General features: G+C 37.8%; 2 protein-coding genes across 4 annotated transcripts; one reads left to right on the forward strand and one right to left on the reverse strand.

Annotated features, from left to right (window-relative positions):
- Nucleotides 1-38,564: 38,564 nt before the first annotated feature.
- On the forward strand, nucleotides 38,565-193,262 carry CWF19L2 (CWF19 like cell cycle control factor 2). Of its 3 annotated transcripts, none has more exons than XM_043898155.1 (18): nucleotides 38,565-38,686; nucleotides 41,505-41,615; nucleotides 42,334-42,453; nucleotides 56,868-56,978; nucleotides 57,715-57,837; nucleotides 65,416-65,509; nucleotides 86,003-86,109; nucleotides 97,354-98,009; nucleotides 114,082-114,178; nucleotides 115,915-116,007; nucleotides 131,580-131,684; nucleotides 133,610-133,747; nucleotides 143,003-143,215; nucleotides 159,275-159,391; nucleotides 165,558-165,713; nucleotides 173,881-173,961; nucleotides 189,460-189,561; nucleotides 192,575-193,262. In XM_043898155.1, the coding sequence occupies exons 1-18, from the start codon at nucleotides 38,594-38,596 to the stop codon at nucleotides 192,716-192,718; spliced, it is 2,661 nt and encodes an 886-aa protein (XP_043754090.1). In that variant the 5' UTR covers nucleotides 38,565-38,593; the 3' UTR covers nucleotides 192,719-193,262. The 3 variants fall into 3 exon arrangements, with proteins under 3 accessions (XP_043754090.1, XP_043754105.1, XP_043754096.1); XM_043898170.1 differs by having other exon boundaries at nucleotides 86,006-86,109; XM_043898161.1 differs by having other exon boundaries at nucleotides 57,718-57,837.
- A 39,316-nt stretch (nucleotides 193,263-232,578) lies between these two features.
- Nucleotides 232,579-233,017, reverse strand: LOC122702410 (40S ribosomal protein S27-like). Its single transcript, XM_043916411.1, has one exon. It carries the CDS (start codon nucleotides 232,982-232,984, stop codon nucleotides 232,730-232,732), a length of 255 nt encoding a protein of 84 aa, XP_043772346.1. The 5' UTR covers nucleotides 232,985-233,017; the 3' UTR covers nucleotides 232,579-232,729.
- Nucleotides 233,018-249,728: the final 16,711 nt, after the last annotated feature.

Consider the following 249,728-nt stretch of genomic DNA (forward strand, 5'->3'; position numbering starts at 1 on the left):
ATATCATGGATGGAACATCTTATCTCTCTAAGGATATTAGTGATGTCATTCCAGTGTTACTTTTTCCTTGCATAACTGCTGCACCCCCCCAGTTAAGTGTTCTGGTCTGTTTTGTCTTCTGTCTTTGTAGCTGCAGGTGATCGTTGACCATCTCGCCCCATCTAGTAGGAGAGTGTGACTCTCTGCAAACAGGTGGACTTGTCGACTGGGGGTTTCACTGATGGGTGACCTGTTTGGGGGAAGCCTTCATGTCACTATTACAGTCTTATCTCTTGAACTTCTCTGATTCTTCATAGAGTGACTTGTCTTGTCCCCCTGCTGGAGAGTATCAGTCTGGTGCCAGCACCCGAGGAAGTGAGGGGAGGAAAGAACTGAAGGCTCAACAAGAAGCATGTAAATATTCATGAACTTTCCATTTCGGTGTAGTGGTCCTACCCTCAAGAGTGCTGTGTACCTCCCACCCCTGAAAGCCTGTTTGACTTCCTTCAGAGAATTACCCTCAGTCTTCTGCTAGGGTAGAGCTGGGGGTGTCATTCATCTGGCTGCCAGGAATGGGGGTTCTGGGGGGCTAACTGCTTTTATTATTGTGGTAAAATGTACATAACATAAAATTGACTATTTTTTTTTTTACTATGTTTAAGTATATAGTTCAATGGCATTAAATACACTCACATTGTTATACATCCATTACCACTATCTATTTCCAGGCTTTTTTCATTATCCCAAACAGAAGCTGTATCCATTTAACAATAATTCTCAGTTTCCCTCTCTCCCAGCCCTCTGGTAACCTCTTCTCTTTCAGTCTCTATGAATTTAACTACTTGGGCACTTTGTATAAATGGAATCATACAAAATTTTCCTTTTGTGTCTGGGTTATTTCATTCAACAAAATGTTTTTAAAGTTCATCCATGTTGTAGCATGTATCAGAATTGCATTCTTTAAAGTTGAAATAATATTCCATTTTATGTACATACAAAATTGTGTATATTTGTTCATCTGATGGACATTTGAGTTGCAAATAATGCTGCAAAAGTGTAAAAAGATCAGTTCGAGTTCCTACTTTCAGTTCTGTTGAGAATATACTTGGAAATGCAATTACTGGATCATATAGTAGTTTGATGTTTAACTTTTTGAGGAACCATCAAACTTTTTCAAGTCCCTACACCACTTGACATTCCCACCAGCAATGCACAAAGGCTCTAATTTTTCTATATCCTCGTGGATATTTGTTGGTTTCCTTTTTTAAAATTTAACAGCCAGCTATTCTGATGAACATGAAGTGGTATCTTTTTGTGATTTTGCTTTGCATTTTCCTAATGCCTAGTGTTGTTGAGCATCTTTTCACGTACTTATAGGCTAAACAGCCTATAGGCTAAACAGTACATCTTCTTTGGAGAAATGTCTATTCAAGTATTTTATCCATTTTCAAACTGGGTTTTTTGTTATTGAGTTTTAAGAGTTCTTTCTATATTCTGGATATCAATCCTTTATCAGACACATGATTTATAAATATTTTCTCCCATTTAATGAGTTGCCTTTTCACTTTGTTGATAGTGTCTTTTGATTTTAAAAATGTTTCAGTTTTGATGTAGTCCCATTTATCTCTATTTTTCCTTTAATGCCTGTATTTTTGGTGACATATCCAAGATTTCACTGCCAAATCTAAAATCATAAAGATTTTTCTCATGTGTTTTCCTATAAGTTTTATAGTTTTAGTGTTTACATTTAAATATTTGATCATTTTGAGTTAATTTTTGTATTAACATTATAGTATGATGGATGAGTCCAACTCATTCTGTTGCATGTGGACCCCCAGTTTTCCCAGCACCATTTGTTGAAATGGCTATTATTTTCCTTCATTGAATTGTCTTGACATTGTTGTCAAAAGTATTCAAAGATCCATAATGTGAGGGTTTATTTCTGGACTCAAAATTCTGTTTCACTGATACATATATATATATATATGTATATATATATATATATTTATCATTATGCCATTACCACAAGGTCTTGTACTAGCTTTCTAGTACATTTTGAAATCAAAAAGGGTGAAGCCTCCAACTTTGTTTTTTTTCAAGATAGTTTTGGTGCTTCTGGGTTCTTTGCATTTCCATATGAATTTTAGGATCCGTTTGTCAATTTTTGTGAAGAAGTTAGCTGGAATTTTGACAGATTGCATTGAATCTATATGTCAATGTGGGAGTGAGTGAGTGAGTGAGTGAGTGAAGTCGCTCAGTCATGTCCGACTCTTTGCGACCCCATGGACTGTAGTCCACCAGGCTCCTCCATCCATGGAATTTTCTAGGCAAGCGTACTGGAGTGGGTTGCAATGTGGGAGTATTGCCATCTTAATAAGAAAAAGTGTTTTGATCCAGGAAAATAAGATGAACCTTTCTGTTTATTTAGTGCTTCTTTCATATCTTTCAACAATATTTTATAGTTCTCAGAGCAAAAGTTTTGCACTTCTTTTGTTAAGTTTATTCCAAAGTTTTTTTTTCCAATGCTATTATAAATGAAATTGTTTTCTTAATTTAGTTTTCTTTGATACTATTGATGCTAAAAATTACAATTTCTTTGGCTCATTGATACTATATAAAAATACAATTGATTTTGTATATTGATCTTGTATCTTGGAGCATTGCTGAAATTCTAATAGTTTTTTTCCAGTGGATTCCTTATGATTTCTTATATGCAAAATCATATCATCTGCAAAGAAATACTTTTAATTCTTTTTCAATATGTCTTTTGTTTTCTTTTCTTGCCTACTTGCCCTGGCTGGAATTTGCAGTACAATGTTTACTAGAAGTGGTGAAAGCAGACATCCATGTCTTAATCTTAGCGTGAAAGCACTCAGTCTTTCACCACTAAGTATGATGATGTTAATGTTAAATTTTGAGTTTTTGTAGATGTCCTTTATCAGGTTGAGGAACTTCCTTTCTATTGCTAGTTAGTCTGTTAAGTGTTTTTATCACAAAGGTCAGCTATAACTGTTTGCTTTGTTATTTTAGTGGTTGCATCTGTGTTTATGGCATACATCCTTAATTTTTCATGGGCTACTTTCATGAGATATTATACTGCTTCAGGCATAATTTAAGAACCTTCCATTTCTCTCTTCCCAGTCATTATATAAATGTCAACATATATTTTACATTTAGATATGCTATAAACTGTAAAAATTGTTAATATTTTTGTTAAAATGGTCAATTATCTTTTAATTATACTTTAATATATTTAATATTTATGTTTTTATATTTAAATAATACTTATTTTCCAAATCTATATTATAATATTTATTTGTAAAATTAATGTATGAGGTGATTTAAACATTTTGACAATCACAAACAATTGCAATTATATTCTTTATATGACTAATAGTTTTTTTAACCATCTTAACCATTTTAAAGTGTTGAGTATATTTACATTGCTGTGTAGCAAGATCTCTAGAATTCTTTCATCTTGTAAAAGAGAAACTCTATACCTATGGAACACCAACTCCCTGTTTTTCCCTCCCCCCAGCCCCTGGTAACAACCATTCTATTTCTATGAATTGGAATATTTTAGATGTCTCATATGAGAATTTACTTAACAATCCTTTCATGCCTTCCTTTGTGTGTAAGACCAAGGTCACCCCTCCACATATCAGTTTACAAAGCCTGGCCCCACCCATTAGTCTGTGTGGTGCTACCAGCAACGTTCCTATTTCCTGTGGAAACAGAGGCTAGAGAGAGACAGAGCCCTCAGTTCGTTTAAATTCTCTAGGTCCCCATGCTGGAAAAGACTGAAGGCAGGAGAAGAAGGGGACAACAGAGGATGAGGGGGTTGGATGGCATCACCGGCTCGATGGACATGAGTCTGAGCAAGCTCCAGGAGCTGGTGAAGGGCAGGGAAGCCTAGGATGCAGCAGTCCATAGGGGTGCAGAGAGTCAGACATGACCGAGTGATTGAATTAATACTGATGAGTAGTTCGTCGGTGCCAAGTTGCTTCAGTCGTGTCCAACTGTTTGCGTCCCTTTGGACTGTGGCCCACCAGGCCGTCCGTGGGATTTTCCAGGCAAGAACACTGGAGTGGGTTGCCATGCCCGCCTCCAGGAAATCTTCCCGACCCAGGGATCGCACCCACCTCTCTTATGTATCCTGCATTGGCAGGTGGGTTCTTTACCACTATCGCCACCTGGGAAGTTTGTCTGTTTGTGATTGACTTATTTTATTTAGCATAATGACCTCCAAGTTAATTCCTGTTGTAGCATGTGTCAGGATTTCCTTCTTTTTTAAGGCTTAATAATATCATATTTTACACATACACTGCATTTCTGTATTCATTATCTATTTATTAATCACAGGCATTTGGATTGTGTCCATGTCTTAGCTATTGTGAATAAAGCTGTAATGAATGTGGGTAAGCAAATATCTCTTCAAGATACTTCTTTGAATTCTTAAGTGGAATTAATTGCTAAATCATATGATAATTCTATTTTTAATTTTTGAGGAACCATGTCAACATGGTTATACACATAGAAAATACAAATGAATGTACACATAAACTATTAATACTAGAATTAATACAGTTATTAAGATCATTGGACACATAGCCAATAAAGACAAATAAATTTCATTTTTATATATAGAAACAAAAATATAGAAAAATGGAACTATTTACAATAGCATAAAAAGTGAGACAATACTTGGGTAAATCTTTTTTTAAAAAAAGGAAAGAATACCAGAACACACTAAAACATAATCAAGAACAAATAATGAATATCTAAATACATGAAGGGATATATTACATTCAAGCATTGTGACACTTTTTTATAATGTTGTTAATTCCTCAAATTGATCTATAGTGTAACCTCAGTCTAGCTCTTAGCAGGGTTGTTTTAAAATAGAAACTGACAAAGGGACTCTAAATTGAAAAGCAAATGCAAATATCCAAGAATGGCAGAAACAGTGTTGAAGAATAAAAACAAAGTTGGAACATTTATACAACCACATATCAAGATTTCCTATAGGGGAATTCCCTGGTGATCCAGTGGTTAGGACTTGGCGCTTTCACTGCTGGGGCCCTGGTTTATTCCTTGATTAGGGAACTAAGATCTCACAAGCCACATAGCCTGGCATAAAAAGAGAAGACTTACTATAAAGCTGTAGTATTAAACCTGTGGTATTGAGGGAAAGATAGGTCAATTTGAACAAAACAGAGAGTCTAGAAACAGGCCCAATCACATACAATCACCAAATATATGACATAGTTGTCACCAGAATGTAGTGTGTGGCATTTGTGTGTGTGCAGGGTTTTATTGTTGTTTTTTTTAATACATAGTATTGAATATATGGGATATTTATATGGGTAAAAAAATTAACTTTCACTTCTACCACAATCCAACAACAACAAAAAAATCAAAATGGATTATAGCACTAAAACTAAAAGAGTAAATTTCCTAGAAGAAAACTGTGAAAAAAATATGTTCATGATCTTGATGCAGGCAAAACTTCTTAAATATGAACTAAGAAACCCTAGCCATAAAGAAAAACTGTCAATAAATTAGAGGTCATTGAAATTAAGATCTCTTCATTAAAATCACCATTAAGAGAATGAAAAGTCAAGACAGAGACTGGGAGAACATTTTTGTAATTCATATATTGTATGAATGACTAGTATCTAATATATAAAGAACTTCTACAAACTGATAAGAACAGGGCACACAACCCAACAAGAAAATGGAGAAAGATTTCACAAAAGAGAAGATCCAGATGTACAATCAGCATATAACAAATTGTTCCACATCATTAGCCATCAGAATAACACAAATTAAAACTTTAGTGAGACAATATTACATATGCAATAGAATCAGTTCAATTCAGTTGCACAGTCGTATCCAACACTTTGCGACCCCATGAACTGCAGCACCTTTGACTTCCCTGTCCATCAAACACTCCCGGAGCTTGGTCAAACTCATGCCCATCAGATTGGTGATGCCATCCAACCATTTCATCCTCTGTCATCCCCTTCTCATCCTGCCTTCCATCTTTCCCAGCATCAGGGTCTTTTCCAATGAGTCAGTTCTTTGCATCAGGTGGCCAAAGTATTGGAGTTTCAGCTTTAGCATCAGTCCTTCGGATGAATATTCAGGACCGATTTCATTTAGGATGGACTGGTTTGTTCACCTTGCAGTCCAAGGGACTCGCAAGTCTTCTCCAACATCACAGATCAAGAGCATCAGTTTGTCTGTGCTCAGCTTTCTTTATACTCCAACTCTCACATACACACGTGACTACTGGAAAAACCATAGCTTTGACTAGATGGACATTTTGTTGGCAAAGTAATGTCTCTGCTTTTTGATATGCTCTCTAGGTTGATCATAACTTTTCTTCCAAGGAGCAAGCATCTTTTAATTTAATGGCTGCAGTCACCATCTGCAGTGATTTTGAGCCCCCCAAAATAAAGTCTGTCACTGTTGCCATTGTTTCCCCATCTATTTGCCATGAACTGATGGGACCGGATGCCATGATCTTAGTTTTCTGAATGTGGAGTTTTAAGCCAACTTTTTCACTCTCCTCTTTCACTTTTATCAAGAGGCTCTTTAGTTTTTCACTTTCTGCCATAAGGGCGGCGTCATCTGCATAACTGAGGTTACTGATATTTCTCCCAGAAATCTTGAATCCAGCTTGTGCTTCATCCAGCCTGGCATTTCGCATGATGTATTCTGCATGTAAGTTAAATAAGCACGGTGACAATATACAGCCTTGATGTACTCCTTTCCTGATTTGGAACCAGTCTGTTGTTCCATGTCCAGTTCTAACTCTCGCTTCTTGACCTGCATACAGATATCTCAGGAGGCAGGTCAAGGTGGTCTGGTATTTCCATCTCTTGAAGAATTTTCCACAGTTTGTTATGAGCAACACAATCCAAGGTTTTGGACTAGTCAATGAAGCAGAAGTAGATGTTTTTTCTGGAACTCTCTTGCTTTTTCAATGATCCAATAGATGTTGGCAATTTGATCTCTCATTCTGCCTTTTCTAAATCCAGCTTGAACATCTGGAAGTTCACATTTCGTGTACTGTTGAAGCCTGCCTTGAAGAATTTTGAGCATTACTTTGCTAGCATGTGAGATGACTGCAATTGCGTAGTAGTTTGAACATTCTTTGGTATTGCCTTTCTTTGGGATTGGAATGAAAACTGACCTTTTCTAGCCCTGTGGCCACTGCTGCATTTTCCAAATTTGCTGGCATATTGAGTGCAGCACTTTCACAGCCTGGTCTTTTAGGATTTGAAAGAGCTAAACTGGAATTCCATCACATCCACTAGCTTTGTTTGTAGTGATACTTCCTAAGGCTTACTTGACTTCACATTCCAGGATGTCTGGCTCTAGGTGAGTGATCACACCATTGTGGTTATCTGTCATGAAGATCTTTTTTGTATAGTTCTGTGTGTTCTTGCCACCTCTTCTTAATAGTGTCTGCTTCTGTTAGGTCCATACCATTTCTGTCCTTTATTGAGCCCATCTTTGCATGAAATATTCCCTTGGTATCTCTAATTTTCAAGAAGAGATCCCTAGTCCTTCCCATTCTATTGTTTTCCTCTATTTCTTTGCACTGATCACTGAGGAAGGCTTTTTTTTTTAATCTTTGCATGCTATTCTTTGGAACTCTGCATTCAGATGGGTACATCTTTCCTTTTCTCCTTTGCCTTTCACTTCTCTTCTTTTCTCAGCTATTTGTAAGGTCTCCTCAGACGACCATTTTGCCTTTTTGCATTTCTTTTTCTTGGAGGTGGTCTTGATCACTGCCTCCTGTACAATGTCATGAGCCACTGTACATAGTTATTCAGATACTCTATCAGATCTAATCCTTGAATCTATTTGTAACTTCCACTATATAATCATAAGGGATTTAATTTAGGTCCTACCTGGATGGTCTAGTGATATTCCCTACTTTCTTCAATTTGAATCTGAATTTGGCAATAAGGAGTTCATGATCTGAGCCAAAGTCAGCTCCCAGTCTTGTTTTTGCTGACGGTATAGAGCTTCTCCATCTTTGGCTGCAAAGAATATAATCAATATGATTTCAGTATCTACCATCTGGGGCAGGGACTCAGTGCAGCAGACCTGGGTGTGGCATAAGTAGTCTTGGAGGAGGTTGCCATTAACCCCACCACAGAGCCACCAGAACTTACATAGGACTGGGGAAACAGACTCATGGAGGGCACAAACAAAACTTTATGCACACCAGGACCCAGGAGAAAGGAGCAGTGACCCCACGAGAGATTGAACCAGACTTGTCTGTGAGTGTCCAGGAGTCTCCAGCAGAGGCGTGGGTCGGTGGTGGCCTGCTGCAGGGTCGGGGGCACTGAGTGTAGCAGTGCGTGCATGGAACCTTCTGAAGGAGGTCGCCATTATCTTCATTACATCCATCATAGTTTGGCCTCAGGTCAAACAACAGAGAGGGAACACAGCCCCGCCCATCAACAGAAAATTAGATTAAGAATTTACTGAGCATGGCCCTGCCCATCAGAACAAGACCCAGTTTTCCCCTCAGGCAGTCTCCCATCAGGAAGCTTCCATGAGCCTCTTATCCTTATACCTCAGAGGGCAGAAAGAATGAAAACCAGAATGACAGAAAATGAATCAAACTGATCACATGGACCACAGCCTTGTCTAACTCAATGAAACTATAAGCCAAGCTATGTAGGGCCACCCAAGGCGGACGGGTCATGGTGGAGAGTTCTAAGAAAACATGGTCCACTGGAGAAGGGAATGGCAAACCATTTCAGTATTCTTGCACTGAGAACCCCATGAACAGTATGAAAAGGCAAAAAGATAAGACACTGAAAGATGAACTCCCCATGTTGGAAGGTGCCCAATATGCTACCGGAGAAGTGTGGAGAAATAACTCCAGAAAGAATGAAGAGACAGAGTCAAAGGTAAAACAACGCCTAGTTGTGGATGTGACTGGTGATGGAAGTAAAGTCAGATGCTCTAAAGAGCAATATTGCATAGGAACCTGGAATGTTAGGTCCATGAATCAAAGCAAATCAGAAGTGGTCAAACAGGAGATGGCAAGAGTGAACATCAACATTTTAGGAATCAGTGAACTCAAATCGACTGGAATGGGTGAATTTAACTCAGATGACCACTATATCTATTCCTGTGGGCAAGAATCCCTTAGAAGAAACAAAGTAGCCCTCATGGTCAACAAAAGAGTCTGAAATGCAGTTCTTGGGTGCAATCTCAAAAACGACAGAATGATCTCTGTTCATTTCCAAGGCAAACCATTCAATATCACAGTAATCCAAGTCTATGCCCCAACCAGAAATACTGAAAAAGCTGAAGTTGAACAGTTCTGTGAAGACCTACAAGATCTTCTAGAACTAACACCCACAAAGGATGTCCTTTTCCTCATAGGGGACTGGAATGCAAAAGTAGGAAGTCAAGAGATACCTGGAGTAACAGGAAAGGTTGGCCTTGGAGTACAAAATGAAGCAAGTAAAAGGCTAATAGAGTTTTGCCAAGAGAACGCACTGGTCATAGCAAACATCCTCTTCCAACATCACAAGAGAAGACTCTACATGTGGACATCATGCCCTGGAATAGCTATTTAAAGAAACAGACATGGCAGTAAGAAGGGTGTGGAGGGTATGGTGCAATTGGAGATCTCATTCCCTGATGCTAAGATTGTAAATTGGCATAACCACTTTGGAAATCTGTTTTGGCAGTTTTTACTAAAGCTGAATGCATAAGTATACCCTGCACCCCAGCAGCCCTAACATATACATACTTCAAAATCTTGTAGTAGAATATCATGCCAGCACTATTTACAAAAATACCAAACTGGGAATAATTCAAAGGAGCTTGAAAACTGGCATTAAAATGTATATATTGTATATTCCCATAGCAGAATACAACAATGAAAAGGAACAAATTCCTGCTACATGCAGAAATATGGATGAATCTCACAGATGTGATATTTAGTGAAAGAAGCAAACAAAAACATAATTAATAAATGATTCCATTTAAGTAGGCAAAACAAATGATGGTGATAGAAGCTAGCATAGTGATTATCTTTGAGGGATCACAAGAGGGAGCACAAGGTTGACTTCTGGGGCACTGGCTTTGTTCTGTTTTGTGGGGAGGGGTGGCTGCCCTACACAGCGTGTGGGGTCTTAGTTCCCCAGCCAGGGACTGAACTTGGGCCACGACAGTGAAAGCACCAAATTCTAACAACTCGACCACCAGGGAATTCCTGCCTGTTGTGTTCTATGTCTTGATGTAGGTGGTAGTTAAATGGACTTGTTCACTCTATAGAATTCATCAATTTCTGAACTTTACTGCATTTGCCATACCTCTATAAAGTTATAAAAAAATTAGCATATTTTAGTTAGAAAAAATTAGCCTGAAAATGTTTTTACTCATAAGAAAATGTGGTTTATTTTGATCAAATGGTGAAGATTTATGCAATTATTGTTTTTGTTTGCAGTACCAAAATACTTGGAGATAATTTAGTCACCAGTTATAGTAACTATATTAACTTGGGTGGTTTATTTCCTTCTTTCTCCTAAATGGCTTTTGGTTTTCTGTTCCCAATTATTACGTTCATGCCACTGATTATATACCACCTGAGATCTTTTGGGGACTAAATATTGATAAAAATAAGTACCTTTTTTATCCATGAACTGTGGTTACCATTTTTTCCTTACCTTTTTTTTTTTAATTTCAAAAAACTAAAAATGAACAACAAAAGCAGAAAGGCTTATCATCTTTTTTCATTTTAGTTAAATGACAAAGACCAAAATATCCACTAGATGGAGGCAAAACCCAAGGCTAAGTTTTTCTGGTAACAAGTGAAAAATTGTATTTAATGTAAAAACAGAAATTCTTTATCAAGGAAAGAAAACAAGATATTGCCAAAGTTAATATATTACTTTGTGTTACCTAATGGTATATTAGTAAAAAAAAAATCTGGGTGGATTAAGTTTTACATTCTATATTTAATTCCACATATTTCAAACACATCTCCAGAAGTCATCCTGGTTTTTCTTCTGCTTAGTAATAAGACAACTGAATAAGTAATGGGATGTTTAATGTTATTTTTTTGGTAACAATTTTGGGATTTATTTATTTTTAACTTTTTATTTTATATTGGAGTAAACCCAATTAACAATGTTGGGATAAAATATTTTTGTTTTTTCTTCAGAGAAGTAGATGCTACAATCACTTTGGTATGCTATTCTAGATTCTGACAGCCTTGACCTAAATTATTTTAAAAGCCAACAAAATCCTTCTTACAGTAACTATAAACCGTCTTTTTCAAATTTGCTGAATGTTGTCAAGTGACTATTTTGGAGCAAATATTTTGTTTCTTATTCTATCATTTAATTAAGAAACTGCTCCTTGCAATTACAAAGGGTTTTTGGATTTGGATTTTAAAATTCCAGTGAATTGGTGAAATTTTTTTTTTTTTTGATAACTCACAACACTCTGCAAGCCCCAGAAAGATATACCCCTAGAATTTGGGGAGGAGGTTCTCATGTATTCCTCCTTGCTAGTGAAAATAACAAAAGGATGAAATTAGTTATCTCTGGATGACAGTTTTTAAAAATCAAACTTATTAAAGTATAACATATGCATTAAAAACTTCATCCCACTTAAAGTATAGAATTCAATGACTTTTGGACAACGTGTACTTGCAAAACCACCATTGCAGTCAAGATACAGAACATTTCCACCACCTCCAGGAGAATTTTCCTGACCCTGTGCAATTAAACTTACATCTCTGTCACCAAGCAACCACTGCTCTGCTGTTTATAGATTAATTTTTCCCCAAATGACCTTTCAGTTGTTCTGGATTTTTTAGGAGAATGCTCCCTCCCCCAACAAAGAGAACGCATTGCATTCCTCAGCATCCTTGTCAAAAATGAAGTAACTCTTGTTCCCCATGCTTCCTCTTGTAGTCATGCTTTGCCCTGCCATGAGGTTTTGCTTCACCTGTCTGAAGGTGACCTGCAGCCTCTGCTTTGCCTTGCTCTCGGACCAGCCACCAACCCAACAAGGGAATCAGCTGGGTTCTATGAACCTGTACAGTACCTGTGATTACACAGTACCACCAGTGGAAAAGGGCTTCCCTGGTGGCTCAGCAATAAAGAATCTGCCTGCCAATGCAGGAGAGGCGGATTCCATCCCTGGGTCAGAAAGATGCCCTAGAGAAGGAAATGGCAACCCACTCCAGTATTCTTGCCTGGGAAATTTCATGGATAGAAGATCCTGGCAGATTACAATCCATGGAACAAAGAAAAGTTTGAAGTCAAAAAGAGTGATCGAATTGCACAGCTCATGTGTGAATGGATATTTTACCCAGAAATAGAGGAAGTTCAGGTTAGTTGACACCAAAAATGATTTAGGTGGTTTCAAAGTTTCCACTGGAAATAATTAAAATTTAAGCCAAAACAGAAAATGAGAAAATGTACTCTTTTCTTGAAAATAAAGACTTTGCTTAAAGGGGCAAAAAAATGAAGTGACTAAGTGTATATCTGGATCTATTTCTAGACCGTGTTCTATTGGTTTACATTTTCATCCACCAGTACCATAATTGTTTTAAACAGTGTCCTTATTATGTGTTTTAAACACAGTAATGTGTACATAGGTGTTCATTAGAAGGACTGATGCTGAAGCTGAAACTCCAATACTTTGGCCACCTCATGCAAAGAGTTGACGCATTGGAAAAGACCCTGATGCTTGGAGGGATTGGGGGCAGGAGGAGAAGGGGACGACAGAGGATGAGATGGCTGGATGGCATCACCGACTTGATGGACACGAGTTTGAGTAAACTCCTGGAGTTGGTGATGGATAGGGAGGCCTGGCGTGCTGCGATTCATGGGGTCGCAAAGAGTCGGACACGACTGAGCGACTGAACTGAACTGAATGTGTACATGTCAGTTCCAACATACTGCCTTGATAACTGCTTTTTCATAATTATCAAATCAGGTTGTATAAATCCACAAACAAAAAAAAATTACTATGGCTTTCATGATTTCCAACTAATGGATTCTCTGCTTATTTATGTTTTCGTGCTACAAATTGCAACTTTCTGCTAATAATAAGTGAAATTCCCTAGTCGTGTTGGATCCTTTGCCACCCCACGGGGGTTTCCCGGGGTGAGAGCAGTGCTTCTGCCCCAGAACTCAAATGGCAGGTTCACGCCCATCATACCTCCCTGCTGTGTCCCAGCCCTGAAAATACACACTTGGCATTAATTGAAGCTTTCCATAATGGCCAGGGCTGAACTGATTTCTCTCTACGTGGTAGGTGGCATAAACGTAAACGCATTAAGAACGTTGGTGTTCTATGACGTGAGCTTTTAGTGTGGAGATCCGAGCTCATTGTTTCCTTTAGTAGTGTCACTTCCTTGCACTTACGGACTGTAATGAAGTCAACTACCCAAGGAAAGCAAGCACCCAACCTGTTTTCCTAGGTGGGTTTGAAAGTGAAACACTCTTAGCTTGCAAAGGGTGAGAAAACGGCGTTTACTCGCTGAACGTAAATGGCCGAGGCACACCCCGCATAATCCGCGGCTGTCTGGCAGCACTAGAAATGAACAGTTGGCACAAACCGAAATTGTGCGTTTAGAAGTTAAGTGAACTCGTCTCTATGTGGTGAGTGGCAAACCCATACGACACAGTAGGAACCTTAGGTGTTAAGCAGAGCTGGTCGTAAGGAGAGTCAGGCGATTTTACTTTAGAAAAGTTACTTGCTTGCACTAAACATGGATGGTTGTGAACTGAGAATCAAAGTGTTTTTGTAAGAGGCTTCAGACTGAAACATTCTCGGATTTACAGCGTGGGCACACTGTTTATGCCAGCAGTCCACAAATGGTAAGTTCACAACAAGTGTTTTTCCTGGCAGTGTCCCAAACTTGAATCTACTCACTTGGAACACACTGAACCTTTCCACAAAGGAAGGGGTGTGCACTGGTTGATCACTGTGCCGTGAGTGGCTTCACCCTACAATGTTGTTATGAAGCTAGGTGTTCTGTGGGCACACCTCCTAGTAAGGAGATGTAAGTACAGCGTTTCTTCAGAAAAGTCACAGCCAGGTGACCAGTACTGACAGTAGTGAGCAGAGAAGCAGCACCCAAAGTGTTTTCTCAAACGCCCAAAGTGTTCCCCTAGGTGGGTTTCAGAAGGACACATATTTGCTTTCACAGAATAAGAGCAAGCTTCCTGCTAGCAGAGCCCGATTTCCAGTTTGACACCCAGCATGTTTCCTTGCAGTGTCTCAGCACTGAAAAGACACACTTGAGTCAAACAACCTTTGAAAGATGGAAGTGGAGTGAACTGGTTGTTCTCTGTGGGTTGAGTTGCAAAACCATGAAATTATGAACCAAGGCACTCTAGAAGATGAGCTCTTAGAAAGGAAATCCAAGGACCGTGTTTCGGCAGAAAATTCACATGCTGGCATCAGGAATTGTTTCTAGTGAAGAAAGAATCAGCACCCAAAGAATTTTCCCAGGTAGGGTTGAGAGTGAAACAGTCTAGATTTCAGGGGCTGAGAGCAGTCCTTTGCCAGCAGAACTCAAATTGCAGATTCACACTTATCATACCTCCTTGCCATGTCCCAGCCCTGAAAATACACACTTGGCACTAACTGAAGTTTCCATAATGGCCATGATCGAACTGATTTCTCTCTGTGTAGTGCGTGGCATAAACATAAACCATAGGAACTTCGATGTTCCATGACATCAACTCCTAGTATGGATATTAAAGCACATTGTTTCCTTTAGTAGTGTCACTTCCTTGCACTTATGGACTGTATAGAAGTCAATTACCCAAGGAAAACATGCACCCAAGCTGTTTTCCTAAGTGGGTTTGAGAGTGAAACACTCTAGCTTTCAAAGGGTGAGAAAACAGTTTTTGCCCATTGAATGTAAATGGCCGAGTCACACCCAGGATATTTCTCTTATGTCTCACAACAGTAGAAATGCACAGTTGGTACAAAATGAACCTTCGCATTTAGAAAGTTACCGGAACTGTTCTCTATTTGGCTAGTGGGAAACCCATATGACACAGTATGAACATAGGTGTTCTATAAGCAGAGCTGGTAATAAGGAGAGTTGGGCAGATTTTACTTTAGAATAGTTACTTGCTTGCACTATCAATTGACAGTAATGATGTGAGAATCAGTGTTATTGTAAGGGGCTTCAGAGTGAAACATTCTCAGATTTACAGGGTGAGTGCACTGTTTATTCTAGCAGTCCACAACTGTAGTTCATACCCAGCATATTTCCTGGCAGTGTACCAAATTTTAAACTACTCACTCGGTACACACTGAATCTTTCCATGAAGAAGGTGGTGTGAACTGGCTGATCTCTGTGTCATAAGTGGCCTAGCCCTAGAATGTGTTACGAACCTAGGTGTTCCATGGGAGCAGGTCTTAGTAAGGATATCTAAGTACAGTGTTTCTTCAGAAATGTCATGAGCTAGTGACCAAAATTGATGGTAATGAAAGTGTTTTCTCAAACACCCAAAGTGTTTTCATAGGTGGGTTTGAGAAAGACACATTCTTGCTTTCACAGGATGGAGTACGGTTTAGGCTGGCAGAGCCCAATTGCCAGTTTCACACCCAGCATGTTTCCTTGCAGTGTCTCAGCACTGAAAACACACACTTGAGTCAAACAACCTTTAGTTGATGGAAGTGGGGTGAACTGTTTGTGTGTTGAGTTGTGTGACCAAACAAGGCATGTGAACCTAAGTGTTGTATGAGACGAACCCCTAATAAGGTGATTGAAGCGTGGTGTTTCTTCAGAATTATCACTTGATAGTGATAAAAATTGACTGGAATGAAGGAGAATCAGCACCCAAAATGTTTTCCTCAGTGGGTTTTGAGAATGTCACTTTTGAGCTTTCACTGCAAGCAGTGTTTTTGCTAGCAGACCCCAATTGGCAGGTTCACACAGAGAATAATTTCCTCCAATGTCCTAGCACTGAAAATACACACTTGGGTCAAACTGAACCTTTCCATGAAGGAAGTGGTGTGAACTGGTTGTTCGCTGTTTTTTAAGCGGCATAACCATACAAGGTGTTCTATAAGCAGAGCTTGTAGTAAGGAGACTCAGGCACAGTTTTTCCTTCAGAAAAGTAACTTGATTGCACTAAAAATTGATGGCAGTGAAATGAGAATCAAAGTGTTTTTGTAAGTGACTTCAGAGTGAATCATTCTCAGACTTACTGGGTGAGCACACAGTTTTTGCCAGCAGTCCACAACTGGTAAGTTCACACCCAGCGTATTTTCTTGCAGTGTTACAGAACTGAAAGTGCTCACTCGGAATAAACTGAACCTTCCACGAAGGCTGTGGTGTTAAATGGTTTATCTCTGTGTCATGAGTGGCATAAGCCTATACCATATTATGAACCAAGGTGTTTTATGGGCAGAGATCCTAGTAAGGAGATCCAAGCACAGTGTTCCTTCGGAAAAGTCAGGAGCTGGGAACCATGACTGATGGTAGTGAAGAGAGAATCAGCACCCAAAGTGTTTTTCTCAAACTCCCAAATTGTTTGCCTAGGTGAGTTTGAGAATGACACATTCTTGCTTTCACAGGATGAAATCAGAGTTTTTCCAAGCAGAGCCCAATTGCCAGGATCACACCCAGCATGTTTCCTTGCAGTGTCTCAGCACTGAAAGTACCCACTTGAGTCAAACAACCTTTCGACTACAGAAGTGGGGTGAACTGGTTTTTCTCTCTGTGCTACGTTGTGTAACCAAGCAAGGCATTATGAATCTAGATGTTCTATGAGATGAGCTTCTAGTAAAGTGATCCAAGCGTGGTGTTTCTTTAGAATAGCCACTTGTTAGTGACAAAAATAGAATGGAGTTAAGGGAGAATCAGCACCCAAACTGCATTCCTCGGTGGTTTTTGAGAACGTCACATTCGAGCTTCCACAGTATTCAAGCAGTGTTTTTTTGCTAGCAGACCCCAACTGGCACATTCACACCAAGAAAATTCCCTGTAATGTTCCAGCACTGAAAATACACACTCGAGTCAAACCGAACCTATCCATGAAAGAAGTGGTGTGAACTTGTTGTTTACCATGTGTTTAGGGGCATAACCGTACAAGGCATTAAAAACCTAGGTGTTCTAGGAGATGAGTCTTAAGATCGAGATCCAAGCTCAGTGTTTCATTCAGAAAATTAACTTGCTTGTACCACGAATTGACTGCAGTGAAAAGAGAATCGGCTCCCAAAGAGTCTTCCCAGGTGGGTTTTTGAGTGAAATAGTTGTGCTTTCACTGTTTGAGAACACTGTTTTTGCCAGCTGTCCCCAGTTGGCAAGATTATACTTAACATATTTCCTTGCAGGGTCTTAGCATTGAGAATACACACTTGGAACAAACAGAACCCTTCCATGAAGGAAGTGGTGTGAACTCACTGTTCTCTGTGTGGCGACTGCCATATCCATACAACTTATTTTGAAACTAGCTTATTCTAGGAGATGAGATCGCAGTAAGGAGATCCAAACACAGTGTTTCTTCAGAAAAGCCACTTTCTGGCAATAAAAATGGCCTGTAGTGAAGATAGAATCAGCACCTAAAGTGATTTTATAAGTGTCTTCAGAGAGAAACACTCTAGGATTTATAGGGTGAGCACACTATTTTGCCAGCAGTCCACAATTGGCAAGTTCGCACACAGCATATTTCCTGGCAGTGTCCCAGAGTTGGAATTACTCACTCGGAACAGACCAAACATTTCCACGAAGCAACAGGTGTGAACTGGTTGGCCTCTGTTTTGTGAGTGGTGTAAGCCTACAATGCATTGTGAACCAATGGACAGAGCTCCTAGTAAGGAGATACAAGCACAGTGTTTCTTCAGAAAATTCATGAGCTGGTGACCAAAACTGACAGTAGTGAAGAAGAATCAGCACTGAAAATGCTTTTCTCAAACACCCAAAGTGTTTTCCTAGGTGGGTTTGAGAATGACACATTCTTGTTCTCAAAGGATGAGAGCACAGTTTAGGCAGGCAGACCCCAATTGCCAAGTTCACACCCAGCAAGTTTCCTTGCAGTGTCTCAGCACTGAGAATATACCCTTGAGTCAAACAACCATTCGATGACGGAAGTGGGGTAAACTGGTTTTTTCCTGTGTGTTGAGTTGCATAACCGTACAAGGCATTATGAACCTAGGTGTTCTATGAGATGATCTCTAGTAAGGTGATCCAAGCACAGTGCTTCATTCAGAAAATTCAGTTGCTTGCGCCAAGAATTGACTGTAGTGATGAGAGAATCAGAACCCAAAGAGTCTTACCAGGTGGGTTTGAAAGTGAAACATTCTCGCTTTCACAGGGTGACCACAATCTTTTTGCCAGCCATCCCCAGTTGGCAAATTCACACTCAACGTGTTTCCTTGCAGGTTTCAGAATTGAGATTATACACTTGGAACCAACAGAACTTTTCCATGAAGGAAGTAATGTGAACTGGCTTTTCTCTTTGTGGTGACTTCCAAAACCATACGATGCTTTTTGACCCTAGATTGTTTTAGGAGATGAGATCCCTGTAAGGAGATCCAAGCACAGTGTTTCTTTAGAAAAACCACTTGCTGGCCATAAATGTTTACTGTAGTGAGTGAAGATAGAATCAGCTCCAGAGTGTTTTCAAAGATGGGTTTGACTGTGAAACAGTCTGCTTTCACAGGGTGAGAGCTGTGTTTTGCCAGCATAACTCAAATGGTCCCCGCAGTGTCCCAGCCTTGAAAATACACACTTGGGACAAACTGAATCTTTCCGTGAAGGAAGTGGTTGAACTGGGCATTCTCTGTGTCGTGCATGGCATAAAAGTAAATGCATTATGAACACTGGTGTTCGACGAGATGAGCTCCTAGTATGAAGACCTAAGTGCATTGCTTCCTTTAGTAGTGTCACTTCCTTGCACCAATTGACTGGAGTAAAGAGAACAGCAACATCCAAGCTGTTTTCCTAGGTGGCTATGACGGTGAAACTTTCTAGCTTTCAAAGGGTGAGAAAACTGTTTTTGCCGGCTGAACTTAAATGGCAGATTCACACCCAGCATACTTCTCTGCCGTGTCACAGCACTAGAAATCCACAGTTGGGACAAACTGAACCTTTCCATGTGGAAAGATGTGTGAACTGTTCTCCATGTGGCGAGTGACAAACCATAAGACAGTATGAACCTAGGCATTCTGTAAGCAGAGCTTGTAGTAAGGAGATTCAGGCACAGTTTTTCCTTTAGAGAAGTAACTTGCTTGCATTAAAAAATTAACTGTAGATAATTGAGAATCAAAGTGTTTTTGTAAGAGGCTTCTGAGTGAAACATTATAGGATTTACAGGGTGAGACCACTGTTTTTGCCAGCAGTCCACAACTGGCAAGTTCTCATTCAGCATATTTCCTTGCAAAGTCCCGGAGTTTAAAGTACTCACTAGGAAGAAACAGAACGCTTCCATGAAGGAGGTGGTGTGATCTGGTTGATCTCTGTGTCGTGAGTGACATAAACCTACAAACATTATGAACCTATGTGTTCTATGGGCAGAGCCCGTAGTAAGGAGATCAAGGCACAGTGTTTCATCAGTAAAGTCAGGAGCTGGCAACCAATACTGATGGTAGTGAAGAGAGATTCAGCACCCACGTGTTTTCTCAGACACCCAAAGTGTTTTCCCAGGTGGGTTTGAGAATGACACATTCTTGTGTGAAACATTCTCACTTTAACAAGGTGACCACAAGGTGATAACAAGGAGATGAACATCTCCTAGATGGTTGACCTAGGAGATCCCAGTAAGGAGATCCAAGCACAGTGCTTCTTCAGAAAATTCAGGAGCTGGCAGCCCAAACTGATAGTAGTGAGGAGAGATTCAGCACCCATGTGTTTTCTCAAACATGCAGTGTTTTCCTAGGTGGGTTTGAGAGTGACACATTGTTGCTTTCACAGGATGACAGCAGAGTTTTTGCTCAGTTCAGTCACTCAGTCATGTCCGACTTTTTGTGACCCCATGGACTGCAGCACACCACCTTCCCTGTTCATCACCAACCCCCAGAGCTTACTCAAACTTAGGTCCAATGAGTTGGTGATGCCATCCAACCATCTCATCTCTGTGTCCCCTTCTTCCACTTTCACTCTTTCCCAGCTTCAGGGTCTTTTTCAATGAGTCAGTTCTTCATATCAGGTGGCCAAAGCATTGGAGTTTCAGCTTCAGTATCAGTCTTTCCAATAACATCCAGTACCGATTTCCTTTAGGATGGACTGGTTGGATCTCCTTGCAGTCCAAGGGACTCTCAAGAGTCTTCTCCAACACCACAGTTCAAAAGCATTGATTCTTCAGTGCTCAGCTTTCTTTATAGTCCAGATCTCACATCCATACTCTACTATTGGAAAACTATAGCTTTGACTAATGGACATTTGCTGGCAAAGTAATGTATCTGCTTTTTAATATGCTGTCTAGGTTGGTCATAACTTTTTTTTAAGGGGTAAGCGTCTTTTAATTTCATGGCCGCAGTCACCATCTGCAGTGATTTTGGAGCCCAAGAAAATAAAGTCACTGTTTCCACTGTTTCCCCATCTATTTGCCATGAAGTGATGGGACCAGATGCCATGATCTTAGTTTTCTGAACGTTGAGTATTAAGCCAACGTTTTCACCCTCCTCTTTCACTTTCATCAAGAGGCTCTTTAGCTCTTCTTCACTTTCTGTCATAATGGTGGTGTCATCTGCACATCTGAGATTATTGATATTTCTCCCAGCAATCTTGATTCCAGCTTGTGCTTCATCCAGCCCAGTGTTTCTCATGATGTATTCTGTATATAAGTTAAATAAGCAGGGTGACAATATACAGTCTTGATGTACTCCTTTCCGTATTTGGAATCAGTCTGTTGTTCCACGTCCAGTTCCAACTCTTACTTCCTGACCCGCACACAGAATTCTCAGAAGGTAGTTCAGGTGGTCTGGTATTTCCAATTGTTTAAGAATTTTCCACAATTTGTTGTGATCCACACAGTCAAAGGCTTTGGCATAGTCAATAAAGCAGAAATAGATGTTTCTCTGGAACTCTCTTGCTTTGTTGATAATTGAATGGATGTTGACAATTTGATTTCTGGATCCTCTGCCTTTTCTAAATCCAGTTGAACATCTGGAAGTTCATGGTTCATGTACTGTTGAAGCCTGGCTTTGAGAATTTTGAGCATTACTTTACTAGTGTGTGAGATGAGTGCAATTGTGCAGTAGTTTGAGCATTCTTTGGCACTGCCTTTCTTTGGGATTGAAATGAAAACTGACCTTTTCCAGTCCTGTGGCCACTGATGAGCTTTCCATGTTTGCTGGCATATTGAGTGCAGCACTTTCACAGCATCATCTTTTAGGATTTGAAATAGCTCAGCTGGAATTCCATCACCTCCACTAGTTTTGCTTGTAGTGATGCTTCCTAAGGCCCACTTGACTTCACATTCCAGGATGTCTGGTTCTAGGTGAGTGATCACATCATCCTGGTTATCTGGGTCATGAAGATCTTTTTTGTATAGTTCTTCTGTGTATTCTTGCCATCTCTTCTTAATATCTTCTGCTTCTGTCCATACCATTTCTGTCCTTTATTGAGTCCATCTTTGCATGAATTGTTCCCTTGCCCACAGTAGTAGAATAATGGTCATCTGAGTTAAATTCACCCATTCTAGTCCATTTTAGTTTCAAAATTGTCAATGTTCACTCTTTCCATCTCCTGTTTGACCACTTCTGATTTGCTTTGATTCATGGACCTAACATTCCAGGTTCTTATGCAATATTGCTCTTTATAGCATTGGACTTTACTTCCATCACCAGTCACATCCACAACTGGGTGTTGTTTTTGTTTTGGCTCTGTCTCTTCATTATTTCTGGAGTTATTTTTCCACTGATTTCCAGTAGCATATTGGATCGTACCAACCTGGGGAATTCATCTTTCAGAGTCCTATCTTTTCGCTTTTTCATACTGTTCATGGGGTTCTCAAGGCAAGAATACTGAAGTGGTTTGCCATTCCCTTCTCCAGTGGACCACGTTTTATCAGAACTGTTCACCATGACCCATTTGTCCTGGGTGGCCCTACACGGCATGACTCATAGTTTCATTGATTTAGACAAGTCTGTGGACCATGTGATCAGATTGGTTAGTTTTCTGTGATTGTGGTTTTCATCTGTCTGCCATCTGATGGAGAAGGATAAGAGGCTTATGGAAGCTTCCTGATGGGAGAGACTGACTGAGGGGGAAACTGGTCTTGTTCGGGTGGGTAGGGCCCAGTGTCCCAGCGCTGAAAATACACACTTTGGTCAAACCAAATCTTTCTCTGAAGGGTGTGGTGTGAACTGGTTATTCTCTGTGTGCATAGTGGGAAACCCATGCAATGCTTTATGAACTTAGGTATTCTTGTAGATGAGCTCCTGGTAGGGAGATGCAAGCACTGTATTTCTTTCAGAAGTGTCACCTGCTTCAGCCAAGAATTGAATGCAAAGAAGAGTGTCAAAACTCAAAGCTTTTCCCTAGGTAGGTTTGAAAGGGAAACCTTCTAGCTTTCACAGGGTGAGTGAACTGTTTTTGCCAGCAGACCTCAACTGACAGATTCCCACCCAGCACATTTCCTTGTAGTGTCCCAGCACTGAACATACACACTTGGAACAAACTATACTTTCCACAAAGGAAGTGGTTGGTTCTGGTTCTCTGGGTGGTGACTGGCATAACCATACAATGCATTATGAACATAGGTGTTCTGTGAGATGAGCTCCTAGTAAGGAGAGCCAAGCAGGTTGTTTCCTTCAGAAGTGTCACTTTGTTGCACCAAGAATTGAGTGTAGTCAAGACAGAATCAGCACCCAAGGTGTTTTCCTAGGTGCGTTTGAGAGTGAAACATTCTAGCTTTCAAAAGGTGAGAGAAAGGTTTTGCCTGCTGAACATAAATGGCTGATTTACACACAGCATATTCCCTGCTGTGTCCCAGCACTAAAAATGAACACTTGAGACAAACTTAACCTTACTATGTAGAAAGTTGTGTGAAATGTTTGTTCTCTATGTGGCAGGTGGCATACCCTACAATGCAGTATGAACCTAGATGTTGTATAAGTAGAGCTCATAGTAAAGAGATTCAGGCACAGCTTTTCCTTCATAAAAGTCACTTGCTTGCACCAAGAATTGACTGTAGTGAAGTGAGAATCAGCGCCCGAAGTGTTTTCCTATGTGGGTTTCAGAGTGATACAGTCTAGCATTCACAGCGTGAGAACACACTTTTTACCATCAGACCCCTGTTAGTAAGTTCACATCCAGAATACTTCCCTGCAGTGTCCCAGCACTAAATATAAATACTTGAAACAAAGTGAACCTTTCAAGAAGGAGGTTTTATATATAAAACCTCTGGTTGTTCTCTGTGATGCGTTATTAACCTAGGTGTTCTATGAGATGAGCTTCTAGTAAGGACACATAAGCACAGTGTTTCCTTCAGAAAAGTCACTTGCTAGCACCAAATAAAATATTGACTGCAATGAGAATCAGCACCCAAACTGTTTTTCTAGGTGGATTTGAGAGTGATACATTCTAGCTTTCACAGGGTGACAACACTGTTTTTGCCAGCAGATCCCAATTGGCAGGTTCACAGCCAGCATAACTCCCTGCAGTATCCCAGCACTGAAAATACACACTTGGTTCAAACTGAATCTTTCTATGAAGGAAGTGGTGTGAACTGGTTGTTCTTGTAGTGAGTGGCATATCCATACATTGCATTTTGGACATAGGTGTTTTATTAGATGAGCTCCTAGTAAGAAGATCCAAGCATAGTGTTTCCTTCAAAAAAGTGACTCACTTGCACCAAGAATTGACTGTTGTTAAGAATATCACCACCGAAGTTTTTTTCAAAGGTGGGTTAGATATTGAAACATTCTAGCCTCCACAGTGTGAGAACACTGTTTTTGCCAGCAGAACGCTACTGGCAGGTTCACACCCAGCATAGTTCTCTGCAGTGTCCCAGCTCTGAGAAAGCATACTCAGGATAAACTGAACCTTTCCATGAATGAAGTTGTGTGACCTACTTTTGCTCTGTAATGCTTTATGAACCTAAGTGTTCTATTAAATAAGTTCTTAGTAAGGAGATCCAAACAGGGTTTCCTTCAGAAAAGTCACTTGGCTGGTGCCAGAATTGACCGTAGTGAAGACAGAATCAGCACACAAAATGTTTTCCTGGTGGATCTGAGAGTGAAACATTCTCACTTTCAAAGAGGGAGAACAGTGTTTTTGCTCATAGAGCCCAACTGGTAGGTTCCTGCCCAGCATATTTCCCTGCTGTGTCCCAGCACTGAAAACACAAACTTGGGACAAACTGAACCTTTCCATGAAGGGAGCTGTGTGCACTGGCTGTTCCCTGTGTGGTGAAAGGGCATACCTATACAATGTATTATGAACCTAGGTGTTCTATGAGATGAGCTCCTTGTAAGTAGATCCAAGTGCAGTGTTTCCTTCAAAAAAGTCACTTCCTTGCCTGAAGAACTGACTTCAATTAGAGAAAATCAGCACCCAACTTGTTTTCCTAGGTGGGTTTTATAGTAAAACATTCCAGTAAAACAATGTTAGGGCAGTGTTTTTGTGTGCAGACCCCAGTTGGCTCATTCACACCCAGCATATTTCCCTGTAGTGTCCCAGCACTGAATATATTCACTTGGGACAAACTGTACCCTTCCATGAAGAAAGTTGTGTGAACTGGTTGTTCTCTTGTGATGAGTGGAATACCCACACAACACATTATAATCTGAGGTGTTCTCAGATGAGCTCATACTAAGGAGATTCAAGCACAGTGTTTCCTTCAGAATAGTCACTTGCTTGCACCAAGAACTGACTGTAGTGAAGAGAGGATCAATACCCAACGTGTTTTCCTAGGTGGGTTTGAGAGTGAAACATTCTAGCTTTCAAATGGGAGAACACAGTTTTTGCCAGTAGACCCCAATTGGCAGGTTCACACCCAGCATATTTTCTGAAGTGTTCCAGCACTGAAAATGCACACTTGGGAAAAACTGAACCTTTCCATGAAAGAAATTGTGCAAACTGGTTGTTCTCTTTTTTATGTTCATCCTGGCCTGAACTCCAGAGGTAAAATTCTCTGTCCCCCAAATAATCTCCTTACCCCTCATATTACTATCTAATAGAGGTCAGAGAGAAAAGAGAAAAGCCCACAAGGCAGACAGGGAGATTATTGCAATCTCTCTTTTGATAAAAATTCATATATAGTTGACATAAAACATTATTTTAGTCTAAGTTATACTATATAGTAATTTGACATTTGCACACATTATGAAATGGTTCTATAATCTTTGTGTTTCTTATCAAAGCTTCATTTTGCTATTTTGTCATTGACCAAATGTAGAAAAATCAAATCAAGAGACCCTGACCTTACCATAGAAGCAGTATTACAGAAATTTTATTGGGGGGGGGGCACTGTTTTAACACAGCCATAAAACATGTGGAAACATCAAGTAGAAAGATAGTGAGTTGAGGTGGCCCATAAGGATTATGAATTTTTGTAAGGTGTCCATGTGTGTTAAGTGTTTAAATTAGAGTCTGTGGTTCAGTAGATAGAATAGGCAATCATATCTATTTGATTTCCAATATTGTCATCATTTCTTAATTAATACCTGCTGATCACATCTCCATCTTCCTTTTATTTTGCCATGACCCCATTCCATGCCCTTATTACCCTTACTGAGACAATTCCAGAACAGACACCATCTCCCTCAGCCACTCCCTTTTTCTTTATCTTTTACACACTGCTCTCAGATTTAGAGTTCTGGAAACTCAGTTCCATTTCACTCCCCATATCATGGCTCTGGAACACAGTCACAAGTATCAGAAAAGTTCATATGCAAAACAGAAAAGCATTTTTCTAATTTCCTATTCATCTATGATCTGCTAAACCCTCATTTAATGATAAAGGCATACCTTCCATCTTCCTTCATCCAATCCTGCAATTCCTAACAGCTGAAGCACCAGGGGAAACAAGGAACCATATCTTTCCCCTTTAGTTCTAGTGGAATTTATTTTTCTTTATACATAAAAAAGCAATGGGGACTTCCCTGGTGGACCAGTGGTTAAGACTCGGTGCTTCTAATGAAGGGGACACAGGTTTGATCCCTGGTCAGAGAACTAAGGTCCCACATGTGTCATGGTTCAGCCATTAAAAAAAAAGAATGCTATACATAAGGAAATTGCACTCAATAGAATGTTATTGAGGTCCTACATAATGTATATATTATGTATGGGAGGGGTTTTGTTGGCCTGAGTGCTGTCAGTGTGTTGGTTCACATACAGATCTTTTGGGGACCCAAAGTTGATGATATCTGCCTAATCTGTTCTATTTATTTTGAACAAAGTGTAGGAAAGGAAGGTGGAAGGGGATGGGGTAGCAAAAGATGGAAAGAAGATGCTAAAAAAGGATAGCTACTATTAAAAATACAAACATATGGAGGCTAAACAACACACTTCTGAATAACCAACAAATCACAGAAGAAGTAAAAAAAGAAATCAAAATATGCACAGAAATGAAAATGAAAACATGACAACCCCAAACCTATGAGATTCAGTAAAAGCAGTACTAAGGGGAAGGTTCATAGCAATACAAGCTTACCTCAAGAAACAAGAGAAAAATTCAATAAATAACCTAACTTTACACCTAAAGCAACTAGAAAAAGAAGAAATGAAGAACCCTAGGGTTAATAGAAGGAAAGAAGACAGAAAAATTAGGGCAGAAGTAAATGAAAGAGAAACAAAGGAGACTATAGCAAAAATCAACAAAACTAAAAGCTGGTACTTTGAGAAGATAAACAAAATAGACAAACCATTAGCCAGACTCATCAAGAAAAAAAGGGAGAAGAATCAAATCAACAAAATTAGAAATAAAAATAGAGAAATCACAACAGACAACACAGAAATACAAAGGGTCATAAGAGACTACTATCAGCAACTATATGCCAATAAAATGGACAACTTGAAAGAAATGGACAAATTCTTAGAAAAGTATAATCTTACAAAACTGAACCAGGAAAAATAGAAAATCTTAACAGACCCATCACAAACACAGAAATCGAAACTGTAGTGAAAAATCTTCCAACAAGCAAAAGCTTCCCAGGTGAATTTTACCAAAAATGTAGAGAAGAGCTAACACCTATCCTACTCAAACTCTTCCAGAAAATTGCAGAGGAAGGTAAACTGCCAAACTTATTCTATGAGGCCACCAGCACCCTAATACCAAAACCAGACAAAGATGCCACAACAAAAGAAAACTACAGGCCAATATCACTGATGAACATAGATGCAAAAATCCTCAGCAAAGTTCTACCAAACAGAATCCAACAACATATTAAAAAGATCATACATCATGATCAAGTGGACTTTATCCCAGGGATGCAAGGATTCTTGAATATTCACAAATCAATGTGATACACCACATTAACAAATTGAAAGATAAAAACCATATGATTATTTCAATAGATGCAGAGAAAGCCTTTGATAAAATTCAACATCCATTTATGATAAAAACCCTCCAGAAAGTAGGCATAGAAGGAATAAACCTCAACATAATAAAAGCCATTTATGATAAACCCACAGCAAACATCATCCTCAATGGTGGAAAATAGAAAGCATTTTCCCTAAAGTCAGGAACAAGATAAGGGTGCCTACTCTCACCACTACTATTCAACATAGTTTTGCAAGTTTCAGCCACAGCAATCATAGAAGAAAAAGGAATAAAAGGAATCCAAATTGGAAAAGAAGAAGTAAAACTCACTGTTTGCAGGTGACATGATGTCTACATAGAAAACCCTAAAGACACCACCAGAAAATTACTAGAGCTAACCAATGAATATAGCAAAGTTGCAGTATATAAAATTAATACACAGAAATCCCTTGCATTCCTATGCACTAACAATAAGAAAACAGAAAGAGAAATAAAGGAAACAATCCCATTGCAAAAAAAGAATAAAATACTTAGGATAAATCTATCTAAAGAAACAAAAGACCTATATATAGAAAACTATAAAACACTGATGAAAGAAATCAAAGAGGACACAAATAGATGGAGAAATATACCATGTTCACAGATAGGAAGAATCAATATAGTGAAAATGAATATACTACCCAAAGCAATCTATAGATTCAATGCAATCCCTATCAAGCTACCAATGGTATTTTTCACAGAACTGTAACAAATAATTTCACAATTTGTGTGGAAATACAGAAAACCTCGAATAGCCAAAGCAATCTTGAGAAAGAAGAATGGAACTGGAGGAACCAACCTGCCTGACTTCAGACTATACTACAATGCTACAGTCATCAAGACAGTATGGTACTGGCACAAAGACAGAAATGTAGATCAATGGAACAAAATAGAAAGTCCAGAGATAAGTCTACACACCTATGGATACCTTATCTTTGACAAAGGAGGTAAGAATATACAATGGAGAAATGACATTCTCTTTAACAAGTGGTGCTGGGAAAACTGGTTAACCACTTGTAAAAGAATGAAACTAGAACACTTTCTAACACCATACAAAAAACAAACTCAAAATGGATTAAAGATCTAAACATAAGACCAGAACCTATAAAACTCCTAGAGGAAAACATAGGTAAAACACTCTCCGACATAAATCACAGCAGGATCCTCTATGACCCACCTCCCAGAGTAATGGAAATAAAAGCAAAAATAAACAAATGGGACCTAATTAAACTTAAAAGATTTTGCACAACAAAGGAAACTATAAGCAGGGTGAAAAGGCAGCCTTCAGAATGGGATAAAATAATAGCAAACAAAGCAACGGACAAAGAATTAATCTCAGAAATACACAAGTAGCTCATGCAGCTCAATTCCAGAAAAATAAACGACCCAATCAAAAAATGGTCCAAAGAACTAAACAGACATTTCTCCAAAGAAGACATACAGATGACTAACAAACACATGAAGGGATGCTCAACATCACTTATTATCAGATAAATGCAAATCAAAACCATAATGAGGTACCATGTCATGCCAGGTAGAATGGCTGTTATCAAAAAGTCTACAAACAATAAATGCTGGAGAGGGTGCAGAGAAAAGGCAACCCTCTTACACTGCTGGTGGTAATGCAAACTAGTACAGCCACTATGGAGAACAGTGTGGAGATTCCTTTAAAAAATGGAAATAGAACTGCCATACAACCCAGCAATCCCACTGCTGGGCATACACACCAAGGAGACCAGAATTGAAAGAGACCCATGTACCCCAGTGTTCATCGCAGCACTGTTTACAATAGCCAGGACAAGGAAGCAACCTAGATGTCCATCAGCAGATGAATGGATAAGAAAGTTGTGGTACAAATACACAATGAAATATTACTGAGCTATTAAAAAGAATGCATTTGAATCAGTTCTAATGAAGTGGATGAAACTGGAGCCCATTAAACAGAGTGAAGTAAGTCAGAAAGAAAAACACCAATACAGTATACCAACACATATATGTGGAATTTAGAAGGATGGTAATGATGATCTTATATGTGAGACTGCAAAAGCAACATAGATATTAAGAACAGACTTTTGGACTCTGTGGGAGAAGGTGAGGGTGCAATAATTTGAGAGAATAGCACTGAAACATGTATATTGCCATATGTGAAACAGATGACCAGTCCAGGTTTAATGCATGAGACAAGGCACTTGGGGCTGGTGCACTGTGATGACCCTGAGGGATGGGATGGGGAGGGGGGTGGGAAGGGGGTTTAGGATGGGGGACACATGTACACCCATGGCTGATTCATGTCAATGTATGGCAAAAACCATTACAATATTGTAAAGTAATTAGCCTCCAATTAAAATAAATAACTTAATTTTTAAAAAAAGTATAGCTATTGAGGGATTTTCAGAGTTAAAAAAGAGGTAGTTTTATTTGTATGTTATTTTTAAATGGTCTAAGTTATCAAGAAAGGAAACTAAGTTGACTAAGACATTGATACTGAATAACAGAATGATAGTAAGAAATGCACATACCAAATGATACAAAGCTATGAAAATATATCTACATGACAAAAATTTGTGACACAAATTAGCAAGATGATTGTGATGATAATGAGGATCATTAATGTTTATTGGATATCTACTTTGTGTCTGGTTCTTGTAAGGAATTTTTCCATTAAATCTTTACAATATAGATATAGTTTGTAAATGAAAAATAAGGCACACAGGTATCCAGCAATTTGGGTAAGTGATATAGATTGTAAATTGCAGAGCCAAGATCAAACTCCAGAGCCTGCATTTCTAACCACTCCACATAGAAACTAAAGTGTCATCATCACTAAATTAGGCTAGAGTGACTTTTTATTGTTTTGCTTTGGTCTGTCATGAATTTTTCTGTTACATAATTAATAAAATCATAATGACAGTTGATTTCCTTTTTGAAAAATATGGTAAATTTGTTTGCTCTCATAAGTATGGGGCACTCTAACCTATGTCTTCTTCATTCATTCTTCTCCTAACCCTCTATTTCCATGTGAAGGTAATTTTATCCCCACTGGATATTCTTGAGGCCTAGGTTTTGTCCTTGATCCTTATTAGATCTTGGGTTAGAATGAGTGAACTCTATCTTGAACTCATCTTCGTGAAAATAGGGTATGATCAGCCTAATCACTGGGAAAAGTAGTTTGAATAAACAGAATGCCTATTTAAGAGGTTAAAATACAGGACTGAAATGGGAAAAAAAAGGGACTGGTACATCATACAAGCCTGACAAAGATACTTGTGGTGTTTTTTCCCCCCTTGAGGCAGATGACAGTTATTTGGGGGTCTAGCTTTTCCTCTACTCTTGCCTGGAAAATCCCATGGATGGAGGAGCCTGGCAGGCTGCAGTCCATGGGGTCATGAAGAGTCGGACATGACTAAGCGACTTCACTTTCACTTTTCACTTTCATGCATTGGAGAAGGAAATGGCAACCCACTCCAGTGTTCTTGCCTGGAGCATCCCAGGGACGGCGGAGCCTGTTGGGCTGCCATCTATGGGGTCGCACAGAGTCGGACACGACTGAAGTGACTTAGCAGCGGCAGCAGCTTTCCCTCTAATCCAGATTAACCTTCCTGAAATAAAACTTTTGGTACATCATTCTCTAGTTCAAATTGTCAATAGGTCACTGTTGCTTATGGAACTAATTCTGGGCCTTTGAAACTCTCAGCAAAATTTCCTCAAACTCCCTTTGACATGGAGTTTTACTACCTCCCTTCGTTATTTCTATACTTCAATCAAATGAAAGTTGTTTATTCTCACTCATTATGATCTCACTATTCCTTCATCTTGGAATACCCCTCTTAATCCCACTCATCTTGACATGTCCAAATTTCACTCACTTTCAAGTGTGGATAGTCTCAAGCAAGTTTTTCATTTCTAAAATGGAAAGAACTTCTCTCATCTCTGAATTCCCAGGACATGCATTTATCCCTCTTATTAGAAATGCCATTTTCAGCCTTGCTTGGTAATTAGGTCATTATCATCTCCATATCTACCTTTTGATACAGGACCTGAATCTAAATTATCTTCAATTTTTTTTATGACACTAAGCAAAGTATCTGTACATAATAGGTGCTGGGGTGTGTACCACATTGAAGTGAAGAGATGACTGTGAACAGATGTTCTCAGATCATATTTGAAACAGATCTAAGGCCTTTCAATATCTCGTTAATAATAAGAATATAGGCACTAGTGTTATTTGCTCAGTTGTGTCCAACTCTTTGTGACCCCATAGACCATAGCCTGGCAGGATCCTCTGTCTTTGGGATTCTCCAGACAAGAATACTGGAGTGGGTAGCCATTTCCTTCTCCAGGGGGTCTTCCCAACCCATGGATTAAACCCAGGTCTCCTGCATTTCAGGCATATTCTTTACCACTGACTCACCAGGGAAGCCCCAATAAGACTATAAGCTCTAATGAAATCTAGAGACCCCTATAGAATTAAGGCATTCATTCCTCCAGTTGGGAGTGTTACCTCACAGGGCTCATAGCTGAGCCCTTTCCCAGAAGTTGCTTCACTCAATGTCATGACCCTTCTCTATGGACAATTGGCACTCAATTATTGATTGAGATGGGTTTCAAAAACTCTTCCCCCTTGCCTCAATTTAAGAGATCTCTGAAGGGCTATTTCTGCTTCAAAACTTCCCAGTTTTGTCAGGGTATATGCCTAGAAGTGGGATTGTTGGGTCATATGGTAGTTTTATTCATAGTTTGTTAAGGAATCTTTGTACTGTCTTCCATAGTGGCTGTATCAATTTACATTTCCACTAACAGTGCAAGAGGGTTCCTTTTTCTCCACACCCTCTCCAGAATTTATTGTTTGTAGATTTTTTGATGATGGCCATTCTGACTGCTGTGAGATAACATACTACAAAGCTACAGTCATCAAGACAGTATGGAACTGGTGCTATAACAGAAATATAGGCCAACGGAACAAGATAGAGAGCCTAGAAATAAACCCACACAACTATGGTACCTTCTTTTTTGATGGAGGCAAGAATATACAATGTGACAAAGATAGTCTCTTGGATAAGTGGTGCTGGGACAGTTACATGTAAAAGAATGAAATTAGAACGCTTCCTAACACCACACACAAAGATAAACTCAAAATGGATTAAAGACCTAAATGTAAGACCAGAAACTATCAAACTCTTGGAGGAAAACACAGGCAGAACACTCTAAAATATACAGGCAGCTTATGTAACTCAATAGCAGAAGAACAAACAACACAATAAAAAAGTGGGCAGAAGACCTAAACAGACATTTCTCCAAAAAACACATACAGATGGCTAATAAACACATGAAAAGGTGGTCAACACTGTTCATTATTAGAGAAATGCAAATCAAAACTGTAATGAGATATCACTTCAAACTGGTCAGAAGATAGCCTTTTTAATAAATCATGCTGGGAAAACTAGACAGCGACATGTAAAAGAATGAAATTAGAACACTACCTAACACCATACAAAATTTAAACTCAAAATAGAATAAAGACCTCACTTTAAGATCAGACACTATAAAACTCTTAAAGGAAAACAATGGTAGAATGGTCTTTGACATAAAGTCAAAGTCAAGTCTTTTTTGACCCAACACCAGAGTAATGAAAAAGACAAAACAAATGGAACCTAATTAAACTTAAAAACTTTTCCACATCAAAGGAAACCATAATCAAGATGAAAAGTCAACTTTCAGAATGGGAGAAAACATTTGCAAATGAAGCAACTGACAAAGGATTACTCTTCAAAATATACAAACAACACACGCAGCTCAATTAAAAAAACAAAAACGAAAACAAAAAATGGGCAGAAGCCCTAAATAGATATCTCTCTAAAGAAGACAGTCATGAACCAAGAGGCACATGAAAATAGATTCAACATCCAGAGGAGCCTGGTGGGCTAGAGTCCAAACAGTAGCAAAGAGTTGAACATGATTGAGAGTGCATGCCCGCACACACACACACAGTTATTTCAGCTGGATGTAGAATTCTGGACTGGAAATGATTTTTCCTTAGAATTGTAAAGATACTAATTATTAGAGAAATGCAAATCAAAACTACCGTAAGGTATCACCTTACACTGGTCAGAATGGCCATCATCAAAAAAATCTACAAACAGTAAGTGTTAGAGAGAGTGTAGAGAAAACGGAACCTTCCTGCACTGATGGTGGAATTTTAAGTTGACACAGCCATTAAGGAGTACCGTATGGCATGTCCTTAAAAAACTAAATATAGAACTATTATGTGAGCTAGCAATCCCATTACTGGACATATACCCAGGGAATCTATAATTTAAAAGTACATATGTACACAGATACTCATTGCAGCATTATTTACAATAGCCAGGACATAAAAATAACCTACAAGTCCAATGACAGACGAATGGATAAAGAAGATGTGGTACAATGTAATATTACACAAAAATGGGCAGAAGACCTAAACAGACTCCAAAGAAGGCATACAGATGTCAACAAACACGTGAAAACTCAAAATCTCTCATTATTAAAGTAACGCATATCAAAACTACAATGAGGTATCATCTCACACCATGGCCATCATCAAAAATCTACGAACAATAACTGTTGGAGAGGATGTGGAGAAAAAGGAACCCTCTTGCATAGTTGATGGGAATACAAATTGATACAATCACTGTAACTGTAAGGGTTAATTTTGAATCCATATTGGATTTACTTCTGTGACTTCAATTCTTATTTTGGAGTTTTTGTTATTATAGGCATACCTAACGGTCTGCCTTAGGGAGCCCTGCCTGCCCCCTCAGCCTGACCTTTGGATTAGGGTGCCTTTGTTTGGCTCACAGGGAGATAGCTTGACCCTGCCCACCTGTGAAGGGCTATAAGAAAGTGAAATTAACACATCTTCCTGCCTGAGACTTGCCATTCTAGGACATATTTGCAAGAATTAAATGGCCTTTTTATTTGTATCCTCACCTCCCCCCATCTCTGATCCATAAAAGAATCTGGCTTCCAGGCCCTGACAAGATGGTTACTTTGAGGCACAAGCCTGCCATCTTCTTGGTCAGCTGACCTTCCAAATAAAATGGTCTTCCTTGCTTCAACACCTTGACTCAGATTTATTGACCTATTCCGCGGCAAGCAGAGTGAGCATAGACTTGGTAACACCATTATGGAGAGCAGTATGGAAGTTCCTTAAGAAGCTAGGAATAAAAAGACCATATGCTCTAGCAATGCCACTACTGCGTATATACCCTGAGAAAAACAGAGCTGAAAAAAGACACATGTACCCTAATGTTCATTGCAACACTATTTACAATAGCTAGGACATAGAAGCAACCTAGATATCCACCAATAGATGAATGGATAAAGAAGCTGTGGTACATATACACAAGGGAATATTACTCAGCCATAAAAAGAAATACATTTGAGTCACTTCTAATGAGGTGGATGAACCTAGAGTCTATTATACAGAGTGAAGGAAGAAAGAGAAAAACAAATATGGCATATTAACATATATAAATGCAATCTAGAAAATTGGTACTGAAGAACCTATTTGCAGGGCAGTAATGGAGTTGCAGACACAGAGGACAGACATGGACACAGAGGGGGAAGAAGAGGATGGGGCGAATGGAGAGAGGAGCATGGGAACATAGACAATACCATTTGTGAAACAGCCAGTGGGAATTTGCTGTTATGACTCAGGGAGCTCAAACTGATGCTCTGTGACCACCTAGAGGGGTGGGGTGGGGTGGGAGGTGGGAGGGAGGCTTAGGAAGGAGGGGACACGTGTATACCTGTGGCTGGTTCATGTTGATGCATGGCAGAAACCAACACAGTATGGTAAGCAATTATCCTTCACTTAAAAATAAATAAACATTAAAAAGTCAAACAGAAGAAGACAAAAAAATGAGTAACCAACAAGGCCCTTCTGATGCTCACTGTTATGTGGCAGCCTGGATGGGAGGGGAGTTTGAGGAAGAATGGATACATGAATATGTACATCTGAGTCCCTTGGCTCTTCACCTGAAGCTATCACAACATTGTTAATTGGCTACATCCCAATACAAAGCAAAAAGTAAGGGGGGGGGGTGGAGAAAGAAAAAAAAAAAGATTTTCACAGATAGGTGAAGTAGAAACTCCTTGGAAAGTTTCCTGCAAACACAAATTTGGTTCTATGAAACTTGAAAAGAAAACATAATTACCTGTTAAACGGAATGTTACTTGCCATACCAGTAAACAAAGGAGGTTGAAGTCATCAGACGTTGCTGCCACAATGTATGGTGAGCTGCTGAATCCTGAGGGAATCTCTAGAAAGGAAAGAATACTTGCCATCTAGCCACCATTAGACTATGGCTGCTCCCCATGGTGAGCCCTGAGGAAACTCAGGATACAGAAACACAAGATACTGGCACGAGATAGCTGAGATGCATATCAAAGAAATGATTTCAAGAGCCCAGAATTTTGCATCTTTCCATACATAGAAAAGTGCTAAATTCCTTGACAAATCTGGTTTTCTTTAACTAATCATCTTTTGATGTTCAGACTATGTACCATTTGTTGCAAAACTTCTGTATATCCTGATTACTCCCCTTGTATCCTCAGAGCAGTTTTTCAGGGTTACTTGAGATACTGCCTCCTAGCCTTGAAATCCTAAAAGCTTCCTTTCAATAAAACGTAACTCTCGGCTTTTAGGTTGTGAATAACTTTTTAGTCGACATACCTCAATATAGTTTATGTTGTTGACTACAAGTTGGTGCTTACCTGTCAACTACAAATTGGCACTAGCCAAGAGCACTGCCTCTGACTGAATAACAAGGGCATTTACCATCTGCCTCTGCAGAGATCGAACCCTGTGCTGCTGCAGCTGTTGACCTTCAACATCCTTAGAGGGAGTTCAGGGTGGAATGAGTCACTCTGCGCTCCAGTGAATCTGGTGGGACAGGTCTTTACATTGTTGTTGTTCAGTCACTCAGTTATGACTCTGTGACCCCCCATGGACTGCAGCACGCCAGCCTTCCCTGTCCTTCACATCTCCCAGAGCTTGCTCAAACTCATGTCCATTAAGTTGGTGATGCCATCCAACCATCTCAACCTCTGTTATCCCCTTTTCCACCTGCATCCAGTCTTTAGATAGTTAGATATTTTTAGGAACTGATTTCATGATCCTAATCCTTGCATCTTCTCATATCTAGAAAAGCACTAAAACACTTGATGACATCAGATCCTTGTGACTAGCAGAAAACTTCTTGTAAAGAACTTGATTGCACTGAACTCTCTTTCACCAAAATATTATCTATTGACTTTCCCCAGCTGCCTCTTTGGTGCAGATGACACCACCGTTATGGCAGAAATCAAAGAACTATAGAGCCTCTCGATGAAAGTGAAAGAGGAGAAAGTTGGCTTCAAACTCAACATTCAGAAAACTAAGATCATGGCATCCAGTCCCAACACTTCATGGCAAATAGATAGGGAAACAATGAGAGATTTTATTTTTTTGAGTTCCAAAGTCACTGCAGATGGTGACTGCAGCCATGAAATTAAAAGATGCTTGCTCCTTGGAAGAAAAGCTATGACCAACCTAGACAGCATATTAAAAAGCAGAGACATTACTTTGCCAACAAAGGTCTGTCTAGTCAAAGCTATAGTTTTTCCAGTTGTCAAGTATGGATGTGAGAATTGGCCTATAAAGAAAGCTGAGCACCAAAGAATTGATGCTTTTGAACTGTGGTGTTGGAGAAGACTCTTGAGAGTCCCTTGGACTTCAAGGATATCCAACCAGTCCATCCTGAAGGAAACGGTGTTAGAATCTAGATTTCTTCTCCTTGCATTGTTTCAGCCATAGGCTGGTGTTACTAACCCAGCAATTGATTCTGGCAGTTGGGTGGCTTTGCAGGCTTCTTTCTGATATGCAACTATAAGAGGAAGGGTGTTATAAGGGTGTTATAACACCAGATGTTGTTGTTCAGTCACCCAGTCATGTCCTACTCTCTGCGACACCGTGGACTGCAGCATGCCAGGACTCCCTGTCCCTCATCATCTCCCGTGCCCAAGTTCATGTCCATTGTATCAGTGATGCCATCCAGCCTTCTCATCCTTTGATGCCCCCTTCTTCACACCAGATAGTGGATGTATTTAACACAGAGTCAAAAGAAAATAGGTGTGAAGTGTAGCTCTTGCAGAGTTAGGGGGCAGAAGAGCAAATTTAGTTACAGACATTCAGAGTTAGGCGCTATTAAAGTGAACAAAAACGAAAAAACAAAACTAGGAATATTCAGACCTGCTCGCTATTCTATATTCTTTACCCTCAGGAAAGGCAAAGAAAAAAACTCATTCCTCCTTTTTTTTTCATTTGTTACTGAGACAGTATGAACAAACAATATGAGGTCAGAAAAAATGTTACACGTTAAACACGTATAAATTATGAAGAGCAATGCAAAATTTACATGACTTCTTCATATGGCTTTAAAAAAAAATCCACCAAAGCAAAATGCTGACTCTTCAAAGCAAGTTTTCTCTCCTGCTAGTTTGCACTGTCTTTCTGGCCAGCCTGCCTTTAGTCCATTCCTCCAGCACTGGGAAACCTCTTTGGTGATAAGGGCACCTTGATAGAAATCTTTGCAACATGTACGTTTAACATTCCCGAATGCCAAACACACTGCGGAAGTTTTAAGGGGAGACAGCTGTGACATGCCGTCAGTCCCGTGCAAACTGCGTAATAAATGTACGCTGACACAAGTCCTGTTCAGGGCAAACCCAATATACGAAGGAGAGTAACCTCTTGGCTTAACCTCCTGTCTCTTCCAAACCTACCGCTGCTGCTGCTGCTAAGTCGCTTCAGTCGTGACCGACTCTGTGCGACCCCCATAGACGGCAGCCCACCAGGCTCCGCCGTCCCTGGGGTTCTCCAGGCAAGAACACTGGAGTGGGTTGCTATTTCCTTCTCCACTTCCAAACCTATGGGTTAGATAATTAACCGAAATAATAAGCAACAGTTTGCGCATGCTCTTTTGGTGGAGCCGAGCCCCTCCTTCCCCCAGTCGGAAGTCCCAGTTTGTTTACTAAATTACGACAGTCGTAAACCGAGATTTTTCTGCCGGCTTCCTAGCTTTACGACAACAACTATGGCGGCTGCCGGTGGTAGATTTGAAAGTGCGAGTAGCGTCGAAGAGCGTAAAGAACAGATTCGAATTGCCAGGGCCGAGGTGTTGCGCCAGGTACCTCAGTTTTGTGGCTTTGGGAGCCACTTAGAATTGAGAGTGGAGGCTTTCTGGGAGTCAGGCCTCTAGCTCGCCTGCCTCCCCCCACCCTTTCTTGTTTTAGTTCCTCAGTATCTTATCTAGTTGTGTGGGGATAGATGTTTTCCTTTGGGATGTTCGCACACTGTTGGGTGTCCTCTGTCTCTTAGATGCTCTGGAAGGCTCTAGTTGCTCATATTCTTTCCCAGAAAACTTATTTCCTCTGACGTTCCTTATCGTTTAAGTCATCCGTGCTTGACATTTCTATCACCCGATCACCTGTGCTGCGCACTTTCGAGGGACCCCACTACTTTCCCTGTATCTCTTACAGCCTTAGTCCTCCCTCTTGCTATATCTGAAATGAAATTTTCTGTTTTCAGGAACTCGTGTAAGGCACGTTAGACTAGATCGTTTCATTCTTCTTTTAAGTTACTTGTGTCAGTTATCTGGCTTATTGCAAACCCGTACTGAACCAAACAGCGATTGAGACAGAGATCTAAAAAATTTAGCCCCTCGAAAAAAGTTGAGAAACGTGTTTTTCATTACGATTGAAATGAGTAGAGGTAAAACAAGGAACGGAGAGTAAACTGTACTATTGGATTATCTCACAAGATGTAGGAAGTGTGGCAGTGAAGGAGAAAAGTTGTAGTTAGAGAACAATGTAAGGTGAAACAAGTGATGATGATTATTTTATTTGTTGTAAGCTATAACCGTTTAAAACACATTTAAATGCAAATAAGGAACCGATATAGGAGACAGGAAGGAGAAGGTATAATGACTGCAGTCAGATTTTACAGGGCAAGAAAACGGCAATAAGTCTAACAGAGGTGAAAGGTCGGTGGTCCTTGATTTCAGCATATGTAATATTATGACCAACCTAGAGAGCATATTAAAAAGCAGAGACATTACTTTGCCAACAAAGGTCCGTCTTGTCAAGGCTATGGTTTTTCCAGTGGTCATGTATGGATGTGAGAGTTGGACTGTGAAGAAAGCTGAGCGCCGAAAAATTGATGCTTTTGAATTGTGGTGTTGGAGAAGACTCTTGAGAGTCCCTTGGACTGCAAGGAGATCCAACCAGTCCATCCTAAAGGAGATCAGTCCTGGGTGTTCATTGGAAGGACTGATGCTGAAGCTGAAACTCCAATACTTTGGCCACCTCATGCGAAGAGTTGACTCATTGGAAAAGACCTTGATGCTGGGAGGGATTGGGGGCAGGACGAGAAGGGGACGACAGAGGATGAGATGGCTGGATGGCATCACCGACTCGATGGACATGGGTTTGAGTAAACTCCAGGAGTTGGTGATGGACAGGGAGGCCTGGCGTGCTGCGATTCATGGGGTCGCAAAGAGTCAGACACGACTGAGCAACTGAACTGAACTGAATGTATGTGTATAATAAATATCCTTCATCCTTGTCTCTGATATTTGAGGCAGTTTTTGGACAGAGTGGGTTTGTAAGCTATGATAAATTTTATAGTATAGCTATGTACAGAGTTTTGAGAAGGACCAATCCTAGCTTTGCAATTTGGGGAGAGAATGAAAAGGCAGGAACAACTTCTTAGGAAGCTGTTACTTAGTTTGACTGTTTTTGAATGATAAAAAATTATCAATATGATCATTTGTTTTTAGAAAGGTGATTCTTTTTGAAGCACTTTGAGGGTGTGGGTAGATGGTTATGGACATTGCAGATTGAAGGTATGGGGGTCAGTCTCCTAACAGTTACAGAAGTATCAGGCACTATCAGTGGGATAGCGAAGGGAAAAGAGAGTCAAGTCATTTCTGAGGTAGGGAGCTTAGGGGAGAGGAAGAGGTCTACAGTAGGTCCCAAGATTCTGTCCTTGATTCGTGGCTCATTTCACTGTACTGTGCTGTGCTTCCTCACTCGGTCGTGTCTGACTGTTTGCGACCCTATGGTCTGTAGTCCACCAGGCTCCTCTGTCCAGAGGAGCCTGACAAGCTACATGGGGTTGCAAAGAGTCTGTCACGACTGAAGTGTCTTAGTATGCATGCACACACACTTTGGTTTTTTTTTTTTTTTCATTTATTTTTATTAGTTGGAGGCTAATTACTTTACAATATTGTAGTACTTTTTGCCATACATTGACATGAATCAGCCATGGATTTACATGTGTTCCCCATCCCGATCCCTCCTCCCATCTCCCTCCCCATCCCATCCCTCTGGGTCATCCCAGTGCACCAACCCTGAGCACTTGTCTCATGCATCCAACCTGGGCTGGTGATCTGTTTCACCCTTGATAGTATACTTGTTTCAATGCTATTCTCTCAGAACATCCCACCCTAGCCTTCTCCCACAGAGTCTAAAAGTCTGTTCTGTACATCTGTGTCTCTTTTTCTGTTTTGCATATTGGGTTATCATTACCATCCTTTTAAATTCCATATATATGCGTTAGTATACTGTATTGGTCTTTATCTTTCTGGCTTACTTCACTCTGTATAATGGGCTTCAGTTTCATCCATCTCATTAGAACTGATTCAAATGAATTCTTTTTAATGGCTGAGTAATATTCCATTGTGTATATGTACCGTAGCTTCCTTATCCATTCGTCTGCTGAAGGGCATCTAGGTTGCTTCCATGTCCTGGCAATTGTAAACAGTGCTGCGATGAACACCGGGGTGCACGTGTCTCTTTCAGATCTAGTTTCCTTGGTGGCACACACACTTTGATAGAAGCAAATTTGTGGTGAGCTTTACATGAAAGTGGGGCAAGTTTCTGTTTTGCTTTTTTGGTGAGAAGTAGGTGGATCTGTTGTTAATTTTTCTTTTTTCACTGTTTTAGGCCAAAGCCAATTTTGAAAAGGAAGAAAGGCGTAAAGAACTTAAACGACTTCGGGGTGAGGAAACATGGATGCTACCTGATGTGATTAAGAGAGTTGAACAAATCTCACAGGTGAATACTAGCAGGCTTACTTGGTGTAAGCTTTTTTTTTTTTTTTTGGCACTTATTCAAGTTAATACTGGAGGAGCAACTTTATAAACTTTTTTATAAGTTATAGAATGAATATCACATAGTTGACAGTACTGAATATTTGTCTCTCTGGCTAGAGTAGTATATATTAATATTTTGAACATGATATTGGAAAGATTGTGTTAGTTGAGTTGGCTGGTAGAAAGCTCAGATCCAAGTTTCCAGTCCACTTGTGGCAAGTTTATGGATCTAAAATGTTAAGTGTTTTAAGCTTAATGTGATGTTTTTTTTTTTTTTAAGGGGGATGTCTCAATTCTCGCTTTCTCTTCCCACAATTTATGCTGTCTTGTTAGATTTTATGTGGTTAGTAATCTATAAATTCTTTTGGACCCATTGAAGGAGATACATACTGTGTTTTCATATATATGTTTGATTATATCTGTGTGTCAATATATGTACAAATAAATTAAAACTTCCCTTATATTCTTCCAAGAAATTTTAGCTATTTGGTTTATTAGTAGTGCGTATATTATAGAAGCATGTTAAAATTTTTTAGAAGAAGCTATTTATTTAATCATATTCCTTGTCTCCTTTCATGAAAGATTTAAAGTGTTTTAGGACATAGATCTTTTCCTCAAAACACTTACTTTTAAAGTAAGCTAAAACTAAATTCTTGCCTCTGCAAAATGATTATTTATAGGAAGACTGTGTGAAGAAAAAGAAGAAAAAAGGCAAGCATTCAAAAAAAGTAAAGAAAGAGAAGAAAAAAAAAAGCAAGAAACAAAAGTGTGAGAAAAATGAGTCAACTGACAGCTCCTCAGTAAGTATGCACTAAAACCAACCAGAGAAGCTGCTTGAGAATATTGTGTCCAAAGGAACAACATATGGGGGCCTAAAATATATGTGAGAACTTAGGGAATATTGCTAGTTAAGATATACTCCCAAGAAAATGCTTGGGCGTCGTCTACTTGGAAGTGTACAGGAAATGGTAGAAATATGGATCTTAGGTTAGAGATAAGGGCTAGAGGATGGAGATGTGGTTGGAGGATCATTGCTGTTTAAAGCCATTAGAATGGATGAATTGTCTTGGGAAATTGAAAAGAAGGAAGAATACCAACACTGAGAAGCCAGACAGCACGTAACGGATTTTAAGTAGAAGCAGTTGGAAAATTAGGAGAAACAGGAAAGAGTGAAAGGGGAGTAAAAATAGTACCATAAAAGAAGGGAAAGAGTACCAAGACTTTTCAGTTTGTTACCTCAGTTTGTTTTTCATAGACATTAACAGTTAAGTGTTTAAAATGGGTTGTATTTGTATATTTATCTTTGGGACAGAAAGGAAGAGAATGCTGGATCTGTTGTGTGTCTAGCCAGGTTTTGGATGACCGGAGCCACAAAAGAAAGGAAAGCAAGGCAAACCCTCATGGTTATTTTCAGGAACAGAAAAGTACGTGGTGCTTAACGAGATGAGTTGGAGGTATTTAGTGATAATTGGACTCCTAGGTAAGATCTTCAGAGGATTATACTGTCAGTTGAGTCTTCATAAGAGGGCCAGTCTGGCCCTCTTGTAGTTTCAGAAATTAAATTTTCAGCAGTATGCCCTGAGATGATAATTGGCTCACGAAAGCTTGTTTTATATAAGAATGTTGTTGTTGTTTCGTCGCTAAGTCGTGTCCAACTCTTTGCAACTCCATGGACTATAGCACACCAGACTGTGTCCTCCACTGTGTCCTGGAGTTTGCTCACATTCATATCCATTGAGTTGTTGATGCAATCTAACTCTCTCATCCTGTGCTGCCCCTTTCTCCTTTTGCCTTCAGTCTTTCCCAGCATCAAGTTCTTTTCCAGTGAGTTGACTCTTTGAATCAGGTGGCGGAAGTATTGGAGCTTCAGCTTCAGCAACAGTCCTTCCAGTTCAGGGTTAATTTCCTTTAGGATTGGCTGGTTTGATCTCCTTGCAGTCCAAGGGACTGTCAAGAATCTTCTCTAGCACTGCAATTTGAAAGCAGCAGTTCTTTGGTGTTTAGCCTTCTTTATGGTCCAGCTCTCGTATCTGGACGTGACCACTGGGAAAACCACTGCTTTGACTATACGGACCTTTGTCAGCAAAGTGATATCTCTGCTTTTTAATATACTTTTGAGATTTGTCATAGCTTTCCTGCCAAGGAACAAACGTCTTTTAATTTCATGGCTACAGTCACCATCTGCAGTGATTTTGGAGCCCAAGAAAATAAATTCTGTCACTGCTACTAGTTTTTACCCTTCTATTTGCCATGAAGTGATGGGACCGGATGCTACAGTTTTTTTCATGTTGAGTTTCAAGCCAGTTTTTTCACTGTCCTCTTTCACCCTCATCAGGAGACTCTTTAGATCCCCTTTACTTTCTGCCATTGAAGTGGTATCATCTGCATATCTGAGGTTGTTAATATTGCTCCCAAGTAGCCTTGATCCCAGCTTGTGATTCATCCAGTCTGGCATTTCACATGAGGTACTCTGCATTTAAGTTAAATAAACAGGGTGACAATATACAACCTTGTTGGACTCCTTTCCCAATTTTGAACCAGTCCATTGTTCCATGTCTGGTTTTGACTTGCTTCTTGACCCCCATACAGGTTTCGCAGGAGACAGGTAAGATGGTTTGGTATTCCCATCTCTTTAAGAATTTTCCACAGTTTGTTGTGATCCACATATTCAAAGACTTTAGTATAGTCAATGAAGCAGATGTTTTTTTGGAATTCCCTTACTTTTTCTACAATCCAGCAAATGTTGGCAATTTGATCTCTGGTTCCTCTTCCTTTTCTAAATGCAGCTTGTATATCTAGAAGTTCTCAGTTCATATACTACTAAAGCCTGGTTTGAAGGATTTTGAGCATAATTTTGATAGCATGTGAAATGAGTGCAATTATATGGTAATTTGAACATTCTTTGGCATTGCTCTTATTTGGGATTGGAATGAAAACTGACCTTTTTCAGTCCTGTGGCTACTACTGAGTTTTCCAGCGTTGCTGACATGTTGAGTGCAATACCTTTTCAGTATAGTTTTTTATCATTTGAAGTAGCTCAGCTGGAATTCCGTTATCTCCACTATCTTTGTTTGTGGTAATGCCTCCTAAGGCCCACTTGACTTCTTGCTCCAGGATGTTGGGTTCTAGGTGAGTGATCACACCGTCGTGCTTATGTGGGTCATTAAGACCCTTTTTTGTGCAGTTGTTCTGTGTATTGGCACCTCTTCTTAATTTCTTCTGCTTCTGTTAGATCTTGACTGTTCCTGTCCTTTATTATGTCCATTCTTGCATGACATGTCCCTTGCTATCTCCAGTTTTCTTGAAGAGATTTCTAGTCTTTCCCATTTGATTGTTTTCTTCTGTTTCTTTGCATTGTTCATTTAGGAAGGCTTTATGTCTCCTTGCTATTCTCTGGAGCTCTGCATTTGGTTAGGTGTATCTTTCCCTTTGTCCCTTGCCTTTCCCTTCTTTTCTTTCTTAAGCTATTTGTAAAGCTTCCTCAGATACCCACTTTGCTTTTGTGTATTTGTTTTCTTTGGGATGGTTTTAGTCACTGCCTCCTGTACAGTGGTATAAACCTCCATCCATAGTTCTTTAGGCACTCTTTACCAGATCTAATCCTTCAAATCTATTTGTCACATCCACTGTATAATCATAAGGGATTTGATTTAGGTCATACCTGAATGGTCTAATGGTTTTCTCTACCTTCTTCAATTTAAGCCTGAATTTTGCAATGAGGAGCTCAGAGCCACAGTCAGCTCCAGGTCCTGTTTTTGCTGCCTGACTTTTGATGACTTCTCCAACTTCAACTGCTAAGAATATATCAATCTTCTTTAGGTATTGATCATCTGGTGATCTCCATGTGCAGAATTGTGTCTTGGGTTGTTGGAAAAGGGTTTGGTATGACCATCGTGTTCTCTTGAGAAAACTGTTAGCCTTTGCCCTGCTTCATTTTTTACTCCAAGGCCAAACTTGCCTGTTATTCTGGGTGTCTGTTGATTTGATACTTTTGCATTCCAATCCTCTGTGATGAAAAGGACATCTGTTTTTTTTTTTTGGTGTTAGTTTTAGAGGGTGTTGTAGGTCTTCATAGAACTGGTCAGCTTCAGGTTCGTTATCAGTTGTTGGGGCATAGACTTGAATTACTGTGATGTTGAATGGTTTGTCTTGGAAATGAACTTAGATCATTTCTGTCATTTTTGAGATTGTACCCAAGTACTGCATTTCAGATTCTTTTTTTGACTCTGAGGGCTTTTTTGACTCCATTTCTTGTAAGGAATTCTTGCCCACAGTAGTAGATACAATGGTCACCTGAATTTAATTTTCCCATCCCTATCCATTTTAGTTCACTGATTCCTAAGATGTTGATGTTCACTCTTCCTATCCCCTTCTTGATCACATCCAATTTACCTTGATTCATGGACCTAACGTTCCAGGTTCCTATGTGGTATTGTTCTTTACTGCTATGTGAGAACGCAGCATCTTCATTCACAGTGAGAACTACAGCTGGATAGTTTTATCAAGTGTCCAGCATGTTTTGTAATGTTAGGAATATTATATAGAAAATAAAATTGTTTTGACTATAGCTCAGGACAGAGGGAGTTGGAAAATCTTAAAGGGAAAGCAAAATAGGGGTATTATTTCTACAATTGTGGGATTGAGTTGCTGACTTCAATAAGAATCTGATAAAATTGATCTTCTCTTCAATGAGAAATTTATATATAAAGTTTATTTCAGTGGAGTTTATAAAACTCTCAGGAATTTACCCAAGTATCACAGCTGTTAAGAATCCTCATCCCATGGGGATATGTGTGTCAGGGTGACTAATCATTTATGCCATTTGATTAAGGGCACTTGCTTCCCTTTATCAGAGACTCACTGTCCTATTCTTTGTTTTCTTGTTATTGTTGTTTTCTGATATGTAAGTGTTTTTGTTGCTGCATATAGCATATACATTTATGCTGCCTTTAAAGTTGTGTAACATATATCTTAAAGAAAGTAATTTGAATGAATGCTCAGTGCCCACATCACATTGAGGTTGACTGAAGAAGGAAAGAAAAATTTATACTGACATGAAGGGAAAGAAAGAAGAATAGTTTGGGAAATCAGGTTGGTTGGGAGGTCTTGAGAAAATGTTTTTAGGGAGAGAGGCTTGAATATTATGAGGAGAATGCTACATTTGGGTGAGCAAAGTTTCAGAGGATGGGGTAAGCTTAGTAGGAGCACTTTGTCTTCTGAGTTAGCAGGGAAGTAGTAAAGATGTACACAAATACAGATAAGTGAAGAGGAAGTAGCAGATAAATAAGGGCGACAGATTATTGATGGTATTTCTGCTTGATGTTCTCTGTTTCCTTTGTGAAGTAGAAGGTAAGATCATCATGTGAAAAGACAGCTTGAAAGTAGAAGTAGGATATAGGGATTGAGGAAATTGTGTAGATTTGAAACAACTTTGCTTAGGTAGTAATAGAAGCAAATGAATTGCTGGGAGCCCTTCAAGATCCATGTGCGACTAGAACGAATATCTTGACTGTCACAGTCTCTTGATTTTTTTTTTTCTTTTAACTTTTAAAATCATTTTTACTGAGGTATAATTTATATATAATAAAATAATCCTCTATTAAGTGTACTATTTAATTCTTGTATCTGTTTAGCCCTGTCAGTTAAGGTATAGAGCATTTCCATTCCCCATAAAGTTCCTCATGGCTCTTTGCAATCAATTGCTCCTCACCCTCCCTCCTCCTCCTCCTCTCTGGGCAGCCATAGGTCTGCTTTATCCCACTATAGATTTGTTTTCCCTGTGTTGGGATTTCATATAAATATTCACATGGGCTTCCCTGATAGCTCAGGTGGTAAAGAATCCGCCTGCAATGCAGGAGACCCTGGTTCAATTCCTGGGTCGGGAAGATCCCCTAGAGAAGGGATAGGCTACCCACCCCAGTATTGTTGGGCTTCCCTGGTAGCTCAGCTAGTAAAGAATCTGCCTGCAATGTGGGAGACCTGGGTTTGATCCCTGGGTTGGAAAGATCCCCTGAGGAGGGCATGGCAACCCATTCTAGTATCCTTGCCTGCAGAACCCCATGAACAGAGGAGCCTGGTGGGCTACAGTCTGTGGGGTCACAGAGAGTCAGACACGACTGAGCAACTAAGCATAACATAGCAGCAGCATGAATATTCATATATGGTTAATCCTTGAACAACATGAGTTTGGACTGTACAGGTCCATTTATATGTGCATCTGTTTTGAGAAATATGTGCTATAGTACTACATAATCCACAGTTGGTTGGTTGAATCTGCAGATGTGGACCCGTAGATATGGATGGCCCACTGTAAAGTTACATGTTGGTTTTCCACTGCACAGAGGGTAGGCACCTCTAACCCCCATACTATTCAAGGGTCAACTGTAATATGATCTTTTTTATGTTGTGATTCTTTGGCTTGACATTATGTTTTTGCAACTCAAGTGATTGCATCTATCAGTATTACTCTTCTCTTTTTTGCTATATTACAGTATATTCATATACCATGATTTGTTGTCTATTTTATCTGTTCAGAGTCATTTGGGTTGTTTTTTAGTTTGTGGCTAATATAACTAATATGCCAGCAAATCTGGAAAACTTGGCAGTGGCCACGGGACTGGAAAAGGTCAGTTTTCATTCCAATCCCAAAGAAAGGCAATGCCAAAGAATGTTCAAACTACTGCACATTTGCACTCATCTGACTCCGCTAGCAAAGTAATGCTGAAAATTCTCCAAGCTAGGTTTCAGCAGTACATGAACCAAGAACTTCCAAATGTTCAGGCTGGTTTCAGAAAAGGCAGAGGAACCAGAGATCAAATTGCCAACTTACGTTGGATCATAGAAAAAGCAAGAGAGTTCCAGAAAAACAGCTATTTCGGCTTCATTGACTACACTAAAGCCTTTGACTGTGTGGATCACAGCAAACTGGAAAATTCTTTAAAAGATGGGAATACCAGACCACCTTACCAGCCTCCTGAGAAACCTGTATGCAGGTCAAGAAGCACCAGTTAGAACCAGACATGGAACAACAGACTGGTTCCAATCAGGAAAGGAGTACGTCAAGGCTGTATATTATCACCCTGCTTATTTAACTTACATGCAGAGTACATCATGTGAAATGCCAGGCTGGATGAAGCACAAGCTGGAATCAAGATTGCCAGGAAAAATATCAATAACCTCAGATATGCAGATGACACTACCCTTATGGCAGAAAGCAATGAAGAACTAAAGAGCCTCTTGATAAAAGTGAAAGAGGAGAGTGAAAATGTTGGCTTAAAATTCAACATTCAGAAAACTAAGATCATGGCATCCAGTCCCATAACTTCTTGGCAAATAGATAGGGGTATCCTTGCCTGTGAAATCTCATGGACAGAGGAGCCTAGTGAGCGACAAAGGGGTTGCAAAGAGTTGGGCCCAACCTAGTAACTAAACAACACTGAATAAAGCTACTGTGAATATGTACAAGTCTTTCTGTGGACATGTTTTTCTCTTGGAAAAGAACAATTATTTTCCAAAGTGTTTGGACCATTTTACTCCTCCCGGCAGTTTATGGGAGTTCCAGTTATTCTGCATCTTTGTGAGCACTTGGAATTCCCAGTCTTTGTAGTTTTCTGGCCATCTTACTGTGTGTATAGTAATATTTCATGTGATATTTCCTTGGGTATCAATGATGTATAGCATTAATTTAAATCTTTATTGGTCTTTCTGTTTTCTTTTATGAACTCCAATTTACTAATTATTTTCTTTTACCATTAATTTCTCTTCATTACCGCTTTTGGTGTCCTAACTTTTTTGTACATCTCAAAGTTGTGAAGATTTTCTCCTGTGTTTTTTTCAAGAAATTTTGTAGCTTTCATTTTTGTGTTTGTCAGCACTTTATTCTGAGTAATTTTTGTTTATGGTATGTATTAAGTGTCAAACTGTAGTTCTTTTCCATAAGAATTTCCACATGTTCCAGTGTCATTTGTTGAGAAGGCTAACCTTTCTCTGTTAAATTACTTAGGCTCCTTTGTTTTAAATACAATTGAGCATATATATTTGTGGGGTAATTTCTAGACTCTCTTCTGTTCCGTTGACTTGCATGTCTCTCCTTGGCCAGTAAATACACTGTCTTAATTACCGCAATTCTCGGGTAAGTCTTGGAATAAAGTAGTGTAAGTTCTATGATTTTGTTCTTTTTGAAAAATGTTTTGCTACTCTGGGTTATTTGCATTTTTAAAGTAAATTTTAGAATCACTTATCATTTTCAACAAAAGTGGCTACTGATGTTTTGATTGGAATTGTTTTGCATCAATAGATTGGTTTTGAGAGAGTTAATATCTTAAAATAGAGAGGCATGCAACTCATCATGCATATGATATATCTCTCTGTCTTTTAAAGTTTTTTAAAGTTTCTCTCACAGTGTTCTCATATTTTCAGTGTAGAGGTCTTACTATCATCTTTTGCTATATTTTTGTATTTTATTTTCTTGGGGTGCTGTTGGAAATGGAATTAAAAATAAATTTTATTTTTCTTGTATTTGCAGCTAGTATATATCTTTACAATAGATTTTTGTATATTTGCCTGTATCTTGTCACCTTCCTAAGTTCACAAGTACTAGTGTTAACTTTTTTTGGTTGATTTCTTAGTATATGATTATGTTATGTGTGAATAAAGACGCTTTATTTTTCTTTCCAATCTCTATTCCTTTTACCTCATTTGTTAATTTTTTATTTTATTTCGCTAGCTGGGACTTCAGCATAGTGTTCAATAGAAGTAATGAGACTGGACCTCCTTACCTGTTCCTTAAGTGGAAAGTATCTTTCACCTGAAAGCATGATATTAGCCGTGGGCTTTTTATGTATGCCCTTTTAGATTGAGTAAATTTTCCTCTATTTTTATTTTTTTCCCTAAGGGTTGGTGTATTGAATAAGCATTGGATTTTGTCAAATACCTTTTACACATCTATTAATCTAATCATATGATTATTCTCTTTTATTCTGTTGAAAGTGAAAGTGAAGTCACCCTCAGTTGTGTCCGACTCTTTATGACCCCATAAACTATAGCCCACCAAGCTCCTCTGTCCATGGGATTCTCCAGGCAAGAATACTGTAGTGGGTTGCCATTTCCTTGTCCAGGGGATCTTCCCACCCAGGGATCGAACCCTGGTCTCCCACATTGCAGGCAGACGCTTTACCCTCTGAGCCACCAGGGAAGCCACATGAAGAATTACATTGGTTAATTTTTTTAATGTTATAGGAAGCTGAATTCCTGGGATAAACCCTGTTTGGTCATTTTTCTTTATAAAATATTTTATTTATATATATTTACATATGAATTTTACTGAATATGTTTTTTTTTATGATTTGATTTGCCCACAGTTGGTTGAGAAGTTTTGCATCAGTGTTTATGAGGGATATTGGGTTTTAGTGTTAAGGGTAATGCCGGCCTCACATATGAATTAGGAAATATTCCCTCTTCTGTTTGTAGAAAAGTTTGTGTTAAGATTGGTGTGGTTTCTTCCTTAAATGATTGCTAGAGCTTACTAGTCAGACTGTTTGGGCCTAGCATTTTCTTTGTGGGATGCTTAAAGTGCAAATTTAATTCTGTTAATATCTGTATTAAATGTTTTCTTTTTATTCTTGAGTTATGGTAATTTGGATTTTCAAGGAATTTGTTTATGTCATCTAAATTGTTGAATTTATATCCCCTTCTTCATTCCTGATTTTAGCTATTTCTATTTTTTCTTTGTTTCCTTGGTCAGTATAGTTTTAGGTTTATCAATTTTATTAATCATTTTTTTCAAAGAACTGACTTTTAGTTTCATTGATTTTCTATTTGTGTACACTCTGTTGATTTCCATTGTCTTTATTCTTTCTTTCCTATTATATATTTTGTGTTTAATTTCCTTTTCTTCTAACTTCCTGAAGTGGGTACATAGGTCTTTCATTCTAAACCTTTCTTGTTTTCTAATTGAGTATTTATAATCTACAAATTTTTCTCCTAGCACTGTTTTATCTCCATGTAACTGATTTTGATGTTATATTTTCATTGTCATCCTTTTCAAAATATTTTCTAATTAACTTTGTTATTTTTTAAACTTACAGACTGTATATGAATTTATGGATTTAACCAGGAATTTGTGGATTTAACCCTTTTTGTTTCTGGCTTCAAATTTAATTCAGTTGTCATAAAACATACTATGTATAATTTAGTTTTTTAAAAAACTTATGAGCCTGAGTTTATGGCTTAGCCTATGCTCTATCTTGGTGAAAATTTCTTGTGTAATGGAAATGTATGTATATTCAGGTGTTGTTGATAGTTGTGGTGTTCTGTGAATGTCAACTTGGGAGAAAGTTTATTCATAGTGTAAAATCTCTGTGTTATGAATTTGTCTTTTTCTTCTTCGGGTTTTGTCAGTTTTACCTTATGTATTTTGAAGTCTTGTTAGGTACATACACATTTAGGATAGTTATATCTTGTTGATGGGTTGATGATTACAATATCATGAAATGTTCCTCTTTATTTATGGTAATATTCCTTAAGACCTATTTCTGTCTCATGTTAATAAAGCCTTTTTAGTTTTGTTACTATTTTTGCTTTCATGGTGTATCTTTTTAAAAATTTTTTTAGTTTTAATGTATCTTTATTTTATATTAAAAGTGTATTTCTTGTGGACAGTCTATATTTAAGGCTTGGCCTTTTCATTTAGCTTATCAATTTCTTCCTTTTAAATTAGAGAATTTTCTCCATTATCTAATATGATAGTCACATTGAGTTTTAAATTTTTAGTCAAAATTTATTGAAGTTATCAGGTTGAAAGATCATTTCTTTAGTCTCACTAGCCAGATTTTTTTGTATTCATAGATACATATGGCTAGATTAGTGGCTACCATATTGGGTGGTTCAGATATAGAAAGATCCTATTAGATACTACTTAGATTATTTATGTTTAATATAATTATAAATATGTTTGAGTTTCTCTTCTTGCCAGTCTGTTTTCTGTTTGTCTCATTTGTTTTTATTCCTTTTCTCTTCTTTCTCCTAGTTGTTTTTTTTTAGCATTCATATATATATTTTTTTACACAGTCCAGGGAATTCTACAGGTCAGAATACTGGAGTGGGTAGCCGTTCCCTTCTCCAGGGGATCTTCCCAACCCAGGGATTGAACCCATATCTCCTGCCTTGCAGGCAGATTCTTTACCAGCTGAGCCACGAGGGTTTTTTTTTTTTTTTCAGCTTTTTTCCTAGGTTTTTTTTCCAGTCTTTTTTAATTCTAGTTTTGTGGTTTTTCTGCTGATCTTCTGGCAGTTTGTGAGCTCTGGAGATCTCTCTGCTCATGTGTGTGTGCTCAGTTATATCCGACTCTTTGCAATTCCATGGACTGTAGCTCATCAGGCTTCTCTGTCTATGGAATTTTCCAGGTATGAATACTGGAGCAGGTTGCCATTTCCTACCTCAGGGGATCTTCCCGACCTAGGGATTGAACCTGCATCTCTTGCGTCTCTGGCATTGGCAGGTAGATTCTTTACCATTGCGCTGCCAGAAATAGCACAATTGTTCCTTACATGGTACTCATTCTAATAATTGTTTCTTACATGGTAGTTATTCTTCGTGTATCCCTGTGGACTTGCATTCTAAACATGTTCAGTTTGTTATTGAGTTAAGGACTACAGGGGTCTCATATACTTTTCTGGAACTCTTTCTCTGTATAGGTTCCTTTTCATGGATACTCTGTCTCCGTCATCATGAAGTTAAAATTCTGTTTCTTTAGCTCAGTGAGATTGTCATACTGTGCTTGCTTTACCTCTCCTTGTGCCTTTGTCTGGAAAGTGCCGGCAGGCAAAAACCAGTAGAGTGTAATTGTGACACTCACTTGTTTCTCTTTTCTCAGTCCTGCACAACTGAGAGTCAGCATCTAGAAACAGTTGTTTCTTATATTTTCTACTTTTATTTTCATTTCTGTATATTTTTAATCTGATGTGGCATTTATTTTTTCATGACCAATGCAGAAGTCCTCAAGTACTTTGAGACATATACATATTTATATATATATACACACATACATTATATGTAAAACCTATATTTTACATGTATAAATTTTATGTATTTTATGTGCATATATAACATATGTATATAAATATGTATATTTTCCTTGGTGGCACTTTTCTGTCTTGGTTCTGTCTTTAGGTTTTGACTGTTAGGTGGGAAGAGGAGTGTGGTTAATTATGATGCTACACATGAGAAGAGTCCTGGGACCTCTCTTAGGTCAAGAGTCACACTGATAGTTTATAAATTCTTCAAGGTAAGATGGAAGATTGAAATTAAAATCAGCAAGAAAACTTAGGTCATGGTGTGAGGGGAGGGGAACACAAATCATGCTGAAGTGGTGAGGTGAGTGAATAATAGTGAAAATTAGCAACAAAATCAGTACAAATGAAGTGGAGGTAGGAGAGCTATACAGAATGGTCCACATGTCATTGTATAAAGGGGTGAGACTGTCAGCTCTGTCACAGAGGCGTCTTTCCTTCAGTGCCTGATGTTTAATGCTGGGACGCAGGCTGCTGCCTGAAGTCGCTATCCTGAGTTGTTGGAAGAGTCAGTTCAGCTAATTGTAATGCACATTTATTGAATGCTGACTTTTTGCCAGACACTTTCATATATGTGGGGAATATAAGCATATAGAGTTTGAACTTTTGGGGAACTCATTATTTAATTAAGTAGCCACATCCTTCCAGTGTGTAATCTCATGATGCTGTGGCATGTCAGGGTATTAGGGAAGAAGGATTTTATATGCAGGCTTACTGAGGAAATGATGCCTGAGTTGAGATTTAAAGGGTGAGCAAGAAGCAGCCTCGCACATGGAGGTGTGTGTGCACAAGGACTTGTGGGAGCAGAGGTGTGGGAGTAAGAGGGAGCGTGGTGTAAAGTGTGTGTGTGTGTGTGTGTGTGTGTGTGTGTGTGTGTGTGTGAATTTAACTCTAAGGGACTTAGCAGTGTTAGGTTATAAAACAAAAGAGGATTGATAGGATTTTGTAAACCATGAAGTTTGATTTATGCAATAGTAAGTGTATCATCAAATTGCATTCATTTGTATTTATTAGAGAACTTCAGAATAGCCATTGGTTAATATAAAATATATAGAATGTAAAGGTAGTTAACTTTTCTTTTACATAAAGGAAATCAGGTAGACAGTTTAATGGTAGTATGGCCTTCTGGGACCCAGGCTTCTAGTTTTGTCACTCTGTTGTCTTTAAAAAGTGCCTCTTAGAGTACATAACAGTAGAGAGGATTCCCTCTTTTTCTTAACTTCCAGAAAGTCCTACACAGTACTTTATTTCCACCTTATTGGAGACTTGATTAAGCCTTTACTTTCTAGGAAGGGAAGCACATTATATCTTCAAATAAAATTGAATCTATTGGAAAGAAGAGGAGTAAAAATAGTCTTTATGACAGGTCGTCAGATGTGCCCTTTGCATCGCTCTAAATGTATTTAGAGTGGGAGTTGGAGAATGAAAGGGAGCAGGAAAGACAGGGGTTATGGAGACTAATTTGGTTTTTCCAGATGAGAAATAAGCAGGTCTGATCTAGGGCTGTTGCTTTAAGGATGGGGAGGAAAGAGTATATATTAGTTGGAACTATTGGTTGTAGGTAACAGAAACGAAATTTAAATTGGTTTCAGTTCACTTCAGTTGCTCAGTTGTGTCCGACTCTTCGCAACCCCATGGACTGCAGCACACCAGCCTTCCCTGTCCATCACCAACTCCTGGAGTTTGCTCAAACTCAGGTCCATCGAGTCGGTGATGCCATCCAACCATCTCATCCTCTGTCGTCCCCTTCTCCTCCTGCCTTCAATCTTTCCCAGAATCAGGGTCTTTTCCAATGAGTCAGCTCTTCGCATCAGGTGGCTAAAGTATTGGAGCTTCAGTTTCAGCATCAGTCCTTCCAATGAATATTCAGGACTGATTTCCTTCAGGATGGACTGGTTGGATCTCCTTGCAGTCCAAGGGACTCTCAAGAGTCTTCTCCAACACCACAGTTCAAAAGCATCAATTCTTTGGCACTCAGCTTTCTTTATAGTCCAACTCTCACATCCACACATCACTACTGGAAAAACTATAGCTATGACTAGATGGACCTTTTTTGGTAAAGTAATGTCTCTGCTTTTGAATATGCTATCTAGGTTGGTCATAACTTTTCTTCTAAGGAGCAAGCATCTTTTAATTTCATGGCTGTAGTCACCATCTGCAGTGATTTTGGAGCCCAAGAAAATAAAGTCTGTCACTGTTTCCATTTTTTCCCCATCTATTTTCCATGAAGTGATGGGACCAGATGCCATGATCTTAGTTTTTTGAATGTTGAGTTTTAAGCTAACTTTTTCACTCTCCTCTTTCACTTTCATCACAATTAGAGTACAAAAGTCTCATAGGACATATAGCAATGCAGCTGAGTTTTAGGAATACCTGGAACTAGAGTCACGAATGCTTTCATGAGTCTTCTTGCTATCTTCCTTTTCTTCCCCTCTTTGTTCTGTTTTTGTTTTTCTTGATACTGATAAATTTTTGCTGAATTCTGTGCCTCATGTTAGAAATGGTCTCTGCCAGTGTCTTTCCAGTTCTCCTTAGTTATAGAGTAAACCATTTTAGATTTCTGGAGAGTGACTAAGATTGAAATTGGTTGGTTTATGTAATAACCTCTGAAACAGTCTGCTCTGGCCAGGGATGGAGGTGGATCCCATGATAATCATTTGGTGTTCACTGTATGGTATAGTTTGGAAATCTTTTGGAAATACAGTAGTATGTTTAGATGGCGGGGGCAAGATGATCCTGAAACTTCTGACTTGGGTAAGTGGGTGGGTAGTGATGCCAGGATGCTTAATTCAAATACATAGGAAGAGGAACAGGTATTGTAGAAGTAGATGCTGGGTTTACTTTTTGTTCTTATTGAGTTCAACATGGCATTTAAATATTGTAGGCAGTTATTTAAATCATTGAAACTTTGGGTATATAAATTAGAAAGGTGTCAGTATAATTGGTGGTATTTTAAGCCATGAGAATGAATTTAATTCCCCAAGAGGAATATTTAGAGATTAAAAAGTATAGTGGGCAAAGACTGGAAACCCAAATAAGGTTGATATTTTAGGGATGAAAAAAAAATGAAAGAGTGCAACCACACAGAGTTTTTATATGAAAGTATGTAAATTTGAGAATTTTACTTATATGCTAAATATTCTTAGAGCTCTGAAGATGAGTGGGTTGAGGCTGTTCCCTCCCAGACTCCTGGCAAGGAGAAGGCCTGGAAGATTAAAGATGAAAAGTTAGAAAAAGAAGATAATCAGATTATTCAGGTAAGCCACCTGATTTTAAACAAGTGTGAACTTACAAGAGTAGATGAATGTTAAAATGAAAGATGCGTGTAATTTCTTCAGTAGAAAAATTAGACTTTATAAACAATATAACTTTTACAAGTAATTTAGCAATAATGCAATCTGCTGAGCCTTTGAACTTCATTTCTTCTCCTGTTGGAAAGTTAGCGTTTATCCCTGTTCTAGTCTCTCAGGGTTTTCTGCTTCTGATTGTTGATGGGGAACTGGTACTTCTCCCGTTATGTATTTGAAGCTTTGTACGGTATGACCTGTCTACAGTTAGTGGAGTTCAAGTCACAGTTTTTCCTTTCACTGCATGCCAAAATTTTACTTGCAATGCTTTTAGTTGAATAGTTCACTAGTTTTGGGTTATAGTTCATATGCCAAAGAAGAGAGTTATTTTTATATTGTTAGCAACAGTGAAGAAAGAAAGATGGGAAGAACTAATGTCGGAGTACCTGTTTTGTATCAGACATTGAGGTAGATGCCTTAAGTCAGTTTCTTGTTAACTCCTTACAGCATTCCTGAAATGTAGGTGTTTTTACCCATTTTTACAGGGGAGAGAATAAGGCTTACAGAGACTAAGAAACTTGCTAAGTAATTATACAGCCATGTGGCTTTAATCCAGGTTTGAATGCCTCCAGAGTCTCTAAAATTTATTACTAAATGTCTAGTGTTGTTTTAATCAATTTAGATTGAAGTGACTTCTTTTTCTTAGCAGAGGGATGAATGGATGACGGTTGATTTTATGTCTGTTAAAACTGTGTCATCATTGTCACTCAAAGCTGAAAAGGAAGCTGCAAGGAAAACACAGCAAGAGAAGACCCAGGCACTTGAACAGGTAAGAGAATATTTAAAATACTTTACCTTTCTAATTTGCCTTTAAGTGATACACATGTATATAAATGCAGTTTTACTTGTAAGATACTATTTTTTGTGATATTTAGTAAAATCAGTGGGAACAACTATGAAATGTGATATAAGTTCTTTTAAAATAAATTTTTTGTAGGAAATAAGTATAAATGTATGTTGTGTTTATAAATCTAGGGCATATATGGTTGAGTATAGAATTTGATTTACAGCTTTGATTTATAAGGGTTTAGGGCTTGAACCGTGTTATATGTGTGGTCTGAAAATCTTTGAGGTGAGAATTTAAAGTATTCTTGAGTTAGTAGTACCTTGAAGTGATTGGCAAAAGTAACTCCTGGTCCTTTCTAGGGGATGACACTGTAAATTTAGGCCTCACATGTCTCTCAGAAACAAGTTCTATGGCATCAAAGGTCAAAAGCTAAAATCATAAAATGCATGAAAATGTAATGATGGTCCGTGAATGAGATTCACTTGAAACAATAAAGAACAGATGAATGGACAAGGAAGCTGTGGTACATATACACAATGGACTATTACTCAGCTATGAAAAGGACCACATTTGGGTCAGTTCTGATAAGGTGGATGAACCTGGAGCCTATTATACAGAGTGAAATAAGTCAGAAAGAGAAAGACAAATACTGTATACTAATGCATGTATGTGGAACTTAGAAGACAGTACTGATCGTCCTACATGCAGGGCAGCAAAGGAGACACAGATTTTGGACTCAGTGGCAGAAGGAGAGGGTGGACTGATTCGAGAGAATAGCGTTGAAACATGTACATTACCATATGTAAAATAGATGACCAGTGCAAGTTTGATGCATGAAGCAGCACACTCAAAGTCGTGGTCCTCTGGGACAACCCAGAGGGATAGGGTGGGGAGGGAGGCGGAAGGGAGGTTCAGGATGGGGGGAGACACATGTATACCTGTGGTTGATTCATGTTGATGTATGGCAGAAGCCATCACAATATTGTAAAGTAATTATTCTCCAATTAAAATAAATAAATTAATTTTTAAGAAAAGAAATATCTATACCAATAAAAAAATAAACAACATAATCAGACCCATAAAACCTTTATCTTTTGGAATATTTAATAGCTTTATATAGTAACAGTAGGTATAGGAAATATGAATATGGGGTAAAAGATTAATAAGGTGGATTTGAGACAGAGCCAGTGCGAACTTGTAGAAATGAAAAATATGAGAGTTGAAATTAGAAAACTTGTAAATGGTCAAACAACAAACTGAATACAGCTGAAGACAGAATTAGGTAACAAGAACAAGAAAATAGTCTTTAAGAATTTACCTTGAGAGCTACGGTATAGCACATGGAACTCTGTCGGTGTTGTATGGTAGCCTGGCTGAGAGGGGAGTTTGGGCGAGAATGGATACACGTGTATGTGTGGCTGGGTCCCTTCGCCGTTCACCGAAACTGTCACAGCATTGTTTGTAAATCAGCTATACCCTAATACAAAATAAAAAATAAAAAAAAAGAATTTACCTTGAACACCTCATAGAGGCACTAATAAATGAAAACTATGAAGGAGTGATCATGAAGTCCTATGATCAATTTTTTTTTCTTTTGTTTTTTCCCCTCAGTTCAGTTTTAATTTTGAAAATGTTGGTGTGGTAAATTGTATTGGCTTTATAATTAAGGAACTGCCCATGTGGAACTTTGGGGCCAGGCATTTTTAGAACACCTTTATTTCTGTTTTGTCTCTGAGTTAGACCTGAAGACGTTGGGACTCAAGGGGAAAGTTCCATAGGGAGATATCCAACGGATAGTAGAGCAAGAAAGAGGAGCTGACGTCAGGAAGTTGATTTTACCCGTTGCCATTACATGCTTACTTCTGAAATCATGCTCTGCTCTTCGTAGGCATGAACAGTCTGATCTGTTAGGGTATCCCTGGCTTAGGATCTTAGGTTTTGCCTGTATTCAAGCCTGTTCTCTATATCAATAGAATGTTGTAAACTCTTCAGTATTTTTAAGTAGATTGAAATAGTGATTAGTTTTTCTTAGAAATACTATTACAGAAAACCTTTCCTTTCCTAAGAAACTGTAGTACTTTGTCATGCTTATCAACTTTCCCGCTCTGAATTACAGGCTTTCTAATTAATATAATCTTTTCTTACAAATCCTCATGTATAAACTTCTCTGATTCAAGTAAGTTAGCATCTGTTGGTCTGCTCATTTGATAATGTAGATTTTGTCTTTTGCACCTGTATCGTCGTTTCCACTCCTGTCCTGCTCCTCTAGTTTGAATGCCAGTTGTTAGTTGTCTGTCTTCTCCTCTCTGCCTCGTTTATGTCCCTCTACCGGAGCTGAGTTAGTATGTGTAGGGACTGAGGAGAGCCCCTGAAACTAAGAAACATACAAGGTTAAATATTACTGTGGTTCAGGCCCTAGTTTACTCTTGCCTGGGCAGTTACAATAACCTCTTTTTTTTTTCCCCCCAGCAGCCTGCAACTGATGTCAGATTAACTTTTTCAGAGTACAGCTTCTGTCATGGTCTTATTACTCTGTTTAGAAGTCTCCAATGATTCAAGTTAATGAGAATGTGTCTTTGCCGTTTCTAATATTTTCTTTTCCACAGATGAAGCTCCGCTAGTGGTGTTTCATGCTCTACCCTCCTTTCTCATTCTGTCCTTGAAGATATGAAGTACGTTTTCTATTAGAAAATTTGCAAAGAATAAACTGGGCGTGCTTGACTTAGCCCTGCCTTACCTTCTTATGGAACAGACTGCCTGCAAAGATTATGTGGTGAATGAGATGATGTGGGGGTTAGTTCAGCGCATTCTACACCTGGGAAAGTCTGCCTCATTGCAGGGTTCAGTTAACAGATGCATTTGGTGTCCACTGAAAGAAAAATTCCACTTTAGCCTTCATTAACAATAAAGGTGATTTTGGTCTTTTATTTCCTCTTCTTGTGTGTGTGTGTGTGTGTGAGTAAGTGAGTGTATGTTTCTTACCTTGCTCAGAGCCAAGATTGAAAAGAAAGGAGCTATATTTATTGTTCTTTTTTAAAAACCTCAAGATGCTGCCTGCAAATGGAGTCCAAACAGATTGGACTCTTTTCTTTTGTGTGATTTGCACCTCAACCAAAATAGTTAATTACTTTGTGTTTTTCTGCAAATTTCTGTCTCAGAATTTTTGTTCATCTGAATTTTTCTAAGTACATACCCTCTATCTCTGTATGGCTACATCTTGTTTATCCTTCAAGGCTTAACTTGATATATATGGTGAAATTCTTACTATTTCCCTTGATTGAAATAAATCTCTTCTTCCTTTATGTTTCCATAGTACCTTATCTGTTCCTTTACTTTATAGTACTTGTAATTTTCTATAAAGTGCTCTAATTTAATAGTCTTATTTTATTTCCCTTATGAGATTATAAACTTTTTAGAAAACCATATGTGCTGCTTTATTTCTCTTATACATTTGAAAAGGAAGAATATTTATTATTCTTTTACCCATGAATTTATTTTTGCTGCCTTGTAGATACCTGGATTTAGTCCTGATGTTTGATAACCTGTAGTACTTTTTCATTTTTGCTTAGGTAAAAATTCAGATTATTGTTCAGGAGTAAATCATCTAGACTAATTAGTGAGACTAGCCAGTTTTCAAACATCCACAGTTTGAGTATGTTGTGCCTGGTACATCATCTTATTCTCTTTTTTCTTTCTTCAGATGATGGTTAGCATTTTTATTTTTTTTATTTTTTTAATTGGTATTTAAAAGCTTTATTGTGTTTTTAATTTAATTTTATTTTTTATTGAATTGTGGTTTGCATACAATATTAGTTTCAGGTGTACAACACTGTGATCCAGTATTTTTATAGATTATAACATAGTGGCTGTAATTCCTTGTGCTGTACAGTATGTCCTGCAGTTTATTTTATACCTAGTAGTTTGTGCATCTTAATCGCCTGCCTCTGTTGAACCCCTTGACATTACCTTTCCTGACTGGTGTACTGGTTTGTTCTGTGAGTCGGTTTCTGTTATTCATTTGTTTCATTTCACACATAAGTAATAACTGCAGCATTTGTCTTTCTCTGTCTTGGCTTATTTCACTAAGCATAATACCTGTCATCCATGTTTTGGCAAATGGCAGAATTTCCTTCTTTTCTTACGATTGAGTAACATTCCAGTATGTGTGTGTATCACAACTTGTTTATCCATTCATCTGTTGATGGATACTTAGGTTTCTTAAATATTTTGGCTGTAGTGAACAATTCTGATATGAACATTGGAGTACTTATATCTTTTTGAATTAGTCTTTCATTTTCTTTGAATTATATACTCAGGAATGGAATTTCTGGATCATATAGTAATTCTGTTTTTAGTTTTTTGAGGACCATTCATACTGTATTGCGTAGTGGCTGTATAAATTTCCATTCTTACTTATAATGCACTAGGATTCTCTTTTCCCCAAATCACCAGCATGTTATCTGTGGTCTTTTTGATGACAGCCACGTTAACAGGTGTGAAGTGGTGTCTCACTGCGGTTTTGATTTGCAATTCCACGGTGATGAGGGACGTGGAGCGTTCTGTCGTGCGCCTGTGTGCCATCTGTGTTCTCTTTGGAAAAATGTCTGTTCACATCTTCTGACCGTTTTTTAATTGAGTGGTTTACTTTTTGATATTGAGTTGTAAGAATTGTTTGTATATTTTAGATATTAACCTGTTGTCAGAAATATTATTTGCAAATGATATGACCAACATCTTAGAGATGGATTCTGTTGATATATTTTATTTCCATGTCATTCCTTGTATTCACTCGATAGTCTTTCACAATCTAACTCTGCCGTTTTGTAAACTTCCATTCCTCTTGTTTTTCACTCTGACAGACTGTTAACAAGCAGTGCTCAGTTTCTCCATAGTACATATTTGGAAATGAAATTGCTAAGTTATGAAGTATGCACCTGTGAAGTATGCAAGTTCTTTACAGACACTTGCAAAGAGTAGGATCAGTGTAATGTCCCCCAACAATGTTTGTTTCTTTGCCATACTTAGTGTCTGTATTGTCATACTTAATTTTTGTCATGCTAATTAATGTGTGAGAAATTGTATTTTGTGCATTAATATGTGTTCCTCTGATTACGAGGAGAGACCTCTTCATTGTTTTCTTCTGTCATTTAGATTTCTCATAGTATGAGCAGCCTGTTTATGTTTTCTGTTAGTTTTTGTTCTGGGGTTGTCTTTTTCTTACTGGTAGTAGTTCTTTATATATTCAGTCGTGTGTCTTTGTTGTACTTTCGGGTAGTATAGTATGTCGTAATTTGTATTACTTGTTGTCAGTTGTCCACCTCAGTGTGTAATTTTAGTCTCTGTTATCCTGTTGAGTATCCGATGTGTATCTCTTTGAGTGTCTAAGAGCACTGGAAGGAATTTCTTGATTGTAGATACTATGACATTTTATAGTAGACTAAGAAAGGAGGTGACAGAATCTTTTTGTATACACTGTAAGAAGTCAAATCATACTATTTTGCTTATGCCTCCAAGTTAACCTTTAACTAAAATTTTTTGTTTGTTCTTGATTTTCTCTGTTTTTTGGCTTGCAACACGTGAGATCTTAGTTCTCACACAAGGGATTGAACCTGCTTCCTCTGCAGTAGAAACGTGGTATCTTAACCACTGGACTGTAGAGAAGTCCCTAACTTAAATTTTGTTCATTGAAGATTCTGTACTTTTTTGTCAGCTCATGAATATGTTTTAAATGCTTAAAAAATTTTTTTTCACCAAACATTTTTGTTTTCGAAGGTTGGTTCATCTTACTAGAAACTAACGTTTAATTCCTTCCATTTTTTTCTATCCAATAGCCTTTATTATTTCTAGTAATTGCAGTTTTTAGTTCTAAGGAGCATTTTCTGACCCCTAAGTCAAATTGGATATCCCTTGTGTATGTTTCTGTAGTAGCCGTTAATTTCATAGCGCTTATCTCTATTAATATTGCTTTCCTTCTCCTTTCTCAAGGCCATAATTTCTTTGATGGTAAGAACTGTGCCTGGTTTGTTAATTATAGCCTCAGTGCCTAGCATCCCTCATGACTCCGTGGTAGAGTCCACCTGTAATGCAGGAGACATGGGTTTTATCCCTGGGTCAGGAAGATCCCCTGGAGAAGGAGATGGCAACCCACTCTAGTATTCTTTCCTGGAGAATCCCATGGGCAGAGGAGCCTGGCAGGCTATAGTCATGGGGTCGCAAGAGTTGGGCATGACTAGCGACTAAACCACCACCACCAGTGCCTGGCATAGTGCTTGGAACACGGTAGACTCCTGCATTGTTACTAGGTTATTATCTTCTCTTTCCTGATTACTGCCACAGTTTTCTGATTGGTTTCCTGCCTCTAATGTTGCTCTTCTCCAGTTTTTTGTCCACTCTGAAACCAGTTTGCTCTTTATATAATACAAAGCTGATCATGTTTATACTCACCATTGCCCCAGCATAAAGCTCCAATAGCTGTTTCAAGTGGCTCCTGTGACTTAGTCTCTGATTATTGTGCAACCTAATCTCTTGTTGCTACTCATTCATGCTTCTAAAATTTTAGTTAAGTCTGAATTACTTTCTTTCCTAAAACTGCAGTGCTTTCCCTTTCCTCTCAGGTTTTATGAACGTGCTTTTATTCTTGTCCTTGGCTGGCACACCTTAATGCTCTCGGTACCTACAAAAGAAACTGGCTAATTCTTACTCATCCTTAGGTTTAATACTACTCATGTTACTTCCTCTAGGAAGTCTTTGATTTGTCAGCATGAGAGGAGTTTGAATTGTGTATGGTTTTAGCACTCTGTACTTCTGTCTTCAAAGCGCTTGTCAGTTACTTGTATATTGTCTAGATTCCTCACTATCTTATAAGCTAGCACGGGCTGAGTTAGCCATATTGACTGTTTTATCTTCTGCATCTAATACAGTTCTGATTCATGGTGGCTTTCAGTAAAAACATTGAATAAATGTTAATTTAGACATTATTTCCTCCAAGTTGGAAAAAGTGTGTCTTACGAGTGTTTTTATCAGTTACTTCGCTTGCTGTTATTTTCTCCCATTCTGAAGGCTGTCTTTTAACCTTGCTTATAGTTTCCTTCATTGTGCAAAAGCTTTTAAGTTTAATTAGGTCCCATTTGTTTATTTTTGCTTTTATTTCCATTACTCTGGGAGAAGGAGAGGGTGGGATGATTTGAGAGGATTTGAAACATGTGTATTACCATATGTGAAATAGATCACCAGTCCAAGTTGGATGCATGAGACAGGGCACTCAGGGCCGGTGCACTGGGATGACCCAGGGGGATGGGATGGGGAGGGAGGTGGAAGGGGGGTTCAGGATGGGGGACACATGTACACCTGTGGCTGATTCATGTCAGTGTATGGCAAAAAATCACTACAATATTGTAAAGTAATTAGCCTCCAATTAAAATAAATAAATTGGAAAAAAAGAATGTTTTAAATATTTCCCTAAGTTTACAATTATTAACAGAGTCTCAGATTTTAATTTATTAATATATTTTATAGTGGGGTTATTTTAAAATTGTGACCTCTAAAAATGTTTTATTTCAGTGCAGATTGCTGGAAAGAGAATTGAATCCTTACTGGAAGGATGGTGGGACAGGTCTTCCACCAGAACACTGTAATGTGTCATCCGTTACGAAAGGTATCTTTATATTTTGCTTATAGCTTCATAAGCATTTCTTATAACTTGGTATTCCTAAGAGAATGCCCTGAGTCTGCTAGTAGATTGGCACGAGGTATTATGAATTCCAAAAATGAATAACAACCCATATCAGATTTTGAGATGTATTAAATCTAAATTTTATCACTACTTATTTAAATATTTCTACTTGATGCTATAATTTTGATCAAGTCTGAAAACATCTGTGTCTGTTTATATATTTGCAAAACAATGATGTTTATTGATTTTTTGATGTGAAATTTGTATGGTTTTCTATTATGAACATCTATGGATTATTACTTAAGGTTCAGTTTACGTATAGGAAAGCAATGATTAAAACATTTGCATTCTTTTAAGACCTTATTTAAATTATTAGTACTTGGCAAGATTATTTTATTTTGAATATGGTAGCAAATTAATTAAATATTTTTATACTCGATAATATTTTTATATTTGAGTTTATATTTTGAATGGATTAATGAAAAACATGGTTCTGTAAAGATACAATATTGCTGTGGTTTGTTACATTCTATGTGTGATGTATGCATGCTCAGTTGTGTCTGACTCTTTGTGACCCCGTGGTTTATAGCCTGTAGTCTCCTTTGTCCATGGAATTTTCCAGGCAAGGATACTGGGGTGGGTTGCCATTTCCTCCAGGAATCTTCCCAACCTAGGGATCAAACCCGCCTTTCTTTTGCCTCTTGCATTGGCAAGCGGGTTCTTTAGCACTACACCACCTGGGAATCCCTTTACAAAATGTATGAAGTATTAACATTGTAAAGTTTCATGAAAATTATGTATAAATATTAAATATGTGACTTCATATCTTCAGAAATTTTTACTTTGCCACCATGTATAAATTTGTGTTGACCTTAGGATACTGCTGTTGCTTTCCAGCAGATGGAGAGAAAATACTTAAGCCAATCACACATAATTTAAAAAGTACTTATATGCCAATTAAGTGTTACATTGACAACTCAATGAAAAGTTTAATTAATTACAGTTAACCAAGTATACACATAGTAATATTATAAACTGTTATCTTTTCATCTTAGTGATTTCTCAGAATATTCTCCTTCTTTTTATACACAGTGTATTTTTATTTTGGCCATTTGCCATGTTCCTTTGTATTTTATCAGAGATGTCCCTGGAGCCACCTTATAGGTTCCTTTTTATTTTGTATTGACGTTATTAGTAATTATAGCATTTTCTTTATTACCTTTCAGCATGGGCAGAAATATCTCCGCTGGGCTATATAATAATAACTGTAGTCATATAAAGGTGTCTTTGAAATACTGATTTTTAGAAATTTAAGAGTTTGAGGATCATAAGTTTTCTCAGTGAACCATTATGTAGGACTGAACAAAGCCTTTACCATCCCTATGTTCACAGGACAGTCAATAAGTTCATCTATGGGAAAGACTTAAAATTGATAAATCCTGTCTTTGAGTATATGTAGTCAGCAGGTTCTTCACTGATTGAAGACCCATAGTTCTACCCTAAGTAGTATCTTTCAGCTGGCTGAACCAGTGGAATCAAAGGCACTAAGAGAAAAATTGCCTTACATAAAGGCTTTAGAGAGCCTGTCTCTGCTTCCTTTCACATCACGCTCTCACCATTTCCCTCTCATATTTATTTAGGAGGAAGAATGGCAGAAAGCTCCGAATGTCTGTCAGACATTCATATCCCAGAGTTGAAATTAAGCTTTAAAAAGGATCTACAGGTTTTTTTTTTCCCGTATGCAGATAGTGTAGTCATTCTCTTTAAACCAGTGGTAGAGTTGAAACTATGAGACACCTGAGAGTATTAATACTATAAAGTAGTATTAAGAATGTATGTAGAGCTGGTGTTTATATCGAAGGACTTAAGACTTTGGAGTTTGACTTCTTGAGGTTAGAATTTTGGCATTTCTGCTTATTCGTTCTGTAATTTGGGGAATGTTTCCTGACCTCTGTGAGCCCAGTTTAAACATAGTAGGGAGTAATGGTAATTCCACGTCTTATATGGTTATTGTGAGAATTAAATGAGAAAAATCTTTTATCACAGTATCTAGAACATAGTAAATAATAATGATGATGTCAAATAATTGTCCTTATGATGACATGTTTTAGGAAGATTTTATCAACAGATTTTTTGTGTGTGTGATGATTGAAGTGCCACATACACAATAATTAATGTTACTCTTGATATTTTTTTCCTTAGAGAAAGTTAAGTGAAAAAGTAAGCATGTTTTCATTGTCCATGCAAAATTATCTTCAGTCATGTTTTAGTAATGGGAACATTTGTACAATTTTTAAGTTTACATGGAACATTTTTGTATTAGCTTATTTTCAATAGCAGCCATGCGAGAGTAACAAAGTAGATGTCCCAATTGATTATAGTTTATCTAATTTTCAGGAAACTAAGACTGAAATTGGTCAAGTTATTTGCCTATAGTCATGTGAGTAGCACTAGAATGCAGCTTTTCTTTCTAATTCTAATATAGGGTTAGTTACTCTAAATTTTCATTAGAAGATTATTACCGTGTAGTTAGTGAGAATTCTTGCTTTAAATCTCTGTATTTTTTTCATTGCATAGACTTTTCCCTCTTCATTTTTTGGCTTTCTCTTATAGAACCTTTAGAGAAAAAATTTAAAAGTTAATTTAAATCAACTGCCTTATTTTACAGATGGACAGAGTTTAAAGGCATTAATGACTTGCTTAAGATCTTACAACTATTTAGTAATAACAACAAGACTAAAATTTAGATCTCCTGGTACTAAGTTTATTGCTATTTTCGTATTATTCTGTCTTCTGAGAAAAATGAGGATGTAGCCCAGATTCACTTGATTGTATTCTGCTTATAACAATTCAGCTTTTAATTTTAGAAGCATATGCTCAGCCTCCTAATTTTTGACTTATAAAAAAACAGCCTTCGGATATAGTCAATATTAAGTGCTTCATGGATAATCCCTGGTAGAGGGCATGGCAACTCACTCCAGTTTTCTTACCTGGAGGATCCCATGAAGAGAGGAACCTGGTGGGCTATAGTGCATAGGGTTGCAAACAGTTGGACATGACTGAAGTGACTTAGCATGCATGTACATACCAATGAATTTACTGTAATTATTTGGTATATATTTATCTCAGAGAGAAGACAGGAACCATGCCTTATTCATGATTTTTTTTGTTTGTTTATAAAAGTTATATTTTTAATAAGCTGATACCCCATTCACCCCTGTTTCACCTCCTTATTATGTTTTGATTTCCTTCTGTGTGATTTTCTTATTCATAGTAAATATTCACAAAATACATGTTGGGTTTAATTTTTTGATAGATGCTACTGCAAATTGATATTTTTGTTTGATTTTTAAATATTAAATTCATGAATTCTCTTGTTAAAAATATTTTACTATTGCTGTTGGGGCCAGGGGTATGGGCCTCAAATTGCATTTTGATTATTATTATTTTTTAATGAATTTTTATTAGAGTGTAGCTGCTTTATGATTGATTTTTTTCCTTTTATTTTGTTTTTTATTAGAGTATAGTTGCGTTACACTGTTGTGTTAGTTTTTGCTGTCCAGCACAGTGAATCAGTTGCATGTATACATATATCTGCTCTTTTTTAGATTTTCTTCCCATTTAGAAGAAAATGGGGAGAAAATGTAGCCACAGAGGATTGAGTAGAGCTCCTTGTGCTGTGCAGTAGGCTCTCCTGTTCTTACACATATCCGTGTGTATATGTCAGTCCCACTCTCCCAGTTCTTCCCACCCTCGCTTCCCCCTTGGTATCCATTGTTTGTTCTCCACATTTGTATCTCTGTTTCTCCTTTGCAGATAAGCTCATCTGTACCATTTTTCTAGATTTCACATATGAGGGATAGTTGCACAGTTGTGTCCAACCTTTTGTGACTCCATGGACTGTAGCCTGCCAGGCTCCTCTGTCCATGGAATTCTCCAGGCAAGAATTCTGAAGTGGGTTGCCGTTTCCTTCTCTGGGAGATTCCACATATAAGTGATATTTTTCTCTTTCTGACTTATTTCACCTTTGACAGTCTCTAGGTCTGTCTGCGTCTCTGCAAATGGCACTATTTCATTCCTTTTTATGGCTGAGTTATATTCCATCCATTGCATATAAGTACCATATCTTCTTTATCCATTCATCTGTCATTGGACGTTTAGGTTATGTACATGTCCTGACTGTTGTAAGTAGTGCTGCAGTGAGTATTGGGGTAACTGTGTGCTTCTTAATTATGGTTTTCTCAAGATATATGTCCAGGAGAGGGATTGCTGTGTCATATGGTAGTTCTCTTTTTTATTTTTCTTACAGGAACCTCCATACTGTTTTCCATAGTGACTGTATCAATTTACATTGATACAGTGTTTGAAGATTTTTTGATGATCGCCATTCTGACTGGTGTGAGGTAGTAGTTTGGATTTGCATTTCTCTAATAATGAGAGCTGTTGAGCATCTTTTCATGTGCTTTTTGGCCATCTGTATGTCTTTGGAGAATTATCTATTTAGATCTTTCACCCATTTATCCATTGAGTTTATTTTTTTGATATTGTGCTACATGAGGAGTTTGTATATTTTGGAGATTAATCCTTTGTCAGTTGCTTTGTTTGCAAATATTTTCTCCCATTCTGAGGGATCTCTGTGTTTTGTTTATGGTTTCCTTTACTGTGTAAAAGTTTTGAAGTTTAGTTAGATCCCACTTGTTTATTTTTGTTTTAATTTTCATTTCTGTTGGAGGTGGATCAAAAAAGACTCCGCTGCAGTTTATGTCAAGGAGTCTTCTACCTGTGTTTTCCTCTTTAAGAGTTTTATAGTGTTCAACCTCACATTTAGGTCTTTGATCCATTTTTAGTTTACTTTTATGTGTGATGTTAGGGAGTATTCTAATTTCATTCTTTTATAGGTAGCTGTCCAGTTTTCCCAGTACCACTTATTAAAGAGACTGTCTTTTGTCCATTGTATGTTCTTGCCTCCTTTGTCATAGATTTGGTGACTGTAGGTGTGAGGGTTTATCTTTAGGCTTTCTATTTCTATTTCTATTTCTGTTTTTGTGCCAGTATTGTATTGTGTTGATGACTGTAGCTTTGTTGTATAGACTGAAGTCAGGGAGCCTGATTCTTCCAGCTCCATTTTTCTTTCTCGAGATTGCTTTGACTTTTTAGAGTCATTTGTGTTTCCATACAAATTGTGAAAGTTTTCATTCTAATCTTGTGAAAAATGTCATTGGTTATTTGATAGAGATTGCATTGAATCTGTAGATTGCTTTGGGTAGTATAGTCATTTTCACAATATTAGTCCAACCATTCAAAGACCATCATATATTATTCCATCTGTTTGTGTCCTTTTTGATTTATTTCATCAATACCTTATAGTTTTCTGAGTACAGGCCTTTTGCCTCTGTAGGTAGGTTTATTCCTAGGTATCATATTTATTGTGTTGCAATGGTAAATGGTATACTTATCTTAATTTCTCTTTCTGATCTTTCATTGTTAATGTATAGGAGTACAAGAGATTTCTGTGTGTCAGTTTTGTATCCTTCAGGTTTACCAGATTCACTGATTAACTCTTTTAGGTTTCTAGTAATATCTGTAGGATTTTCTATGTATAGTATCATATCATCTGCAAATAGTGAGTTTTGCTTGTTTTTTTCCCAATTTGATTTCCTTTTATTTCTTTTTCTTCTCTGATTGCTGTGGCTAGGACATCCAACACTATTTTCAGTAATAGTGTAGAGAGGAAACATCCTTATATTGTTCCTGACCTTAGAAGAAATGATTTTAGTTTTTTACCATTGAGAATGATGTTTGCTGTGAGTTTATCATACATGACCTTTATAATGTTGAGGTAGATTCCATCTGTGCACACTTTCTGGAGAGTTTTTTTTTTTATCATAAATGAATGTTGAATTTTGTCATAAGTTTTTCTTCATCTATTCAGATGATCATAGGGTTTTTATTCTTCAATTTGTTGATGTAGTATACCCCCCTGATTGATTTGTGTATATTGAAGAATTCTTACATCCCTGGGATACATCCTAATTGATCATGGTGTATGCTGCTTTTAATGTGTTGTTGGATTCTGTTTGCTAGTATTTTGTTGAGGATTTTGTGTCTGTATTCATCAATGATATTGACCTGTAATTTTCTTTTGTTATTCTATTAATATCTTTTTATTTTATTAGAGTGGTGGTTATCTTGTAGAATGAGGTTGGGAATGTTCCTTCCTCTTCAATTTTTTTCAGAAAATTTGACATCAATAAGTGTTTACTCTTTTCTAAATATTGGGTAGAATTCACTGTGAAACCATCTGGTCTTGGGTTTTTATTTGTTGGAAGATTTTTAATCACAGTTTCAATTTCATTACTTGTGAATCTTCTGTTTATAATTCTATTTCTTACTGATTCAGTCTTGGATGGTTGTACCTTTTTAAATTAAAATTTGTCCATTTCTTCCATGTTGTCCATTTTATTGGCTTGCAGTTGTTGTAGTATTCTTTGTATTTCTGCAGTGTCAGCTGTAACTTCACTTTTCATTTCTAATTTTACTGATTTGAGTCCTCTCACTTTTTTTCTTGATGAGTCTCAATGAAGGTTTATCAGTTTTATCTATCTTCTCAAAGATCCCAACTTTTTATTTCATTGTTCTTTGCTATTCTTTTCTTTGTTTCTGTTTCAATAATTTTTATTATGATCTTTATGATTTCTTTCTACTAACTGTGGGTTTTGTTTGTTCTTTCTCTGGTAGCTTCAAATATAAGTTTAGGTTGTTTGAGATTTTTTTCTTGCCCCTTTAGGTGAGATTTTATTGCTATAAGTTCCTTCTTAGAACTGCTTTTGTTGCATCCCATAGATTTTGACTATCATGCTTTCGTTGTCATTTGTTTCTTGGTTTTTTGGTTTCGTCTTTGATTTCTTCTGTGATCCATTGGTTATGCAGTAGCATATTGTTTAGCGTCTATGTGTTTGTGTGTTTTACAGTTTTTTCCCCTCCTGTAATTGATTTCTAATTTCATAGCATTGAGGTTGGAAAGGATGCTTGATATGGTTTCAGTTTTCTTAATTTTACCAAGGCTTGATTTGTGACCCAAGCTATGGTCTATCCTGGAGAATGTTCCATATGCACTTGAGAAGAAGGTATATTCTGCTGCTTTTGGATAGAATATCCTGTAAATATCAATTAAAACTATCTGGTCTGATATGTCATTTAAGGCTTTTGTTTCCATATTAATTTTCAGTCTGGATGACCTGTTCATTAGTGTAACTGGGATATTGAAGTCCCCCACTATTATTGTGCTACTGTTGATTTCCCCTTTTATGGCTGTTAGCATTTGCCTTATGTATTAAGGTGTCAGATGCATAACTATTTACAACTGTTATATCTTCTTCCTGGATTGATCACTTGATCATTATGTACTGTCCTTCCTTATCTCATGTAAACAGTCTTCATTTCACAGTCTATTTTGTCTGATATGACTATTCCTCCTCCAGCTTTCTTTTGATTTCCATTTGCACAGATTACCTTTTGCCATTCCCTCACTTTCCATTTGTATGTGTCTATAGGTCTGAAGTGTGTCTCTTTTAGACAGGTTATATACAGATTTTGTTTTTGTGTCCATTCAGCTGTGTCTTTTGGTTGGAACATTTAATCCATTTACCTTTAAGGTAATTTTTGATATGTATGTTCTTCCTGCCATTGTCTTAATTGTTTTGAATTTGTTTTTGTAGGTCTTTTTTCTTCCCTTTCTCATTTGTTCTCTTATGTTTCTTGCCTAGTGAAGTCCCTTTAGCAGTTGTTGTAAAGCTGGTTTGGTGTTGCTTTATTTTCTTAGTTTTTGCTTATCTATAAAGCTTTTGATTTTTCTTATCAAGTGTGAATGAGACTCTTGCTGGATAGAATATTATTGGTTGTAGATTTTTTCCTTTCATCACTTTAAATATATCCTATCAGTCTATTGTTTCCTGCAGAATTTCTCCTGAAAAATCAACTGATAACCTTATGGGGATTCCCTTGTATGTTATTTGTTGCTTTTAACATTTTTTTCTTTGTATTTAACTTTTGTTAGTTTGATTAATATGTGTCTTGTGTTGCTTCATGGGTTTGTGCTGTATGGGACTCTCTACATTTCCTGGACATGGGTGACAGTTTCCTTTCCCATGTAGGGGAAGTTTTTGACTGATATATTCAGGTATTTTCTCAGGTCCTGTCTCTGTTTCTTCTGTTGGTTCCTATTTTATGTGAATTTCAGTGTATTTAATGTTGTTTCAGAGGACTCTTGAGAGCATCTTCTTTTCATTCTCTTTTCTGTATTCTGTTTTGTGCCAGAGATTTCCAATATTCTGTCTTCTGGGTTACTCATCTCTTCTTCTGCCTTAGTTATTCTGCAGTTGATTCCTTCTAGCGGATTTTTCATTTCAGTTATTGTCTTATTCATTTTCTGTTTAGTCTTTACATTAAAATTTTCTTGTATCTTCTTGATCCTTGCCTCCATGCTGTTTCTGAGATCTTGGACCACCTTCCCTTTCATTGCTTTGAATTATTTTTTGGATAAATTGCTTCTCTCTTCTTTATTTAGTTGTTCTCAGAGGTTTCTGTCTTGCTACTTCATCTCAACACATTCCTTTGTCATCTCGTTTTTTCCAGCTTGCTGGTTTTTTTTTTTTCCATTTATTTTTATTAGTTGGAGGCTAATTACTTTACAATATTGTAGTGGGTTTTGTCATACATTGACAGGAATCAGCCATGGAGTTACATGTATTCCCCATCCCGATCCCCCCTCCCACCTCCCTCTCTACCCGATCCCTCTGGGTCTTCCCAGTGAACCAGGCCTGAGCACTTGTCTCATGCACCCAACCTGGACTGGTGATCTGTTTCACCATAGATAATATACATGTTTCAATGCTGTTCTCTCGAAACATCCCACCCTCGCCTTCTCCCACAGAGTCCAAAAGTCTGTTCTGTACATCTGTGTCTCTTTTTCTGTTTTGCATATAGGGTTATCATTACCATCTTTCTAAATTCCATATATATGTGTTAGTATGCTGTAATGTTCTTTATCTTTCTGGCTTACTTCACTCTGTATAACGGGCTCCAGTTTCATCCATCTCATTAGAACTGATTCAAATGAATTCTTTTTAATGGCTGAGTAATATTCCATGGTGTATATGTAGCCAAAGTAACCTTGAGGAGAAGAATGGAACTGGAGGAATCAACCTGCCTGACTTCAGACTCTACTACAAAGCCACAGTCATCAAGACAGTATGGTACTGGCACAAAGACAGAAATATAGATCAATGGAACAGAATAGAAAGCCCAGAGATAAATCCACGAACCTATGGACACCTTATCTTCAACAAAGAAGGCAAGGATATACAATGGAAAAAAGACAACCTCTTTAAACAAGTGGTGCTGGGAAAACTGGTCAACCACTTGTAAGAGAATGAAACTAGAACACTTTCTAACATCATACACAAAAATAAACTCAAAATGGATTCAAGATCTAAATGTAAGACCAGAAACTATAAAACTCTTAGAGGAGAACATAGGCAAAACACTCTCTGACATAAATCACAGCAGGATCCTCTATGACCCACCTCCCAGAATAGTGGAAATAAAAGCAAAAATAAACAAATGGGACCTAATGAAACTTAAAAGCTTTTGCACAACAAAGGAAAGTATAAGCAAGGTGAAAAGGCAGCCTTCAGAATGGGAGAAAATAATAGCAAACGAAGCAACAGACAAAGGATTGATCTCAAAAATATACAAGCAACTCCTGCAGCTCAATTCCAGAAAAATAAATGACCCAATCAAAAAATGGGCCAAAGAACTAAACAGACATTTCTCCAGCTTGCTGTTTGTTGTCTCCTTTTTGTAGGTTTCCAGTGGCAGTTCCTCTTGCTTCTGGAGTTTCCTTCCTGGTGGGTGTGGTCTCTCAAGAGACTTACACCTTTATCTTCTTGATATGAGTTGGATTTGCCTTGGAAACAGCAGAATGAACTCTGTTCGTTTCCAAGGCAAACCATTCAATATTGAGTAATCCAAGCCTGTGCCCCAACCACTAATGCTGAAGAAGCTGAAGTTGAATGGTTCTATGAAGACCTTCAAGACCTTCTAGAACTAACACCCAAAAAAGATGTCCTTTTCATTATACGGGACTGGAATGCAAAAGTAGGAAATCAAGAGATAAAAACAAATTTGGCCTTGGGGTACAAAATGAAGCAGGTGAAAGACTAATAGAGTTTTGCCAAGAGAGCACACTGGTCATAGCAATCACCCTCTTCCAGCAACACGAAAGACTGTACACATGGACATCACCAGATGGTCAATACTGAAATCAGACTGATTATATTTTCTGCAGCCAAAGATTACAAGCTCTGTACAGTCAGCAAAAACAAGACGGGGAGCCGACTGTGGCTCAGATCATGAACTCCTTATTGCAAAATTCAGACTTAAATTGAAGAAAGTAGGGAAAACCACTAGGCCATTCAGGTATGACCGAAATAAAATCCCTTATTACTATATACTGAAAGTGATAAACAGATTCAAGGGATGAGACCAGATAGACAGAGTGCCTGAAGAACTATGGACAGAAGTTCATGACATTATATAGGAGGCAGCAACTGAGACCATCCCCAAGAAAAAGAAATGCAGAAAGGCAAAATGGCTGTCTGAGGAGGCCTTACAAATAGCCAAGAAAGGAAGAGTAGCAAAAGGCAAAGGAAGAAAGGAAAGATATACCCATTTGAATGCAGAGTTCCAAAGAATAGCAAGGAGAGATAAGAAAGCCTTCCTCAGGGATCAGTGCAAAGAAATAGAGGAAAACAATAGAATGGGAAAGACTAGAGATCTCTTCAAGAAAATTAGAGATACCAAGGGAACATTTCATGGAAAGATGGGCACAATAATGGACAGAAATGGTATGGACCTAACAGAAGCAGAAATATAAAAGATCTTCATGACCCAGATAACCCCGATGGTGTGCTCACTCACCTAGAGCCAGGCATCTTGGAATGTGAAGTCAAGTGGGCCTTAGGAACCATTGCTTACAAACAAAACTAGTGGAGGCAATGGAATTCCAACTGAGCTATTTCAAATCCTAAAAGATTATGCTGTAAAGGTGCTGCACTCAATATGCCAGCAAATTTGGAAAACTCCACAGTGGCCACGGGACTGGAAAAGGTCAGTTTTCATTTAAATCCCAAGGAAAGGCAATGCCAAAGGATGCTCAAACTACCACACAATTGCATTCATTTCACACGCTAGTAAAGTAATGCTCAAAATTCTCCAAGTCAGGCTTCAACAGTATGTGAACTGTGAACTTCCAGATGTTCATGATGGATTTAGAAAAGGCAGAGGAACCAGAGATCAAATTGCCAACATCCACTGGATCATCAGAAAGCAAGAGTGTTCCAGAAAAACATCTACTTCTGCTTAATCAACTATGCCAAAGCCTGTGACTGTGTGGATCACAGCAAACTCTGGAAAATTCTTAAGGAGATTGGAATACCAGCCCACCTTACCTGCTTCCTGAGAAATCTGTATGCATGTCAAGAAGCAACAGTTAGAACTGGACATGGAACAGCAGACTGATTCCAAATCAGAAAATGAGTGCATAAAGGCTGTATATTGTCACCCTGTTTATTTAACTTCTATGCAGAATACATCATGCGAAATGCCAGGTTGGATGAAGTACAAGCTGGAATCAAGATTGCTGGAAGAATATCAATAACCTCAGATATGCAGATGGCACCACCCTTATGGCAGAAATCGAAGAAGAACTAAAGAGCCTCTTGATGAAAGTGAAAGAGGAGAGTAAAAATGTTGGCTTAAAACTCAGCATTCAGAAAACTAAGATCATGGCAGCCAGTCCCATCACTTCATGGCAAATAGATGGGGAAACAATGGAAACAGTGACAGTTTACGTTTTTGGACTCCAAAATCACTGCAGATGGTGACTGCAGCCATGAAATTTTTTTTTTTTTTTTAATCTTGCAGCCATGAAATTAAAAGACGCTTGTTCCTTGGGAGAAAAGTTGTGACCAACCTAGATAGCATATTAAAAAGCAGAGACATTACTTTGCCAAAAAAGGTACATCTAGTGAAATCTATGGTTTTTCCATACATCCAGTCATGTATGGATGTGAGAAGTGGACTATAAAGAAAGTTGAGTGCTGAGGAATTGATGCTTTTGATCTGTGGTGTAGGAGAAGACTCTTGAGAGTCCCTTGGACTGCAAGGAGACCCAGCCAGTCGACCCTAAAGGATATAAGTCCTGAATATTCATTGGGAGGACTGATGATGGAGCTGAAACTCCAGTACTTTGGCCACCTGATGCAAAGAGCTGACTTATTGGAAAGATCCTGATGCTGGGAAAGATTGAAGGCAGGAGGAGAAGAAAGGACAGAGGATGAGATGGCTGGATGGCATCACCCACTCGATGGACATGAGTGTGAGTAAACTCCGGGAGTTGGTGATGGACAGGGAAGCCTGGCGTGCTGCAGCCTGTGGGGTCTGAGTTGGACATGACTGAGTGACTGAACTGAACTGAACTGCAGTGATTGGAGCCTGCCCTAGATGTTGAGTGCGGCCTCCTGTGTGCTCTGTTGCCGTCACTGCCCTGTCCTGGGCAAGGTCTCCTCCGTGGTTTTTAAAGTAGAGGTTCCCAAATCTGTCTCCTAGCTGTGATTCCGATCTGTTGTATGACGTAATTAGGATCAGAGCACTCCCACTGGTAGGGAAGCCACTGAGTTTCACTCTTTTGGAGCTATTCACCTGTGAATGTACTCGGTTGTGTCCCCTTTTGGATGTTTTGTGTGCTCACAAGGGGTACCATTGTGGGTGCTGCTCTGGGTCCCACCGTAACTGTGAGTATGCCTGCAGTTGGCCCTGGTGTCTCTCAGGTGGTGTTTTCACGTGGCCTGCAGCACAGGGCCACTGAAGCTAGGTGTCCGTGTTGCAGTAGTCATTCGCCTGGTCACGCTGTGTGAGCTGTGGAGGCAGCTCGCACTCTGGTTTGTCCCTGTCCTCACGTGTACCTGTTCACAGCGCTCACAGCTGCTATAGCAGACTCATCCCAGTTGCAAAGTATGTGTTGTCCTTTTGGGTGTTTCACAGGGGCTGAATTTACGAAGCTGTCGCTGGAGGTGTAACCCTGCAGTTTGCACAGCCTTGAGGAAAGATTTCAACCCATCTTTTTTACTTACATAGCTCCTGGGACTTAGCTGTGGTTTTCAGCCTCTCCTCTGAGTGAATTTCCTAGTGTGTGTGTGTGTGGGGGGGGATGCTATCTGTGCCCTTCTGGAAGAGTGAGGTGGATCCCTGGACCCACTAAAAAATTTCCTAGTAATGAGGGTTTTCTGTGTGCTCCCAGGACAACAGGGCAACTCTTGGTCCTGATAATGGATTTCCTAGTGGGGGCTAGTTACCAGCACCCTCCTGGGATAGCAGGGCCGGTTCCGGCACCCACTGGTGGACTTCTAGTAACAGGAACTTTCCCTGCTCTCCCAGGACAGCACAGTGGGTTCTGACCTCCACTGACGGGTTTCCCAGTTCTGAAAGCTGTCCATGCCGTGCTGGGACAGAGCGGGAGGTCCTGGTACCCAGTGACGGATTACATAGTAGAGAGATCTGTCTATACCCCTTGGACAGTTGGGTGGGTGTCAGCAAGCGCTGACATTTCCCAGGTGTGGAAGCTGCATGCACCTTCACAGAACAGCCTGGGCAGGTCATGGGGCCTGCTGGTGGAATTCCAGTGGCTGGCTCGTGCCCCTCCGGGTCAGCTGGGGTCGATCCTGTGCCCCCCACCCCCAGCAGAATTCCTGGTAGGTAAAGCTGTTTGTGCCCCTCCAGCCCAGCAGGGGTGGATCCTGTGACCTGCCTGTGGAAATTTTCGTTTTGGAAGCTGGCCACGCTTTTCAGGTCAGCAGGGTGAGTCCTAGGGCCCCTGGTGGAACTGCTAGTGGCTGGATCTCTCTGCTTTTCTGTGTCCGCAGGGGCAGGTTCTGTGACTTCCTGGCAGGACCTCTGGTTTGGGAGCTGTCTGTGCCCTCCCGGGACAGCCTGGGCAAGTCCCGGGCCCTCTGGGGGAGCTCCAAGTGGCTGGAGTGTCTGTGCCCCTCCAGGTCAGCGGAGGCAGGTCGTGGGGCCCACTGGTGTATTGCCAATAGCTCAGTCTAGCCCCTCTGTGTCAGCCAGTGGGGTTTCTAGTTTTGGAAGCTGTCTGCGCCCTTCCAGGTCAGCATGGGCAGGGCCTGGTGTCTGCCTGTGGGCCTGAAAGAGGTAGTCATGCCCTCCTCTGGAGCCCAGGATGGCAGCGGTGGTGAGTCACACCCACCCAAGGAGCTCTTGCAGGTGAAGTCCTGTTGCTTGGGAGTGCTCACAGGGGAAGAAGCTTTTATGATGATCCCGCTTCTCTCTTCCTGCCTCTTCCAGTGAGGGTGTCTTGCCTCTTTGGTGAGTCCAGACTTCTTCCTAGTATACCATCAGTTGCCATGGCCTGAACTCCTCAGGCTGTTTCTGCACCTAACCTTTGTCCTGTCCGTGGGACTGAGCTTTACTTAGCACTTGACCCCCATCCTTACTGACAGAGGAGCATCTCACGTTGAGGAGTGTAGGCTGGTGGTGCCTTCCACAAGCCAGTTTCTGCTGTCTTGGTTTTAGGCTCCAAATCCTCCCCCTCTGTCCAGTCTAATTTCTTCACTGGCGAGGAGCCTTTCCAAGGTGCGGGAACCTTTCCTCCTTCTCAGTTCTCTCCCTGGGGTGCAGGCCCGATTCCTTCTTTTTCTTTTTCCTTTTGTCCTGCCCAGTTAAGTGGAGGTTTTCCTTGTCTTTTCAGAGGTCTGAGGTCTTCTGTCAGTGCTCAGTAGCTTTCTCTGTGAATAGTAACACCTGTAGGTGTATTTTCAAATGTATTTTCAATGTTTCTCTGAAGGGTGTTTAATTGTTTCCTATTGTGCCACCATTCTGAGCCCCACCTCAGGAGTTCATTCATTATCGGTTATTTTGAATTAGTTACTTGAGTCAAGAGCTGATACAAGAAGGACACTTTGACCCCTCCTCTCTACCCTCCTGAAAGCAGGGAATAAATCTCATAAAAGATGCAGTCCTTGTATCTTGAGGTAGAAGGAAATTCCTACTACCAGAAATAGGGAATTTCAGGCCAAAAAACGAATCAAACAGACCTTGTTACTCCTTCCTTTTTGTTAATAATCTGAGTTTTTTATTTTCGGCTTCACTGGGCCTCTGTTGCCATGTTGTGGACTTTTTCTGGTTGTGATGGGGGCTCCTCTCTAGTTGCAGTGCACAGCTTCTCTTGTGGACCACTGGCGTGGTGCGTGGACTGCAGTAGTTGTGGCATGTGGACTCAGTGGTTGCGTGTCCAGGCTGTGGAACACACGCTCAGTTGTGTGACACATGGGCTTAATTGCTCTGCGTTAGGTGAGATCTTTCCGGATTAGGGATCGAACCCATGTCTCCTTCATTGGCAGGTGGATTCTTTACCACTGAGCCACCAGGGAAGCCCTTCTGTTTTTTAACTGGAGTATGATTGCTTTCCAATGTGTTAGTTTCTTTCTAAAATGAAGTGAATCAGCTATATTTACAGATATATTACCTCCCTCTTGAACTTCCCTGTCTCCATCCCATCCAGGTAGGTCATCACAGAGCACTGAGCTAAGCTCCCTGTGCTATGCAGAAAGTTCCCACTATCTATCAGTTTTACGTATGGTAGTGTATTTATATCGAACCTAATCTCCAATTCATCCCAGCTTCCCCTTCCCCTGCGTGGCCACGTGTCCTTTCTGTCCTTCTGTGTTTCTGTTCCTGCCCTGCAGGTAGGTTCACCTGCACCATTTTTCTATATTCCACATGTATGTGCTAATTTACGATATTTGTTTTTCTGACTTCAGTCTGTGTGATAGACTTTAGACACAGCCTCATCTCTACAAATGAACCAGTTTCCTGGCTGAGTAATATTTCATTGTGTACATACACCACATCTTCTTTATCCATTCGTCTGTTGGTGGTCATTCAGGTTGTTTCCACGTCCTGGCTGTTGTAAATAGTGCTACAGTGAACATCAGGGTACATGTTTCTTTTTGAATTATGGTTTTCTCAAGATATATGCCCCATAGTGAGATTGCTGGGTCGTATGGTAGTTCCATTTTTCGTTTTTAAGAAACCGCCATACGATTCTCCACTGTGGCTGTATCAATTTACATTCCCACCAACAGTGCAAGAAAGTTCTCTGTTCTCTGAATTCCCTGTTCTCTGTTCTCTGAATTCCCACCAACAGTGCAAGAAAGTTCCCTGTTCTCTGAATCCTTTCCAGCATTTATTATTTGTGGATTTTTAAAAAAATTTTATTCTTCTGTTTTATTTTTTTTTTTCGTTTGTTTATTAGGTTTTCTTTTTTGTTTTATTTTTAATTCTTTTGTTTGTTTGTGGATTTTTTGGTGATGACCATTCTGACCAGGATGAGGTGATACCTCATTGTAGTTTTGGTTTTTCTAATAATGAGAAATGTTGAGCATCATTTTATGTGCTTTTTAACAATCTGAAGGTTTCCTATGGAGAAATATCTGCTTAAGTTTTCCACTCTTTTTTGATTGGAATTTTTTTTATATTGAGCTGCACAAGAAGTTTGTATATTTTGGAGATTAATCCATTGTTGGTTGCCTCATTTGCATATATCATTTCCCATCCTGAGATTTTTCTTTTTGTTTTGTTCATGGTTCCCTTTGCTGTGCAAAATCTTTGAAGTTTAATTAGGCCAATTAATTTATTTTTGTTTTTATTTTCATTATTGTAGGAGATGAATTGAAAAAGATATCGCTGCAATTTTTGTCAGAGTGTGTTCTCCCTGTGGTTCCCTCTAAAAGGTTTCTAGTATTGACCTTACATTTAGGTCTTTAATCTGTTTAAGTTTCCTTCTCTGTATGGCGTTAGGGTGTGTTCTAGGTTCTTTCTCTTGCAGGTAGCTGTTCAGTTTTCCCAGTGCCAGTTTTTGAAAAGACTGTCTTTCCATTGTCGTATATTCCTGTTTCCTTTGTCATAGATTGGATGACCATAGGTGGGTGGGTTTACCTCTGGGCTTTTTGTCCTGTTCCATTGGTCTGTATGCCTGTTTCTGTGCCAGTACCACACTGCTGTGATGACTGTAGCTTTGTAGTGTGGTCTGACGTCAGTCAGGTCTGAAGTCAGCCTACAGTATAGCCCGATCCCTCTAGCTCCATTTTTCTTTCTCAAGGTTGTGTTGGCTGTTTGTGATCTCTTTTCTTTGCATGCAAATTGTACAATTTTTTGTTATAGATATGTGAAAAATGCCATTGGTAGTTTAATAAGGATTGCATTGAACCTGTAGATTGGTGATATAGTCATTTTCACAATATTGATTCTTCCAGTCCGTACACCAGAAACATGGTGTATCTCTCTGTCTGAGTCATCTTTTATTTCTTTCATCAGTATCTTGTAGTTGCTCAGTATAGGTCTTTTACCTTTTTAGGTTGGCTTATTCCTAGGTATTCTATTACTTTTTTGTGGCGGTAAATGAGATTGTTTCCTTAATTTCTCTTTCTAATCTTTGTTAGTGTATAGGTATGCACACAAGGGATTTCTGTGCAGTAATTTTGTATCCTGCATCTTTACCAAATTCTAGTAAATTAATTAGTTCTAGTAGTTATCTGGTGGCATCTTTTAGAATTTTCTTTGCATAGTACCATGTCATCTGCAAACAGTAAATTTTACTTCTTTTCCAATTTCAGTTCAGTTCAGTCATTCAGTCATATCCGACTCTTTGCAACCCCGTGGACTGTAGCATGCCAGCCTTCCCTGTCCTATACCATCTCCCAGGGCTTGCTCAAACTCATGACCATTGAGTCAGTGATGCCATCCAACCATCTCATCCTCTGTCATACCCTTCTCCTCCTGCCTTCAATCTTTCCCAGCATCAGGGTCTTTTCTAACGAGTCAGCCCTTTGCATCAGGTGACCAGAGTATTGAAGCTTTTCAATTTCAATTTCTTTTATTTCTTTTTCTTTGATAGCTGTAGCCAGGACTTTTAATACTATGTTGAATAAACGTTGTAAAGTGAACATACTTGTTGTACAAGTTCCTGATCTTACTGAAAATGCTTTCCACTTTTCACCTCTGAGTATGATGTTATCTGTAGGTTTGTCCTATATGGCCTTTATTATTTTGAGGTAGGTTACCTCTAAGCCCACTTTCTGGAGAGGTTTTTTTCCCTTAATCATAGAAGTGTGTTGAATTTTGTTAAAAATTTGTTTTGCATCTATCGAGATAACCATGTGGTTTTTATTCTTAAGCTTATTAATATGATGTATCATATTGACTGATTTGTATATATTGAGTTATCCCTTAACATCTCTGGGATAAATCCCACTTGATCATGATATATTATCCTTGTAATGTACTGTTGGATTATGTTTGCCAGCAGTTTGTTGAGGATTTTTGCTTCTGTGTTCATCAGGGATATTGACATGTAATTTCGTTTTTTTGTGTGAGATCTTTGGTTTTGGTATCAGAGTGATGGTGGCCTTTAGGTGAGTTTGGGAGTGTTCCTTCCTCTAATTTTCTGAAAGAGTTTCAGAAGAGTCACTTTTGTCTCTTCTCTAAATGTTGGATAGAGTTTGCCACAGTTTCAGTTTCGATTCTTTCGATTGATCTGTTCATATTTTGTTTCTTCATGGTTCTGTCTTGGAAGGTTGTATCTTTCTAAGAACTTGTTCATTTTTTCTAGATTGTCCATTTTGTTGACCTATAGTTGCTTACAGTAATCTCTTCTGATCCTTTGCATTTCTGTGGTGTCAGTTGTAATTTCTCTGTTTTTTTTTTTTTTTTTTTTTAATTTTATTGATTTGAGTCCTCTCTCTTTTTTTCTTGATGGGTCTGGCTAAGGTTTATCAATTTTGTTCACCTTCCCAAAGAACCAGCTTTTAGTTTCAATGATTTTTGCTATTGTTTTCTTCATTTCTGTTTCATTTCTTTCTGCTCTGATTTTTATAATGTTTTTATTTCTACTAACTTTGGATTTTTTCTTCTTTATCTAGTTGCTCTAGGTATAAGATTAAATTGTTTGACATTTTTCTTGTTTCTCTTGGTAGGACTGAATTGCTGTAAGCTTTCTCTTAGGATGGCTTTTGCTGTATCCCATAGGCTTTGGGTTGTTGTGTTTTTGTTGATTTTTTTTCCCCTGTATATTTTTTGGTTTCCTCTGATTTCTTCAGTGATCTCTTGCTTATTTAGTAGCATGTTGTTTGGCCTCCATGTGTTTGTGTTTTTGACATTTTTTTTTTTCTTGTAATTGATTTCTATTCTCATAGTGTTGTGTTTAGAAATGATGCTTGATATGATTTCAGTTTTCTTAAATATTCAAGAGGCCTTCTCCTGATGTGGTAACCTCTCCTCTTCTTCAGCCACTCCCCCACCCCTACCCCCCACCCCACCACCCCAAGATTATGAATTCTATCTCGTTTCCTCTTTTGTTTTACTTCCCTTTCTCTCCATCCTATCTGGTCATTTGGGGATCTTTCTTGTCTTTTAATATATCCAAGATCCTCTGCTAATGTTCAGCATGTGGTGTGTTCAAATTGTTTCATTTGTAGATGTAATTAGTGATGTGCTTGTGGGAATAAGTGAACCTCAGGTTCTTCTGTTCCAGCATCTTGACTGCTCTCGTCTCCTTATATGTTCTTTATGTTCTATCTGAAGTAGCTTTTTTCCCCTTTGTGTGTACCTTTCTCGGCTTTAATTTATTTTGAGGCATACCCTGACTACTCTTTGTAGAAATCAAACTTGATTTTCATCCTGGTGTGTGAGATTGTCCCCTGACATTACATTTAGAAATAATTCTCTCCTTTTTTCATTTTTATGTAACTCTTTATAATAGTGATAAATACTACATTTGATAAAATGTAATATTTTTATATTTATCTCCTCTTATCCTCATTCTCTTAGATTCCAGTTTTTTTTAGGGTAGTTCTATTTTTTATTTCTTTTTATTTCTTTTAAATATTTATTTTTAAAATTTATTTGACTGTGCTGAGTGTTGCAGCACAAGTCTTTGATCTTCATTGTGACATGCAAACTCGGAGTTGTAGCATGCAAACTCTTAGTTATGGCATGCAGTATCTTTAGTTGCAGCATGTGAACTCTTAGTTACAGCATGTGGGATTTAGTTCACTGATCAGGGATCGAATTTGGACCCTCTGTGTTGGGAATCTAGAGTATTACTCAGTGGAGTACCATGGAATTTCCCAGTAGTTTCTTTTTGTTTTTCTTTTCTCATTATTGCAAAACTGTGCCTTACATATATAGGCACTCAAATATATGTTGAATTTTAAATGCACTTATGATTTTTACATGCTCAGAGAATAATATGCAATTTCATAGTTGCTGTAGTAGTAGTAAGTATTCTGTTATAACCACATGAAAAGTATAACTGACATTAATATTGCAATTGAATTTCAGTAGAAGATGGTGGTTTAAGCTGGCTAAGGAAGTCTTATCAAAGAATGAAAGAACAAGCTGAGAAACAAAATAGAAATATTGAGGACATTGTAGCTGAAAGATATGGGGTAAGTCTTGGTATTTAGGAAATAAATATTATTTTCAAAGTTATATGGAAATTAACTTTAACTTTGTTAGTGTTTTGTGCTAGGATACACTTTTTAATTGACTTGATACTAAATTTCAGTTCTAACTGTCTTCAACTACTGAAGCTGTGTTTTGCCTTTCATTTTTAGATAAACCTGTGCAGCATACTTAAATATAAAATTTAATGAATATAAAACTTAAATAAGGGCAATTTAAGAATGTATGTGTTTAATGTAAAAGCAGCATTTTCTTGTTGTGAAGAAATTTCAATAGTATAGGAAAGCTTCCATAGAATACCTTTTGATATAAGTACTATTTTTTTTTTTGCTTTTAGAAAGTGATATTTATTCATTTTTCTTCCAGTTTTATTGAGATATACTTGACATGCAGTACTGCATAAGCTTAAGTTATGCAATATGATCTGACTTACTTAAAACATGGCGTGATTACTGTGTATGTGTGTGTGTGTGTGTATAAAACAATGGAATAATGCAGCAATATATTTTAGAACCAGCTCCCCCATTCACAATGTGTGAATAATCTTTCTGTTTTAGCAGCTGTTGATGTCCTGTTTTCTTTCAATTTCAGGAGAAAGAGGTTTAGAAAGGAGTAAACAAAAAGTGAGAGAATTACTATTCTTTAAGAGAATCTATGTTAATATTTTGATCTATATATGTTTAATTTTTTCCTCATTACTATATAATTTTAAAATAAACAGTTTTACAAAAGTAGGCTTATGTACTGCACTTCCCTGGTGGTTCAGTGGTAAAGAATCTGCCTGTCAATGCAGAAGACCTAAGACATGCAAGTTCAATCCATGGGTTGGGCAAATCCCTTGGAGCAGGAGATAGCAACCCACTCTGTTATTCTCGCCTGGAAAAATTCCGTGAATAGAGGAACCTGGAGAGCTTCAGTTCTGGGATCACAAAGAGCCTGACAACAGACATAGCATAAGCTTACAGTCTACATTCTGGTTGTTTCACTTGCACAAGCAGACATAGTTGGATGCCAGTAAATATGTACATTTTAATGATCTCTTAATGTTTACACATAGATTTATATGGTGGAGGTGATGGAATGCCAGCCTAGCTATTTAAAATCCTAAAAGTTGATGCTGTTAAAGTGCTGCACTTAATATGCCAGCAAATTTGGTTATTCCTCAGTGGTTAAGAACTGGAGAAGATCAGTTTTCATTCCAATCCCAAAGAAGGGCAATGTCAAGGAATGTTCAAACTACTGTACAATTGTGCTCATTTTACATGCTAGCAAGGTAATACTCAAAATCTTTCAAGCTAGGGTTCAACAGTACATAAACCAAGAACTTCTCAATGTATAAGCTGGACTTAGAAAAGGCGGAAGAACCAGATTACTGAATTGCCAACATTCATTGGATCATAGGAAAAGCAAGAGTTTCAGAAAAACATCTACTTCTGCTTCACTGACTACACTAAAGCCTTTGATCCACACTGTGTGGATCAAAACAAACTGTGGAAAGTTGTTAAAGAAATGGAAGTACCAGACCACCTTACCTGCCTCCTGCAGGTCAAGAAGCAACAGTTTTAGAACCAGACTTGGAAAAACAGACTGGTTTCAAATTGGGAAAGGAGTATGTCAAGTCTATATATTGTTACCCTGGTTATTTAACTTAAATGCAGAGTACATCATGTGAAATGCCTGACTGGATGAGTCACAAGCTGGAATCAAGATTGCTGGGAGAAATATCAACAACCTCAGACATGCAGATGATACCATCCTGATGGCAGAAAGCAAAGAGGCAAGAGAAACTTGATGAAGATGAAAGAGCAGAGTGAAAAATCTGGCTTAAACTCAGCATTCAAAAAACAAAGATAATGGCATCAGTTCATGGCAAATAGATGGGGAAAAAGTGAAAACAGTGACAGACTTTATTTTCTTGGGCTCCTAAATCTCTGTGGAAGGTGATTGCAGCCATGAATTAAAAGATGCTTGTTCTTTGGAAGAAAAGTTATGATAAACCTAGACAGTGTATTAAAAGGCAGAGACATCACTTTGCTGACAAAGATCCATATAATCAGACCTATAGTTTTTCCAGTAGTCAAGTATGGATGTGAGAGTTGGACCATAAAAAAGGCTGAGTGCTGAAGAATTGGTACTTCTGAACCATGGTGCTAGAGAATACACTTAAGAGTATTTTGGACTGCAGAGAGTCAAAACAGTTCATCCTAAGTGAAGTCAGCCTGGAATATTCTTTGGAAGGACTGGTGCTGAAGCTGAAGCTTCAGTACCTTAACTACCTGATGCAAAATTCTGACTCTTTGAAAAAGACCCTGATGCTGGGAAAGGCAGGAGGAGAAAGGGACGACAGAAGATGAGATGGATAGATTGCATCACCTAGTCAATGGACATGAGTTTGAGCAAACTCTGGGAGATGGTGAAGGACAGGGAAGTCTGGTGTTCTGCAGTCCATGGGTGGCAAAGAGTTGGACATGACTTAGCGACTGAACAACAACCCATTATTTATTTATGTTAGTGGAGAGATATTTATATGTTTTTATTTTTTTCCCTGTTAAACAGCACTGTGATGACCATCTTTTCCAATGAATGTTGTGTGCTTACCTGGTTATTTTCTTAAAAGAATTACTAAAAGTGAAATTGCCAATTAAAGGATAGGGATACTTACAGTGAGATTGCAAAATTTCTCTATAGAAGGATTGAAGAAATTATACTCAATAAAATTATTTTTTCCTATGATTTTCAATAGTAGTATTATGTTTTCTAGTCTATGCTACTCTGATTGGTAAGCAGATTTTTTCTTTGCCTTTATTTTTATCATTTGTTTACTAATCAAGTGGATTCTTTTTCATATATTTTTTGCCATTTGATTTGATTATTTGTAGTATTTACTCATTTGGGGATATTGACTTAAGACCTTTTAATAAATCTTCCTGTTAGTTTCATGTTTCTTTTTTACTTATATTTGTTATGAATATATTTAAAATATTTTTACCTAACAAAACCTATCAGATTTTTTCTTTCATGACATAATGTTCTTGGTATAACTCATCAACATTCTTTCTCCACCCACAAGATTATAAAAATGTACACTTCTATTTCCTTTAAGAATTTGTACAGTTTTACTTTTATGAATATTTTATGAATATTTTATGAAATACATATTTGTGTATGGTTTAAAGTAAACATTTAACTTTTCTAAAATCTTTAGGTAGGTTTTCATAATATATTGAATGAATTATTATTTTCCTACTAATTTCAATGACACATTTATTATATATTACATCATCTTTTATGAAGTCAGTCTGTTTATTCTCAAATCTCTTTTACTGATTTTTTTTGTTGTTTCCTGGAATTAGTATAATACTATTATTGTAGTTTTCAGTAACTCATGTGGATAGCAAATAATTAGTGAATATGTACAGTATGACGGGATAAGTCTTCTTTCACTAGTTACTAAAAAGTAACTTTATATTCTTACATGTGCTTTTTTGTTGTTTTAAAATTTAGAATCAATTTTGTTAAGTTCAACCTCAAGAGAAACAGTTTCCAGAGTACATTATAGAGTTACAACTCATTTTTGAATTTTATTTAAATTTAATTAAATGTATAGATAAAACAATTAATATCTGTAGAGTAGATATTATAAAGATATTAATTGCCATGTAATGCCACCCAAGATGGATGGGTCATGGTGGTGAGTTCTGACAAGACATGGTGCACTGAACAAGGGAATGGCAAACCACTTCAGCATTCTTGCCTTGAGAACCTCATGAACAGTCAGTCAGTCGGTTCAGTCTCTCAGTCGTGTCCGACTCTTTGTGACCCCATGAATCGCAGCACGCCAGGCCTCCCTGTCCATCACCAACTGCTGGAGTCCACCCAAACTCATGTCCATTGAGTTGGTGATGCCATCCAACCATCTCATCCTCTGTCGTCCCCTTCTCCTCCTGCCCTCAATCTTTCCCAGCATCAGGGTCTTTTCAAATGAGTCAACTCTTTGCATGAGGTGGCCAAAGTATTGGAGTTTCAGCTTCAACATCAGTCCTTCCAATGAACACCCAGGACTGATCTCCTTTAGGATGGACTGGTTGGATCTCCTTGCAGTCCAAGGGACTCTCAAGAGTCTTCTCCAACACCACAGTTCAAAAGCATCAATTCTTAGGTGCTCAGCTTTCTTTATAGTCCAACTCTCACATCCATACATGACTACTGGAAAAACCATAGCCTTGACTAGACGGACCTTTGTTGGCAAAGTAATGTCTCTGCTTTTTAATATGCTGTCTAGGTTGGTCATAATTTTCCTTCCAAGGAGTAAGCGTCTTTTAATTTCATGGCTGCAGTCACCATCTGCAGTGATTTTGGACAATATGAAAAGGCAAAAAGATATGACACTGAAAGATGAACTCCCCAAGTCAGTAAATGCCCAATATGTTACTGGGGAAAAGTGGAGAAGTAGCTCCAGAAGGAGTCAAGAGGCTGAATCAAAGCAGAAACAATGCCCAGCTGTCAGTGTGTCTCGTAGTGGAAGTAAAGTCTGATGCTTTAAAGAACAATATGGCATTGGAATTTTAGGTCAAGGTAAATTGGACGTGGTCAAACAGGAGATGGCAAGAGTGAACATCAACATTTTAAGAATCAGTGAACTAAAATGGACTGGAATGGGTGAATTTAATTCAGATGACCTTTATCTCTACTAATGAGGGCAAATCTCTTAGAAGAAAAGGAGTGGCCCTCACAATCAACAAAAGAATCCGAAATGCAGTACTTGGGTGCAGTCTCAAAAACAACAGAATGATCTCTGTTTGTTTCCAAGGCAAACCATTCAATGTCATAGTAATCCTAGTCTATGCCCCCAACCACTAATGCTGAAGAAGCTGAACGGTTCTTTGAACACCTACAAGACCTTCTAGAACTAATACCCAAAAAAGATGTCCTTTTCATCATAGGGGACTGGAATGCAAATGAAGGAAGTCAAGAGATACCTGGCGTAACAGGCAGGTTTGGCCTTGGAGTACTAAATGAAGCAAGGCAAAGGCTAACAGAATTTTGCCAAGAGAACGCACTGGTCATAGCAAACACCCTCTTCTAACAACACAAGAGATGGTGGACATCTGGTGGACATCACCAGATGGTCAGTGTCAAAATCAGAGTGATTATATTCTTGGAGCAGAAGATGGAGTCAGCAAAAACTGGCTGGTTCAGATCATGAACTCCTTGTTGCAAAATTCAGACTTAAATTGAGGAAAGTAGGGAGATCCACTAGGCCATGGGTGTATGACCTAAATCAAATCCCTTATGAGTATACAGTGGAAGTGATAAATTGACTCAACAGATTAGATCTGATAGAGTGCCTGAAGAACTATGGACAGAGATTTGTAACAGGTGGCAGTGATAAAAACTATCCCCAAGAAAAAGAAATGCATAAAGGCAAAATGGTTGTCTGAGGAGGCCTTACAAATAGCTGAGAAAAGAAGAGAAGTGAAAGGCAAAGGAGAAAAGGAAAGATATACCCAATCTGAATTCACAGTCCCAAAGAATAGCAAGGAGAGATAAGAAAATCTTCCTAAGTGAACAATGCAAAGAAATAGAGGGAAACAATAGAAAGGGAAAGACTAGAGATCTCTTTAAAAAAATTAGAGATACCAAGTTTTTCCAGTAGTCATGTATGGTTGTGAGAGTTGGACTATAAAGAAAGCTGAACACCTAAGAATTGATGCTTTTGAACTGTGGTGTTGGAGAAGACTCTTGAGAGTCCCTTGGACTGTAAGGAGATCCAACCAGTCCATCCTAAAGGAGATCAGTCCTGGGTGTTCATTGGAAGGACTGATGCTGAAGCTGAAACTCCAATACTTTGGCCACCTCATGCAAAGAGTTGACTCATTTGAAAAGACCCTGATGCTGGGAAAGATTGAGGGCAGGAGGAGAAGGGGACGACAGAGGATGAGATGGTTGGATGGCATCACCGACATAATGGACATGGGTTTGGGTAAGCTCCGGGAGTTGGTAATGGACAGGGAGGCCTGGTGTGCTGCGGTTCATGGGGTCACAGAGTCGGACACGACTGACTGAACTGAACTGAACTGAAGGGAACATTTCATGAAAAGATGGGCACAATAAAGGACAGAAATGGTGTGGACCTAACAGAAGCAGAAGATATTAAGAAGAGGTGGCAAGAATACACGGAAGTATACAAGAAATATCTTAATGATCCAGATAACCACAATGGTGTGATCACTCTCCTAAAGCCAGGCATCTTGGAGTGCAAAGTCAAGTGGGCCTTTGGAAGGATCGTTACAAACAAAGTGGAGGTGATGGAATTCAGGTGAGCTATTTCAAATCCTAAAAGATGATGTTCTGAAAGTGCTGCACTCAATATGCCAGCAAATATGGAGGCCTTGGTAGTGGCCACAGGACTGGAAACGGTCAGTGTTCATTCCAGTCCCAAAGAAGGGCAATGCCAAAGAATGTTAAAACTACTACACAATTGTACTTATTTCACATTCTAGCAAAGTAATGCTCAAAATTCTCCAAGCTAGGCTTCAACAGTATATGAGCCAAGAATTACCATATATTCAAGTTGGATTTAGAAGAGGCAAAGAAACCAGAGATCAAATTTCTAATGTCCTTTGGATCACAGGAAAGCAAGAGAATCCCGGAAAAACATCTACTTCATTGACTACACTAAAGCCTTTCCACAAGAGACTGTGGAAAGTTGTTCAAGACGTGGGAATACCAGATCACCTTACCTGTCTCCTTGGGTACCTGTATGCAGGTCAAAAAGCAACAGTTAGAACTGGACATGGAACAGTGGACTGATTCAAAATTGGGAAAGGAGTACATTATGTCTATATATTGTCACCCTGCTTATTTAACTTAATATGCAGAGTACATCATGAGAAATTCCAGGTCTGGATAAAGCATAAACTGGAATCAAACTGCTGGGAGAATATCAATAACCTCAAGATATTCAAATATCATATCACATATCACATCACCCTTATGGCTGAAAGCAAAGAGGAACTAAAGAGACTCTTGATGAAGATGAAAGAGGAGAGTGAAAATGCTGGCTTAAAATGTAAATGTTCCGATAACTAAGATCATGGCATTGGGTCCCATCACTTCATGGCAAATAGATGGGAGAATAGTGGAAATGGTGAGGACAGACTTTATTTCTTGGGTTCCGAAATCACTGCAAATGGTGACTCCAGCCATGAAATTAAAAGATGCCTGCTCCTTGAAAGAAAAGCAATGACAAACCTAGACAGTGTGTTAAAAAGTGGAGGCATTACTTTGCCTACAAAGGTCTGGATAGTCAAAACTATGGTTTTTTCAGTAGTCACATATGTATGTGAGAATTGGACCATGAAGAAGGCTGATCGCCAAAGAATTGATGCTTTGATCTGTGGTGTTGGAGAAGACTCTTGATAGTCCCATGGACTGCGAGGAAATGAAGCCAGTCAATCCTAAAGGAAATCAACCCTGAATATTCGTTGGAAGGGCTGATGCTGAAGCTGAAGCTGTAATACTTTGGCCACCTGATGCGAAGAGCTGACTCATTAGAAAAAACTTTGATGGTGGGAAAGATTGAAGGCAGCAGAAGGGTACGACAGAGGACGAGGTGGTTGGATGGCATCACCGACTCAGTGGACATGAGTTTTAGCAAGGTCCAGGGGATGGTGAAGTACAGGGATGCCTGGCATGCTGCAGTTCTGGGGTCACAAAGAATCAGACATGACTGAGTGACTGAATAACAATATTGAATTATCTCATCCTAAAATACTGATTATTCATCAGTTCAAATTTTCATTTATTCTTTTCAGTGCATTTCTCCATTTGTTGTTATATATATATCCTTATCCTTAGTATATTTTTTATTTTTTTCAATTATATGTTGAATCTTTCTTCCTTTGTATTTTCTGGCTTGCCTGGTATTAGTCTGCCCATTTTTTTTAAACTCTTGTCATTACAGATATAGCTCTTTTAAACTGGCTTATCTGGGAAAATAGTTACATGGAAATGTTGATTACTTTTTCCTGCTCAGTATTACAATATTTAAACTTTCTTGTATTCTTGAAATAGAATTTCAGGACTTTGATATAGATACCTTTCTTCTGTGTTTAAGTGCATTTAAGATGAAGATTGTCATGTTTAAAAAGTATCTTTGCATTTATGGTTTATTGAAAGGTGCTTTTTTGTTAATTTGCTTTTAAATTAGGAGTGGGTATCTAATTTTTATGAAATAACTGTTTTGATATCCTTTGAGATAAAATTATTTTTTTCTTTTTTAATGAGATGAATTGTTTGAACATATTTTCTAACTTCGGACCATTCTTAGATTCTTTAACTCCTATTTGATCATGGCATTTACTTTAATATACTACTGAATTAAATTTGTTATTATTTTATTTTGCATTTGTGTCTTTATATATATATTATCTTTAGTTTTCTTTTTATCTTTTAAGGGTTATAAGTTTATTTTTGAAACTTTGAAGTTTTATATAATTTCTTAACTCTCTAGAACAGTTAAGAATCAAAGAGTTAGGCATTTTGACATAATGGTTAAAAACATTTGCTGTGTAGTTAAATAGTCTTGAATTTCAATATCAGGTTTGTTACTCTTGCTGTGTGATCTTAGCTTCATTTTTATTTTTCATTTTAAAGACACGATTATTAGTATCATTCTCATAGAATTGTTGTGAGCACTAATAATAATTTGAATGCTTTTCATCTGCCAGCTCCTGTTGTATTACATCATGTATAATTAAATTTATTTAATAGCCAGAATTATAGTGTTATTTTTATTTAGTAAATGAAACTGAGGCAGAGTTTAAATAACCAAGACTATGAAATTCATGAGTAAATTTGATCCTAGACATTATAAGTAGACCCCATTTAAATGATTCAAAAGATGTAGTACAATAAGCATTGGATAAATTGTGTCAGCTACTGTTGTTGTTTTTGTTATTACCATATTTTATTGAATTTTAGAAGCCACTAATTATAAAGACATCATTAATATATGTATCACCAAGAAAGAAAAAAGTTACCTATGAGGCAGTGCTTAAATTGCGAAACTATCCCCCTTTACTGCCATCATTTTCATTCTATTCATGTCATTAAACTTAAGAAACATGTTCAACCTGGATTTTTAAAATAATTTGATAAAATAAAATATAATGATTATCTCTGCCTCGTCTAAGATAGTGACTTTCCATCTCAACTTTCAGATTTTATGGAAATATTTAAAATTTTTAATTACAGTTTACTATAAATTTAAAAAATATGCATGTTTTTCTTGACAGTTGTATTCTTTGCAACTATAAGAACAATTATTTAGATCTAACCATTACATTTGCCATTTAGTTTATGGCCTGAATTCCTTTTTTCAAAGATACCTGCCCTAATTCATTTATGGTTTGGCTTAATGATACTGAGTAATTTCTCCCCTAGAATTAGTAAGTAATATACTTTCTGTTATGTTGCATTTTGGAAAATGCCTTTCTTCTGTACCTGCCAAGGAAAGATAATTTGACTGAATTGAATTCTTTATTTAGAATTATTATGTTAGAATTATTTTTCAAAATTTCATCTTCACTTCATTATCTTCTAGCACTTAGTGAAAAGTTGTTAACAGTCTTAGCTTCCTTTTCTTCGTTGGCAGAATGTTGTTTAGCTCACTCCCGTTTGTTTACTTGTTCACATTCACTCCTTCCTCTGATCTGATCTTTGTGAAAAATTTATTTTCTGCATGAACTGAGACTCAGGAATTAGGATTTTTTTATGTATGAGTTTCTGTATGCTTCACTTTCTTCCTTCTCCAAAGGCTATTGGATGAGACGTTTGGATCTAGAAAATGAGCTGGGGAAATTTTTTTGTTAATGCTTCTACAGTCTTTGGTTTTTCCTTCTGAAAGTATATGCATGTTCTGTAGAATTAATTGTCCATGTGTCTTTTTGCTGTTTGCTGTTATATTTGTTTACCATCTTTTCCTAAGTATAGCAAATTCCTAGGCTGGTGTTGAGTTCGCAGATCTGGATTCAGCACTTTTGTTGTTCTGCTCACCACCTGCCTGTCTGTGAACAGTTCTCTTTATGTCTTTCTTGTTCTTGAACGGCTCTTCTTTTCATATCAGTCTGTTTTGTTTTAGCCATACAGTAACATTTTTTTTTTTTAAGTTGGAGTCTAATTACTTTACAATATTGTAATGTATTGTATGTACTTACAATACATTGACATGAACAGCCATGGAGTTACATGTATTCCCCATCCTGATCCCCCCTCCCACCTCCCTCTCCACCCGATTCCTCTGGGTCTTCTCAGTGCACCAGGCCCGAGCACTTGTCTCATGCATCCCACCTGGGCTGGTGATCTGTTTCACTATAGATAATACAAGCAACTCCTGAAGCTCAATTCTGGAAAAATAAATGACTCAATCAAAAAATGGGCCAAAGAACTAAACAGACATTTCTCCAAAGAAGACATACAGTAACATCTTAAATCTCACTGACAGTAGGAAATATCTTTTAAAATATTATGTCTTTACTGTTTTCTGAATTCTCTTTTGTTTTAGTGCTGGGCATTTGGTCTAAATGGCTTCTTTTGAGCTCCAGAGTTGTTTTATTATTTGGTAATTTTTCATTGATTTTTCATATTTTTTAAAATGCTCATTTCATAGTGATGTGTTTCTTTGCTCCGGCTGCCACAGCACAGTTCCACAGACTGGATGACTTAAACAAGAGCAATTAATTTTCCTACATTTCAGGAGAATGGCAGTTGAAGATCAAGATATTAGAGGTTTTGGTTTCTTTTGAGGCCTCTCTTCTTAATTCATAAGTGTCTGCCTTCTAGCTCCGCCCTCACGTAGTATTTTCTCTGTGTGTGCTGATCTCTGTGTGTGTCCATATTTCTTCTAATTACAAGCATATCAGTCATACTGGATTAAGGCGTAACCCAGTGACCTCATTTTAACTTAATCACCTCTTTAAAGATCCTTTCTACAAATGTCACATTCTGTGGTTCTGTGGGTTAGAGGTTTGACATATGACTTTGGAGGGCGTGCATATTTCAGCCTGCGTCATTTAGGGTGATTGTTTGGGTCTTTCATTCCCCCTTTTGGGTTTTCCTTTCATTGTACTACGTGACAGTGTGTCATGACACAGTGGCAGGCAGAGTACAAGTCACTGAGCCATTTTTAATTTTAAACATCTTGTTGATTTTTTCCTCATTTCTAGTCAATGGAAATATTTCAGTTGAAATTAAAGGAAGCTGAAAAAGCTGCATTTACAAAAGAAGATTATAGACGAGAACGGTGGAAGAAACCAACATACTCAGATAAAGCACATAGTAGTCAAGAAAGTGGAAAGTCAGACTTGGTAAAATATAATAAAAGTTCAAGAGGTAGATATAATACAACAGATATTGCCAACAATGACACTAAAGATAAGTTTAGTGGTGATGAAAAAGATGGTAGATCTGTGTTTTCAGAAACATGTAGAAGAGAACCCAGTCCAAGGAAAAATCAAGAATTTTCTTCTCATGTAAATTTAAGAGCTAAATTCTTAAGACCCTCTGATGATGATGAAGAAGTGTCATTTCATAGCAAGGACAGAAATTTTGAACCATCTAGTTCATCTTCAGCAGTAGTCCCTCAAGATTCTGTGTATTGTGGTTTTCGAAAACCCACAGAAAACAGTGAAGAAAGTTTATCATGGAATCGATTTGGGAGGGGAGACAGGAAACATTCAAATCAAAAACCACCAGAAACCAGTCACAGTGTTGACCATGGATACATTTCAGAAGACGTGAGAGAAAAATCACAGGAGGAAGGCTTGAGAGATGACTCTGTGACAAAAGAACATCTACAGGATACAAAGTCTTCGCTTGCCAGGTATTCTGTCATTTGTTTTCTAAACTGATAAATGAATACTAACGTCAGACGATTCAGGACACTGAGCTGTACTTTAGAGCATCAGTTACTGATTAGATATGTTATGATTTTGTTTCTTAAATTTGATGTAAGTGATGAGATATGCACCTTTGACAGTTCAGTAGTTTCATTTTATATATTGTATTTCATTTCAGTTTATTTAACGAAAAGCTGAAAGATGAATTCAGTAGTGAATATTTCCCAAAATTTGTTGCTTTTTTGAGATCTATAAAGCTAAATGACCTTAATAGTTCTTATAAATAGATATGCTACATGAAATATTTTGGTAGATTTTGTTCAATTCAGTTCAGTTGCTCAGTCATGTCTAACTCTTTGCGACCCCATGGACTATAGGATGCCAGGCTTCCCTGTCCCTCACCATCTCCCAGAGCTTACTCAAACTCATGTCCATTGAGTCAGTCATCCATCCAACCATCTCATCCTCTGTTGTCCCCTTCTCCTCCCCCTTTCAATCTTTCCCAGCATCAGGGTCTTTTCAAATGAGTCAGTTCTTGCCATCAGGTGGCCAAAGTATTGGAGTTTCAGCTTCAGCATCAGTACTTCCAGTGAATATTCAGGACTGATTTCCTTGAGGATTGACTAGTTTGATCTCCTTGCCGTCCAGTTCAGTTCAGTTCAGTTCAGTTAAGTTCAGTTCAGTCACTCATTCGTGTCCGACTCTTTGCAACCCGGTGAACTACAGCACACCAGGCCTCCCTGTCCATCACCAGCTCCTGAAGTCCACCCAAACTCATGTCCATCGAGCCTGTGACGTCATCCAGCCATCTCATCCTCTGTTGTCCCCTTCTCCTCCTGCCCTGAATCTTTCCCAGCATCAGAGTCTTTTCGAATGAGTCAGCTCTTCGCATCAGGTGGACAAAGTACTGGAGTTTCAGCTTCAGCATTAGTCCTTCCAGTGAACACCCAGGACTGATCTCCTTTAGGATGGACTGGTTGGATCTCTTTGCAGTCCAAGGGACTCTCAAGAGTCTTCTCCAACGCCACAGTTCAAAAGCATCAGTTCTTCAGCATTCAGCTTTCTTTATAGTCCAACTCTCACATCCATACATGACTACTAGAAAAACCATAGCCTTGACTAGATGACCCTTTGTTGGCAAAGTAATGTCTCTGCTTTTTAATATGCTATCTAGGTTGGTCATAACTTTCCTTCCAAGGAGTAAGCGTCTTTTAATTTCATGGCTGCAATCACCATCTGCAGAGATTTTGGAGCCCAGAAAAATAAAGTCTGACACTGTTTCCACTGTTTCCCCATCCATTTGCCATGAAGTGATGGGACCGGATGCCATGATCTTAGTTTTCTGAATGTTGAGCTTTAAGCCAACTTTTTCACTCCCCTCTTTCACTTTCATCAAGAGGCTCTTTAGTTTTTCTTCACTTTCTGCCATAAGGGTGTTGTCCTCTGCATATCTGAGGTTATTGATATTTCTCCTGGCAATCTTGATTCCAGCTTGTACTTCCTCCAACCCAGCATTCTCTTGCAGTCCAAGAGACTCTCAAAAGTCTTCTCCAACACCATAGTTCAAAAGCATCAATTTTTCAGAGCTCAGCTTTCTTTATAGTCCAACTCTCACATCCATACATGTCTACTGGAAAAACCATAGCTTTGACTAGGTGGACCTTTGTTGGCAAAGTAATGTCTCTGCTTTTTAATATGCTGTCTAGGTTGGTCAGATTTTGTTAGTACTGCCATATTGCTTTCAAAGGAAATTTGTCCATATTTAAGTACACAATCATAACTATCCATATTGCATACCTACTGGAGATCTGAGAGACTGAAAGAAAATATGCTGCCATAGCCCAAATATGAAGTGAAAAATATATGTGAAAGATCTTGCAGAGGGAAACATGAATTTTGGTGGTTGTTTTGCAGAGAAGGAAATCCATTTTGATAGTTGACAGGTTTTAAAGCTAGAGTTTTGAAAGCAAAATATAGTTAAGATAGTGATTGTACATATAATGATTAGAAAAATCAGTAGCACTAACTGCTTTTATTATTCTTGTCCCTTTAGCAGTTGTATATAGGGTTGAGTTATTCAGTCAGGAAACCCAGGTTGAGTGGGTCAAACCTAGGAAACTTGATTTAGCCATAGGGTTGACACTGTTTGAAATAGCCATAAGTAGAAAATGTGTAGCCAAAGGATAATAACTACCCTGTACTTGAATGAATGATCATTAAAATATGTCTTAAAGTACCACCAAATGAATGGCACACTAAAGGAAGAGATTTTAGGAAGTAATAGAATTCTCTGGTGACAGTCATAGGTGTAAGCTTTGTTGTCTGGGGTCCTGAGTCTGGTAAATCACTTTTGTTAGTGACTTCATCTGAAGCTGTGGGTTATACAGCCTGGTGTGTAGCTTTTAGTAAAAGGGAGGGAGGGAGGCTGGCAAAATCTAGACTGAATGATGGGAGGCCCAGTCAGATGGGTTCTGGTTCAGATCAGGGCTTTGTTCCTAAGAAATGAAAGGAGAAATTCGTTTGTATTGACTGGATAAACACGGCAGGGTTTAGAGAATGTCTGAGGCTGTCTACATGTATAATTGTCCAAGTTTCATTCCAGGTACTCTAGAAGGTAGACTATCTCCAGTACCAATTGCTAGAAACATGTAGAAGTGGAATAAAACTCTTATTTCCTGATATCATTAGGATTGGCTTAACAGTTGGGTAATCTGTAGGTATTTACTTCTGTGACTGCTGCTAAGAAGAGCTTGTAAGCAGTCTTATATTGTTAGTATTCCTTTTGGTTCTGTAATTGCTTCATGTTGGTATGTTGTTTGGTAAGCTTCTGATAGATACTCTATAATACAGGCACTCACTTTTTAGCTTTTGCTTATGTTTTGGTCTGAAGACAGTATTCTTTGTTAGCTGTGTTAATTTTGATGTTACAGATATTTTGAAGCTTTCTATTAATTTTATAGTTGACTGGAGAGGGAAATTATCCATATATTTGTGAAACAAAAAAAAGAATTCCTGAGCATGTAGAGTGGTGTAAGGTAAGAAATCAAGAATAGGACCTTGAAGAATGCCTGTTTTCAGTGATTGGAAGGATTCAGAGAAGGATTATTAGAAGTTGTTAATTTGTCTGAACATTATCTTGGGTTTATGTTGAATTTTTTATAAAATGCCAGAATTCTAGGGAGCTTTAAAACCTGTGAATTTTAGACCTAAAAAAAAAAATAATAGAACTGATTTTAGAACTAGAAGAAATCATAGACTGACTCAGGAATTTTCCAGATGCAGAAACGAGGCAACTGAAGTTGTGGCTTGCACAATGTTATATAACTAGGGTTGCCAGATTTAGCAAATAAAAATATTTGGACATGCTTAAGCTAAAAAAGTTTTTGTAACCTGAAATTAAAATTTAACTGGGTATCTTGTGTTTTATCTGGCAACTGTATGTAACACTTGTCCGTTTTCCGTGTCTGTGACCTTCATACAGGAGATAACATGTAGTTGCAGTCATCTCTTGTTATCCACCAGGAGGCTGGTTCCAGGGCACTACTAGGTACCCAAATCAAGTACTTTATATAAAGAGGCATAGTATTTTTACATACTACCTACATATGTTCTCCCATATACTTTAAATCATCTATAGATTGCTTTTAATAACCAGTACAATGTAAATACTGTGTAAATAGTTGTAAATACAGTGTAAATGCTGTGTAAATAGTTGCTAACTCTCTGCAGATTAGGTTTTGGTTTTTTAAGCTTTCTGAAAATTCCTAAGTATTTTCAGTTCATGGTTGGTTGAATATGAATCCCATGGATACCAAAGGACTGACTGCTGTTTTGTATAAGGGACTTGAGCACCTGCAGACGTTGGGTCTTCAGAAGGCCCAGGGATTCACCAGCAGGTGCCTGTAGTGATCTGAATATTGTTTCTTTCCAGTCAGTTTGGTTCAGTCGCTCAGTTGTGTCTGACTCTTTGCGACCCCATGAACCGCAGCACACCAGGCCTCCCTGTCCATCACCAGCTCCTGGAGTCCACCCAAACCCATGTCCATCGAGTCTATGACGCCATCCAACCATCTCATCCTCTGTCGTCCCCTTCTCCTCCTGCCCTCAATCTTTTCCCAGCATCAGGGTCTTTTTAGATGAGTCAGCTCTTTGCATCAGGTGGCCAAAGTATTGGAGTTTCAGCTTCAGCATCAGTCCCTCCAATGAACACCCAGGACTGATCTCCTTTAGGATGGACTGGTTGGATCTCCTTGCAGTCCAAGGGACTCTCAAGAGTCTTCTCCAACACCACAGTTCAAAAGCATCAATTCTTTGGCCCTCAGCTGAAGATTCTTTCCAATCAATGTATCTTAAAGATCTTTCCTCACCAGCTCATATGTATGTGCTTTTTTTTCATTTTAAAGTCTCTTTAGTATTCTGTTGTAAACTTTAGAGATAAGCTAGTATTTCTCATCAGTTTAGTTTTGTTGGGCTTTAGGTAGTTTCTACTGTGTTGCTCTAAGTAATACTGCAGTGAATAGTTTTGTACATGTATTTTTGCATACATGTTAAATATAGCTGTAAAATAAATTCCAATGATTGGAATTGTATTTCTATATTTCATTGTACTAATCAGTTTACACTCTTACTAGTCTTATATGAGAATGACTTTTCTCTTCCTTGCCTGTAGTATTATTGAGGTTTTTAATCTTTGCCATAGGTAGATTTAAGGAATAGAAACTTTCTTTGATCTGCATGTAAGCATGAGTGAAGTTTGGCCTATTTTTATAAATGTTATTTAATTTTAATTTTATTTTATTAACTAGTCATATATTTTGCCTACTTTTTGAGAGTGTTTTATGAGCATTTTTATAGTTGTTATGTGATATACTTAATTTTTTCTCCTTTTTAGATTTCCTTTCTTTTCTCTTTTCATCTATTCTTTCATTCTTTTTTTTTAAAAAAATATATTTATTTAATTTATTTATTTGACTGTGCCAGGTTTTAGTGTGGCATGTGGGATATAGTTCCCTCACCAGGGATTGAACCCCAGCCCCCTGAGTTGGGAGTGCAGAGTCTTAGCCCCTGGACCACCAGGGAAGTCCCTTCATTCATTCTTATGGTGATCATATTTATAGTTCTTTTCCTTTGTCAATTTTAGGCCCTGAAGTAGCTGGAAAACATCCTCTAACAGTGGCCCATGTGATTAATAATTTTAAGATGTTTATTCTTAGAAATAAAATGTGCTTGTATATAGTTCTGTTTTATTGGAAAATATATTAGCTAATATATTTTCAAAAGTTTGAAACCTAGAGTAGTACATAGTATGAGCAAAACTAACGTGATGTCCTTAATTTTGATTTTATCTATGTTAATATCTGAATTTAACTCATTTTATAGAATAGAAAATATTACATGAGGTTACAACAGTTAAAAACCTTGGCAGAGTTTTCTTTGATAGCCTAGGAGGACAAGAGAAGGATACTAAGTTCTGAAGTGTTTGAGTATAGTTATGAGATCTTTAGGGGAGAAGATTTGAGACTAAGTGGTAAGAAAAGAACTAAAGGGACTGGATTTATGAACACTGTCAGCAGGCAAAGAATAATTGCAATATACTCAAGGTTTTTGAAATGTCTTTGGATTGGAGCTTTTTAAATTACATTCTCCCCAAAAGTTTGAGCCAGAGTTTGTTGTGGGTGTGTGTCTGTGTATGGATGTGTGTTGTAAAAAGAGTACATTTAAATGGGAAAATAGGATTTCAGAAAATAATTTTGAAGAGGGCTTTTGAAATACAGCAGTAACCCTGGAAAATGAGAAATGCTTATACTTTTTTCTTTTTATAGGATAGTTGCAAATGCCATGGTGATGTTTTTTTCAGAGCATATGCTTGCCATTATAAATGCTTCGAGTCTTCCATTATAAATGGAAGAGTGTGTCCCTGCTGTTTGTTGCAAAGCATTGTGTGTACTGTGGTATCAACGATAATGTATTCTTCAGTCATTGATGCCCAACAACTTTCATTGTAATGTCTTTATTTGATACCTATTACTATCCTATTGTGTGTTGAATTATCTGTTAATATTGAAAATGCCAGAGATACTCAGAATTCTTGTGTATCATCATATTTATTCTGATCTACATTTCAGTACTAATAAACAATTCTGTTAGAAACTATACCCACTCCACAACTCCGTCAAAACAACAAAAAAAGCAATGTTTGGAGTACAAACTTTACAACTATGAATGCTGCCTCTTTTAAAGGTCTCTGAGATTTCAGTTATCTTCTTGAAACTTCTGTTTGGTTGGAGTCCACATACCTTCTTGGGTGCTGTCTCTTGATTGATTCTTTGTATACTGAAAAGTGAAGAGAAAATGAAAGTTTCTCAAAAACAGAAGAGTCTGATAAAAATGACAAAGATGTGCCTTTGGGTAGGCAATAATAGAGATCTTTGGCAACTTAATCAAGAATATTATCATTGTAGAAGAGGATTTATAAGCCAGATTTCATGGGTAAATTATGACTGTGGATTATGATATAATAGAGATAGAAAGTATATGTGGGAGACATGGGTTAAATGCCTCCCTCATTCCCATATTTCCTAGGATACTTGAATATGTTTATATATTAGTGGGAAAGACAGTATCAAATTTGAAAGGAGCTAAAAATAAAGAATGATGATAGACGGGAAAATTCAGCAGGAATTCAGTTAGTGTATGTGTATGTATGATACAGGTAGGATTATCCTGAGTTCAAATGTTAAAGAAGAGGCAAGTGTGGCTGTGGATGTGGGTGATGGGAGGCAACTGTAGGAATTGCTTTTGGGGGAGGGAGTATAGTAGTTGTGGGTCCCGGGCTTGCCCTCAGGGCATGTGGAATCTTTCTGGACCAGGGATCAAACCCGTGTCCCTTGCATTGGCTGGTGATTTCCTAACTACTGAACCACTGAAGAAGTCTCCAGTTCTTCTAAAGTCTAGTCTGTCTGATACCTGTTTTGCTGCTACTTTTGATTTCCATGCCTTTAGTTTTAGTCTGTATGTGTCTCTGGGTCTGAAGTGGGTCTCCTGAAGATAGGATATATACAGTTCTGGTTTTTCTATCCAGCCAGCCAGTCTGTGTCTTTTGGCTAGAGCATTTAATCCATTTACATTTCAGGTAATTTTTGATATGTATTTTAGTATTAGAATTTTCTTTATTGTTTTGGGTTTATTTTGTAGGTCTTCTTCTCCTGTGTTTCACACCTAGAGAAGTTCCTTTTGCATTTGTTATAAAGCTGATTTTGTGATGCTGTTATTCTCTTAGCTTCTGCTTATCTGTAAAGCTTTTGATTTCTCTATCCAATCTGAATGAGATTCTTTCATGTAGATTAAACTTGGATGTAGGTTTTTCCTCTTTATTACCTTGAATGTATCCTGTCATTCCCTTTTGGCCTACAGAGTTTCTGCTGAAAAAATCTGCTTATAACTTAATGGGGATTACTTTTGAAATTTTTTGTTTTGTTTTCCTTGCTGTTTTAGTATGTTTTCCTTGAATTTAATTTTTGTTAGTTTGATACATGTCATGGTGTGTTTCTCCTTGAGTTTTTCCTTTATGGGCCTCTACCCTTCTTGCACTTGAATGTCTGTTTGCTTTTTCATGTTAAGGAAGTTTCTGACTATGATCTGTTCAGATACTTTCTCAGACGCTTTCTCCTTCTCTTCTTTTTCTGGGACTCCTGTATTTCAAATGTTGATGCATTTAATGTTGTTTTAGAGGTCTGAAAGTGTCCTTATTTCATTTAATTCTTTTTTTCTTTATTCTGCCCCTTGACAGTGATTTACAGCACCATTCTATTTTCCAGCTCACTTATTCACTTTCTGTCACAGTCATTTCTGTCACAGTTATTGGTTCCTTCTAGTATATTTTTTCATTTCAGTTTTTGTGCTTCCCATCTATTTTGTTGTTGTTGTTGTTCTTTAGTTTCTAGGTCTTTGTTAAACATTTGTATTTTCTCAGTCCGTGTATCCATTCTGTTTCCAAGAGCTTTTGCATCATCTTTACTATTATTATGCTGAATTATTTTCCCAGTAGGTTGCCTGTTTCATCTTCATTTATCTGGTCTTGTTGTTTTTTACCTGTCTCTTTGTCAGTAACTTTTTTGTCGCGTGATTTTTTTTTTTTCCCTTGATGTGTGGCACTGTGTACCTGTCTCACTGGTTGTCTGTCCTGAGATATCCAGCACTGGAGTTTGCAGGCAGTGGGTTAGAGCTGGAACTTGGTGCCAAGATGAGGCTCTCTAGAGACCTCACACTTACTGACATTCCCCGGGGACATGAAGTTCTCTCAGTCCATTGGCTTGAACTCAGTGCTCCCGCCAGAGGAGCTCAGGCCTGACACCTGGCTTGGTTAGGCAGGGGTTGCCCCCGCCCCTCAGACGTCTGACTAGCCCTGCCAGTGCCTTGGAGGTGCCCTGGTTGTGAGGGTGTGCAACTCTTTGTCCTCCTGCCGTAGTATAAGCCAGAAATTCTTTCTTAATGACTATTTATGTCGGTATTTTTTAACATATGATTCCCAGAAATTCACAAAGACTGTTGTGACAATTTTGTTTACACATAACTCATTAAATTGAAATGTCCTTCATTGTTTTGACTTGCCCTTGGACTTCAGCCTGCCAGGCTCCTCTGTCCATGGAATTTTTCAGGCGATAATACTGGAGTGGGTTCCATTTCCTCTTCCAGAGGATCTTCCCGACCCAGGAGTAGAACCAACATCTCCTATGTCTCTTGCATTGGAGGCAGATTCTTTACCACTGAGCCATTGGGGAAGTCCTTTTACTTCTATAAACTTATTTTATTTTTACCAAAAAAATATTAACGAACCTTTGAAATAAAATTACATTAAAATTATTCTGTGTGCACATGTTTTCTATAAGTCATCTTTAGAAATTGAAAAAGAAATAGATTGTTTCTTTTACTCATTCAAATTTGAAAGAAAATTGTCTAGTCTCACGTGACAAAGAATGAAGTAACAAGGGAAGGTTGTTTTTGTATCAGAGATATTTCTTTGAAACTTAAATCAGGTGCCTTTGACAAAGTCCATCTCCTATTCATCTCTTGTTTATTGAAATTTTTCTCGACATTATTGTGTTGCCCGAAATTCAAGTAAATTACATTTACAGTACAATATAAATGATGTATAGCTCTGAATTTAAGTTGAGAAAGGTTACTGAAAAAATATTTTCCATCCAAAATAGTATACCTAATGATCCAGGCAATATCTCAACCAATAAAAGCATATAGGAACTAATAATGTTCTCCTAAGCTTAGATGACTACAATATTCTCACAGCATTGATTAAAAAATGTGAACTGAAAGAACTTTAGGAAAGGGGACAAAAATGAGTTTTTTCTGATTGTGCTTTACCAGAAGTATTTTATATTTCTTAGTCTAAGCACAATAACATTGCCTTTCCTTTCACCAATATGAGTAGAATTGATTTTTTTGGAATTTCTGCAGAGATTAATGTCCGAAAAAAAACCTCAAATGCTATCTACTAACAGATTTCTTTCTTTCCTTTTTTCCCAAAGGAGTTCAGTATTTAAATATAATTTTCACATATGGTGGTTAAAGTTTTGATTTAACAAAACTTTCTGTTTATTTTGCTATTTCTTGCTCAGAATGTTTGTTGAAAACTCAGGTTAATTTCAGTAGAGTATGATAAAATATACATATGGAGGAAAACTAGTAATACTATAGGTGTATTATTAATATTTGGAAGTATGACAGATTTTTTTCCTGCTTTAAATATTATATCACTCCCCTTTGAGGATTTTTAAGTACAACAATTTATTGAAGTATACTTGACATAAAACCAACTGTATGTGTATATAAAGTGTACAATTTGGTAAATTTTGTAGTGTGTATATTCTAACAAATCCATCACCCTGAAAAGTTTCTTTCTGTTCTTTCATAGTTATCTCTCTTGCCTCTCCACAAACATTGGCAACCCACCTACACAACTATTGCTGGATGTCTCAGTTTTATTCATGTTGCTGTATATAAGAAGAATTCTTACCTTTTTGTTGATGGATAATATACCATTGGTAGATATATTGTACCACGGTTTGTTTTTCCATGTACCTGCTGGTGGATGTTTAGAATCTTTTCACATTTTGGCTGCAAAAAATTAAGCCTCTTTGAACATTCATGTACAAGTCTTAATATGAGCATACACTTTCTTTTCTCTTGAGGAAATGGCTAGGGAAGAGTGGCTAGATGATATGGTAACTATATGTTTAAATTTTGAGAAACTGCCAAGCTATTTTACTAAGTATTTGTGTCATTTCACATTACCACCTGCATTGTATTAGACTTGCAATTCCTCTGCATTCTTACTGGAATTTGGTGTATAGTCAGTCTTTTAAGTGTTCACTGTTACAGTGTATGTGTAGCAGTATCTCCTTATGGTTCTGTGTTCCTCTAATGACATCGAATGCTTACTTGCCATCCAGATACCTTTTTTCAAAGTATTAAGCATGTGTGATAATTTTGCTTCTGTCATTTCTTTACATTACAAGCTTATATGGTAATTTGTATCTTTTTTTCCCCTGATCAGTTGGGTTAGAAATTTATCAGTTTTACTCTCTTTAAAAGTGTTTGCTTTCATTGAATTTGTTTACTGTTTTTGTTTTTCACTTATTTCCACTTTGATTTTTATTACTGTGCTTACTTTGAATTTAATTTGCTCTTTTTCTGGTTTCTTAAGTTGTAAACTGATATCATTGATTTGAAACTTTCTTTTCTAGTGTCAATATTTAGTGTTATAAATTTCCCTGTAAGTAATACTTTAGCAGCCTCCCACAAATTCTGATATGTTGCTAATGATTTCTAATTTAATTTTACTGTGGTCAGAGAACTTTGTATGACTTGAATCCCTTTATGTTTATTGAGACTTGTTTTATGGCTCAGAATATGGTCTGTTTTGGAAAGTGTTTTGTATGCACTTGGAAAGAATGTTCTGTTGTTGGGTGGAATGTTCTCTGAATGTCAGTTAGGTCCTGCTAGTTGCTGGTGTTACTCAGTTCTTCCATATCCTTGCTGATTTTCTCTTTTCTTAGTCTGTCAAGTATTGAGAGTGGGGTCTTGAAATCAGCAGCTGTAATTGTAGATTTGTCTGTTTCTCTGGAATTCTGTCAGTTTTTGCTTTATGTATTTTGTTGCTCTATTATTTGATGCATAAGTATTGGATTGGCCAAAAGGTTTGTTTACATTTGTTTGGAAAGTCCTGAACATACCTTTTGACCAACCCAGTATTTATGGTGTCTTCTGTACTTTTTCTTTGTTTTGTTTATTTCACAGGTCTTCTGTGCTCCTGATGGATTGATTTCTTTTTCATATGAAATGACTTTCTTTGTCCCTTGGGATGTTTTTTGCTCTGCATTCTAATGTGATGTTAAGTAAGCCTCGTTAACTTTCTTTTCACTAATTTTCAAACATGTTACATCTTTTTCTCTGATTTTACATTTAGCATCTTTATGTCTTTGTAGTTCATTTCTTGTTGGGCTTCCCTCGTAGCTCAGCTAGTAAAGAATCTGCCTGCAGTGCAGGAGACCCTGATTCAATTCCTGGGTTGGGAAGATCCCCTGGAGAAGGGATAGACTACCCACTCCAGTATTCTCGGGCTTCCCTGGTGACACAGCTGGTAAAGAATCTGCCGGCAATGCAGGAGACCTGGGTTTAATCCCTGGGTTGGGAAGATGCCCTGGAGAAGGGAACCGCTACCCCCTCCAGTATTCTGTCCTGGAGATTTCCATGGACTGTTCATTTCTTGTAGTTGAATTTTGCTTTTGTATCCATTTGATGATTTCTGCCTATTAATTCAGGTGTTTAGACTATTTATATATATTGCGATATAATTAAATTTGAATCTGTAATTTTCCTGTTTCTTTTCTCTTCATCTTATCTATTTTTTGCTCTCTTTTTCTTCATCTGACTTCTTTTGGATTGAGTATTTTTATGATTCCATTTCATTTCTTTAGTTGTGTACTTTCTGTATTTTCAGTGGTTTCTTTGGCTTTGACAGCACACATATTTTTAAAAAATATTTAATTAATTAATTTGGCTGTGTCCAATTTCTATTGCAGGAAATGGAATCTTCCATTGCTGTACGGAGGCTCCAGATTCATAGTTCAGTAGTTGCAGTGCATTGCCCCACAGCATCTGGGATCTTAGTTTCCTGAGCAGGGATTGAATCCACATCCCTTGCATTGCAAGGTGTATTCTTAACCACTGGACCACCAGGGAAGTCCCAGCAGCATACATCTTTAGTTTATCTACCTTCAAGTGATATTATGCTACCCCTGTAAGAACTTTATAGTAGTTTATTTACATTTCTCCCCATCCTGTCCTGTTAGAGTTTTCATACAGTTTACTTATACTTGTTATAAACTCTTGTTATTATTTTTCTTTAATTAGTTATCTTGAAAAAAATAGTTATCTTAAAAAAGAGACTTGAGTAATAAGAAACAAGTGAATATTTACCCTTGTAGTCATCATTTCTGTTCTTCCTTCATTTGAGTTGATCCATATTTCAGTCTGGTATAATTTTTCTTCCATTTGGAGGCTTTTCTTTAACATTCTTTCAGCTTTTTATGTCTCTTCATTTCACCTTTTTTAAATTTTTTAAATTTACTTTAATTGGAGCATAATTACAATATTGTGGTTTTTGCCATACATCAATATGAGTCAGCCATAGATACACATGTGTCCCCCCATCCTGAACCCTCCTCCCACCTCCCTCCCCACCCGATCCCTCCAGGTTGTCCCAGAACACCATCTTTGGGTGCCCTGCTTCATACATCAAACTCTCACTGGTTGTCTCTTTTACATATGGTAATATATATGTTTCAGTGCTGTTCTCTCAAATCATCCCACCATCTCTTTCTCCCACTGAGTCCAAAAGTCTGTTCTTTACGTCTGTGTCTCCTTTGCTGTCCTGTATGTAGGGTCGTTGGTACCATCTTTCTAGATTCCATATACATGCTTTAATATATGGTATTTGTCTTTCTCTTTCTGACTTACTTCACTCTAAACAGGCTCTGGATTCATCCACCTCATTAGAACTAACTCAAATGCATTCCTTTTTATAGCTGAGTAGTATTCCATTGTGTATATGGACGACAACTTCCTTATCCATTCATCTGCCGATGCACATCTAGGTTGCTTCCATGTCCTAACTATTGTAAATAGTGCTACAGTGAACATTGGGGTACATGCGTCTTTTTAAATTCTGATTTCCTCGGAGTATATGCCCAAGAGTGAGATTGCTGGGTTGTATGGTATTTTTATTTCTAGTTTTTTGAGGAATCTCCATACTCTTTTTCCATAGTGGTTGTGTAAGTTTGCATCAACAGTGTAAGATGGTTCCCTTTTTGCCACACCCTCTCCAGCATTTATTGTTTGTAGAATTTTTGATGATGACCATTTTGATGATGACCATGTGAGATGATGCCTCATTGTGATTTTGATTTGCATTTCTCTAATAATAAGTGATGTTGAGCATCTGTTCTTGTGTTTATTAGCCATCTGTATGTCTTTGGAGAAATGTCTGTTTAGGTCTTTTGCTCACCTTTTGATTAAGTTGTTCATTTTTCTTGTATTGAGCTTCATGAACTGTTTGTATATTTTGGAGATTAATCCTTTGTCAGTTGTTTTGTTTGCTATTGTTTTCTCCCATTCTGAGGGCTGTCTTTTCACCTTGTTTATCATTTCCTTAGTTGTGCAAATGCTTTTAAGTTTAATTAGATCCCATTTGTTTATTTTTATTTTTATTTCCATTACTCTGAAGTGAAAAGGATACTTTGACTTGAGATAGAATTCTAGGCTGACAATTTGAAGTACTTTCAAGATATTGCTACTCTTTTCTTGCTTATGTTGTTTCTGATGAGAAATCTGCTGTTTCCTTTTTTCTCGGTGCATAAATGTCTTTTTTCCCCCTCCTGTGGCAGCTATAAATTGTTCTCTTTCTCAGTAGTTTTGAACAGTTTGATTATGATGTGCCTTGATGTGGTTTTCTTGTTTTGTTTTTGTACTAGGAATTCTGTAAGCTCCTTGGATTTTTAGTTTTCACTAAATTTAGTAAACTTTGACCTTTGTTTCTTCTGTCTCCCATTTATTTCAGGGACTCCAATAATATGAATAGTAGGCTATTTGTGGTTGACCTATACGTCTCCATTGTTCTTTTCTGTTCTGAACTTCTTTTTTTCTGTGTGTTTCATTTTGTGTAGAAGTTAGGCATTGGAAACTAACGTTTCAATTTAATTTTTTTCTTTTGCAGTCTAATCTCCGTTAATCCTATTCAGTGTAGTTTTTATTTTGACCATTGTAATTTTCACTTGTAGAACTTAAATTCTAATCTCTTTTATGTCTTAGTTGTCTCTTACTTTTCAACCATGTGGAATAAATTTATATTACCTTTCAATGTCCTTGTCTTCTGTTTGTTAAATCTCTGTCAGTATTTTGATTGATAGCTTTTTCTCCTAATTAAGGGTTTTACTTTTTTTCTAGTTTGCAGGTCTGACAATCTTTAATTGGATACTAGATATTGAGAATTTTATTTTGTTCCATGGTAGATATTTTTGCATTCATGTAAGTGTCCTTGAGTTTTCTTTTGGGAGACAGTTAACTGAATTGGAAACTGGTCCTTTTGATTCCTGTTGATATATGGCAGAAGCCAACACAATATTATAAAGCAGTTATCCTCCAATAAAAAATAAATAAATTTAAATTTAAAAAGGAGTTTTACTTTTTCAGTGCTAGATATATTTATATTCCTGGAAGTATTCTTGAATTTTGTTTTGGGACATGGTTAACTTAATTTAAAGCTGGTCCTTTGGACTCCTGCCCTTAATGTTTGTTGGGTGGGCCCAGAGCAGCATTTAATCTAGGGTTTATTTCCCATTCATGAAAAAGGACCTTTAATACTCTACCCACTGCTTTCATAATTATGAAGTTTCCTAGTCTGGCTGTTGGGACCTATTCCTATTACCAGGAATGCTGAATGCTGTTCCTCTAATTCTCCCGACTACAGGTAGTTTCTGGTTATTACTCAAGGAGAACTCTCTACACTTCTCTGGAATTCTTTCACTGTGCAGCTCCTCCTCTCCTGCTGCCTTGGACTCTTAGCTATTTCTCTTTCATTAAGGAGTCCTTCATGCTCTGTGTAGGTTCACCCTCCTTGTATTGTAGTCTCGAATCTTTCTTATGGCAGTAAGGCAAAGTTTCTTAGGAGAACTTTGTATATGCCAGGAATCTGACCTTGGCTGGAAATTTATCTTTTCTTTTTTGAGGCTTGCACACTATAGGTTTGATACATCACCTTAGCTGTAAATTAGGTTTTTGTTGTCTAATTGTGGGTTGTCTTTGCAAAAGAGCACGTGGTCACTATTTTTATTCTTCAAATGTAGATAAATGTAATTTTCTGGTTATAGTTTCTTAGCTTATCCGTAAGTTATCCATTGAATGAGAAGAATTTCTGTAGCTGTGTAGAATTATGACCTGATTATAGTGTTAATTTTTGTTTCTTTTTTTAGAATGAGTATGGGAATATTAGGGACTTCCCTGATAGCTCAGTTGGTAAAGAATCTGCCTGCAATGTGGGAGACCTGGGTTCGTCCCTGGGTTGGGACGATCCCCTAGAGAATGGAAAGGCTACCCACTCCAGTATTCTGGCCTGGAGAATTCCATGGACTGTATAGTCCATGGGGTCCCAAAGATTTGGACATGACTGAGTGACTTTCACTTCACTTCACAGGAATATTAAGTTATGATGAATATTACTTTTATTATTTTTCTCACTGCTACTGGGTCTTTGGTCAGGTATTGTAACTGCCATAGGCCATGATGGCATTGTAACATAGTATCTTTAAGTAGTGATTTTTAGGGGAGCATTGAAGCTTTTATATTTATTATTTCTGTTTGTGCTGATTGCTTTGTGAAGGTCATTTGAAATAACATTTGAATCTTGGTGTTGTTATTTACAACAGCTTACTTGTTAATATGTACTTATATTTCATATGCTCTTTGTGTGTCCTTTTCAAACAGAAGTAGTCCAGGGGATGAGTCTATCCACGTCTTGAGTGTTGATGAGAAGAACAAGTTAGGAGCCAAAATTATCAAGGCAGAGATGATGGGCAATATGGTAAGGCTTATGAAGAATAATTACTAAATATTTAACTTCTTACAAGTAAATTTTGGTAGTTCCTAAGCTATGGGGATGTAGCATCTTTTGACAATACTGTTGCTTATTTATTCTTTGAAGAGATTCCTGAGCACTCCTAAGAACAGTATGTCTACTTCTAAGTAAATTATGTAATTTGTCAAATTTTTGGAATTTATGATTTTAGGGAACTAAATGCTTTTAAATTTTAAATTTAGGGAACTAAATGCTTTTAAATTTTAATGAAATTCATATTTCATTAATAATGTGTTACTTTCTTAAATTCCGTTACTTAGGAACTTTAAAATTGAACTACTAAAAAGAATGGTTAATTAATTTTTTCAAAATTTTAGGCAACTTATTTGTGCCTGACTGTGTTAGATGCTTTGTGTAGCTCACTTAATTCCCATGATAATGTTGTGATTTGAGACTTAACCTGAGAATTGAATAGAAATGAAATTATTTGGTAAGAGTGGCATCTATCTATTATTGTCACATTCCTCTTATACAAATACATGTCACGCTGCACATGGCAGAATGGCAAAGTCAGACAGCTGTCTATGTCTTGAAAAAATTGATTCTCTTGTGGTCATGTGTATGTACACATCTCAAATCCAAATATAAGTCATCTTAAGTAGTCTTCTGTTTTGGTGCACTATCTGTGTGACACTCTGTAGTAGAACAAAAAGTGAACGAACTTGATACTTCTGATTTTATCAGTTTGTATCTCTAATAAAAATCATATCTTGCATATGCTGCACTCTCTCTCTTTGAATCTAATCTTTGATGACACTGAACTCAAGCTCAACCCAGAAATTAGTGAGACAGACCACCACCAACAGCAAGAAAATAACATTTATGTTTAGAAAGCACAAATAAATTGGTTAAAACTGTGAAAGAAAGGTAACCATGTTAGGAGATTAACATATGTTAAAAGAAGTGTTCTGTGTTCATGGACCACAGCAGTGGAGAAAACTGTCTTTGCTTGTCGTAGTATTCTATTTATTTAATTTATTACATTGTGATTTATTGTTTTATATGTTAGTATTTATAAATTTTTATAGATTTCCTAGAATAAAAAGAAATGCATTCAGTTTTTATCTAAGTTACTTATCAACAGTAAATAAGGTATTATTTTAAATACTACGATGGCTTTCTTTTTGTTAATAACTGAAATTCTGAGCATTGGAAGTTTATAGTATCTAAGAAATTATAAAAATTCCTTTCTTAAGGGTATGTGTTTCTTTTATCTCTCTATCCCTTCTCTAAAATATATGTCCTTGTAATTATTTACTATCAAAATATAAACAATTTCCATATGTATTTGAGAATTTTGTAACCCAGATGAATTCATTAAAAAGTAATGCATTAGACTGTGAGCTGGTAAGTGAATGTAGTTTTTAGCTACTTGAATGTTTAGGGCTTCCAAGGTGTCTCAGTGGTAAAGAATCCACCTGCTAATGCAAGAGATGCAGCTTTGTTCCCTGGTCTGGGATGATCCCCTGAAGAAGAAAATGGTAACCACTCTAGTATTCTTGCCTGGAGAACCCCATGGACAGAGAGCCTGCCGGGCTACAGTCCAGGGGGTCACAAAGAGTTGGGCATGACTCAGTGACTGAACATCATCATCATCATATGAATTTGAAATATTCTACAAATGAATTAAATGATATATCTGTTTTTTAAACACCTGTTTTTCTTATCTTTTCTATTTGAAGGAATTAGCTGAACAACTTAAAGCCCAACTTGATAAGGCAAATAAATTCCAAGACACCATAACACAGATGTCATCAAAAAAATCTAGGGTAGAGGTAAGTAATAACAGTTTGATTATAGGTAGCCAGTTACCTTGTGTAATACTTCTGCTTTGTAGTGGTACTATTTAATGTTAAATGTGTCTATATCTCTTATTGATGTGTTTGTATATATTTATGCTTGTTTGCTTGTTTTTAATATTTATTTTCATATGTATTCTCTTATCTTATACCATTGTGTCCTGATGGACAAAGGCCTAGGTCTTAGGGTCAAGGGGGCCTGGTTTTATTCTGGGCTCTGCCATTTACTGACTGACCTTGCACAAGTCAAACTGGTCATTAACTTCTTTCTGTCCAGAATGAGACACTTGAATTTGGTATCCCTCTCATGTAAAATATTTTGTTCTAGGATTCGTTCACCTATCTATTTGTCAATAAAACAGATAAAAAACATGTCTTTGTGGAGTATTATTTGACTAGGAGGAGAGAGATAGTAAGTGATAAAGGTTATAATAAACTGTACGGCATAGTCGAAGGTTATGTATCCTAAGCAGGGTAGAGGGAATCTTGAGTGTCAGGTCTGCTGTATGTTTATGTGTGTGTGTGTGTCTTGGGATGCACAGGCTAATTCTCATTGGAGAAGTGATGCAAGGACTTGAAGGAAGTTAAACAGTGATCTCTGTGTCTCTGAGTGAAGAGCTCTGTGGACATAAGGAACAGAAGATTGGATGTGTGTCCAGTATTTAGACGAAATAGCAAGGAGACCAGTGTTACTGGAGTGAAATGAGTGAAAGAGAAGTGGAAGATCCAGATCAGAGAGTCTGTGGGAGGCCAGATCATGTTAAGCTTAAAAGTCATAATAAGGAAGTAGGTTTTTATTCTGGGTGAGAAGTAAAACTGTTCAGATTTTTGAGCAGAAAATGCATTTTGACAGAACCATCCTGGCTTTTTTGTTAGGAGTAGATTGAAGGAGAATAAGGGCAAACATGGGGTCTAATTAAGCTTTTGCATTAATACACATAAGAAAGAATAGTGAACTTGACTAATATAGTAACTGAAGAGATATTCGAAGTAATTAGATTTTTTACATGCATAAATGTTTTCCATGTATATTTTGAAGGACTTGATTATTGTGATGGTTTAGATGAGAGAGGAATATGAAATAGTGCTGAGAATCTTTGTATCTCTTGTCATCAAAGATATTTTCTGTTTTGGCAATGTCTTTCCTGGTTTTGATTATCAGGGTGATGGTGGCTTTATAGAATGAATTTAGGAGTGTTTCTTCTTCTTCAATCTTTTTGAAGTGTTTGAGAAGGATCACTGTAAGTTCTTATTTGTGTATCTGGAAGAATTTCCCAGTGAAACCATCTGGTCCTGGACTTTTTTTTTGCAGGGAGGATTTTTATTTTTACAAATTTGATTTCAGTTCTAGTGAAATTCATCAGTCTGTTCCAAATTATCTACTTCTTTTTTGTTCAGTTTTGGTAGGCTGTGTGTTTCTAGAGAATTTTCCAATTCTTCTAGGTTGTACACTTTGTTGGCATGTAATTGTTCATAGTATTTTCTTTTGGTACTTTTGTATTCTGCAATATTGGTTGTTATTTCTCCCATTTTATTTCTTCTTCTTTTTTTGGGGTGGGGTCCTCTCTTTTCTTAAAGTTCTTGGCCAGAGATTTGTTGATTTTGTTTATTCTTTCAAAGGACCAGCTCTGAGTTTTATTGATATTTTTCTATTTTTAAAAAATCCTTTATGTATTTATTCTCTGACCTTTATTATTTCCTTCCTTATCCTATCTTTAGGTTTTGTTGTGTGATTCTTTTAGGTGGCAAGTTGTGTTCCTTATTTGTGATTTTTCTTGTTTCTTGAGAAAGGCTTGTATCACTGTGAACTTCTCTTTGCTTTGGCTGCATCTCATAGATTTCCTATGGTTGTGTTTTCATTGTCATTTATCTCAAGATATTTTTTAACTTCCTCTTGATTTCATCATGACCCTTAGTTTTTAAATAGTATGTTGTTTAGTCTCCATATTATTGTTTTTTTTCCTAGTTTCTCATTCAATATTTGATTTCTAGTTTCATGCGATTGTGGTCAGAAAAGATGCTTGAAATAATTATTATACTCAAATTTCTTGAAGATTGTTTTGTGTCTTAGTTTATGGTGAATTCTAGAGAGTGTTCTATTCACACTCAAAAAGAATTTGTATTTTTTGTTTTGTTTTTATATAGAGTCCTGAAAACATAAATGACGTTTAACTGTTCTATCATATCATTTAGAGCCTCTGTTGCCTTACTGATTTTCTGTTTGGAAGATCTGTCCATTGACATGTGTTTCGTATTAAGTCTCATACTACTTTTGTATTCCCATCATTTTCTCCCTTTATGTCTGTTAGTATAGGTTTAGTACTTTGGGTGTTCCTGTATTGGTTGCACATATGTTATTGAGTGTAAAGTCCTCTTCTTTTGTAAATCTTTTATTATTACACGGGCTTCCCTTGTGACTCAGCTGGTAAAGAATCTGCCTGCAGTGTGGGAGACCTGATCGATCCCTGGGTTGGGAAGATCCCCTGGAGAAGGGAAAGGCTACCTGCTCCAGTATTCTGGCCTGGAGAATTCCGTGGACTGTATAGTCCATGGGGCTGCAAAGAGTTGACATGACTGAGTGACTTTCCCTTTCACTTTATTATTATATAGCGTTCTTCTTACTTCTCTTTGTATCCATTGCTTTAAAGTCTGTTTTGTTTGAGAAGAGCATTGGTACCCCCTTTCTCGCGGTTATGTTTGCATGAGTTGTTGTTCTCCAGCCCATCATGTTCAACCTGTGTATGTCTTTTGCCCTAAAGTTGGTTTCTGCAGGTAGTTTATTGTAGGCTCTTCTTTTATCATCTCGTCAGCCTTTCTGTGTCTTTTTTTTTTATCTTTCTATTGAAGGATAATTGCTTTACAGAATTTTGCTGTTTTCTGTCAAACCTCAGCATGTATCAGCCATAGGTATACATATATCCCCTCTCTTTTGAACCTCCCTCCCATCTCACTCCCCATCCCACCCTCTAGGTTGAAACAGAACCCCTGTTTGAGTTTCCTGAGCCATATGGCAAATTCCCTTCGGCTATCTGTTTTACATGTGGTAATATAAGTTTCCACGTTACTCTTTCCATACATCTCACCCTCTCCTCCCCTCTCCCCATGTCCATAAGTCTATTCTCTATGTCTGTTTCTCCATTGCTGCCCTTTAAATAAATTCTTCAGTACCATTTTTCTAGATTCCATATATATGCATTAGAATACAATATTTATCCTTCTCTTTCAGATTCACTTTACTCTGTATAATAGGTTCTAGGTTCATCCACTTCATCAGAACTGACTCAAATGTGTTCCTTTTTATGGCTGAGTAATATTCCCTTGTGCATATGTACCACAACTTCTTTATCCATTCATCTGTCGATGGACATCTAGGTTGCTTCCATGTCCTAGCTATTGTAAATAGTGCTGCAGTGAACAATGGGATACATGTGTCTTTTTCAATTTTGGGTTCCTCAGGGTATATGCCTAGAAGTGGGATTGCTGGGTCACATGATGATTTTATTCATGGTTTTTTAAGGAATCTCTGTACCATCTTCCATAGTGGATGCCTCAGTTTACATTCCCACCAACAGTGCAAGAGCATTCCCTTTTCTCCACACCCTCTCCAGCATTTATTGTTTGTAGACTTTGGTGGTGGCCATTCTGACTAGTGTGAGGTGATATCTCATTGTGGTTTGATTTGCATTTCTCTAATAATGAGCGATGTTGAACATCTTTCTATGTGTTTGTTAGCCATTTATATGTCGTCTTTGGAGAAATGTCTGTTTAGGTCTTTTTCCACTTTTTGATTGGGTTGTTTCTTTTTCTAGCATTGAGTTGTATGAGCTGCTTGTATATTTAGGAAATTAATCCTTTGTCAATTGTTTCCTTTGCTATTATTTTCTCCCATTCTGAGGGGTTTTTTTTTCACCTTGCTTATAGTTTCCTTTGTGGTACAAAAGCTTTTAAGTTTAATCAGGTCCCGTTTATTTACTTTTGTTTTTATTGCCATTACTCTGGGAGGTGGGTCATAGAGGATCTTGCTTTGATTTATGTCATTGAGAGTTCTGCTTATGTTTTTCTCTAAGAGTTTTGTATTTATTGGTCTTACATTTAGATCTTTAATCCATTTTGAATTTATCTTTGTGTATGGTGTTAGGAAGTGTTCTAATTTCATCCTTTTACATATAGCTGTGCAGTTTTCCCAGCACCATTATCTGAAGAGGCTGTCTTTGCCCCATTATATATTCTTGACTCCTTTGTCAAAAATAAGGTACGCATAGGTGCAAGGGTTTATTTCTGGCCTTTCTGTCTTGTTCCATTGGTCTGTATTTTTGTGCCAGTACCATACCATTGATGACTGTAGCTTTGTGGTGTAATCTGAGGTCAGGAAGGTTGCTTCCTCCATCTTCATTCTTCTTTCTCAAGACTGCTTTGGTTATTTGGGGTTTTTTGTGTTTCCATATGAATTATGAAATTTTTTGTTCTAGTTCTGTGAAAAATGTCATTGGTAATTTGATAGGGGTCACATTGAATCTGTAGATTGCATTTGGTAGTATAGTCATTTTCAGAATATTGATTCTTCCTACCCAGAAACATGGACTATCTCTCCATCTGTTTGTCATCTTTGATTTCTTTCATTAGTGTCTTATAATTTTCTGTGTACAGTTCTTTTGTCTCCTTAGGTAAGTTTATTCCTAGATGTTTAATTTTTTTTGTTGCAGTGTTGAATGGGATTGATTCTTTAATTTCTCTTTCTGATTTTTCATTGTTAGTATATAGAAATGCAAGTGATTTCTGTTTATTGATTTTGTATCCTGCAGGTTTGCTAAATTCACTGATTAGCTCTAGTAATTTTCTGATACTATCTTTAGGGTTCTCTGTGTACAGTATCATGTGATGTACAAATAGTGAGAGCTTTACTTTTTATTTTCTGATCGCAATTCATTTTATTTCTTTTTCTTCTCTGATTGCTGTAGCTAGGACTTCCAAAACTGTGTTTAATAATAGGGGTGAAAGTGGACACCCTTGTCTTGTTCCTGATCTTATGGGGAATGCTTTCAGTTTTTCACCATTGAGAATAATGTTTGCTGTGGGTTTATCATATATGGCCTTTATTGTATTGAGATAGGTTCCTTCTATGCCCATTTTTTAAGGAGTTTTAATCATAAATTGGTGCTGAATAATGACAAAGGCTTTTTCCGCATCTATTGAGATTATCATATGGATTTTATCATTCAGTTTGTTTTTTTTCCATTTATTTTTATTAGTTGGAGTCTAATTACTTTACAATATTGTAGTGGTTTTTGCCATACATTGACATGAATCAGCCATGGATTTACATGTGTTCCCCATCCTGAACCCCCCTCCCACCTCCCTCCCCATCCCATCCTTCTTGGTCATCCCAGTGCACCAGCCCCGAGCACTTGTCTCATGCATCCAACCTGCGCTGGTGATCTGTTTCACACTTGATAATATACATGTTTCGATGCTGTTCTCTCAGATCATCCCACCCTCGCCTTCTCCCATAGAGTCCAAAAGTCTGTTACTGTTCATGGGAATGCAAACTAGTACAACCACTATGGAGAACAGTGTGGAGATTCCTAAAAAACTGGAAATAGAACTGCCATATGACCCAGCAATCCCACTCCTGGGCATACACACCGAGGAACCCAGATCTGAAAGAGACACATGCACCCCAATGTTCAATAATATGGTGTATCATATTAATTGATTTGCGTATATTGAAGAATCCTTGCATCCCTGGAATAAACCCAAGTTGATCATGGTTAATGAGCTTCTTCATGTGTTGTTGATTCTGTTTGCTAAAATTTTGTTGAGGATTTTTGCATCTATGTTCATCAGTGATATTAGCCTGTAGTTTTCTTTTTTTGCGTTGTCTGTGTCTGGTTTTGGTATCAGGCTAATGGTGCCCTAGTAGAATGAGTTTGGAAGTGTTCCTTCCTCTGCAGTCTTTTTAAAGAGTTTTAGAAGGATAGGCATTAGCTCTTCTCTAAATGTTTGATAGAATTCTCCTGTGAAGCTGTTTGGTCCTGGGCTTTTGTTTTTTGGGAGATTTTTGATTACAGCTTCAATTTCAGTGCTTACAATTGGGTTGTTCATAATTTCTCTCTCTTCCTGATGCAGTCTTGGGAGGTTGAACTTTTCTAAGAATCTGTCCATTTCTTCAAGGTTATCCATTTTATTGCCATATAGTTTGTCATAATAGACTCATAATCCTTTGTATTTCTGCATTTTCTGTTGTAACCTCTCCTTTTCATTTCTAATTTTGTTGATTTGATTCTTCTTTCTTATTTTCTTGATCAGTCTGGTTAAAGGTTTGTCAATTTTGTTTATTTTCTCTAAGAACTGATTTTTAGCTTTATTAATCTTTAGTATTTTTTCTTTCATTTCTTTTTCATTTATTTCTGCTTGGATCTTTATAATTTCTTTCCTCTGCTAATTCTGGGGGTTTTCTTTCTTTTTTTTCTTTTCCCAGTTGTTTTAGGTGTAAAGTTAAGTTGTCCAGTTGATGTTTTTCTTGTTTCTTGAGGCAGGATTGTACTGCTATAAATTACCCCTTAGAACTGCTTTTGCCGCATCCCATAGGTTTTGCGTTGTCATGTTTTCATTGTCATTTGTTTCTAGGAATTTTTTGACTTCCCTTTTGATTTCTTCAGTGACCTGTTGGTTATTTAGAAACATATTGTTTAATCTCCATGTGTTTGTGTTTTTCACAGTTCTTTTCTTGTAGTTGATATCTAGTCTCATAGCGTTGTGGTCAGAAAAGATGCTTGATACAATTTCAATTTTCTTAAGTTTACTGAGGTTTGATTTGTGACCCAAGATGTGATCTATCCTGGAGAATATTCCATGTGCACTTGAGAAGAAGGTGTATTCTTCTGCATTTGGATGGAATGTCTTGAACGTATCAATGAGATCCATCTCATCTAATACATCAATTAAGACTTGTATTTCCTTATTAATTTTGTTTTGATGAACTGTCCATTGTTTTGAGTGAGGTGTTAAAATCTCCTACTATTATTGTGTTATTGTCAATTTCTCCTTTCATGTCTGTCAGTGTTTGTTTTATGTATGGGGTACTCCTATCTTGGGTGCATAGATATTTACAATTGCTATGTCTTCCTCTTGGATTGATCCCTTGATCATTATGTAGTGTCCTTCCTTATCTCTTGTAATATTCCCCATTTTAAGGTCTGCTTGGTCTGATATGAGGACTGCTAACCCAGCTTTCTTTTGCTTCCTGTCTGCATGGAATGTATTTTTCCATCCTCTCAGTTTCAGTCCCTACGTCTCTTTAGGTCTGAAGTGGGTTTCTTTTAACCAGCATAGATACGGGTCATGTTTTTGTATCCAGCCAGCCAGTCTGTGTCTTTTGGTTGGAGCATTTAATCTGTTTACACTTAAATTAATCATTGATATATATGTTCCTGTTGCCATTTTCTTCATTGTTTGGGGTTGATTTTGTAGATCTTTTTCTTCTCTTGTATTTCTTGACTATATAAGTCCCTTTAACATTTGTTGTAAAGTTGGTTTGGTGGTACTGAACTCTTTTAACTTTTGCTTGTCTGAAAAGCTTTTGATTTCTCCATCAATTTTGAATGAGATACTTGGTTTTACTCTGGTACAGTAATCTTGGTTGTAGATTTTTCCCTCTCAGTACTTTACATATATCCTGCCATTTCCTTCTGGCTTGCAGAGTTTCTGCTGAAAGATCAGCTGCTAAACGTATGGGGTTTTCCTTGTATATTACTTGTTGCTTTTCCACTGCTGCTTTTAATATTCTTTCTTAGTATTTAATCTTTGCTAGTTTGATTAGTGTGTGTCTTAGCGTGTTTCTCCTTTGGTTTATCCTGTATGGGACTCTTTGTGTCTGTTGAACTTGACTATTTCCTTTTCCATGTTGGTGAAATTTTCAACTATAATCTCTTCAAAAATTTTCTCATACCCTTTCTTTTTCTCTTCTGCTTCTGAGATCTGTATATTTTGAATGTTGGTGCATTTGATACTGCCTTAGAATTCTCTGAGAACTGAGACTCAGTTCTTTTCATTCTTTTTACTTTTTCTGCTCTTCAGAAGTTATTTCCGTGATTTTATTTTCCAGCTCACTGATTTGTTCTTCTACTTCAGATATTCTGCTTTTGATTTCCTTCTAGAGTATTTTTAATTTCAGTAAGTGTGTTGTTAGTCTCTATATGGTTATTCTTTAATTCTTCTGGGTCTTTGTTAATTGATTCTTGCACTTTCTCCTTCCTGTTTTCAAGAATTTTGATCCTCTTTTCTATCATTATTCTGAATCCTTTTTCAGGTAGTTTGCTTATTTCCCATTCATTTATTTGAACTTCTGTGTTGTGCAGTATTTCTCTGCCTTTTCATTATTTTTTTTTAAAGTTATTGTGTTTGAGGTCTTCTTTTCCCAGTCTTCAAGGTTGAATTATTTCTTACTTTTGGTTTCTGCCCCCCTACGGTTGGTCCAGTGGTTTGTGTAAGCTTCATATAGGGTGAGATTTGTGCTGAATTTTTTTTTGGTTTTTCCTCTGATGGGCAAGGCTGAGTGAGGTGGTAATCCTGTCTCCTGTTGACTGGGTTTTTTTTGTTTGTTTGTTTGTTGTTTGGATGAGGCGTCCTGCACAGGGTGCTACTGGTGGTTGGATGATGCCAGTTCTTGTATTCAAGTGGTTTCATTTGTGGGAGTTCTAACTAGTTGATACTTCCTAGGTTAGTTCTCTGGCAGTCCAGGGTCTTGGAGTTAGTGCTCCCACTCTAAAGGCTCAGAGCTTGATCTCTGAACTGGGGGTCTTCTGGAATCTGAGACTGAGCCGCATGAGCTTTCTGCCAAGTTTGTTTTTGTTGTCCTGGTTTCCAGCATGCCAATTCCACTGCGCTGGGTTTCTTTTGTGTTTGACTTCCATAGCATGAGCTTTTGCCCAATTCGGCTTCTGCCGTGCTTGGTCTCTGCCTTGCAGGGGCTGAGCTGAGGTTATTTCAGCCAGATTACACCCAAGTCACGGCACCAGATACTTTGGAGGAGTGTGTAGTTTCCTCAGTTCTGTCTTGCAGCAGCAAAGGTTAGAAATGGCAGACCAGTGTTATAGCTTGGTTACAGCTCAGAGAGCACACTGTTACTCTCTCAAGCATCAGAACCTTCTGGTTTAGTTTCTTTTTGCTGCTCGCGTCCCTTCAGATTTTCCGCTGTTGACTTATCACTGTGGAAATTCTGCCATCCCGCTGCCTGCTCAGCCTGCCCACCAGCCCGTAGCACCTCCCCAGGGCTGCAAGGCCCACACCTCTGTTCTGTTTCTGAGATCTTGTGTCATCTTTACTTTCATTACTCTAAATTTTTTTTCATATAAATTTCTTATCTCCTGATTATTTGGTTGTTCTAGTAGATTTTTATCTTTGTCCTTCATCTTCAAGGTTGAAAGTATCTATAAGCTGAGATAGCCTTTAAAATATGACACTATTAATACTAGTTGATTAATAGTGAAAATACATAATACTGTGTGTGCATGTAAGATCGAAAATTTGGATGCATTTTTTTCCCTTTCTGTTTCGACAGGGAAAGTAAATCTCTAGTAACTGAAATTGAAATAGCTTTCTTTAATAATTAATTCTCCTTGGAGAGATAGACCGAAATGCAAATAATTTGCTTAGTCTTGTTTTGAATTGATTTTTAATGAAGTTGTTAGCTAGTATACTTTATGTCATTTTTTTATTAGGACCTTTTCAGTAAAATTCTGTTTTTATCATAGAATGCAGTTTGGTGTATATTTAATAAAAGTTCATGGGAATAACTTCTTTTGAAGAGTAGAAGTGAAAAGAATCATTTGAGGGCTGTTAATTGAAAGAATAAAAGTTACGTGGAATACTATTGTGGTAGATAATTCAGCAAGTTCATTCTGTTGTTTAATTGCTTTCAAGGTTTGGTAGGGTCTTTATTCTTTTTTTGTACCTTAAGCCTATACCGTCTTTGTCAGTATACTTCAGTTATGGTTTGAAGGGGACACTGTGTGGAATTGCAGTCTCCTTCTGCTACGATAGAATTGCCATTCTTTTTTTTTTAAATTTTTTATTGTAGCAAAGTAGATTCACAATGTTGTTAGTTTCTAGTGTACAGCAGACTGATTCAGTTTGTACATAACACGTGTCAATTCTTTTTGGATTCTTTTCTGATTTACTTTATTAGATAATGTTTAGCAGAGTTCTCTGTGCTATACAGTAGTTCCTTGTTGGTTATCTGTTTTAAAAGTAGTGCATATATGTCAGTCCCAAGCTCCCAGTCTACCCCTTCCACCTGCCCTGCCCTACTGGTAACCATAAGCTTGTTCTCTAAGTCTGTGACTCTGTTTCTGTTTTGTAAATAAATTCGTTGGTGCCCCCCTCTTTTTTGTTTTGTTTTTTTTTAGGATTCCACATATAAACATGTATTGTTCTTTCGGTGTCTAACTTGTTTCACTCAGTATGACATTCGCTAGGTCTATCTGTTTTGCTGCAGATTGCTTTTTTTTTTAATTGCTAAGTGATACTCTACTCTCTGTGTGTATCATATGGTCTTATCCATGTTTTTGTTGATGGACATTTAGGTTACTTCCATGTCCTTGCTATTGTAAATAGTGGTGCAGTGTGTATTAGGGTGCATGTGTCTTTTTGAATTGTGGTTTTCTCAGGGTATATGCCCAGTAGTGGGATTGCTGGCTCATATGGTGGTTCTGTTTTTAGTTTTTAGAAGAATCTCCATACTTTTCTTCATAATGGCTATATCAATTTACATTGCCACCAACAGTGCCTGCACTCTCTCCAGCTTTTACTATTTGTAGATTTTTTGACAACGGCTATTTTAAGTGGTGTGAGGTGACATCTCATTGTAGTTTTGATTTGCATTTCTCTAGTGATTAGCTGTGTTCAGCATCTTTTCGAACGTGCCTCTTCACCATCTGTGTGTCTTCTTTGGGGAAATGTCTGTTTAAGTCATCTACCCTATATTGATTGTGTGTTTGTTTGTTTGTTTTAATATTGAGCCACATGAGCTGTTTGTAAATTTTGGAGATTAATCCCTTACTGATCTCATTGTTTGCAAATATTTTCTCCCATTCTATTGGTTGTCTTTTCATATTACTCTGGGAGACAGCCTCAAGAAGATAGTACTGTGGTTTACTTTAAAGAGTGTTCTGCCTGTAGTTTCCTCTAAGTGTTTTTGTAGAATCTGGTCTTAAATTTGTGTTTTCCGTCGTGTTGAGTTTATTTTTTGTGTATGGTGGTAAGGAACGTTCCAGTTTCCTTGTTTTACATGTAGCTGTTCTGTTTTCTTGGGAACATTTTTTGAAGAGACCATCTTCCTTCCCTTATATAGTCTTGCCCCCGTTGTAATAGATTAATTGACCATAGGTGTGTGGGTTTTTTGATGCTGAAGGTGCAACTCCAATACTTTGGCCACCTCATGAGAAGAGTTGATTCATTGGAAAAGACCCTGATGCTGGGAGGGATTGGGGGCAGGACGAGAAGGGGACGACAGAGGATGAGATGGCTGGATGCCATCACTGACTGACCGGGGGTTTGTGATGGACAGGGAGGCCTGGTGTGCTGCGATTCATGAGGTCTCAAAGAGTCGGACACGACTGAGTGACTGAACTGAACTGAACTGACTGTGTGGGTTTATTTGTGGGTTTTTTTATCCTGTTCCATTGATCTATATTTCTGTTTTCATGCCGGTACCATACTGTTTTGATGTCTGTAGCTTTGTAGTATAGTCTGAAGTCAGGGATTCTGATTCCTCTAGCACCATTTTTCTTTCTCAAGATTCATTTTGCTTTTCAAGTTCTTTTGTGTTTCCATACAAATAATTTTCTTTTCGTTTTGTTCTAAAAAAAATGCCATTGGTAATTTGGTAGGAATTGCATTCAATCTTTATAGATTGACTTATGCAGTATTGTCATTTTGACAGTATTGGTTCTTTCAAACCAAGAATGTGGTATATCTTCTCATCTGTTTGTATAATCTTTGATTTCTTTCATCACTGTCTTGTTTTTGAAATTTACGTCTATTGTCTCCTTAGGTTGCTTTATTCCTACATGTTTGTTTCTTTTTCATGGGTTGATAAGTGGGATTGTTTCTTTAATTTCTCTTTCTGGCCTTTTGTTTTTAGTGTGTAGATGTATAACAAATTTCTATGTTTTAATTTTGTATACTGTAACTTTACCGATCATTGATGAAATCTAGAAGTTCTCTGGTAGCATCTTTAAGATTTTCTATGTATAGTATGTCATCTGCAGACAGTGGCAGTTTAATTTCTTCTTTTCCAATCTGGATTTCTTTGATTTCTTTTTCTTCTTAAGTTGTGGTGCCTTGGATTTCCAAAACTGTGTTGAATGAAAATGGCCAAAGTGGACATCCTTGTCTTGTTACTCATCTTAGAGGAAATGCTTTCAGCTTTGCATCCATAAGTATGATGTTGGCTGTAGGTTTGTCATAATTGGCTTTTATTATGTTGAGACATGTTTCATCTATGCCCAGTTTCTGGAAGGTTTTCTTTTTTTTTTTTTTTTTATCATAAATGAATGTTGAATTTTGTCAAAAGCTTTTTCTGTAGCTGTTGATATGTCTGTATGGTTTTTATTCTTAAGTTTGTTGATGTATCACTGATTAATTTGAAAATAAGAAAATTATTTGCATCCCTGGGAGAAATCCCACTTGGTCATGCTGTATGACCCTTTCAATATTTTGTTGGGTTCAGCTTGCTAGTATTTTGTTGAGGATTTTTGCATCTGTGTTCATCAGTGATATTGGCCTATAATTTTCTCTTTTTTTGTAGTCACCTGTGTCTCATTTTGGCATTATGGTTGTGGTGGCATCATAGAATGACTTTGGGACTGTTCCTTTGCAGTTTTTTGAAATAGTTTTAGAAGAATAGATGTTAACTTTTTTCTAAATGTAGATATTAACTCTTCTCTAAATGGTAGAATTTGTCTATGAAGCCATTTGTTGCTGGAGTTTTGTTTGTTTGAAGATTTTTAATCATAATTTCAATTCATTACTTGTAATTAGTCTGTTCATATTTCCATTTCTACAGTGGAAGAAAATTCTTGGGAGATTGTACCTTTCTAAGGATGTCTTCATTTCTTCTAGCTTGTCCATATTATTGGCATCTAGTTGCTTGAGGCAGTCTCTTACGAGACTTAATTTTTGTGGTCCATTGTTACTTCTTTTTTATTTTTGGTTTTATTGATTTGAACCCACTCCCTCTTTTTCTTGATGCCTCTGGCTAAAGGTTTTATCAATTTTGTTTTCAAAGAACCAGATTTTAGTTTTATTGATCTTTGAATTTTTTAAAATTTTTATTTAATTTCTGCCCCAATCTTTATGATTTCTTTCCTTCTACTAAATTTGAGTTTTCTTTGTTCCTCTTTTTCTGGTTGTTTTCATTGTAAGGTTAGGTTGTTTATTTGTGTTTTTTCTTTTTTCCAGACATAAGATCGTATTATCTTAAACTTGTCTCTTAGAACTTCTTTTTCACATCCCATCGGTTTTGGATGGTTGGGCTTCATTTCCTTTGTCTGTAGATATTTTTGATTTCCTGTTTGATTTCTTCATTGATCTGTTGGTTGTTTAGCAACATATTGTTTAGCCTCCATGTACTTGTGTTTTTTAGATTTTTATTTTCTTGTGTTAATGTCCAATTTCATAGTGTTGTGGTAAGAAAAGATGCTCAGTACGATTTTAGTTTTGTTAAGTTTACTGAGGCTTGATTTGTGATCCACGATGTAATCTCTTCTGGGGCATGTTCTTACGCAATTGAGAAGAAAATATATTCTACTGCTTTTGGATGCAATTCTCTGCAAATACCAGGTAAGTCTATGCAGTGTAATCAATGATTTAAGGCTTGTGTTTCCTTTTGATCTTCTGTCTGGATGATCTGTTAATGATCTGTTGAGGAAAGAGTTAAAGTTTCCTAGTATTGTTGTTTTGTCGATTTCTCCTTTTATGACTGCTAGTATTTGTATTATTGGGCTGCTCCTACATTAGGTACATGTATATTTATAACTTTTATGTCTTCTTGGATTGATCATTATGTAGTGTCCTTTCTTGCCTCTTATAACAGTCTGTAATTTAAAGTCTGTTTTGTCTGATATGAATATTGCTACTCCAGCTTTCTTTTGATTTCCATTTGCATGGAATACCTGTTTCCATCTTCTTGCTTTCAACTTGTGTATGTTCCTAGATCTGAAGTAGGTCTTTGCAGACAGCATATATACTGATCTGTTTTTTAACATCCATTCAACCAGTCTTTGTTTTGGTTGGAGTATTTATCCCATTAACATTAACATTTAAGATAATTATTGATACATGTTTCCTGTTATTATTGTTTTTCACTAAGTTTTATCACTTGTTTTCACTAAGTTGTGTCTGACTCTTGCAGCTCCATGGACAGTGTAGCATGCCAGGGACCTCTGTCCTCTACCATCTCCCAGAGTTTGCTCAAGTTCTTGTTTATTGAGTTGTTGATGCTATCTAACAATCTCATCCTCAGCCACCCCCTTCCTTTTTTACCTTCAGTCTTTCCCAGCATCAGAGTCTTTTCCAGTGAGTCAACTCTTTGCATCAGGTGGCCAAAGTATTAGAGCCTCATGTTGTTGAAAATCTGAGCCGTAACTTCCACCCCTCCAACCCCCATCCCTGGGAGACCATCTAATACTAACAGGGACGTCTGGCTCAGTCTCTTAAGAGGTCACTATTTCTTCTCCTGTGTCCTGGTATGCATGAGACCCTGAGTGCTCTCTTTAAGAGTGAAATTTCTGTTTCCCCCAGGACTGTTAAATCACTGAAGGTTTGCCTTCAAAGCAAAATTTCTGGGGGCTCCTCCTCCCATTGCCAGACCTGCAGGCTGGGAAGACTGATTAATAACTCAGGACTTTCATTCCTATTGGAGAACTTCAGTAGTATAATTTTTTTCCACTTTCTGGGTTGGCCCCCCCAGCGGGTATGGGATTTGATTTTATTGCTTTTGCGCCCCTCATTCCATCTCATTATAGCTTTTTTGTCTTTGGGTTTAGGGTATCTCTTTTGGTAGGTTTCAGCATTTTTTTGGTCAATAGTTCTTCAGCAGTTACTTGTGATCTCAAAATTTCTGTAATAAGGGTCGAGCCCACTTCTTTCTACTCTGCTCTGTTGTTGACAAGCCAGGATTTTTAAATTGAAGAAACATTTGCTAAATATAACATCTGCTCTGTAGGAAATGGGCACTTTCCTACAGTGCCTGTTTAAACCATTGGTGTTTTGTCATCTTTTATGTTATCTAAATGAAAACTTTATTTGAAGTTTGCTTCTGTGATTATTTTTAAAAGTTAAGTAAACTTTGGGTGTATTTTCCCACCTTTTCCCTGAAAAGATTATGGTCACTTTACATTACAGTAGATAATGAAAGTTCAGGATGCTTCAGATAATCCATAATATTATGTGAAAATAAAATCATTTTATGCTTTTTTGGCTATTAAATGTAAGCATTCAGTATTTTTCTCAATAATTTCAGTTTTTACCTCTAAAACTTTATATAGGATGAAGATCAGGAAGAAGTGATCCTTGTCAGAACAGATCATTCCGGAAGAGTCTGGCCTGTAAACACACCGGGAAAACAAGAAGGAAGAAGGAAAAGACAGATTGTATGTTTAACATGTATCTTTTGTTTATTAATTTAGAATTCCTTTTTTCCCCTTTGTATCAGATTTACAGTTAATCCTTTAACTTCGTGAGTTTGAATTGCTCAGGTCCACTTATACACACAACTTTTTCAATTAATTACATACTGTAGTACTACGTATCTGTGGTGGTTTGAAGCTATGGATATGGAGTATAGTTAAAGGATCAACTATAGTCTGATACAAAGGGAGAAAGAGGAATTCACTGCCCCTAACCTTTGCATTGTTCAAGGGTCAGCTGTACTTTGAAATATTTTTAGACATGTAGTTCAATAATGCAAATGCTGTTGGTCTTTCATCGCCCAGTAGTATATGCCTCTTTGCAACCTCATGTACTGTAGCCTGCCAGGCTCCTCTGTCCATAGCATTTCCCAGGCAAGAATATTGGAGTGGGGTGCTGTTTCCTTTTCCAGAGGATCTTCCCCCCAGCAATCAAACCCACATCTCTTACACTGGCAGGTGGATTCTTTACCCCTGAGCCACCAGGGAAGGCCAGTGCAAATATTGGAAGGTAGTAAATAGTGATATTACTTCTAATTATATCCCTTTGCCTTTTACAAAATATAATCTAATTCAACAACAGTTGTGAACATTGAATTTTTAAGGAAATCTTAATTTTAATGTTTATTTCTTTGACATTGTTTCTAGCTTCTTTTTACACACTCATCATAGCTCTTAGGGACAGCCTTGGTCCCATAGATCTCTTATGTGTGTTTGATCCTTTATAAACCTAATTTGATTTTCTGTCTTCTAGCTGTAGCAGTTAATTTATACCACTGCCTTGAGGCTCTTAAAATGGCAAGAACAACATATTCAGTTTTCTCAAGTTAGATTTTTTGTTTTAAATTTGAAAGATCTTATAAGCAGTAATTGAGTACACAGAAGAGTCATTTAGAATCTTTCTGTCAAATGTTTATGATCTGCCTGTTGAGTGCAAATAGAAATGGGATAGATACATCTTCTGATGAAATGGGAGGTATTCGGGTTTTGCAAGAAAGATGTCACAGGAAAATAGTAAAGGTTTGAATTGTATGAGATGACAGAACTGGCTTGGGGTTCATAGATACATTGCCAGATGGCATTCAGTAGTGTTCTTGAATTGCTCACTACTGAGTAATCTAGGTACAGGAGTAGAGAGGTAGACACATTCAGTCGGCACTGAGGTTTGCTTTTTGAGTGTAATGAAAGGATAAGAGGACCAGAAAGATTTGCATCCAAGGAATGATTGAAGTCATAGAATGTGAGATACAAGCTTGTGGAGATGAGAGTAGTGACATGGGCATAAAATAAAAAGAGGATGGTTCCAAAGAAGCTGAACAGCAGCAGGATTTATTTGGATAAGGGAATTTGAGAACAGTGTTGAGGAGATTTGATTTGATGGGTAATAGATAGCACTTTTCTTTTCCACTGATAGGTATGGAACCAACTGAAAGGGAAACCTAGAATTGTTTAGATGAGAGTCAGAATGTCAGCTTTGCTTCTGATACAGCTGTTTGAAGTAGATTTGCTTAAACTTCACTTTTGTTCTTGATATACTTTCTCAATTTCTGGATAACTCCTGACTTAACTCTACAATGATATGGATTTTTTACTACAAGGAGGGGAGAGGAAGCATAAAGCAATTCTGCCTTTTGCCTAAAACTCAGAAATCAGATGCTATCATACTTCTATCTCTTGGGAGGAGGAAGGTAATGCTACAGAAGAGATAGGGAGTGTTATTCTAATGGAAATTCCTCCACATGTATGCAGACAGAATAGAAAGAAATTGGAAGGAAAGATTATGATATATATATTGGGATTTTTGCTTTTAATGTCAGATTTATGGGTAGTACATTAAAATACTTCAGACTCGTGTTTTCACTAAACTTACAGTGTTCATTTTGTCATAGGTTTCAACTCATGAGGAAAAAGAAAGGGTCAGATACTTTCATGATGATGATAACTTAAGCCTAAATGATTTAGTCAAGAATGAAAAGATGGGAACAGCAGAAAATCAGAACAAACTTTTTATGAGAATGACATCAAAGGTAAGATATATTGCTGGGATACCTTTGAATTTTGAGAAATTCAGTCTACTCAGTCTACAATGATGTACTGTTCAGAGACAGCTGGTTTTCTCTAAACTTTGTCTTATTAAATTAAATCCTTTTTAAGACATTAGAAACCTGCATTTTAGAATTGATGTGATTGGGCAGTATACTTTTGGGATTTAGTTTTTTTAAAAATAAGAATTCTGGGTTAATTTTATAATGTATTCTATGAAAATGTTAATTATATATTTGATCTACCACTTAAGAGAACATTTGGGGCAAGACTTTTAATGTTGGCAATGTGCTGCTAATTTGATTACCAGTCTGTTTTGTCTTGATGTTTCATCAGTTCTTCATAATTATGCCACAGGTGTATATTTGAAGTAATATATATTATAAAAAATATTATAAAGAAGGCATCTTGGGATAACCTTAAGTCTATTCATATGAAAATTTTATATTCTTTTTAAAAGTATATCAATGTTTCATGGATAGTAGGATGAATTTTTAAATTTCAAATATTAATCTTTGTTGCACACTCTTCATTCCATTTCCTTTCAAACACTGCCATTAACACTTGTTATCAAAGAGACATTTAAGTTAGGGTTTGACCCCACTGGGAAAATTTCTCTCACTGTATTTACAAGTGAAGTTTTATTGGGACACAGCTATGTTCATTTTATTTCCATGTAGTCTGAGGCTATTTTCATTTTATAACTGCTTCATTTACATGTAATCTAAGGTTGTTTTCACTTTATGTGTAGTCTAAGGCTGTTTTCACTTTATAACAGCTGAGCTGAATAGTTGAGACAGAGACTTCATAGCCCACAAGACTGAAAATATTTATTGTCTGGCACTTAATTGAACAAATTGCTATCCTTGCTTATGATGCTATTGGTGATGGGAATTTGAACCTAGGTATGTGAGGGATAGGAGGGAGACTTTTTACAGTATACCTTATTAGACTTTTCTTTTTAGCTTTATGAATATTTTACCTGGTAGAAAAAATTGACTTAATGAAAACTAGAACAAAGGTAATCAAGGTATCAGTGTGTATATATGTGTGTCAGAGGGAGTAAAAGATGCTTTGATTTAAATAGAAATGTTCATTCTTATCACCAAGAATTGTATGGGATCTTAACTTTAGCCTATTAGGTTAATTTTTCTTCTCTTTATTTTGCGGGAAATACTAGAAATCTTCTGGGATCTGGAAATTCACTGCAGAAAGGACATATTTTTATGAAAGTTTCCTTCTCAGAAATTTAGAAGTGTGAATGAAATATAGTTTTAGTAATTTTATCATAATCCATTCACATTTATACAGAAAATAAAACCTTTTTAGAATTTTTAGTTAAAAATAAATCACTTATTAATTAAAAAGGTATTTATTGGGTACCTAGTTTGTGCTGAATACCATTTCAGGTGCTGGGTATAGTGAAGTAATAAAGTTCCCCAACCCCAAGGAGCTTATATTTTGTTGGATGAGATAGAAAATGAACAAATGCATGATATAAAAATTACATAACATTAAAAAATTATATAACATAAATACTGTGTCACAAAATAGAAAATATTTTTGTAGAGAGTAAAACAAGATAAAAAGAGATAGGATGGTGTTTTCAGTAGAATGCTGAAGGAAGACCTGTCTGTGAAGGTGATGTTTCAGCAGACTTCAGAACAAAGTGAAGGGGAGTGGTCTGTATAAAAATCTGGGGGAAGACCTTGCAGCAGAAACAAATGCAGAGGATCTGAAGAAAAGACAAACACTACAAGCCTTAGAAGACAGCAGGCTGACACGTGACTGTGGATAGAGGCAGAAATGAAAAGAGGAAAGAGAGGAAATGAGAAGAGGAAATGGTCAGACCATGTCAGGTCTTGGAGGCCGTGGTGTGAGAGCCTTTGCTTTTGTTTTACTTATTTATTTTTAAATGTTGCTTTCCCATTCTGCCTTACACCTATGCTGTCACAGGTAACCTTTCTTAGTCTTCTTTTTCCTTTTGGCTGTGCTGGCTCTTTGATCTCTGCAGGCCTTTCTCTAGTTGTGGGAAGTGAGACCTGCTCTCCGGCTGCAGCGTGCGGGTTTCCTTTGTTGCACAGCATGGGCTCTAGGGTGCATGGGCTCCGTGGTGTGGCTCTTGGGCTTCAGAGCACAGGCCCAATAGTTGTGGCATACAGACTTATGTGTCATGGCATGCAGGGCCGAACCCATGTCTCCTGCATTGTCAGGCATATCGTTACCACTGAGTCGCCAGGGAAGCCCTTGTTTGTTTCAAATGATGAGAAACCATTTGAAGGTTTCTAGTAGGACCTCATGACCTCATTTTGTGTTTTATAGTTGTCCCAGGGCTTCCCTTGTGGCTCAGCTGGTAAAGGATCTGCCTGCAATGCGGGAGACCTGGGTTTGACCCCTGGGTTGGGAAGATCCCCTGGAGAAGGCAAAGGCTACTCACTCCAGTATTCTGACCTGAGAATTCCATGGTCTGTATAGCCCATGGGATCGCAAAGCACTGGGCACGACTGAGCGACTTTCACTTTCACATAGATCTTATATATTCTCTCTCTTTTTTTGTCTTTGTTCTCTCTGCTTTTCAATTGTCGAAAGTTTCTGTTGTCATATCCTCAAGCTCACAGATTTTTTTTTCCTTAGCCTTGTCCAATTATTAATAGATTCATCAAAGGCAAATTTGTCACTTCTGTTATGGTGTTTTTGATCTCTAGCATCTAGTGTTTTTTCTTTTCTTTTTTTTGGTTCTTTCTTTGCTTATGTTGTACTTGTGCTTAGTCACTCAGTCACGTCCAGCGCTTTGGACTGCAACCTGCCAGTGTCCTCTCTCCATAGAATTTTTCAGGTAAGAGTCTTCCTGGCCCAGGGATCAAACATACATGTCCTGTATCTCTTGCATCTGCTTACATTACCCATCTGTTTTTCGTGAGCCTGTGCTGCTGGACTGTGGATTCCACCAGTACTTCACAGGTTTTTCTCCACTTAGTTGGAATAGAGTGGCTAGGAGGGGCTGGATTTGAATGTTTCCCTTCTTTCAGGTAGATTAGGCTCTGCTAACACTCTAGCAGGTTAAACTCTGGTATGGTAATTTCTGATGAAGGGCTGGCCTTGTTAAGAAGAAAAGAATGCCCTGGTATATTTCAGTGTTTCCTTTTCCCTTCCGCTCTTGAAAGTCATAGAGGATTTTTCTCTGATCTTTACTCTGAGGACCTGGTAGAGCTCCAAGAGGTAAAATTCACAAAATTTTGAGGGGGCCCTCAATGACTGGATTCCCCTGGCTTTTTTTTTTTTTTTTTTTTCCCCCCCCGCCGCGCATGCCAGGGGGAGAGCTGGCCCCTAGGGCGCAGGAACCGGGGTCTTGCGCCACACGCGCAGGAAAGGGGGAGGGGCACGCGCCCCGGGGGTAGGAGGCTGACCCCGGGCGCTCAGAAACTGGGGGGGGGGGGGGGGGGGGGGGGCGCGGGCGGGGCTCTAGAGGCGCGCAGGAAAGGAGGGATTTTCCAGCCGTGCGCGCCTGGGGGAGGGCTGGCCCCGTGCGCTCAGGAATGGGGGCACTTGTGCCCCATGTGATGGAGGCTCCGCGCGCGCAAGAAGTGGGGGCTCACGTCGCCTCCCCTGACATTTTTAACTTGCATGTTTGTCTACACTGAGCCTCCTGAAATTTATCAAGTACAGTTTAGATTTTCCTACCCTGGCACTGGTTCTCACAGAACCACTGGTTTTTTTTATAGATAAGTTAAATTAGGATTCTTTGTACCAACCTGATTGTTTCTCCAATTTTGGGGGCAGTTACTTTCCTGAGTCTAAAAAGTGCTGTCAGTTTTTCAGTTTGTTCACCTTTGTACTTGTTGGGATAGAGTGGTGACTTCCTAGCCTCTGAAATGCCAGTCTGGAGACTGCTGGTTTATGTTTTGAAAGATTTTTTGGTGACTCTTGAGAATGTAATGTAGACAGGCAAGAATGGAAGCAGGGAGATTATTTAGGAGGATAATTTCCTTAATTCAGATAGAGCCTTGGGTTAGGGTGGTAAACTGGTGAAAAGCAATAACATTTGGAACAATGATGGTGTCATTCATTGAAACAGAAAAACTTTGACAGGAGAAAAATCTTTCAGGAGGTGCAAGATGAAGAGTACTATTATGAACACATTAAGTATGCCCATTAGTCATTCACATGATGGTGTGGAATGACTGTGCATGGAGCTCTGGGTATATCTTGGTTCTCCCATATAGATACAGATGCTGTTAACAGGGACTTAAGAAATTGTTTATGAGGAGGATCTGAAGATTGAGCTGAGCACTCTCTGAAAGAAGGAAAAAGATTCAGCGAATGGGATTCAGAAGGCACGACCAGTGAAGTAGAAGGAAAACTGCGTGGTATTTTGGAAGCCAGAGGAGACGAGAAGGATGTTGTGAATAACTGTGTCTCCTGTTTCTGAGAGACTGTAGGATTTTCACAGATGGAAAAATGAGTATTCATTTGGCATTGGGAATGCTTCTGATGACTTTTTTTTTTGACCATTCCATTAAGCTTGTGGGATCTTAGTTCCCCAAGCAGGGATTGAACCTGGGTCATGGCAGTGAAAGTCCTGCATCTTAACCACTGGACCACCAGCAAACTCCCTTTGTGACTTTGATAAGTGCTTTTCTTGGTCTCTGAAAGAGAAAAGCTTGATTATGATGTGTTCAAGAGTAAGTGTAAGAACAGGTGGTGAAGAGATAAGCTTAGAAAGGAGCTGCTTACTGTCCATCAGGAAAGGCACAGATGCAGTTAGGTTTGTAAATGTGGGAGTAGCAAATGAACTAGTTTTCCTCTTATTGCCTCTATTAGTTGAATGAATGGACTCAGGTATCACTTGAGAGTGATGATGAAGAAGGAGTGTTAATTCCAACAAGTACTGCTCCCAATTAGATAATAATAATTCAAAGGAAAATAAATAATCTTCCACCAGGTTAGTGCAAGACCACATGTTTTGATGACCAGGCAAAAATTGTTACAGCTTGGCTGGGAAGTTCTGATTCATCCACCATATTCACCAGACATTGCACCTTCAGATGTCCATTTCCTTTGGTCTTTACAAAGTTCTCTTAATGGAAAAAATTCATTTCAATTCATTCAATTCCCTGGACGACTGCAAAAGATACCTGGAACATAAAGATAAAAAGTTTGGGAAGATGGAATGGTGAAGTTGCCAGGAAAGTGGCAGAAGATAGTGGAACAAACTGGTGAATACATTTTTCAATAAAGTTCTTGGTGAAAATGAAAATGGCAAGATTGAGGACAAAGTTGGTCATAGAGCAATATGTGCAAAGCCTGAAGAGAACAGTACTTTGGGGGACTAAAATAGGGTGGCAAAGTATAGAGTTTGAGTAGGGATATGATCACATGTGACTGACTGTGTGGATCACAACAAACTGTGGAAAATTCCTAAAGAGATGGGAATATCAGACTACCTTACCTGCCTCCTGAGAAAACTGTGTGCAGGTTAAGAAGCAACAGAAGCAGACACGGAACAACAGACTGGTTCCAAATTGGGAAGAGTAGGTCAAGGCTGTATATTGTCACCCTGCTTATTTAACTTCTATGCAGAGTACATCATGCGAAATGCCCAGCTGGATGAAGCACAAGCTGGAAACAAGATTGCCCAGAGAAATACCAGTAACCTCAGATATGCAGATGACACCACCCTAATGGCACAAAGTGAAGAGGAACTAAAAAGTCTCTTCAGTCGCTCAGTCATGTCTATCTCTTTGCGACCCCATGAACTGCAGCATGCCAGGCTTCCCTGTCCATCACCAACCCCCAGAGCTTGTTCAAACACATGTCCTTCGAGTCAGTGATGCCTTCCAACCATCTCATCCTCTGTTGTCCCTTCTCCTCCCACCTTCAATGTTTCCCAGCATCAGGGTTTTTTCCAGTGAGTCAGTTCTTCACATCAGGTGCCAAATATTGGATCTTCAGCTTCAACATCAGTCCTTCCAATGAATGTTCAGGACTGATTTCATTTAGGATGGACTGGTTTGATCTCCTTGCGGTCCAAGGGACTCTTAAGAGTCTTCTCCAATACCACAGTTTAAAAGAATCAATTCTTTGGCACTCAGCTTTCTTTATGGTCCAACTCTCAGATCCATACATGACTACTGGAAAAACCATACCTTTGACTATGAAGACCTTTGTTGGCAAAGCCATATCTCTGCTTTTTAATATGCTGTCCAGTTTGGTCATAGCTTTTCTTCCAAGGAGCAAGTGTCTTTGAATTTCATTGCTGCAGTCACCATCTGCAGTGATTTTGGAGCCCAAGAAAATAGTCTGTTACTGTTTCCATTTTTTCCCCATCTATTTGCCTTGAAGTAATGGGACTGGATGTCATGATCTTTGTTTTTTGAATGTTGAGTTAAAGATCCTCTTGATAAAAGTGAAAGAGGAGAGTGAAAAAGTTGGCTTAAAACTCAACATTTGAAAAATGAAGATCATGGCATCCAGTCTCATCACTTCATGGCAAATAGACGGGGAGAAAATGAAAACAGTGACAGACTTTATTTCTTGGGCTCCAAACTCACTCTGGACAGTGACTGCTGCCTTGAAATTATAAGATGCCTCCTCCTTAGAAGAAAAACTATGACAAACCTAGATAGTGTATTAAAAAGCAGAGACATCACTGCCAACAAAAGTCCATATAGTCAAAACTATGGTTTTTCCATTGGTTATGTGAGAATTGGACCATAAAGAAGGCTGAGCACTGAAGAACTGATGCCTTCCAACTGAGGTGTTGGAGATGACTCTTGAGAATTCCTTGGACAGCAAGGATATAAAACCAGTCAATCCTAAAGGTAATGAACCCTGAATATTCATTGGAAGGACTGATGCCGAAGCTGAAGCTCCATTACTCTGGCCATTTGATGGGATGAGCTGACCCATTGGAAAAGACAGACGCTGGCAAAGATTGAGAGGGAAGGGGGCAACAGGGATGAGATGGTTGGATGGAACCATTGACTCAATGGACAAGAGCTTGAACAAACTCTGGGAGATTCAGAAGGATAGGGAAGTCCGGTGTGCTGCAGTCCATGGGGTTGCAAAGAGTTGGACACTGAGCAACTGAAAAACAACATGATCATGTGTGACTGAGGTGACTCATATTTATGAGTCCTTATTGTGTGCCAGGCATGTGCTAAAGGATTAAGAAAGATGACCTTGTTAGATGAATAATATTGTTACAACCATTGTAAAATAGGGAAATAGACCATAGAGAGACTGCAGAAAGATTAAATAACTGCCTAATATTATTATATTAGAATATCACCACAGTTATTCTGATTATAGAACCCAAGTTTTTAACCATTATACCTTTCAATATCTATGATTTAGTAGGCCAAAGAATGGCTTGAACTTGACCCTGTTCCCAATATAGAGCATTTTGAGGATTTTAAGCCAGGACATAAATAAGTTAATAAAATTTTTGTTTTAAAAACATCCTCCTTGCTACAGTTTATTTTGAGGAAGGTTTAGAGAAAGTGCCTTGAGATACAATTGAAAACTGTTTTATATTCTATGTGGAATGCATGCTAATTTTTAATTTTTTTTTATCATGCATGAGCTTCTGGGATTTATTTTTGTTAATGAAAATAAATTTTAATTTCTAATTTAAGTAAATTAGGAGTTTGGGGTTAACAGATATACACTCTTGTATATAAAACAGCAAGCAAAGACCTACTGATTAACACAGGAAACTACATTCAACTTTCTGCAGTAACCTATAATGGAAAAGAATTCAGAAAAGAGCACACACATATACACATACACGTGCACACATGTATGTAACTGAATCATTCTGCTGCACACCTGAAATCAGTATTTTTTTTTTCAATTTCTCCTTTATTTATTTATTTATTTTTTCAGTGGGTTTTGTCATACATTGATATGAATCAGCCATAGATTTACACGTATTCCCCATCCCGATCCCCCCTCCCACCTCCCTCTCCACCCGATTCCTCTGGGTCTTGCAAACCAACCACACTTTAATAAGATAAATACACTTTTAACAGAGTTTTTAAGCATTATCAAAACACCATTACCACATACCCCTAAATTAGCAGTACGTCAGTGTGTCTAGCCAAAGACCACCATGGACACATAGAATTAAGTTTAGTTTATTATATAGCTGCTGTTAAGTCGCTTCAGTCGTGTCCGACTCTGTGCGACCCCATAGACGGCAGCCCACCAGGCTCCCCCGTCCCTGGGAGTCTCCAGGCAGGAACACTGGAGTGAGTTGCCATTTCCTTCTCCAATGCATGAAAGTGAAAAGTGAAAGTGAAGTCGTTCAGCCCTGTCTGACTCTTAGTGAACCCATGGACTGTAGCCTACCAGGCTTCTCCTCCTCCATCCATGGGATTTTCCAGGCAAGAGTACTGGAGTGGGGTGCCATTGCCTTCTCCATTATTATATAGCAGCAAAACAGAATTCACACCATGTTGAACTGTGGGATATTCTCAATAAGAGAGTGTTAGAAAGGCTTATTAAAAGAATTTGATTATGTATGCATGAAACATACATAATTTTATAAAATTAAAATTATAAAAATAAATAAAAAAGAAAATTATTTTTTAAAGAGAAGGGAGAAAATAGTTCTCAACATTAGCAAATTGGTGGTATGTTTAATAGAAGGTATGCTAATTTTATAGGGAAAGTTGTTCTTAACCTCTCTGTGATTTAGTTTCCTCGTTTATAAATCAAAGTAATAATGATTCCCTCCTCAAAGGAGTGTGAAAGTAAAGGTGTCAGTCTCTGTTGTGTCCAACTTTTTGCGACTGCTAGGCTCCTCTGTCCATGGAATTCTCCAGGCAAAAATACTGGTGTCGGTTGCCATTCCCTTCTCCAGGCGATCTTCCAGGCCCAGGGATCGAACTCAGGTCTCCTGCATTGGAGGCAAATTCTTTTTTGTCTGAACCACCAGGGAAGCCCATAGGAGTATAAAAACAATCAAATTGCATAGAATTGCACATACTAAATACTCAGTACACTCTATTTGTGATGATAATGATAATAAATTGATCCCTGCAGTTCAAACTTAAATTTTAATCACTTTTTTCTTTTTTAAAATTTTCATGTAACCTTTTTATCACAGAACTTGTAACTTCAGTATGCCACAGTATTATCAGACACAACTGAGCGACTAACACTTTCATTTTATTTTTTTCATGACAATAAACTGAATAAGCCTTCTCTCTACTACTTTTATTTTGGTTTTTCAGTTTATGGGAAAAGCAGACGGAGACTATTACACTCTGGATGACATGTTTGTCTCCAAAGCAGCTGAGAGTGAACACTTTGGTGAAGAGGAAGAGAATCAGAGGAAAAAAGCTATTGCTGAGCACCGGAGTCTTATTGCACAAATGGAAAAATGTCTTTATTGTTTTGACAGCTCTCAATTTCCCAAGCACCTTATTGTTGCAATAGGTGTTAAGGTAAGAAATATAGTGTTTATTGTCCTAAGGAAATGAATTAATGGTATATGTAAATTTGCTTCTTTCTTCATACACTTCTAAGATTCTAAGTAATCCATCTTGTCTTACTCTATGTTTCAAATGTTTTCTAAGTTCCCATGATTCTTAGGATTTTCTATAGATTGAGTATAAATATTCAAATGATATGAAGCTCATGTTTCATGTAATTCCACTCTACAGAGAGGCAACATTGAGTTGTGCTTCAGGCCTTAGACTTTGGATCCAGACCACGTGGATTCAGATCCTTGCTCTGCCATATCCCATCTGTGTGATCTTATTTTCATGATTGGCACTTAAGTGTCAGTATTAAAATCACTTCAGAGCTACTTACTCTAAAGTAGCTTCTGCTTCTTCCCTTACATTCTCATGAAATCTTTTTATTTCTTTATAGGCTATCTCATAATTTGAAGAAGTTTGTTGTACAGTTAATGCTTGGTAACCCCCGGGGATTGGTTTCTTCAGTCCCGTATATCATAATCCACAGATGCTCAAGTCCCATAGTCAGCCCTCCATATCTATATTTTGTTTTACTTGTTGAGTGTCCCCCTTAGTAGTCTGTTAGTTCCGTTAGTGTAGGTAACTTTTACTTATTGTATATATGCATGTTTATAGTCACTTCTTCAATAAATATTCTTGGTATTCAGTCACTCAGTCATGTCCAACTCTTTGTGACCCCATGAACTGCAGCACACCAGGCTTCCCTGTCCTTCACTGTCTCCTGGAGCTTGCTCAAACTCATGTCCATTGAGTCGGTGATGCCATCCAACCGTCTCGTCCTCTGTTGTCCCCTTCTCCTCAGTAAATATTAAGTATCACTTACTTAGTAGCCACTCATAATAGTCACTTATTTCAGTATTTGGCAATTTAATTCTTACATTACGTAAATAATTATCATGTACCTGTTGTATGTCAGAACCTAATTAGTCACTGGGGAAAAGTAGAGAATCAAATATACTTGTGTAGATTGTATTCTAGTGAAATAGAGCAGAAAATAAATAATGTAATGGTTGCCCTGATTTAAGGAATGTTGTTATGAAACAGATATAGAGAGGAAATGTGGAAATGTGGGAGGCTATTTTTTGAGAAGCTGATCCAAAAGGCTTCTCTGAGGAGATATTTTATAGGTATGAAAGATGAGAAAAAGCAAGCAACATGAAGATCTGAATGAATAATGTTTCAGAAAGAGGTGTCAGTGAGTGAAGACACGAGGTAGGCATTTATGGAACTGAAGGGGGAAAAAAACAGTGTAGCTAGAGTGGAGTGAGTGAGAAAAAGTGGTGTGATTGGAAGTTGAATGAATGAATGCTAGTTTCAGAAACTAATAGTGTGGAAAATATACATATGCATATTGTTTGTTACACACACATATACACAGAACCTATGTAGCCAAAGAACTAGTATTGATTTTTTCATTCCAATTCTAGTCTTTAATACCTTTAGGTCATTGAGAACGTCAGTTTATCAGCTTAAATTTTGTTTTTTTTAAATTTTAACTTTTCATTACCCTTCTTTTCCATTTGTTTCTTTCCTCTAGACTTTATCAAAGAGTAAAAGTAAAAAATTCCATTCAAAATTTAATCAGTCAAAAAACTCTTAACCCACCTTGCCAGTTACTTGTATTAATTTTCCCATGTTCTTTTCTAGACTGTTACATAAACATTTACATTTTCATAATTAGGACATTTTGTATAAATATTTCATTTCTCTTTAGTCTGACCCCTACCTTTACAAAATGTAAGAATAAATTAAACATAAAGTAACAAAGTTTTCAAAAAGTCTTTATCAGAACTTTGGGTTTTTTTCAATGACTTCATTTTCCCTAAAGCACTGAAGACAGTCAGGGTCCACACAGGCACAAAGGTGTGAAGTGTACACTTCTGTTTGCCTCCTGATTTATAGGCTGTGTCCCAAAGGCATTTCTCAGTGAAAGGAACTGTTGGCCAGTAAAGAGACGTTTTCTATTTTCAACTCATATATTGTTTCACACATTTCATTTCCTATTCTCAGTTTTCCTTTTTTACTGTGAGGTAATCCACATTTTTCAGTTAGAAGGTATTAAATTTTAATTATAAAATTAATTTTCCAATTAAAGGTACTAAATGTTCTTTTTGCCTCTAACTTACTGAACATTAGCTGATCTGTTTCTTCCTCTTGAGCCAGTCATATCATTTTGATTTCATTTTAGCACTATTTGAATAGTGTTATTAACACTATTTGAATAGATCCTTTCTTGATCTGTGCTTTATTGTGCTATCTTAGCTCTAAAAAAATACTGTATCTTAATTAGCTTCAGATTTTCATCTATGAATATTTTAATATAGAAATGTTTGAAATATTGATTTGATGGAATTTTATCTGTTTCCTACAATATCTGACTGTTTATCCTATCTGTTGTAGCTAATAGATTATTTTATTAATCTGAATAAGCAATAAGATATTTACCTTTTTAGTCATTACCCGAGTTAATTATATCTGACTGCAAGTTTCTAAGGAATTACTTTATGTTAGTTAGTAATAATTAACAGTATTCTAAAGCAATTCAGTCATACTCACTCTTCTTGAATTTCTAATACTTAAAGTTAATGTCTTAAATACAAATTTCTTATGAAGCTATGTTAGTGCTCATTAGAGTCAGACAGTTATATTAGTTTCTGGTCATAAATTGTCCCTACCTTCTCCTTTTTTAAAAATAAAAAATTATCTATCCTCTTTTTGTCTTAACACTATACTTTACTTTAAACAGTGCTTTAATTTTTAATTAAGACAACATAAACAGATAGATTATTCCATGTTGCTGGGTTGGAAGAATCAATATTGTGGAAATGACTATACCGCCAAGTGCAATCTACAGATTCATTGTGATCCCTATCAAATTACCAAGGCCATGTGTTACAGACTTAGAACAAAAAATTTCATACTTGATATGGAAACACAAAAATAGCAAAACCAGCCTTGAGAGAGAAGAATGAAGCTAGAAGCATCAACCTTTCTGACTTCAAACTGTACTACAAAGCTACAGTCATTGAGACAGTATGGTTTGGCACAAAAATGGAAATCTAGACCAGTGGAACAAGATAGAGAGCTAGAGATAAAACCACCACCTATGGTACTTTCTTTTTGACAATGGAGGCAAGAATATACAGTGGGGCAAAGATAGCCTCTTGCGTAAGTGGTGCTGGGAAAACTGGACAGCCACACAGCTACGTGTAAAAGAATGAAATCAGAACACTTCCTAACACCATAGACAAAGAAAATCTAAATTAATTAAATACCTAAATGTAAGACCAGAAACTAAAAAACTCTTAGAGGAAAACATAGGCAGAACACTTGATGACATAAATCAAAGTAAGATTCCCTATGACCCAACTCCTAGAGTAATGGAAATAAAAATAAGCAAGTGGGACCTCATTAAGCTTAAAAGCTTTCAAACAGCAAAGGAAGCTACAAACACGGTGAAAAGCAAACCCTCAGAATGGGGGAAAATAATAGCAAATGAAACAACTGACAAAGGATTAATTTCTAAAATATACAAGCAGCTCATACAACTCAATACAAGAAAAGCAAACAATCCAATCAAGAAGTGGGGAAAAGACCTGAAAAGACATTTCTCCAAAGAAGACATACAGATGAAAAGAAAACAAAAGACAAAAATGAAAAGAAGACATACAAACACATGAAAAGATGCTCAGCATCACTCATTATTAGAGAAATGCAAATCAAAACTGCAATGAGATATCACTTCACACCATTCAGAATAGCCATCATCAAAAAGTCTGCAAACAATAAATGCTGGAGAGAGTGTGGAGAAAAGGGAATGCTCTTGCATTGCTGTAATGTAAATTGATACAGCCACTGTGGAAGATGGTATGGAGATTCCTTAAAAAACTAGGAATAAGACCACCATGTGACCCAGCAATCCCACTCCTAGGCATACACCCTGAAGGTGAAAGTCGCTTAGTCATGTCTGACTCTTTGCGACCCCATGGACTATACAGTCCATGGAATTCTCCAGGCCAGAATACTGGAGTGGATAGCCTTTCCCTTCTCCAGGAGATCTTCCCAACCCAGCGATCGAACCCAGGTCTCTCGCATTGCAGGCAGATTCTTTACTAGCTTAGCCACAAGGGAAACCCAAGGAAACCAAAATTGAAAAAGACACATATACCCCAGTGTTCATTGCAGCGCTATTTAAAATGGTTAGAACATGGAAGCAACATAGATGTCCATCAACAGATGAATGGATGAAGAAGCTGTGGTACATATACATATATACAATAGAATACTACTCAGCCATAAAAGAAACACATTCAAGTCAGTTCTAATGAGGTGGATGAACCTAGAGCCTATTATACAGAGTGAAGTAAGTCAGAAAGAGAAATATAAGTCTTACATACTAATGCATATGTATGGAATCAAGAAGGATGGTGCCAATTAGTTTTATTTTCAGGGCAGCGATGGAGAAACAGACAGAGAACAGAATTCTGGACACAGCGGGAGGGGAGGAAGGAGGGTGAGATGTGTGGGAGAGTAACATGGAAACTTACGTTACCATATGTAAAACAGGTTGCCAATGGGAATTTGCTGCTTGACTCAGGGAACTCGAAGCAGGAGCTCTGTATCAGCTTACAGGGGGTGGGATGGGGAGGGAGATGGGAGGGAAGTCCAAGAGGCAAGGACATATGTATGCCTATGGCTGATTCGTGTTGATATTTGGCAGAATACAACAAAATTCTGTAAGGTGATTATCCTTCAATTAAAAATAAAATCAGATAAAAATACTTTGACTTTTAGAGCAGTTTTACATTTACAGAAAAATTATGAAACAAATAGAGTTTTATTACCTTGAGCCTGGTTTCCTGTTATTTCCATCTTAACATTAGTAAAATTGTTACATCTAATGAATCAGTACTATTTTTTGATTTGTTTTATTTAATATAGCTGATGAATAATATTATGTTAGTTTCAGGTGTACTATAATGATCTGACATTTGCATTCATTATGAAATGATCATCATGAAAAGTCTAGTAACCATCAGTTCCCATACAAAGTTATTACAGTATTATTAGCCATATCCCTAATGTGTATTATACCCCCATGCCTTATTGATTTTATAACTGGGGTTTTATACCTCTTAGTCCCCTTCACCTATTTTGTACCCCATCCCCAAACACTCCCCTCTGCCAACACCCACTTATTCTCTGTATCTGTGAGTTTGACTTTGTTTTGTTATGTTTGTTCATTTGTTTTTTTGATTTCACATATATGTGAGATGGTATTTATCTTTCTGCATCTAACTTGTTTCATTTAGCCTAATTCACTCTAGATCATTCCATAGTGTTACAAATGCCAGGATTTCATTTTCATTATGGCTGAGTTATATTTCATTGTATATATGTTTCACACATACATATACCATATCTTCTTTATTCATATTGAAGGATGCTTGAATTTCTTATATATCTTGGGTATTGTGAGTAATGCTGTAATGAACATTGATGTCCGTATATCTCTTTGAATTAGTGTTTTGTTTTTGGGGGGTGAATAACCACAAGTGGAATTGCTGGATCATATGGCAGTTCTATTTTTAATTTTTTGAAGAAGTTCCACACTGTTCCGCAGTGCCTGCACCAATTTACATTACCACCAATAGTGTAGCAGGGTTCTCTTTTTGTCCACATCCTCACTAACATTTGTTATTTATTCATTTATTTATTTTTGATGATAGCCATTCTGACAGGTATGAGATGGTGGTATCCCACTGTGGTTTTGATTTGCAATTCCCTTATTAGTGATATTGAGCATTTTTTCATGTGTCTGTTGGCCATCTGTATATCTTCTTTGTAAAATTCTGTTTGGTCCTGTGCCCGTTTTTAATTTTTTTTTTTTTTTTGGCTTTCATTTTATATATTTATTTAATTGGAGGATAATTGCTTTACAGAGTTTTGTGGTTTTCTGTCATAACATCAAGCATCATCATAGGTGCACTCATGTCCACTGCTCCTAAACCTCCCTCCCACCTCCCTCCCCATCCTGCCTTCTAGATTGTCACAGAGTCCCTGATTGAGGTCCCTGAGTGATACAGCAGACTCCCGTTGGCTATCTGTTTTGCATGTGGTATTGTAAGTTTCCGTGTCATCGTCTCCATACAGCTCACCCTCTCCCTTCTCCCTTCCCCTGTGTCCACAGGTCTGTTCCCTATGTCTGTTTCCGCATTGCTGCCCTGAGCATTAATTCCATTTTTAAAGTACCATCTTTTAAGATTCCATATATATGTGTTAGTGTACTATATTTATATTTCTGACTTACTTCACTGTATAATAGACTCTAGGTTCAGCCACCTCACTAGAACTGACTCAAATGTGTTCCTTTTTGAGGCTGAGTAGTATTTCATTGTATATATGTACTGCAGTTTCTTTATCCATTAATCTGTCAATGAACATCTATGTTGCTTCCATGTTCTAGCTATTGTAAATACTGCTGAAATGAGCATTGGGGTATATGCGTCTTTTTCGGTTTTGGTTTCCTCAGGGTATATGCCTAGGAGTGGGATTGCTGGGTCATATGGTGGTTTTTATCTCTAGCTTTTAAGGAGTCTCCATACCATCTTCCATAGTGGCTGTATCAGTTTACATTCCCACCAGCAATGCAAGAGCGTTCCCTTTTCTCCACACCCTGTCTCCAGCATGTGTTGTTTGCAGACTTTTTTTGATGATGCTATTCTGAATGGTGTGAAGTGATATCTCATTGCAGTTTTGATTTGCATTTCTCTAATAATGAGTGATGTTGAGCATCTTCTCATGTCTTAGCCATCTGTGTGTCTTCTCTGGAAAAATGTCCCTTTAGGTCTTTTCCCACTTTTTGATTGGATTGTTTGTTTTTCTGATGTTGAGTTGTATGAGCTTCTTATATATTTTGGAAATTAATCCTTTGTCAGTTGTTTCATCTGCTATTATTTTCTCCCATTCTGAGGGTTGTCTTTTCACCTTGTTTGTAGTTTCCTTTGCTGTGTGAAAACTTAAGTTTAATTAGGTCCCACTTGTTTATTTTTGTTCTTATTTCCATTACTCTAGGAGGTGGGTCATAGAAGATCTTGCTTTGATTTATGTCATTGAGTGTTGTGCCTATGTTTTCCTGAAAGAGTTTTATAGTTCCTCTGCCCATTTTTAAATCAATTGTTTGCTGTTTTTGATATTGGTTATGTGAGTTCTTTGTGTATTTTAGGTGTTAACCCCTTATCTATTATTTGCAAATATTTTCTCCTATTCATTAGGCTGACTTTTAATTTGGTGATGATTTCACTATATAAAAACTTTTTAATTTGATGTAATCCCATATATTTATTTCTGCTTCTGTTTCCCTTACCTGCAGAGACATTTCTAAAAACATATCGCTAAGACTGATGTCAAGTGTTTTCTCTAGAAGTTTTATGGTTTCAGGTCTTGCATTTAAATCTTTAATCCATTTTGAGTTTTTTTTTTTTAATATGGCATGAGAAAGTAGTCTAGATTGTTTCTTTTGCATGTCTAGTTTTCCGAGCACCATTTGTTGAAGAGACTGACTTTCCCCTTCGTATGCTCTTGCTTTTTTGGTTGTAGATTAATTGGCCAAGCATGAGTTTATTTCTGGGCTCTCTGTTCTGTTTTTTTGATCTGTCTGTCCATTTTTGTAGCACGACCATTCTGTTTTGATTTCTGTAGCTTTGTAGTGTAATTTGAAATCAGAGAGTGTGATACCTCCAACTTTATCTTCTTCTTCAAGCTTGTATTGGCTGTTCAGAGTCTTTTGTGTTTTTATACAAAGTTTAGAATTATCTGTTGTAGTTCTGTGAAAGATGCCATTGGTATTTTGATAGGGATTGCATCTAATCTCCAGAAGGTTTGGATAGTTTGATCATTTTTAATATTAATTCTTCCAGGCTATGAACACAGATTTTTTTCCATTTATTTTTGTCCTGTTCATTTTTTTTTTTTCCAATCACTATCTTATCATTTTCAGAGTACAATTTGTTTATCTCCTTGGTAAGATTTATGCATAGGTATTTTGTTCTTTTCAGTAGAACTGTAAATAAGACTTTTAATTTTTCTTTCTTATAATTGTTACTAGTGTATAAAATGCCACAGATTTCTGTATATTAGTTTTGTATCTCACAATTTTACTGAATTCATTAATTAGTTCTTTTAGCATCTTGGTAGCATCTTGAGGGTTTTCTATGTACAGAATCATGTCATCTGCAAACCGTGAGGTTTACTTCTTCCTTTCCAGTTTAGATTTGCTTTATTTCTTTTACTTGTCTGATTGCTGTCTGATTGCTGTGGCAAAATACAAGTAGCAAGAGTGAGGGCTTCTTTTTCTTTTTATTTGTTTTTTATTGAAATATAAAAATACCAATATAAAATATAAAAAAGCAATATAAAAATTGGTTTACAATGTCATATTCATTTCAGGTTTTTAAGGTAGTGCTTCAGTATTTCTGTAGATTATACTCCATTTAAGATGGTTACAAAATGATGGTGATATGTCCCTGTGCTGTACAGTGTAGCTTTGTTACCTATTTTATACCTAGAAGTTTGTACCTCTTAAGCCCCTACCCCTATCTTGTCTCACCCACTCCTCTCTCCACTGGTAATCACTAGTTTGTTTTCTGTATCTGTTTCATTTTATTCATTTGTTTATTTTTTTAGATTCCACATATAATGGAATTCCACATATACAATATTTATCTTTCTTTGTCTAACTTAAGTCACTACTGAAACACTACATTACAAACCTGAAATGAATATAACATTGTAAACCAACTATATTTCAATTAAAAAAAAAAAAAAAGCATTATATCTCCTAGGTCCATCTATGTTGTTGCAGTTGACAGAGTTCATTCTTTATTATGGCTGAGTAATATTACATTGTGTGTGTGTGTGTGTGTGTGTGTGTAGTACATCTTCTTTATCTTTTTATCTGTTGTTGGACACTTAAGCTGCTTCCACATCTTGGCTATAGTAACACTATGGTAAGTAACACTATGAGCATTGGATTGATGTGTCTTTTCAATTTATTGTTTTCATTTTCCTTGGATATATACTTGGAGTGGAATTGCTGGATCATATGATAATTCTGTATTTAGTTTTTTGAGGAACCTGTATACTGTTTTCTGTAGTGACTTCCAATTTACATTCCCAACAACAGTATATGGCATTTCCTTTTCTCCACATCCCTGCCAACATTTGTTATTTTTAGACTTTTGGATAATAACCATTCTCACATGTGTGAGGTGATATCTTTATGGTTTTGATTTGCATCACTCTGATGACTAGAAATGTTGATTAACTTTTCATGTGACTGTTGGCCACCTATATATCTTCTTTGGAAAAGTGCCAATTCTCGTCTTCTGTTCATTTTTTAATTGGATTGTTTTATTGATATTGAATTTTATGAGCTGTTGACATATTTTGGATAGTAACCCCTTATTTGTCATTAGCATTGCAAATATTTTCTCCCATTCAGTAGGTTGTCTGTTCATTTTTGCTGTGCAAAAACTTTTAAGTTTAATTAGGTCCTGTTTATTTTTGCTTTTGTTTCTTTTGTCATAGGAGTCCGATCCAAAAATGTACCACATGATTTTTGTCAGGGTTCTGCCTATAATATTCTATGGCTTTAGGTCTTCCATTTATGTCCTTAACCCATAATGAGTTCATTTTTTCATATGGTGCAGGAAAGTGTTCTAATTTCATTTTTTGCATATAGATGTTCAGTTTTCCCAGCACCCCTCGGGACAGGCGGAGGAGACCGTCTTTCCTCCACCGTGTATTCTTGCCTCCTCTGTCGTAGGTTACCTGGCCGCAGGTTCACGGCTTATTTCTGGGCTCTCTATTCTGCTTCTGTCCATCCGTGTCCGTTTTGTGCCAGGACCACACTGCTGCTGTGACTTTACTGTAGCTTTGCAGTATCAGCTGAACTGAGGGAGCATGGCTCCTGTGGTTTTGTTCTTTCTTCTCAAAATGGCTCTGGTTATTCTGGGTCTTTTGTGTTTCTATACATAAATTTTAAGATTATTTGTTCTAATTCTTTGAAAAATATGATTATTTTGATATGAATTGCATTAAACTTTTAGATTGCTTTGGGTAATTTGGACATTTTAGCCATGTTACTTCTACAAATTCATGAACACAGGATCTCTCTCCATTTCTTTGTATCATTGCTCCCCTTCATTAGTGTCCTATAGTTTTCAGACTTCAGGTCTTTCACATGATTAGTTGAAGTTTATTTCTAGGTATTGTCTTCTTTTTGACGCAGCTTTATATGGGATTATTTTATTGCTTTATTTTCTGATTATTCATTATCAGTGTATAGAAAAACAGCTTTCTATATATTAATCTTTTATCTTGCATCTTGACTGAATTCATTTATTTGTTATAGTAGATTTTTTTATATCATCTTTAGAATTTGTTATGTATAGTGTCATGTCACGCAAACAGTTTTACTTCTTCCTTTCCAATTGTATCCTTTTTTTTTTTCCTTCTCTGATTGCTGTGACTAAAGACAGATGGTAAAAGTGGACATTCGTTTTATTCCTGGTCTTAGAGAAAATACTTTCAGCTCTTTACTATTGAGTATAATGTTGGCTGTGAGTTTGTCATATATGGCTATGTTATATTGGTATATGTTCTCTGCATGCCCACTTTGGTGACTCTTTTTTATAAATGGATTTTCATTTTGTATGGAATACCTTCTTCAATTTCCTCACTTAATGTGTGTGTAACTTTAGATCTGAAATAAATCTCTGCTAGGCAGCATTTATATCATTATTGTTTTTATACCCAGTTAGGTGCTCTGTTTCTTTATTGCTGTTTTGTTCATTGTTTTCAGATTGTTTTTATAGTTATTTTTTGTTCCTTTCTTCTCCATTTGTTCTCTTTCCTTATGATTTCATAACTGTCTTTAGTGTTTAGTGTGATATCCACTGGATCATAGAAGAAGCAAGGGAATTCCAAAAAAAAATCTGCTTCCTTGACTACGCTAAAGCCTTTGACTCTGTGGATCATAACAAACTGTGGGAAATTGTAAAAGAGATAGAAATACCAGACCACCTTACATGCCTCCTGGAAACCTGTGTGCAGGTCAAGTAGCAACAGTTCAAACCAGACATGGAACAACGGACTGGTTAAAAATTGGGAAAGGCATACGTGAAGGCTGTATATTGTCACCCAGCTTATTTAACTTTTATGTAGAGTACATCATGCCAAGTGCTGGGCTGGATGAGGCACAGGCTGGAATCAAGATTGCCAGGAGAAATATCAACAACCTCAGATATGCAGATGATACCACTCTAATGGCAGAAAGTGAAGAGGAACTAAAGAGCATCTTATTTATTTATTTATTTTACTTTACAACATAGTATCGGTTTTGCCATATATTGACTTGAATCTGCCATGGGTGTACATGTGCTCCCCATCCTGAACCCCCCTCCCACCTCCCTTCCCATCCCATCCCTAAAGAGCATCTTGAAGGTAAAAGAGGAGAATAAAAAAGCTGGCTTAAAGCTCAGCATTCAAAAAGAAGATCATGGCATCCAATCCCATCACTTCATGGCAAATAGATGGGGAAACAATGGAAACAGTGACAGATCTCATTTTCTTGGGCTCCAAAATCACTGCAGACAGTGACTGCAGCCACTAGATTAAGAGACTTGCTTCTTGGAAGAAAAGCTATGACAAACCTAGACAGCATATTAAAAAGTAGAGACATCACTTTGCCAACAAAGGTCCATATAGTCAAAATATAGTTTTTCCAGTAGTCATGTACGGATGTGAGAGTTAGACCATGAAGAAGACTCCTGGCCGAAGATTGATGTTTTCGAGCTGTGGTGCTAAAGAAGACTGGAGAGTCCCTTGGACTGAAAGGAGATCAAACCAGTCAATTCTAAAGGAAATCAACCCTGAATATTTGTTGGAAGGACTGATGCTGAAGCTGAAGCTCCAGTACTTTGGCCACCTGATACAAAGTGCCAGCTCATTGGAAAAGACCCTGATGCTGGGAAGGACTGAGGGCAAGAGAAGGGGATGACAGAGGATGAGATGGTTGGATGGCATCACTGACTCAGTGGACAAACTCAGGAGGTAATGGACAGGAAAGCCTGGTGTGCTGTAGTCCATGGGGTCACACAGAGTTGGACACGACTTAGCAACTGAACAGCATAAGTGTTACATTTGGACTCTTTTTTCTTTTTTGTGTATATATATGTATATTAAAGTTTCATGTGTAACAAAACAAAATTTTATAGTAACAAAACAAAAATATTAAAGTTTATTTTTTTCTTACCCTTATGTTCATATGTAGCATCATTTATATTTACATATATATACTAATTGGCTTCCCAAGTGGTACAGTGGTGAAGAATCCACCTGCCAATGCAGAAGACGTGGATTGTATCCCTGGGTCAGGAAGATCCCGTGGAGTAGGAAATGGCAACCCACTCCAGTATTCTTGCCTGGAGAATCCCATGGACAGAGGAGCCTGGTGGGCTACAGTCCATGGAATTGCAAAGAGTCAGACATGACTGAGCACTTACTCCACACACATATGTAAATATAAAATCATTATTTTAAATTCATGATCCATTAAGTTTATACTCATTCTAACCACAATACATTTTAATGCCCTCACCCCCATGTTTAATGTTTTTGTTGTCATATTTTACATCTTTCTGTTTTGTGTATTCCTTAACTACTTACTGTGGATATGGATAATTTTATTACTTTCATCTCTTAACCTTCCTGCTAGCTTTGACCTTTAATATATATTTTCCTTTGCCAATGAGATTTTTCCTTTCATAATTTTCTTTCTTCTATCATGGCCTTTTCTTTTCTACTTCGTGAAAGTCACTCAGTCATGTCCAACTCTTTGCAACTCCATGGACTGTAGCCCACCAGGTTCCTCTGTCTATGGAATTTTCCAGGCAAGAATACTGGAGTGGGTTGCCATTCCCTTCTCCAGGGGATCTTCCCAACCCAGGGATCAAACTGGGTCTCCTGCATTGTAGGCAGATTGTTTACCGTCTGAGCCACCAGGGAAGCCCCTGAGTCCTTTCATTATTTCTTATAAAGCCTCTTCAGTAGTACTGAACTCTTTTTGCTTTTGCTTGTCTGTAAAACACTTTTACTCTCCTTCAAACCTGCATGATAACCTTGCCAAGTATTGTGGCGGTAGGTTTTTTCTTTTCATCACTTGAAAGATATCATGCAGTTCCTTTCTGCCCTGCAGTTTCTATTGAAGTTAGCTGATGGCCTTATGGGAGTTACATTATATGTAACTAGTTGTTTTTCTCTTGCTGCTGCTAAGATTCTTTCTTCATTTTTATATTTTGCCATTTTAATTATAATCTTTCTTTGTGCAGACATGTCACATTCCTCTTGTTTGGAAATTTCTGTGCTTCTATAACTGGATATCTGTTTCCTTCTTAAGGTTAGGGAAGTTTTGAGCCATAATTTCATTGACTAGATTCATTGACTAGATTTTCTATCCCTGTTCTTTCTCTTCTTCTGGAACACCTATAATGTGAATATTAGTATGCTTGATGTTGTCTCAGAGGTCTCTCGTAAACTAGTCTCACTGTTAAAATCCTTTTTTGTTGTTGTTGTTCCTCAGCTTGAGTGATGTACATTACTGTCTTCTAGCTCTCTGATCAGTTCCTCTGTATCATGTAACGTACTGTTGATTCCTTCTAGTATATACTTTCATTTTAGTTCTTGAACTTTTAGTACTCTTTGGTTCTTCTTTATATTTTCTCTTTGAAATTGTCACTGTGTTCATCCCTTCTTTTCTGAAGTTTCACTAGCATATTTATAATCATCATCTTGAACTATTGGATCAATTGCTTATCTTTGTTTAGTGGTTCCCCCCACCCCAAGGTTATGTTTTTCTCAAATAGCGAAGCCACTCTTTTCATGTATTTATTTTTGGCTGTACTCGATCTTCTTTGTGCATGGGCTCTCTCCAGTTGCGGTGAGCAGGCAGTATTCTCTGGTTGCAGTGTGCAGGCTTCTTACTGCAGCGGCTTCTCCTGTTGCAGAGCACAGGCTCTGCGGTGTGCAGCCTCCAGAGCGTGGACTCGCTAGTTGTGGCACACAGGCTTAGTTGTCCTGCACCATCTGGATTCCTCCTGGACCAGGGAATCTAACCTGAATCCCCTGCATTGACAGGCAGATTCTTAACCACTTGACTACCAGGGAAGTCCCTGATGTGATGTCTTCTTCCTTCACTTGGAGCATTTCTTTCATCACCTGTTTTACCCAAATTTCAGTTTTATTTCTCTTTATTAGGTGGACCAGTTACTTCTTCCCATCTTTAGAAGTAACCTCTTGGTATGGCTGCAGGCCTGCTGGAGTGCATGGTAGGCTTTCCTCATGGTTAGCTGTGTCACCCTGTAGGGCCTAGGGCTGCTGCTGTCTTGCTGATTTGGGGTGGCGTAGGCTTCCCAAGAGGTTCACACGTGCCAGGCAGGGGTTGGGGCGGGTGCTAGCTTGCTGCAGGGCAGGCCTGGTCCTTGGCACTAATGAGCTAGAGGGAAGGTTTGAGATACTGGTTACCCATGCTGGTAAATGAGGTAGAACGAGCTGCCTTGAATGGCTGCCGCCAGCTTCTCTGTCCCCAAGGATAGTCCCAATTACTTCTTGCCTCTCTCAGAGGCACTCGAAGGTTGGCAAGTGGGAGGGATCTGAACTAGGCTACTTTGAAACTACTGGCTCTGTGCTACAACTCAGAGAGTGTGAGATTTTGCATGCAGCTTTTAAGAATGGAGTCCCTATTTCCTATTGCCTGTGGGATCTCTCTCATATGCAAGCCTTGAAGGCTTTCAAAGCCAGACATTCTGGGAGCTCATCTTCATGGTGCAAGCCCCCTGCCTGGGAGCCCAGTGTGGAATTCAAATTCCTTGCTCCTTGTGGAGGACCTCTGTGACTATCATAGTCCTCTTGTTTGTGGGTTGCTGACTGGGGATGTATGTCCTAACGATAGTGTATCTTCACCCGTTACTTATCTTGTTGTGGCTTCTTCTTTATGTATTTAGTTGCAGAATATCGTTTCTGCTAGTATTCAGGTGGTTCATATAGATAGTTGCTCTGTAATTAGTTGTAGTTTTGTTGTGGCTGTAGGAGGAAGTGAATACAGGGCCTTCCTACTCTACCATCTTAGTCGCCTCTCCAATGCTTATTCCTGATATTGCTTTTAATTGTGAATATTGTTGTGATTTAACTGTAAATTTAAGTATGTATAGCCATATTCATATACACTCCTAGTTCTTCACTCAAATACCAAAGAATTTAAAATTTGCATTATTTTAAAGCAACTAATCAGTTAATAGATAAATGTTATTCATTAATTGTCTTATATAAAGTTTTTCTAGCTAAAACCTAACCAAAAAGTTATAGAAAATAAGATCAAGCCACTTTGAAGAATACGTATGGTCCTTATGAATACCTTTTGCTGTCTACATGTATAGTAATTGACCTTTTTGACCTTTTTTCAAATAATACAGTTTGTGTAAAATGGAGAAATAGTGCCAGCTTCTAGGTAATACATGTATATAAATAAATAGAAGTTAACCAGTGCTGTAAAGCCATGTAGAAGTTATGTCTCTTTTCTTAGCTAATGATTAATAGGCATCAGTTTAACTTCCATATCATTACCAGATCTTGTATTTTTTTTTGCAAAATTTGTGTTGTTTCAAGGGCTCTGAAGACATGTAGCTTTCTCAGATGAAGGATAAAATGTTAATCATTTTCCCCTTTGGTAAGTTTCATCTTTGAGGTATCTTAGTCAAAATTGAGACTTCTGCAATAAATTTCTGGTTTATTAAAAGGCATCTTCATGGCTTTTAAAATTTTAACTTGTGAATATCTTCAAAATATTAAAGTATAGTATGATATATTTTATTACATGTTAGCCATATTGACCTACGAGGGGCTCATCTTTCAGAACTGAGAATGAATAGCAATAGCATTTCACCTTTGCATCTTTTTTCCCCATAGGTTTATTTATGTTTACCCAATGTACGATCTCTTACTGAAGGACACTGCTTGATAGTCCCTTTGCAGCACCATAGGGCAGCTACCTTATTGGATGAAGACATCTGGGAGGAAATTCAGGTCAGCATGATAATGCTCATGATCTCTGTTATGATCCAGAGCAATTTTTACACACCATTGTGACAAATTCTAACAAGTTTTATACCTTTATTCAAAGATTTTACACTCTAAATTTAACACATATACATTTCCATGGTTGTGTATACCTGTGGGTCATGATGTTATCACCACTCACTAACTTTTTACTTTATTGAAAGCTTTAAACAAATACTTCTAATGAGATATGATTGTCATATAATGTATTCATTTCAGGTATACAACTGATTTTTTGCCTACTAAATGAACTTTGACCAACTAATTATATTTATTTAAAATAAAAATCAGTGTAAGATTTCTAATAATTGCTTTTGTGAAACATGAAATAATCATTCTTGCCAAGGTAAGCTAATAAATTACAGCCAAAAAGAAGGATGTTTTCAGATAATAAAAGGTGATTTTTGGAAGATAGTGATTTATGCTTAGTGACTGTCATATTTTCCCATAATGGCATTGACATTTTCTGCTACTGTGATATTGTCATGATTTTGTTACCAGGCTAAATTTCCACACGTTTCCCTTATAGCCTGGCTGACATTTGTATTCAGGGATTTTGTTTGTGTGTGGTTGGGGGAGTGGGGGGGAGGTGGTTGGTGAATCTTCAAGAAATTGAAAGGCACAATATGGGTGAAATTGCTGCTAAATGATTTCAAGACCTTATACTCACCAAAACAGGAAGAGAGAAAAAAAGCACTTGTTTTTCCAATGGTTGACAAGTGAATAGGGGTTATAAGAACCCCTAATTAGAAACCATGAAAATTTTAAGACTTCGTAAGAGACTAATCATGGGTCTCTTTAGAAGACAGGTCATGACAGAGAGTTCTGACAAAAGGTGAACCACTGGAGAAGAGAATGGCAAACCACTTCAGCATTCTTGCCTTGAGAACCCCATGAACAGTATGAAAAGGCAGAAAGATATGACACTAAAAGATGAACTTCCCATGTCAGTAGGTGCCCAGTATGCTGCTGGAGAAGAGTGGAGAAATAACTCCTTAAGGAATGAAGAGGCTGAGCCAAAACGGAAACAGCACCCAGTTGTGGATATCTCTTGTGGTGAAAGTAAACTCTGATGCTGTAAAGAATGATATTGCATAGGAACCTGGAATGTTAGGTCCATGAATCAAGGTAAATCAGTGGTGGTCACACAGGAGATGGCCAGAGTGAACATTGACATTTTAGCAATCAGTGAACTAAAATTGTCTGTAATGGGTGAATTTAATTCAGATGCCCATTATATCTACTCCTGTGGGCAAGAATCCCTTAGAAGAAATGGAGTAGCCCTCACAGTAAACAAGAGAGTCCAAAATGCAGTACTTGGGTGCAGTCTCAAAAATGACAGAATAATCTCTGTTCGTTTCCAAGGCAAACCATTCAATATCACAGTAATCCAAGTCTATGGCCCGACCAGTAATGCTGAAGAAGCTGAAGTTGAATGGTTCTATAAAGACCTACAAGACCTCCTAGAATTTACACCACAAAAAGATGTCCTTTTCATCATAGGGGACTGGAATGCAAAAATAGGAGGTCAGGAGATACCTGGAGTAACAGACAAGTTTGGCCTTAGAGTAGAAATGGAAGCAGAGCAAAGGCTTACAGAGTTTTGCCAGGAGAATGCATTAGTCATAGCATACACCCTCTTCCATCAACGCAAGAGACCTTTCTACACATGGAGATCACCAGATGGTCAATAGCAAAATCAGATTGATTATATTCTTTTCAGTCAAAGATGAACAACCTCTATATAGTCATCAAAAACAAGATCAGGAGCTGACCGTGACTCAGACCATGAACTTGTTATTGCAAAATTCAGACTTAAATTGAAGAAAGCAGGGAAAACCATTAGGCCATTCAGATATGACCTAAATCAAATCGGTTACCTTTATTCAGTGGAAGTGATAAGTAGATTCAAGAAATAGATCTGATAGACAGAGTGTCTTAAAAATTATGGACAGAGGTTTGTAACATTGGACAAGAGATGGTGATCAAGACCTTTCCCAAGAAAAAGAAATGCAAAAAGCAAAATGATTGTCTGAGGAGGCCTTACAAATAGCTGAGAAAAGAAGAGAAGCAAAAGGTAAAGGCAAAAAGGAAAGATAGACCCATCTGAATGCAGAGTTCCAAAGAATAGCAAAGAGAGATAAGAAAGCCTTCCTTAGTGATCCCAGCAAAGAAACAGAGGAAAACAATAGAATGGGAAAGACTAGAGATCTCTTCAAGAAAATTCAAGATACCAAGGGAACAGTTCATGCACAGATGGGCACAATAAAGGACAGAAATGGTATGGAACTAACAGAAGCAGAAGATATTTAAAAGTTGAAAGAATACACAGAAGAACTATACAAAAAAGATCTTCGTGATCCAGATAACCACAATGGTATGATCACTCAACTAGAGCCAGGTGTCTTGGAGTGTGAAGTCAAGTGGGCCTTAGGAATCATCACTACGAAAGAAGCTAGTGGAGGTGATGGAACTCCAGCTGAGCTATTTCAGATCCTAAAAGATGATGTGTTAAAGTGCTGCACTCAGTATGCCAGCAAATATGGAAAACTCAGCAGTGGCCACAGTACTGGAAATGGTGTTTTTATTCAAGCCCCAAAGAAGGGCAGTGCAAAAGGATGTTCAAACTACTGCACAATTGCATTCATTTCACATACTAGCAAAGTAATGCTCAAAATTCTCCAAGCCAGGCTTCCACAGTACATGAATTGAGAACTCCCAGATGTTGAAGCTGGATTTAGAAAAGGCAGAGGAACCAGAGATCAAATTGACAACATCCATTGGATTATAGGAAAAGCAAGAGAATTTCAGAAAAACATCTACTTTTACTTCAAAGACTATGCTAAAACTTTTGACTGTGTGGATCACAACAAACTTTGGAAAATTCTTAAGGAGATGGGAATACCAGGCCATCTTACCTGCCTTCTGTGAAACATGTATGCAGGTCAAGAAGCAACAGTTGGAACCTGACATGGAAAAACAGACTGGCTCAATTTGGGGACAGGAGTATGTCAAGGCTGTATATTGTCATCCTGCTTATTTAATATATATGCATAGTACATCATGAGAACTGCCAGGCTGGATGAAGCACAAGATGGAATCAAGACTGCTGGGAGAAATATCAATAACTTCAGATATTCAGATGACACCACTTTTATGGCATAAAGCGAAGGGGAACTAAAGAGCCTCTTAATGAAAGTGAAAGAGAAGAGTGAAAAAGCTGCCTTAAAACTCAACATTCAGAAAACTAAGATCATGGCATCTGGTCCCATCACTTCGTGGCAAATAGATGGGGAAACAATGGGAACAGTGACAGACTTTATTTTCTTGGGCTCCAAAATCACTGCAGATGGTGACTGCAGCCATGAAATTAAAATGCTCCTTGGAAGAAAAGCTAAGACCCACCTAGACAGCATATTAAAAAGCAGAGACATTACTTTGCTGACAAAATAATAGTCAAAGTCCATATAATCAAAGGTATGGTTTTTCCAGTAGTCATGTATGGATGTGAGAGTTGGACCATAAAGAAAGCTAAGCACCGAAGAATTGATGCTTTTGAACTGAGGTGTTGGAGAAGACTCTTGAGAGTCCCTTGGACTGCACGGAGATCCAACCAGTCCATCCTAAAGAAAATCAATCCAGAATATTCATTGGAAGGACTAGTGCTAAAGCTGAAACTCCAATACTTTGGCCACCTGATGTAAAGAACTGACTCATTGGGAAGACCCCCGATGCTGGGAAAGATTGAAGGCAGGAGGAGAAGGGGATGACAGAGAATGAGATGATCGGATGGCCTCACTGACTCGATGGACGAGCAAGTTGCAGGATCTGGTGATGGACAGGGAATCCTGGCATGCTGCGGTCCATGGGGTCAGAAAGAGTCAAACTCGACTGTGTAAATGAACTGAACTAAACTGAACCTGAAATTATACCATTAAACTCATATTTTTTAAGTCTTTTTTTATATATACACATATTTGTATATATATAGGAGAAGTACTTAAAAGTGTGTGTGTGTCCTCCTTGAGGCTATAGGTGTGATGTTTATACATTTTATAATATTGAACTATTTTTGCATCACTACTGATTTAGTGATTTTAAGGTTTCATTTATAATCATGACATCTTAAGTCTGTTTTATTTGCTGTTGTCCAGATCTAACAGTTAAACCAGAAGAGACTTATGAAAAAATCTGAAGTAAAGAATTTATTAGATAATCTTTAGAGTATCTAAATTTTTATTGTTGTTGCTGTTGTATTTAATCTACTTTTTCATTTTTTAAAAAAAGTGGTTTTCAGGTATATAGTTCCATTCTAGTAATTATTTTCCGCTTTCTAATGTTATAAAATTTTCACCACAGAACTATGTGATTACTCAATAAATAACAATTAATTGAAAATATGCATAATAAATAAAAATTCACAAGTGTGCTAAGTTAACAAAGAAAGACAATCTTTAAAACTATATTATAAAGCCAAACATACTTTCCATTTGGCTGTTTTTTGTTTTGTACATGTATTATTAGACATGTGAAGATAACTATCTGGGATATAATTGAGTGGGAAAAGAGAGTTATCTGTTGTCACTTTCTGATTTGTCTGAAACAGCTTGAGTTATATCACTGGTGTCTTCTTCACTGTTGTTGCAAACAGCACCTAATTCCCAATACGTTGAGACAGCTAAAGTTAATTTCTTACATCATCATCCATTGTGGAAGATTGCCTTCAAGAAGTAATGCAGGCATTCAGATTTCTTCCATGATAAGCTTCTCCTGTGGTGGAATTCTTCTCTTTCACACCCTTGGTTTGAAGAAAATAGACGTGAGAAGACACTACCTTTTGATAACTCTTTTAACACATATCATTTCCATATACATTACCCAGAACTAAACATGGCCCCACTTAAGTCCCAGAGATACGGGGAAGTTTAGTCTTCTTGTTTGCTCAAGAAGAAAAAAATGATACAATTTAGTGAACACAGCCTTTAAGGGGAAGCATTTTTATATACAGATAACAGATTGGAGGCATGGAAGGTATAAAATTGAAATGATCGATACTATCATGTAGATATTTATACCTATGTTTTATTATTATTTTTATCATAATTTAACTATATTGTCTGTACATTATCTCCATTTATGTGATTTTAGAAAGTATAATACCAAAGTCAGACAATTTTTAAAGGGGGAGCCAATTGTCTATAATCATCTATAATGATTTCGCTAACAGTCACCTACTATGAGACCATAGGTATTAGCTAAGACTTCAGCAGCAGATTATCTGAAGTGAAGAGACTATGCTGAACTTACACTTAGCTGTGGTTAGAAATGAATAGTGAATCCTCTATCTGTTGCTTATTACGTAGCATTTTAGTTCATGTCAAATTACCATTATTTGATTGTTTTTTTCCCTTCTTGCTCTTGTTTTATAAAAGGAGTGGAAAATAGAATAGTGAGGAGGGATCAGTATTAAATAGTCAGAGGAGACCTCATGGGAATCTAGAACTCCCACCTTCTACCCAGCAGTAATTTGTATCCTTTCCCTGTTTTGGGTGTCAAGAGAGGCTTGAATGGCAAACCTGAACTGCTGTCTCCACGTGGCAGAAATTAGGCAGGGTCTTAACATAACCTGGTTGAATCTCTAGGAAATTATGCTTAATGAAAATTTGCAAGTTAAGGATCAGCACACATATAAAGGGAACCAGCAAATGAAGTTACTTTGAGGTTAGAAAACAATTGGAAGTGAATTCTGCTTGTCTCACTGAATTTAAGGATGCCTACCTGCTCAGAGTACTTTTTTTTGGTTTTTGGATGTTTTTGTATGATTTTACTGTTAGTTCTATGTAATTTACCATGTAATTTTGATTTTATCACTTCCTTTTCTTAGTTTACTGAAACTGTTTGCTATATATACATAATACTGAGCAGAGTGAGTTTCAGGTAAAAAAAATGTTGCTTAACTATCTGAAATGTGGTAGATTTAGGAAGTAAAGTAACTATAAGATAACATTATAGAATTCCAACATTGTTTAACATTTCTTTTTTATTTTAAAAGAATTTGCTACACTTTTTATTGTTTTCATATTTTGAATCTCCTATCATTGCTTTATTTACCTAGCCATTTTGCTTTCTTCAGATGTTTAGAAAATCGTTGGTGAAAATGTTTGAAGATAAAGGATTGGACTGTATCTTTTTAGAAACGAATGTGAACATGAAGAAACAGTACCATATGGTTTATGAATGTATTCCTCTCCCAAAGGAAGTGGGTGATATGGCTCCCATCTATTTTAAGGTATTTATAATAGTCTTTACATACATATTTATTTTTTACTGTATTATGGTTTTATGAATACAGTTATCTTTATTCTGATATTTTTCTCTTATATACTTATCAATTTTATATCATTAAGAAATGATGTAAAGCACAAAAATTCTGCTGTTTAAATTTTCAAAGAAAGAAATTTGAAATTTTGACCTTTAAAAGCATGCTTATTTGTAAGTGTGAATATACTATCAAATAGTAGTTTATCATTTCTATGTTAATTTGTCAAATGAAAAATCAGAGTTTTACCTTGAAGTACTTTCAAGTCAAAATTATAGTCATAACTCTACAAAACTTACCATTGAAGTTCATCAGAACCAGAGATAGTTATATGCAAATAGTACAAATTACAATTGCTGAGATGTTACTGCTGTAAGTCTTAGTATTTAATATTTCATCATGCTATTTGTAAAAAGAAACCAAAATCTAACCTTGCCATGCATTTTTGAAAATTCTAATAAATGATTAGGGTTCTTAAACAATTAGGTTTCATTATAATATTCAAGCATGCATCTGTGTGTGCTCAGTCACTACGCTGTGTCTGTCTATTTTGTGACCCCATGGACTATAGCCTGCCAGGCTTCTCTGTCAATGGGATTTCCCAGGAGTGTGTTGCCATTTCCTTCTCCAGGGCTTTTCCTGACCCAGAGATTGAATCCAGGTCTCCTGCTTGGCCAGACTGTTTCTTTACCATGGAGCCACTAGGAAAGCCCATAATGTTCAGGCAGGTTTAACTAAATAGCCTGTGTTTAATACTGACCTGGGTGCAGTATATTTATAGACTAATATAAATTTGTAAATGTAGAACCGTATATGGAATTGTAACATCTACATTTAGAAAAGATAATGTTTTGTTGAGGTGATATAGAAACTTGCAAAGTTTAGACAGTGTAGGGTGGTAAAGTTTAATTAATGTGGACTGCAAATCCCAGTAAAAAGGATTATTTTTAAAAAAGAATTATAAAATCTATTAAGGTTGATGAGGTGGTGAAAATCTACTTTTCCTTGTAGAAATTTTGAAAAACTTGCTGGCATATTGAGTACAGCACTTTCACAGCATCATCTTTTAGGATTTGAAATAGCTCAACTGGAATTCCATTGCTTCCCCTAGCTTTGTTCATATTAATGCTTCCTAAGGCCCATTTGACTTCACATTCCAGGATGTCTGGCTCTAGGTCAGTGATCACACCATCATGATTATCTCGGTCGTGAAGATCCTTTTTTTTTTTTTTTTTTTTATTCAGGAAGAAAATTGATGAGTGATTTTATAATTTTTGGCTGGCATTTTTGTCCTTAAACACTTTCCATTAAAGATGTATAATCATAACATGGAGTACAAAGTTTCTTCAAAGATTTACTTTTGTGTGGTCAAGTTGCCAATTTGATATTAAGTTGATTTCAATTTCAGAATCTTCTATTTTTTTACTTTTGAATATGTAAATCACTCATTTGTTCAACGTTCAAAAATTCATAAAAAGGTAAAATCAAAGAAACCTTGCTTCCACCCCATCTCCACAAATAACATTCTTGGAGAACCTCTCTCCTAATGTGTTCTCTGATGTACATAAGCTCAAGTTTTCTCCCATGAATTCACAAAGGTATGACACATTATGACTCTACACTGGAGGATTTTTCACATCTGCTGCCATTCAGGATATCTCTTGTGTGTGAATCACTTCATATTTAGAGTTTACTTCTTGCAGAAGGATTTCCCATGTATGTTATATTCATAAGGCTTCTCCCCTGTGGTGTTTGCTGGTGTACTCTGAGGGTTGACTTCATACAGAAGGACTTCCCGCATCTCTTATATTCATAGGGCTTCTCCCCTGTGTGGATTCTCTGATGATTAATGAGGTCTGACTTCACATAAAACCTTTGCCCACATTCATTACATTTGAAGGGGTTCTTCCCTATGTGAGTTCTCTGATGCACAGTGAGGTATGACTTCATGCAGAAAGGTTTCTCACATTCACTACATTTATAAGCCTTCTCTTCTGTGTGAGTCCTCTAATACATGGTTAGGGCTGACTTAAAACAGAAAAATTTCACACATTTACTACACCCATGGGGTTTCTCTACAGTGTGCTCTGATGTTCAATGAGATGTGATTTCTGGAGGAAATTTTTCCCACATTGTTTACATTGATAAGGTTTCTTCCTGTGTGTGTTCACTGATGTTAAGTGTGGTGTGACTTCTGAAAGAAAGTTTTACTACATTCTTTACATTTTTAAGGTTTCTCCCATGTGTATTCTCTGGTGCTGAGGGTTGACTTCTCACATTTATTACATTTGAAGTATTTCTCTTCTGACTTGACTTCATAGAAAAGGCTTTCCCACATACTTTACACACATGGGATTTCTTTCCTGTGTGGTTTCTCTGATGAATATTAAGAAGCAACTTCACATAGAATGACTTCTTGCATTCATTGCATCTAAAGGATTTCTCCCCAATGTGAGTCCGCTGGTGTATAATGAGGGTTGACTTTATACAGAAGGCTTTCCCACATTCATTACATTTGTGTGGTTTCTCCCCTGTGTGTTTTCTGATGTTTTGTTAGGTTTGACTTTTTGTAGAAGGACTTCTCACATTCACTGCACCCATGGGGTCTCTCCCCAGTATGAGTTCTTTGATGGACAGTGAGAGTCAAATTCATAGAGAAGGATTTGCCACACTCGTTACATTCATATGGTTTCAACCCTGAGTGAATTTTATGTTTAATGAGATTAGACTTCACACAGAAGGTTTTTCCACATTCATTAGTCATAGGGTTACTTTGCTGTATGAGAGACTTGATGAATAATTAGGGCTGACTTAGAGCAGAAGGATGTCCCATATTCAGTACATTTATAGGGTTTCTTCTGTGGTTTCTTCTGTTCTCTGGTTTCTTCTTCACCTCTGGTGGAGGTGCAGTGCTGACTTACATCAAACAGAAGGATTTTCCACATTCATCACATTTGCAGGGCTTCTCCCCTGTGTGTGTTCTCTGGTGATCAGCAAATTGTGACCTCTGTGAGTAAGTTTTCCCATGTCATTGCATTTGAAAGGTTTCTCCCCTGTAAGTATCTTCTGAAGTTTAGTTAGATTTGATTTCACACAGAAAGATTTCCCACAATCCTTACACTCATGTTTTCTCCCCTGTGGGAATGCTCTGGTGATAGTTGAAGTTTGATTTTGTGTAGGATTTCCCACAATCCTTACACTGGTAGGGCTTCTCTCGTGTGAGTACTCTGGCTCAGCTTTAGGACTTGAGATCTGATGGAAGGATTTCTTGCACTCATCACATACATAGAGCTTCTTTTGCTGCTCGGTAATGGCTGACTTCCTGGGGGCTTTGTCACATTCACAGGTTTTCTTTCTTACATCAGTTCTTTGCTGGATGGTGTTTTGTGCTTTCTGGAAGGTTTTCCCACATTTATTATTGTCACATGGCTCCTCTTCTTGTGTGTGTTTTCTGATGTTCAGTGAGGTGGGACTCCTGGTAAAAAGATTTCTTGCGGTGACTACATTCAAATATTTTCTCTCTTTGAGTTTTATGAGGTTAAGATGGGACTTCTTGCTGAAATTATTCTCAAATTTCCAAGAAATTTGTGGGTTTTCTTTACATTAATTTCCTGATGTTGAAAGAGGGTTGATGTCTCACGTGCATTAACTTCAGAGTGATTCTCCCTTGTGCATTTCCTGCTGGATTTTGAGAGCTGACTTGTCACTAGTGTCTTGCCCCTCCCTGTTCCTCATAATCCTCGGTCCTCTCTTCTGTTTGAGGTTTCTGTGGTGGGATGGTGACTGTCTCACTGGAGGTGGCTGCTCTGCGTTCATGACCTTCCACAGGTGGTCCCCAAAGCTGAATCTTCTGTTGCCCGCAAGGGTCCTCGTTACGACTCAGGGGTCTCCCATCTTGGTTATGGTTGTTGGATTGCTTCCCAGGCTGAGTATCCTCTTAATTATTATCAAGAAGCAACTTCCGACATGTATTAATTTCATCAGAGTTCTTATCTGAAACATTTTTATCATGCCAGGCTTCCCTGTCCATCACCAACTCCCGGAGTTTAGTCAAACTCATGTCCGTAGAACCATCCAACCACCTCATGCTCTTCGTTCCCTTCTCCTCCTGCCCTCAATCTTTCCCAGCATCATGGTCTTTTCAAATGAGTCAGTTTTTCGCATCAGGTGGCCAAAGGATGGGAGCTTCAGCTTCAGCATTAGTCCTTCCAATGAATATTCAGGATGGATCTCCTTGCAGTCCAAGGGACTCTCAAGAGTCTTCTCCAACACCACAGTTCAAAAGCATCAATTCTTTGGCATTCAGCTTTTTTAATAGTCCAACTCTCACATCCATACATGACTACTGAAAAAACCATAGCTTTGACTAGATGGACTTTTGTTGGCAAAGAAATGTCTCTGCTTTAATTTGATATGCTGTCTAGGTTGGTCATAGCTTTTCTTCCAAGGAGCAAGTGTCTTTTAATTTCATGGCTGCAGTCACCATCTGCAGTGATTTGGGAACCCAAAAAATTAAAGTCTCACACTGTTTTCCCATCTATTTGCCATGAAGTGATGGGACCAGATGCCATGACCTTAGTTTTCCGAATATTGAGTTTTAAGCCAACTTGTTCACTCTCCTCTTTCACTTTCACCAAGGGGCTCTTTAGTTCTTCTTTGCTTTCTGCCATAAGGGTGGTGTCATCTGCATATATGAGGTTATTGATATTTCTCCAGGCAATATTGATTCCAGCTTGTGCTTCATCCAGCCCAGCATTTCACATGATGTACTCTGCATACAAGTTAAATAAGCAGGGTGACAATATACAGCCTTGACGTACTCCTTTCCTGATTTGGAACCAGTGTGTTGTTCCATGTCCAGTTCTAACTGTTGCTTCTTGACCTGCATACAGATTTCTCAGGAGGCAGGTCAGGTGGTCTAGTATTCCCATCTCTTTAAGAATTTTCCACAGTTTGTTGTGATCCACACAGTCAAAGGCTTTGGTGTACTCAATAAAACAGATGTTTTTCTGGAACTTTCTTGCTTTTTTGATAATCCAATGGATGTTGGCAATTTGATCTCTGGTTCCTCTGACTTTTCTAAATCCAGCTTGAACATCTGGAAGTTCACAGTTCACATATTGTTGACGCCTGGCTTGCAGCATTTTGAGCATTACTTTGCTAGCGTGTGAGATGAGTGCAGTTGTGCAATCATTTGAACATTCTTTGTCATTGCCTTTCTTTGGGATTGGAATGAAAACTGACCTTTTCCAGTCCTGTGGCCAATGCTGAGTTTTCCAAATTTGCTGGCATATTATGTGCAGCACCTCCACAGCATCATCTTTTAGGATTTGAAATAGCCCAACTGGAATTCCATCCCCTCCACTAGCTTTTTCATAGTGATGCTTCCTAAGGCCCACTTCACATTCCAGGATGTCTCACTCTAGATGAATGATCACACCACTGTGGTTATCTGGGTCATGAAGATCTTTTTTGTATAGTTCTTCTGTGTATTCTTACCACCTCTTAACATCTTCTGTTTCTTTTAGGTCCATACCATTTCTGTCTTTTATTGTGTCCATCTTTGCATGAAATGTTCCCTTGATATCTCTGATTTTCTTGAAGAGACCTCTAGTCTTTTCTGTTCTATTTTTTCCTCTTATTTCTTTGCATTGATCACTGAGGAAGGCTTTCTTACCTTTCCTTGCTATTCTTTGGAACTCTGCATTCAAACAGGTATATCTTTCCTTTTCTCCTTTGCCTTTTGTTTCTCTTCTTTTCTCAGCTATTTGTAAGGCCTCCTCATTTTGCCTTTTTTGCATTTCTTTTTCCTGGGGATGATCTTGATCCCTGCCTCCTGTACAATGTCATGAACCTCCATCCATAGTTCATCAGGCACTCTTGTCTATCAGATCTAATCCCTTGAATCTATTTGTCACTTCCACTGTATAATCATAAGGGATTTGATTTAGGTCATACCTGAATGGGCTAGTGGTTTTCCCTACTTTTTCAATTTAAGTCTGAATTTGGCAATAAGGAGTTCATGACCTGAGCCACAGTCGGCTCCCGGTCTTCTCTCTGCTGACTATACAGATCTTCTTCATCTTTGGCTGCTGAGAATATAATCAGTCTGATTTTGGTATTCACCATCTGGTGATGTGTAGTCTTCTCTTGTGTTGTTGGAAGAGGGTGTTTGCTATGACCAGTGCATTCTCTTCACAAAATTCTGTTAGCCTTTGCCCTGCTTCATTCTGTATTCCAAAGCCAAATTTGCCTGTTATTCCAGGTATCTCTTGACTTCCTACTTTTGCATTCCAGTCCCCTATAATGAAAAGGACATCTTATTTTTTGGTTGGTTCTGAAAGGTCTTGTAGGTCTTCATAGAACCGTTCAACTTCAGCTTCTTCAGCATTATTGGTTGGGGCATAGACTTGGATTAATGTGATATTGAATGGTTTGCCTTGGAAGTGAACAGAGATCATTCTGTCCACCCAGGGATGGTGGGATGAGATTTAGCACTTCCCTGTAGCTCAAATGGTAAAGAATCTGCCTGCAATGCAGGAGATTAGGGTTCAATCCCTGGGTTGGGAAGATCCTCTGGAGAAGGTTATAGCAATCCACTCCAGAATTCTTGCCTGGAGAATCCCATGGACAGAGGAGCCTGGCAGGCTACAGTCGGTGGGGTTAAAAAGAGCCGGACCCGACTTGATGGCTTTTGTCTGGACCACTCCAGCCTAGGAATTCTCTCTAATGGCCACAGCTCTTCTCCTTGCTCCAGCTTGATGATCACCTCTGGTTTGGCAATGCAGTACCCCACAGAGACCAGGTGGCTGTAGTTCTCCAGCATCACGTCCCAGTACAGGGTCCTCTGATACTGGTCGGTTGTCACCACTCATCCTGGGTGAAGTCCACAGTCATGTCCTTGAATGACATGGGTCCTTGGCCAGCACACTTCTGGCATTTGCTCATTTTCTGTTGTTCTTGGAAGACTGTCCAAACCTGGGAAGGCATTCCTCTCCGGGATGCGGGGGCCGGCCGGGAGTCAGTCGCTCCGTCCTCTGGGCCGCGCTCGGGCCGCCTCGGCGGTTAGGAGGATGGAGACGCCATAGCCGGCGCGGCCTCTTCCCTGAACGCGGCCCTCAGGGGGTCTCCCGAGTCAGGGACGCGGCCCAGGCGGCAGTGCCTCTGCCCCCGCACCGCACCCCTTCTCGCGGCCTCCAGCCGCCCACACTCACCATGCAGCCGACCTCAACGCGCAACAGCACGGGGACAAACTGAAGATCCTTTTTGTATAGTTCTTTTGTGTATTCTTGCAACTTCTTCTTAATATCTTCTGCTTCTGTTAGGTCCATACCGTTTCTGTCCTTTATTGAACCCATCTTTGCATGAAATGGTCCCTTGGTATCTCTAATTTTCTTGAGGAGATCTCTAGTCCTTCCCATTCTATTGTTTTCCTCTATTTCTTTGCACTGATCACTGAGGAAGACTTTCTTATCTCTCTTTGCTATCTTTGGAACTCTGCATTCAAATGGATATATCTTTCCTTTTCTCCTTTACTTTTCGTTTCTCTTCTTTTCACAGCTATTTGTGAGGCCTCCTCAGACAGCCATTTTGCTTTTTTGCATTTGTTTTTTGCCTTACTTGTGTACTTGTAATTAGCCTCCAATTAAAATAAGTAAGTAAATAAATAAATAAAAAGAATCTTCCTCCCAATGCAGGAGCTGCAAGATACATGGATTTGATCCCTGGGTTTGGGACGATCCCCTGAAGGAGGAAATAGCAGCCACTGCAGTATTCTTGCTGGGATAATGTAATGGACAGAGGAGCCTGGCAAGCTACAGTCCACGGGGTCGCAAAGAGTCAGACACGGTTGAACGGCTGAGCATGCATACATGCTGTGAATGGAGTAGGAAATTTGTGAATTTTGATGTACAGGAGTATAGAATGAGTAGGATAGAATCAATTTGGCTGAAGATCAGACTTGTATGAAATCAAGAAATTGCAATTTTAAGTAACAGAAATTAAAGGCTTAATTCATTCAAAATAATAACCTAACATGTATGTTATACCCTATAGCTAATTCACTGTACTACTTTAATTTTAAACTGCCTCTTTGTATTTACTTGTATATTTTCATTAACAAATGGCTATTTCTTAGAAAGCCATAATGGAATCTGATGAAGAATGGTCTATAAACAAGAAATTGATTGATCTCTCTTCAAAAGACATCAGAAAGTCTGTAAGTATTACTTTTTCTTAATAAAAGAAATAACCCTACTGTTTAGAATCTTTGTAATTTCCATATCTTATTTGAGAAAGAGACCATTTGGCTCAGTGACCAGAGTTGAAGTAAATATAATTCTACAGATGAAGAAGAAATTATTTTCATCGTACCTGGTCTGGCAAATCCTTATTTGTTTAATGGCTTATATGAATATTTATTCCTGATTTTCCGGCCCTCTGCAATTGTAGTCCTTATAATTGGTTATGACAGCCATAAGACTGCCGTGAAAATTCTTATGAGATTCTCGGCCTCTGTGGGACAAGTGAGGAAAGATGCTTTCTTGTTACTGAATTTGTAATGAGAAAAACATTGGTCTTTCCTAAAGATCCTGTTTTGAATTTAAAACTCTCTTTCTCGCTCCTTTTTTTGAGGGTATAGGTGCTTATACATAGGTTCACTGTTATGTTCCTTTAAAATAGTAGTTGAGCTAGATTATGAATACATTTTTCTTTTAGAGGATTTACTAACCATGCTTCATAGTTTAATCTTGATTTTCAGGTCAAGTTTTAAATTGAAGTAACACTTAAGTTGAGTACTTCTGTAATGACCTCCTTCTTTTCTTGAAATACACATTAAATGGAATAGATATATAATAGAACTATAGATTTCTTTTCCTTTTTCTATGAAAAGAGTATTATATGAATGTATATTTGAGTGCCTGCTATTTACTGGCCAGTGTTCTAGGTACATTTATACATAATGAAACAGAGCAAAGACTTTTTGTAGCTTAGATTCTGGTTCAAGAGTTGTGAACTGCATTCTTTGTACTAAGTCTAGCCTCCTGCCTGTGTGAATGAAATTTTATAGTAACATAGATATATCCTTTTATAAGTGCTGTTTTTGGCTGCTTTCATGCTACAAGGGCAGAATTGAGAGTTATAAGAAAAATTTTATGATCTGCAATGCCCAGATTATTTTATTTAAATTGAAACTTTTATTATAGGTTTTAATTTTTTTAAAGTTTTTAAAATTTTGCTGACCCTTATTATAGAAGATATCACTAGACTATTTCTCTTGCATTTCTTTTGGAAATCCAGACTCCTGATACATGTGACCAATAGAATTTCCTATTACCTTTCTTATATCCCAGACAAAAGATTGAAATCTGCATTATTAGAGAAAATTTTAATTCAAAAGTAAAACCATTTATATGTCTTTTCTCTTTTTAAAAATTAAAAAGAAATTTAGTATAATTTTGAAAGTTTAATTTCCATTTACAGTTATTACAAAATACTGGCTGTATTCTCCATGTTGTACAACACATCCTTGAGCCTGTCTTACACGTGGTAGTTTGAACCTTCAGCTCCGCCACCCCATAGCTCCCTGCTCATTGGTCCTGGTAACCCCAGTTTGTTCTGTGTATCTGTGTGTCTGCTGCTTTCCCCCTTTATTCATTAGTTTGTTGTATTTTTTAGATTCCACTGTCAGTGATATCATACAGCATTTGTCCTTCTCTGCCTTGTTTCAGCTCCCACAATGCCTAGTGCCATCCAAGTCCATCCCTGTTGCTGCAGATAGCAAAATTCTGTTCTTTTTAACATCTTTATCCATTCGTCTGTTGATGGACACTTAAGATGCTTTCATATCTTGGCTATTGTAAATAATGCTGCTATGAACATTTTCCAACCAGTCAATCCTAAGGGAAGTCAGTCCTGAATATTCATTGGAAGGACTGATGCTGAAACTGAAACTCAAATACTTTGGCCACCTGATGTGAAGAACTGACTCATTGGAAAAGACCCTGAAGCTGGGGAAGATTGAAGGCAGGAGGAAAAGGGGATGGCAGAGGGTGAGATGGTTGGATGGTATCACCAACTCGATGGACATGAGTTTGAGCAAGCTCCGGGAGTTGGTGATGGACAGGGAATCCTGGCATGCTGCAGTCCATGTGGTTGTAAAGAGTCAGACATGACTGAGCAACTGAACTGAACTGAACTGATGAACCTTTGGCTTTTTATACAATTCATGGGGTTCTCACAGCAAGAATACTGGGGCAGTTTTGCCATGCCTTCCTCCAGTGGACCACATTATGTCAGAACTCCCCAGTGGAAACCATCCATCTTGAGTGGCCCTGCGTGGCATGGTTCATAGCTTCATAGAGTTACACAAGCCCCTTCAGCATGACAAGGCAGTGACCATGGAGGAGACCAGAGATCTCTTCAAGAAAATTGGAAATATCAAAGGAACATTTCATGTAAATATGGGCACAGTAAAGGACTGAAATGGTGAAGACCTAACAGAAGCAGGCGAGATCAAGAAGAGATGTCAAGAACACACAGAAGAACTATACACAGAAGATCTTAATGACCTGGATAACCACATTGGTGTGATCACTCACCTAGAGCCAGACATCCTGGAGGGTGAAGTCAAAAGGGCATTAGGAAGCACTGCTGCCAATAAAGCTAGTGGAGGTGATGAAATTCCAGCAGCTCCTAAAATCATAAAACATGGTGCTGTTAAAGTGTTGCATTCAATATGTCAGCAAATTTGGAAAACCTAGCAGTGGCCACAGGACTGGAAAAGGTCAATCTTCATCCCAATTCCCAAGAAGGGCAATGCTAAAGAATATTCAAACTACTGGACACTTGCACTCACTTTCCATGCTAGTAAGGTTCACTTTCCACACTAGTAAAGTTATACTCAAAATCCTTCAGGCTAGGCTTCAGCATTACATGAAACAAGAACTTCCAAGATGTACAAACTGGGTTTAGAAAAGGCAGAGGAACCAGAGATGAAATTGCCAGCTTTGACTGGATCATAGAGAAAGCAAGGGAATTCCAGAAAAACATCTATTTCTGTTTCATTAACTATGCTAAAGACTTTGACTGTGTGGGTCATAACAAACTGTGGAAAATTCTTAAAGAGATGGGAATACCAGATCGTCTTACTTGTCTCCTGCAAAACCTGTATGAAGGTCAAGAAGCAAGTTAGAACCTTATATGGAACAACGGACTGGTTCAAAATCGAGAAAGGAGTACAGTGAGGCTGTGTGTTGTCACCCTGTTTATTCAGCTTATATACGATGTGCTTAGCTTAGTACATCATGCAAAGTGCTGGGCTGGATGACTTGCAAGCTGGAATTAAGGTTGCCAGGAGAAACATCAACAACCTCAGATATGCAGATGACGTTACTGTAATGGCAGAAAGTGAGGTGGAACTAAAGAGCCTCTTGATGAGGGTGAAAGAAGAGAGTGGAAAAGCTGGCTTAAAACTCAATATTAAAATAACTAAAATGGCATTCGGTCTCATCTCTTCATTACAAATTGAAGGGGAAAAGGTGGAAGCAGTGAAAGATTTCCTCTTCTTGGGCTCTAAAATCCCTGTGTATGGTGACTGCGGTCATGGAAGTAGAAGACAATTGCATCTTGGAAGGAAAGCTGTGGCAGACAGTGCTCAGTCGCTTCAGTTGTGTCTGACTCTCTGTGACCCAGTGGACCATAGCTCACCAGGCTCCTTTGTCATTAGGATTCACCTCCTCCAGGAGATCTTCCCCACCCAGGGATCGAACCTGCATCTCCTGCCTTGCAGGCGGATTCTTTACTGCTGACCCACCAGGAAAGCCCATGACAAACCTAGACAGTGTATTAGAAAGCAAAGACATCATTTTGCTGTCAATGGTCTATATAGTCAAGGTTGTGGTCTTTCTGGTAATCATATACAGATGTGAGAATTAGACCATAAAAAATCAAATAATTGATGCTTTTGAACCATGGTGCTGGACTCTTGAGAGTCCCGTGGACAGTAAGGAGACCAAACAAATCAATCCTGAAGGATATTAACCCTGAATATTCATTGAAAGGACTGATGGTGATCCTGAAATTTCAGTACTTTGGCCATCTGATGCAAAAAGCTGACTCATTGGAAAAGACCCTGATGCTGGGAAACATTGAAGGCAGAAAGAGAAGAGGCCAACAGATGATGAGATGGCTGGATGGCATCACCAAGTCAATGGACATGAACTTGGGCAAACTGGGAGATGGTGAGGGACAGGGAGGTCTAGTGTGCTGCAGTCCATGGGCTCACAAAGAGCTGGACATGACTTGGCAACTGAACAACAACATAAACATTTCTATGCACATACCTTTTCAAATTAGTTTTTTTGTTTTTTACAGATATATATACCCAGGAGAGGAATTGCTGAGTTATATGGTAGTTGTATATTAAGTTTTTTAATAAACCTCTGTACTGTTTTGCCCAGTGGCTCCACCAATTTACATTCCCACCAATAGCGTTTGAGTGTTCTCTTTTCTTCATATCCTTGCCAACTTTGTTATTTGTTTTATTTTTAGCAGTAGCCATAAAGGTGTTAGGAGATATCTCATTGTGGTTTTGGTTTTGATTAGCATTTTCCTGATGATTAGTGATTTTGAGCATCTTTTCATATGCCTGTGGCCATCTTCATTTCCTCCTTGGTAAAATGTCTATTCAGTTTTTTATCCCCTTTTTAATTGGGTTGTTTGTTTGTTTTCATATTGTGTCCTATGAACTGTTTATATGTTGGATTAACCCCTTATTGGTCATATAATTTGCAAAAATTTTCTCCCATTTAGTAGGTTGTCTTTAAATTTTGTTGATAATTTCCTTTGCTGTGCAAAAGCTTTTAAATTTACTTAGGTCCCATTTGTTTACTTTTGCTGTTATTTAATATACTCCAGGAGATGGATACAAAAACTTTTGCTGTGATTCATGTCCCTGAGTGTTCTCTATTTTCCTGTAGGCATTTTATAGTATCTGGCCTTAACTTTAGATCTTTAATCCATTTTGACTTTTATTTTTTGTATGGTGTTAGAGAATGTTCTCATTTCACTTCTTTATATGTATCTGTCTAGTTTTCCCAGCACTGTTTATTGAAGATACTGTCTTTTCTTCATTCTATATTCTTGGTTCTTTTTGGTGACCATAGGTGTGTGAGTTTATTTCTGGGCTCTCTATTCTGTTCCATTGATCTGTGTCTGTTTTTAATGCCAGTATCAAAACTGTTCTGATGGGTGTAGCTTTGTATTAAAGAGTATAGTCTGAAGTCAGGGAGTATAATTCTTTCAGCTTTGTTCTTCTTTCTCAAGATTGTTTTGGCTATTTGGGGTCTTTTGAAGATATAATCTTCCAAAACTGAGCCAAGCACAAATAGAAAAGATGAATGGACGAGTTACCAGTACTGAAATTGAGTCAGTAATTTAAAAATTTCCAGCAAACAAAAATCTAGAACCAGATGGCTTTACAGCTGAATTCTGTTGAACATTTATCCTTCTGAAACTATTCCAAAAAATTGCAGAGGAAGGAACGCTTCTAAATTCATTCTATGAGTCCAGCATCACCTGATACTAAAACCAGACAAAGATATCACAAAAAAGATTAGAGTTCAGTATCACTGATGAACATAGATGAAAAAATCTTCAACAAATAACAGCAGACTGAATCCAGCAATATATTAAAAAGATCATATACCATGATCAAGTGAGATTTAACCCAGAATTGCAAGAATTTTTCAGTATTCATAAATTGATTAATGTGATACACCACATTAACAAATTGAAAATAAAAACCATGTGATCATCTCAATAGATGGCAGAAAAAGCTTTTGATAAAATTTGGCATCCATTTATGATAAATTTCTCCAGAAGGTGGGCATAGAGGGAACATACCTCAAAATAATAAAGGCCATATATGACAAGCACACAGCTAACATTTACCCCCCTCCTGTTGCTCCCTGCTAAAGTCAAGGCTTCTCAGTGTACAACAAAATTAGAATTAGATTTTAACAATTTAGAACACAATAGAATTATATTTTTGGCTAGAGTTCTGAAAGAAGGATACCTTTTAAACTTAGATAAGAAGAACCCACAAAGTTAGCAGATGTCATTGATTTCATATTAAATCTCTTCTCTTTCACTAACTGAGGCAGATAAGACAGAGGTTAATATTGTTAATATTTAAAATACTTGTAAGTACTGATAGAAAAGCCCCTTAAAACTTACCTAATGAATGGACTAAGGGCTTGGTAAAACATTTCACAAAAGAGAAGAGATATATATCTATATAAAACACCTACCACAATAGCCTTAGAGCAAACATTTATTAAGTGCTTAGTAGCTCCAGGCCATTTATATGTTTATTTCTTGAACTACCCAACTCTTTTTCCCTATCTTATAGCTTAAGAAACAGCCATAGAGAAGTTAAATAATAGTAAAGAAATGATACCAGGCAGCATGGCTATCATCAGAAATAAATGCTGGAGAAGGTGTGGAGAGAAAGGAACCCTCCTACTCTAGAGAGTGTCATACTGAGTGAAGTAAGTTAGGTAGAGAAGGAGAAATATTGTATGACATCCCTTATATGTGGAATCTAAAAGAAATGATACAAAAGAACTTCCTTACAAAATAGAGACCCACAGACTTAGAAAACATATTTATGGTTGCCGAGGGCGGGGTAGGGGGGCGGGGAAGGACAGTTAGGGAGTTTCAGATGGACATGTACACAATCCTGTATTTAAAATGGATAAGCAACAAATCCATGGAACTCTGCTCAATGTCACATGACAGCCTGGATGGGGGGGAGTTTGGGGAAGAATGGATACATGTGGCTGAGTCCATACATACGTATGGCTGAGTCCCGTTGCTGTTCATCTGAAACTATCACAGCATTGTTAATAAGCTATACCCCAGTATAAAATAAGAAGGTTAAAAAAAATCTCAAAAAGGAGAACTATTAGAGGGACTTCCTTGATGGTCCAGTGGTTAAGAATTCACCTTCAGATGCAAGTTCGGTCCTTGATCAGGGAAGAAAGATCCCACATGCCATGGGGTGACAAATCCCACATGCCACAACTCTAGAGCCCTGGGCGCACAGCAGCAAAGATCCTGCATGCCACAGCTAAGACCCAATGCAGCCAAATAAGTATTTTTTCAACTGAATTATTAGAAAAGTTAAAAGACAAAAATGATAAAATTAAGTATAACTAAAGTAAACAGTTAAGGGATAGGCATAAAGATGTAAAATATGACATCAAAAATAGAAAACATGTAAGGAGAATAAAAAATAATAGATCTTTTAGAATGTCTTTGAACTTAAATATCAGTTTAAAACAAGTAGATATATTGATAGATAAGTCAACATATATGAACTCCATGATAACTACTATATATGAAATATTTTATTCGTAAGCCATCTAGTACCTCTGGAGGAGGGAATGGCAAACCACTCCAGTATTCTTGCCTCGAGAAATCCATGAACAGTATGAAAAGGCAAAAAGCTATGACACCAGAAGATGAATGCCCCAGGCTGGAAGGTGCCTGATAAGTTAGTGGGAGAGAGCAGAGAAATGGCTCCAGAAAGAATGAAGAGGTTTTAACTGTGTGGATCACAACAAACTATGGAACATTCTTAAGGAGGTGGGAATACCAGACCACCTTACCTGTCTCCTGAGAAACCTGTGTGCAGGTCAAGAAGTAACAGTTAGAATCGGACTTGGAACAACAGACTGGTTCAGAATTGCAGAAGGAATACATCAAGACTGTATATTGTCACCCTGCTTATTTAACTTCTAAACAGAGTACATTATGCAAAATGCCAGTCTGGATGAATCATAAGCTGGAATCAAGATTTCCAGGAGAAGTGTCAACAACCTCAAATATGCAGGTGATACCTCTCTAATGGCAGAAAGAAGAGGAACTAAAGAGCCCCTTAGTAAAGGTGAAAGAGGAGAGAGAAGGAGCTGGCATAAAACTCGGCATTCAGAAAATGAAGATCATGGCTTCCGGTCCCATTGCTTCATGGCACATAGATGGGGAAACAATGGAAATAGTGACAGATTTTCTTTTCTTCAGCTCCAGAATCACTGTGGATGGTGACTGCAGCCAGGAAATTAAGAGATGTTTGCTCCTTGAAAGAAAAGCTGTGACCCACCTAGACAGTGTATAAAAAAAGCTGAGACATCACTTTGCCAACAAAGGTCACTATAGTCATAACTCTGGTTTTTCCAGTGATCATGTACAGATGTGAGAGTTGTATCATAAAGAAGGCTGAGTGCTGAAGAATTGATGCTTTCGAACTGTGATGCTGCAGAAGACTTGAGAGTCCCTCGGACAGCAAGGAGATCAAACCAATCAACCCTGAATATTCATTGGAAGAACTGATGCTGAAGCTCCAATCGTTTGGCTACCTAATGTGAAGAGGTAATTGGAAAATACCCTGGTGCTATGAAAGATTGAGGGCAGGAGAAGGGGGCGGCAGAGGATGAGATGGTTGGATAGCATCTCCAACTCAATGGACATGAGTTTGAGCAAACTTCAGGAGATAGTGAAGGACAGGGAAGCCTGGCATGCTGCAGTCCATGGGGTCACAAAGAATTGGACATGACTAGCGACTGGACAATAGCAATGATCTAGTATCTACTGCAAGTTTATTTATTTTAATCTGAATATATAGCTGAAATAAGTTCCTGGAGGGTTAATATTTTCACTTAACCAGTAAGAAACACATACAGATTCTTGCAATGGTTATTACATATTTAACTTTGAAGTGGTTTCTTTTCTAAATCTCCACATAGTGTTTTATCTGAGACTATTTGAGAGCCAGAGCAGCTTGGGAATGAACTAGATGGCCTCTTGAAGTCCCTCCTAGCTTTAGGATTCAATAATTATATAGATGGAATTGTGACGAGAACTTGAGTCTAAGAATAATTTCAAAGCAGGTCACTTTTTACAAAGTTAAGCTTTCCAGTGTCTTTTAAACATGATAACATTTCTGAGCATGAAATGAACAATCTTGATCTATTTTAGCTTTATTTTAATTCTGAAGAAATCTCACTATGCTTCTTTTAAAAAAACTCTACATCCAAAAAAAAGCAACCCTCTCATCTCCTTAGTTTCATGAAGTATTTTGTATGTGTATTGGGGGTGGTGATTTTTTTCCCCATAGTAGATTCTTGGCTGTTACTACAGATTCACGTATTTATAATTCATTCTGATTCTCTGTTCATTTATGTTTTTATTTGTGTGAGTATAAACTTTTTTTTTTTTAATGTCTATTTTGTCTACTTTCTCTAGGTATTTTGATTTATTTTCACTGTAGTGTGAAGTTCATGAAAATACACAAGGGAAAGATATCTGAATGTTAATTGCAGAGGGATTGCGTGATGTTCACTAAGTTGTCAAGAAAGTGGTCTTTTTTCACAAGATAGTTTTTTTTTTTTTTTTTTTTTTTAATCACGACAGTTTATAGAGTGGTCACATGAATTCTTTCTCAACTTTTTATTATGATTTTGAAATTTAATTCTGTGATAACTGTAGCAGTTGAAAAGCATCTAAGACATCTTGGGTTTGACTTTCAAAACTAAGCAAAGTCCTCCTCAAGGAAAATTTGGGTTTACCCCAGGATCTTTAAATATGAGGACAATTATAGAAAGTCAGGATTAAAGACTGCTATGTTTAAAGAGGAAAACTCAAATACTACTCTTTTTCTATCATCAGTAAAATTTTCTGCTGTAATTCTGTCAGTACTCTTCATGGGTGGTACCAAAGTTCCAACTTCTTTCACTCCTACTGGTCAGGGCAGGAAAAGGGGAGTGCTAAATGTACATGTACTTTGATAATGGAGCCTTGGCATGCCTACTGACTAGTAACTCTTCTAGCAAGAGCATAGGTTGTACCTTTTGCATCCTGCAGTAAGAGAAGAGTTGCTTGTGACAGTGTGTTCATCTTGGAAATTATGCAATATGTTGTTGAGCTTTGCTGTGTATACACAAATTACCACAAACTTAGTGCTTTAAAAATAACACATTATTATCTCATAACTTTGGAAGTCATAAATACGAAATGGGTTTAAAATCAAGATGTTAGCAGGCCTGGTTTTTTTTTTAGGCTCTTAGGGAGAATCCATTTCCTTGCCGTTTTCAGTTTCTGGAAGTCACCTGCATTCCATGGCTTGTGGTCCTTTCAAAGCCAACCAGTATAGGATCTTCCAGTCTTTGACTCTGACCGTCATATCCTATATAACCTGGGTTAATCTTTCCATTTCAAGATCCCTAACTTAATCATATCTGCAAATACATGTATATTTGTATACATATATATATATATATATATATATATATATATAATGTATTATTTATGGCAAATAGGCAATTAGAGCATTGACATATTTAGGGAGCCATTTCTCTACAAAATACAATATCATACCAACAAAAAACATGGGCACTGTTATAAATTGATTCCTCAAGTTCTCCTCCTGGAGAGTACTGTTCTTTATTCATGTAGTCTTCAATATAATTTTAGCCATTCATATTCATGTTTCACACGTTGATCTATTTCAGATAGCAAAAAATATTTTAATGGAGCCTTCCATTCTTTTTTGACTACTAGATTTTCACAAAGCATTGTTAATAGGAGGTGGAAATGAAAATAATATTTGAATAATATTCTCTTTGCCAAACATTAGTCTGTGTACTTAATATGCATTTTTCTATTTGATCCTCACAGCCAACTTCTGAGCTCTTCATATTTATCATAAGACTCACAGATCTTAAATAACTTGCCTAAAGTTATAGTTATAAGTAACAGAACTGTGATTAGAGTCTTGTCTGTCTAATTTTTGGCTGTCTATGTCATACATGTTTTAAATTTTACTTTAAAATGTGAAAATATTTTTTAAAAAGCACAAGTAGTAACCATTTATCTGCATTTTATATTATATACTATTTTGTAAACTGATTTTTTAACTTACACTTTTCCTATAACCTGTACAACTCTTTATAGGCCCCAGTTTTAACTGCTTTATACTATTTCAAGATGACCACTCTTCTTCCACCCTACCATACTATCTCTTCCCAAGGCATGCCTTCTGGAGGGCACAATACAAAATATATATAATTAGGTAGAAATATGTAATTCAGTGGAACTGAATCATGCCATGTAGGGCCACCCCAGACGGACAGGTCATGGTGGAGAGTTCTGACAAAACATGGTCCACTAGAGAAGGGAATGGCAAACCACTTCAGCATTCTTGCCTTGAGAACCCCATAACAGTATGAAGGGGCAAGAAGATATGACACTGAAAGACGAACTCCCGAGGTTGGTGGTGTCCAATATGCTCCTGGAGAAGAGCGGAGAAATAGCTCCAAAAGGAATGAAGAGGCTGAGCCAAAGTGGAAATAGCGCCCAGTTATGGATATGTTTGGTGGTGAAAGTAAAGTCTGATGCTGTTAGCAATATTGCATAGGAACCTGCAATGTTAGGTCCATGAATCAAGGTAAATTGGAAGTGAACTAAAGTGGACAGCAATAGTCAAATTTAATTCAGGTGACCACTATATCTACCACTGTGGGCAAGAATCCCTTAGAGGAAAGGGAGTAGCCCTCAAAGTCAATGAAAGAGTCCAAAATGCAGTACTTCGGTGCAATCTCAAAAACAACAGAATGATCTCTGTTCGTTTCCAAGGCAAACCATTCAATCAATATCACAGTAATCCAAGTCTACGCCCAACCTCTTAATGCCAAAGAAGCTGAAATTGAAAGGTTCTGTGAAGAACTATAAGACCTTCTAGAACTAACACCAAAAAAGGGATGTGCTTTTCATCATAGGGGACTGGAATGCAAAAGTAGGAAGTCAAGAAATACCTGGAGTAACAGGCAAGTTTGCTATTGGAGTACAAAAAGAAGCAGAGCAAAGGTTAACAGAGTTTTGCCAAGAGGAGAGTCAATGCTAAAATCAGACTGATTATATTATTTGCAGCAGAAGATGGAGAAGCTCTATACAGTCAGCAAAAATAAGACCAGGAGCTGACTGTGTCTCAGATAATGAACTCCTTATTGCTGAACACAGACTTAAATCGAAGAAAGTAGGGAAAACCACTAGGCCACATGACCTAAATTAAATCCCTTATGATTGGATAATTAAAGTGATAATCAAGGGATTAGATATGATAGAGTGTCTGAAGAACTATGGATGGAGGTTTATGACATTGTACAGGAGGCAGTGATCAAAACCGTCCCCAAGAAAAAGAAATGCAAAAAGACAAAATGGCTCTCTGAGGAGACCTTACAAATAGCTGTGAAAAGAAGAGAAGCGAAAGGCAAAGGAGAAAAAGAAAGATATACCTATTTGAATGCAGAGTTCCAAAGAATAGCAAGGAGAGATAAGAAAGCCTTCCTCAGTAATCAATGCAAAGAAACAGAGGAAAACAATAGAATGGGAAAGACTAGAGATCTCTTCAAGAAAACTAGAGATACCAAGAGAACATTTCATGCAAAGATGGGCACAATAAAGGACAGAAATCATATGGACCTAGCAGAAGCAGAAGATATTAAGAAGAGGTGGCAAGAATACACAGAAGAACTGTACCAAAAAGATCTTCACGACCCAGATAATCACGATGGTGTGATCACTCACCTAGAGCCAAACATCTTGGAGTGTGAAGTCAAGTGGGCCTTAGGAAACATCAATACAAACAAAGCCAGTGGAGGTGATGGAATGCCAGCTGAACTATTTCCAATCCTAAAAGATGATGCTGTTTGTTAAAGTGCTGCACTCAGTATGCCAGCAAATTTGGAAAACACAGCAGTGTCCACAGGACTGGAAAAGGTCAGTTTTCATTCCAGTCCCAAAGAGGGGAATGCCAAAGAATGTTCAAACTACTGCACAATTGCATTCATTTCACATGCTATCAAAGTAATACTCAAAATTCTTCAAGCTGGGCTTCCATAGTGTGTGAACTGAGAGCTTTCAGATGTTCAAGCTTGATTTGGAAAAGGCAGAGGAGCCAGAGATCAATTTGCCAACATCTATTGGATCATCAAAAAAGCAACAGAATTCCAGAAAAACATCTACTTCCATTTCATTGATTATGCTAAAGCCTTTGACTGTGTGGATCGCAATAAACTGTGGAAAATTCTTAATTAGATGGGGCTACCAGAGCACTTTACCTGCCTTCTGAGAAACCTGTATGGATATCAAGAAGCAAAAGTTAACACCAGACATGAAACAACAGACTGGTTCCAAATTGGGAACGGAGTACATCGAGGCTGTACATTGTCACCCTGCTTAGTTAGCTTATATGCAGAGTACATCATGAGAAATGCCAGCCTGGATGAAACACAAGCTGGAAGCAAGATTGTAGGGAGAAATACCAATAACCTCAGATATGCAGATGACACCGCCCTTATGGCAGACACCAAAGAGGAACTAATAGCCCCTTGATGAAGGTGAAAGAGGAGAGTGAAAAAGCTGGCATAAACTCAACATTCAAAAAACAGAGATCATGGCATCCAGTCCCATCACTTTATGGCAGATAGGTGTGGAAACAATGGAAACAGGGACAGACTTTATTTTCATGGCTCCAGAGTCACTGCAGATTGTGACTGCAGTCACAAAATCCAAAGACGCTTGCTCCTAGGTAGAAAAACTATGACAAACCTAGACAGTGCATTAAAAAACAGAGACATTATTTTGCTGACAAAGGTTCATATAGTCAAGTGTATGGTTTTTCCATTAGTCATGTATGGATGTGAGAGTTGAACCATAAAAAAGGCTGGTCACTGAAGAACTGATGCTTTTGAACTATGGTGCTGGAGAAGACTCTTGGACTGCAAGGAGATCAAGCCAGTCAATCCTAATGGAAATTGATCCTGAATATTCATTAGAAGAACTGATGCTGAAGCTGAAGCTCCAATACATTGGCCACCTGATGTGAAGAACCAATTCATTAGAAAAGACGCTGGTCCAGGGAAAGATTGAAGGCAGGAGGAGAAGGGAACGACAGATAATGAGATTGTTGGATGGCATCACTGACTTGATGGACATGAGTTTGAGCAAGCTCTGGGAGATGGTGAAGGACAGGAAATCCTGACATGCTGCATCCATGGGGTCACAAAGAGTTGGACATGACTGATTAACTGAATGACAACAAATATAATTCACTGCCAAAATTAGCAAATGCAACTTTATGAGGGGATTAAGGGTGGGAGATATTATTTTAATCACTGTGGATGGTGACTGCAGCCATGAAATTAAAAGACGCTTGTTCCTTTAAGGAAAGCTATGACAATCTGAGACAACATATTAAAAAGCAGAGACATCATTTTGCTGACACAGTTCCATATTGTCAAACTTACGGTTTTTCCAGTAGTCCGGTATGGATTTGAGACTTGGACCATAAAGAAGGCAATTGATGCTTTGAAATTGTGATGCTGGAGAAGACATGATGTCCTTGGACTACAAGGAGATCAAACCAGTCAGTCCTAAAGGAAATCAACTTTGAACATTCATTAGAAGGACTGTTGTTGAAGCTCCAATACTTTGGCCACCTGATGTGAAGAGCCAACTCATATGGAAAGACCCTGATGCTGGGAAAGATTGAAGGCAGGAGAAGGGGGTGGCAGAGGATGCGATGGTTAGATAGCATCACCAACTCACTGGACATGAATTTGAGCAAACTCTGGGAGATAGTGGAAGACAGGGAAGCCTGCGTGCTGCAGTCCATGGGGTCGCAAAGAGTTGGACATGACTCTGTGACTGAACAACTGCAATATTACTTTTTAAAAAAATTATTTATTTACTTACTTGGCTGTGTTGGGTCTTAGCGCCATGCCAGATCTTTAGCTGTGACATGTAAACTCTTAGTTCGGCATGTGGGTTCTAGTTCTTCAACCACAGTTCGAACCCAGGCCCCCTTCATTGGGAGTGCAGTGTTTTAGCCACTGGACCACCAGGGAAGTGCCCAATATTACTTTAAATTGACCGATTTGAATACTTTCTAGTAACAGAATTAGGGCTTGGAGGAAAAACTTGCAAGGACAGAAGATCTACTTAATATAAAGCTAGAAATTATGACCTTTCCCAATCAAGATAGTGTCTGAAATACTTCATGCCTACACACGTGTGTGTGTGTGTGTTCATGTGTGTCTTTGATTGTGTGTAGTAAGAGGGAGGGAAAGATAATACTTAATAGTGGCAATATTTTAAAATGAGATTGATAAACTAAATATTACTATACCACCTTACCAGTTAATAAAAAAGCTTTAATTGTTTGCATTTATCTTTGATCAGTAAGTAGCAATAAAAGTTCAAGGATGTTACAAACAAAGCTCTGAGTATATTACTAAGCCCCAGTTCCTTTTCTGCACTGCGAGAAAAAATACAAGAAAGCATATCCTTAATTTATTTGCATAGTCTAAAGAAAATTATTGTGTTGTTAAATATTTTAAAAGTGCCTTTTCTTTCCTGTTTTTCCCAAAGACAGAAAAATAATTGGTTCTGATTATAATTGCTGGATATTATGAAGCACTTATCCAACTGAAAGTCAACAAAATGAAATGTTTTAATTAGGTTATTTTTTGAAGTATTCTATAGTTGGAAATTCATTATATATGTTTGTCTTGAGGAATACTTAATTAGGAAGAGGGATTAAGCATAACTTCCTGATTTCATGCTATATTCATGTGTGATTTATCTGTTTTTTTAGGTACCCAGAGGCTTACCTTACTTCTCTGTGAATTTTGGCCTCCAGGGGGGGTTTGCCCATGTCATTGAAGATCAGCACAAATTCCCACATTACTTTGGAAAGGTATGCTCACAAATTTGTAAAATTCCAGAATTTAGCAATTTTGTAACACTTCTTTTGAAGGGAAATAACTTTGGGCACAATATACAGTGAAGTTGGTGACTACTGTAAAACCCAGTTTTCAGATGGAGTACCCAGAAGCTATTAAGAAATATATACCAGGATGTTTATAACAGTCAGGAATGTCACTTTGGAACCAGTTTGTTGACAGTGTCGGTGGTGACTGTACTGTTTTCCTGTGGAGACAGCCAGGCTTGTGCTGAGAATGATAATTGATAATGATGATAACCTATTCATTAAGGATTTACAGTGAGCCTGGTAATGTTCTCAGCACACATTTAATGCTCATAATAACACTATCATTAGACATTTTATACTTTCATTTTATAGATGTTGAAACCAATCTACAGAGAGGCTATATAACTTCCTCAGGATCATGTGCTAGTAGGTGACAGAACCAAGGGGTGCATAAGTTCTTGCTTGAACTAGAAAACAAATGATCTCACATATTCATTTATAACTAAGTACTGTACAGTCTGAGAAGAATATAGCACTCATTCCACACAGTTTCTGGTCAGATACTACAGTGTAGATCTTTCAGTTGCTAGTGGATTCTTTCCATTACTACAGATTGCCTTCTAGGGGTGTAGTCCTTAAATTTAAGTTCTATTGAATATCTGGGAAGTATGTAAGTTAGTATCAGGGCCTAGAAAGAAACTAATGTAGCTGTGGGAGGAGTCAAAAGAAGTTTGGTCAATAACAGCTCAAGAAAGTGGCCTTTCAGTCTAGTGTAGGTCAGGCCTTTCTCTCTGAATTAGAGGAGCCTAGATGGACTTTGTCCGTGGCTCCCTGTTCTTCCTCCCCACTTTCATCCCCGGTGTCAGATCATTTTCTACAATGATTAGGGACCTGTGAGAGGTTTGGACTCACAATTTTTTATGCTGTTGTCCTTAAAGGCTAATGAGAGACCCCAAACCACATTCATCTATGAACTGTTGAAATGTGTTTTAGAAACTTGTCTGAGAATTTTTCAGAATATCTTTTCCCAGAGTTAACTAGAAAGAAATTTGTTTTCATTGCTCTAAAAAACATTGTTAAATTTCAGTAGAGTTTTATAACTCAGAAATTTTATGACTCTGCTTTTATTTATTTTAAAAAATGAGTCTAGTAAAAATGAAGTAAATATCTAGTTTTTAACTTGCATAAGTTTAATTGGGAGATTGCCCTCCTCCAAATATTATGCATATGTTATGATTTATATGATACAGTTTTAGTGTTAAAAACTTCTTTAGTTAGCATTACATCACTGATCCATTTTCCTCAAAATTTCTTTCCAAGAAAAAGCCTATCTACTCACGAACTCCCTTCAGCCTGCAGTTGTTTAGACAGCAAGAAGAGTTGGTCTCTTTGCATTAATATCTGTTTCAGTAACAGAACAAGAATCAACCCTTAGAGTATGTGTACCTTAATGGTACACATGAGACAAAATTTGATGTTTTATAGAAAATTTTAAGTCAATTTTAGAAAAATTTAGGTCAAGAAAGCTAGGCTTTCTTAAACTACATTGCTGGTGATTGGCTGATGCTAAGAAACTCCTGCCTTAAATTTGTCCTCTTTTTAAACTGTGTCCCTCTTGGCCCCTTTACTTCCTTTACCCAATGAAGAGACTTCCTTTTCCATGAAGCTTTTCTTGATTTATCCAGCAAATAGAATCTCCTTTCTTTTTGAGTCTCCATATAGTCTACTTTGGCATTTACCTTATTCTGCTTTATAAGACAGTTCTTTATGTAGTTATTATTGTGGCTCCCACCACAGCTCTGCATTCTGTTATGAGTTTTCTGAAGACAGAGAAATGTATGTTAGTTATTTCTGTATCACCTACAGTATTTGGCCTTTGCTTGTGTATAGTAGATCCATTTGTTAATAGAATATTTTTTAAGATGAAGAACTTATGTCTTAGAGCAATTACATCCAAGGTCTTACAGTCCTGTAGACCTAGACTGAATATGCAGAATTCTACCCCTAGCTGAGTTTTCCTGTATTACCGTACTTCTCTTCCTTGAAGCATTATAAATCTCCCCCATATCTTTCTATATATGGATACTCACTATCATGCATGTGTGCTCAGTCATTGAGTTATGTTCAACTCTTTTGCAACCCCATGGACTGTAGCCTGCCAGACTCTTCTGTCCATGGGATATCCCAGGCAAGAATACTAAAGTGAGTTGCTATTTACTTCTCCAGGGGATCTTCCTGACCCAGGGGTCAAACCAGCATCACCTGCATTGGCAGGCAGGTTCTTTGCCACTGAACCACTAGAGAAGCCCACTCAGTCTCATAAATTTAGTTAATCTCTATAGCTGATATTATAGGAATAGGAAGAGAGTCATAAAGAAATGATCTAGAATAATAAGCAGACCATTGAAAATATATTATTTCAGGGCTTGGGAATATGGCTTTTTAAATGAAGGTGATTTATAATTTTTAATTATTGGTTTACATGCATTGGTACTAAAATATGCTTTCATTTCCTAAAGAAAAAGATCTCCAGCTAATAGAAGAAACTGGTTTTTAAATATACTGGGTAATAGAGAGAACATTAGCCTGAGATTCAACAGTAGTTGAACAATCAAGTTTATAATTGCTACATGTTGGTCAACTCTTCAGACTTTCTTACCAGAGCAGGTAATAAGGACCAAATTAATTAAATTTCATTTTCTCTTCTTTCCCTTTGCTGCTGTCTGATAGATGTACTACGAAGCAACAGATAGACAAATTGTTTGACAGGAGACACAATTAAGGACCCTTGGAATCACCGGGTTTACATAGTTAGAATTAAATGAAAACAAGTTTTTTTTTTTTTTTAAGTTGAAACTAATATTTATATAAAATTTGAGCATCCTTGCAGAGAAGTACTTAATATTATATTTAGTAACAGAACAAACAGGAATACCTTCATTCCTGTTTTTCAATCTTTATACATGTATGTGTTTGTATTTTTCTCATTCTTTAAAAGGAAATCATTGGTGGCATGCTGGATATAGAACCAAGAGTTTGGAGGAAAGGGATGCGAGAAAGCTTTGAAGATCAGAGGAAGAAAGCACTGCAGTTTGCTCAGTGGTGGAAACCATTTGACTTCACTGGAAATAAAAAATGTTGAGGCAAAGCTTTCATTTTTTATTTCCTTTCCAGGTTTCTTTCAGTTTTATTTCCATTGCATCTAGCTGAACAACTAACCATCAGGTAATAGAAAAAGAGTGTCATGATCTGGGTTTCTGACAACTGTACATCATTGAATTGTATTGGTTTCCTTCACCACCTGCTCCTGTGGACTGCATTGTAGTAACCATGGAGACCAGTTATGTTGGGTGACCTGTTCATGTCCTGTTCTGTACCTGGGTCTTCATGTTCTAAACTATTTAGTTAATCTGTAGAAAGACTTTCCTGAAGAATTATATAGGAAGTATCGCAAATCATTGGTTCAGAGGGAAATAGGTCTACTTCAAGTTTGTTAAGTCTACTGACTAGCTTCTTTTGCATTTAAACTAAAATGTGGCACATTTAGTGATAATTGAAATTTCTTTTCACAGCATTTTATAGAAGCTCTTAATTTTCTACCAATACCATATATATCACTGCTATTCTTTTTATTAAAGGAAAAAAGAATGTCCCCAATAATAAATAATTAAATGAGGTATATAATATGTTCGTGATTTGTTTTTATTTCTGCAGTTTTAAATAGTGTGTTTGAATTTTGGTGATTTTACATGTACTTTCCAAAAATCACAGTTTATAGTCGTTTGGGGTTTCTGTGAAAGTTAAAAATTTTAGCCAAGTCATCATTTTGGGGTTGTATTGATTATTACAAAATATTTACTAATAAGTAATGTGTGTATTTTTAAGTGGCAGGAGCACATTCTGTTGTCCTATTTGATCTAAAGTTCTTCATTTTCCTTTATGTTTACACTTGGTATGAAGAGAAAAAACTGATAAGTATAAAATATGGGCATCATCTCCAAGAGTGTTGCTACTTTATTTTTTACATGGAAGATATTTTTGTAGCCACCCTTTTTCAAAGATGTTGAGTTTTTGGAGCCAAACCTTGACATTTTGTCATGAAATGTTGAATATTTAGAATCAATGTGACATGTACTCTAGAGTAACTCTTAACCAGACAGTTATTTTTAATATTGATATCTTTATTTAGTATCTTGAAAAAGGATATGTTTATGTTCTATCTCCAGTTTTAAAATTTTAATAAAAGTTGGAAGTTTAATCATTTCAAATTCTCAGTATTTGCAAATTGCATTTAATAGTTTTTATCATTGATAATTGACAGTATAAATTTTATTTATTGCTGTTTTCAGACTATTATGGCCTTGCTACAAAGTCTCAAAGAAATCTTTAACATTCACTTATTCCTTATTCACTGACTGTGTTAACATTAGTTGACAGGGAATTTTATTGCATACTGGTAGTACAAAAATAAAAAATACTTCAGTTCAGTCGTTCAGTTGTGTCCGACTCTGGGACCCCACGGACTGTAGCACACTGGGCCTCCCTGTCCAGCACCAACTTCTGGAGTTTGCCCAAACTCATGTCCATTGAGTCGGTGATGCCATCCAACCATCGCATCCTCTGTTGTCTCCTTCTCCTCCCGCCTTCAATCTTTACCAGCATCGGGGTCTTTTCCAGTGAGTCAGTTCTTCACATCAGGTGGCCAAAGTATTAAGAGTTTCAGCTTCAATGTCAGTCCTTGCAATGAATATTCAGGACTGATTTCCTTTAGGATGGGCTGGTTGGATCTCCTTGCAGTCCAAGGGACTTTCAAGAGTCTTCTCCAACACCACAGTTTAAAAGCACCAATTCTTCGGCACTCAACTTTCTTTAAGGTCCAACTCTCACATCCATATATGACTACTGGAAAATCCATAGCCTTGACTAGACAGATCTTTGTTGGCAAAGTAATGTCTCTGCTTTTTAATATGCTGTCTAGGTTGGTCATAACTTTTCTTCCAAGGAGTAAGCATCTTTTACTTTCATGGCTGCATTCACCATCTGTAGTGATTTTGGAGCCCCCAAAAATAAAGTGTCACTTTATTTCCACTGTATCCCCATCTATTTGCCATGAAGTGATGAGACTGGATGCCATGATCTTAGTTTTCTGAATGTTGAGTTTAAACCAACTTTTTCACTCTCCTCTTTCACTTTCATCAAGAGGCTTTTTAGTTCGTCTTCACTTTCTGCCATGAGGGTGGTGCCATCTGCATATCTGATGTTATTGATATTTCTTCTGGCAATCTTGATTCCAGCTTGTGCTTCATCCAGCCCAGTGTTTCTCATGATGCACTCTGCATATAAGTTAAGTAAGCAGGGTGACAATATTCAGCCTTGACGTACTCCTTTTCCTATTTGGAACCAGTCTGTTGTTCCATGTCCAGTTCTAACTGTTGCTTCCTGACCTGCATCCAGGTTTCTCAAGAGGCAGGTCAGGTGGTCTGGTATTCCCATCTCTTTCAGAATTTTCCACAGTTTGTGGTGATCCACATAGTCAAAGGCTTTTGTATAGTCAATAAAGCAGAAATAGACGTTTTTCTGGAACTCTCTTTTTCAGTGATCCAGCGGATGTTGGCAATTTGATCTCTGGTTCCTCTGCCTTTCCTAAATCCATCTTGAACATTTGGAAGTTCATGGTTCACATATTGTTGAAGCCTGGCTTGGAAAATTTTGAGCATTACTTTACTAGCATGTGAGATGAGTGCAGTTGTATGGAGGTTGGAGCATTCTTTGGCATTGCCTGTCTTTGGGATTGGAATGAAAACTAACCTTTTCCAGTCCTGTGGCCACTGCTGCATTTTCCAAATTTTCTGGCGTATTGAGTGCAGCACTTTCACAGCGTCATCTTTCAGGATTTGAAATAGCTCAACTGGAATTCCATCACCTCCACTAGCTTTGTTCATAGTGATGCTTTCTAAGGCCCGCTTGACTTCACATTCCAGGATGTCTGGCTCTAGGTGAGTGATCACACCATTGTGATTATCTGGGTTGTGAAGATCTTTTTTGTACAGTTCTTCTGTGTATTCTTGCCGCCTCTTAATATGTTCTGCTTCTCTTAGGCCCATACCATTTCTGTCCTTTATTGTGCCCATCTTTGCACAAAATGTTCCCTTGGTATCTCCAATTTTTTTGAAGAGATCTCTAGTCTTGCCCATTCTATTGTTTTCCTCTATTTCTTAGCACTGATCGCTGAGGAAGGCTTTCTTATCTCTCCTTGCTATTCTTTCAAACTCTGCATTCAAATAGGTATATCTTTCCTTTTCTCCTTTGCTCTTGGCTTCTCTTCTTTTCACAGGTATTTGTAAGGCCTCCTCAGATAGCCGTTTTGCTTTTTTGCATTTCTTTTTCTCTGAGATGGTCTTGATCCCAGTCTCCTTTACAATGTCACGAACTTCTGTCCATAGTTCATCAGGCACTCTATCAGATCTAGTCCCTTAAATCTATTTCTCATTTCTACTCTATAATCATAAGGGATTTGATTTACACAGGACTGGGAAACAGACTCTGGAGGGCACAAACAGAACCTCGTGTGCACCAGGACCCAGGAGAAAGGAGCAGTGACCCCACAAGAGACTGACCCAAACTTGCCTGTGTGTGTCCAGGAGTCTCCAGTGGAGGTGTGGGTCGGTGGTGGCCTGCTTCAGGGTTGGGGTCACTGAGTGTATCAGCATCAGTGTATCAGTATCTTTTGAAGGAGGTCTCCATTATCTTCATTACCTCCACAATAGTTTGGCCCCAGGTAAATAGCAAAGAGTTGGACATGACTGAGCAACTGAACTGAACTGAACTGAAATAGCAGGGAGGGAACACAGCCCCACCCATCAACAAAAAATTGGATTAAAGTTTTACTGAGCATGGCCCTGCCCAGCAGAACAAGACCCAGTTTCCCCATCAGTCAGTCTCTCCCATCAGGAAGCTTCTGTAAGCCTCTTCAGTTCAGTCATTCAGTCGTGTCTGACTCTGCAACCTCATGAATCGCAGCACGCCACTCCTCCCTGTCCATCACCAACTCCCGGAGTTTACTCAAACTCATGTCCATCAAGTCGGTGATGCCATCCAACCATCTCATCCTCTCATCCCCTTCTCCTCCTGCCCCAAATCCCTCCCAGCATCAGGGTATTTTCAAATGAGTCAACTCTTCTCATGAGGTGGCCAAAGTATTGGAGTTTCAGCTTCAGCATCAGTCCTTCCAATGAACACCCAGGACTGATCTCCTTTAGGATGGACTGGTTGGATCTCCTTGCAGTCCAAGGGACTCTCAAGAGTCTTCTCCAACACCACAGTTCATATGCATCAATTTTTCAGTGCTCAGATTTCTTCACAGTCCAACTCTCACATCCATACATGACCACTGGAAAAATCATAGCCTTGACTAGACGGAACTTTGTTGGCAAAGTAATGTCTCTGCTTTTTAATATGCTGTCTAGGTTGGTCATAACTTACCTTCCAAGGAGTAAGTGTCTTTTAATTTCATGGTTGCAGTCACTATCTGCAGTGATTTTGGAGCCCAAGAAAATAAAGTCTGTCACTGTTTCCACTGTTTCCCCCATCTATTTGCCATGAAATGATGGCACCGGATGCCTTGATCTTTGTTTTTTAAATGTTGAGTTTTAAGCCAGCTTTTTCACTCACCTCTTTTACTTACAAGAGGCTCTTTAGTTCTTCATTTTCTGCCATAAGGGTGGTATCATTTGCATATCTGAGGTTATTGATATTTCTCCCAGCAATCTTGATTCCAGCTTGTGCCTCACCCAGCCTGGCAATTTGCATAATGTACTTTGCATAAAAGTTAAATATGCAATGTGACACTATACAGCCTTGATGTACACCTTTCCCGATTTGGAACCAGTCTGTTGTTTTATGTCCAGTTTTAACTGTTGCTTCTTGAACTACATATATATTTCACAAGAGACAGGTAAGGTGGTCTGGTATTCCCATCTCTTGAAGAATTTTCCACAGTTTGTTTTGATCTACACAGTCACAGGCTTTGGTGTAATTAATGAAGCAGAAGTAGATGTTTTCCTGGAATTCTTTTGCTTTTTCTGTGATCCAGTGGATGTTGGCAATTTGATCTCTGGTTCCTCTGCCTTTTCGAAATCCATTTTGAACATCTGGAATTTCATGGTTCACATACTGTTGAATCCTGGCTTGGAGAATTTTGAGCATTACTTTGCTAGCATGTGAAATGAGTGCAATTGTGTGGTGGTTTGAACATTCTTTGGCATTGCCTTTCTTTCGGATTGGAATGAAACACACTAGGAAGACCCAGAGGGATCAGGTAGAGAGGGAGGTGGGAGGGGGGATTGGGATGGGGAATACATGTAAATCCATGGTTGATTCATGTCAATGTATGACAAAAACCACTACAATATTGTAAAGTAATTAGCCTTCAACTAATAAAAATAAATGAAGAAGAAAAAAAAAAAGAAAACTGACCTTTTACAGCCCTGTGGCCACTGCTGAGTTTTCCAAACTTGCTGCCATATTGAGTGAAGCACTTTCACAGCATCATCTTTTAGGATTTGAAACAGCTCAACTGGAATTACAATACATCCACTAGCTTTGTTCGTAGTGATGCTTCCTAAGGCCCAGTTAACTTCACACTCCAGCATGTCTGCCTCTAGGCAAGCGATCACACCACTGTGGTTATCTGGATCATGCAGATCTTTTTTGTATAGTTCTTTTGTGTATTACTGCTACCTCTTCTTAATATCTTCTGCTTCTGTTAGGGCCATACCATTTCTGTCCTTTATTGTGCCCATCTTTGCATGAAATGTTCCCTTCATATCTCTAATTTTCTTGAAGAGATCTCTAGTCTTTCCCATTCTGTTGTTTTCCTCTATTTCTTTGTATTGATCACTGAGGAAGTCTTTCTTATTTCTCCATGCTAATCTTTCAAATTCTGCATTCAAATGGGTATATCTTTCCTTTTTCCTTTGCCTTTCACTTCTCTTCTTTTCACAGCTATTTGTAATGCCTCCTCAGACAGCCGTTTTGCCTTTTTGCATTTCTTTTTTTTGCGGATGATCTTGATACCTGCCTCATGTACATTATCACAAACCTCCATCCATAGTTCTTTAGGCACTTTGTATATCAGATCTAATTCCTTGAGTATATTTGTCACTTCCACTGTATAATCTTAAGGGATTTGATTTAGGTCATCCTGAATGGTCTGATGGTTTTCCCTACTTTCTTCAATTTAGATCTGAATTTGGGAATAAGGAGTTCATGATTTGAGCCACAGTCAACTCCCGTTCTTGTTTTTGCCGACTGTATAGAGCTTCTCCATCTTTGGCTGCAAAGAATATAATCAAAATGATTTTGGTGTTGACCATCTGGTGATGTCCATATGTAGAGTCTTCTCTTGTGTTGTTGGAAAAGGGTGTTTGCTTTGACCACTGCATTCTCTTTGCAAAACTCTGTTAGCCTGTGCCCTGCTTCATTTTGTACTCCAAAGCTAAATTTGCCTGTTCCAGGTATCTCTTGACTTCCTACTTTTGTATTCCAGTCTCCTGTGATGAAAAGGACATCTTTTTTGAGTGTTAGTTCTAGAGAGTCTTGTAGGTCCTCATAGAACTGTTCAACTTCACCTTCTTCAGTGTTAGTGGTTGGGGCATAGACTTGGATTACTGTGGTATTGAATGGTTTGCCTTGGAAACGGAGATCATTCTGTCATTTTTGAGATTGCTCCAAAGTACTACATTTTGGATTCTTTTGGTGACTGAGGGCTACTCCCATTTCTTCTATTTTTTGATTGAGGCATTTGTTTTTCTGGTATTGAGGTGCATGTGTGAATTGCTTACAAATGTTGGAAATTAATTCTTTGTCAGTTGCTTCTTTTGGTATTATTTTCTCCCATTCTAAAGGCTGCTTTTCCAATTTGCTTATAGTTTCCTTTGTTGATCAAAAGTTTTTAAGTTTAATTAGGTTCCATTTGTGTATTTTTTGTTTTTATTTTCATTACTCTGGGAGGTGTATCATAGAGGATCTTGCTGTGATTTATGTCATAGAGTGTTCTGCCTATGTTTTCCTCTAAGAGTTTTATAGTTTCTTGTCGTACATTTAGATCTTTAATCCATTTGGAGTTTATTTAGGTGTATGTTAGAAAGTGTTCTAGTTTCATTCTTTTACTGGTGTTTGACTAGTTTCCCAGCAACAGTTGTTAAAGAAATTGTCTTTTCTCCATTGTATATTTTTGCCTACTTGTCAAAGTTAAGGTGTCTGTTGGTGTGTGGATTTATCTGTGGAGTTTTTTGTTCCATTGATCTATATTTCTGTCTTTGTGCCAGTACCATACTGTCTTGATGACTGTAGCTTTTTTAAAGTGAAAATGAAAGGTGCTCAGTTGTGTCCAACTCTTTGCGACTTCATGGCCCATACAGTCTGTGGAATTCTCCAGGCCAGAATACTGGAGTGGGTAGCCTTTCTCTTCTCCACAGGATCTTCTCACCCCAGGTATTGAACCCAGATCTCCTGCATTGCAGGCAGATTCTTTACCAGCTGAGCCAAAAGGGAAGCCTTTGTGGCTAATACATATCTCTGGGCTTTCTATTTTGTTCCATTGATCTATATTTCTGTCTTTGTGCCAGTACCATACTGTGGTAATAACTGTAGCTTTGTAGTATAGTCTGAAGTCAGGCAGGTTTATTCCTCTAGTTCCATTCTTTTTTCTCAAGATTGCTTTGGCTATTTGAGGTTTTTTATATTTCCATATGAATTTTGAAATTATTTGTTCTTGTTCTCTGAAAAATACCATTGGTAGCTAATAGGATTTGTGTTGAATCTATAGATTCCTTTGAGTAGTGTACTCATTTTTCACTATATTGATTCTTCTGATCCATAAACATGGTATATTTCTCCATCTATTTGTGTCATCCTTGATTTATTTCATCAGTATTTTATAGTTTTCTATATATAGGTCTTTTGTTTCTTTGGGTAAATTTATTCCTAAGTATTTTATTCTTTTTGTTGTAATGGTGAATGAGATTGTTTCTTTAATTTCTCTTTCTGTTTTCTCATTGTTGGTGTATAGGAATGCAAGGGATTTCTGTGTATTAATTTTATATCCTACAACTTTAGCTCTAGTAATTTTCAGGTGGTATCTTTAAGGTTTTCTGTGTGGAGGATCATGTCATCTGCAAATAGTGAGAATTTTACTTCTTTTTTTCCAATCTGGATTCCTTTTATTTATTTTTTTCCTTCTCTGATTGCTGTGGCTAAGACTTCCAATACTATGTTAAATGATAGTGGTGAGAGTGGGCACCCTTGTCTTGTTCCTGATTTTAGAGGAAGTGCTTTCAATTTTCCCCATTGAGGATAATGTTTGCTGTGCCTTTGTCATATATGGCTTTTATTTGTTGAGGTATATTCCTTCTTTGCCTGCTTTCTGGGGAGTTTTTATCATAGCTTGGTTCTCAATTTTGTCAAATGCTTTCTCTGCATCTATTGAGATGATCATATGGTTTTTATCTTTCAATTTGTTAATATGGTGTATCACATTGATTCATTTGTGAGTACTGAAGAATCCTTGCATCCCTGGGATAAAGGCCACTTGGTCATGATGTATGATCTTTTTCATATGTTGTTGGATTCTGTTTGCTAGAATTTTGTTGAGGATTTTTGCAGCTATGTTCACCAGTGATAGTGGCCTATAGTTTTCTTTTTTTGTGGCATCTTTGTCTGGTTTTGGTATTAGGGTGATGGTGGCCTCATAGAATGAATTTGGAAGTTTACCTTCCTCTGAAATTTTCTGGAAGATTTTGAGTAGGATAGGTGTTAGCTCTTCTCTAAATTTTTGGTAGAATTCAGCTGTGAAGCCCTCTGCCTGGGCTTTTGTTTGTTGGAAAAATTTTGATTACAGGTTTGATTTCTCTTATGGGTCTGTTAAGATTTTCTATTTCTTCTTGGTTCAGTTTTGGAAGGTTATACTTTTCTAAGAATTTGTCCCTTTCTTCCACGTTGTCCATTTTATTGGCATGTAATTGCTCATAGCAGTCTCATGATCTTTTGTATTTCTCTATTATCTGTTGTGATTTCTCCGTTTTACTTTCTGATTTTATTGATTTGATTCTGCTCCCTTTTTTTCTTAATGAGACTGGCTATTGGTTTGTCTATTTTAATTATCTTCTCAAAGAACCAGCTTTTAGTTTTGTTGATTTTTGCTATAGTCTTCTTTTCTTTTTCATTTATTTCTGCTCAGATATTTATGATTTCTTTCCTTCTACTAACTGTGGGGTTCTTCTTTTATTTCTAGTTGCTTTAGATGTAAAGTTAGGTTGTTTATTTGATGTTTCTCTTGTTTCTTGAGGTAGGCTTGTATTGCTATGAATCTCCCTCTTAGCACTTCTGTTAGTTAATCCCATAGGTTTGGGGTTGTCATGTTTTCATTTTCATTTGTTTCTATGCATATTTTTATTTCCTTTTTTATTTCTCCCATGATCTGTTGGTTATTCAGAATCCTGTTGTTTAACCTCCATATCTTTGTGTTTTTAATAGTTTTTTTTTCCCCTGTAGTTGATATCTAATCTTACCACATTGTGATCAGAAAAGATGCTTGAAATGATCAATTTTTTTTTTAAATTTTACTGAGGCTAGATTTATGGTCCAGGATGTGATCTCTCCTGGAGAATATTCCATGTGCACTTGAGAAAAAGGTGAAGACCATTTTTGGGGGGAGGTGAAATGCCCTATAGACATCAATTAGGTTAACTGGTCCATTGTATCATTTAGAGTGTGGGTTTCCTTGCTAATTTTCTGTTTGGATGATCAATCCATAGGTGTGAATGGGGTATTAAGGTCCCCGCACTATTATTGTGTTACTGTTAATTTTCCTTTTCATACTTAGCATCTGCTTTACATATTGATGTGCTCACATGTTGGGTGCATATATATTTATAAGTGTTATACCTTTTTCTTGAATTGATCCTTTGATCATTTTAGGACACAAAATAGTGCCTTTCTTTGTCTCTTATCATGGTCTTTATTTCAAAGTCTATTTTATCAGATATCTGCTACTCTGCTTTCTTTTGGTCCCCACTTGCATGAAGTAACTTTTACCAGCCCTTCAGTTTCATTCTGTATGCGTCCCTGGGTTTGAGGTGGGTCTCTTAAAGACAGCATATATAAGGGTCTTGTTTTTGTATCCATTCAGCCAGTCTTTGTCTTTTGGTTGGAGCATTTAGCTTATTTACATTTAAGGTAATTATTGATAAGTATGATCCTGTTACCACTTACTTTGTTGTTTTGAGTTCATTTTTATAAACCTTTACTGTGTTTCCTGTCTAGAGAAGATCCTTTAGCATTTGTTGAAGAGCTGGTTTGGTGGTGCTGAATTCTCTCAGCTTTTGCTTGTTTGTAAAGCTTTTGAGTTCTCCTTCTCATCTGAACGAGATCATTTCTGGGTAGAATAATCTTGCTTGTAGGTTTTTCTCTTTCATCACTTTAAGCATGTCCTGCCATGCCCCTCTGGCCTGGAGAGTTTCTATTGAAAGATCAGCTGTTATCCCTATGGGAATCCCCTTGTGTGTTATTTGTTGCTTTTCCCTTGCTGCTTTTAATATTTGCTCTTTGTGTTTGATCTTTGTTAGTTTGATTAATATGTATCTTGGGGTGTTTCACCCTGGGTTTATCCTGTTTCGAACTCTCTGGGTTTCTTAGACTTGGGTGGCCATTTCCTTCCCCATATTAGGGAAGTTTTCAACTACTATCTGCTCAAGTATTTTCTCATGCCCTTTATTTTTGTCTTCTTCTTCTGGGACACCTATCATTCGAATGTTGGAGCATTTTACATTGTTCTAGAGGTCTCTGAGGTTGTCCTCATTTCTTTTCTTTTTTTCTTTTTTCCTCTCTGCTTCATTTATTTCCATCGTTCTATCTTCCGTGTCACTCATCCTTTCTTCTGCCTCAGTTATTCTTCTAATGGTTCCCTCCAGAGTGCTTTTGATCTCAGTTATTGCATTATTCATTATTGATTGATTTTTCTTTATTTCTTCTAGGTCCTTGTTAAACATTTCTTGCATCTTCTCAATTCTTGTCTCTAGTCTATTTATCTGTAGGTCCATTTTGTTTTCAAGATTTTGGATCATCTTAACTATCATTATTCTGAATTCTTTTTCAGATAGACTCCCTATCTCCTCCTCTTTGGTTTGGTTTGGTGGTTGTTGTTTTTTTTTTTTTTTTATCATATTCCTTTACCTGCTGAAGATTTCTCTGCCTTTTTAAAAAAGGTTTTAAAATAATATTTATTTCTTAAAAGTTAACATGTGCATAATAGGAAATCAAAAAACACAAGAAGCAAAATGCGAAGTCATTGGAAGGAAAAAAAAATGTACTCTTGCCTTTCTCGTTAACAAAAATTTCAAAGACAAAAATGGCAACAGGCCTCTATATAAACATATTGGCAGAGCTGTGATTAAAAAACTACATTCCCTTAATGTTCAACTAAAAATGAGACATAAAGCAACAGAGTACACAAAGTATAATGCTCCTAAGAGGATTCATTATCCAATCTAAACTATTAAGGTATTAGCAAGGAGGTATGTTTCTGCTGAATTGTTTAACAATGCATTCCTGCAGTACAGCCAAGAGATGCACACATCAATGGTTATCATCAAAATATAAACATGAACACATCCACATACAGCCCTCCCTCTATACTTCCTTCCAGCCCTCAGCTGCCAACCTGAATGAACAAGTCCTGATGTACATTGCTCAGAAACAGTTTTAATAATTCCAGGTCCAAGATGCTGCCTTTTTAAAAAAATCAATTATAACAAAGTTATTTACAAATTGATTAATTCAGGAATTCTACTTTTTATCATACATTGTCACCTCAGGACATCTAAAAAGCCTAGATGTTGCAAAATAATGAATCTTGTCCTCAATAATAGGTACTTCACAAAAATGCACATACAGACCTATGGTTATAACCTAAAACTGTCTTCCAGCTAATGGAGATATTAGCTTAGAGCCCTTCCCATCACCCTTCCTCTTACTCCTCCTCCAGCATTTCAGTGACTAAGTACCAGACTACATCTAGTTCCAAGAGGTGGATTAACATAGATACTCCCAGAAGACACAGCCCTTCCTAAAAACCAACATTTTTTGAAGAAAGAACATTTAATAACCCCTTAATAGGGGTTATTTTACTGCCTCTACTTTTAATATACTTTGGGAATTAAGACTTCATTGTTGTTTAATGCACAGCAGTGTTAACTAAAATGCACAGACAGAACAATGGCTAGGCAATCTGAACTTGTCTAAAGACCAGTGGGCACAGAGCCCTTCTCTGTCACCTCCCCCCACCCCCACCACCCACTGAACAATCAGCTTATAGTCCAAGACAATTCCACTCCCCAAGTAAAACCATTCCTATGAATTAACAGAAAAAAAAATACTTAAAAGGTGTTTAACACTATACTTTCAAAATAGGTTGTGTACTTTTACAACGTCTAGAAAAGCTAGATGTTTCAAATAAGGATTTAAATTTGCCCACTATACATACACGTGGTAGCACTGAATACACTGCATACGACGGCCATAGTCTCCAAAGTGTCATCTAAACAGGAACACTCTCGCCAAGACCCTTCCCCTTCTCATCTCTGTCAACCCACTGGACAAATCTAGTAAGCATCTGTAATGTTTAGAGGGGATTTTAACAATTCCACTTCTCCCAGTTGTTTAAGAAGTCTTCCCTATGCATTTTAACATCAAGTGTACACAATGTATTTATTGGTTGTTTTTGTCATACACTGGCAACCTCTTTAACATCTAGGAAGACTAGATGTTGTAAATTTGGACGTTTGTCCCTTATGTACACTATATACACAGCTAAGTAAATCAAAACACAGAGACAAATACGGGACAATGGTTAAATTTGCCTAACATAAACACACTGGTATAAACCCCCTTGCAGTTTCTCCCTGAACCCACACAAATAAAATAATATGTACTGCTCAGAGAGGTGGTTTGAATATTTTGATCATTCCATTTCTTTTTTTTTTTTTTTTTTTTTTAGGTTTTAAAGCATTTATTTCCTAAATTTTCCACTTATTTATTTTTATCCTGTTATATTTTAGGTATTTGTTAGAAGCCATAAATCTTTTGAGCATGAGGTAGGTTTTTTATTTTTTAATTAAACTGCGTTTTATTGTGCACAAATGCTAACTTTCCCTAGGATACAATGCTATTTTTTTTTTTCATTTACTTATATTAGTTGGAGGCTAATTACAGTATTGTAGTGGTTTTTGCCATACATTGATATGAATCAGCCATGGATTTACATGTATTCCCCATCCTGAACCCCCCTCCCATCTCCCTCCCCATCCCATCCCTCTGGATCATCCTAGTGCACCAGCCCTGAGCACTTGTCTCATGTATCCAACCTGGACTGGTGATCTGTTTCACAATTGATAATATACATGGTTCAATGCTATTCTCTCAGAGCATCCCACCCTCGCCTTCTCCCACAGAGTCCAAAAGTTTGTTATATACATCTGTGTCTCTTTTTCTGTCTTGCATATAGGGTTATCGTTACAAGCAATAAATGCTGGAGAGGGTGTGGAAAAAAGGGAACCCTCTTACACTGTTGGTGGGAATGCAAACCAGTACAGCCACTATGGAGAACAGTGTGGAGATTCCTTAAAAAACTGGAAATAGAACTGCCATATGACCCAGCAATACCACTCCTGGGCATACACACTGAGGAAACCAGATCTGAAAGAGAAACGTGTACCCCAGTGTTCATCACAGCACTGTTTACAATAGCCAGGACATGGAAGCAACCTAGATGCCCATCAGCAGATGAATGGATAAGAAAGCTGTGGTACATATACACCATGGAATATTACTCAGCCATTAAAAAGAATGCATCTGAATCAGTTCTAATGAGGTAGATGAAACTGGAGCCCATTATACATACTGAAGTAAGCCAGAAAGGAAAACATTCCATTTCTAAATGAGTATTTCATGTGAATCTTAACAAAAGGATATATCTACAAAATGTTATTTCACTACCTCTTCTTTTAACATCCTTTGTGCACTTCTAAACATCTAGAAAGGCTAGATATTTCAAATAAGGACTTAAGTTTGTCTGCTATATACACAGTAGTGTTGAATACCCACATGTAACAATGGTTATATCCGAAGGTGTCTTCTATGAAGGAACATTCTGGTCCAGAACTTTTCATTTCTCCCAATTCCTCCTTTTTGCCATCCATCCAACAGTGGGCAGCGAGGACAGACATATGTATCACTTAGATGTGATTACAATTTCACTTCTAAAGGTCCTTTTCAGAAGACAACCTTTCAATGAATTTTTAACACAAAGTGTACAAAATGTGTTAGTTTACTAACCCTACTTTTGTCTTACATTGGCAACCTCTTTAATACCTACAGACTAGGTATTATAAAATTGGGACCCATTTGTCCAGTATATACATAATATATACAGTAAAGTTAAACGAAATTCACTTCACATATAAATCAATGGTAAGCTGAAATGTTCTACTACACACTAGCAAAAGACGTTTTGCAAACTTCCCTCCCACCTCCCTCAACCCAATAGTATAGTAGAGTATACTATTCGGAGAGATGGTTTAACAATTCCAATTACAGTATCTCCCATCAGTTTTAAAAAGCTATTTAAAAGAAGCATTATTATATTGCTTCTACTTTTAAATGCACCAAGCACTTCTAAATATCTAGAAAGACTAGATATTTCATACAAGAACTTACTTGTCCACTATGAACACAGTACTGTTAAATAAATTGCACACATGTATCAACGGTTATAATTTGAAATATCTTCTAAATGTGACCATTTTGGCATGAACCATTCCTTCTCTCACTTCCTTCTCTCCACCACCAATCCAGTTGACAAGTACAGGCATGTGTAGCTTAGAGGTGTTTGAATAAATTCATATCAAAAATCATTTAGAGAAGACAAGCATTCTTATGAACTTCAGCACAAAGTGTACAAAATGTGCTAATTTTACTAACCACTGTGTCATACACTGGCAACCTCTTTAATATCTAGAGACTATATGTCACAAAATTAGGACTCGTTTGTCCATTATATACACTATATACACAGCAAAACAAAGTGCACATAACACACAAAAAATGGTTTCATCTGAAAACGCCCAGGTACAAACACACTAGCATATTACTTTTTGTAATTCTTTCCCTCCCACCTCCTGCAAACCACTGAACGAATATAGACAATAGTATACTGCTCACAGAGGTGGTTTAACATTTAACATTCCCAAAGACAGTTTCAGTTCAGTCGCTCAGTCGTGTCCGACTCTTTGTGACCCCATGAACTACAGCACGCTAGGCCTCCCTGTCCATCACCAACTCCTGGAGTTTACCCAAACTCCTGTCCATTGAATCGGTGATGCCATCCAACCATCTCATCCTCTGTCGTTCCCTTCACCTCCTGCCCTCAGTCTTTCCCAGCATCAGGGTCTTTTCAAATGAATCAGCTCTTTGCATCAGGTGGCCAAAGTATTGGAGTTTCAGCTTCAACATCAGTCCTTCCAATGAACACCCAGGACTGATCTTTAGGAGACAGTACTTCCTATGAATTTTAGCAAACAGATATTTACAAAGTGATAGTTCACTACCTCTACATTTAACATACCATCAAGTACTTCTAAACATCTAGGTGGACCAGCTGTTTCAAATAAGGACTTAATTTGTCCACTATATACAGAGAAGTCTTGAATAAACTGCCATATCTAACAGTTATAATCTGAAATTGTATTCAAAATATGAGTGTTCTAGCCTAAGACCCTTTCCTTCTCTCCCCCTCCATCATACTCAGAAGGCTATCATGCTCAATTTTCAGAAGACAATCTTTCCTAGAAACTTTTACTAAAAAATATAAAAAATGTATTATTTACTAACTCTATTTTTGTCATACACTGGCAACTTCTTTAACATCTAGAAAGACTGCTGCTGCTGCGTCGCTTCAGTCATATCCGACTCTGTGTGACCCCATAGACGGCAGCCCGTCAGGCTCCCCTGTCCCTGAGATTCTCCAGGCAAGAACACTGGAGTGGGTTCTAGAAAGACTAGATGTTATAAATTGAGACTCATTTGTCCATTACATACACTATATATAAAGCAAAGTGAAACAAAATGCACGAACAGAAAAAAAGACAATGGTTAATCTTGCCTCACTATAAACACACTGGCACAGATGTCTGCATGTCCCTCTCCTACCCACCCCCCCACCCTGCCACCCTGACCTTGAACCAGTCACAAAACACAATGTGTACTGCTCCAGGAGGTGGTCTGGCCAATCCCCCTCAACAACATTTCATATGAATTTTAACAAAAAGATAGTTACAAAATCTCTTTTTACTACCTCTACTTTAACATATATCAGGCACTTCAGAGCATCTAGAAAGACTAGATATTTCAAAAAAGCACTTATTATCAACTATATATACAGTACTGAGAAATAAAATGCACACACAAAACAAAGGTTACATGGAAATGTCTTCTAAGTATGACCAGTCTGGCATAGAACTTTCTATTCTTCCTTCTCAAGGTCTTCCATTCCACATTCTCCAACCCACTGAACAAATGTCCACTTTGGTGGCTCTGGAAGTTGTTTCTAGAGGTAAGCAAACAACTCCATTTCAAAAATTCATTTCCAGAAGACATCTCTTTTTCTATATATATATATATTTTTAACAAATGGGCATTTACAAGACATATGATTTTTCTAACTATTTTATCATATGCCAGCAACCTCTTTACATCTAGGAAGCCTAGATGTAGCAAACATTTTCTTTTGAAGGGTTGGGGGTAAAGTTGAGAACAGCTTTTTCATATTATATACACAGGCCTTCTATCAGCAGCAGGCACTTTCTGTTGGCCACAAGGGGTACTTACTCTACCATTGCTATCTTCCGACATCAAGGTCTTGGTAGAATAACGATCAACCGCTGGATGGCCCGCTAACTTTCCACCCATCGAGGACCATGGCTCTGCTCACTTAGCCGGCCCGTTACATCCTTTGTCCGTTGTCGTCCGGACGAGGCAAGGTCTCGTCCAACAGGGACAGGGCCGTCACCTCACGTTGCGGATCTGGTCAGCCCGAAGGCCTGAGGGTGGAGGAGCTGGCATCCACAATCCCAGGGCCCTCGAGGCTCTCTAATGGCCCTCCACAGCATTTGAGCAGCCACCATCCTTCCAGTCCTGCCGCGTCCAGTGCCCAAAGGTGCCAGGATCTCAGTGGCCAGGCGGAGGCTTCGCCTAAACCCAAGCCCTGCAGCCATGGGTGAAGAGACCCAGCGGTTGGTAGGATCCTGGTTCGGAGGGACCACCGCCATTAGGTCGCGGCCTCGGGGGCGGAGGGAGAGGTTCACGGCTGCTTCCGGTCTTGGGCCCCGCCAACTGGCGGCTTCAGCCACCACTCTGCAAAACACACCGGAGAGTGTCCCTGGGCCCCCAGTTCACCCACCAACCAGAGGCTGGAGGGCCTGGGAGACCCCAGAGTAGAAGGCCGTCAAACACTTATAGCCACTCTCTCTGTTGGAACTCTATCTGCCTTTTCATTTTGTTTAGATTGCTGTGTTTGGGGTGCCCTTTCTGCAGGCTGGAAGTTCACGGTTCCTTTTAATTGTGGAGTCTGCTCCCTGGGACTAATGGCTTGTCAAGGTTTCCTGGTTGGGGGAGCTTGTGTCTGTGTTCTCCTATGTGAAACTGAATCTTTTCTCTTTGGATTGCGATGAAGTGTCCAGTAGTGGGTTTTGGGGTGACTATGGGTTTAGCATGGCTTTGGGCAGCCCGCATTTTAACGTTCGGGGTTGTGTTCCTGTTTTGTTGGAGAATTATCATGCGGTGTATTACACTGGATCTTGTTGGCTCTTGGTTGGAGCTTGGTTTCAGTGTAGGTGTGGAGACTTTTGCTGCTGCTGCTAAGTTGCTTCAGTCATGTCTGACTCTGTGTGACCCCATAGACGGGAGCCCAACAGGCTTCCCCATCCCTGGGATTCTCCAGGCAAGAACACTGGAGTGGGTTGCCATTTCCTTATCCAATTCATGAAAAGTGAAAGTGCAGTAGCTCAGTCGTGTCCAACTCTGAGCGACCCCATGGACTGCTGCCCACCAGGTTCCTCCATCCATGGGATTCTCTAGATACTGGAGTGGGTTGCCATTTCCTTCTCTGGAGACTTTTGAGTGAGCTCTCATCTATTAAGGTTCCCTGGGGTCTGGAGATCCCTGATGTTCTAAAGTTTTGGAGTTAAGCATCCTGCCTCTGGCTTTCAGTCCTTCTCTTATAGTAGCCTCAAGACTTCTCCATCTATATGACATAGAAGATAAAACCCTAGGTTTATTGGTGAAACAATTCTCCAAAGCCAGGAACACCCAGAGAGGTTCACAGAGTTATATAGAAAGGAGAAGAGGGCAGAGGGAGATAAAGGTGACCAGAAGGTGAAAGTGAAAGTCACACGTTTGTGTCCGACTCTTTGTGACCCCATGGACTATACAGTCCATGGAATTCTCCAGGCTAGAATACTGGAATGGGTAGCCTTTCCCTTCTCCAGGGGATCTTCACAACCCAGGGTTTGAACCCAGGTCTCCCACGTTGCAGGCAGATTCTTTACCAGCTGAGCCACAAGGGAAGCCCAAGGAGGAGGAAAGGGGGAGTAAAAAGGGGAGGGAGCAATCTAGCCAGTAATCTAATCCCTAAGTGCTCTCCACAGCCTGGAACACCCAAAGAGATTTCACAGTTATGTAGAGAAGAGAAGAGGGAGGAAGGAGACAGAGGTGACCTGGAGGAGAAAAGGGAGAGTCAAAAGGGAAGAGAGCAATCAAGCCGGTAGTCAAATCCCTAAGTGAAAATGGATACTGAAGAGTAGATGCTTAGATGTACAGAACTGATAACAAATATCAAAAAACAAAGATTAGAAACCTAGAAGAGAGGTTAGACTCTAGAAATAAAATATAAAAAGTACAAAACATTATCAATCACAATAATTTTAAAAATATATAGAATTTTTTATAGGGTTTTTTTTTGGAAAGGTAATAGCCATAAAAATGAAAGTTGAAGGAGTAATAAAGAACTAAAATTTTTAAATTAAAAAGTGATAAAAGTAAAAATATATCTAGGAATTCCTCTGGAGCTGTGGTGGGCAGTGTGGGGTCAGTTCAGAGTCAGATAACCCCTTATTCCAGCTTGTACTTGTTCTCAAGGTCTATAGGTGCCCCTCAAATGTCTCCAGCATTAAATGCAGGGTTTTACTCTTTTACACTTGTTACCTCCAGAGCAGTTCCCCCTTCTTTCTTTATTTTGGCTTCTTCTGTTTGCAAGACTCTTCAGGGTCTAATTTCTTCCCTGACATAAGGGGGCAAAGGTGGCCACTTATTTAGGCTCACTTGTTCAGTTGTGTTGTTGGCGGGGGGGCACTACAAACAAATACCACTGGCGTGTGTGGGGAGTGCTCACAGTGGATGGACCACACTGCCACAGCCGAAGGTGGCATGTGCTTCCCGCGTCTACACGGCTCAGTCTCCAGGGTGCTCTGTGATGGCACTGTCCCAAGTGAGCCCTGCGTTTCAGGCACTTCCCAAGTCTAAGCCACGCGTTTTGTGCCCTTCGCAGTCCAAGCAGCTCAGGTGAGTGGGTGCTTGGCAAGCGCACTGTCCCAGGTGGGCCATGCATCTTACTCACCTGTCCGGTCCCCGCCGCTCTGTTTCCAGGGTGTGCTGGGAGAGCAGTCCCAGGTGTGCGTGTGTCTCCTCTGGGGAGCTGATCTCAGGCTGTGACACTGCTGGCAGATACCAACCACCCAGGAGCCCAGGAAGATGGGGTTAGCAACTGGGAGCCTGCTCAGAGTTTGGTGGAAGATATGGTCTCTGGGACTGAGATTGCAGCAGATCCTTGCCTTCCAGCTCTGGCTGTTGCTCACTGCCTCTCTGACTCCAAGGACAGAGGGCCCTATATGCAGCCAGCTTGCTCTCCTTTGGTATTTGCTCAATCCTTTGTCCTGTGAGTGTGCCAAGAGTCACGGTGTTAACAGCAGAGCCTTTCATGGGACAGGTCTTTTTTTTTTTTTTTTTGATCTCTCTGGTGATCCCACAGTTTGGGTTGCTCTCTCACATTAGCTCCCTCAGATTGTCCTCAGGGCATTCAGGCCTGGTCTTTACCCTAAGGACCAATTATGCAGCCCTCCCTGCCCAGCTCCCACTCACTGGTGGTGGACGCAAGAGTCTGGGCTTCTCCACTGGCAGTTGTGATTAGGCACATATTCAATGAATTTTTTTTTTCCAGTTATGTTGCCCTCTGAGATTCCAAAACTTCCCACAGACATGCCTGTGAGAGGGTTTCCTACTGTGTGGAGACTCCTCCTCCTTCCCGACTCCCTCCCCAGGACGGGTCTCCATTCCTAAATCTTTTGCCTCAATTTTTGTCTTTTATATTTTGTCCTACCTCCTTTCAAAGATTGGGCTGCCTTTCTGGGTGCCTGGTGTCCTCTTCCAGCTTTCAGAAGTTGTTTTGTGGAAGTTGTTCAGGATTCAAATGATCTTTTGATGAATTTATAGGGGAGAAAGTGGTCTCCCCATCCTATTCCTTTGCCATCTTGGGACTGTGCCCCAATAGGAAATTTTTAATCTCAGTGTCTTTGAAATAAATTTCTTTGCATTATGAATGGGATTGAGTTTTTCCTTTATGTTTGTAATTTTTTATATTTGCATCTTTGTCACTCTTTTTTCATACATTTTAATCATTTTTATGCTGGCCATTCTTTTCATCATTGACTAATGTGAGTTCTTTGTGAAATTATTCATTTGTAATTATGAGAAGTATGCCCAGTGATATTGTAACAAATGTTTTTCCATCTGAAAATCTTGCTGTCCAGATTCAATTTTCAAGTAATCAAAAACAACAAAAAGTTGTTTTTTTATTGTGCCCAGATTTAAACCATGATTAAAAGGTCTTCTTCATTCCTAGATTATAAATAAAATAAAAATAAAATAGAATAAATTAAGGTTTATTTTCATCTAAAACTGTTATTTTGAGTAGTTTTAAGCAAGGAGATAATATGGCTGGATTTTATATTTTAAAAGTTCATTTTTGATTGTTGGTTCATTTTTTCTGTGTGATGTACAGATTTGAGGAAAGCAAGAGTGAATATGGAGATATTAGGTGGTAGTTACATGGAAAGAGATGATGGGGCTTGACTTAATGTGGCTTAATAGAGTAGAGAAGCTCTAGGAAAGTGGGTGGTTGAAAGATACCTTGGAGATTGTACTGACAGAACTTTGTATTGAATGTGGATACTACAGGATAGGGAGAAATCAAGGCCAATCTTCAGTTTTTTACTTCTGCAATTGGGTGGATGTCATGCTACTCACAGAAACGAGGAAATGAAAAAGGCTGGAGTTGATGTTTCGTGAGAGTAAACCTAGAGTTCTAATTTATCCATGTGAAGTCTGACATCTTTGAAAGACATCCAGTTGTAACTTTTCACTGTTAGATATTTCTAAAAATTTCCATCCCTGATTATCATGGCATTAATTTATATTACGTATTATCACTCATTGCTCCTTTCAACTTCACACTCTTGAAGCATGTCTGCCGTTTTTCCAATTATTTTAGCTCCTGCCTGATTAGAACTCTCTAATAAGTCTCATCATAATCCTTGTTTTATTCAATATATTTGATCCATTTAATACCTGTACTGTCATTCCTTGAAGTTATCTCCTCCAGTGGTCTTGTCTTCTACCTGAGCAGCTTATCCCAATGTTCATACTCCAGATCTGGCTGTATTAATACCGGCAGCCTAGTATCTATCTCAATAACATCCTTTCTTTCCATCTCATCCCTGTTAGTACTCCAATTCTAAGAATTCATTAGCCCCGCTATGATCACCAATCCATTGACTGATCTTATCTCTTTATCATTGATCTTCACCTCCTTTAAGTCCTCTTTTTCTTCTTTATTCAGCTTACATTTGAAAGTCAGTTATTGTTGTCACTCTCTTGAATATTCCTTGACTTTCTTAACTGTCTTGTTAGATTCATATCTGTAAACACTAAGTGTTCCCTTAGTGTTGCTTGGCAATCTTACTATATTTTCCTAGTGTGTTTATTCTCATACTCTCTAGACAATTACTTCAGACCTTTCCTCTTCTCAAACATCCAATATCACCTTCCCCAATCTCCCCTCAGCTTAATTTTTTTTTTACTTCAGTAAAAAATGGAAGTACTCAGACAAGATCTCACATTAACAACTTTCCCGCATGTATTTACATTCTCACACTTAAGCCTACGTTTTCTGCTCTCTCCCTTATCACCATAGTTGACCTATCCACAGTCTTGTTTAAAATTAGTCTTGCAAGTTGTTCACCATGCACCACTGTCACCTCCCTCACTTACTCAAGCTATTGCTCCAACATCTCTTCTTTCCCACGTAATAAAATGTTACTCTTTAGCGGAACGTTCTCGTCAGCACACAAGCATAGTGTTATTTCTCCTTTTGTAAAAAGCATGGAAAAGTAAAACAAAAGCTCCCCTATCGACCTAATTATTTGCATCCCATTTCCAGGAACTCCTCACAATAGCTGTTTACAGTCACCGTTTCCAATTATTTTTTCTTTCTCTCCTAAACCAATTTCAATCATCCTTTTATCTCCACTATTCACCTAAATTACTCTTGTCAGGGTCACCAGTGACCTTCATGTTGCTGAATTCAATAGTAGTCAATTTTCATTCCTCATTTTAATTGAATTTTCATCAACATTTGGAGTTGCTCACTCTTCTGCTTCTTATATTTTCTTTATTTGGTCTCTATGACACTGCGCTATCCTGATTTTCTTTGTACTTCACTAATCATTCCTTTATAGTCTCTTTTTGCTGAATCCTCCTTTTTCTCTTGACCTCTTGATGTTGGAATATCTCATCACTTGTTCCTTTGTCTTCTTTATTTTTTATATGCACTTATTCCTTTGGTAATTTCTTAATGTCAGTGTATCTCTAATCGAGACTTCTCTCCCAAACTGCAGACACATGTATCCACCTACTTACTTGCTGTGTTCACTTAGAGGTCTCCAATTCAGTATGTCTGAAACTGAACTCGTTGTCCTCCCAAACCTGCTCTACCTATAACTTCCCTCATTTCAATGGCAGCAACACTATTCTTTCAAGCAGCTGTTTAACGCAAGTGGAGTTGCTCATGGTTTTTTTTCTTCCCTTCTATCCTCATATACTACCTCTTAGAAGATCTTTTTGATTCTACCTTCAAAATATATTCAGGATCAGACCATAGCTTTAGTGGTATTATAATCTTATTTCTCCAGATTACTGAAATATCCTAACAAATCTTCCTGTTTCCATTCTTTCCCACTCCCTTCCCACAGTCCATTCTTCCCCCCTCCCCAGTCCATTCTTAACACAACAACCAAACTAACCCTTTTAAATACTAGTCAGATTATGTCACTCCCTCTGCTCAAAACTATGTAGTGGTCTCCCACTCTCCATCATTTCACACAGAGTATAACTTTTTACAGTGTCTTCCAAGGTCCTACATGATCTGCACACCTATTCCCTGCCCCACCCTTAACCTTTTTGATCTTCTTTCCTACTACTTGGACCTTAGATCACTCTGTCCTAGCCAAAATGGCTTCCATGATATTTTGAACTTGTCAAACATGGATACATTTCTCACCTCTTTCACATTTTTTAAGTATCAATAAAGCCTACAAAACAGCTCTATTAAAAATGAGAGTCCCTTCACCTTGCTATCCCTATCATCCTATCCTACCTGTATTTTTCCCATAAACACTTAACATACTATAACATGCCATGTATAGTTACTTTTTTATAATAGCTATTATTTATTCTCTCTCTCCTTGTTAGACTATAAACTTGGAAAGGTTAGGAAGCTTAGTTTTGTTCTTTGCTGTACTGCAAGCACTTAAAATAGTGCCTAGTACACTATTAGCACTCAACAAATTTTTGAATGATTGAATACAATTTTTCAAATTTATTTTTAATTGGAGGATATTTGCTTTAACATGTATTGGTTCCTACCATACAGCAACTTCAATAAGACATAAGCATACATATATCCCCTCTTTTTGAACGTCCCTCCAACACCACCCCCATCTGACCCCCGAGGTTGTCACCGTGCACCAGGCTGAGCTCCCTGTGTTGCACCACAAATTCCCTCTAGCTCTCTGTTTCACACATGGTCATGTATGTATTTCAATGCCTACTCCCTCAATTCATCCCACCCTCACCTTTCCCCGCTGTGTCCACAAGTCCCTTCCCTATGTCTGTGTCTCTATTCCTGCCCTGCAAATAGGTTCATCAGTCCCATTTTTCTAGAGTTTAATATACAATCCCTGTTTTACTCTTTCTCATGTACTTCACTCTATATAACAGATTCTAGGTTCATCCACCTCAGTTCAACTGACTCAAATTTGTTCCTTTTATGGCTGAGTAATGTTCACTTGTCTATATGTACCACATCATCTTTATTCATATCTGTCAATGGACATCTACATTGTTCCCATGTCCTGGTTATTGTAAATAGTGCTGCAATGAACATCAGAGTGCATGTGACTTTTTGAATTATGATTTTCTCAGGGTATATGTCCAATAGTAGATTGCTCGGTCATATGGTAGCTTTATTCCTAGTTTTTAAAGAAAACTCCATATTGTTCTCCATGGTGCTGAATCAGTTTATAGTCCCACCAGCAGGGCAGTAGAGTTCCCTTTCCTCCACATTCTCTCTAGCATTTATTGTTTATAGAGTTTTTGATGATGGCCATTCTGACTGGTGTGAGGTGATAACTCATTGTAGTTTTGATTTGCATCTCTCTAATAATAAGCAGTGTTGAGCATCTTTTCATGTGTTTGTTGGTCATTGTGTATCTTCTTTGGAGGAATGTCTGTTTAGGTCTTCTGCTCATTTTTAGATTGGGCTGCTTGCTTTCCTAAAACTGAGCTGCATGAGCTGCTTGTATATTTTGAAGACTGAATAATATTTTTGAATGAATGAATAGTTCCAAAGTTAACAGGCACTGACAGAGTCAGAGTTCCATCCTTGCAGTCAGGTGCTGTAGCCTGTTGTGGTCCTTTAATGGACCGGAACCTGGTGGTCCAGAGTCAACGATAAGAAAGTGAAAGAGAGAAAGAAGCTGATACTCCCTGGTTTATGCAGAGAACCAATAACACCCTAGAACAGGGCTTGCACCACTCACGAAGGCACAGGGCGCCCTCTCAAGGGGGTCTTGAAAGCCCAGGCAGGAGAGTGAGCTTGGTGGGTTTCCACGCTCCAGAGAATTAGCCAGAGGAAGAGAGAGAGAGAGAAAGAAAGACACGGAGACCCAAGCTCTGATGGAGTAAAGGTGCTTTAATGATTTTTCTGTGAGTATATATAGGCTGTTGTAAAAGGAATTTCTTTCGACAATGATAAAGATCAGAAAACCAAACGTACAGCAACTGTTACCAAGGAAACAAGGGGTTAACAATGGTCATAAGGCCAAGAGACAATCCATATCTCAAGAAAGAGGATCGAGACGAAGCAGTTTTGTTGTAAGGAGAATTTTTACTGAAGGAGATTCATGTATGTCTCATCCTCAGTCTTGGGAGCGGCATGCAGTTCTACTTGTTTCTGTTGCCAGAAACTGATAAGGAACAGAGGATTTATGAGAAACAGCACATAGGAATCCTCCTGTTAAACACTCCCTGACAATCCCCCCTTATTTATTTATTATATTTGTGAAAAGGGTCCTGACCACTTGAGTTTATTAAGTTTTAACAATTTTTGTATAAGGGCAATGGTAAACAACAAATATAATTGTCAAGACAATCACCAAAGTTCAGTTTCAGATCTGATGTTGTGAATGATGTTCTAAATCCATCTGCATGGGTCTAGCCCAGATAATTGATTAGCTAGTTGTTTAGCTAAAGTTTTCAAATTAGTGGAAGAGGGTAGATTTTTAGAAAAGGTTTCAAAGATTTCTTTTTGTAATAATTGTACATTCAGAGAGGCACTATCAAGTATATTTTGTAAATGAAATATGATTTGTTCCCAGTTGTAGGCACTATAATTGAATTGAACATGAGTAACACAAAATTGAGTAGAATTCCAATCATATTTTAGTACCACCTGTTTTTGTACATCTATTAGTTGATCTCCAACCCATTTGATGGCTGTTTTTAGTTCCTGTGTTTCGTCTTGAATATCCTCATCTATCTGAGCCTGAGTGGCCCATATAATATGAGCATCTTTAGTCTAATTTTGGATAATATTACGTGTTTGAATTGAGGTTTGTAATGTCAGCGATGGCAGCAGTGGTGCAAATAGCTACTAATCCCAAAATGCCAAAAATCAGCCATCCAGTGAATTATTTAGATCATTGGAGCAGTTTAGTAAGTAACTGGGAAGCAAGTCCAGCCATGGAGCCTTCTTTCCAGGGCTGCTGCAGATTTATTGGTAACCACAGACTACGTCAAGATCGAAGAATCAAAAGCGATTCATTTCTTAAGGAAACAGAAAAGTTAAGACAAGTATATAATTTGTAATTTATACAAGTTACAGAATGTAAAGTCTTATTGAATTGTAAACTCCTTATAGCTAGAACAAAAGGAAGGGGAATACAAGCTTGTATGAAATATGATTGATTGTAATGAAAGAAATATTTACTGTGACTATGACTGGTCCCTGTGAAATGTCCAGTCCAAGTCCCAAGTTCTTCAGTGATTGCAGCAAGTTTCCAGATGTCCCATTGTTCAGGCCCAATCTGTTTATCGAGGATGATTTGAGGGCGAGAAGGTGTCATTTTGCTGTCAAGCTAGCCAAGGAGTCCTTTTCATGGTAATGCTCCATTGTAGTGTTAGTAACCTTCCATGATACTTGAGTAGCATAGTCACACACACTGTTGTAAATATCATCTGAGCAGTTAGATAACCATATAGCATGGGGTCCCCAATCAACAATGGTGTAATTGGCCACAAACATTAATTTCCCTGATTTAGCTTGATATTTATCTCAATAAATAGGAGTATATTTAAAGTCTTTATAAGTAAACCCCTTACATTCTAACTTTTGTCCTTTTCCTAGAGTTTTGGTAGTATTGACATGGTTTTCATAAAAGGACAGGGCAGTAAATAGTCCAAGCAATGTGTGGAAGTTGTTTTTTGGAGGCAGGATGAAAGCCCATGTTTGTCAACTAACATTAATACATAATTTTGTTGGACCCATGCATAAAGAAAGGATTTCATAGCCTAGAAAAATGTTAATTAGTCTTCTTTTTTTTCTCAGGATGAGAGGGCCCCTCCAAGTTCCAAGGAGGGGGCATATGTGTTGAGTCATTAGTGGATACAATTGGTCCTATATCTGTCCATTCTATAACCTACAATAAAAGGGGATGGGGGTTAGACATATAAGCACAATAAGTGTGATAAAGCAAGTCAGTCTGAGAGGGGGAAGCAAAAGCAAGCAAACAAGCATAGTGACAAAAATATTTTCAGGATTCTGAGGCATTCCCTGTTGAGAAATCAGATTTTCAGCTTGATTAGTAAGGGTTTTTATTTGTCCCCAAGTAGGGAGATTATAAGGTCAAAGACATCAAGTGTGGCGTTTTTTGGAAATTTTTAAAGCTGCCATGGCTTGTATTGGAATTTCTTCTTCTTGGGTTTTTTGTTGTTTCGTCTCTAGTTTGAATGTTGGGGGCCCTCTTAGGTTGAATCTTCCAAAGAGGAAGCCATGTGAGTTCGTTGGATCCATCTGGAGAAATACAAGCATATCACTTTCCCTGTAAGATTAGTTTCTTAGATTCCCATTAATTAGTTAACCCGTCTTGATACCAAATGGGCAGAGGAAGGGAGGTGTCCTTCACTGCCTCGAAATGTTTTTTTGCTTTTGTCAAAATATCTCCTTGTGGTAAGTTTTAAAAATGTAAAACAGATAAAGCTATCTTAACAATAGCTATAGGCTTAAAGAATATATTGCATTGGAATCTAGTAAAGTCTGCTCTGGATAAGGAAGATAAAAGTGTTCCTGTGTATTCCCTCTTTTTTAAATTTTTAATTTGTAGTTTCAGTATGTGATGTGTTCATTTAACTATGTCTTGTGTTTGTGGATTATAAGGAATGTCTGTAATCTGTTTAATAGAGAATGAATGTAAAAATTGTTTGAAATGTCTAGAAATATACGCAGGGCCATTGTCTGTTTTTACAGAATTAGGTGTTCTCATTATTGTAAAGTAAGCTAACAGGTATAACATGTCGTGTAGTTTCACCTTGGGGAGGTGTGGCCCATATAAAAGAAGAATTTGTATCAATTGAGAGTTGTAAGAAGGAAAAAGAAGAAAGTTCAGGGCAATAGTTACATCCATTTGCCATAAAACTCTCTTCCATTTGTCATAAACCTTTTTTATACTTTTGTATTTATCATTCTAGTTGTTATTCTTTATACCCTTTAATTAAAAATATACATCTTATTTTTCTTTAGCAACCATGAAGTGTCTTGTATATTAGCATTTTATAGATTGATGAATATATTTATTACATTATATTATATATTATATATATTGTTATATACAAATATATCCATTTATATTTATATATATATTTATTAATAGTCTAAGATCTCTTTAGTTTTTCTGTAAGAAAAACTTTTTGTAAGAGGAAGTTAGTGTTTAGTAATTAATGTTTTAAAATCTTATTTTATTTGGAAATGACCTAGCTATTTAATAAACTTTTATCATTTAGTTTAGTACAACTCTAGAAATTTAAGTTATTCCAATCCTAAGAGATTAGTTTAGATAGACATTTTAAAAATATAATTATTTTTAATAGAGTTTATCTAAAAGTTTTCATCTCATTTATATATATATGTGTGTGTGTGTGTATATATATATATAAAGAGTTACTTTTTTGTTGACAAATTTAGTTTACCTTAAACCTAGGCATAACAAAAGTATTATACAATTTTGATGATTTAAGACATGTCTTAATTAGATTAGCAAATAAACATTATATTTAATATTGAATATTTTTCAGTTGTGAACCTGAATTTGAATAGAGCTCATTTATAAATTAATTTCATATTTTCCAAAAACGAAGACATACATTGAGACACAGATAAAGTTAGACAGACAGACAGACATAGTTTTCTGTTTGAAATTAAAATTTTTTTTTCTTTTTTAGTTTTACCATTTTGTTTATGGTTGAAGTCCCAGACAGAGTGGGCTGTGTATCCCAAGGACTTGATAAGAGTTAACTTTAGATTTTTTTCTTAGGCCTGTTTTTGTTTCCTAGGAAGAATTGGAGCTCCCAAATGTACTTTAACAAGTTTACCTTTTCTTAACTGCATGTGTAAGAAGAACTGGTTTTGCAATTTCAAAAAAGATTTTATTTTAATCAGTTTTCTCTGGAGTCTAAAGAATATTATGGCCATTCAGTGTCAAAAATATAATTTCTCTTTTTTGTAGTCACAGTATATCATTAATGATATATGCATGAGGGAATTGCTGTCACATTGGGTGTAAAGCCTTGGCTACAAAATTTTGACAAATAGTAGGACTGTTAAGCATACCTTGAGGTAACATAGTCTATTGAAATCTCTTATGAGGCCCAATGTGATTAGGAAAAGGGAGAGAGAAAGTGAATCTCTCTCGGTCTAAAGGGTGTAAAGGTATATTAAAAAAGCAATCTTATAAATCAATAATAATAATGTGCCAATTTTGAGGAATAGTAGTAGGTGAGGGGATCCCTGGTTGCAATGCACCCATAGGTTTCATAGATGCATTAACTTTTCTAAGCTCTGTTAAGAGACCTTATAACAACAATAGGAGTGTTTTTTTTTTTATATAACAAAAATAGGAGTGTTCCAAGGAGAGTAAGATTCCTCAATATGTTTCAATTCTAATTGTGTGTCTATATAAGTTCTTTATAGTTATATTGCTCAGTCGTGTCTGACTCTTTGCAATCCCATGGACTGTAGCCTACCAGGATCTTCCATCTATGGGATTTTCCAGGCAAGAGTACTGGAGTAGGTTGCCATTTCCACTAGCGCCACCTAAATCTAGTGAATTAAGGGAGTCTCAGTAAATCACCCTCCTCTTAGGTAAGAGTGATCATGCTATCTCATTGGAGTTTCTGAGAAAAAAAGGGAAAATAAATATATGAAAAGTTTTGGGTTTTTTTTTTTTAAAAGACATACCCCTTGTTAAAAGGTAGCTGAGCTAGCAATCTCTATAGGTCACTGTTGCTGCTGCTGCAAAGTCGCTTCAGTCGTGTCCAACTCTGTACGACCCCATAGACAGCAGCCCACCAGGCTCCCCCATCCCTGGGGTTCTCCAGGCAAGAACACTGGAGTGGGTTGCCATTGCCTTCTCCCCATAGGTCACTGTGTGTGTTTAGTAGCCTGTAATTTTTCTTTTGTAAGGGGCCATTGCTCTGTCCAAATAGGTTCATCATTCCTCCAAGTTATTCTAATAACTGTTTTGTTTTCAAATGAGCAGTGGCCCCTAGGAAGAATGTGGAATGTATATCTGAGTTTGCCCTTGCATAAGTAAGTCCCTTCCTATTAGATTAAGGGGTGCATCTATCACATAAGGTCTTAATGTTGTAGGCTGGCCTTTTGGTCCCTCACATGGGTAGATTTGAACATTTTGATATATTTCTTGTACTTTGGTTTGAGAAATTCCTGTAATTTGGCAAGAGATTTTTTGTATAGGCCAGGATTTGGGTCATAAGTGTTTGGAAATAATAGTAATATTAGATCCAGTGTCAAGGAGACCAGAAAATCTTTTGTCATTAATTTTGATATTTGTATTTGGTCAAGCATATTCAGATACTAATGATATCCATAAGGATTGTTTTGATCTGTACTGCCAAATCCGCTTGTCTGTACATCATTAGAGGAGTTAATACAAATGTAAGGCAAAAGAAGTAATTGAGCAATTTTGTCCCCCTTTTGAATTGCCATAGAATCTGAGATGACATCATGATTTGAATTTCTCCTTTATAATCTGAATTAATTACTCCATGGTGAACAGTAATTCCTTTAAAATTCAAACTAAATCAGCCAAGTAAAAGACCAAAGGTTTGTGGGTGCAGGGGCCCAAAAAGTCTAGTAGGTATTCCAAAAGGGACTGCTCGAGGGTAAAGGAGAAAATCATTTAGGGCTGGTATATCGATGGCAGCATTGCTGGATGTTGAGGGTTTGAGGGAAAAGATGGAATTTGCCCTTGGTTTTTGTTGAAGGGGATCTCGGTGATCCCCTGCTTGGAGTTTTCTGGAATAGGTTTTCCTTCAATACCAAATTAAGATTTACAATCTTTGGCCCAATGCATTCCTTTATGGCAGCGAGGGCAGATTTTTGGAGGTCTTTTATTAGCCTTCTTAGGGCAGTCCCTTTTTAAATGGTTCTTATCTCCACATGTAAAACATCCTTCATCTTCCTTTCTAAGGGCAGTAGCCATTGTTTCAGCTAGTATTTGCATCTTTTGAGTTTCTGATCCTAGATTGTGACAAGCCTTCAAATAATCAATAATAGTCCCAGTCTCATGAATTGGATTGATAGCTTTTTGACATTTCTGATTTGCATTCTCATAAGCAAGTAATTTCTCTAGCTGTTTTTTGTTTTTTCCTCTGATTATAGTACAAGAAATAGTAGTTTCTAATCTAGCTAAAAAATCCGCATAATTTTCATCAGGTCCTTGTAATATTTTAGTGTAGCTACATGTAGGCTCTCCTTGAGGAGTAATTTGATCCCAGGCTTAAAGGGCCTCTGTTTCTAATTGTTCATGCAACAAGGGAAGGCACTGTATTTGAGCTCCTATGGCATCAAATTGTCTGGTGCCACTTAACATTTCAAAAGTAATTTGGTTTGGGGGAGTGCCAGCTCGAGCATTCTTTTTTTTTTTTTTTTTTAATTAAGGAATATTTTATTTGAGGGTGTTTATTTATTTATTTATTTTTTACTAATTTCTTTTTTCCCCAATTATTTTTATTAGTTGGAGGCTAATTACTTTACAATATTGTAGTGGTTTCTGCCATACATTGACATGAATCAGCTATGGTTTTACATGTGTTCCCCATCCTGAATCCCCCTCCCTTGAGCATTCTTGTTAGTGTGATCTCTGGCTGTATCATGAAACCACATTTTTCACTGAAGATATTCTCCTGGCTTAAGGAGAGCTTTTGCTAAAATTTGCCAATCATAAGGAATAAAATTTTTAATAGAAGATTTCATAGAGTTTAGAAGTTCTTTAGTGAAAGGTGAATGAGGGCCATACATAGTTATAGCCTTTTCATTTATTGTATGTGAGAAAAATCAATGTCTTCATATTGAGGTATTAGTTGTCTTTGAGCATTAACATTTTTTAACAAAGGAAAGGCAAAAAGATCATTGGCCCTAGAGACTTGAGATTATAAAGCCAGCAATTTAGAGAGCCTCTGTCATGAAGGAGAGCTAGTAAGTGTCGATTTTTTTTTTTTTTTTTTGCAAATATGAATCTGTGTTAAGGACTTATCATTATTATCTTAAAAAGTATTGCCAGTTTTGGTGTCAAAAAGTGTCTCAGGAGAGTTGTGGTCAGAATTATTAGGTTCTAGCAAAGGAGAGACTTTTGGAGTTGTACCTGTTGGCAGAGGAGGTGCATTTGGAGCAGCCAGGGTATGATTAGTAGGAAATTTTTAAAATATTTTATGTTTTTTTAGTTGGGCCTTTTGTAAAGTTTCATCATCTAATTTATATTCATGTTTTGTCTGTTGTCAAATATCGGGAGGGCTAAGATTACTTTGAAATGGCAGAATTACAGCTTTAATGAGAGCTCATAGGGGCCAGAAATCAATTGGAATATTTTTTCTCATCTGGCGGCTTGTTCAACAATTTCTTTGACCTGGTGCCAAATTTCTAAATCAAAACTATCTTTATCAGGGAACCAAGGATTGCATTCAACCAGTGTTTAAAGGCAAGCCTCTATTCATTGGCACGAAACCAAAAGTCCCTGAGCTTTAAACAAATATTGAAGTAAAGTAGAGAAATGATGGGGTTTTCCAGCCGTTTAGTACTTACCGATTTACCGTAAGTACTTACCGACCTCAATAGGCCCTGAGTCACTCCGTCTGAAATGCCACACATACCAGGTCCCTGTTCGGGCGCCACTTGTTGTGGTCTTTAATGGACCAGAACCTGGTGGTCCCGAGTTGACGATAAGAAAGTGAAAGAGGGAAAGAAGCTGATAGTCCCTGGTTTATGCAGAGAACCAATAAAACCTTAGAACAGGGCTTACACCGCTCATGAAGGCACAGGGCGCCCTCTCGAGGGGTTCTTGACAGCTTGGGCAGGAGAGTGAGCTCAGTGGGTTTCCACGCTCCAGAGAATTAGCCAGAGGGAGAGAGAGAGAGAGAAAGAAAGACACGGAGACCCAAGCTCTGATGGAGTAAAGGCGCTTTAATGATTTTTCTGTGAGTATATATAGGCTATTGTAAAAGGAATTTCTTTCGACAATGATAAAGATCAGAAAACCAAATGTACAGCAACCGTTACCAAGGGAACAAGGGGTTAACAATGGTCATAAGGTCAAGAGACAATCCATATCTCAAGAAAGAGGATCAAGATGAAGCAGTTTTGTCATAAGGAGAATGTTTACTGAAGGAGATTCATATATGTCTCATCCTCAGTCCTGGGAGCAGCATGCAGTTCTACTTGTTTCTGTTGCCAGAAACTGATAAGGAACAGAGGATTTATGAGAAAAAGCACGTAGGAATCCTCCTGTTAAACATTCACTGACAATAGCCCAAGCTCTTTCTTAGTGAGTTTCACTTCCTTTCATAGCCTTTATTAGGCAAAGTGTAGATTGTTCATATACAAAGGCAAATGAAATTGGCCCATTTATTACTCTGTAAAACAGGACAGGTAGACCTATTTATCATTCATAAAATCTCTGAAATCTACTAAGCACTCTAAGGTTGGTTATAAATAATAATCGGCAATATTTTAGACATAAGAAAACTTTTCTGTGCTAATTCTAATACTTATTCTTCTAATGACTTGAGTGTGTTTATATGCATGTGATGGAGGATATGGCATATGGATCAGTGGTATTTGTTAAGAACAGAATATACTTGTTACCATTCCTTTTCCATAGTATCTCACAATGCACAATCTAATATTTAAAAATTCATAAGCTCCCTGCAGGTAGTTTTTGTTGTTATTCACAACATACTTGATTTTAATGAGAAATTTGCCTTGCTGAAGGATGTGTGTGTGTATGTGTGCATGTGTGTGTCTTGAGGAAGAGCTACTGAAGCTCACATTTAGATCCGAAAGCACTCTGGGGTGAGCAAGCTGGATGGAATCACATGTAAGAGTTCCTTGAAAATCATCATGAGATTAGCTGGTGGTGTTGAGGAATACTGATGAAGGGAGGTTCTAGACTTTTAAATGTGGGGAAGAAGAAATGAAAATGTTTAGTAAATATTTCTTTAAAATAGTTTTTGTGTCCATAAATGAATGAATAGTTGGACATTCTCTGAGTCCAAAGGGTAATGCTAAAAATTATCGGACACATTCTACAAGATGTCTATGGGTGTATTTCAGACATCACTGGTGATCAAAGTGTTTCTTTGGGAGTAAGCAGAGAATTTTTTGAAAATGTAGTTTTACCGCTATTTTTACCCTCAGATCTACAGACATTATTTTACCTGTCCTAATGTATTTTCCCTTAAGAGAATTTCGCTTTAATGTCTTAAAGTTCTTCTTAGTTCTTGGCTTGTATATAGATACAAGCGATTTGTATTACAAGTGACTTGTATACACTTGTATATATACAAGTGACTTGACTTGTAGAGATAAAAGGAAGATGACTTTAAAACTGCCTATCTCCCAGTTTTGAAAAACTGTATGGGGGCTTCCCTGGTGACTCAGATGCAAAATTAAAGACAAAAATTTCATATTCATTTTTTTTCTTGATGAGAAAATGAAAAAAAAAAGGATACTTCTGATGAATGTTTATCAACATAGACATTACTCAGTCCACCAATTTAAGTGTTCAGTCAGTTCAGTCTCTCAGTTCTGTCTGACTATTTGCAACCCCACAGACTGCAGCACGCCAGGCTTCCCTGTCCATCACCAACACCCAGAGCTTGCTCAAATTCATGTTGATGATGCCATCCAACGACCTCATCCTCTGTCATCCCCTTCTCCTCCTACCTTCAGTCTCTCCCAGCATGAAGGTCTTTACTAATGAGTCAGTTCTTTGCATCAGGTGGTTAAAGTATTAGAGCTTCAGCTTCAGCATCAGTCCTTAGAATGAATATTCAGGACTGATTTCTTTTAGGATTGACTGGTTTGATCTTGTAGACCAAGGAATTTTCCAGAGTATTCTCCAACACCACAGTTCGAAAGCATCAATTCTTTGATGCTCAGCTTTCTTTATAGTCCAACTCTAACATCCATACATGATTACTGGAAAAGCAATAGTTTTGATTATATGGACCATTGTCAGCAAAGTTATGTCTCTGCTTTTTGATATGTTGTCTAGGTTTGTCATAGCTTTTCATCCAAGAAAATAAAGTCGTTCACTGTTTCCATTTTCCCCCATCTATTTGCCATGAAGTGATGGGACGGGATGCCACGGTCTTAGTTTTCTGAATTTGAGATTTAACCCAACTTTTTTAACCCTCCTCTTTCACTTTCATCAAGAGTCTCTTTAGTTCTTCTTCACTTTCTGCCATAAAGGTGGTGTCGATCTACATATCTGAGGTTATTGATATTTCTCCCAGCAATCTTGATTCCAGCTTCCTCCAGCCCAGTGTTTCTCATGATGTACTCTGCATATAAGTTAAATAACCAGGGTGACAATATACAGCCTTGCATACTCCTTTTCCTATTTGGAACCAGTCTGTTGTTCCATGTCCAGTTCTAACTGTTGCTTCCTGACCTGCATCCAGGTTTCTCAAGAGGAAGATCAGGTAGTCTGGTAATCCCATCTCTTTCAGAATTTTCCAGTTCATTGTGATCCACATAGTCAAAGGCTTAGTCAATAAAGCAGAAATAGATGTTTTTCTGGAACTCTCTTGCTTTTTTGATGATCCAGCAGATATGGGCAATTTGATCTCTGATTCCTCTGCATTTTCTAAAACCCTTGGTATATGTAATTTTCTTTAAGAGATCTCTAGTCTTTCCCATTCTATTGTTTTCCTCTATTTCTTTGCATTGATCACTGAGGAAATCTTTCTTATCTCTCCATGCTATTCTGTGGAACCCTACATTCAAATAGGTATATCTTTCCTTTTCTCCTTTGCCTTTCACTTCTCTTATTTTCATAGCTATTTGTAAGACCTCCTAAGACAACCATTTTGCCTTTCTTTTTCTTGGGATGGTCTTGATCACTGCCTCCTGTACAATGTCACAAACCTTCGTCCATAGTTCTTCAGGCACTCTGTCTATCAGATCTAATCCCTTGAATCTATTTCACTTCTACTATATAATCGTAATGGATTTGATTTAGGTTATACCTGAATGGTCTAGTGGTTTTCCCTACATTTTTCAATTAAAGTCAGAATTTTGCAATAAGCAGTTCATGATCTGAGCCACAGTCAGATGGTCTTGTTTTTGCTGACTGTATAGAGCTTCTCCATCTTTGGCTGCAAAGAGTGTAATCAATGATTTCAGTATTGACCATCTGGTGATGTCCATGTGTAGAGCCTTCCCTTGTGTTGTTGGGAGAGAGTGTTTGCTATGACCAGTGTGTCCTCTGGCCAAAACTCTGTTAGCCTTTACCCTGCTTCATTTTGTACTCCAAGGCCAAATTTGCCTATTATTCCAGGTATCTCTTGACTTCCTACTTTTGCATTTCAGTTCCCTATAATGAAAAGAACATCTTTTTGGGGTGTTAGTTCTAGAAGGTCTTGTAGGTCTTCAAAGAACCATTCAACTTCAGCTTCTTCATCATTACCGGTCGGGGCATAGTCTAGGATTACTGTGATATTGAATGGTTTGCCTTGAGATCGAACAGAGATGATTCTGTCATTTTTGAGATTGCATCCAAGTACTACATTTCGGATTCTCTTGTTGCCTATGATGGCTATTGCATTTCTTCTAAGGGATTCTCACCCACGGGAGTAGATATAATGGTCATCTGAGTTAAATTTACCCATTCCAGTCCATTTTAGTCACCTTATTCTTCAAATGCCAATATTCACTCTTGCCATCTCCTGTTTGACCACCTCTAATTTGCCTTGATTCATGGACCTAACATTCCAGGTTTCTATGCAATATTGCTCTTTACAACATCGGACCTTCCTTCCATCACCAGTCACATCCACAACTGCGTGTTGTTTTTGCTTAGTCTTCGTCTCTTCATTCTTTCTGGAGTTAGTTCTCCACTGACCTCCAGTAGCATATTGGGCACCTATGACCGGCGGAGTTCACCTTTCAGTGTCCTATCTTTTTTCTTTTCATACTGTTCATGGGGTTCTCAAGGCAAGAATACTGAAGTGGTTTGCCATTCTCTTCTCTAGTGGATTACGTTTTGTCAGAACTCTCCACCATGACCCGTCCATCTTGGGTGACTCTACATGGCATGGATCATAGTTTCATTGAGTTAGACAAGGCTGTGGTCCATGTGATCAGGTTGGTTAGTTTTCTGTGATTGTGGTTTTCAATGATTGTGCAAAATGATTACCACCTTACATTTAGCTAACACTTTGATGACCTCACATAATTGCTTTTTGTGTGTATGATGGGAACATTTAAAATTTATTCTTATAGCACCTTTCAAGGATGTGATACACTATTGTTAGACTACAATCACTGTGCTGTATATTAGATACCCACAAGTATTCATCTTATAACTGGATGTCTGTACCATTTGACCAACATTTCCCCCTGCTTCCTAACCCCTATGACCACAATTCTATACTCTGTTTCTTTAAGTTTGACTTTTAGATTAAATATATGATATTCATATAGAATTTTTTTCACTGTCAACATATTTCTCTTAGAATAATGTCCTCAAATTTCATCAGTGTTGTTTCAAATGGCAGAATTTCTTTCTTTCTCATGACTGAATAATATTCCTGTGTGTGCGTACACATATATATCTCATCTTCATTCATCCATAGTTAGATGCTTCAGTTCAGTTCAGTTCAGTTGCTCAGTCATGTCTGACTCTTTGCGACCCCGTGAATCGCAGCACGCCAGACCTCCCTGTCCATCACCAACTCCCGGAGTTTACTCAAACTCATGCCTATCGAGTCAGTGATGCCATCCAGCCATCTCATCCTCTGTCGTCCCCTTCTCCACCTGCCCCCAATCCCTCCCAGCATCAAGGTCTTTTCCAATGAGTCAACTCTTCACATGAGGTGGCCAAAGTATTGGAGTTTCAGCTTCAGCATCAGTCCTTCCAATGAACACCTAGGACTGATCTCCTTTAGAATGGACTGGTTGGATCTCCTTGCAGTCCAAGGGACTCTCAAGAGTCTTCTCCAAATCACAGTTCAAAAGCATCAATTATTTGGCACTCAGCTTTCTTCACAGTCCAGCTCTCACATCCATACATGACCACTGGAAAAACCATAGCCTTGACTAGACAGACCTTCGTTAGCAAAGTAATGTCTCTGCTTTTTAATATGCTATCTAGGTTGGTCATAACTTTCCCTCCAAAGAGAAGCGTCTTTTAATTTCATGCCTGCAATCACCATCTGCACTGATTTTGGAGCCCCCAAAAATAAAGTCTGACACTGTTTCCACTATTTCCCCATCTATTTCCCATGAAGTGATGGGACCAGATGCCATGATCTTAGTTTTCTGAATGTTGAGTTTTAAGCCAACTTTTTAACTCTCCTCTTTCACTTTCATCAAGAGGCTTTTTAGTTCCTCTTCACTTTCTGCCATAAGGGTGATGTCATCTGCATATCTGAGGTTACTGATATTTCTCCCAGCAACCTTAATTCCAGCTTGTGCTTCTTCCAGCCCAGTGTTTCTCATGATGTACTCTGCATAGAAGTTAAATAAGCAGGGTGACAATATACAGCCTTGACATGCTCCTTTTCCTACTGGGAACCAGTGTGTTGTTCCATGTCCAGTTCTAACTGTTGCTTCCTGACCTGCATCCAGGTTTCTCACAAGGTAGGTCAGGTGGTCTGGTATTCTCATCTCTTTCAGAATTTTCCACAGTTTATTGTGATCCACACAGTCAAAGGCTTTTGCATAGTCAATAAAGCAGAAATAGATGTTTTTCTGGAACTCTCTTGCTTTTTCAATGATCCAGCAGATGTTGGCAATTTGATCTCTGGTTCCTCTGCCTTTTCTAAAACCAGCTTGAACATCTGGAAGTTCACGGTTCACATATTGCTAAAGCCTGGCTTGGAGAATTTTGAGCATTACTTTTCATTCCAATCCCAAAGAAAGGCAATGCCAATCCCAAAGAAAGGCAATGCCAAAGAATGCTCAAACTACCGCAAGATTGCTCTTATCTCACATGCTAGTAAAGTTAGATGCTTAGATTGTTTCAATAAATGTCTGTGAATAATGCTGCAAAGACATTAGATTTTTGTTTCCTAAGTAAAATGAGAGGAGGTTTCTATAGGAGCATCTAGAGATGGACATGGTAGGGAGGCCAGAGTGGAATCTATTTCTTTGCTTGGTCCCTTGGTTAGATTCCACAGTGAGAAAGCTCCAGGCAGATGCAACAAAACCTCTTTTGTCAAAGATATCTGTGAAACATGGGGATAAAAGCTGTATTTCATCCAGATGGGCAGTATTAGTCCCTATCTGTAGAGATATTAGTGAACATAGATGTGAACATCTTGAGGGCCTAAGTATTACCAGAGTCAGTTGGGGCGACAGATGCCAGAATTTTCAGTAATAATTTATTGATGTGCAGACAGGTGGTTGAATCCTGGAAACAATTAAGCATAAATTAGATGTTTCTCTAATTCTACTTTGCTGTTATCTGTAAGATATGCCTCTTTTTTTTTTTTTTTGCCCATAACTGACACCAAAAGAGTGCTGCTGTATACCTTACAAAATTAAATATAATTACATTATCTTGGTAGATTAACTGGAATTAATGAACTGATAAGGCTTTCTGCAATAGAACACAAATTCAAGAAGTTGTGTGGATCATTAGTGTTGCTTCCTTCTAAATGAACAGTCTTCTGTGAGTCTGGCTTTTCCTCCTGTTGGCTGGGACAGCACTGTTGAACAGCCTACACAAAGCACTACTGTCTGAGCGTGGTTGAAAACTGTGGTAATCTTGTGGAAACCTGGACATTTTACATCCATGAAGTAAGAATTTGGACTTTGAACCAGCCGTTTCTTTTTATGTTTTTTCTTTTCCTCGTCCAAGGAAGGATGCAGTAACTCTCTAGCTAAAGGCATGTTGATCCTTTCACAAGCCCAGCCTGTGCAGATCTCTCAATATGCTTCTTAATAACAACTCTTTTGCAGGGATTAGGGAGGGGCATAGTAACACCACTCTAATATTTGTCCATGTCAATTTTATGGGTCTCCTTGGTAGCTCATACAGTAAAGAATCTGCCTACAATGCAGGAAACCTGGGTTCCATTCCTGGGTCAGGAAGATGCCCTGAAGAAGGGAATGGCTACTCGCTCCAGTATTCCTGCCTAGAAAATTCCATGGACAGAGAAGCCTGGTGGGCTATAGTCCATGACCTGGGTTCCATTCCTGGGTCAGGAAGATGCCCTGAAGAAGGGAATGGCTACTCGCTCCAGTATTCCTGCCTAGAAAATTCCATGGACAGAGAAGCCTGGCGGGCTGTAGTCCATGGGATCACAAAGAGTTGGACATGACTGAGTGAATAACATTTAATACATCAATGTTAAGAAGCATTCTGATTCCAGAAATTTTTAAATGTGGGGAGAATATTTCTTAGAACCAAAGAAATAATGTATATAATATGGTGCATATTATAATATGGTATACCAAATACAATGACATGCTTCACTAATATCAACTCAACTGTATTATCTTTCAGCAAAAACTTGGGAATGAAAGACTTCTGGGTTTGTATCTTGACTCTTCAACATTGTAAATTAAGTCTTTATTTAGGTTCCCTGCTCCTCACTTTCTTTCTTAAACTGAGATAATAATTATTAAATGCGTTTCATAAGAGATAATTCTGTAAAGTACTTAACATACTGAATGGCACAAATAAGGGCTTTAGGATGTTATGGTTTATAATAAGAAATATATATTTGTGTTTTTTTTCACATTTCTGTCACAGAACTCCTAACACTCTTGGAGTTTCCTAAATGAAAGAATCAATAAAGATGTCTCTTTTATGTTAATGAGATGACATTGGGGCCCCACCAAAAGATGAAGGTATTTGCCTGGAGAACAAATTCTGTGATTCAGTTCAGTTCATTTCAGTTGCTCAGTCGTGTCCAACTCTTTGTGACTCCATGTACTGGAACGTGCCAGACTTCCCTGTCCATCACCAACTCCAGGTGCTTACTCAAACTCATGTCCATCGAGTCGGTGATGCCATCCAACCATCTCATCCTCTACCATCCCCTTCTCCTCCTGCCTTCAATCTTTCCCAGCATCAGGGTATTTTCAAATGGGCCAGTTCTTTGCATCAGGTGGCCAAAGTATCAGAGTTTCAGCTTTAGCATCAGTCCGTCCAATGAATATTCAGGACTGATTTCCTTTAGGATGGACTGGTTGGATCTCCTTGCAGTCCAAGGGACTCTCAAGAGTCTTCTCCAACACCACAGTTCAAAAGCATCAAATCTTTGGCACTCAGCTTTCTTTAGAGTCCAACTCTCACATCCATACATGACTACTGGAAAAACAATAACTTTGACTAGACGGACTTTTGTTGGCAAAGTAAGGTCTCTGCTTTTTAATATGCTGTCCAGTTTGGTCATAGCTTTTCTTCCAAGGAGCAAGCATCTTTGAATTTCAAGGCTACAGTCACCATCCGCAGTGACTTTGGAGCCCAAAACAATAAAGTCTGTCACTGTTTCCATTGTCTCCCCATCTCTTTACCATGAAGTGATGGTACTGGATGCCATGATTTTAGTTTTCTGAATGTTGAGTTTTAAGCCATTTTTGTCACTCTCCTCTTTTACTTTCATCAAGAGGCTCTTTAGTTCTTCTTCACTTTCTGACATAAGGGTGGTGTCATCTGCATATCTGATGTTATTGATATTTCTTCTGGCAATCTTGTTTCCAGCTTGTGCTTCATCCAGTCCAGCATTTCTCATGCTGTACTCTGCATATAAGTTAAGTAAGAAGGGTGACAATATACAGCCTTGATGTACTCCTTTCCTGATGTGGAACAAGTCTGTTGTTCCCATGTCAAATTCTAACTGTTGCTTCCTGACCTGCATACAGATTTCTCAAGAGAAAGGTCAGGTGGTCTGGTATTCCCATCTGTTGAAGAATTTTCCACAACTTGTGGTGATCCACACAGTCAAAGGGTTTGGCATGGTCAATAAAGCAGAAGTAGATGTTTTTCTGGAACTCTCATGCTTTTTTGATGTTCCAATGGATGTTGGCAATTTGATCTCTTCTTCTTCTGCCTTTTCTAAATCCAACATTAACATCTGGAAGTTCACGGTTCATGTACTGTTGAAGCCTGGCTTGGAGAATTTTGAGCATTACTTTGCTAGCGTGTGATTTGAGTGCAATTGTGTGGTAATTTGAATATTGTTTGGCATTGTCTTTCTTTGTGATTGGAATGAAAACTAATCTTTTCCAGTCCTGTGGCCTCTGCTGCATTTTCCAAATTTGCTGGCATATTGAGTGAAGCACTTTCACAGAATCATCTTTTCAGATTTGAAATAGCTCAAATGGAATTCCTTCATGTCCTCTAGCTTTGGGAATGGATGGGAATTTTCAGTACCATCCCTCTGATCTTGGGGGAGGTGAAAGGGAGTTGGAGATTGAATTAGTTGCCAATGGACAAGGATTTCATCAATCATCCTAAGTAATGAGGCCTTGGTAAAACCCCAAAAGGACAGTGTTTGGAAAACCTCCAGGTTGGAAGTGCTGAGATGGTGAAGTGCCTGGAAAAAGCATGGAAGCTCTGTGCCTTGCCCTGTGTATAGCTTTCATCTGACTGTTTCTGAGTTATATCTTGTTGTAATAAGTTGGTAATCTGGTAAGGAAAATATTGCTATGGGTTCTGTGAGTTGCTCTAGCAAATTAACTGAACCAGAGGAAGGGGTCATGGGGACTTCTTATTTATAGCAGCAATTTGGGCATGTGACTGCCGTCTGAATTTAGCCTTGTAGTCTTGAATCTGTGACCTGTAGAATGTGATGCTGCCTCTGGGTAGAAAGTGTCAGAACTGAGCTGAATTCTCAGACACTCTAGAATTGTTTGTTTTTGATGTGGTGGGAATTGGGTCCAAGAATCAAAAAGAGGTTCAAGAATGTAGTTATTATTATTTTGCTTTTGTGCAGTTGAAAAGTAAAATTTTCCTAAATACCAAATCACAATTTAAAAGGAATAGTAACAATTTGGAAAAAGATATCCAAACTGTGGAAGGATCAATTAAACAAACCATACAGTTAATTGCAAAAGGAAAAAGGGGGAATAATTTGCTGTGAACATAGCAGGAAGCAGATTGATAGAAAAAAGGTATAATTATTAGCTAGAAAAGTCAAGTGCTGTCAAATATATGTAATAGGGAATAGACTTACTGTGTGAAAACCTAGATTTTTAGAACATAATCATTGTCATGCATTGATGACCAAAAATTTTTAAATGTGCAATGCTTTTTACTTTCATATTCAGACCAAATTCTGTTGACCCAGATCTGCTCACCATTCTTTTGTCTTTTGTTTTGACCACACATACTGCTTCTCAGTGCTGTTGCTCATTTTCAGCTTTGATCTGCATGGAGAGAACAATAGTGAGATTTCCTGAGATCAGTGCCTTAAAAATCAGTCAAAAGGTTAGTATGATTTGGTTCCTTGGTTATTTCAGTGGTTTTTGAAACGCTTTTCTTTGGAGCCTTTTATATAGTGATGGTTTGGGAAGAACCTGGGGAAGAAAATTGAATGGTGGTGGAGGCAGGTTTAGTTTTTGTTCTATTAATTTCCATCAGTCTTTAGTACCACGAGCTCATTATCTTTAGAAAGAAATGAATAAAAATTATTGGTGGAACCTCACATAAAAGGACTGTTTTCACCAAGTCGTATCAGTTTGACTTCATGTTTGTATAAGTGACAGTGAAAGAACAACGTCTAGAGCTCAAAGTATGAGCATCTTGATGCCAAGATTACTGGTTTATTTAATATGCCCCTCAAAGTAGTAGTTTCACTTGTGATTGACTATGAACACTGAATCTTATCCTTCAAATGCAAATCATGGACCTCACAGAGTGCATCAATGCTCTGTGCCAGAGCTCTTAACTAGTTTGTTTGCTTAATAAGACTGACTCAAATGTGGCATTAATAAAGTGCTCCATGTGAGCTGACAGAGGAGTATCTAGTTTCTCAATAGTCGTGTGTGACTGTTTGCCTAGTAAGTTGGTATGCAGGCATTGCTTTCTTGGAGAGGGAGCAGGTGCAAGTTTAAGGGCCTTGCAGAAAAAAAAAAGACGAGCACAAAAGAAGCTTTACCAACCTCATTACTGGGACTGGGAAGCTTCATTGTAATTTGCTACACAGCTCCTGTGTTTTCTATCAAGTCATAGGCAAGTAGCTAAATCAATCTATCATTGATGTTTGCTCCACTGTTGATCTGTCACATCTCAAGAGCATGAGGATGTTGTAAAATGGACAAGGAGCTGAGGGTAATTTTGTACGTGCCAAATGGGAAGGTGTGATATGGTCTCACTTGACTTTGGCAGAACTAAATTAGAATATTGTTCTGCTGCAAAACTCATTAATGTATAAAATTAATTACATGACATCAGCTTATGGTTTGCTATAGTCAGAGATTTGTCTTCATTTGCATTTTTGAGAACCTCTTTTTTGGATACATACTCAGGAGTGGAATGGCTGGATCATATGGTAGTTCTACTTTTAGTTTTTTAAGGAACCACTATACTGTTTTCCAGACTGCTCCACCAATTTATATTCCAAGCAACAGTGTAGGAGGTTTTTTTTTTTCCCTCCACACCCTCTCCAGCATTTATTAATTGTAGGCGTTTTGATGATGGCTATTCTGACTGGTGTGAGGTGACATCTCATGGTGCTTTTTGCATTTCTCTGGTATGAGCAATGTTGAGCATCTTTTCATGTGCCTGTTAGCCATCTATGTGGTTTCTTTAGAAAATGTCTAGTCAGGTCTTTTGCCCCCAGCTTAATTGGGTTGCTTATTTAATATTGAATTGCATGAGTTATTTGAATATTTTGAATAGTAACCCCTTGTTGGTTTCATTGCTTGCAAATATTTTCTCCCATTCTATAGGTCATCTGTTTTGTTGATGGTTGCCTTTGTGATGTAATTTCTTTTAATTTTAAATGTCTCATTTGTTTATTTTTGCTTTTATTTATTTTTCCCTAGCAGACCAATCTGAAAATGTGTTGCTAGAGTTTATGTCAAAGAGTGTTCTGCCTATGCTCTCTTCTAGGATTTTTATGGTGTCGTGTCTTAAATTTTGGTCTTTAAACCATTTTCACTTTAGTATTGTATATTGTTTGAGGAAAAGTTCTAATTTTATTGTTTCACAAGTAGCTGTCCAGCATTCCCTGTACTTTTTCTTGAAGAGACTGTCTTTTATCCATTATAAAGTCTTCCCCCTTTATAGACTGACCATAGATGTGTGGATTTATTTCTGGGCTCTCTATTTCTGTTCCATTCATTTATGTTCTGATGTTCTGTTTTTTTTCTGTGTGTGCTAATACCACCCTATTTTGATTACCATAGTTTGGGATTATAGTCCTAAAGTCTGGAAGATTATAATTCCAGCTTTATTCTTTTCTCCCAGAATTGCTTTAGCAATTTGAGATTTTGTATAAATTTCAGAATTATCTGTTTTAGTTCTATGAAAATTCTTCTGGGTATTTTGAGAGAAATTGCATTAAGTCTGCAGATCTCTTTGGGTAGTTTGCTTATTTTAATAATATTGATTCTTCCAATCTAATCAAAAGAGCATGGGATATTTTTTTCATTTATTTGAATCATCTTCAGTTTTGTTTATCAATGTTTTATAGTTTTTGGTAAATAGGTCTTTCATCTCCTTGGTTAATTTTATTCCTAGCTGTTTTTCAAATGGTATTTTTTTTTTTACTTTCCTTTCTGATGTTTGATTATTAATATGTAGAAGCAAAACAGATTTTTTTATATTAACCTTGCATCCTGCAAACTTGGCGAATTCATGTATTAGTTCTAATAGTTTTAGGGTGGAGATTTTAAGGTTCTCTGTATAGTGTATCCTGTCATCTGCAAATAGTAACCATCTTATCTCTTCCTTTCAATTTGGATAGCTTCTTTTTCTTGTGTGATTACTGTTGCTAGGACTTCCAATACTATGCTAAATAGAAGCAATGAGAGTGGGCATCTTTGTCTTGTTCCTAATTTTAGTGAGAAGGGGTTCAGCTTTTAGTATTATAGTGTCAGTGAGTTTGTTGTAAAAGACCTTTACTATGGTGAATTATGTTCCCTCTATACCCACTTTGATGAAAGTTTTTATCATAAATGGATGTTGAATTTTGTTAAATGCCTTTTTTTCATCTATTGAGATAATCGTATAGTTTTTGTCTTTCCTTTTGTTAATGTGGTGTATTATATTGATTTATTTGCATAAATTGAAGCATCCTTGTGACCTTGGAATAAATTCAATTTGATGATGGTTTGTGATCCTTTGTATGCATTGTTGGATTCAGTTTGCTAATATTTTGTTGATAATTTTAATCTATACTCATCAAATATATTGGCCATAATTTTCTTTTTTTTTTTTTTGTAGTGTTTTCATCTGATTTTGATGTCAAGATAATAGTGTTCCCTGCTTTTTAATTTTTTTAAATAGCTTGAGGATAGGTATATATTTTTCTATGTATGCTTGGAAGAGTTCCTCTGTAAAGCCTTCTGGTCCTGAACTTTTGTTTGCAGGGAGGTTTTTAAATTACAGATTGTTTTACTTCTAACAGATCAATCTGTTTAGATTATCTGCTCCTTCTTGACTCAGTCTTAGCAGACTGCAAGTTTGTAGAAATTAGTCCATTTCTTACAGGTTACCCAACTTGTTGGGCATTTTTTTTTTTTTTTTTTTTTTTTGTATATTGGTGGTATTGGTTGTTAGTTCTCCTCCTTCATTTCTTATTTTGTTCATTTGGGCCATCTCTCATTTTTTCTCAGTGAGTCTGGCCAGAGGTTTGTCAATTTTATCTTTTCAAAAAAATAATTTTGGGTTTCATTGATCTTTTCTATTTTTTGAAATCTCTACTTTGTTCATTTCCTCTCTGATCTTTATTATTTCCTTCCTTCTGCTGACTTTAGGCTTTGTTTTCTTCTAATTCTTTTAGATGATCAGTTAGGTTATATGAGTTTTTCTTGTTTCTAGAGTAACACATGTATTGCTATGAACTTCTCTCTTAGAACTGCTTTTACTACATCTCATAGATTTTATAAACTAATGCTTTCATTGATTTTTTTCTTGAGATGTTTTCTGATTTCATCACTGAGCCAATGACTTTTTTAGTGTCATGTTGTCTAGTCTGCATATTTTTTTTTAAATCTTTCTTCTCTCTGTAGTTGATTTTTGTTTCATACAGTTGTGGTCTGGAACAATACTTGGTATATTTTCTATCTTCTTAAATTATTGAAGCTTGTTTTGTGAGCTAGATTTGGTCTATCCTGGAGAACATTCCATGTTCACTTGAAAAGAATGTGTATTCTGCTTTTTATGGATGTGGTTAGTGTCTTGTAGATATCAATTAAGTCTAACTGGTCTATTGTGTAATTGGCGTTTGTGACTCTATTGTATGTGTTTGATTTGTGGTTTCCATGTTGTTCATGCATGTTGATCTATAATGATACTTAGGAAAGACACCCTTGAGGATTACACCCAGCATTAAATTAATGATGTCATAAGCAGATCTGTTAAGAGGTCTGGAGAGCCCTCTTTTCCTGAGTAGTGTGCATATATGATACTGGGGCAGCTGAAATTCTCATAGATGAGGATGATGCAAATAAATTTGACACTATCAGCAATGACTCTTTTGTGCAACAAGCTTTTAGAAATAAAAGTAAAAAGTCCTGGAGACTCAAATCTGCCAGAAGTGGTGATTGAAGGGTGCATTAAGAAATATTCTTTAGAACCCACTTTGGCTGGAAGTGATCCCCCTTGGTATACTTTAAACTACTGTGTTCAGAGACTGAAGGGGGAGGCTATGAATGAAAAGTGCCATCTTTGCAGGGCATGTAGATGAAATGTCACAAATGCCTTAAATAGTACAGATGAAAAACAAGATCTTTAAAACGGCTCTTTCCAGTTATAAACATGTCATTTTAACCCTTCTGTTAAATGGGATGGGCATTCCCATTAATGTAGTAATTGATAAAGTCCAGCAACTGGGTAAATTAGTAAAATGGAATTGTGAAAGAAAAGGAAGACAGGGAATGCAACAAAAGCAATTAACAGAGTATCTAGAAAAGATATGTTTATGGCTCTCCTTAAAGAAAGAGTCCCTAAAGAAAAAAAGTGACAGAATATGTGCTAAAGAATTATGAAATATGAATTGTAAGTGAGGGTTAGATGTAAGAAAGGCATCTCAGGATACTGTTATGGATAAAAAAGAAGAAGAAGGAAACAGGTGACCAAGAAGAAATAGTTCATTTACTAATGAAGATGGAGAAAATGAATCTAAAAACTCAGATTTGTTCCCCAATCCCATTTATCCTTGGAAGGATTTAAAGAAAAATGAAAAGAAAGAATGACTTGAAGGTCAAGATCTGATAGACTCTTGGACTAGAAAAGATAGGTAGCATCATGTAAAAGTAATAATGTTTTTTAGAAAATGGCTCAGAAATGACTGTGGGGCATCAAAAAACACCAAGGCAGAGGCCTCTTTAATCTATGAAATCCAAGGAATTTTTAAAATATTTAATGGGAGGGTAATTGCTTTACAACATTGTGTTAGTTTCCGTCCTACATAAACATGAATCAGCCACAGGCCTACATATGTCTCCTCCCTCTTGAAACTTTCTCTCAACTCCCACACCATCCCACCCCTCTAGGGTTTCACAGAGCCCAGGGTTTGAGCTCCCTGGATCTTACAGCAAATTCCCACTGGCTGTGTATTTTACATATCGTAATATTTATGTTTCGATGTTACTTTTTAAATTCATACCTCCCTCTCCTTCCCCCATTGGGTCCAAATGTCTGTTCTCTATGATTGCATCTCCATTGCTGCTCTGCAAACAGGTTCATCAGTAGAATCTTTATAGATTTCATATATATGTGTTATCATACAATATCTGTTTTTCTCTTTCTGACTTATTCACTCTAGATAATAAGCTCTAGGTTCACCCACCTCATTAGAATTGACTCAAACTTATTGCTTTTTATTCCATTGATGTTTGTACCACTTCTTTATCCATTCATCCATTTATCGAAACAGTACTGCAGTGAAAATTGGGGTATGTGCATATTTTTCAATTATGGCTTCCTCAGGGTGTATACACAGTAGTGGAATTGTTGGGTAATATGGTAGTGTGATTACTAGTTGTTTGTTTCTTTAGGGAATCGCCATACCGTTCTCCATAGTGGCTGTATCCACTTTTATTCCCATCAACTATGAAAGAGGTTTCCCTTTTCTCCACACCCTTTCCAAGCTTGTACATTGTATTACTTGTACATTTTTTGATGATAGCCATTTTGAGTGGTGTGAAGTGATACTTCATTGTAGTTCTGATTTGCATTTCTCCTTATGATTATACAGTGGAAGTGAGAAAAAGATTTAAGGGACTAGATCTGATAGACAGAGTGCCTGATGAATTATGGAGGGAGATTCTTGACATTGTACAGGAGACAGGGATCAATACCATCCCCAAGAAAAAGAAATGCAAAAAAGCAAAATGGCTGTCTGAGGTGGCCTTACAAATAGCTATGAAAAGAAGACAAGTGAAAAGCAAAGGAGAAAAGGAAAAATATACCCATTTGAATGCAGAGTCGAAAGAATAGCAAGGGGAAACAAGAAAGCCTGCCTCAGCGATCAATACAAAGAAATAGAAGAAAACAATAGAACAGGAAAGACTAGAGATCTCTTCAAGAAAATTAGAGATACCAAGGGAACATTTCATGCAAAGATGGGCTCAATAAAGGACAGAAATGGTATGGACCTAACAAAAGCAGAAGATATTAAGGAAAGGTGGCAAAACTACACAGAAGAACTATAGAAAAAAGATCTTCATGACCCAGATAATCACGATGGTGTGGTCACTCACCTAGAGTCAGACATCCTGGAATGTGGAGTCAAGTGAGCCTTAGAAAGCATCACTACAAACAAAGCTAGTGGAGGTGATGGAATTCCAGTTGAGCTATTTCAAATCCTAAAAGATGATGCTGTGAAAGTGCTGCACTCAATATGCCAGCAAATGTGGAAAACTCAGCAGTGGCCACAGGACTGGAAAAGGTCAGTTTTCATTCCAATCCCAAAGAAAGACCATCTCAAAGACTGCTCAAACTACTGCACAATTGCACTCATCTCACATGCTAGTAAAGTAATGCTCAAAATTCTCCAGGCCAGGCTTCAGCAATAAGTGAACTGTGAATTTCCAGATGTTCAAGCTGGTTTTAGAAAAGGCAGAGGAACCAGAGATCAAACTGCCAACATCTGCTGGATCATCGAAAAAGCAAGAGAGTTCCAGAAAAACATCTATTTCTGCTTTATTGACTATGCCAAATCCTTTGACTATGTGGATCACAATAAACTGTGCAAAATTCTGAAAGAGATAGGAATATCAGACCACCTGACCTGTCTCTTGAGAAAACTATGCAGGTCAGGAAACAACAGTTGGAATTGGACGTGGAACAACAGACTGGTTCCAAATAGGGAAAGGAGTATGTCAAGACTGTATATTGTCACCCTGCTTATTTAAATTATATGCAGAGTACATCATGAGAAATGCTGGGCTGGAAGAAGCACAAGCTGGAATCAAGACTGCCGGGAGAAATATCAATAGCCTGAGATATGCAGATGACACCACCCTTATGGCAGAAAGTGAAGAAAAACTAAAAAGCCTCTTGATGAAGTAAAAGAGGAGAGTTAAAAAGTTGGCTTAAAGCTCAACATTCAGAAAACTAAGATCATGGCATCTGGTCGCATCACTTCATGGGAAATAGATGGGGAAACAATGGAAACAGTGGCAGACTTTATTTTTCTGGGCTCCAAAATCACTGGAGATGGTGATCGCAGCCATGAAATTAAAAGACGCTTACTCCTTGGAAGGAAAGTTATGACCAACCTAGATAGTATATTAAAAAGCAGAGACATTACTTTGCCAACAAATGTCCATCTAGTCAAGGCTATGGTTTTTCCAGTAGTCCTGTGTGGATGTGACAGTTGGACTATGAGGAAAGCTGAGCACAGAACAATTGATGCTTTTGAACTGTGGTGTTGGAGAAGACTCTTGAGAGTCCCCTGGACTGCAAGGAGATCCAACCAATCCATCCTAAAGGAAATCAGTCCTGGGTGTTCATTGGAAGGACTGATGCTGAAGCTGAAACTCCAATACTTTGGCCACCTGATGTGAAGAGTTGACTCATTGGAAAAGACCCTGATGCTTGGAGGGATTGGGGGAAGGAGGAGAAGGGGACGACAGAGGATAAGATGGTTGGTTGGCATCGCCGACTCGATGGACATGAGTTTGAGTAGACTCAGGGAGTTGGTGATGGACAGGAAGGCCTGGGATGCTGAGGTTCATGGGGTCACAAAGAGTCGGATATGACTGAGAGACTGAACTGAACTGAATAATGAGAGATGGTGAACTTCTTTTCAGGTGTTTATTGTATGTGTGTGTGTGTGTGTGTGTGTGTGTGTGTGTGTGTGTGTGTGTTAGCTGCTCTATTGTGTCTGACTCTTTGTGACCTTATATACTGTAGCCTGCCAGGTTCCTCTGTCCATGGATTTCGCCAGCAAGTATACTGGAGTGGGTTGCCATTTCCTTCTCCAGTGAATCTTCCACACCCATGTCTCCTGCATTCCAGGCAGATTCTTTACCATCTGAGTATGTCTTCTTTGGAAAAATGTATGTTTGAGTCTTCAGTCCATTTTTTTTCATTTGGTTGTTTGTTTTTCTGATATTGAGCTGCATCAGCTGCTTGTATATTTTGGAGCTTAGTCTTTGTCAGCTGTTTCATTTACTATTATATTCTCCCATTCTGAGCATTGTCTTTTCACCTTGCTTTTTGCTGTGCAAAAGCTTTTAAATTTAATTAGGTCTCACTTGTTTATTTTTGTTTTTATTTCCATTATTCTAGAAGATGAATCATAAAGTATCCTACTGTGATTTATGTCAAGGGGTGTTCTATGTTTTCCTCTATGAGTTTTATAGTTTCTGGCCTTGCATGTAAACCTTTAATCCATTTTGAGTTTACTTTTGTGTATGGTGTTAGTGGGTGTTCTAGGTTCATTAATTTACATGTAGCTGTCCAATTTTCCCAGAAACACGTATTGAAGAGGCTGTTTTTTTCTCCATTGTATATTCTTTCCTTCTCTGTCAACGTCAAGGTGCTCATGGTTGCATGGCCTTATCTCTGGGCTTTCTATCTTGTTCCATTGGCCTATATTTCTGTTTCTGTGCCAGCACCATACTGTATTGATGACTGTAGCTTTGTAGTATAGTATGAAGACAGGAAGACTGATTCCTCTCGCTCTTTTTTTCCCTCCCCTCAAGATTGATTTGTCTATTCAGAATCTCCTGTGTTTCCATACATATTTTGAAATTTTTTGCTCTAACTCTGTGAAAAGCACTACTGATAGTTTGATAGGGATTAGCTGAACCTGTAGAATGATTTGGGTAGTATAATCATTTCACAACATTGATTTTTAAAATGATTTTTCCAATCCGAGATATGGTATATCTCTCCATCTCTTTGGGTCACCTTTGATTTCTTTCAAAAATGTCTTATACTTTTCTGCATACAGGTCTTTTGTTTATTTATTTAGGTCTATTCCTAGGTATTTTATTCTTTCTGTTGCAATGGCAGATGAGATTATTTCTTTTAATTTCTCTTTCTGATTTTTTATTTTTAGTGTATCAGAATGCAAGGGATTTCTGTGTATTAATACTATATCCTGTGACTTTGCTATATTTAATGATTAACTGGTAATTTTCTATCTATAGCATCATGTTGTCTACAGACAATGAGAATTTTACTTCTTTTCCACTCTAGATTTCTTTTATTTCCATTTCTTTTCTGATTGTTGTGGATAAGACTTCCAAAACTATGTTGAATAATAGTGACAAGAGTGGGCACACTTGTCTTTTTCCTGATCTTACAGGAAATGCTTTCAGTTTTTCACCATTGAAAATGTTTACTGTGGGTTTGTTGTGTATGGCCTTTGCTACATTGTGGTATGATCCTTCTATGTCTACTACCTGGAGAATTTTTATCACAAATGGATGTTGAATTTTATCAAAAGCCTTCTCTGCATCTATTGAGATGATCATATGATTTTTATATTTCAATTTTTAATATGGTGTATCACATTGATTGATTTTTATATATTGAAGTATCCTTGCATTCCTGGGATAAAGCCCACTTGATCATGGTATACAATCATTTTAATGTGTTGTTGCTTCTGTTTGCTACAATTTTATTGAGGATTGTTGAATCTGTGTTCATCATGATATTGGCCTGTAATTTTCTTTTTTCTTGGCATTTTTGTCTGGTTTTGTTATCAGGATGGTGGTAACCTCATAAATGAGATTGGGAGTTTTTCTTCCTCTGCAATTTTCTGGAAGAGTTTGAGCAGTATAGATGCTAGCTCTTCTCTATACTTTTGGCAGAATTCACCTTTGAAGCCATCTGACCCTGGGATTTTGCTTTTTTTGGAGGTTCTTTTTTATTACAGTTTTGATTTCTGTGGTTGAATTGGTCTGTTCATACTTTCTATCTCTTCCTGGTGCAGTTTTGGAAGGTTGTACTCCTAAGAATTTGTCCATTTCTTCCATGTTGTCCTTTTTATTGGCATATAGTTGCTCGTAGTATTCTCTTATGAACTTTTGTATTGTCAGCTGTAACTTCTCCTTTTTCTTTTCTAATTTTATTGATTTGAATTTTCTCCTGCCCCCCCTCCTTTTTTGATGTTTCTGATAGTTTGTCAATTTTATCTTTTCAAAGAACCATATTTTAGCTCTACTGATATTTGCTATTGTCTTCTATATTTCTTTTTCATTTGTTTCTACTCTGGTCTTTAATATTTATTTATTTCTACTAACTTTGGGATTTTTGTTCTACTTTTCTAGTTCCTTTAGGTTAAGGTTGGATTGTTTATTAGATATTTTTCTTGTCTCTAGATGTAAGTTCGTATTGTTACAAACTTCCCTCTTAGCACTGCTTTAGTGCACCCCATAGGTTTCCAGTTGTCATATTTTCCTTCTCATTATTCTCTAGTTATAGTTTGATTTTCCTTTTGGTTTCTTCAGTGATCTGTTCTTTATTCAGTATCATATTGTTCAGCCTCCATGTGTTTGTGGTTTTATAGTTTTTTCCCCTATAGTTGACACCTAATTTTATAGCATAGTCATCAGAAAAGATGCTTGAAGTGATTTCAGATTTTTTAAAATTTGACAAGGCTTGTTTTCTGACCCAAGATGTGATCTGACCTGGAGAATGTTCCATGTGCACTTAAAGAAAAAGTGAAGGCTACTGCTTTTGGATGAAATGTCCTGTAGCTTTAAATTAGATCCAATTGGCCCAGTGTATCATTTAAAGCTTGTGTTTCCTTATTAATTTTCTGTCTGAATGATCTTTCCATTAGTGTGAATGGGGTAGTAAAGTCTCCCATTATTATTGTGTTACTCTTGATTTCCTCTATAATAGTTGTTAGTATTTGCCTTATGTATTGAAGTGCTCCTATTTTGGGTGCATATATATTTATAATTGTATTTATTATAATGGGTGCATATATATTCTTCTTGGACTGAGCCCTTGATCAATGTGTAGTGTCCTTCTTTGTATCCTGTAACACTCTTTAAATTCTATTTTATCTGATAGGAGTATTGCTACTCCCACATTCTTTTGATTTCCTTTGCATGGAATATCTTTTTCTTGCCCCTCACTTTTAGTCTATATGTGCCCCTATATCTGAGGTGGATCTCTTATCAACAGCATATATAGGGGACTAGTTTTTGTATCTGTTCAGCCAATCTATGTCTTTTGCTTGGAGCATTTAGTCCATTCACATTTAAGGTAATTAATGATATATATCATCCTATTACCATTACTTTGCAGTTTTGGGTTTCTTTTTGTAGGCCTTTCTTTCTCTAATGTTTCCTGTCTAGAAAAGTTCCTTTAGAATTTGTTGTAAAGCTGGTTTATGATTATGAATTCTCTTAATTTTTGCTTATCTATAAAGCTTTTTATTTCTCCTTCAAATATAAATAAGATCCTTGCCTGATAGAGTAATCTTGGTTGTAAGTTTTTTGTTGTTGTAAGTTTTGTCCTTTCATCACTTTAAGTATATGCTGTCACTCCCTTCTGACCCACAGAGCTTCTGTTGAAAGATCCTCTGTTAGCCTTAAGTGAATCTCTTGTGTGTTACTAGTTGCCTTTGCTTTGCTGTTTTTAATATTTGTTCTTTGTGTTTAACTTTTGTTAGTTTGATTAATATGTGTCTTCACTCCTTGGAAGGAAAGTTATGACCAACCTAGATAGCATATTAAAAAGCAGAAACATTACTTTGCCAACAAAGGTCTGTCTGGTCAAGGCTATGGTTTTTCCAGTGGTCATGTACACATGTGAGAGTTGGACTGTGAAGAAAGCTGAGTGCCAAAAAATTGATGCTTTTGAATTATGGTGTTGGAGAAGACTCTTGAGAGTCCCTTGGACTGCAAGGAGATCCAACTAGTCCATACTAAAGGAGATCAGTCCTGGGTGTTCATTGGAAGGACTGATGCTGAAGCTGAAACTCCAATATTTTGGCCACCTCATGCGAAGAGTTGACTCATTGGAAAAGACCCTGATGCTTGGAGGGATTGGGGGAAGGAGGAGAAGGGGACGACAGAGGATGAGATGGTTGGATGGCATCACTGACTCGATGGACATGGGTTTGAGTAAACTCCAGGAGTTGGTGATGGACAGGGAGGCCTGGCGTGCTGCGATTCATGGGGTCACAAAGAGTTGGACACGACTGAGCGACTGAACTGAACTGAACTGGCATCTTTCACTTGGTTTTATCTTGTATGGGACCCTCTGGGCTACTGGGAATTCGGTGGATAATTCCTTTCCCATTTTAGGAGAGATTTTTGATTATAATCTCTTGAAATATTTTCTCATGCCTTTTTCTTTAGTCTTCTTTTTCTGGGACCTGTATGATTTGAATGTTTGTTCACTTAATATTGTCCCAGAAGTCTCTGAGATTTTCCTCATTTCTTTTTACTCACTTTTCTTTATTCTACTCTGCTACAGTTATTCCCACCATTCTTTCAGCTTTCTTATCCATTCTCCTGCCTCAGTTATTATGCTATTGGTTCCCTCAAGTATGTGTTTAATCTCAGTTATTGTGTTATTCATTGCTGATTGTCTATTCTTTAATACTTCTAGGTCCTTGTTAAATATTGCTTGTGTTTTCTCGATCCATCAGTTCAGTTCAGTCACTCAGTCTGTCCCACTTTTCATGACCCCATTGACTGCAGCACACAAGGCTTCCCCGTGCATCACCAACTCCTGGAGCTTACTCAAACTCATGTCTATTGAATTAGTGATGCCATCCAACCATCTCATCTTCTGTCATCCCCTTATCACATATTGCTGAAGCCTGGCTTGGAGAATTTTGAGCATTACTTTGCTAGCGTGTGAGATGAGTGAAATTGTTCAGTAATGTGAACATTCTTTGGCATTGCCTTTCTTTGGGATTGGAATAAAACCTGACCTTTTCCAGTCCTGTGGCCACTGCTGAGTTTTCCAAGTTTGCTGGCATATTGAGTACAGCACTTTCACAGCATTGTCTTTTAGGATTTGAAATAGCTCAAT

This window comes from Cervus elaphus, chromosome 1 (assembly GCF_910594005.1).
Source record: "Cervus elaphus chromosome 1, mCerEla1.1, whole genome shotgun sequence".
Taxonomy (NCBI): domain Eukaryota; kingdom Metazoa; phylum Chordata; class Mammalia; order Artiodactyla; family Cervidae; genus Cervus; species Cervus elaphus.

Bases quoted from the DNA above. Each gene is read 5' to 3' on its own strand.
- CWF19L2 (XM_043898155.1), top strand. From the start codon at position 38,594: ATGGCGGCTGCCGGTGGTAGATTTGAAAGTGCGAGTAGCGTCGAAGAG. The intron at 133,748-143,002 runs GTAAGATATATT...TTGGTTTTTCAG, and splicing joins TTATGAGAATGACATCAAAG to TTTATGGGAAAAGCAGACGG. The intron at 159,392-165,557 runs GTCAGCATGATA...TGCTTTCTTCAG, and splicing joins ACATCTGGGAGGAAATTCAG to ATGTTTAGAAAATCGTTGGT.
- LOC122702410 (XM_043916411.1), bottom strand. From the start codon at position 232,984: ATGCCTTTAGCTAGAGAGTTACTGCATCCTTCCTTGGACGAGGAAAAG.